Source organism: Polyodon spathula, chromosome 4 (assembly GCF_017654505.1).
Source record: "Polyodon spathula isolate WHYD16114869_AA chromosome 4, ASM1765450v1, whole genome shotgun sequence".
Lineage (NCBI taxonomy): Eukaryota > Metazoa > Chordata > Actinopteri > Acipenseriformes > Polyodontidae > Polyodon > Polyodon spathula.
In genome coordinates this window covers 23,919,568-24,207,925 of record NC_054537.1, presented here as the reverse complement: position 1 = coordinate 24,207,925, position 288,358 = coordinate 23,919,568, and the positions used below count along the sequence as shown (strand labels likewise).

Here is a 288,358-nt window from a genome sequence, read left to right as displayed (position 1 = left end):
AACACATATTCTTTGTTTGCTTTGCTCATTGTAAGTACAATTAAGCCTTCCCCTCTGTAACACTTAAAACACATGTATTTCAGTGCCATATTTGTACAACTACAGTATATACCGTTCCACAGAAACTGTTGAAAACAGGGGCTTTGAGTTTAATGGCAACTTTTGGTTAATGACAACTTTGCCATATGGGTAATGGCAAAGGTTTGGCCAGCCCTGCACTGAGCCAATTCCAAGAATACGTATGTAAATCAAATCCTGAATCAATTACTTACCTCAACATATCAACATAAAACAATATAAAAAGCTTACAGACCTTTCATTGTTTTTTTTTTTTTTTACAATTGTAACATGTACTCCTGTTGGATTTACTTATAAACAGTTGTTCTGCACAGCTGCTTCCTGTATTTGAAAGTTCTTAAATAAGAAGTCAGCTTTCCAGACAAAAAACATTCATAAGGTTGTAAGCAAGCTTAACCTTGTTGGTTCATTTCCTTTTCTCATTAGACTTGCTGACTGAAAAGTGCTTCAAGTTTATAGGTCTTGATGCTTTTTAAATAGATCTTTTTCATGCCAGTAAAGCAAGCAAATTTTGACCATAGAAATATAAGTCAATTATTACTATGTGAACCAGTTGACAATATGATAAAACTGCAGTAAAAAATACTGACCTTAACTGTTTCTTCAGTCACATTCTTATCCATTTTCGAAGCGGCATACTGGTTTAGCCGATGAAGAAATGCCTGTTTGGGGGAGAAAAAAAAAATCAAAAGAATCAAAGACCACATATCTGAACTGCATGCAAAAGCTTTTCTAACATGTTTTTCAGATAACAAAGTAATTCCATAAATCTTGTCATAAATATCCATTCAGTATATACTCAAATGTGGGTGCAGTTTTGAATGAAACACATGCTACAGAAACATGTATACAATAAATAAATACATACATAACTTTACTGTGGTATATCAGTTGACTGCAACAAAGACAAATATGTTAGTGTTTTTCAGTTTGGCAGCACTGTTTTAAAGTTTTACAGGCCAAAAAGTCGGGCACCTGTGCTTTCCAGATACAATGTACCTACATTGTTTAGTGTACACATAGGGTGGTGGCTCAGTTTCTCCAAGTAACTACATTATTCCCTCCCCTTTTTTATTAAGATTGCAGGGAAAACTGTTTTCTACTGTTTTAAATTGACCCTAAAGTATCTTTGGTTTCCTTAAAGATGGTTGAGATAATACAGCTTAATGTATTTGCAATGGCAGCGAGCAAAAGACTGACCAAGAAACCCTTTTGTCCACATATTTCCAGAAATCTTTGTGTATATCATAGCTGACTTGAGAAAGCTGGACAAAAGCCAAGCTTTGTGTACCATAGACAGATGTCTTCTGCCAGCATGGAAATGCAGTGATGATCGAGTCCTACGTGGTAAAGCGGTGCTGCAGTCAGTAAAGTAATTTTGTCAGGAAAGCTTGTCGCTATGGCTAAAAATTTCTCTTCACCCTATAGAATTAACAAACTTTGCATCATAAAGTCCAATGAAACCTGTTGAATAATGTTAAACATATTGAATTACATGAAATACTGTACTATTATTATGGCTTCCCCCTTGAGCAGAAATGACTTCAACTAAGTGTTTCCTGTAACTGTTGGTCAGTCTCTTACATCAGTTTTGAAGAATTCTGGCCCATTCTTCCTTACAGAACTGCTTCAACTCTGTGACATTTGAGGGCTTCCTTGCATGGACAGCTCGTTTCAGGTCCTGCCACAACATTTCGATGGGGTTTAGGTCTGGACTTTGACTAGGCCATTCTAAAATGCAGAATTTCTTCTTCTGTAGCCATTCTTTTGTAAATCTGCGTGTATGTTTAGGATCATTGTCTTGCTGCATGGCTCATGGATGGACATGGAATTGGTTAATATAAACCCTATTGGATATTTAAGAAAATATCATGGTAAAACTTTGGAATTTCCCATAATTATCATTGGTGTTCACAAACGTTCTTGGTACTGTAGCTTTTTAAAAAAAAAATTATTAATGTCTCAAGCCCAAAACTTTTTTACTACGGCTGTAAACAATATCCTTCTAGTCTCTGTTGTGAGGCTTTAATATTCCAGAAGATGACCCTGAGTTACATCCCAAGTAAGGTTGTTATCCAGGTTATATTTCAGATTGTGATATACTGTAGGTAGCTGTTGTACAAATTACAATTTAGTGACTTTTCTATAAAACAAATTAAATCTAAATGCATATATAGAGTTTCATGCCTCCTAGAAAAAAGTATATTGTAATACAACTTGTACATTTTAAATATTTTAATTAAAACACAGGATTGTTTCTATTTTTGTAATTGCTCTGTGTTACGATTAAAAAGGGAAGTCACACTCAATTAAAAAGGCAAGAGTCGGGGCTCCCGAGTGGTGCATCCAGTAAAGGCGCTCCACGCGGATGTGCCCTATAGTCTGGGGATCGTAGGTTCGAGTCCAGGCTATGTCACAGCCAACCGTGACCGGGAGTTCCTAGGGAGTGGCGCACAATTGGCCAAGCGCTGCCCGGGTAGGGAGGGCTTAGGTCGGCAGGGGAATCCATGGCTCACTGCGCATCAGCGACCCCTGTAGCCGATAGAGCATCTGTGGCTCTGCAGTGGAGCCTCCAGATCTGTGTTGTCTTCCGGCACTATAGGTCTGGTGGCCTCGCTGTGGATCCACAGCGCAAAAAAATGATGGACTGGCAGGAACACGTTCTTCTTCGGAGGACACATGCTCCAGCCTCTGTTCCCCAAGTCAGCAGGGGGGTTGCTAGTGGTGAGCCGAGGATACAGATAACAATTGGGCACACTAAACTGGGGAGAAAACCGGGGTAAAAAATAATTGGAGAAGACTAAATTTAAAAAAAAAAAAAAAAAGAGTCACATATAGCACTTTTTCATGGAAATATTTCAAACATCCTTATTTACCAACATGTTCTCAAGTTACAAAACAGGAACAAAAGGCGTATAAAAGCTAGACTACAGGTACGATATACAGTACGCATCACGTTTTGAAATGTGCAGGAGATTTATCTCCCTGTTAAGTAAAACTATAAAACAAAGTGGTTGTTTATTAGAATGTTGATTATGTAACAAAGGCGGCTACAGGGCATGTTAATCCCAGCAGAGAACACACAAGCAAGTCATCCAGATAATTCACTCAGTCATTCATTTGCAAGTACTCCTTACATCATGGGTAGCAAGACCATTGTTACAATGACTGTATGCCCAATGGAACTGAGCTTCCATGATTCAAAACTGCGGTACGATATCACAAACAAAAAAAGGATGCAATTTACTCAGGGTAGTTTACAGCAAATGGGGAAGATGTGGCGTTATCAGCTATATCAGAAATTCTGGAAAACAAAACGAACACCACTTACCCTCTATGAAAAATATTTGGGTAAATTCTTAGTGCTTTTGTCGATTCTTAATATGACTGGCCCAATTTAAAAATATCCACGACCTGAGCGCAACTCTAGTCACGTTTCACAAAAGGTGGACTACTATACTTTATACCTCAAGCATGGGTATATTTGCCTGGTATAATGTTACATTAAGGTGCTTAACGGTGTTATGCCAAATAGTGTCGCCTGCACAATTGTGTAGATTGAAGATCAAGGCTAAAGTAACAATGTGCAACAGATTGTATAAAAATCATATTGATTTGATATTTTAATTTTGCATTCTTTGTTTTTGGAATCAATCAATCAATCAAATCTCTCTCTATATATAAAGAAGAAAAAGGTAATATAGGTACATAAAAATGGGAATAATTTATATAAAATCAATTACCAGAACGTTTCGGACTATGTCCGTCATTAGGCAGTTTCAATTTACTCAAAATGTAGGAAAAATCCTAAAAACAGCATTAAAACTCCTTCCAACGTTTGGTCGGAAGCTCCGATCATAGTCAAGGACTGCTATAAAACAAAGTTTAAACCAAACCGGCATGCTTCATATACAGTGACAACCCTTGCATTTAATTAATCTAATAACTTAATGTTCATGTTATTTAAATGATCTTAATAATATTGCACATTTGCAGAGCTGCATTCAATGGTTAGTGTGGACAGTACCTTCCCAGGTTTCCCAATCGACGATGTCTATTCAGTATCACTTCCAATCAAACATTGAGTTTTTTTAACATTGTTTTTTAGGATTTTTTTTTTTTTTTTTTGTACACTGGGGCCATTTTTAATAACTACTTTTAGTTTGTTTCTATTATAACTGAATTATGAACTTTGCTATTGTTACCTGCGACAACCGATAGCCCAGCAGACAGTGAAACACTCATTACTGTTACATGTACAGAATATGACTATTCTAAAAAGTATTACAAATTCTCTATTTACGAAACATAAGCATAACTTTTTATTAAGGTGTCAACTGTACAAAGGAAAATGGCTGAGTAATCTGGTGGATAAAGAAAAGCTGAAGACTGATCCAGTAGGTTCTTTGACAAAGTTTTCAATACAGTACTTTGCTGCCTTCCAAAGAGAACTTGTCAGCACATCTTCTTAAACTTCTTTGTTGATTTTTGCAACAATTATTAGGGTATTTACCCTCAGTAAAAAAAAAAGTAAATGCTTTTTAAAATCAGTTCTTCCATTTTCATGTACCGATTCAAAATGAAAGGCGACAGTTTTTGGCAAAGACGGATGAAAAAATATTCTAGGCGTGCGCAGATGAATTTGCACGACTGAGCATGTGTTCTGACTACAAATGACTCTTCTTCCACACTACTTGTCACAACACCAGGACTAGTCTTTGTTTACATTCCAGTACAGTAGTGCACTGCTGTAATTCAGGACACAGCTGTGCTTAGTTAGTTCAAAAAGACATAGCAACTTGAAAATGTCTGAAATCATTTCAAATTTCTGTTGTTGTTTTGCACTCCCGTTTCCTTGAGAACGAGTTTCATCTTCACCTGCAAATCCAATCTTTTCTTCCAGGCACTTCCCTGGCTCTCAGCATAAAAACAAATTTCTATTCTCACACTTGTCAAAATCATCCAATTCAACTGTCCCTGTTTTCCACGGTCTCATTTTACCCAGATTAGTAAACGGAGACCCAGTCTCCAGTCTTTTTTGCATTTTCCTTCAGCTCCAATTCATCTCACAAGTTCTCATGAACACCTGCCATGGCACTCACTCTTTTAATAACATTTCCAGTCACTATTGCCATTCTTTTTCACGATTCATCCTCATAATACTTAACCCTGCTGGATACAGTTCCTCTTGCCTGACTTTTAGGTATTTTACCTGATAAAACTATTTGATGAGAAGCAATTTTCTTTTGTATTTAAATAACACTACTAACTATTGATCTGTGTGGGTGTATCTTTACCTCAAACCACCATGGGAGGGAATAAACTTGCCTCCGCCACTTTTTTTGAACATATGAACTTGTCTGTGCGCGACTGTCTGCCTTAAGATGATTCTAAGCTACTGCTCAACAGACAGTTTAAGTTGGTACACACATTTACCTAGTTTTGCCATTTTAAGCAAATACACATATTGCTGTTTATTTTTAATAGGAGAAACTTCTCACTGGTGTAATGCTGTCACAGTCAGTAAACATATAAGGTTGTACAGAATAATCTGTTTTGTTGTGAAATAAGCCATCTGCTTATCATATCACTGAAGCAAAACAGAAAAAGCAATTATTTAAAAAAAAAAAAAAAAATTAACCTCACTTGTCCACACAATAAATGTAAAGTGTACATAAAATAATTGCAGTCATACTGCAGTCCGTCATTGTCTTTCACATGCTATTAAAATGTAAAATGTGCATGAGGAAGGACTGCCCTAAAATGATATCTGACATCTCTCTGTGAAAGAAATCCAAAATAACTTATTGTGAAAGTTACAGTGATGTGTAACAGTAACATCTGTTATAGTAAGTGGTACATAAAGTGTACTGTTGTTATTTTATTGACATTTAAAAAACAAAAAATCTTAGTTTTTAGGGGTTTTTTTTTATAACGATTTGTCAGAAAAGTATACATCTAGGCAAATTAATGCATACAGATTACATCTCACATGGCCCAGACTGTAGACAACAGATGGCAGATATTCCAGTAATACCGAACAATGATAAGTATATCTCTTTCTTTGAGAGACTGGAACAGGAAGGCATCCCGGTTCCTAATTGCATTTATTGATATCAAGAAACAAAATCAGACAGCCCAGTCATTAACTTCTACAAATAACTCAACCCCAAGTGGTTCCAGTCTCTCATTATCAGTCCATCTCTTGGATCTTGGCCTCCCTTTCCCTCCTCAACATTAACACCTTCGCTCTTGTTTTAGTGAAGTTTGCACAAACATCTTCGGCGTTCCCAAAACTTATTACGAACAGTTGGTGTTCTTTGTGTCAGTTGTTATTTTCTCTGCTTTTACATGGATTGCTGGAATGGATTGTAACACAAAAACAGCACAACAAATGCTTCTCCCCTGAATCTGTATTTAGGAGACTGACCGTTCCCAGACTGGTGGCGACTGTACAGCACTTACACCGTACAGGGTTACTTCAGGCAGTTTATATCAGACAGTTAGCGTTTGCCATTCCCATTGATTCAAATAACAAAGGCATCGTTTATGCCATGTTAAGCACACCGTATATTTCTGGCAAACTCAGCTGTTTGGATCTCATCATGTACCATTCACATAGACTGAAATAATAAACACACTGCTTGTACTGTAGTAATCGCTTTTACTGATCCACCAAACAGCTGTTCACCTCGTTACCTTGCCATTTCCATAGATTTAAAAAAGGCAGCAAATGTACTGTAATAAAAGCTTAATAGATCGATCAATCAGCTGTTTGCATACATGCCAACAGTCCCTACATGGTCGCAACAGTCCCGATTTCCTAGCAAGTCCTGATATTTACCCATAGCAAAAAAAAAATCAATAAGTAAATTATTCTGCACAGTAAAGCTAGTAAAAACCACACTCTGTGCTATTCGTGCGGCTGACACATCTGCTGATCACTAACTTATACAAAGGTAAGCACGCTTCATTATGTCTATTTTTACTGTCATGATGGTTGTGTTGGATTGGGGGGGGATATGTCTATTATATGATAATGAGTGTTTTTTGTGTATGACCCCTCCCATGTCTACGAAGTGCAAGATCCCCACCCCCGAGGCGAGCGTCCCGCTGAAGTTTCCAAATGTTGGCAAGTATGTGTTTGCACCTCGTTACTGAGCAATTACCCCTGTACTGTCCCTTTGCTATTTAATCAATTCAGTGTGTAAATAAAATGTCTCTGTTAGATGCTGTGCGCTTGCTAAAGCATGCTTGGGACTCTGTCAGTCAGCAAACAATGCAACATTGCTTAAAAAAAAACTAGGTTTTCTGTAGTTAAGGAGAGTGCTGATGAAAATTCAACTCAAAATTTGCCACCAAAGGGGATGTCAGAAGAAAAAGGACAACCAGCACGCTCTGCCTGAAACAGACACCAATGAAGCAAGCATGCGTGCTGAGCTTTTAACACTGATTTTGTAGTAGAAGTTTGCAGAAACAGACCATCTAGATGCATATATCAGAGTTCTTCGCTGGAAACAATTTGCAGTAATGTAGCCTACCTGTACCGTACATTTCTGCACTTGCATTACTTTTATGCAGTTTTTATTACATTGTGGTGGGGTGCCCCACCCCTGTGCGTTTTTTTGTGTTTTATGTTGTATGTGGTGTGTTATTGTTGGTGTGGATATAGTGGTGCATGGGGTATAAATTGGGCTATGTTGCACAAGTGTTGTTAAAATGTATATTTGTATTTAGGCACAGGGAATGCACAAACACTTCACGTGCAAATAAAATGTGTATTAGGATGTGGGCAAGGGTATTGCACAAATTAGTTCCCATGCTGGGATTCAAGGGAATGATTAATTAGTAATTGAATCCCAGCACAGCTGTATACGTAGATGCACGAGTCACTCACTCTGGGTTGGGTGTTCGGTGAGTGGAGAACGGGAGTAGAGAGAGGAGATCAAAACAACAATTGCTACTGGTGCTAAACCAAGTACTTGTTTGGATGAGTGTTCTGTTTGTCTATTTGTTTTGGCCACTGCGCCATTTTGTTTGTTCAGCGTTTGTTCCGTTTTGTTTAAACCTATTTTGTAATAAATCACGCAGCAGTGCCAGTCTTACCCCAGTGCTGTCTGAGTGTCTGTGTATATCACTGCACACTTCAGTATTAATTGACTTGTGAGAGCCTACTGGTGCTAAGTTATCCCTCCCCTTTGAAATCTCTTCCATGAGTTTTTAGTGATTTGTGTTACTGTAAATGTTTTAACAAAATGTACCCCATATTTGTAATCATGTTTACTTGCTTTTTATTTTTGTAAAAAGGAAATTCTGCCACCTCTCTTATCCATTGCAGCCTGTAATATGATTTTACTTTTTTCTTAGAAAAAAATATAATTTATAAAAAAACATGTTTTTAAAAAGCGGGTATTTCAGAAGTGGATAGATGTAGTTTAATTGTCATTATTATTATTATTATTATTATTATTATTATTATTATTATTATTATTTTAACAACATGTTGTACGCAATATATATATATATATATATAGAATTATATATTATATATAATATATATATATATATATATATATATATATATAATCGAACGTTCAACATAAATCTGTGATTATATGCATTTAACCAAAGCATGAGTATTTTTTAAATCGACAAAACATGTTTATAAAACTAGCTAAGCTTAACTTAAGCGGTAAAATGAAGAGGCTTGTGAACACGAAACATTCTTTTACAATATATTGTTAACTGTTAAGTCTACTAATGCCCTGTGACAGAAATATAATGAATCTTGGTTGTAAATCTCCCTCCTGACCTTTGAGGGCTCAAAGCAGTGAAAGTAGGGTCCTTTGGACAGGCTGGCCCAACAGTTTGTTTCCAGGGTCGGGAAGTCGGTCAGCCTGGAGGAAGGCGAGTCTCTGCTGCAAGAACGTACTGACCTGGAAGGGAAACAACTTAGCAGCTGCAGATTGTAGAGACAGCTGCACTCATTTACCAAGGGGTCATGCGTGATGGCATAAAAGGGGTCGGAGAATCGTAATCTACTCCTTCGTTTGGTTTGCACTTCAATTTGAAGGACCGTGAGAAACGCAGTAACCACTGTTAGAGATATTCGTGAGTGCTTTCTTTGTTTGTGCTTGTTAGTAATTGTCTTTGTTTGTGAATCATCAGACAAATTACATGTTTCTGGAGCTGTCGCTTGGGCCAGCACAAAGCCAGAACAGCACTTCACTACAGTCACTAATAAATTGTTATCAACCACCACAAGCACTGCTGCAGGCACCCAGACTGGTGCCCGTGTTCAGTATTATTGTGGGGTGGATAGCGTATATTTATTATTTGGGCTGCAATCCCTTGTTTTACCCTCCGTGCATTATACATTGGTGTGTACTGCCAGAGCTTTATTGTTTGGTCACCAGACTGGGAGTATAAATTAAAAAAAAAACCTTTTCCAAACGGATTACAGATTCCTGTCTGTGTTTGTTCTTGCACTGCATCACCTCTGCACCTATTAACAGATACATGGCAAATGACATTTAACAGAGAAAAGTGTAAGGTACTGCACACAGGCAATACAAATGTGCATTATAAATATCATATGGGAGATACTGAAATTGAAGAAGGAATCTGTGAAAAGGACCTAGGAGTTTATGTTAACTCAGAAATGTCTTCAGCTAGACAATGTGGGGAAGCTATTAAAAAAAAAGGCCAACAAGATGCTTGGATATATTGTGAAATGTGTTGAATTTAAATAAAGGGAAGTAACGTTAAAACTGTACAATGCATTGTAAGACCTCATCTTGAATATTGTGTTCAGTTCTGGTAACCTTGCTACAAAAATAAATATTATTGCTTATATTGCTGCTCTAGAAAGAGTGCAACGAAATGCAACCAGAATTATTCCAGGTTTAAAAGGCATGTCATATGCAGACAGGCTAAAATAATTGAATCTGTTCAGTCTTGAACAAAGAAGACTACGCGTCGACTTGATTCATGCATTCAAAATTCTAAAAGGTGCTGACAATGTCGACCAAAGGGACTTTTTCAACCCGATAAAAGAAACAAGCACCAGGGGTCACAAATGGAGATTAGATAAAGGGGCATTCAGAACAGAAAATAGGAGGCACTTTTTTACATAGAGAATTGTGAGGGTCTGGAATCAACTCCCCAGTAATGTTGTTGAAGCAGACACCCTGGGATCCTTCAAGAAGCTGCTTGATGAGATTCTGGGATCAATAAGCTACTAACAACCAAATGAGCAAGATGGGCCAAATGGCCTCCTCTCATTTTAAAACTGTCTTATGTTCTTATGGTTCCCATGTATTATCTGAAATGTAGATATGATTGCTAAGAACATTGCAGCAGATACAGCGACTGAGATGACACAGAAACGTAGGTCATTTAGATAAACATGACTGTCAAACAAAATGAATTTGGTTGCTTCTACAGTATAAAAGCTGAAACCTAACAAGACGATTCATTTGTTTTTTTGGAATAGAAATATTTGTCACACGTATAAAGCAGTGACAGATATTCTAGGATGAAACTAAAAGTTTGAAAATCTTAGTTATTATCCCACTTATACTCTCTTGTGCATACACATAAGAACATTCATGAAATCCGTAGTGAAAGATCCTTTCAATCCCAAGTACAGTAAAGTGTTGGAATCTAACTGTATGAACAATGGTCATCTATATGCCATAGTTCAGCATATTCTACATGATTTTATGATGCTGAACTACTGGACTGTGAAACGCAACACTGACCAAAAGCATGCATTAAAAATGTGAAGGGAAAGATTGATTCTTATATAGACAGATTCAATGCAAAATAAAACAGAATAAGCCACTTAAAGGTTATCTGGAAAACAAGAAAATAATAAAAATTCTTTATAACAAGTAGTCCTCCTTTTTATTTTACTACGCATTAGTACCGCTGAGAATAAAGCTTTTTAACCTGCTTAAATAAGGCTATATATTCGAAATGTGTACAGGACATATGGACTATAAATACTGCTAGGAATGTTAACATGCTGTCTTGGGACAAACAGAACTCCTCTGCAGATGGAGTGACTGGTTGTAAATTAGGATGCTTTATGTACTTTATTAATATCAGAAGGCTAGTTAGGTTTTTCTTTGGCTTTAAAAACCACGTCTCTGTCTTTGTGCACTTAAACTTTCATATTATATACAGTTTACACATTTCAAATTTGCAGGCAGACACCAGAAGCAATTTAAGCATCACATGGAGTTGAGTGTGTTTCGTGTAAGCAGTTTGCAGAGAAGCTGAGGAGAACACCCTTTTATTCAGTGGGTGGGGGAATTACAGTGGTTACGTTTTACTGCATCAAGATCCTTGCTTAGTTCAGCAGTTCCCCATGTATAACTGTTTTAACTAGAGTAAAGCCAGACAGTTTTGTGAATGGCCATGTTAATTAAAAATGCCCATGCCAGTAAAAATGCAAAGGTTATGCTTGGTTCATATAAGAACACCACAAGGAATCTGCATGATGCTTACACTGTATTTTGGTTAAGGATTTAGCAAGTTTTATGCAATCCATTTATTTCAAATATGCCTTCCCAAACTGTTGCAAACTAGGTCCCAGAAGAAATGTCAGATGTAAAGCTTTTTATACTGTGGGATTTACATTACTGTACTGAGGATAGGGCACCATCATTTTCCAGATGAAGATAAGAAAACTATTATGACCTACTTTGGTATAGCACTAAGATATTGCCATTTAGAAATGTTATTGGATCGATATATAATTATTATATCATTAAACACTTCTATCCCTACTTCTCAGGTGTTTGGGAAGAATATGGTGCTTTCTCACACATGAATGAAGGAAAACACTAAACTTTATTCTATGGAGTTTATTCATAATGAACCCACCTTGGCCTCAAAACTTTAATAATCTTTCGAAACAAGACCTAATTATATAAAGCAGTGCAAGTTTTATACAGTACCTCAGAATTTCTGATTGAGTGTTGAAGTTGTGGATGAAATGTAAAGATAAAAAAAACAAAAAAACAAAACAAACCCAGTGTGGGTGGTGGCATTATTCTCACTCCATACAGTGGTGGTATGGCACATTAAAACAACAGGTGTATTTAAACAGCCTTTAAAAGTGTAGCAAATACAATGCTGGAAGAAGTTGTAAAGTAAATAAAGTCAAGTACATTTATTTCAAATTCAACTATTTATTCAGAAATATTGCTCAAGAATATGTACTTACAAAATACATTTTGATCTTAATACTGTATGTGAATCTGTAATTCTTTTTTTTTTGTTTTTTTTTGTCTTGCAGCTTAAGTCCAGGGGGCTAATGTAACTCAGATAGGATTCAATTAGGTACATTTAGGTTGCTAACAAACACATTTTGCTTGGATACCACCTACTTGTGCATTGTGCTGTGTTTGTCCGACATTCTTTAGAGAAGCTGGCGACAACAAAAAAAAAAAAAGACTGTTTTTTTCTTTTTTTTTTCATCATCAGCATGAATCTTAATTAAAAGCTACTGTGAAAGGACCCATATAAGGAAACTGGGAGCAGTGCCATACTTGTTTCTGTGAATGAAAAGTGTAGTCCCGGCTCCCCAAGAACCCCTTGCTGCAGCCAGGCATTTGAACGGCTTCCTGCCTAGTTAATGACAGGAGGATTGAATGCTGGTTCGTGGGATGACCTGGCTCGGGCAGCTTGCCTAATCAACATGCTTCCTTGAAGGGGACTGTTGGCTGCAGCGCCTGTCTCTGTCCTGCCTCTCCTCACAGAGCTCTAATGACCGTTCTCTCTGGTGCTGTTTGAGCACAGAGCCGGAGCAAAAAACTATTTGTTTAATCAATCCTCATGGTCTATTACTGTGTAAGTTGGCATGATTTATTTGGCCGTTGACCCATGCAAAGATAACAATCTGTTATTTCAGGTAAACACACTGGTTTCAGTCCAATTATTAAGGGCCCTGATGCAGTTTGGATTTCAGTCATGAAATCTAGTATTAAATCTCTCCCCCTGTATTTGCAAAGATTTAAGCAAACCGCTTGGGGGGGGGGGGAAAAAAAAAAAAAAAAAAAAAAAACTGTATTCCCCTATATTCGTGTGTTTCACCTGGTTTTAATGATACAAAATGCTAGGACAAAATAAAAATAAAAACAAAAAACAAAAACACAACCATAAGAACCCTGGAGCCAGTTAAACTGGACTGGTTTCCATGTGAAGCATACCAGGGAGCATAGGCGAGGGTCTACATTCATTATCAAAATGAAAAGCCTGTCAGACGCTAAGAAACCATGGGCAGGATTTCATAAAAACAGAGTTATTTTATCGAACTATTAGTACAGAAACAAGAGCTTTAGTAGCAAGTGATTTTCAAACGAAATGTGTTAATTAAATCAATCTGTTAATGCTTTGAAATTGAGTCTATGAGGTCATTAATGAATGCATTTCTCGTAAAAAAGCTTAGTTGTCGCAGGTCACCTACATTACTTCCTGTCCCAACGACTAGATAAGGTGAACTTGTTAATCAAAATACATGTTGACAAGATCAAGAAAAATGAATGGAAGCAGAATTCACTGTTATGGAAACTACTGTGCATTTTGTCATGCAGAATGTACATTTATTGAGAACACTTCATACAATTTACAATTATCTTGTGTGTGGGAAAAAAAAAATGGACATCAAATAAAAAATAAAAAACTAATAAATACAAATTAAACCCCACTAGTCATTTACCCTTTTGGGGGGATATTTTGCCACAGCTTTTTATATTTTTAATGTGCTTTTTTTTTATTAAAAAGGAAGAAAAAAAAACACTATCTGTATATTGGTTGGAATATATTTTCTTATATTGACATCTACTTTTGTCTATTTTAGTAGGTACAACTGTAAGCTATAAGTTTGAAGGAAGTGCCATTTGTGTTTGTAGTTAGCTATATCACACATGAATACCATGTATGTATCACTTCATTATATATTTATTAAGCATTTAAAATTATGAAAGAACTACCTACCCAATACACAATTTGTTTAGAATTGTTCAGTGAATTCCTCTAATCATGCATTTTTTCTGCTACTTCATAACAAATAAACTCAACATGATTAGAAGTAGCCACCGAACACTTCCAGTATTATAAGAATATTTTCTATGCATACAGACATGTGAAGGTGAAAGTGTACATGAATTGTGGGGGAGTCTGACAACATTAGGTGCATTTAGACAAATTCCATGTCAGTGATCTCGATCACATTCCTAGTGCATCACTGTGGTGTCCTTGACACATGTCTTCATTCTTGTGCGGATAAGACACAGGAGTTAAAAGCCAAGAATGCATTGCAAATCAGCAATCACCCAAGGAAACTTTACTGTAATATCTAATATGCCATTTTCTATTCCAAGATTTCAGTTGTAAAATTCAAATAAAATCTACAGTAGAGGTCTGCTGTCATATAATGTACGTATGCAGAATTCAAATAGGCTACAGTTGCATTGATAATTTCTTGGTAATAACATAATATTTTGTACAAAATATTAGCAAAACAACAAATGTTTCGTAAGGTTACAAATGGTCAAAACAAGTGAAAAAGTACAGAAAAGTCTGAAATATTTTCATAAACTACAAATATTGAATTATTTAAGTTGTCTGTAAGAAATTAACTCTAGTCCTGTACACTCTCTCTCTGTATCGTCAGCCACGTTCTATTAAATTTCTGTTCCAAGGTGAGTTATATACTGTTTTGTTAATTAAAACTCTCCTTTTTCAAGTGCAAATTAACGCCTGACAAATGATTACAGTTAACATGGATTTGTCGTGAAAGGTGAAAGTAAAACTAAAAGAAGATAACAACTGCTACCTGTATACTTGTTTCATTTCATGTTTGTTTATTTTGGCCACTGTGCCGTTTTGGTTTGTTCAGTGTTTTCATTGTGTTCAGTCTTTTTATTTGTTTATGTACAATAAACTCACACAACAGTGCTTCAATACTCCCAGTCCTGTGTTTCCTTCCTGGTCTGACATCACCCACAAGCCATCATGCACACTATCTAAAAAATGTTAATTAAGGTTTTTGATACATAGTTTGTCTCTTTTAATATGCATTTTGTGTTACTGAAAGAACAGTAACAATATATTTCTACCATAACACAAACCTATTTATATACTTTCTCTCATTATAAAGTAACACAGAATAGCCTACAGTACATCAACATGATTACATGAAATTATCTACTACTTTAGATTTAATTATTAATCATCTACCTCAGCCAGTTTGCTTCAGCCATTTCAAAACTGTAACATATGCTGAAATGCAGCAAATCGAAACTCAGCTGTGCCATATCCTGCTTTATGTCAGAGTTCAATCTGAACTTCCTAGCTTTGTAAAATGCCCACACTCAGTGCTGCTACACAAATCAGCATCCACTGCACTGCTGTTGCCCAGTCTTGCGAGGTCCAGCTGAGTGCCATTCCTGTCTCATTGCCCTATTTGTTGTCATTTATTAAAATATATGAATAAGCCCACCAGGACAGGATTAGGACCTAGTTTTCACTGTAGTCCTGTTGACAGCAGTAAAATAGAATCTGAAACTGTAATAATACAAAATAATATTACAATAGTTGCTAGTCTCAGTTTTTTGGACACATCCAAGCGGGCAATGATTACAAGCGTCCCCGATTTCAACCCAGTAGTTTGTTGTCAGGCTGTTTTGTTTAGGCTGTTGATGTTCACTCTTCAAAACTGAGAAAACTGACTCTGTGTGTGTGCCAGAATACCTGGGGTGCTTACTGAGGTGCTAAAACTGAAACTGTGTTTGCCAGTTATAGTTCATTTCTCACAAAGCAATGTATTTAGGTGACTTCAGGTTAAGACTCTCAATTTTTGTTTCATTAAACCATTATATTTATTTTACTTACAGAATGCTTTAAAACCTATTGTCAGTCTCATAAAAACTTGGCTCAAGGTAACCAAGTGTGAGAAGGAACAGCATCAAACTGTGCACAGGAAACAGCAAGCACAATGTAAAGAAGGGTAGGTCCAGGAAGGAAGGAAATCTTTGCCACAATGTCATCTTCCAGCTATAAAAGATTTTATTTTCCAATATTTTTATAAAGTCGTATAACATACCCTGTATCGGGTTTTTTTTGTTTAAACAATTCCATGTGTATTCAAATATCTGTACGCACCTTGGGAAATTTTAGGTTTCAATTCCTTACTGTATATTAACAAGGGTCTCTAAAATGTCTACCCTTGATTTGTATGAGGATATTTTGTAAGATTCTGTGTTCTGTTACCTTTACTACTTGTATGCCTGTAGTAATCATTGTCAATAAAACTAAAAACATTTCCAGCCATGAATCACTTTTGTCTTTTTACTAAAGAGGAAGCAACATATTGTAGAATGTGGGCAAGGTAGAAGAAAAACAGCGGAACTGCTATTCTATTTATGCCGCAGGCAGGTTCAGAGTCCACAGCTCCGACAGCAACACAGATTCCAGGAACAAAGACCCAGACTGGCAGACACAGCTCCTTTTGATTCCCTCGGTCAGTTACATGCAATGAGGGTACAGAACCCCACACACATGCTATTGGCCCTCCCCTTGAACTTGACCCAATCAGACAAACTTTTTTTTTTCTTTTCTTTTTTTATAAATTTAGTAGCCAATTTTTTACCCCGGTTTTTCTCCCTAAGTTGGTATGCCCCATTTTTATTTGTATCCTTGGCTCACCACTCACAACCCCCCAGCCAACTCGGGGAATGGAGGCTGGAGCACACATCCTCCGAAACATGCTCCTGCCAATCTGTCATTTTACAAACTGCGGATCCACAGCGAGGCCGCCAGACCTATCGTGCCGGAGGACAACACAGATCTGGAAGCTCCACTGCAGAACCACAGACGTCCTATCGGCCACAAGGGTTGCTGCTGCGCGATGAGCCATGGATTCCCCTGCCGACCTAAGCCCTCCCTACCCGGGCAGCGCTCGGTCAATTATACACCACTTCAGCGTCAACTGAAAATAAAAGATTACTTACATGTAGCTGGTTTGGAAAACGAGATTCTCCAATACAAAAAATAAAGTTTGCCAAAAATAAACTATTTTGATCCCATAAATATTACAGCAATCAACTCGCAGTAATCAGAAATAATCCATTTTGAATATAAAATAGATCGTGAAATAACAACACACAGGAAGACTAAAAAAACAGGATTCATAGACTAAACTAGTGCAACTCTGCATGCACTTTGACCTCCTCTTGTCTTGCGCCTTTGCTCAAAGTAGATTCACATCTGGCTTCATCCTTCCTGTATCATAAGAGCACATCAATGAGAATGTTAGAACGCCTAGTATTCAGAATACCACTTGGTGATTGTAAACGGACGATTTAATGAGTATTCAGAACTGTGCAACGTGAAAACAAATTATGTTGGTTTCATGCGCTGAAAAAATAAAACCACCAACCGCATTACAGTACATTTATATAAATATAATATGTGAAACACAAAATCCAGTCATATAAATCATATAAACAAGTTTGCTGCTTGACAAATAAATAAATCATGAAGAAACTGTTTTCCACAATACGACACCTATAATTCAACAAAAGATAAAACAGCAAAGCTGCTCAAAATTACGCAACATTGAGAGAATGACACCATTTACAGCAGGACTGTCCGAATGAATTACGATTGCGAGAGTTCTAATATTTTTGGCATGAACTCTTCATTACCACATTTTAGTTCTCCTAGAGGTTTTATGCAGTTGTTCTTAGGTGTTCTGTGCAACTGTTAACATTGAGCTCCCTCTGAGGTTAATTATGAAACAATCAAAAGTAAAAAGTATAACTTTGCTCTTGACAGATGTACCTCTCAGAAGAAGCTCATAAAATTCAGAGTGCTAAACACGGAGAGAATAAAACTGCACAGTGATATGAAACCTGAGAGGAATAGCACTCTAGTTAATTTATAACAATACAACACAACAGTTAATCTCAAACATATTTAAGTAGCATATCTCAGAAATGTTTCAAGAATGAAAAACGAACAACTCAAGTAGCTGACCCAGAGGTTCTCACAAATGGAAATTGAAATGGGACCACTTCAACCTGTCGGTCTGTTAATGCTTTTATTAAGGCGCAGGTAGTACTACATTCAATAGAGAGACATGCTAGTGCACAGCTCTTTGAGTACAAAAGCACTAAATTTATATAAAAATCTCAACTTTGGATTTTAGTTCCAACTGATATTTACTGTAAATATCTTGACATAAAAAATACACAAAAACAATCTTGTATAGTATGTGCACCTCAACTGTCAAACCTGAGTCTTTCCCTTATAAAAGGGAAAGTTTGCAGTTTTCCCATGCTTTTTCCTTGTTTATACTATGCATTTACCACAGTTTAGGTGTTTTTTTTTGGTTTGTTTGTTTGTTTTTAACTTGCTTTACCATACCTCCAGATCTCTTTGGGTTTAACAATGCTCATCTATGCTTTATTTCCACTTTGCTATGCTTTTACTATGCTAACCTTTCATAAGGGCTACTTGACACCAAATTAAGCTTTGTTTCAGCACTGACAATATTTAATTACATCTGCATACACATAGGATTCAATTTTTAAAACACATACCTCCCCTGAATTTTATATGTATTCTACATATACTGTAGATGTCTGACTTCCATAAAACTAAGGGCTCTGTTTTAATTATCTGAACCGTGAATAGAATCCAGGAATGTCAGAGTGGCAGCCCCAAAAGTGTTCTGATTTAAAAAAAGGTTTAGTACAAAGAAAAAAAAAACAACTTAATTTTAAATGCACCAGATGTAAAGATTGTACTAAAATCTTAAATGTTATCCGTAATGATGTAAAAAAAAAACAATGCTTAGGAAGTTTAAATGCACATGCTTAGAAGAAAATAAACATGCTGAACCATATGCAGTGATAAGCACCCATTCTCCAACTCAAACTCTCTGCAAGTTATACCATGTCACATGCAAAGCCTTCGTTTCCCCCTAAACCCCCGTGTCATTGAGCGGCCTATTGTATGCTATTTTTCCCTACCCCTCAGGAATTCCTTAGTCAGGAAATAGTTTACATAAATAGGCGCCAAATAATCAGGAATCATCATTTTCCTCCCTCAATCGCTTCAATCACATCCCACAACACTCCCCTAGGAAGATGTCTTTCCCCTCCAAAGGCCCACAATGTCTTTTTCAGCAAAGACAACTTTTTTTTTTTTAGAAGTTATGCCGAGTTTCTACCTGCCACTTAGGTTGACTTGAAAGTGGTTTTGAAATCAGAATTGTTCATTTCCATCAGCAGCAGATCACAATCAAGCTGATTTCATTTGAGACTATGTTAGTCCCAGTTAGGACTGTGGGCCAGAAGAATTAGATCTCTCCAACTCACGATGATCATGAAAGTTACCATTAGCGTCCAAAGAGAATGACGCAAGAGGAAGGTTTTTAAAAAATACATAAGCTGAACAAAAAATAAATATATTATTGTCAGGGAAATGGCTAGTGTCACCACAGAAAACTATAATGTTCCAATCCAATCACCAGTGCAACATAAACTGTTTGATGACTATTTCTGGAGTTTTTACTTTTTCAGGTATTATGTACAGTCAGACAAAAGTATTGGCACCCTACATTTAGTATACTCAAAGTAACAGATTAAGGACAAACATTTAACCACTTTGTAATAAAACAAAGCAAAATACACAATTTCTAATAATTTAACAAATATTCTCTCTCAAAAAAAACTTTTCATTTCAAATATTCATCCTCGACAAGTTACTGTGTGGGTATCCGCTGAGATGAGAGCTACAGAAGGTTTGAAGTTGCAAACGCCACTCAGGTATCCAGGTTTTATTATTTACAAGGAGTTGCAGTGGTTGGTGGTCGCCACTAGGTACCGGCAACGGTATCCATAGTACGGAAGGACACACACAGGTGTACGTAATCCAAAATCTAAAACAAAAACAGCTAGAAAACAAAAGGTGCCAAAGCTCGGGCCGTGTGCTACTTCCGCTACACCGGGAGGTCCCGCACCAGGAACCTTCTTCCTAACATAAACTAAATAAACTTTGGTAGGATTAAAAATCCTCTCAAAGAATCTCTCCCTTAATGTTGCAGTTATCCCGGCTGGTTCAGCCAGTTTACTCTCCTTGGCTCTTCATGCAGGTACACGAGAACAGGAACAAACAAAGAAACTGGCTTTTTATCCTCTTTTTAAAGGCAGGTAGCCAGAGTTAATTGATCATCAATTATGCAACTGACACCTAGCCACCCGCTGCACATTGGATTCCAACAAAGCAGGCAGGGGGTTCTAACCTCCTAACCCTGTCATTCAACACATACTTTGCTTTTACAAAACTGAACATATTTTATTTACAATCAAAACAACCATAGTTTATTTAGAAACCCAAAACATACTATTTACAGGGGCAGGCCGCAGCCTGGCCACAGACGGCTTTCAGACGTTTATGATCTTGTTGGTGAAATCTGGATCCGTTCTATCTTGCATACGTTCTTCAGCTCAGACAGATTGGATACACAATGCTTGCCTACAGCTTTTCTTCAGATCGGGTATTGGCTTGAGATCTGGTGATTAGAAGGTCATTACAGAACGTATATCTTCATTTTCTTCAAGAATTCCAGAGTTGACTTAGTTGTATGCTTTGGGTCATTGTCCAGAACTGCTACAAACACCCACACATCATGATGAACCACCTCCATGTTTAACTGCAGACATAAGGGTTTCTTCACTGAAGGCTTTCCCTTTTTTTCTCCATACATATTGTGGTCCCTTCTTGGGGAAAATTGATATTTCAGACTCATTGGACCAGTCATTTTTGGAAGAAAGCTTCAGATTCCTGTTCATATTTCTTGGCAAATCTTTAGACAGTTTGTATTAAGAATTTTCTTAAAAAGTGGTTTGCAGCGAGGTCTACTTGAATACAACTCTTCTGTGTGCAGGGTCCCTTTGTACAGTACTTTTGTGCACTATTATGCCGAATGCTTCAAAATCTGGTTTTAAGTCTGACTGTAGACTTGTGTTATTGTACAAATTAATAAAAACCAATTACACCTGCACACATGTTCTTACAATTAACACTATACAAGATGTTCACCTCTACTAGGGACTCTGGCTACATAGCACTAAGCGCCTCTTTGGTCTGTCACTCCAGGATTTACAAAAAGTTTTTCACAGTGACTGCACATAATATACAGTAGTTGCCTAAAACCTGTCTGTATTGGAACCATCTGTTGCTGAGGTTTCTGGAAAAGGATTCTTAGTGTGGGAGGCACTATGTCTATCAGTAAGTGACCTGTACAGTAACAAAATCTATCTTTGGTTTTGGCTGAGATCCAGAGGATTTTGTTTTAACCTCAGTGTAGCAGGGAGAGATCTGTGCTGACTCTGCTGGCGTGTTCACGGGCTGCAGGAAGAGGGCGGCAGTCGCCCAACAACCGCCTGTGAGTCATAGCAGTGACACGGGGAGGTGGGAAAGTGGGTGTGTGGACTTCCCCCTCTCTGAATGGCTGAGAGGCGAGTCTTGGGTGATTGTTGGTCCTATAAAATAACGCTCGGCTGTTTCCTCAGGTCTGCCCTTATAGACTCGCTGACAGTGCAGAAACGCTGGTCGCGGACCGAGAACCAGCCGGGAGAGAAAAAGACACGGAAGTGTCACAGTGAGACAGTGAGAGCGGGGAACCCTTGGGCAGACCCCTTAAAAATATAACAGAGCGGGCTAGGTAGCCGGCAGCGTAGGACGGAGATCCAGGTCGCACGGGCAGCAGCAACCGGGATATTGCTGCAGAGTGCAGCACCTTTTATTTGTAGTTTTGTTATTGTGTTATTTTGTCCCTTGTTATTTTTGCCTTCTGTTTTCGTTGTTATTTCTTTGAGCACCTGCAAGGCGCCGGTATTGTGTACCATCGCTTGGTATGCCCATGGTTCTGTTTACCATCGTTGGTAAATCAGACCACGGACCCACAGCCATCTGCAGGATAAACTGAAAAACAGCACCATGAAAATAAAACTGGGCACCTGTGCGGTGTTGCCAAATCCACCTGTCTGTCTCCTGTGTCAGTGAATTACCCACCACCCTTCCACACGTGGTGTCAGCAGTGGGATTCATTGGCACTGCCCCAAGCAGTGCAGCTACAGAAGGAGCAGACTAGCGATGGATGCTACCCAGTTTGCCACAATGATGGACCTCCTGCGACAGACGCTCACCGCGGAAGTGCAGGGGGCGGCCAGAGCCACAGCTCCAGACCACTCCCTACAGAGACCCACCAAGATGACGGCCGAGGATCGACCTAACGCCTACTTGGAGGTGTTCGAGGCCATGGCGATCTCGGCCGGGTGGCCCCATGCCCAGTGGGCTAACTGTTTGTTACCCCAACTCACCGGGGAGGCTCAAGCAGCTGCGAGGACGCTGTCCCCGGAGCACATGTTGGATTACCCCCTGCTAAAGGCAGCCATCCTGAATCGTGTGGGGGCCACCCCGGAGGGCTACCGTAAGAGATTCCGGGAGGAGCCGTTTGCGGCGGGGGAGCACCCCCGAGCTATTGCCCACCGGCTAAAGGATTACGCCATGGGCTGGCTGAACCCGGACGCGGTCACCAAAGCTAGGTTGGTGGAACTGATCGTGGTGGAGCGGTTTCTGGAGTGTCTGGCCCCGGGACCTCGGCTATGGGTCCAGCGACAGGCACCAGATACTCTGGATCGGGCGGTCGAACTAGCCGAGCAGTACCAGGCAGCGGAGCCAACGCCTGTGAAACTGCCGGGGAGGAGTGCGGCTCCCGGATCGTCCCCTCAACCGGCCCCGGAGAGGGCGAAGGGACTGGGGGGAAGGGGTAGTCTAGGATTTGGTCGGGGGGTGTCGGTGGGAGCTCCCGGCCTGGGAACTGGGGCAGGGTGGGGATACCCACGGGCTGCTGCTGTGTCGGACCGGGGTCTCGCACGGATGCCTTATCGGCGAGCCCCTTTTATGGCTCCAGTGTTTCCCCCTCTCCCCGAAGTTTTGGAAAGAGAAACCAGCCCACCGAGGTGTTGGACGTGCAGGGAGGTGGGCCACCTCGCCCGGGACTGTCCCGTGGAGTGTGACCTCAGCCGACCAGGTAGGCAAGTTCAATTACCTCAGTCACTTCAGCACAAGGGTTTTGTTATTCCTGTGACAGTGGATGGTACAAAAACCCAGGCTCTCCTGGATTCAGGGTGTGGTCAGTCTCTAGTACAGGAGAGCCTAATCTCACCGGGGCATAAACGTATATTGGGATGGGTGCATATTAAATGTATTCATGAGGATGTCCTCTCCTATCCCAAGATCAATGTGTGTATGGCCAGTACTACTGGCCAGCAGGTGACGCAGGTGCAGGTAGGATTGTGTCCTCGATTGCCGGTACCAGTAGTTCTGGGACGGGACTGTGAGCAGTTTAAAGATTGGTTGGCTGCCCTGACAGCCCCATCCTCTTTATTGGCTAAGAAAGAGGAAGTAATTGGAGAGATTTTTCCCTTTCGCGATCCAGAATGGTTTTGCCATAAATTTAAACCCTGTAAAACTAAACGGGAGTGCCGGATCGCTAAGAATGAGGGCTGGCAATGGAGGGAGTCGGAGAAGTTTCAGGTGGGGGCGGTTGGTGAAGAGTCCGGGGGGGAGGTCGCGGAGCCAGCGCAGGGGTCTGGCTCGGCTGCCTCTGCTCGGGACCGACCTGACCCCGAGTTGGAAGCCATGGGAGCTGATTTCTTAGCTCGCTCCCGTGACTTCCGACTCGAGCAAGGGCGTGACGACGTGCTGGGCAGGCTCTTTGACCAAGCAGCGGTGGTTAATGGTCGGGTGGTTGAGCCCAGATGCACCGTCACGTACCCCCACTTTGAAATTGATCGAGACCTACTGTACCGTGTTGATAAATTACCCCAGACCGGTGAAGTGCGTCATCAGTTGCTCATTCCTCAGCCCTTTAAGTAGGATTTGTTGCAGCTGGCTCACGCTATTCCCCTGTCTGGTCATTTGGGAAGGGATAAAACTAAAGCAAGGCTTGTGTCACGGTTTTTCTGGCTAGGGCTGGATGGCGATGTCAAGCGGTTTTGTGAGCGTTGTGGGGAATGTCAAAAGGCCAGCCCTAGAGCCGTTCCACGAGCCCCACTGGTGCCTTTGCCCCTAGTGGAAGCTCCGTTTGAGCGTATTGGGATGGACATAGTTGGGCCATTAGAGAGGAGCGCGGCCGGATACACCCACCTACTTGTCATTCTGGATTACGCTACGCGTAAATCTAGTCTGTTGCCAACGAGCTTGTTAAGGTTTTCTCCCGGGTGGGGATTCCCAAGGAGATACTAACCGACCAAGGCACCAATTTTATGTCCCGGCTAATCCACGGAACATGTAAGCTTTTGGGAATTAGGACCATTAGGACCTCGGTGTTTCATCCTCAGACCGACGGTTTGGTGGAACGCTTTAATAAGACCCTTAAGAACATGTTGTGCAGATTTATTCGTAATGATGTGCGTTACTGGGACCTGCTGATTCCTCCCCTTCTCTTTGAGATCAGAGAGGTTCCCCAGGCTTCCACAGGGTTTTCACCATTCAAGCTGCTGTATGGGCGGAGACCCTGGGGCGTGCTCGACCCGGTCAGAGAGATGTGGGAGGAGCAGCAGGACAATTCGACCAATACCGTCCGGTATGTGTTGGACCTGCACAAACGTCTTGAGTCTGTGGGGAAATGTGCGCATGACAATTTGCAGCAGGCGCAGCACAGACAGGAGACACAATATAACCGAGGAGCCTGGTTGCGCACATTTCAGCCGGAGGATAAGGTATTTCTGTTATTACCCAGTTCTGAGTCGAAACTCTTGGCTAAGTGGCAAGGACCCTTTGAGGTTACACGCCAGGTTGGGAAGGTGGACTATGAGATCTGCCAGCCGGAGCGACGGACAGAGAAACACATTTACCATATCAATCTCTTAAAGCCTTGGTTGCAACCAGAGGCGTTGTTAGTGGTGCATGCAGATGACGTCACGGACCTGGGAACTGATCATTCTGTGTTGGCAAGAAAAGGATCGGTACAGATTGCTGAGAATCTGACACCAACGCAGAAATGTCAGGCTCGCGGTCTGGTGGCGGAGTTTCCTGACGTGTTCTCTTCAGTCCCGGGGCAGACTCGAGTAGCCCATCATCACATTGATATTGAGCCGGGGGCCCTAGTTCGCCAGAGGCCGTACCGTATATCTGTGCGTAAAAGACAGGTAATAAAAGCGGAAATTGACGAAATGCTGAGACTGGGGGTATTGAAGAGTCCCAAAGTGACTGGAACAGTCCAATGGTTTTAGTTGATAAGCCAGACGGGTCAACTCGATTTTGCATTGATTTCAGACGAATCAATGAGAAATCGAAATTTGACGCTTATCCGATGCCCCGGGTAGATGAGTTGCTGGAGCGTCTAGGCACAGCTCATTTTATGACGACACTGGATTTAACGAATGGGTACTGTCAGATACCCCTGACTCCGGAATCTAGAGAGAGGACGGCGTTTTCGACTCCCTTCGGGTTGTACCAGTTTAGGACCATGCCCTTTGGGTTGCATGGAGCACCCGCCACTTTCCAACGGATGATGGATCGCATCTTGCGGCCCCATCAGCAATACGCTGCTGCTTACATAGATGATGTGGTTATCCACAGTGAGGACTGGCCGAGTCATCTGTGTAAGTTAGCGGCGGTGCTGCAATCCTTGCGGGAGGCGGGGCTCACTGCTAACCCAAAGAAGTGTGCCATTGGGAAGAGTGAGTCAGGGTATTTGGGGTATCAAGTAGGGGGCAGCCAGATCAGACCGCTAGTTGCTAAGTTGAAAGCCTTGGCTGACTGGCCGGTTCCTACAACCAAAACCCAGGTGCACTCTTTCTTGGGACTAGCGGGCTATTATCGAAAGTTCATCCCGAGCTTCGCTACGCTCGCTGCTCCCTTGACAGACCTCACCCGGAAGGCTGCCCCAAATACGGTTCAGTGGACGGAGTCGTGCCAGAGGGCCTTTCTCGCCTTGAAGCGGAGTAGTAAGCCAGTGCTATGCAGCCCGGATTTTGGTAAGAGGTTCACCCTGCAGGTCTCGGGGCAGTGTTGTCGCAGGAGGTTCGGGAAAGCAAGCACCCAGTCCTGTATATCAGCAGGAAGCTCCTTCCCCGCGAGAAAAATTATAGCACAATCGAGAAGGAGTATCTCGCAGTAAAATGGGCAGTCGAGTCACTCCGGTACTACCTCCTGGGGCGACACTTCACCCTGGTTACAGATCATGCCCCCTTAGCATGGCTTCACCGGATGAAAGATAGCAACGCCAGAATCACACAGTGGTACTTGGCCTTGCAGCTCTATGCCTTCAGGGTAGTCCACCGAGCAGGAAAGCTGCATCAAAACGCAGACTTTTTCTCTCGGGAAGGCATGGGGGTGTAAGATTTTCGAATGAACCGGTGGTGTCATTCTGAGGGAAAGGATATGCAGCAGGGAGAGATCTGTGCTGACTCTGCTGGCGTGTTCACGGGCTGCAGGAAGAGGGCGGCAGTCGCCCAACAACCGCCTGCAAGTCATGGCAGTGACACGGGGAGGTGAGAAAGTGGGTGTGTGGACTTCCCCCTCTCTGAATGGCTGAGAGGCGAGTCTTGGGTGATTGTTGGTCCTATAAAATAACGCTCTGCTGTTTCCTCAGGTCTGCCCTTATAGACTCGCTGACAATGCGGAAACGCTGGTCGCGGACCGAGAACCAGCCGGGACAGTAAAAGACACGGAAGTGTCACAGTGAGACAGTGAGAGCGGGGAACCCTTGGGCAGACCCCTTAAAAATATAACAGAGCAAGCTAGGTAGCCGGCAGCGTAGGACGGAGATCCAGGTCACACAGGCAGAGGCGACCGGGATATTGCTGCAGAGTGCAGCACCTTTTATTTGTAGTTTTGTTATTGTGTTATTTTGTCCTTTGTTATTTTTGCCTTCTGTTTTCGTTGTTATTTCTTTGAGCACCTGCAAGGTGCCGGTATTGTGTACCATCGCTTGGTATGCCCGTGGTTCTGTTTACCATCGTTGGTAAATCAGACCACGGACCCACAGCGTCATCTGCGGGATAAACTGAAAAACAGCACCATGAAAATAAAACTGGGCACCTGTGCGGTGTTGCCAAATCCACCTGTCTGTCTCCTGTGTCAGTGAATTACCCACCACCCTTCCACACTCAATTTCCTAACTAGGGCTGTGTGTCCAGAAAAAGAAAAAAAACACATAATAGTTCTTGTTAAGGCTACATTTGCACCACCATCAATTTGTTTGTTAAATAAATGTAATGAGATACAGTGCAATCGCATTATTCAACATATACTTTATACTGTATGTAGAAAGGTGTTGGTACAGTAAATACAGATAGTACCCTTAAATAGCTAGTGGGGTTACGTGGGGGAAAAAAGCCAGTATATTGAGAATGATTAGAGTCACCCTACAACCATTTGCAAGCATTATGATAATTACACACAATGTCTTGGGTTGGGTAATAATATGATTTTTAGCCAAAGCAGTTTCAGTCCATTCAGTCTATACCCTGACAACTATTCGAGTTTTTTCTCAGCACCCTGCTTTCATTGTTTTAGACCCCATGATGACTTAAATGCTTGTAAAATTGGCGAAATGTAAATCTTGTTACAAAGCAGTCAAGTAATAAAAAGAGCGGAAGTATATATTGCCAGCCCAAGTGTTTTTAATTTTACCTCAACCTGCAAATTCTGTGGTGAAGGAAAATGTCCTGTGAATTTTTTTTTTGGCAGTAAAAGGTACTTCCAGAACTGAGTTTCCTTACTGCTTATGCTATGAAAAGAACTACTGAATAACCTTTCATATTATTTCTAGACCAAGGTAAAACTTGATCATGGCAAATTTCAGTGTAGTGATTTTTATCTACATTAAATATAACTTTTTGTGATACATATCTTTGGACTATGGGGAAGTAATATGGTATTTGAATACAGCTTGAATTTTTCAGTATACTTTTTTCTTTTTTTTTTTTCACACTCAAAATCCCATAATAAATCGCACAACCTTCAGAGGAACTTATCTATTTTGCGCCTCTACTTCTTCACTGAAAAATCATGAAAGCAGTTGTTTATGAGGCAACGCAACTCAGTTGTTATAACCTTTCAATTACTCTTTGTATCTGATCAGCTGCATTAAACTGCACCTGCCCAAGCTGGTGGATGCCGAGACCAGAGTAACCGGAGGTGAATAACATGTTCCACGGGTCCCCTGGTAAAAGCACAGCCACCTGGTGTGCAGGGTGATTCATACAGCACAGGTTCAGGTCCTCTGCATCACGCTACAGTGAACCCTGATGGCCAGGTGCCCAGTGAGCTCAAAAGCAGACACTTGTAGGGCTACCCTTTGTTCCTCCAAAGGTTGTGGTTTCCTGTAATCTGCTCAAGTTCCCGGGTGTAAAAGAAGATGCCCACTGGGCCACCGTTTGGGAACTGTGTGGGAAATTGCTGTGGTGAGGGGGAAAAAATCATTGGAAGAAAATCGGGGGTAAAATAATTGGGCACACTAAATTTAAAACACATATATGTTATGGCTTCAGTAAGGACATTGGGGGCTCATGTTTAATAATGTAAAAGAACAATTTACAGACTAGCCATAGATTACATTTTTATTTTGGCACCATTATACTTATTGTACAGCGGCACTAGCCACTAGCGGCACCATGATTAACATTATCCCAGGGTGGATCACTAGAGATCATTCTGGTTTACTATAATGAGGTCATGTCTAGCTTTCTTACTTAGGCCTGTATTAGAAAATCATGCAGATAAATTGTAACATACAGTATGATTCACATTTGACTTGCATGTACTTCTGTTCCACAAGTTGGCTCAAAATGATTTATTTTAGGATTTTGGGCACTAGCTACAACAAATGAAAGTCTAATGGTGCAGATAAGTTTATCTCAAAGTTCGTTTTGGTCATCTTCCGTTGGACTGTCACCAGCATGGAGCGGGTGAATTGTAAGGGTATACACTTACAAAAACATGTAACTTATACAACCCTTTAACATTAAAAACATAGTTTAAGCCCACTGAATAACATTAATGAGCTTTTACCGTCTGGTAACCATATAGAATACTGCTTGGAGGGTCACTGGAGTAATGTTCTGACCTTATGAAATGAGTTTGGGGGTCACAGGTAGGCAACAGTTCACATTATTTGACACATTTGGCACTTACTGCTTGAGAAAAATCCAGGAAATAATCAGCGTCTGTATTTTTCTTTAACTGTGCTTTAGACCACTACAAACTACCACTTCCTACTTTGCCAGAGGACACATATGATACCATAATCAACACATGTGATAAAGCATACACATTGTAATGCAATTGTCCAATATGCATTTGAAACCCTGCATGTCATCAAAAGATTTTTTTTTTTGTTTTGTTTTTTTGTTTTGTTTTTTTTGGGGGGGGGGTCCCATACCCCTGGGACCCTGGCAAGCACCCAGAAGGGCAAGCACCAAGAAGGCAGTAAGGGTCAAGTAAAGTAAAGGCAGTGAGGGTCAAGGTTGCCCTGACTGTTTCTACTAACTTGGCTTGTGTTTTTCAGGCACAATAAAAGCGGATCAAACTTTCATCAAACACACAAACCAAGTTAGTAGAAACAATTGGGGCAACCTTGGCCCCCATCGGTTTTACAGTGGTGCCTATTTGCTTTGTGCTGGGCAAGGTTGGCTTGTGTCTTTGATATCTCCACTTTAAACGGCATTTCCTGTGGCCGGGGTCTCTGTCCAATGTGTTATTTTGACAGCTGCACTTTCCAACACGGTCCCCAGATGTCATATCATTACAAAACTGTTTTAAAACACCAGGATAATCAACAGAGGAAGAGACTAAATTAGTGGGGAAACCCATTGTTACTTAAAGTTTCCTCTTCTACAATACTTTCTGGAAATCAGTGGATTATTTAAGCAGTTAACATTAACCCCCAAGGGAAATTAATAAATAATTACAACAAATGCATTTGGGTTTTGTTTGTTTGTTTATTTTTTCACTAAAATAAAAAGTTATAAAAAGTCTCATCTTGTCCTGTTTCTCCACAGTGCTGTTAGCTCTGTTTGCTTACCTGGGAAACGATGCTGAGTGATATTAACGGGAAAATAAATTATGAGAAATATGTACGCTGCATAACAGCTAGTTTCCAAGTTGTGGAAACCCCCTCTTCTCTTTCGTTTTATAAAGCAATTTAACCAAACTACACCAACAGGCTAATGACATAATGTAGCCTATAGTTTAAGTAATTGTCAGGCAATACACGATTTGCGCACTGCAGTGCAAAGTCGCTTGCCTGCAAGTCTATGCATATTAAACAGTTGTTTGCAAGTCTTCCCAGCCGGATGTTTCTAAATGTGTAACATAACTCATTTGTGTGATTAATCTAAAACAAGAAAATAAATAAATAAAAACACAACATAAAAAACTCACCGACAGAAACTCCAAGGTGCCCACATAATCCCTCTCCGTCTTCAAAAGTTCATTTAAAACGCAAACTCTTAAACGTAGCTGTTTTTCCAAATCTTTCCCGCTTTCACCTCTATGTTCGGCTTTCCCTTCTTCAGTCATTATGCTTAAAAATATCACGTTTTCCACAACACGCAGTATCCTCCTTTAAAAGTTATTCCGGTTTGTGACCACTTCTGTATGTTTCAAACAAAATGTTACAAAGTTTCATGGCAAAAATGCACTGGAGTTAACAGCAGCGCAATTGTTCGGCAAGTCCCGGATTTAAAGCGAAAACAAACAAACAAACACAATGTTTCTGAAGAGTGGAGAAAAAGTGGAGCAGACACAGTTTGCTACACTTGCCTGTTTAAGCTAGACAACACAAGCATTTGGACATCAATCAAAAACTTGAGTCCATGTGACTGCCCAAGACCTCCGTCCTAAATCCATCCCCCTTCCACCAAAAACTCGGGAAAAGGGGACAGGAAATATAACCATGGGAACTCTGTGCCAGTACAGCCTGTCTCACTGAAAATATGAAGAAAATATCGATGACAAGGGAATAATTAAAAATGACATCAATGACATCAGCCTCGCATATATATGCCCCACACATTTTAAAATTACATATATGTAAATTATATAATGTTGCATATATATATTTTTCAAAGCTTTTACAATATATTTACCTTACTTATCTGTGAGTTAGCATGCTTGAATTGTTTTTACTATGTTTTTTTTTTAATCATGCTTTACTCTTTGTTATATTTTTACTGTGAACTTGTATAGAAAATAAATAAATAATCCAATCACATTCAGATGTCTTGTAATCAAAACGTATCAATTGCACAACGATTCAGTCGTGATTCACATTGCATAAAAAAACAGTAATCCCAACCCTAATGATGTTAATTAATCAGTTTGCTGTCTACTTAAACACTTCAGTTGAGAGGCAAGTGCAATTGACCCATCAGTAAATAAATCAATACTGAAGACAATAGAACTTTAGATGCACTTTATATTGAAATGTGATTCTGAACTGCCTTAACATTCCATCAAAAGTTACCTTACCAAATATTGGACAAAGCTGTAATCAACTGATACAATCCAAATCTCCGACTGGATATTGCACATTGGAGTGTCAGAGCCAATTAGACACTGTCAGATCCTTAAACTGGAGCTACTCCATGAAATAAAGTGTTGTGCTGTATATTTCTGTACTCTATTGATAACAGTCAGCACTAACTCACTTGATTAAGCTCCATATTATTATTATTTTTTTTCCATAACTCTTCAAAGCTACCATTTAATACTGACTTGAAGTCTTAGGGCCTTTTCCCCTTATAGTTTGTTCCACGTTTGGCAAATACGGTTCAGTTAGTTTATTGGTGTGTGTGAAGTTGCTCAAATTAAATAAACCATCCAGGGGCTAGATGGCACTGTGGAATAATTCAAACACCCTACAAATTCTGGAGGCCTGGGATCAAATCCGGCCTCATGTCACAAGTGAAATGAGCTTGGTGGATATTATTCCGCATCACAAAACTGCCACACATTCAGCACATTGGCAGTCTCTGTTTGAGAGAGGTCCAAGACTAAACAACAGGGGCTGAAAGGAAAAGCTACTGCCAGCGCTGTGCCTGACTGTAGACAGTGTCAGTGTCTATCAATGTCATTATATGAACACTACATTTACAAGAACCAGATTTACAAAAGTATTGACAATGTCAACCCAAGGGACTTTTTCGACCTGAAAAAAGAAACAAGGACCAGGAGTCACAAGTGGAGATTAGATAAAGGGGTATTCAGAACAGATAAAAGGAGGAACTTTTTAACACAGAGAATTATGAGGGTCTGGAACTCCCCAGTAATGTTGTTGAAGCTGACACTCTGGGATCCTTTAAGAAGCTGCTTGATGAGATTCTGGGATAAATAAGCTACTAACAACCAAATGAGCAAGTTGGGCCGATTGGCCTCCTATCATTTGTAAACTTTCTTATGTTCTTATGTTCTTACAACAGGTGATTCAATTACAAAAAATCTCACTTGAAAATAAAGGGAAAGTAGTCATTGAATTTGTGTTTTCAACAAAATGAATTGCTGTTTATTTGTTTTCAGTTATCAATCCCTCTGAAGTTTTAATTTCTAAATGAAGCAATAATATACAAAAGAGCCCTTAGTGTTACTACATAAAAGGTGGATAATAACAGCCATGATGAAAGAGACACATAGTCATTCTACAAATAACTGAAAAAGACACATTTTTATTTATTTATTTACAAAGCAGTCAAAATGTGTTTTAATTATTAAAAACTGTTTCACAGTGTATAAATAAATTAACACACTTTTAATACACTGAACCTTTCATAGCTATTACATTTCTGTCATATTTATTATAATTGCCTTTCTGTACAGACTCTGCCTCCTCCAGTGCATATAAATTAGTGATATTGAAGACACTTACAATACAAACACATTTAGAATTCCAGCTACAAAGTTCAAATTAGTTGGGTTTTGATACAATTATATAACACATAGTAGCATAATCAGTTAACAATACAGTAAAAGCAAATGTACAATTTTCTTGCAACGCTAGTTCTGCTTCATCTGATTATTAGCGTCATAATTTAGCAATATAATTACAATACATGATTTTATTTACTTTGGTGTTCCTCTTATAAACGCCATGTATTTATTTTTTCCCCCCTAAAGAACACTATCCTAAAGACTGCATCAAAAATATGAAAAAAAGGGGTTGTATGAAAAAAAAGTAAATACCAATCTAACATACAAGCACCAGTAAAGTTATTTTCCTTACAGCAATCCGTTTCATTTCTGAAATGTCAAGGATTCCAGTTCAGAAGTTCTTTAATTGATAGCTGTAGAGGAATAGTCTTGTGAATTCTTAATACACACTGCCCCCTTGTGGATTACTCACAGTAAAGCTAGTTTAATCTGGTCCTACAAAGGCTGATATACTGTGTGTGTGTGTGTGTGTGTGTGTGTGTGTGTGTGTGTGTGTGTGTGTGTGTGTCTGTGTGTGTGTATATATAATAAACAGTAAGTGTCAGTGTTAAGAAGACCACAAGTCTCAGTGTTTTGGCTTTTCATGTTTCCAAGTAACCCTGCAGTTATCCCAGTGATGGACAAGAGAATTTAATTCAGGTGCAATGCGTTGAACATGTGAAGTTCAAGTCTGGCCTGTCAGAGTACATTTGGGTGTTGTGGGGGTTTGTCCTGATCTCCTAATATATCACGTGGCTTAAACTGAAACACAGTGCAGGTGTAATATATTGAGAAGTTAACAGATGGCCATAGAGATCTCAAAAGACTTTTTACAAAACCCCACAACTGTAGAACTAATCCCCCACATGTATTTAAACAGATAACCTGGAAAGAGAAATAACTTCTTGTTACATGTAATTTTGCATTGTCACTTTCACATTTAAATTGAGGTTAATCAATTTACCAGGGGGCAACCTCACCACTCTCCAAGCTAAGCTCTGCTTCTGGTGACTGAATGTCCAAAATCTTCCATCATACACAGCACACAATATAAACGATTTCAGACAACAGCAGGTAAAACACTTAATGACAGCAATGACAAGACTTGTATGTGAGCCTTATGAACAGGAATAAGACACATATAGCTTGTAAAAAAATGACCTCTTGGGAGAAATATTCAGAAACTTGACACTCTACTGTCTCGAGTCACACAGTCTCCATTTACAGTTTGAGTAATGAAGTAGTTCTGTCCAACAAAGTAGGTCATTAATCACTGTCCTCCTGAGCCTACTACGAAACTTAGAGAGGAGAGAGAGGATTTCTAGGGTTCAACAGCAAGCAATCATCTCAACACCAAATAGAATGTCCCTGGGACATATATTTTAAATGCAGAATTTAAAAGGATTCCGCTAGTATTAGCAGGGTTGTATCATGGGGAGGGCATAGGCTTGGCATGTCTGAAGTGGTTAGAATAGGTACAAAATGGATATTGCTTATTTTCTGCTTTGTCAGTTTGGAGATTCAGACATGTAAAGCAATGCATGTCAGAGTGAGCTGTGTAGTAAGTAACACGACAAACAAACATACCAGTAACATACTGTACCACCAGCACTATGGCTGTTAATTCAAAATGAGAACAATTAGTATGATGAAAAGATTGATGACCATAGCATATATCAACAGTATGTACAGAATAGCATAGAATAAGAATGAAATTATCAATAAGTCAGGCTATGAATGAATACCAAGTTTTATGACAACAGGATAAGCAGTTCTCCAGACACTTACAACAGCCTCCAGTATATCCCCTTCCAAGGGGATTTCATCAGCAGTGCTGGACAGTATCTAAGTGATCAAGCTTTGTTTCACACTTTAACCACTTGACTAAACCACTTTACAGGTACCTGTATTATAAGCACATAGAGATGAAGTGTAGTGCTATTAGCAAATACCCATATGTTACATGGAAAATCCAGTTTTGGTTTCATAGTCCTTACAAATCAAAGCCAGTTGAGCACCTCATTATCTCAAGTTAATGGGTGTTTGCTTGACATCCGGTTACTCAGCTTTTACTTTTTAAAAGCCATTGATTGCAAAAACAATATACTGCTACAAATTACAATTACAGGTATTAGCTGGACTATCTACAGTAGGTACCCTTATACAAGTTTACCATAGTAAAAGCATTACACAGTGAAGAAGGGAGCCCCATTGGAGGAATTCAGCTGCTCCTCTTCAACAAGTGCTATGGATCTCTGGCATGTGCAATGCAGATGGGACTTTGGCTCAGAGGTAGATTTACTACTAGGTGTTCTCTTTGAGAAATGGAAATGGAATAAAACATAAACATTGTATCCCAAGCTATGTGGTCTTGTTTAGCATTTGTAAATGAATAGATTATGTATGAATTCCTGAGTGCAGACACAGAATTTCATTGATTCTGTTTGTGATGAAGCCCTGGATGCTAACCATGGCCTAGGGTAAAATATAAACATTATTTTGTATATTTTATTTTGAAGAAATTGCAACAGGAATAAATATAGTATGTGATTTATAAGGCAGTCACTGTAAGTGGAGGTATTTTGCAATAACAGCTCCAAATACTCCCCTCTATAATTTATTAATTCAAATTCAATATTGTTTTGGAAAAATAGTTTACCCAGCAGACTGTAACTTACTGTTACTCCTAACTCCATTTCTTGATATGAGCTCTCTAATCATGAACACACTATGCGTGAGGCTTCGGACTGCAAATTGACAGTGCATGCGTGTGAATCTGTTAGTCACAGAATTACAACAAACAATTTCATCTTTGTGTTTTAAAGACAGGCCCTCAGTGTCAAAAACACACTCAGGCCTTAATCAGTGCTAATGGAGCATGCTCATTCGTGATTGACAAGGCCCAGGAGGTTTGCGATATACAGTAAGTCCTGTATAATCCCTCTGGCAGGGATGCAACAGCCCACATGGAAAAAAATAGGAAAAACATCAATTTGGAAATTCAAATGTAGGAACTATGCTTGCCAAAGAAAACAGTGCAGTTTACAAGTTACCTTTTTTCCAATAATTCTGTGCTCTCCTAATAAAAACAACTAGTTCTTCTCACAGTGAACCGGTGAGAAAAAAAAAAAAAGGTCAACAAGACGCTCGGCTATATAGTGAAAAGTGCTGAATTTAAATCAAGGGAAGTAATATTAAAACTTTACAATGCATTAGAAAGACCTCATCTAGTTCTGTTGCTCTCGCTCTCATAAAAAAACAACTCATGTTTTTCTTTCTCACATGAAACCCGGGTTCGAAAAAAAAAAAAAAAAGTCAACAAGACGCTCGTGATAAGTCACTTATCTAATGTGAAAGGTGCTAGAATTTAAATCAAGGGGAATATCTTAAAATATTGTGTTCAGTTCTGGTCACCTTGCTACAAAAAGGATATTGCTGCTCTAGAAAGAGTGCAAAGAAGAGCAACCAGGATTACTCTGGGTTTAAAAGGCATGTCATATGCAGACAGGCTAAAATAATTGAATCTATTCAGTCTTGAACAAAGAAGACTATGCGGCGACCTGATTCAAGCATTCAAAATTCTAAAAAGTGTTGACAATATTGACGCAAGGGACTTTTTTGGTCTGAAAAAGGAAACAAGGACGAGGGGTCACAAGTGAAGATTATATAAAGGGGCATTCAGAACAGAAAATAGCAGGCACTTTTTGACATACAGAATTGTGAGGGTCTGGAACCAACTCCCCAGTAATGCTGTTGAAGCTGATGCCCTGGGATCCTTCAAGAAGCTTATTGATGAGATTCTGGGATCAAAAAGCTACTAACAACCAAACAAGCAAGATTGGCTGAATGGCCTCCTCTCGTTTGTAAAATTTCATATGTTCTTATATTCTTAACCAATTACTTTGATTGCAGGTTCAACCTGTACTGTGCTTAAGCTAGCAGAATTGTAATTCCTGCCCATTTTCTTTGGGCAGGAAAGAAAATTGACTTTTTTTAACTTTTCAGGGTCTGAAGACCAATGGCCATGAAATTAACTTATATCCTCTGTGATAAAGTACATTTCCTACACTAATAAGCCACTAATATGTCTAATGGTAAGCCCAAGATTTTTGTGGTGACAGGTCTATCTTAACACACTGAGTAGTCTGGCAATGGATACTTATTAGTGTAACAAATGCTAGTATAAGCCATTTCATAGAATAACTCAACATAACATAAAATAATGAGTTAATCAGGGAGAATGTATATTAAGTGCTACAGTTCCATTCATCCAGAAAGACAAATTCTAGTGATTAAGTAATAATTGGTGTATATTACTGGATGCAATGTAAATTTGAAAGAAAGGTAAATTGACAGAAAAAAAGATGAGCATTTAAGACTTTTTTTTTAAAACATCTTAAATGGCAGCGAGTCTTTTATATAAAGCTGTAATTCCTAATACAGTACGCAGCAATTGCAACCTTAAATCTTAAACTCACCTTTTGTTTTCTGATTTCAATTGGCCTATTTGCTTTGTAATCAAAATCTAGTGTACTTTTGGTGTCAATGTGTTGACTTTCAGAATTTAAGTGAATATACTTCTAACACACGTGTGACGCTAAGCCAATACAATTGATGGGCTGCCAAACAAACTTTTTTCCCATTACAAATGCCATAAAAGGCCGTTAAGAATGAAAACAGGTTGTGTTTTTATTTGTAAATCCTAAGGAAACTGTTCTTTTAATGATTCTGTATTTATATTCTTTTCATACAAAACGTTTACTATTGTGAAACAGGTTAATTAAATGCTACAATATCCCAATTGATTTATCAAGTCCAGGAAGCAAAAAATATGTTTTAGGTTGTACGTGACTTAATTAAGAGTGGGATCATCTCGTACAGAATGGAACTTACTGTATACTCATTTTTGGACACTAGAGAGAGCATGTGTTTCTTTTTGGGCCCAGCTAACCTATGCCAGTAAAAAGATTGGATGAGGTTCACACAAACAATCTATATCCATTTTGTCATTACTCAGTATATTCCAAGTATCTTAGTAGGAATAGGACAAGAGGGTTAACAATATTCTGCATGCTTGGATTAAGGCATGTGGAATATTCTAATATAAATAGAATCGGTTTTTGTTTCTTGCATGTGGAAGGCAGTGCTCAACACATGTGAAGCAGTAGCTTTATTGTGGCTAGCTATTATTCCAAGTATGAGACTAGTAACCACAGAGGTACATTTGTTTGAGTAAATGATTTATTTAAAGCAGATTGCTTCCTGTCTTGAGCTGCTATCGGGGTGATGTCAAATTTTACCAAATAGCGAGACCGTACAAATAATACTTAAAAATATACAGGTAGACAGCTGCAAAGACAAATCTAAGTCAAAGATGATTAGCATTTTAAAAATGCATGTCTTATCCCATTTTCTGCTTTTGTGCAGTAATAGAATACTGGAAAATGTCAGCCTGTTTTCTATTTCAACTTTGAAAGCAAAAACAAGCAATTGCATCTCTTCTGTCATCCACTTATACAAAAGCAAAGTAAAACTACCTAAACAGCTAAATAACATCCCAGTAAAGTGTGTCAATTAGCATTGTAAAGTGTACTAGTGTAAGTTTTGGTAAACATGTTTTCAAAACAAGGAGCAGTACAGTATATAATACAGGTTATTATGAAAAATGTTTCACAAAAGAACATTTTTACGCTTAGACTCTTGAATACCATTAAACCAACTGGGGTCAATTAGAGATAACAACGCTGTACTGTTTTTTCTACTAGCTCATTATTCACAGTTCTCGTTGCTGTTAGCTTAATCAATTGTGCAAACTGTAAAACATATTTCCCAATAAAGCCATGTGCCAAATTTTGATTCCTAAAACAGCATTTTCCCGTAAATGAAGATATACAAAATAAATCCAGACGGTTCAGAGAAACTTAAAAAACTTTAACTAAAGCTACTCTTAAACAATAGTTGGTTTGTTGTAACCCACTTCTAATGTTGGGTAGTCAGGTAGGATGTTTTTTTACAAGGTAAACAGTTTTCTGCTAAGTTTCTGGTTTATGTAGTGAAAACTAATAGGAGGAAATATCTGTACTGCTGGTTTCTTTTATTGTAATAAACATTTGAAAAAAAATATTGGGTAAGGGACAAAACGATGGATTACAGAAAAACAACTATTTTTTATGGCTTAAAACATTCGGTCATATCTCAGCTTCTGTGGCAGAATCTCTTTTGGAGTGTAAATTCTGGTATGTCAGATAATGCCTTTTGTAACCCTTTCTTTCTTCACATTGAAAAGTCAATGGCGGTAGAGGCCCTGTCTGCTTTCTTTCCTGGACAGAGGCAGCCCTTTACATGTTAGAACTCCACATAACACCGCTGTGCCACTTTGCTTTACAGTAGCTATGGAGCAGAAATATCAGACGTTCAGGGATGTTTAGACCGTTTATTTGAAAAGTCAGACTTACATATAACTCTACACATTGATGGTGCTATACTGATGAGGGTAAGAATGACCGTCAGTTGATTTACCTTTTTATAAGACTAGTTTTCACATCCAACAGTGTGTTCACAGAGTTACATGTAGGCACCATTCAAAGGAACTTTTTTTTTTTTTTTTTTTTGCTGGCAATTATTTTCTAAACACGCCAATGCCAGGATTGTTAAAAAAAAAAAAAAAAAAAAATCATTGGGCTTACATTTCACATTACATATGCTTCTATGCTTTGATACAGTTTTGACATGTAACACTTTTAACTCCCTAGGAACGGTTATGAAGTAATGAGAGTGGGCTGTTTTAAAACATTTACAGCTGTTAGTAGTGTCAAATAAAACTCAACTGAGCTAATTTAATACTAAATGTTAACATCTCTCCCTGCATGGTAGCAATCATGTATCCAATTCTAGTGTGGCCAGACCTCACCTGCTCACATTTATCTCTCATTTCTGAAGATTATATTTCATCAAGTGTATTGTCAGTGCTTTCCTTAAAGCTGCAGTGCCCACAACCATGTTTAATTGTATTCTAAAATATAATTCCACATTTAGAATCCTGTGCATTCTATAATATTTTTAGTTTATTTAAACACAGGTGAGAATTAAAAAAAATAAAAAATACAATGCCATGACTGAATGAACATATGGACTGTACATCACCGAATACATGTTCACAATTGTTACTTGTAAATATTGATTCCTTACTATTAGTTACAAGTGCTTTTTTGTACAGTAGTTACTTGTACAGTATTACTTATTTGTTTAATGCCAGTTGCTGTAACCACAGACCAGCAGCCCCTAGGAAAAAAGGTGTATTTAACTGTTTGGTGAGAATAGATAAATACTGAATGCATGACAAGAATCCATCACAACTGTAACCATCTAATAAGAAGCACGCTTGTCATATCTGACCCCATCTGAAAGCAGTCATTTAAACTAGTCTGAAGATGCAGAATATAAACACCCAACCATATCCAACCCCATCCTCACAGGTTTCAAGATGTTCTCTTCAGTGAGTATTGTCTAACTCTATAATTAGGGTAGGAATTCTTACCTGACTAAAGACATGTTGGAGTAAATGGATCAGTTGTAGATATATATCATTTCCCTGTTACAAAAAGCGTCTGCCCTGTAAAGATGTCATTTCTGTCAAAAAAATGGTAGAATTGCAAACAAATGGGATGCACATCCTGCTATGTTAAACAAGGCACATGTCTGAGCCAAACAGACAGTGAGATGTATGTGCGCAGGTATGGAGCCTGCTTGCAGTCTTCACATAATCATTGTATCTCCTGAACTATTGATCTGCTGTAGAGATACTACCAAGGACTACTGTAGGTCCTCAAAAAAAAAAAAAATGGACTGTGGATATTTTCTGGAGATTTCTTGTCACTATTACTGATAGAAATTCTATTTTGAATTGATGGATTGATTCATTTACTGGTGGAGCTATTTTCACCTTTTTCTTTTTATTTCATTTGTGTTTTTTTTTTCTTTTTTGTTTTACTGTAATGTGTCATTTGACTGCTGCTGTTGCTGATCTGCTGATTTGATGTTTTCTTTGTGTTTTTGGTGTCTGTACAGTCTTGTAAATGAGGCTTCAGTCTCACTGGATACTTTCTTGGTTAAATAAATAATAATGAATGAAGCAAATCAATTAGAATGTCACATTGTGTTGTCTACAACAGAAGTATTTGAAAAGTGGTGCTGTACTATGCAGTCTGAGTATATGAATACCAATATGCCATTTACTGCAGATTATATAAATCAATTCAGTTGCCTAAAAATGCCTCAAATAAATGTCAGTAAACAGAAAATAAATCAGGTTTGTGAATCAAGGACCTGTGCTACTACAGCACAACAAAACTAAAAACTACCTTACGGTCTCTCTTGACTTAAAAAACAAACAGTGCTTAATCTAACAAAGGTCAACGAATGTCCCCTGAAAGTGGTGTTGTGGGCAGACATAGATAGACAAAACATCAACAGCAGCATGCACATATGCAGGCAGTCCAATCTGCAAGCACTTACATAAATGGAGCAGGGGCCAACCTCGAAGTTATTAAAATAGTTCTTTCAATGAATGTCTATTTTTCAGTACCCTTTCACCTTCGTGCACTTTCTGCACTGCCTAACTTTACAACCTACAAAAATACATGCAATGAAGTATAGAACTGAGCTTTTAGGACACAAACGGTTTATCCAGAAATGTCCCTATTTAAGTACTGTATTCTACAAGCACAAATATTACAGAGCTCAAAATGATATATTTGCATCTATAATTACAAACTTTGGTACATTGGTAAATCACACGGGTTTGAAATGAGACGTTTAAAACCTATTTCAGCATTAGTAGTACTGAGTCATATGATTATAGACATAGCTATTTCTGTTAAGGTGCTTTGACCAGATGCTGTTGGCCTATGTTAAACTATGGCAGGCAACTATTATGAACTGCAGAACAGTTCCTGGATTTAGATTAAAGTACCTGAAACAGACTTATCTAAGAACAAATAACTTTAAAAAACAGTATTAATAGTATTTGAGCAACAAAAACAAAAACACTCAGAATGTTTGCAAAAAAAATAAAAAGGTAAGGGTTTCAGTATAAAAATAATAATAAAATAAGGGTAAAATGTATATTCGATTCTGTTCCAGGCGTTATCTTCTTTGCAGTAGTAGTACGCTATCATCACAGCTCTCGCCTGCTGTAGTTATTATTACCTCCCTGCCGCTGCTCCTCCTTCCACACACAGTCAGAGCGCTCCAGAAACAATCTCTAGTTACCGACTTCGTCGTCCGGGTCACGTGACCCCTTGCCTGCTCCTGCACATTTTAAAAGCAAGACATTCTCCCTTCTCAAATCGTAAGTTTGGGATGCTGCCAAACACATCACTGATGTTTACAGACACATTTACGCTCATACCTAATCAGTCTCTCTGGAGCGCAGCAGCAGCAGCAGCAGCAGCACTCAATCGCAACTAAGGAGAGTTCCTGGACTGGTTGTTGGTACTGTTGGTACTATTAGTTGACTAAAAAGAGTGACATCAATAATAACCCACGGTTGTGCTGCTCTTTTCGTTATTGATCAGTAGCTACAGTATGGGAAACACCGCCAGAAATGCAACGCAGATTGCTGCGCTCATGATCACCGGGATAATTCTGAGCAGTTTGCAAACTCCCATCAGATCCTACCTCTACAATAATCGCTATGCTGGGTAAGTCGTGATGTTTGGGTACTGTCTAACTCCGTGGCGAGAGATAGATAACTCGCCACTTATTTTTCATATTGCATGTACCATTGTATGTTAGATGCATATTCTCTTTAATGTGGTAATCTCTTCTTCTTCTTCTTCTTCTTCTTCTTCTTCTTCTTCTTCTTCTTCTTCTTCTTCTTCTTCTTCTTCTTCTTCTTTTTATTTTCTGTCAGAAAAGTCAGCAATAACCAGTGTAGTTTATTCTGGTCATAACTAGTGGTTGTGCTGGTCATGCTGCTTCAGGAGGTTGTAATGCTGGGTGAGACTGGCTTAATTTACTGTAAAAGTATAAAGTCACAGCTGTGGAGTTTTATCCAGCAAGACTGTGTAAAGATGGGTTCCATTTCGCAAGTCTTGTTTGGTCACCATCTCACCAGTAGTTGCTGTATTACTATTATTATTATTATTATTTTATTATTAAAGGCTTCTTAAGACTTTCCCCAGCCACATTTAAGACAATGTAGTTTAAAAAAAAAAGCATCCAGGCTAGAACAGTGCAAAGTTAACGCTAACTAACTCACATCAATTGGTTCACACAGTACTACAATAGTATTACAAGGTAAATTATTCATTACAAGTTGTGAGTCTGTTTAAGGCATGCAAGAGGTATATCTGTACAGCATTGAATTCAAACAAAAAGAAAGTCTGCAACAGTTTCAAAAAAAGGTATTTTGTCAGTGCTATCGACCATGCTTGGCAGTATCTGAAAAGTGTAGCGAGTGCAATTTTGATTGAAATTGAATGCTTGTAAACTATGAATATACAGGTATGTCTGGGCTCGCTTTTGTGTTCCAACTTTATTTACTGTGAGGTACTGTAAATTCACCGGTCAGTCTACAAAGTTTGCTGGACTTGAAAGTGTTTTTACTGTAAAACATTTCTACTTAGCATGTATATACACTTGCCATAAAAAATAAAAAAAATAATGCTAGTTATTTCACGTTTCTATCATTTCAGATCAGCATTGTTATGAAATAAGAAAATGAAACACTGTATGGATTTTTTAATAACTTTAGTAATTAAAGCACTAGGACAAAAGTTCTGCAATTTATCATGCTTTGGTCGCAATTGGGCTGCATTTTTTGAAGATATAATCATCGATTTTTATAGGGCCTAAATTATTACACTATGTAACACAATTTTTGTTCCTGGGTAGTAAGTGTTATTTCCTAATTGCTTATGCCTCAAAAGTATAGAAAATGGGTATTATTCCCCACAGACTTTGCTTTTGTAACCAGGACAGTGATATTTTGAAATGTATCTATTTCCAATGAGAAAACGGGCGAATTTGTGTCTTTTCGTTCACATAAAGTCAGAAATAAACCACATATGAATCCAAATTAACATGTATTTATACTAAAGTAATACAAAAATGACTACAAAAGATTTAGAAGTGAGTAGTTTTTTGAGATTTACGATTATACTGTAAATCACTTTCACGAATCAGCCCCCAAATGTAGTCTCCCATCATGTTCTTGTTATACTGTGCTTGGTAGCAGCATTCAAAGTCCAGTATATCCTGGTGGAAGCGCTCGCCTTGCTCCTCCGAGTACGCTCCCATGTTCTCCTTGAATTTATCAAGATGAGCATCAAGGATATGAACTTTGAGGGACATCCTACAGCCCATTGTGCCGTAGTTCTTCACCAGAGTCTCAACCAGCTCCACATAGTTTTCGGCCTTGTGATTGCCCAGGAAGCCCCGAACCACTGCAACAAAGCTGTTCCAAGCCGCTTTCTCCTTACTAGTGAGCTTCTTGGGGAATTCATTGCACTCCAGGATCTTCTTTATCTGTGGTCCGACGAAGACACCGGCTTTGACCTTTGCCTCAGACAGCTTAGGGAAGAAGTCTTGAAGGTACTTGAAGGCTGCCGACTCCTTATCTAGAGCTCTGACAAATTGTTTCATAAGGCCCAATTTGATGTGCAGTGGTGGCATCAGCACCTTCCGGGGGTCCACCAGTGGCTCCCACTTGACGTTGTTCCTCCCCACAGAGAACTCGGTCCGCTGTGGCCAGTCCCGCCTGTGGTAGTGCGCCTTGGTGTCCCTGCTGTCCCAAAGGCAAAGATAGCAGGGAAACTTGGTAAAACCGCCTTGGAGACCCATCAGGAATGCCACCATTTATAAGTCTCCTATGACCTCCCAGCCGTACTCATCATACTTCAAGGCATCCAGCAAGGTCTTGATGCTGTTGTAATCCTCTTTGAGGTGCACCGAGTGAGCCAGGGAAAGAGACGGGTACTTGTTACCTTTATGGAGCAGCACGGCTTTGAGGCTCCTGGATGAGCTGTCAATGAAGAGGCGTCACTCATTCTGGTTACAGGCGATTCCGATTGCCTCGAACAGACTGGTCACATTGTGGCAGAAACAGAGCCCATCTTGACGGGTGAAGAAGCTGGAAAAAGGTTGGTGACGCTTCCTCTGATCTGCGACTTGCACACTTTCATCCAACAAGTTCCACTGCTTGAGCCTAGACGTCAAAAGCTCGGCATTGGACTTGGTGAGACCAAGATCTCTAATCAAGTCGTAGAGGTCTTTTTGGTTGGGGTAGTATGGGTTTCTCTCCTCAGCTCCACCTCTGAAATTGTCATCTGGATCTACATCGTCTTCCTCGCTCTCTGACTTGCTGCTCTCTTCTAAGACGGCTGCTCTCTCTCCGGAGGAGTGGGTACGGGGAGCTCATGGCATTGTGGCACCGGGGCGATGGATGAAGGAAGGTCCGGATACGTGATAGCAGGTGCATTCTTGCCAGTCCGACGTTTGGAAGGGTCCACCATGCAGAAGTAGCAGTTGCTTGAGTGGTCCGTGGGTTCCCCCCAAATTCTTGGGATAACGAACTTCATGGCTCTCTTTTCCCCTCTATACCATCCTACAAAAATACATTTATTTCACCCATGACTAATGTGTAAGAGATTCTCGAAACATTTTTCAATAACATTGAAAACTGTAAAACATTTTAAAATTAAAAACTTTTACAATTTTAAAAATTTTAACAAATTTTATAACATAAAATTCTGAGCAACAATTGTCCATCTTACCTTCCAGAGTTTTTTTGCAGTGCTCGCAGGTGAAATGAGGTGCCCAGGGTTTGTCTTGATCCCCGACAGGCATGCCGAAATATGCCTTGTAGGCCTCACACATCTTAGCAGATGCTTCCACTGAGTAGTTTTTCGCTCTTGTCTTGATAAATTGGCCGCAGGCATAGCAAAATGCGTCTGCAGGATGCTTGCAGCCTCTTGATACCATCTCAGAAAAATGCAGGTATGTATCCACTTAGGCAGCTGGAAGTAAACTGAACTGGTGGGCTTAAGGCCCCTGTATTTATACTACTATTTATATTACTGGAAAATTCTAGAAAGTTCTGTAAGTTACTCCAAGTTTACTAAGCACTGAATCTATCTGGAATGTTCTGGAAAATAGGTAAATTTCAAAATATCACTGTCCTGGTGTAACAAAGTGCCCGCCCCTGTGTATATTATCTGTTATGTGTTGTGTGTGGTGTGTTTAAATGTTGGTGTATAGACATTGGTACACGGGATATAAACGGGTCTGTGTAACACGAGTGTTTAAAAATGTATATGTGTATTTAGGCACGAGGATTGCACAGCACTTCACGTGCAAGTAAAATGTAGTAATATGTGAGCACGGGGAATTGCACTTTATTAATTCACGTGCTGGGATTCAAGTGAATAATTAATTGGTAATTGAATCCCAGCACAATAGTATATATAGATGCACGTTGGCACATACTGGTTGTTGGGTGTTCGGTGAGCGGAGAACGGGATTGGAGACGGAGGAAATTAGTAGCAGTAGTAATAATAATAATAGAAGAGAAAGTATCCGCTCACCGTGTTTGTCAGTGTCTGTCCGTGCGCCGTTTTGTTAAGTTTAGTCTGTTTTCGTTTGTCTATTTATTTTGGCGTAGAGTGCCGTGTCCTGTGTTTTTCGTGTTTGTGTAAACCTTTTATTTTGTATTAAACCGGCGCCAACAGGCGTCTTCATCACTTCATTTCATCCGTCCTGTGTTTTGTATATTTCATTACCTTTCCTGGTTCTGACGCTTGGAGGCGCTGTTAAATCCCACGCAGGACACCACGTGTCACAGGGACGGCCGAAGTGGGCGGCGTCAGAACCAGGAAAGGTAATGAAATATACAAAACACAGGACGGATGAAATGAAGTGATGAAGACGCCTGTTGGCGCCGGTTTAATACAAAATAAAAGGTTTACACAAACACGAAAAACACAGGACACGGCACTCTACGCCAAAATAAATAGACAAACGAAAACAGACTAAACTTAACAAAACGGCGCACGGACAGACACTGACAAACACGGTGAGCGGATACTTTCTCCTATTATTATTATTATTATTATTATTACTACTGCTACTTATTTCCTCCGTCTCCAATCCCGTTCTCCACTCACCGAACACCCAACCACGAGTATGTGACAACGTGCATCTATATATACTATTGTGCTGGGATTCAATTACCAATTAATTATTCACTTGAATCCCAGCACGTGAATTAATAAAGTGCAATTCCCCGTGCTCACATATTACTACATTTTACTTGCACGTGAAGTGCTGTGCAATCCTCGTGCCTAAATACACATATACATTTTTAAACACTCGTGTTACACAGACCCGTTTATATCCCGTGTACCAATGTCTATACACCAACATTTAAACACACCACACACAACACATAACAGATAATATACACAGGGGCGGGCACTTTGTTACACCTGGTCACAAAAGCAAAGTTTGTGGGGAATAATAGCCATTTTCTATACTTTTGAGGCATAAGCAATTAGGAAATAACACTTACTACCCAGGAACCAAAAAAAAATAAAAAATTTGTTACACGGTGTTATCAATATTAATTCATGAATTGTGTTTCAGTGGGAACACTAAAAATAGCACAGAGGAAGCTTAACCCCCCCTTAACCCCCCCCCCCCCCGTTAAAGCTTCTGCTGCCAATGATTCCAAGTGCAACATCAAACAGAAATCTTATACAACAAATCATAAACACGTTTTAGTATTTATATACTGTACACTGTAATGCTAATGTTGGTAACACTTCTGTTTAAAGTGTAGTGTGAACAATTAAAAGAATCACTTAAATGTTTTTCTTTAATCAGTATATCAGTGATTTAGTCACATCAAGTGGACTAAAATGCGGACTAGAAAATCTTACAAATCTGTACTAACTTAATCCTGATTGCAGCTTATCAAACACATGATCCTGGTAATTGGTTTAACCAACCGATAATGGGGACTAACCTACAGCTCTGCACAAACGTTTTGCTTCACCCTGTAGAATTAGCTCATTTTGTTTCATAAAGTCGAATGAAACCTGCTGAATAATGTTATGTTATTATATTAAATTACATACAGCTTTGTAGTTTTTCATAAAATTAACGAAAAACTGACAATTTAAAACTCTTTACATCAGTGTGAGTCACATAAACATATTTAGGTAAAAAGAAAACCCATCTAATTTCATGTCTTTTTGTGCACATTTCAAACTGGCACATCTTACTTGCATTTAAGCTGCTGACATTGCTGCACACGCACAGAATAGTTTAACTGATTGATAATGGGCATGCAAGCAGTAAATGCTTCGGACGTGCAAGTGTACTAAATTTGTTTTATCCTTCACAGTACTTGTTAATCTACATGAACAGGATCATCATACATCTGATCTGGTACCCTGCAATCAGGATCTTGTTTAGTCAGAATTAGCAAATGATCCACTTGTGATGATTAAAGTGTGGTACGATGCAATCGTGATTAGCAGGTTGTGGCAGCGAGGGTTGCAGGGGTGACGTCAGACCAGGGAAATGAAGCAATAACATGTGTACTATGGGGCAAAACTGCCGCAGCAGTGTATTTATTAAATTATAAAATCAAAACACAAAAGAAAGGGCACGCTGGCCAAACAAAACAAACACTAACTATATTTCTTTTATAAAAACGAGTACCTTGGTTTGCTTCCGGGTAGCATTCGCTCTCGCACTTAACTCTGTTTTTCTCCTCTAACACTCTGAGCCCGGAGTGGGTCTTTTATACTGTGGCTCGAGCCTTAATTACCCACTAAACAATGACCTTATTAAGGCTCCAGCCATATTCCCACAGGCTTTTCTGGGATGGGTTTTAACCCCATTTCACAAGGGCAATGTACTTTGGCCAAAACAAGATATAGCCTATATGTAACACATGGCAATTTTGTGGTAATGCAAAATGCAGTATTGTGCCTCAGTACATTTTTAATGCAGTTATACTATTGTCAAAAATCTTGCAGTATTTTTTTCGGGGTTTTCCATTTCCCTAAAACAGTGGTTCATTGCTAATTAATGCTATAGGAACATATGGAGGAATTAGCACCAACAAAAATGGATTACAATGTCAATAAGGTATATGAAACAAGGTGTGAGTAGTGCAAAGCAAACAAGGCTGCAAATTCGAAAAAAAAGGGAAAAGGGAAGTGAACGGCTGGAGGAATTCAGAGCAGGTTTCACAGTGGTGTGAATGGGAAGTGAGTGTGGCTGCGGCTACAATGAGGTGCCAAACAGGGGTACTGACAGCATCAGCTAGCATAGCTCAGAACGAGGAACACAACATGTTGGGCAAATACTGTAGGTAAGCAGAAAGAAAGGAGAAGTCCTGGTTATAAATGGTGGTCACAGAGACCATAACAAGCGTTTGGCATTAATATTGGGGGAGAACTTCGCTTTTGTATTTTCCAAGAAAATAAGTCTCTCCAGTGCATTGTAGATTGTAGGTACTCTCAGATAGGGATGGAATACCCCTTTTAGTACATCTTAAAAAATACCAATGGTTTGGGAAACCATAATAATAAAAATTCATTGTAAACAAATTGCAAATAGCGGTCCTAATATGGTTGCACACTGGTATTAATTGTAATGGTACTGCAGTGGTTACCAGTGTGTATTTGTTCATATTGTGGTGCCTTTTTAAAATGTCTTTTCATAGTGCTTTACAGCTGCCCTTGTGCTACTTTTTCCTAGTAGCATTGAATTGTTCTCATACAGGGTCAGGACTTGGCTGCCGCGCCTCTATGTACATATTTATAAGGTAACACTATTTTGTTTGTCCCTATAGCCACACCACCTGGAAAGATAAAAGTGTTCAGATTGAGCTCATCTTCACTGAGGCGGAGAAGAGCAGGAATGGGCAGCTAATGGCTATTGTAATTGCCTTTTGGTGTGAAAATGACAGTATACCCAAAAATAATTTAAATGAAGTTCATTACTGAGCATGTATGATGTGTTCAAGAAAAGTAATGCTCACATTATGTTTTGATTTATTTTTTTTACTGTTACTACAGCACAACAATGAAATGACTATACTGTTTGCATGATTAAATTATAGTGGCCTGGCACATGTATATCTCACTGAGGCTATTTTTACAAGGCAGGCTAGTACACATTACTTTTTTTGACAGCCACATAAATAGCTTCTGGCACAAAATTATAGTGTGTGGGTCAAACCACTATTTAGTCAGTACAAGAGCTGCACAGTATCTTTTGTACATAAATTGTATTTTTCATTTAAAGAAATTAAACACATAATTGTATTTTGTTATTTATTATTTACAGATTTGTCACATGGGAAGAAATATTCACTATTCATTTTAAAATTCAATGACTAATTCAAAAACAGAAAAAGAGTTTAGTTGTTGTTTTTTTGTTTGTTTGTAAATGAGCCAAGTGAGCCACATTTAGCACAAACGTGCTTCCATTAAATAGCCAATCAAACTGTATACACAGTAGGCTACTCACCTTGTCAAAGTCTTCAAAGGCAATGCAGTGGCCTTACAAAAAAGCAATGGAGTAGCTGACAATCAGTCGGTGCCTTCCACTTTTGACAGCCGGTTTACAGTGAGGCATGGTGTTTTAGAGGTTTACAGTGAGGGATGGTGTTTTAGAGGTTTACAGTGAGGGATGGTGTTTTTAGAGGTTTACAGTGAGGCATGGTGTTTTAGAGGTTTACAGTGAGGGATGGTGTTTTTAGAGGTTTACAGTGAGGGATGGTGTTTTTAGAGGTTTACAGTGAGGGATGGTGTTTTTAGAGGTTTACAGTGAGGGATGGTGTTTTTAGAGGTTTACAGTGAGGGATGGTGTTTTTAGAGGTTTACAGTGAGGGATGGTGTTTTTAGAGGTTTACAGTGAGGGATGGTGTTTTTAGAGGTTTACAGTGAGGGATGGTGTTTTTAGAGGTTTACAGTGAGGGATGGTGTTTTTAGAGGTTTACAGTGAGGGATGGTGTTTTTAGAGGTTTACAGTGAGGGATGGTGTTTTTAGAGGTTTACAGTGAGGGATGGTGTTTTTAGAGGTTTACAGTGAGGGATGGTGTTTTTAGAGGTTTACAGTGAGGGATGGTGTTTTTAGAGGTTTACAGTGAGGGATGGTGTTTTTAGAGGTTTACAGTGAGGGATGGTGTTTTTAGAGGTTTACAGTGAGGGATGGTGTTTTTAGAGGTTTACAGTGAGGGGTGGTGTTTTAGAGGTTTACAGTGAGGGGTGGTGTTTTAGAGGTTTACAGTGAGGGATGGTGTTTTTAGAGGTTTACAGTGAGGGATGGTGTTTTTAGAGGTTTACAGTGAGGGATGGTGTTTTTAGAGGTTTACAGTGAGGGATGGTGTTTTTAGAGGTTTACAGTGAGGGATGGTGTTTTTAGAGGTTTACAGTGAGGGATGGTGTTTTTAGAGGTTTACAGTGAGGGATGGTGTTTTTAGAGGTTTACAGTGAGAGATGGTGTTTTTAGAGGTTTACAGTGAGGGATGGTGTTTTTAGAGGTTTACAGTGAGGGATGGTGTTTTTAGAGGTTTACAGTGAGGGATGGTAGTTTGTAGAGGTTTACAGTGAGGGATGGTGTTTTTAGAGGTCTACAGTGAGAGATGGTGTTTTTAGAGGTTTACAGTGAAACTGGTTAATAAAATCCATGTCGATTTGTTTCTGTATAAATAAAACAAATATGTTTCTCCTCTGTACTATTTTCGCATTAACATGTTATTATAAAGGTTGACATTTACTTTAAATTACATTTTGTTGCAAATAAAACAGGAGGAGTGATATTGTTTGATTTGTTTTGCAACAAACTCCACATCTCCAGTTGTACTGCTTTCCTAGAAAAACTAGAATATTTCGAGGTACCATTCTACTTGTGAGATGTCTTGCTCATTAAAAGTTATCTATTCGGGGATGCTAGGGTATTTAGTGGGATGGGAAGGGTGTGAGAGGACGGAAATGGAAATCTCTTTTCAAATCAAGCTAACCCTTTGTGTGTATTATTGTCTGTTTTTGTAGGCCTCTGTTGTCTGTGTTTTTCACAGTGGTTGATAGACCCTCTGCAGCAGGGTTCTTGTAGTATGTGATTGGTATGCTTAAACTCACTACGGCAGGTTTTTGTGCATTGGCAATATTTTGGCCTTTTGTTATCTTTCATTTGTCATCATCTTGATATAACAGACATTCCTTTAACGTGCCTTTTGACATCCTTCTATGAACCCAGATAACTGTTTGTCTGTTAATATGATAAAAAAAAAATCAGGAGACATTTTGGGATGTACTTCTGTTGGCCCAAATTCATGCTTTAAAAAGGAAACAGTGCAGTAGCTTCTCCCACCCAATTTCTAGATTGATATAATCTTGCCATCAGAATGGTGAAATGGACTGACCCAGCCAATTTCAATCTGAATCAATTTTCAGGCTGTCAAAAAGTGCTGTGATACACAACAATAGCCATTCTTTTCCTGTTCTCTCCCCCCTCCACTGATGATACAGATTCCTATTTTACTTTACATAAGCAATTATGATGAAAGGGAAAGGTCATGGCAGGGTCATGCCGCTACACAGTGCATTATCAATATTACAAATACAGAGGCACATTCTTCAGTACTGCAGTAAGTAGTAATGAGCGTTCTATAGTCACTTATAGGAGTCCTGTAGAAGTCAATCTAGTTTGCTGTTGCCAAGCAGGAGAGGTGAGTCATAATATACACACACACACACACACACACACACACACACACACACATACATATATATATATATATATATATATATATATATATATATATATATATATATATATATATATATATATATATATATATATATATATATATATATATATATGTATATATATATATATATATATATATATATATATATATATATATATATATATATATAATAAATTATAACATAAATCGTAACTTGAAGTAGATTCAACATTAGTGGTACTATACTGTATATTGCAATAATAACATAGAAAGAATATGTAAGGCTTCAATTCTAATGTGGAAGAGAACAAACCCAGTCAAAAGCTTTGGTCCAAAAAGTGAGTGGTGCACTATTGTATGCACTTGTTAAAACACTAAAGTGGATCCCCAGCGCATTCACCTGGTAAAGTCACGACATTGCTCGTTGTGCAGGGTCATGCGGGGTCATGCAGTCCTGGGTATATAGGTTAGTGATTTGGACATCTGAAGACTGACCTTTGTCCTCAATAGAAGCTCACTGATATCCACCCTGGAGCTCCTAGATGGAAGGAGACTATTGAATTGGTGGTGGGATTACAGGACGGCCATGGACCGTCAGTTCTCCTGAGCTGTTGTAAATTGGGAAGAACATTACAAGTAGTTTTGATATTTGGCTCCCATGTGTCCCCTTGTTTCAGCCTGCCACACAGATGTGAAGTGCTCACAGGATGGTGTGGTTCAACAGCGCTGACCTTGACACAAGCATCCAATTCAGTGTCTAACACGGCAAAAAAGTAACACTTTGTAACTCTGAAAAATGTTCTGTATCACACAGGCACTAACAAAATGGAATTATAAACAATTATTATGCTAGCATGAAACATATTTAATAATCATAAATGGTTTTGAAAGAACAAGTTGTGGAAATGTGGCATTTTCTTACAGCTTGTCGAAGCCTGTGGGAACCTTTTCCATGGCAGGAACCCCCTTCCTTGTGGAGAAATGAACAATAAATAGTCGTATTAAAGGAACCACATAAATATTGCTAATTTCACATGGGGAATAACAGAGAACCAAAGGCACATGTGTGAGGGGGAGACCACCTTGGGCTGGAAATTAAGCCACATTAAGGCTATGGCTTTAAAAAAAAGTTATTTCAGTTATAGGTTTCGTAGATTTCCTTAATTTATCGGAAACCCAGCACATTCATGGCAATGTCCTGTGTTCTTTTTTTTAAATAATACGGTCGCCAGTTCCCAGTTGCTGGTAATCTCTTGGGAACCATAAACCTTATTTTTAGTGGTTGCTATCCAAATTTAACTGAAGATGTGGTTTAAAAGAGCATATAAAATGCGTAATTTCTATGTGTTGGCTTTTGGTTGTAAGATTTGTTTTTAAACCACCGACAGAGTGAAACAATTTGAATACTATAGTATTACCACAAGTTATAATTTATCTAGTGGACATTGCAACCTAGTGCCACTGGCTGTGCCCAAATAAACCAACAGAACTCTTTTGTATATTATACCAGTGATGGAGATTTTGTTGTTACTAGATCAACTGTTACCTGTGCAAGTGTATTGCCAGATTTTTTTGAATTTTACAAAACTAGTAAAACGAAACTAAATCAATTGACAGTATCCTCGTACAAAAAAGATGACGTAATAAAATATGTTAACTTTTTCTACTACATAATTAAACACTAGGTTGATCAAAATTACACCAAGGAGATATTGCCAGTCTGTGTACCTAATGAAAGTAGCCATATGGGAAAGGTCTGTTAAGCACTGCTATATTAATAAGTGCAAATTCTTCTTAGTGGGTTCTCCTGTCAGCAAGGGTTTCAAAGAGAACTTGATATGCATCCTAATGAGGATCTTCCTCACGATGAGTCAACTCCGACATTAAATAGAAAAGCAGTTTCTGTCCATGTCTCAAGGTCACCTGCGCCATTATTTAAAACTAAAGGTTATAGCCAAAGTATGCAGTGTTGCCGGAATGGCTGCCATCAGAACATACTTTGAATATAGATAAGGATGTTCTTCATTTTTTTGTTTTTTTTATTTTAGTTTTGTTGACATTGTCTTCAAATTCCACTGAAGTCTTTTTTCTTACGAGTCAGGCAAAAGGTAGAAAAATGCTCTCAGAAAGAACTGAAGTCAGATTAATATTTTTGTGCTGAACATGGACTATGGAAATGTCCCAAATGCATTGTGCTTTGCCTGTTGTTTAAAAAATGAGCTCTTGAAAGGGATATTTCATTCCATCTACATTTCAGGAATAATTAATTTACTACCTGTTTAATAGCCTACTATGTGTGTTTTTGTCTTCTGGGGAGTCTGCCATGCTATAATGTGTAACTCTGCATCAAAATAAGCAGCACTTTGAATGTACCCGTCACAGGTACCAAAAAATAACGCACTATATGAGACACAAGGCCTGCATTGCTGAGAAGAGAACACTGACTTGTAGAAACCACCAGTTCATCTTTTTCCTGGGGTATTCCTATCTGTAACTCATACCAGTAATTGCAATTCATTGAATTAAAAGTTATGTGTAACGAACATACAGTGAGAGAAGGTCACATACTCAAAAGTCTCCTGTTGGTCACAAAACTGATTTAAGCAATGTGTAATGAAACAAAACAGTTACAGAAAAGGATTAAGATCTATTAACTGTCATTCTGATGACATAAGAACATTACAAGATGATGAACATCTAGATTAGTTTAAAAGTATATGTATTCTTTGTCAACATGTAAGGATCAGTTAATCCAACAAACCCCTTTTTTAAATACAGGATCAGATCAAATAAGTTGAACGCAGCCCATGTAGGAGATGCTCTAATAGAGAGAGTTGCTTGGAAGCTAATTTGCCTTTCACCCAGGGCACTGACATTTTTACTGCCTTAGCCCTGTCTTAAGAACTGATAACTGTATTATCTACCGGTGTTGTATTTGTCTGTCGAGTTTAGTCAGAAGTTCATTCTTGCTTATCAAGCATCAAGAATGCAATCATAATAATCAATGTTTTCTATGACTCATAACTTTTAGATTGTATATATTTTCATAACTATATTTTACCAGGTATAATGCCACATTATTTGGCAGACAGACATATCAGATCTATACACACTTCAAGTTTCTCCCTTGAATCTCAGGTCAGGGAGTCCTTCACTTGCCTTATGGCTCCCTTATCTTCCTGACACCTTTGTGAGATCAGGGTTCTCCATATACAGTACCCTATACACACAGTCTGATCATGTAATGACCATGTAATGCCTGATCATTGCAGCAATTGAAGAGAAATAAATCTGATTAGCTTATTAGCCATGCCTATTTGGGGCTATATAACACCAAGTGAAGTCTGGCACCCTAACTCATCTTTAATGTTAAAAGTGCTACAGAAAAAAAAAAAAAAAACTAGGATAATTATATTACAAAGAGATATTTGTTCAAAGTAAGCTGAGAGAATTTCAGGTGTTGTGTTACGTGGTTATCAACGTGGCGTAATTATACAGTACAATAAAGAACCTGTCAAAACCTCTGGATTTCATTTGTCGAAAGCAGACAGCTCTGACAAGCGTAATTGAGATCCAACTCACTCCACTGTGACACTGATTGTTCCCAGAAGTAGTTCAGCCATAAGGCAACAACACTAATTTCCCAAACTTCTTTTTAGAGGACTAAGAATAAAATAATGGGAAGAAACCCTGGTCTTTTTACAATCATTACAGTATGTGCATGGTTGGCCTAGGTTTGAATTTGGTTGAAGTCACAAGAACGTGCTTGTGCATCACAACCACACACTATTCAGCACTTATCACGTCTACAGCCAATCCCCTCAGAGGGTGGTCCTGTCATGCATTCTGGGCTGGTGTTATTCCTATGTTGGGAAATCAAGAGGACTTCAGTCTCCAGTGGTGCCAATCCACAACGCCCAGGAATCATGATCACAGAAACACATTTTATATGTATGCTACCATGAAAAGGTGTTATGAAATGGTCTAATGTCTAACAGAAAAAAGGGGTTTTCTGTACCTGTTGTTTCATAAAGGGGTTCAGAGAAGGTATTCTAGTACACAATGCACTCATTGACTATATCAATTTGTAGGTAAGTGTTAATTCTTCAAGTTGGCTGTGATTGTATCGTATTACCATAAAGAGTTCACTCTGGTATTGACCTCTGACTCCTTTTTACAGTTCTAGATGCCCTTGGTAACAGTCTTGAGTCAACACCACTTTGACAAAGCTGTAATATTCTCAGCTGTTGATATAGATCTCATCTAATCTGGTTCAGTGAGCACAGATGGCATCTATTCACAAGCAAGATATTATCATGTAATAGTTGGTCACAAACAAAAAATGTTCATACGGAAATTGAAAACAGCTTTCCCACTGTAATCTGCATAATAAATGTTTGATCTTTGCTTTAACAATAAGATTTATTCCACAGTATTATAACAATTTCTGATGTATCTCTGCCTAACATATGCACACTTTCTGGAAACATGTTATTAACATTTTACAAATAGGTTAGTTGCCATAAATGTGTTGATATCACTTTATTATGTATAAAGTATAAAACAACATATTCCAACAGCTATACAATACTTTAAAAAGTGTACAAACTCAAAATACAAACGTAATGGTAGCAGCACTTGTGACGCATTTACAGTATTAAAAACAAGACAGCTTGGGGCTCCCGAGTGGCGCATCTGCTAAAGGCACTTCGAGTGGAGTGCAGGATGCCCCCTGTAACCTGGAGGTCACCAGTTCGATTCCAGGCTATTCTAGTGCCTACTGTAGTTGAGCACTGGCGCGGAGGCTTAGGTAGGTGAGGGTGTCCTTGGCTCACTGCGCACCAGCGACCCCTGTAGTTTGGCCGGGCACCTGCAGGCTTGCCTGTAAGCTGCCCAGAGCTGCGTTGTCCTCCGATGCTGTAGCTCTGAGCTGTGTTGTCCTCAGAGGTGGCTGCACGGTGAGTCTGCAGTGTGAAAAAAAAAAAGCAGTCGGCTGACAGCATATGCTTCGGAAGACAGCATGTCCTCGTCTTCGCCGCTCCCCCAGTCAGTGGGGTGGTAGCGGTGAGCCGAACCTAAAAAATAATTGGATATGCCAAAATGGGAGAAAATAATAAAATAATTGGCAATTACTAAATTAATAAAGATAAAAAAAAAACAAGACAGCTTGAAAGTAAGCTAACAAGCAAGCAAACAATGTAGGCTTATCGGTACATCTAAAACAATGAATATCAAACTTTGAATATCCATCCTTTAATTAACTCTTGGGTTAAAGGATTAGGGCCTTATGATTAATTCCTCTGACTATGTACTGCATAAAAGGGCATCACTTTTGCAGGAAATGCTGCTTCTCATCAACTGTATTCTATTCACAATGTTTGTTTGAAGCTGTAAAGTAGAATTTCAAATTTGGAAACACAGAGTGAATTTGTAAATCATTGCGTGTTCTGTATTCATAAAGGGTCTACACCTTTAACCTGTGGAATAATCAGAGAAAAAGAATTTGCTTTTTTTCATCCATGGTATGCCGCTGCAATGAACTTTGTCACATAAACTACAGTACACTGTAAAGTCACTGCTTATTCAGGATTAGAATTGTGTATTCCTCTCTCAACAGAGATCAAGTTTTTAGGGTAATTCCACACAGTGATGGGGAGGTAGAAATCCTAAAGAGCCTCTATGAACAGCTGGAGGTAAGTCTTCTTTTTTTTGTTTTTAGTCCGATGACATCTGAAATAACACATACTTTACACTATAGATAATGATGGTGTGTTTTGATAAGTGAAGCTCCTAGATGTGGGTTTTACTGTGCTATTATTGTCTTAGCCCCTTCCTTTAAACACATTGCTTTTGTACAGTTATGAGATAAGACTTTAAATGTTACAGAATTATGATAAACATGGCTATTGCATTCTTGTAAGATTTGTAGTGGTCTGGTCTCATTATTTCAGACTGTATGTGTCTATGCCAGCATTCATACAGCACTTTAGAAAAACATCTTTCTCACGTAGGTTCAGACAGAATTTGAAGTAAATTTATATCTACAGAAATACACAAAAGGTTTGTTATCTTGAAGGCATTTTAAGCAAAAGCATTCAAAAATCTATAATTTTGTAATTAAGTGTTATAATGCACATGTTTCACTGTGCTATTTATCATTAGATTTTAGAACATGTCAATGTGTCCCTTTGAATATTTATGGTTTAATTAGTATTTCAGGATGGAAGGCCTGTAAATGCTGTAGGCGCTCCTGAAATTTTGGAAGATAAATACTGCCAGTAACAGTTGACGAAAAAACTTTAATATAACTGAACTCAGCTTCCAGAGAAGGCTCATTACAGCTCACAACAATAGCACTTGCATTGCGTGCAAGCCTAAAAGTGAAGGTTTGTGATCAAACTCTAGGCAGTAAAGTAATCAAACATGCATGTTCCAGTCCTCAAATGTTTGTAATTTAAATAGGTAATCTATCAGATGTTCAGATCAAGACATTTGAGTGTTTACTAGGCTACATTTGGGAATAATTAAGTTGTACCATCGGGCATTCCCTTTAACCACTGCACTGTTTTCTTTTAGCATATAACGTTTGTGTAGGAATCATGAATCAAATGGAAAAAATAAAAAAAAAAGAATTGTAACTGCCAAGTGAACAAATGGCTAGAAATGGGGTTTGGATTTCAAACAGACAGCTGCACAGCTGTAGGCTGTACTGTAGCAGCTGTGAGTGGTGCAGATCCAGGTTGTAGAACTGGGACAAACACCTCTACTCTCCAGTCAGTCTGGTATAAAGTAAAATGGAGCTGACAAGAATGTCTATAGAAAGGCTACTAAACAGCTCACCATTTCACAGAGCTGACACCACCGTTTACACAGCTGCTTAGAAATATTACCATTATCTTGCTCATGACACAGTAATAGCATTTTGTAGCTTAGTTAATAGACGTCTTCTCTAATGACCTTTCATTGGGGGCTATAAAGAATACTCGTAAGCCTGTTGGGATAAGCTAAGGGCACTTAAAACACATTTAGAGTAATGTATAAGGAAAAGTATAGTAGATAATTTTGAGCCACGAAAGGCTGGAAAAGTTTTATTATACAGCCTCATCCAGCTAAGTTTAAATTGTTTCCACAAAGAGTACAGTACATTTTATCCCTATTACTGTATATCTTATTTTTCCATTCCGGTTTGCAGATGATAAGCAAGACTGAAATGGTTCCAATAAAATGTTATCTTTCTCCTGATAGGCTCTGCTGACATCATCAGCAAACGGCCAAGTATTTAACATGCAGAATGTTTGATATCCAGTCAGCTAGTTAATGAGATAGACTACTAATTGAAATATTTGTCATTTAATTTATTATGTTTCTTTTAGTGTTTCTAGTTGCTGGAGTTACCTTCAGGAGCTTTTCAATTATGGTACACACCACTCCTAATAAACACTTGTCATGGCTTGAGGACTCAAAAGGATCTCAGTTGGCAATGATTTTCAAAGACTTGCTATCAAACCTAAGGCTGTTTGCAGCACAGCCCTAGTCTAACCCTATTCAACCTAATCCCTACATAGTACCCTTGTCCATTTTGAGTAACGTGGTCTGCACCCCAGAATATAAACCTTTCTATGCACTGCCTTTGTAGCCTTGCTAATACAATCCCATTTCGTGAGCCTATGGAAATGCCCCAACCACCAAGCATCACTGCCCCACTATACCCAGGTGGCTGAGCCAGTCCCATGGCTATGATATCCATTGTCAAGCTTCTTTTAAAATATAATCAACTTAATATTATGGTAAAAAAAGTTACCGTGGTTACAGTTTGCAAATGTTGCAGCCGTTATGTGATTAGCAATAATCAAACAGCATACAGCCATGTATTAGTTTGGGCTGCTTTATATATCACCGTCTGTTGTTATTCAGTGCAGCAGAGCAAAGGCCCCATTTGAGGTCAGAGTTCTCCAGTGAGTTGCCAGGCATCAGGCTTTTCGCTACCAGCACCCCTATTGGCCAGGAATTCCCTTCCTGCATGACTGAGACTCTTTCAACCAAACTTTCAGGGGTGAATCTAATCCAAAACTAAAAGGTGGGTGCGTTGGGGAGGCCTCTTATTTCTGGAAATTTGATTCAGGATTCCATAGAACATGGAAATAATCTGCAGATTTTACTAAATTATTGTGATAGAAATAAAATGAGTTCTGGTTGTAAATCTCCCTCTCGACCTGTGAGGGTGCTAAATAGCGAAAGGAAAAGTATCTGGACGGGCTGGCCTGACAGTTCATTTCCGAGGTTGGGAAGTCGGTCAGCCTGGATGGAAGCAAGACTGTTGCAGGAACGTATTGACCCCAAAGGTAAACGAGGAAGCATCTGCAAGCTATAGACGCAGCTGGAATCGTTTACCAAGGGATCATGCGGGGTAGCATAAAAGGGGCCAGAGAAACGCTACTCTCTTCCTTCGCTTGGGTTGTATATGTAAACCTGGAAGGACTGAGAGTGAGTGTTTGTTTGTGAGTGGTTGTTTGTTTTGAGTGTCAGTAATTGTCTTGTTTATTGTATCACTAGACAGCTAAACACATTCCGGAGCTGTCGCTTTTTGGGCCAGCACAAGCTGGAACTGCACTGCTCGAACTATCACCAAATAACCTGTTATCACCCACCACGAGCACTACTACACCCACCAGGGACTGGTGACCATGTTTTAGTATTGTGGTGCGGATAACGTTTATTGTTTGGGACTGTAAACCTGTTTGTTTGGCTCCGCGTTTTACACATTGTTGTGTATTGCTGGAGCGCATTTCTTTTGTTGGTCACCAGACCCGGATTATAATTAAAATCCCTGTTTCCTACCGTATTTCAATTTTTTGTGATTTCTTCTGCACTGCCTCACCTCTACACCTGTTCACGATCACCGGCCCAATTGCCACAGTTCTATATACACACTGCTGTATAAAAGTCAGATATGTTGCATTTTTCAACTCTGATGCATTATGAGCTTGAACAATTTACTCAAGGCCTCCACTAGTGTTTTCTACTATTATAACAACCTTGACTTATAAAGAAGGAAAAACATTGAGTGAAATAGCTTACATCACTCGATTTTCAAGGTGTGGTATCCGAAGCATAATCAACAAGTACAGAGAAACATCATCTGTAAATGACAAACCCAAGACTGGAAGACCAAAAAAGCTGCTTAACAAGGATGAGCAATACTTGAAGATAATATCCTTAAGGAATAGAAAGAAGACAAGCATTGAATAGACAACAGAACTGGCAGAAAACACAGGTAACATTGTCCATCAATAGTCCAAAGCAGCTTTGACCATTGTTCCATACTCCAATTTCTGTGTTCTTGTGCATATTTTAGCCTTTTAGTCTTGTTCCCCTTTCTTAACAGAGGTATTCTTACAGCAACACATCCTTTCAGTCATAATTTCAAGAGTGACCTTCATACCATTGATTTGATGGACAATGGCACCTGTGCCTTCTGTCAGTTCTAGCCAGGTATTGAATTATTCATTTGAGAATTTAAAGAAAATGTAGAAAACATGACAATACAGTTGTAAGAGCAGGTATGTGGCCGGCGTAATAAAGACAACGTTAAAACAAGCTTTTCATTAAGCCTTTTTTTAACTGACAAATATTTTATAGAAAACAGAAACACACAGCGAGCAGCAAGTACACCTCAGTAATAATAACTGCAGCAACTATTCTTCTCAGGAACTAAATCGGAAAGAAAACAACATAACAACATCCTGTTGGTTTATGTCAGTGAAAACTCTGTGATCCATTAATAATAATAACCGTGTGGCTTCCAATACGGAACGCTTTATCTACAATTATTCCGCAGATATAGCTTCTTACCAAAAAGATCACATAAGTAGCTTTTATTTAAAAATAAATAAGCAAATAATAAAAGAATGTGGAGCACATCAAGTAAGTGTGCTTCCTCCTTTGAATTAAATATTTCCTTGGCAGAGTTTGTGTTTTCTCCAGAATTTAGTGATAAGGAACATGGAGTGGGTCAATGTAGTCGAATACGGGATTACACGAAAAGAAAAATAGCATGTTGCATATCCGAGTACATGAAAAAAACTTATGTTAGCTAGTAATAGAAGCAAACACGTCTTTTTTGTGTTTTTTAAATGCTGTGTTCAAAGTCAGTGTTAAACCCTGCGTGTTCATTTGAATGAGATTGGCATATTAAATATAAGGACCCTAATTAATCATGCAATGCTTGTAATAGCAAAATTCTACAGTAAACGTATTCTGTTTGAAATTGTTGCACACAGCCGCTGTTGCCAGGCAGCTGTGAAACAGCTTCCAGGAGCAGGGCACCGGCTAACTTTAAATGCTAAGCAGAACACCTCAATGACTTAGAAAACAGCGTGGAAGTAATTTCTTAACTCTGTGGACTGCAGCAATGTAAAACATCTACTGTTGACTTTCTGTGAATGGATGGAGTAATGTCAACATTTGTCCTGGCCATTAAAAGTACAACCGAGCACGGCCCAGGTAGGGAGGAATCTGTGGTTCACCGTGCATCAGCTACCCCTGTGGCCGATAGGGCGTCTGTGGTTGTGCAGTGAAGCCATCAGATCAGTGTTGTCCTCTGGCACTGTAGGTCTGGTGACCTCACTTTGGATCCGCAGTGTGAAAATGATGGATTGGCAAGAATCCACTACCAAAATGATACACATTGAACATCAAAAATAAATTGTACTATTAAAAAAATTTGAATCAGAAGGCATTTTTTTTTAAATAAGCATACATTGCTTTCCTTCTAATAAGATAAATTGTGAATTTTAGAATCCCAACCCATCACCTTTACAAACCCCTATTGTTACTTCTAGACAAGCTTTCTGATTGTGTTCAGCAAAATAGGATAGCAACAGTGGTATTATATTGATGGAAACAAAATACAGTTGTGTTTCAAAATTCCTTGCAGACTTTGTTAGGAAATGAAACTGCTCTAGGGGCTCTTACTGTTTTGAAATGTGTACTTCCTTTTGCTGTCTTTGTTTAAGAAATCCTTAAAACTAAATGTCCTAATATTAGTTTCATATACCTCAAAAAAGAATTCCATATACTTTGTCTCAGGCCAGGTTCACCTGGGGAAAAAAAAGGATTTGCCCATTGATACATTTTATGAAAGAAACTGGTGTGGCCACTTTTCCATCATATATAACTTGTAACCCTCTGGCTAAAATGATCAGCAACAAAAAACTTCTCTTCATTGTGTTTCAGAAATTAACACTATTTAAAAAAAAAAATGTAACAAAACTTTCAACCAACAGAAAGTGTTATGGTACTCTACAGCTATGACTAAAAGTTTTTCATCACACAGAATTTTAGGATTGAGACATAATTAAAAAAAAAAAAAAAACTGTATGAACATAATTTTTTTATATATATATATATATATATATATATATATATATATATATATATATATATATATATATATATATATATATATTTAACATCATGTAATCAAAAAAAACTACAAAATGATATCGCAAAAGTCTACCGGAAGCCATAAAAAGTAGTACAGTATTTTATGTTAGATTTCGCAGTGTCAAATTTTTGGATTTTTTTGTCAGTTTTTAAGTATATAGAACACTACAAAGCAGTGTGTAATTCATAATATTAATGTAACATTATTCAGCAGGTTGCATTCAGCTTTATGAATCAAAAGGCGTTAATTCTATAGGGTAATGGCCATAACTGTAGTCGTGCCACATTAGCCATGATGATACAACTTGCATTTGGCGATTATTATTATTACAATGGACTGTCTTTAACCGCTCCAGTTGGGACGGGACTCAGTTCAGATTCGTGATTTGTTATCTACAGCATACTAAAAATGCATTTTGCTTTTCATTGTTTTATAATCTCCCTACATTTCATTAAAAAAAAATCAGTAATAAAATCCATGCAGCTGTAAATGTCCCCATTTTGGCAATGGTTTGCTATGAAGCTGACCTTTTTCTCCAAAAGACATGCTGCCCAGCTGCAGTACAGAAGTCTACATAATTCAAAGTATTAAAATCCCAGCGTGTTGTTTCTTTACCCTTAAATAAAAAAAAATGAAACAATCCGTGTTTTGTCCTTTTTTTGATCCCTTGATGTATTTTTTTCTCTTGTTATGCTTTTATTGTTGAATATATTCCTTTTTTCGTGGATGTTCTTTATTATTTAGTAAAAACCGCGAAATATGATTGAAAGGAAAAAAAAACCTCTGAGCATTGTTCACATGCAACTGCCACATTAATAAACCCCTTTTTAATCTTCTGGTTGAAAAATGAGACAGTTGAAAGATGCTTGGTTATGAACTGTTTAATTATCTTTGCATGAGGCGAGACTCATCTGTTTCTGACAGATGATGGTGTTAAATGCCAGCTCCTTTAACACTGAAGCATAGTGGCTCAGTTAAAGGAAAGTCTTAGGGAATAATTGCTGTCACTCACTACACTGACGACTATCCTGATACATCCTGAGATGGAGATTTCATTTCTTTCTGATGTGGTGCTGCCTTGTCATTCAATGCTGTGACTTTGATGATTATGTCACTCATTTTCTTTCTGCGCTACGCTTCAGCTTCAGTAAGCTGTCTTGCCAACATTCTGAATGTGAGCGACTCAACTTGAAGGCTGTTTTGGAGAACCCTCAAATGTCACCTGTGCTTGAATGTGTTTGAACTTTGCCCAAATAAAAGTTGACAAAGGTATTGGAAACATGGGATTGTCGTTTGCAGTTAAAACTGAGTGTATACATACTGTAACTTTAATGGCAGGCAGCATTCAGGATACAAATACACTGGAAAAAAACTACATTGAAAGTATTTTGTCCTGTTCCAGCACAACCCCTATAAAAGTTTAACATGGTATTTTACCATATATTGTTATTCTTTACAATGTTAGTTTTTTTTTTTTTTAGTTTTTATAAAATGTAGTAATATATGAGCACGGGGAATTGCACTTGATTAATTCACGTGCAGTTGTACCGAGACTCCAATTGAATGATTGATTACCAGTCGAGTCTCAGTACAGCTGCATAAAAGGAGCATGTTGTCACATATGCGGGGTTGTGTGTTCAAGAGTGGAGAACGGGGGAGAGAGAGAGAAAGAGAGCGAGAGATAAGTGGAAATATAGATCTCAATTGTTGTGTAACGTTCGTCCACTCTGTGTTTTGTCCGTGTCTATTTGTTTTGTTTGTCTATTTATTTTGGCCTCATGTGCCGTGTGCTGTTTTGTTACAAACCTTTTATTGTCTGCCTGTTGTATTATTAAACTGCGCATCAGCGCCTTCACCATTTCAACAGCTGTGTGCAGAGTCAGTTCCTGTTTCTGGTCTGTCGTCACCCACTTCGGCCGTCCTTGTGACAGTGCCATACTGATTAATGTATTAATGTATTCTGTTTAAAGTATAGTATTGTATGAAAAGTGCTTTTTTTTCCATATATTCAAACCTGTAGAGGAATAATGGGACCTGGCAGTGTTAGTGTTGCATAAACAAAATATTATTACAAACCTGACTTGAAAGTGGACTCACAATCAGAATCCTCACCAGTAAAGCTATGTGTTGAAGCAAATGATAAAGTATGTATGAATTGATCTTCTCTGCTTTGAAAAAGAGCAGCGCTGTGAGAGGCTATAATTCAGTGCTGCTACTAAACACTGTTTACACAACACTAGCCTGTTCAGTAATGGGCATTCTTTAAGCTAGCATCTCAATTGCCCAGTTATTCTGCCTAAAACCAACAGCACAAATATGTTGGCAGAGTATAAAAGCAAATCACAGATGAAGCCTCAGGTTAAACTTTATAACACACCCCAAAGGCCGTTTTTCTTGGAGTTATCTAGCATGCGTGGTTATTTGAACTCCATTGCTGTCTGAGCACTTTACCAAGCCACTGCATAATTGCCACTCTGTACTGCAATTAGTACAGCTAATTTCCCCTTAAAACTTGGAATTAAATCAGAGACCATCAGACTAAAAGGAAACAAGCAGGATAAAAGGTCAACAAATAAGTCCTAATGATTAACTTTATTCAGTTATTCCATGATGATAAAAAGAATGCCTTGCCAAATACTGCCTGCAAATACTGCCTGTAAGTTCAACCAATTTGAAAATGAATCAGCAGTTAAGAGTATTTTAAAACACAGTAATAATAAATTCATGTTACCTTCGTCTCTTTTCATGTTACATTAGTCTCAAAGCTTTTTAGTTTGTGTACAATTATATATAGTGTTAAGACAATGCAACTACCAGAGGTTGATTGAACAGGTTTATTTAAGGACTCAGAAGTCCACAAAAGTTGCTTCTTGCTTGTTTTGTGTTTTTTTTACATTAAGTATGTGCACACTGGAGTAAACAGCTTTGATGTGCAGGGGCCTGGTAACGTAAAGTTCTTGGAATTGTCTCTGAAGTGGCTCAGTCTGGAATTCAGGCAGAATTGTTTGTGTGCAGTTGGCTTGATAGTACACAAGCTATTTCATTGCAGTTGGTGTAAGTATTTAAACTCTGTCAATAGACAAAAAGTATACTGATACAAGCCATTCGTATTCTTAGTATATTTGACAAATCAAGGCCCAGTGTCTTTGAAACTAACTGTTTATCCAAATAACTGTACGTTGCCATGTGGTAGTGACAAGAGGTCCTGTTCAGTTTGTCTAATCAGTGGTGGTGGATTGAAAATAACATTATTATTATAATTATTAATTATTATCATTAGGGCCTTGTCTGAACCAAGGTCAGGAAATCCTAAACATGGAAGTGCTTAGTTCAATCAACCTTTGGTTTTAGAATTATCCCAAGTGGAACCCGGACCTGGCTAAAGCAATTGTGTCATTTCAATGCTGATTGCAATAGAGTATTACCTCAAGAGTCTTCTTATACAGTACCTCTGCAAGTTGTGTGCACATCAAACAGCCTCCGAGGTTAGCCAATTAATTTACAAGCACAAATAATCAGTTCGTTTACAAGGGAGAGCACTGCATGCTTTTGCATTGCGGAACAGGATAAAGCCCTTTTTGGCATTCAGCTGAACAAAATGGAGCCTGAGGCATTGCATTTTATGATCTACTGGCACAGCCTGGCGCTACACTGCGACGTGGCCTCCAGATTGCTTCTATCAGCAATTCCCTGCTGGAACATTTTCACAAAATCCCCTACTTTGTTACCCCCAGTGCCTGTTCTGCAAATGCTTGATGTCTCTCCTGGGACAGATTCCAAGGTTCTTTAAGAGGCACCAAGGACAGAGAGAGCAGGAGAGACTAGAAAAAATAGAAGTCTAATACTTAATTGAAGACTGGAATTAGTGCACTGAAAATATGCCCAGGCATCTATTGATTGACTATGCCGATTAGAGCTAATTAAATAATGGGGGGGTGGGGGGCATTAAACACTATAAATACTGCACTATAGTTTTATGAATAGCACCGTAAATAAGATTCTGTTAAATACTGGAAATTGCTTGGAAAATAAGTACATAAAGCTGTATGAATATGGCTCCTTATGTCCTCTAATTAGTTTGTTCAATTTCTGAATGTGTGATGTGTTCTAAGAACAAAGCTTTTTTTATGCCCGTTATTTTCTGATTTGTAAGTGCAGCATAGGTGTCTCTCATTTTGAGATCAAATACATGTGAATTACAGGTTGGTTCCTGCACTATAGGTGGACCTATGGCAGCCCAACAGTGTGTCTATCATCACAGAGGGTGCAGCTGTGGATCTCCACATAGACAGGAACAGCTCTGGAATATTCCGGTCTCACCTTCAGCAAGCTAAGATTCCTTACAAGTAAGTAATTCCTTTTCCCTTTGATGTCCGGTACTCTTTCATTACTGTGCATATAGGAATAGCACAGTACAAAAACATCTGTTGATGCTTTTAGATAATAACGCCTGTGCTGCTAGTTTTTTTTTTTTTTTTTTTTTTTTTAGTGGTGGGAATGGGGGTGAATTTTTTTAAACTTTTGGTGGTAGGTCAGGGAAGCTGTGGTGTAAGACAGAACATGCATGTACAATACTATACAGGGTTGAGCAAGAGCATGCAATGACTGACTGATTGCTGGCAGGGCATCCTGAAGGAATACTCACAGAACAGCAGCCAGGGAGAATTATCTCTTAAAAACATAACCACTCGCTCTTAAGGCAACAAAGGATGCTTCTTCAGACGAGAAGTGGAAACAGACTTTCTACCTGAAATCTTAATGTGACTACAGTATAGATAGAGATTTTTTTGTGTGTGTGAATTAAGTATGTTTATTTTTTTTGTTACTGTTATATTGTATTTTAGAATCATTTTGTTCTACTGGTACCTCAATCGTCTTACCTGGCTTAATCATTTTCTGTTAGCATTTGTATAATCATTTTCACTGCTGTCACCTCCAGCTGAGAGAAGAGAAAGACTTGCAGTTGCTGTACTGTATATTGTACTTTTGCAGTTTCTACATTACTAGTGCAGACTTGATTTGTTTTAGAAAACTGGGCCTGAACTTAACACTTTAAAAACCACCCTACACACATTTCTTAGAATTATTTTTGTTCTCTCAGTTGTGCACTGCTGACGAACACTGTCTGGCGTCAGATTCTGGGGTTTGTTGTATTATCAAATAAGACACCTATTTTATCTCAACATATTTAACTTGTACTTTAATTTCTGCCAGTTAAAGACTTTATCAGTTTTTTTTTTTTTTTTTTTTTTTTTTTGCATTGTTCCATACAGATTCAGTTATCAAGATTCTCTTCAAATAGGCAAATTTGACTTTGTGCACGACATTTTTAGAATGTATTGTGCTGTCTAATTAATAGGCAAGAATAACTATTAATTGTGTGTTGTCCCCCCAGTTCTGGATTATAATTCCTTATCTACTGCTGTGGAGCAGTTTAACAGTTGTACTGAGTTGAGTTTAGGCACTGTCGATGCTGTGAGACCTGTCATTGTCAATGAGGGCCGGCCTCCAGGCAGTATCCTGGCTCAGCTTCCGTTTGAAATTGAAAATGTTTAATGCAGTATGATAAGATTTCACACACTGTGCTGCTGTCCCATTGGGATAGTTCTTTGGCCATGGCGATAACTAGTTTTGATTAATGTTTTGTAGGGTTCTTATCTCCAACCTGCAGAAGGAAATTGAAAAACAAAGTGGATCTAGGTCTTCCCGAAAGCGAAGATCTGAATCAGAATACGATTATGAAGTCTATCACTCATTAGAGGAGGTATGTACATCACGGAAGATTTATCATGGAAGGGTGTTTGTATTAGAAATAATAACAACAACAGCAAAATGAGTCCTGAATACACTATTGATTTAGTATTTTTATTGCTGAAATTCATTTTGACAAATTAATGAACCATTCTTTATGAGTTACTTGAACATACAAGTGTAATTAAATCCCTGTCAAGCACTGTTTTGGAGCACAATAACAGGAATAAAATAGTCTTCCTGGTGCGATTGCTGTGGTTTTGACAGTTGAAAGAAAGCTGGAATCTTTTAGTGGTTTTGTGTTTCTCTGTGAGGTAACACCTATAATAAACTGATTTGACTAGATCCCTTAATCAGAGTAGTTTCTTATAAGTTTTACCTCAGAATTTAGAATTCAGAGTTGAATTGAATGCTTTCTGATTTTTTCTTCTGTTTTATACAGTTCAAAATCTATCACACTTTGTGTATTTAACTTTTTGTTAAACAAACATCTCATTGCTATTGAGAGGTTTCTTGTTGCCATTTTCATCACTCATGAATGGTGGCTGTGAATTGTGAGCTGCCCCCTAGTGGGAATGCCTACGTAACTACCACTACTACAAGAAAATGAGAAGAGAGTTAAATGTCATTTTTCACCAGCTATTGTTCTGTCATTATAGTTCTATGCTTAAATGCACAAAAGATTGAACATTAAAATGCATTGGTCTATGTGGCAAAATGGTAATTAGTGTGCAGGTTAGAGCAGGTGCAGTACAGGTGCAGTAATCCTATAATGAAAGACAGACAACAAAGTATGGGTGAAATGGTTTCTGTTTTATTTTGTAATCCAAAAGAGTCTGATGACCAAACAGTAGAGAAAAGGCGGGCTGGCGATACACAGCGCTGTGTATTGCGCAGGGAATAACTATGGGTTGCAGTCCTGTAAATAATAAACAATAATCTAGTACATATTCACAAACACAAACACGGTCACAAGTCCAAAGTGAGTGCTGTAATGCTCGTGGTGAAATACAAGTTATCTGTGATACAGAGTGCAGTGTTATCTGGATTTTGTTCTGGCCTTAAGCTACAGCTCCAGATCGTGTTAGCCATGTAATCTAATAACAGACAAACAGTTACATTAAAGACGAGACAGATAAAACAAACAAAACACTCACGGCCATTTCACAATTAGTCCTTCCGGTTTCAACGTAATCATAATAAGCCCCCTTTTATACTGTCAACCATGACCCTTTGGTTAATGAGTGCAACCGCGCCTCCAATCCGCGGCTGCCACATTGTTTCCTTTCCGGGTCTATGATTTAGTGTACCGTAGCTCCACCACCTTTCTAGATGTCCGACTTCCGCCTAACCTTGGGAATGAATTGTTGGGCCATCCAGTCCAGGGCACTCTGTTTCCTTTACACAGCGTCCTCGCAGGTCAGGAGGGAGATCTAACACCAATAATCACTTTACCTCTGTCACAGGCTGGTATTAAGATTGTCACATTTGTCAGGACAAAGCTCTAAAGATGTATATTTAATGCAATTTAATGTTTGTTTGTACTTTTAGATACAAATCTGGATGCATGAAATTAACAGAACACACCCACACTTTGTCGATATGTTTTCAGTCGGCCAGTCATTCGAAGGAAGACCCCTTTATGTTCTCCAGGTAGGAAAGGATGATTTGTAGCATCATATTGACTTGTCACAAATATTTCACTGTAAAATTAACTTTGTGCAACTCTTATATCAGCTAGGAAAGAAATCTCGCCGTGACAAGAAAGCAGTGTGGATTGACTGTGGAGTCCATGCCAGAGAATGGATTGGGCCAGCATTTTGTCAGTGGTTTGTCAAAGAAGTGTGTTTGCTCATCTATCTATCTATTTAGATATCTATCTATCTAGCATGTTTCCAGTATGAATCTCTTCTGTATCTAATTGTAACTAGTTATATAATAATAACCTCTATTTTTATATAGCACCTTTCATAGTGGACCACCTTCACAAAGCGCTTTACAAGATATGAGACTAGGGTGTGTGAACTGGGCAGTTGCAGAGTCACTTACAACAATATCTCGCCTGAAAGATGGAGCACAAATAGGTTAAGTGACTTGCTCAGGATCAATAACTGAGCTGGGATTTGAACTACATACTATATTATTAATTATTGCACAGGTACCTTTTTAAAGCCACTAAGAGAATAGGGTAGTCTTCATTAAAATCTAAACCAATTCAGTCCTAGGGTGGTTATATAGTCATAGTATATACCTTATATATATATATATATATATATATATATATATATATATATATATATATATATATATATATATATATATATATGATCTACTCGAAGTCACTCAATGTTACAGGAAAAAAAATTGATTATATAATATATATATATAATGATGCTAATATTAAAGAAGACGAGGTTCAGCAGTACAGTTGTTTTTTTTAAACATAGTGTTTCAGTGCTGTACAGGCGTTCTATGTCGTTATCCGTTTCTCTGAGATACTATTGTACCAGCTTTACACTGTTTAACGTATTCTCATGTTGTCGATCATTTATGACCATTTCTGTACAGTGGGTGTTGTCAAGTGATTGAAAACAAGACATTTGTGTTTTTAATTGAAAGTGATGGTCTTGAGGAATCAAAGTTCTGTGGTGCTGTGGTATTATGCCTTTTTGTTGAGTGGCTCAGGATGCAAATATAGCCTTCATGTATTTATATATATATGTATTTATACTATATATATAGTCCAAGCCCCGCCCTCAATTCGGCAGGGCTTGGACTCTACAAGGTGTCGAAAGGCCCATGTTGACTCCAATGCTTCCCACAGTTGTGTCAAGTTGGCTGGTAGTGGATTTCTACTCCGAATAGCTTGTTCCATCTCATCCCACAGGTGCTCAATTGGATTGAGATCTGCTGACTGGGCAGGCCACTACAGTAAAGCTGAATTCACTGTCATGTTCTTGGAACCATTCCTGGACAATCCTAGCATTATCCTGCTGAAAAAATCCATTAGCAGATGGATACACTGCTGCCATGAAGGGATGCACCTGATTGGCAATGATGTTCAGATATCCTGTGGCATTCAAACATTGCTCCACTTTTATCAAGGGGCCCAATATGTGCCATGAAAACACACCCCACGCCATCACACCACCACCACCAGCCTACAATGTTGACACGCGGCATGATGGATGCATGTACTCAGGTGGTTTTCTCCATACCTTAGCCCTCCCATCAGCGTGAAACAGCAGGAACCAGGAGTCATCAGACCAGGCACTGTTTTTCCAATCCTTCAGTATCCAGTGTTTTTGTTCCTTAGCCCTCTGCAACTTCAGTTTCTTGTGTTTTGCTGAAAGAAGTGGAACTCTGTTAGGTCATTGGCTGCCATACCCCATTTGTGGCAAAGTACTACGAGTTGTGCATTCTTTTATGGGTGTTTCGGCACCAATGTTGTACTGGACTGTCAGTTGACTAACTGTAGCCCGTCTGTTGCTCTGCCCAATTCGTGTCGTCCTCCTTTGGCCTCTTTCATCAATGAGCCGTTTTCGACCACTGGCCTTCCGTTGGCTGGATGTCCTTTGGGTGGTGGACCATCCTTGATACACACGAGAAACTGCTGAGCGTGAAAAACCCAGCAGCGTTGCAGTTCTTGACACACTCAAACCGGTGCGCGTGGCAACTACTACTATACCCCGTTCAATGGCACTTAAATCTTTTGTCTTGCCCATTTACCCTCTGAATGGCACACATACACAATCCATGTCTCAATTGTGTCAAGGCTTAAAAATCCTTCTTTAACCTGTCTCCCCTTCATCTACACTGATTGAAGTGGATTTAACAGGTTACATCAATAAGAGATCATGGCTTTCACCTGGATTCACCTCGTCAGTCTATTACATGAAAAGGGCAGGTGTTCCTAATGTTTTGTACTCAGTGTGTGTATATATGTGAATCAGTGGTTGTAAATGAAGGCCTGTGATTGGTTAAAACCTCATCATAGGAGCAAAAATAGATTGAACTATTGCCCTAACATCCTTACACCACGGGGCAATAAGTCATGTGATTGGTTCACATCACTGTCAGTCCCGCCCCTTTTCAAAGGTACAGCTTTCATCTCCACACCTCACAACAAGTGAAAATGGCTGAATGTGAAGAAACTGCTGAATAGTGAATCTGGGATTTAACAAGAAATGAATTACAAAATATACTACAAAAGAAAGATGCACCAAACGCTAAAATGGTGATTAAAACGTCACTGTCACTTTTTTCTGACTGAATTCATACTAATTCAACTCGACGGTGTAAACAAATATGACGGGCAGGATATAAACTGGATTATACTGCAGTCAGCAAACCAGACGGAGAGCTGTATGGCAAAAAAAACTTTCATAACTGTGTGTTAGGGACTTCAAAAACTTTATTATTTATTATTATTATTTATTTCTGATGTTTATTTAGTTTTGCTGTATCAGCTATATTTAAACAAAATATATAAAGTCACATTTACTATCCATCCTTGCCTCACTTATTTTCTTGAATGATTCATATATTAAATATGTACTGCAGACTCAGCCATAGTGGAAAATTAAATGTGGGTTTGTTTTTCAAATCTAGGTCAGATGTCTTTAACTTTAACACCATCCATCCGTTTTTTTCTGCTTCACGTTCTGTCACCGAGATTTCCAATTAGAGACAGGCTTTTGATTACTCTGGGATAATCGTTCATTAAAGACTAAGCCAAACTCGGGGGACAGAAAGATTTTTGCCATAATTTTTTTTTTTATCAAATATTAATTAAAAAGAAATAATAATTAAGACAATGAAGCTAACATTAGCATTGCATTATTATTTTCTTTATACTTCTATTTTTATAGAAAACCCATCTACACTTGAAAATACAAGTACCATTTTCTAGTGCTACCTATTAATTATGGTACAGTATTTAGCACACTGTTCTGTGTATGGCAGGAAGTTATATATAGTAATATTAAGAGTGTGTATGTTACATAGGTATTTTCCTGATCATAAAATTTTGTGCTAAGTACATGTTTAATAATGTAACAAAAGTAAACAATACATTTCAATAAACTCAGTACTCAAGACTCCACTATGTAGCAGAATGCATACATTTTTGAAAGTCAGATTAACTCAACCCCTAGCCTGATTAGAAGTGCAATAATACCAAAGCCAGATCGGCTTTTTGTAATCCTATTCTTCAGCAGCGTGAGGTATCATGCTCAGTTAATATTGAACAGAAAGGGAAATGGATTCATCTTCAGATATTGTTTAGCCCACTCTCTGCATGGCAAGGTCACTGTCAAAAGATGAATCCCAATCTGCTGAAAAAAAGTAGGTAACATCACATATAATAAAATCCATCTGCCCACTAAAATTTGAATGTGGACTTCATACACCCACATGCGCATTGCAGGATGAATTAGTATACTGCTGAAATTAGGGTTAAAGGGTGCATTCAAAGCCATGGAGCGTTGTGAGTGATGACGGCTTTTTTGTGTTCAGTTTACGGAATGGACTGGTTCTGGAACTGCAGAGGGACATGAACAAAAGGTGTTAGTTTAAATACCAGCCAAGGAGGAAAGCTTGGAGGCTAACAGATACACTGAATTTTGTTTAACCTGTGGCTTGAAGAAACGTCTATTAACCCCATGATATATTTAGATTTTTACATACACTACTCTCCAGCCAGTCTTAGTACACACTGTGGCTATGCATGTTCATGATGTATTATTTCATTTCAGGCATTACACTCATATCATAGTGACCCTGTGACAAGGAGACTGATGAATCAACTATATTTCTATATTATGCCTGTATTTAATGTTGATGGGTATCATTTTAGCTGGACAAAGGTAAGTAGCTTTTTAAATAATGAACATAACATTTCTAAATTAGTTGCATTTTCCTTTGTCAAGTGTTTTATGATGTGTTCATCTTTTGTTGTACGTATTGCATCCAGGATCGATTCTGGAGAAAAACTCGCTCCAAAAACGCAAAATTTCACTGTCGCGGTGTGGATGCCAACCGAAACTGGAAAGTGAAATGGTGTGGTAAGTTTAAAAAACAACAACATGCTGGTTTAAGTGCCATGAAGTCATTTGTAGGGTTACTTTACTAAGGCTTTGAATTGTAGCACACGTGTACAAAATCAAATAAAGAATCTGAATAACATTACCAGGCTGGCACAGATACTATGCTGTCATTTTTAGGTTGAATTTATTGTTTGTCCTTTTTGTGCTTTGTGTGTTTTTGATTGGGGAAGGGGTTTTTAATTGATATGTGTGTGTGTGTGGTACTCCATTCACAGCTGTGGGAATGTAGGGATGAATTGAACATGTATTTTATTATTACATTTTTAACTTTAGTGCCATTTCTCATACTGTGCTGCCACAAAGTGGTGCCTCTCCAGTTTATGTTACACGATTTCTCTAATGATAATTGTGTATTATTCTCATCGAGTTTGTGAGCTTGGAATTACAGGGTCCTAACTAACAAATTGGTAAAAATTTTGAATTGTTGTGGGTGGCTTCTATCAAAGGTATTTGTGCTATACAAGATATCCAATACGTGGGAGCTACTTTAATCATAAGGTGAAATGTATTTGTTAAAAGTTTTAACTACATATCCCCATAAAGAGTTTGAATTTTAACGGTTTATCTGCTCCATCAATCAGAAAGCCCCTTACTAGCTGAACAGCCAATTGAGTTTTTAGAACAGTGCCACCAGACCAGATCTAGCAATCATGGCAAGCAGACCACAACATAATGCTGTCGTGTAATGCAGTTCTGAACACTTGTCATGCAGTTTAATAAATTACAGGTACAGAGAATATACAAAGTCATTAATACTGTAATAACAGTATGAAATATTCACATACAGTAGTTGTTTATTTGATTTTAAAAAGAGTACAACTAGTTTTTTTTTTTTTAACAAAAATGTGCTTTCCTCTCTGTTTTTGAATCGCATTTTGTAAGTTTTAAATAATAAGTTATATGTAGTTGTGGCAAAGTGCCCGCCCCTGTGTGTATTATATGTTGTGTGTTAATGTTGATGTATAGTCATTGGTACACAGGATATAAACGGGTCTGTGCAACACAAGTGTTTAAAATGTATATTTGTATTTAGGCACGAGGATTGCACAGCACTTCACGCGAAAGTAAAATGTAATAATATGTGAGCACGGGGAATTGCACTTTATTAATTCACGTGCAGTTGTACCGCGACTCCAATTGAATGATTGATTAGCAGTCGAGTCTCGGTACAGCTGCAGTTTCACCCATTCGGGGTTGTGTTTTCGTTGAATGGAGAATGGGATTGGAGACAGAGGTAAGAATACAAATAATAACGTGAAGTAAAATAGAAGCTCATGTGTTTGTCTGTGTGGTCTGTTTTGTTTGTCTCTTTTGTTTTGGCGAATGTTTCGTGTCCTGTGTTTTTGTTTGTTACAAACCTTTTATTTACTGTCTGTTCACTCATTAAATGAGAGCGAGACCATTCGCTCAGCTCCACCAAACTCCACCCCTCTGTCATTTATTTCCTGGTTCTTGTTTCTGCTCTCATGTCCCCCACTCCGGCCGACTTTGTGACAGTAGTTCATAGATTATAGAAGAGATTATTATAATTTGAATTATTACACACAACATTCTGATACATGCAATTTATATATCAGTCAAATCAGAGAGCAAATACAGTTAGACAGCAGCTCACAGCAGGGGTCCCCAGCCAGACACCAGTGACAGCATTCCAATGCAAACATACTGTATTAGTATCTTTACAACAGTGCATGGTCTATGCAGCCACAGAACAGTTTAGATGCATGATAGGCCAATGACTTTTTGAGTTTTTATTGTAAAGTGTCACAGGATGCTGTGCATGAAGAGCACTATATAGAAGCAACTGTGTTGTATAAAAGAAGAATGTCACCTTCATTCAATAATAGGCATTGTAACTCTAATTAACATGGCATGTTTTCATAATACTGAAAACAATACTTTCGTTTAATATGTTGCTGTAAAATGTTATCCACCTGACAGGTTCTAATATAATGAAATTGCCATAGATAAATAATGGAATAAAAATACTGAAGCATTATGAGTGTCCATCCATGGTAATGGCGGTGAAGTAAATTAACACAGGAAGTTTTTACTCAGCAGTACAAGAAGAATGTAATTTTTTTCTTTGTTTGTGAAGGAATTCTAATTACAAAGAGACAAGTAATAAGTTAATGTTGTGCCATTGTTCTTGAGTGAGGCATTGACACCATCCCCTAATATAAAACACTTACAAACAGGCACGATTTGGTGAAATGTTTCGGTCTTTAAGTATATTTATTAACTTCTTAATATTAATTCAAATTACTGTATGACTAAATAAAATGCAGAGTCATTATAACCAGTGACCCAAGGCCTTTTTCATCTTCATATAACAACTCATTAATTAGGGAGGAGAAACACGATTAATTAGCTTAAAGGATGCTAATGAAAAGGATAACATAACATTCTAATTAAATACCTATATTTAGCTAACTAATCAATCAAACAAGGCACAATGCCTGTAAGTGGGAATTATGTTTTCATCAGGTATATGCCATGCTGAGTGAATGGAAATATTCTTTTTTTCTGTCACAGAAATTGGCTGATATTCACCCTTGTGTGTCACGCTAAAAACTTTCAATAACAATAATACAAATAGTGATATGCAAGTAATATGAATAAATACATATGAAATGATAGCTTCAGTACAGGACATCAGAAATTGAGTTTTCATAACATCGGTGTTGCACAGTCAGTTTCAGAAAAATGTCAGACCCTGAACATTTAGAAAATAGGATCATATCAAATTGTATTGTAGTAAAGATGAATTCCAAAATTAGAGCTAGGCTCAAAAATGCCTTATGGCATTAAAAGGGCCTTCCTTTATCTTCATTGTCCTGCTACACAGGCTTTCAGGGGGAATGACCCATGCTTTATGTGGGCTTATTCATTCTCAGTCCACCTGTGTTTTAATTGTGTGTTTCTTCCAGAGGAAGGTGCCTCCTCACATCCCTGTGATGAAACTTACTGCGGGCCTTTTCCAGAGTCTGAGCCTGAAGTGAAAGCCGTCGCCAACTTCCTGCGTAAGCAGAGAAAACGGGTCAAAGCCTACATTTCCATTCACGCCTATGCTCAAATGCTGCTCTACCCTTACTCCTACAAATATGCTACCATTCCTAACTTCAACTGTGTTGTGAGTAATCTGTATCAGCAAAGTGTTTCTATTTGTAATTTCTGGAGGCTGTGCCAAGTCCAGACTCTTGTTTTAAGAAACAAATAATAAAAGTAGCTTTAACTAATATGGGACGAACACAGGATTTCCATGTTCGGATATGCGCTTGTTTTCAAAAAGTAATAATATATTGCTCAGAACGCAGGCAGAGACAGCATAACTGCAGGGGGCATGGCCCCTGTGTGTGTGCCTATATTTTACAGCAAGACGTTACAATATGTAACGCGTGAAAGTAGAAAAATATGCCAGGAGTAAAGAATAAGTTGTGTATGCCTTACTTTACACCAGTGAATTAACTACAAAACAAAAATTAAATGTTGTTTTGTTTATTCCCAAAATAAATCGTACAAAAATTTGACACCGCATTTTATTTATTTTTCCTTGCCATTGCTGTTTCTTCACAGTGGCCATAGACATGTTTTCATGAAATAATAACATGAGGTTTACTTGTGCCTTAATAACATGAGGCACAAGAAAACAGAAATTGAATTTTAAACACTTCAGTTAAACAAACGTGGAAATAGTGTTGTAAAATGACAGAAACAGAAAGTCACATTCTGACTCGCTCTAAAGCAGCACAATAAGTTTTTGACCAAGATGGCCTTCCCTAGAGATCACTATGCGTGCGTAAGCATAGCCTGGTTTGTTTACTTTTTGCTGTTGGAGCTCTTTTTCATTTGTCATTTTTGAAACTGTCACGCTTCTGGTGAGGCAGTAAATAAGCGCAAGGTTTTTTTGTCATCTCTACCTAATATGAACATGTGATTATTGTCTCTGAATACACGTCAAAAAATATTTGTTCTAATATTTGGAGATATATATATATATATATATATATATATATATATATATATATATATATATATAGATAGATATTAACATGATTTCAGTGACAATGTAATATAAAATCTGTGAGTACAGTGGAAATAATTACAGATTTAACATTTGGGTTTTGGTTAAAACTAACAATATATGGCCACCAAATACTGTGAGAACAACTGAGCTAGTGCCATACTAGAATAAAATGTGCAGCACACATGATAATAAGACTCGCTGTTTGTTTTATTTCTTGCCTTATTCTAGGAATTGGCTGCACACAATGCTGTTCTCGCTCTGTACTCTGCCTATGGGGTGAGATATAGATACGGCCCAGCTTCAACTACTTTATGTAAGCATTTTCCAGAGCATGTCAATTTTCCATTACCTGCTTATTAGTGATCATTTAAACCAGATCAGTTATTATTAAAATGACCAATTATTGATGAGTAAACAGAGAAACTGCCTTTTATTGATAAAGGTGGAGCTAAGTTTCCTTTTTTTTTTTTTTAATTAACTCAATAATAAAATGTTGGAACTGCATGTATAAAACAACAGTAAGCCACTGGCTTATGATTTTTTTTAATTTTATTTAGCTCAGGCTACTCACAGTACACTGTTTAAATATAACAGAATCATGTTCTCCATCTTGTGTTCATTTTGATTAATTTAATTTAAATTACTTTAAATGAGGTAGCTAAATTGTAACATAACATGTATGAGAAGGGAAGATTTAACACACTGCGTTAGTAGAAGACAGCAAAAGATATTCTACCATGAACTAGCGAACGTTTTTATGCATTCTGGTTCATGGCCCCGTAATTGTGCAATTCCATCTTCATTCTATGACCTCTCTTTTTTAAACGGCAACCGTGTCCATGGCAACTGGCTCCATCTTAGTCACCATTTGGCTACAATCACATGATTTTCCCTTGTGTGCAATAAAACCATCCAAGTGATTTGTGGTTTTGTTCAGCAATCAAATTACTTTTAGACATGGATGTAGACTTCTGCACGTTGAGCACGACACTGGGAAACACATATTTATCCATTATGGATAATTATTTAACTTGCTGTCTATTAAAATGAATAACAATATATTTACAGCCACTGTTTTTGTATTCGCAGATGTGAGTTCTGGAAGCTCTATGGACTGGGCTTACAAAAATGGCATTCCCTATGCATTTGCATTTGAGCTGCGTGATACTGGCTATTTTGGTTTTTTGCTCCCTGAAACCCTGATTAACCCAACATGTACGGAGACCACACGGGCAGTCAAAACAATCTCCACCAGCTTACTAAAGAAGTGCTCCTGAAAACTGTTTTGTGTTGCAAAACCCTTGAATATACCCAAGAATATGCTAAGATCTTTCACGTTTTTACTGAACACAATTCAAATGTCAAAACGAAACATTTTTGAAACCGTGAGACAATTGTAAGAGGGAATGTAACCTATTCTTTTTTTTATATATAAATGTGTACAGTCACACAGATTCCTTAGGTGTTTAGAGTGACATAAATCATCCTACTATACGTTCTCTTCAGCTGTTTAAAATATACAAACAAACAACCGAAAAAACAGGAAAGCAGCAAACATTGTAAAAGTTGCAAGAAATCTATAAGGGCTTCATAACAAGAGGGAGACACTGGGTGATCTTCTTTATAAGAGGCTCAAGAAAGGGGGCAGGTTTCAAATACGTGCTTCTGATAAATGAGTAGGGAAACACGTTTGTCACATCATTTCAGTTTGAATTAACCAGAAGATTTTCATTGGTCTGTTTAAGTGGTTAATATAATAAAGCTTAGCACTTTTGTATCATTCCCATAGTGTTTTTGTTGATCTAACACACATGTCATTTGATAAATCCTCCTCTAATGTACATGTATTTGAATGCAACTTGAACCAGGTTGGACATACAATACATTCTGTCTGAGGAAACCTGTCGGACACACAGTCACTTCAAAAATCATAATCCTGTGGAACTTCCTTTAATAATTGGAAGCAATGTCTTTGTTGCTTTAGTGTGCAATGCTTAATATATTGTATTGTACCCATGCATTCATATTGTCTAATTTTTTTTTTCCAAAGGTGAAATAGTTAATTCATCCATGCCACAAAATATCCCAAAAGACTTTCTGAAAACTTTGTGCGTTCTGTATTACCTTCATTGCTGTTTGTTATGCTTTATAGCATGTACGTATTACAGTCTTACAGTCCTTTAAATCATTATCAATTATTATTTTGCAATAACAAGACAATTGTAATATGCAAGATTCTGATATTTTTCTCCTTGGTAGCAAAACTTGTTTACACACGTCAGAAAGTCTAATCTCATTCCTTGCAGCATCACCAGTTAAGTATAACATCTCAACAAGTTGTGTTTTAATGATTTTCATATCCTGTTGACGAGCACCATTGCTATGGGGATTAACATAAAACCCACAGAGATTTTGTGCTTTTGTTTTCAGCATATCAGCAGCAATCAAAGTACAAATAACAATGATCAGGTCAATGGGAAGACAGAACAGTACATAACAAAAAAAAAGGCTGCCAATGTTAAGGCATCTAGCTTGTCATTTATGTATGCTAACCCTGCCCAGTTTGTCTGTATTTCATACTGTATTTGTAGCTTCTCAAACGCAACATTTTAAAAGGTATGTTCACAATATATATAGCTTCATTTTAAATGGCTATGGGACATAATATGTGTAATAAAAATGTTTAAAAGGGGTGCTTACAATTCAGGAAAAAAAAATGTTTACAACCTCAAATTGGAGGTACCAGATTTTTGATACTCTAATCTGTATGTACTTTAAAAATGTAGGTGTAAATGAATTGTCGCTTCAATTAATCTTTTTTTTTTTGTTACTGTGCTATATTTTATAATGTTTTTTTTTTTTTTTTTTAAAACATGTATTTCACATTATTCTTTTTTTAAACTGTTTAATATCCTGAGTTTATTTTTTTAAATGCCTTATTAAATTGTCTGTTTCCATGCTGTTGTCGGTTTTGGTTTCAGTATATATTGCAGTGATTGCCAAATTTTTGTAGACCAGCTTAGTGTTTTGGGATTTTCCCACTACACCAGAATGGGACCAACAAACATATGCATTTAAACCGCAATACTGGTATTTAGACTGGTACTTAGATATTGTTTTTATGATTGCTATGCTTAACAATTATAAATTACAATATTTAAAATTGTAGTAAACTTTATAAAAACGAATTATAAAATATAATAATCCTTGTAATCGGTAATATTATTTTTAAGGAACTTGCAACATTTTATCACAGGCTAAAAGCAAATGTAGAGACCTCCTAAACAGGAGAATGAAAACGTTTTATAAATGTGTGCCTGAAATATGATTTTCTTAAAAAAAAATTTATGTTCAATTTTACAGTTTATGTTTTTTTTTTTTTTTTTTTTTTTGAAGGGGGCGGGGTTAGATTGGTTTTATGGTGTGCTGAAGTATAACAAAGGGCAGGAGTACAAACCATAAAGACTTCCCTTTGTTCAAAAGTGTCTACAAGGTACACACACTGCTAGTTCTTTGAAACAGAAATAAAGTTGACAGGGTGGAGTAGATTTAATCTTGTTGGGTGCATCCATGTGTAAAATGCAATAATTCCAATACAGTGGGCATGAAGGCTCTTCCCAGTCTGAATGAACAACTCCTGGGATGGAAACATAAGCTTTGTTTTCAGGGCCCCGGTTCAAACAGAGGATTCCTAATTATAACACAGCTGACCTTGCTCCAGGTACCTAGTCAGGGTCATGTGATTCCACAATTGGATATTTATTATCTGAGACCGAAGTTTTATTTTTAGGTACATTTTTATCGATGCAAAATCTGTAGTACTCATGTATTTGTTGTTAAAAAACAGCACAGATGAGTTTGATTAATATTAATTTCAAAGCAAATTGTTATTATTAGAAAGGAAAAAAACCTCCAACATTGAACCAAAAAAAAAAAAAGTATAAATCACTAGTGCATTTAATATCTGGGCTTGAAATTAGTCTCTGTTACTTGTAATTGAAGTAAAGACCTGTTTGAATCTGTCAAACAGTTTTTAAATGTGTCAAAAGCTATGGTTCTGTAAATAGGGCCTTACAAGATCCCTGCTAGCATTTAGAGCAGGAGGCTTTGTATCTAGGAACCAGCAAAGGTTAGGGTTAGAAACACACACACTTAAAGGCTTCTAACTGGATATACAACTGATCTATAATCCCCCAGAACATGTTTAAACAGATTTGATTAATTTACCATTGTTAACAACAATCACTTTAACTAGAATTTTACTATGAAGGCACTTTAAATTGCTGTTTTTTTTTTTTTTTTATAAATTTAGTCCAATTTTTTTACCCTGATTTTCTCCCCAATTTACTGTTCAATCAATTATTATCTGTATCCTTGGCTCACTGCTTGCAACCCCCCCTGCTGACTTGGGGAATGGAGGCTGGAGCATGTGTCCTCTGAAATGTGCTCCTGCCAATCTGTCATTTTTTGCACTGTGAATTCAAAGTGAGGCCACCAGACCTATAGCGCTGGAAGACAACACAGATCTGGTGGCTTCACTGCAGAACCACAGGTGCCCTATTGGCCTGAGGGGGTTGCTGATGTGCAGTGAGCCATGGATTCCCCTGTTGACCTAAGCCCTCCCTACCTGGGCAGCGCTCAGCCAATTGTGCACAGCCTGGTCACGGTTGGCTGTGACATAGCCTGGACTTGAACCTGTAATCCCCATACTATAGGGCACATCCTTCACTCCATGTGGAGCGCTTTTACTGGATGCGCCACTCAGGAGCCCCTTAAATTGCCTGTTTTTAACCAGGAAAAACAGATCTTTTTTTTTTTTTTTATTGAATACAAAATCTCATAGATCTCATTGTGGTTCTTCAGTTTGGGACACAATTTAGCAATCCACCCAAACAATCTCCTCCTTTAGATGCAATGAAGCTGAGGTGCAGTGACATACCGCAACTAAACGTTTGCAAGGTTAAAACTTGTTTTAACCACTTTTTACAACACCAGTCTGTTATAACGAAAATTATGTTAAGCAATACTTTTAAAATTTGGTTGTAACAGACATGCTTACTGAGCATGGGTTTCTGTAAATACATTATTTCAAGAAGCAATCGACATCAAAAAGATAAATTTGACAATGTAACAATCTATTATGTAAAATTTTTAAGACATGCCTATATCTTTAGGCATTAGAAGTGAGTGAGAGCTCATCTGTGACAAAACAATCCACATGTCCTGTTCTAGCTATGAACCAGCAGCCACATCTCATCCCATAACAATCGCTTAGCTGTTCTCCAATTTTATTCACATTGTAGGTCTTACATGTGAATTGTTGAAAGAAAAAAACATGTTATAGTATAAACATCCTTTCTGGAAGCAAGTTAAAGAAAGCTCTTTACATGTCTTTTTGTCTTGCTTTGGGCTTTTCACCTGGAGAGTGAAATTGTCCCCACACCTTCTCTGTGGAGATTAAATTACCAAAAAAATTTAAACAGTAACAGACTATATCAAAAAATGCAAAGAACATGTACCAGCTGCAGCTGCAAAATAGTCAGTGATTTGTATTATTTTGCAAGTTAAAAGTTGGTGATATGATATCTAGTATTAACATTAAATCAGCAATGGTTGCAGTTAGAGAATTCATTGTTACTTGGGTTACCCCCACTTATGGGCATGTGTGGCGGGGGGGGGGGGGGACAGAATTTACAACAGAAAAAAAAGTTAGATGAATGGTAGTTGGAACCCTACCGGCACCAGTCAAGTAAATGACTCGTGAGAGGAATATTAAGTTAATTTAACTCTCAGTTAGTGGTAAGCAGTAGTACAGAGTTATCTATTCAGGTAATGATATAATGTTTCTGAAAGCTATTGGAAAGCACACCAAGCTGATGAAAAGGATACCAAGCTGGAGGGTAATAACGTGCATTCAGTAATGCAGACTACAGTTGTTTTACTCTATATAACTGAGTGTGTTGGGTTGAACTGTTAATTATAGTGGTGTGGTACCACCACAGTTAGGGTTCAGTAGGCACTTTGTTGTTAAACCACAATTTTTACACTTTAATACGATTCTTTAGTGCTGTGGTCACTGATGCTCACTTCATTAGAGATGATTGCTACCTGGTTCCTAACAAGACGGCGCTATCATTGTTTTCGTCGCTCACTTTTTTTTAAAGGGAAGAACAACTAATTAAAAATGGAGAGTTGAAAACCTTTGTTAAATTCATACAATTGTTTTCGCGAAGCAGATTTACAGGAGTCTGGTACGAAGACTCTGGTGTGAGGCCTGAATAATAGATACATTAATTAGTAATCAGTTTAATTGTGTCTGAATGATTTAAGGTCACCACAAAATCTGGAATGGCTCAAATTGCTTTGAAATGGGCATTTTATTTCTATCCTTGAATTGTGCATTTTTTTTTACAGATGTGGCTGACAGATGGCAAGGGTGTTCGGACTACATGTTTCAGTTCTCTTTCTGAATGGTGTTGCAGTCTGCCGTAAAACACTGAACTATGCTGTCTACTAGCTATAATTTGATTTATATTAAAATGCAACCTCTTACTATACAATTTTACACATGTTTTAAAACATACTAATTACTTTTACTATAGACTCGCCCGTTTGCTTGGAACCACCTAGCAACAATCACCACAGATGTGACATCACACTAAAGCAGTATAATTTCAACCCTGTTAAATGGACTGGCACAACATTTTGCATGGATGGTCTTGTATGGTAGATGTCTTGACATGATCGAATTTGTTCCAGGCAGATGTGCAGTTTTTAATATCATTTCTTTTTTCATTTAGATTTTTTTAGGAGGCCTGGTGCTAATAAAACTTAGAGTTTTAGCCTGATTTTTTTAGTTAGAAAGGGGATGGCCCAAATATTGTGCTTTTACTAGTAATACAAAATATTAATATTTGGTGTTTTACAAAACAGTGCATTTATAGTGAATTTCTGCAAATGTTAAATGGTGAAACATCAGGCTACTCTCAGATCTGTAGTTCTGCAGGAGTCTTAAACAATGCAAGCTCTCAAAGTTCACAGCTTTTTAGGAAGATTGGTGTAGAAATGTCTTACATTTCTTAGTTTATAAACCACATATTAATAATTTAATTATTCTTTTAAATCTGACAGCTGATAGTATATGATTTTTGATTTTTTTTTGTTATATACAAGAAAAGATTTTTGTGAATACTGGTGGTGTTTTTTCTTAAATCAGATTGCTCTAGATTAAAAGTGCATTTACAAAAACTATTATGACATTATCACAAAGACGGCTGCATTGGGTGACATCAGACCAGAAACAGGAAATAAACAACAAAATAGGTGGAGTTTGGTGGAGCTGAGCGAATGGTCTCGCTCAGCATTTAATGAATTAACAGAACAGAAAATAAAAAGGTTGTAACCAACAGAAAACACAGGACATGGCACTCGTCACCAAAACAAAAAGACAAACAAAACGGACTATACAGACAAACATGGTGAACAGATATTTAACTACTATTATTATACTTATCACAATTATTACCTCAGTCTCCTATCCCGTTCTCCACTCACCGAACACACAACCCCGAGTGGGTGAAAACATGCAGCTTTTATGCAGCTGTACTGACACTCGACTGCTAATCAATCATTCAATTGGTGTCGCGGTACAACTGCATGTGAATTAATAAAGTGCAATTCCCCGTGCTCACATATTATTACTTTTTACTTGCACGTGAAGTGCTGTGCTGTCCTCGTGCCTAAATACAAATATACATTTTAAACACTTGTGTTACACAGACCCGTTTATATCCCGTGTACCAATGACTATACACCAACATTAACACACAACATACAACATAAAATATACACAGGGGCGGCACTTTGCCACAGACATGCACAATAAGAGTTATGACATACACAATAAGAGGTATAACGTACCATAAGAGTTATGACATGCACAATACGAGTTATGACGTGCAATGATAAGAGTTATGACATGCAATGATGAGTTATGACATGCACAATACGAGTTATGACATGCACTGATAAGAGTTATGACATGCACTGATAAGATTTATGACATGCAATGGTAAGAGTTATGACATGCAATGATAAGAGTTATGATATGCACAATAAGAGTTATGACATGCACTGATAAGAGTTATGACATGCAATGATAAGAGTTATGACATGCAATGATAAGAGTTATGACATGCACAATAAGAGTTATGACATGCACAATAAGAGTTATGACATGCACTGATAAGAGTTATGACATGCAATGATAAGAGTTATGACATGCACAATCAAGCGATGACGATCCTTGTCTGGCTTGTGTCTAATAAGTGTCCACTGAGAGAAGAGCAACTCCAAGGATACATTTATAAAGCATGTAGTGAACCGTTTTGGCCAAGCATCTTACAAACTCCAGTTCTTGTTCAAAGAATAAATTAATGATTGTAATACTGTACCTCTAGTTAGATGTGTCAGTGCTCCGGCTCTGGAGCCACATAAACCTATGCATGATGATTTCATAGTATCATGCTGTTTAAGTTTGTGTTCTTTGTTTGATTTAAATAGTTCAGTTAGGTTGGAGCACTGTGTTTAACATGCACTTCGTTACTTACTGCAATATGTCAGTAGGTGGCATTTTTTTTTTGTAGTATAGTTTACACTTCCTGCTCTAGTTGGTTGTGGTTGTTTTTCTTTGAAAAGTATATTTATAATTGTTACAAGTATTGTTGCTAAAGCACACTTTATAATTGCTTTTTTCATCTTTTATTCCTACACGTTCCTGTGTGGTTAAAATAATTCTTTAGATGTGGAGACAGTAGCTAACATGTATTATTAAATTCCCATTACTGTGCAGCACAGTCTGGAGGATCTCTGCTGCCATCCCGACCTATGCCGGCTTAAGTCTGACTTGTAAATGTAAATGAGGCTTAGAAGTATAATAATTATTATGTGATACAAAATCACGTTACCCCGACTAGTTTTAAACACCTTGACCCCCCCCCGACCCCCCCCCCCCACCCATGCCTCCACTGGTATAGATAACCAATGTTCAGAAGTAATGCTATTATAATACCAATGTCTGGCACTCTAGGGATCTTTTTGTTCCTTTTAAGTACCACTTTTAAAATATGGTGGTTGGATAGAACATGGAGGCACGGTACATGCTTTCTACAGTGCATCATTCTGACATGATGAGGGCCACAGAGGCTGAATCCTGCCTAATCAACCCAGAGGAGTCAGGAAGCGGGTTGAGAAGGAGAGCAGGGACCTGATACTCCTCCCTCTGCCTGCCCAATATCCACATCTCAAGCTGCACTATGAAATTAACTCCTAAGGGTAGGCAATCCCAACCTAATTTGTTTTGTGGCCAAAAAAAATAAGGAGGCAGAAAAAAGGCAGAGGCCTAGGGGTCTCCTTAAGACCCATCAGCAGTAGAATCTTATTATTGACTGACAACATTTTTCATATTATTATTATTATTATTATTATTATTTATTATTATTATTATTATTATTATTATTATTAGTTTATTTGGCAGACACATTTATAAGGCTGTGTGGTCCAGTGGTTAAAGAAACAGGCTTATAACCATTGTCAGCTCCCTCTCGCGGGCCTCCCTCCTACACCAGTGGCTGCAGTCCTCTCAGGCGCAGGGGCGGTGAGACAGGGCACCTGCATTGGCATGGCGAACCCCTGCCCAGTGTTGGATATTAAAGTGGAAGGTCTGGCTGTATCTGTTTCTCACTGATAAAATATTCTAAGTATTCTAAAGGTACCTCTGGATACAAACAAGTGATCATTTGAAGCAGCCTGTAATTCACTGTTTTGCCTGTGCCTTCTGCAATAAAACTATTTTCCTTTTTGAAATGCTGGCAGCTCTGGTAGTAACAGGCTCTTCTTTTCTCCATGCATAGCTATGAACAAGGAGGCTGTGTTATACTGTATATAGAATCAGTCCTTCAGTCTAGCTGACTATTGAATAACTTAGGAGAAGCAACATTACAGTAACAGGCTGCTCTGTGCCCGCAGTGACAGTGGAGAATATATAAGAAGTGCAAGATGAGGCTGCTCAATCATGTGCTGATAATTTGAAATGAATAAGCATTGCAGTAACTGACTGTTCTCATATCCTGGGCAGACTGACCTAAAACCCTCTCCTAGAATGAAAAAAACAAAAACAAAAAAGGCCAAACCTCCGCTTTATTGAATAAACATAAACCTATGTGCATTACCAGAGAAACAGTATTCCCCTCATTGTTTTCAATGCAGCCTTGGTAAGCAAAACCACAAAATGAAAGTATTTAGATAGTTCACTAAAACACTGCAATGAACAAAGCACAATATGCTGATATATGTTTTTGAAAACAATGACCCTGTATGATGAAATGCACATGTTCATAAGCTACGTTTCTAGTTTGCAGCATTTATATATCATGGAAAAAAATGCAAATTTATATTTTCATATGTGCTGACAAAAATGTGTGCCTATAAATGCTATTATGTTCACATACATAAAACTGTGTGTATGCCTCTACTGTCTGTCTGCTGATTGGATATTTCTCCTTGTCCGACTATTAGAGTGACAGCGCAGTGTTTACGGTGAAACAGCCAGGCCCACAGTGCACTGGTTTAGCCCGACACCCAGCTCTGACATTCACTTAGAGATTAAAATAAGGAAGTGCAGTATCTCTGATGACAAACTGGCTGGTCATCCTCCCACCTATCCGCACTGACTGATTAGAAACAGTGAATGAATAAGGAAGTTGCAGTACAATACAGTAACCGGTGTGTTCCATTTCTCCCCTGCACTGCCTGACTCATTGCGGCCGTTTTGACGTGCGTGACGTCGCTTCCTTCCAACATGGCGCAGGAAGGTTGCTAATGGAAAAGCGAAGGGTTTCCGTGTAAATTCATCCCACCTTCAATATTTATTTATTTATGTTTTTATTTTTGGCCCAGAACGGCTGCGCGATTTCAAAGGAGCGCTAGATTGAAGACGAATCCTGCCCCCCTGCTGGATTGGTACTCCCCGCCCAAGCCCAGTCCAGCGCGTCATGTATGAAGGGAAAAAGACGAAAAATATGTTTTTAACCCGGGCTCTGGAGAAGATTTTAGCCGACAAGGAGGTGAAGAAGGCTCACCACTGTCAGCTGCGCAAAGCATGCGAGGTGGCATTAGGTAAGCAGAATTACAATTAGACATACAAATGAGGATAAACATTTAGCTTGACATGACATATGTCTGGTTGTCATTCTGTATGGGACTATATAACTAAGGCTAAGGATTGCTTTGCTACGTGGTACGAGTGGTATTAACGAATAACGATAACGAGGAATTGATACGGGGCAGAAACAGTATTAAGTTTCTTTTTTTTTCCATTTCTGATGATTAGTCAATGGAAAAAAAAAAAAAAAAAAGACTGTTCAAGTTATTAAATATTTATTGCCTGGATCCGCTTAGCACTGGAGAAACAAACAAAAAAAAAAAGATAGGCTGGCTGTGTTATGAGTGGGCGTTCTGCAAAGGTAATGGCAAGATTAAGAAAAATAAAAAGGGGAGCAGTATTAAAAACAAAACCCGATTTTTTTTTTTTTTTATTTAAGTGCCAACCCTTTTAAAATGTTTACATGTAAATGGTATACTACAAATATATATATATATATATATATATATATATATATATATATATATATATATCGATATATATATCGATAGATCGATATATAATAGTTCTATATCAAATCTGCTATGTTTTAAATTCAAGACGAGGTTTAGGTCCCAATAAATCAAGACTGGAGGAAAGGGTGTCATGATTTTAAAATCTTTTGTTGGGTGTAGGAAGCCGGTGTAATACAAATAGAGTATAAAAACACAAAAAATGCGATGCGTGTGAATTACAGACTGTTCTTTAAATTTGAACATAATTATTTAGAAACTACAATGTGTGAAATGCTTCATTTGCCCGTTGGAAAAATTGAAACAGTGATGACAATGCATGACTGCAGGAAAAGGTGTATAGTCGGTGGGGGTTGCCATGGGGAAGGAGCAGTTATCACAAGAAAAACGAGTAGTCTGTGTGAGGAGAGGGCAACCACTTTAGTTGTGTGAGCAGATATAGCTGAAGTGAAACTAATTTTTAAATAGACAGTTTGACCAAAAGGCTACATGTGATTCAGATAATAATACAATTGGCATTACTAATACTGGATTTTTTTTTTTTTTTCGAAATCTTCCATTTTTTACCTGTGCAATGTTGCTTTAATGGTTCTGAAAATAATAATAAGTTGCAAGTGTGAAGGCTTTACAGGCACTGATTCTGTAGTAAAGGCACCACAGTAAGTACAAACATGTAATGCTTAAAATATTAAAGCTTTCACGTTGCTTTAAATTCACGTATTTACTTATTACTGCTGTAAATTGAGGGATAATTGCATTGTTTTGAAAACAACAAAATACAAAATTAATAACTTAACAAATGTGGGTATCATTTGATGTAATGCTTATTGGCTGGTGGATTTATAAGAATTGTAATTAATTTGACCAAGCTGAATGAAGATGAAACTATTTTTACTGTAAAATGTAAGACAAATGTAACATTACTGACTGATGTAGTATGCAATACAAACTAATACTTAAATTAAAACGTCCTTTCAAATAAGTTGTGTGCCATAATTAACTTTAGTAAAAGTTACAAATATCCAGTGTGTGGAAGCACATTCAATTAAAACCAAAATACAAAAGTATCCAGTTTATTGATATGTCAACTCCTTTGAAAGCCTTTTTTTTATTGTAAGAGATTGACATTTCCTGTAAAATTCTTATGAAATCATATTGAGCAAGCATATAAACCATATTCCAATTTCTTTAAGGTTAGTGAGGATTATTATTATTATCATTTTTTAATCTAACTGTGGCTTGGTTTACATGCAGTTGAAAAGCGACTCTACAGTATGACACTGAAACAGGAAAGGAGGTCTTTTTGGCAGCGCGACTTTAAGGGCAGGGTCAATCTCTTTCTCATGTTAAAAATAGCTGAAAAAACCCATGGAAACCGGAACAGGAATCATTGTTGTGGCTCACGAAGTTTTAGCAGTCGAGATCCTTTTTTTCTGACATAATATCACCTAATCTCCAACAAAAAGGCCGTACAAAACATAGACGACCCCCCCCCCCAGCACACACACACACGCACAGAGCATTTATGGACTATTTCAACACTAGAACCGCCGCGGTTATACTCATACCTACAACTGCTGGTACATTTGTGGTTTATACTCATACCTACAACTGCTGGTACATTTGAAATACCATCAATATTAAAATGAAAAACAAACTATCGGATACAACTCAAAAGTGTTATTAAAGCACATCGTATCCAACATCTGCACATCCCAAATGGTGTGTTTAAATTAACAATTAAACATAAAAGGGGTTTATTTAATAACTTACCACATATAAAGCATTACTTCAAATAATTTAAAACTATAATAAAAGGAACTAGTGTGTAAGCAGTTATATGCACATACAAAACTGTAAAAATAAAAAGTTTTTAGGCTAAAATGAAAGTAACATGATTTCTCTTGTGTGTGTGCAGCACAGAATCGAGGTTGAGCTGCTGCAACCTGCAGCTTTGCAGTTGTCTGATCGAAATGTTTCTGCTGAAGTGCTGTGGCTAGCATCGAGATGAAATCTCTCATACCTTGTACAAAATGAAGGAATTAATGGCTGCCAGGCCCAGTAGAGATAACAACAGTGGTGTGTGTGTGTGTGCGTGTGTGTGTGTATATATATATATATATATATATATATATATATATATATACACCCACACACATACACAGTACCAGTCTAAAGTTTGAGTACACCTGCTTGAAACAAGGTTTTTCATGATTATCTATGCTTTTAACTGTATAAACACTTAATAATTAATTACATGATCCGTGTACTTCTGTAAGTTGATAATCATAAGTGAATTGCTTTCAAAAATTTAATTTTTAAATTAAAATGTTAATCTTGTCAATTTCAATGAAATGGTCACCCAAAGCAAGGGGATTTCAGTCTGAAGCCCAAATCAGTTAAAAGTCTGAAATGTGTGTAACACAGTGTTAGAACACTGGCCTAAGTATAAAAGTGTCTTTGTTAGATGTTCTCTGAGTTAACTAGCATGTTACCTAATTAACCTTTTGTCACCAATTATTGTTAACAAGTGAGGGTGCGTGATTACTATAAATATAGGTAGCATAGGCACAAGTTTGTCATTCCTGAATGTAAGGGATTAGAAAATGGCAAAATACACTCAGTTAAGCAAAGAAAAAATACAGTCTGTAATTACTTTAAGAAATGAAGGTCAATCTTTAAGACAAATTGCAAGAACTTTGCAAGTGTCTGTAACTGCTGTGGCCAAGACCATCAAGCGATTTGAAGAAACTGGCACTCACGAGGACTAAACAAGGTCAGGAAGGCCAAGGGTGAACTCAGAATCAGACAACAGGTTAATTCGAGTCACAAGTCTGCGAAACCGACGATTAACTGCCCCTGAAATAAAAGCTCAGCTAAATGCTAGTAGAAGTACAGATGTTTCAACATCAACTGTTCAGAGGAGATTACGTGAAGCTGGCCTAACTGGAAGAATTGCTGCAAAGAAACTATTGTTAAAAGTGCAGAATAAGAGGAAGAGACTTGTCTGGGCCAAAAAACACAGAAACTGGACGTTTGAGGAGCGGAAGTCGGTCTTATGGACCGATGAAAATTTGAAATATTTGGGTCCAACCGGCAAGTATTTGTAAGACGCAGAGAGGGTGAGCGCATGAGTTCTGCATGTGTGGTTCCCACTGTCAAGCATGGAGGAGGCAGTGTCATGGTCTGGAGTTGCTATGCTGGTGACAGAGTTGGTGATCTTTACCAAGTCCATGGCAAGCTCAACCAGCATGGCTATCATAGCATACTTCAGAGGCATGCCATTCCATCAGGATTACGGCTAGTTGGGCAGTCCTTCATTCTTCAGCAAGATAATGACCTGAAACACACCTCAAAGTTGTGCAAGAACTATCTGGTGAAGAAGAAAAGTGAAGGACAACTCAATCTAATGACCTGGCCTGCCCAGTCTCCAGACCTCAATCCCATAGAACTTGTATGGAACGAACTGGACAGAAGAGTCAAAGCAAAGCTACCCACAAGTGCCCTACATCTCTGGGAATTGCTGCAGAAGAGCTGGAAAGACATGTGATTTCCTGCTGAAACTTGTCAACTGAATGCCTCGTGTTTGTGAGGCTGTTATTAAGGCAAAGGGTGGCTATTTTGAGGAATCCAAGATTTAGAGACAATTTAAAATTTTCGTGAATATTGCTTTGATACTCCTTATGTTTTGTATATTGTAACATATGTTTTCATTTTCAAGTATTTACAGAAACGTATATGACGTAAAACATTGTCAGTTATGAAAAAAACCTAGTTTCTGGCAAGTGTACTCAAACTTTTGACTGGTTTTTTGACTGTGTGACTATATATATATATATTATATATATATATATATATATATATATATATATATATATATATATATAAAATTGAATATTGTAGGTTATATTCAAAATAAAAAGGCAGTTCTATTGTTAATGAGATGTAACTTTTAGATGTTCAACAAACACACACACAAATATAAATTCTAAGTAGTAAAACTTGTAAAAAGTGCATTTTATATAATTTTATGTGTGTGTTGGAAAGGTAACCAGACAAACAAGTAGCTAATGCACACCGTAATTCAAAATGTGTGCAATAACACGTGAATTAATTTCTCTTGTTAAATGTTTTTATCTTCATGGCAACGCATGAAGCTGTCCATGATATTCAGAGTCATTCTTTTCCTACTTAGTAAGCAGACACGAATCTTTAAATATCCCCTCCCCTAAATGAATATGAATTGAGTAATCTACTTTGGTACAGACAATTTTTTTTCCTAAAATAGAACTGCACAGCAACGCATTTCCTGAAAAGTACGGCAAACAGGTCGTTAGGAAAACTGTCATGACTTGAGCAAGTAAACGCTGCCTCTGTATATGTGAATTATTTGGTGCCTAGCTCTGACGTTACTGTTGGATAAAGTTTATTAGGTTTTAAAAGGCTGTTTGTATAGAGTAGTTTGTATGAGGTACATTTTCAGGATAATAATTATGTCACTGCACTGTAAGCCATGTGGCTCACAAAGCAGAAAGAAAAGGTTTACAAATCCACAGCACTCTTTAATTAGAAATCATATTTGTTTATCCAGTAACTGAAAATGAATGAGCATAAGGTGGTAGTTCAGAGAGTGCTTAATCAATTTTATTCAGTGGGTGTGGAATTTATTAAAAACAGTTATTGTTTTTTAAAACCGGTTTAGTGTGTCAGTTTAAAGTAATTTTATAATGTACTGTGGTAGTGTTTTAATGGCCTACTATACTATGTCTGTTCTAGGGGAAATAATTCTGAATGACTGGCTGTGTGTACACACAGGGTTGAATAAGAATTAATCAGATGATATTTATTACAAGTTAAGCTCCATCAGTGTATGGTATAAATTACTGGTAATAGAGCTGTAATACTAGAAATAACATAAGCAAGTAGGGCTAAGTCAAGTCCTAAAACTTCTGTAATTTAGTGCCTTTTGTGTTCCAATCATCAAAATTAAAACGTTGAAGGCAGAGTTCCTATACTGTTTTTCTACTGTAATAACAATCTTGACTTGCATAAAGAAGGAAAAACATTGTGTGAAATAGCTCGCATCACTCTATATTGGTGTCTGATTCATAATCAGCAAGTACAGGGAAACATAATCTGTAATTGACAAACCCAGGACTGGAAGGCCACAAAAGCTGTCTAACAAGGATGAGCAATACTGGAAGATAATATCCTTAAGGAATAGAAAGAAGACAAGCGTTGAATTGACAACAGAACTGGCAGAAGGCACAAGTGTTGTTGTCTATCAAATCAACAGTACGAAGGTCACTGTTGAAATCAGAACTTAAAGGATGTGTTGCAGTAAGAATACCTCTTTTAAGCAAGGGGAACAAGACTGGCTAAAATATGCACAAGAACACAGAAATTGGACTGGAACAATGGTCAAAGGTGCTTTGGACTGTTGATGCCTTTTTTTTTGTAGTTTCAGTCAGCGTTCCCTCTAAGGCTAAAATGCGCACATTTTTCGCAGTAACTAGCCTCTCGCGGTAAACCTGTTATTTTTAGAGCATTCTAACAAAGCATTAACATAAGCATATACAGTCTGTCTTGCAGCTGATTCTCTGATTTCCCACTGTAAAAATGCACGTCACATTAGTGCAGAGCTCGCTTGGGCACCAGCGAATCTACAGGGTGGGCGAAGCAGGTATCTGGAGAATCTCTCATGCTGCTTGGTGCTGCTCATGAACTTTACACTTTTTAACTCGTCATGTAATTGAATACTAAAATTAGTGAAGCACAATCTTCCTGCATTATTTAGAAGTATAAATACTCCGGTAAACATAAATAAAAATCACAATACTCACACTTTAAGACATTTTTTGTTTTATTTCCCTTTTAAAAACCGTCCATTTCGGAAATCATCTCAAGCGTTTTGAAACTGGTAAAAGTGTAATCAGCACATTATTCGAAAATACACATTTATGTGTACAGTAATTAAAAAAGACCATGTCAATTTTTTTTTTTTTTGCGAGTTTATCCATCATGTGACTTCACTCCATGCCTCTGCTGAAACTTAACATGGCAGGTGCACCAACGAAGAAAAAAAAAAAGGAATGTTTCAGTAAGGTAGAGCTAAAAGAAATCGGATTATCTATATGAGGATGGTGTGATAGTATTCTTAAAGTTTTGCTGTAATTCGTGTGATCATGTATGAGTCAATACCATTAAATATCGTAATGCCAGTCGTAAACATGTAAAGAATAAGAAAGCAAATAAGACGGCAACAAGGGCAAATGCGTATTTCATTATTGTTTTGTTTATTTCTTTCCATGCTACCTGCCTTTAATGAAGCTATAATTAGCAATTTTAAATGTGGCCGTTTCTTAATTGAGTTATAGTTTAGACGACGACGAAGTGAGCTCAACTACAGTTGCTATATTGGTAGTGAATGCGCAGACGGTTTTGCGAATTGCTCGGAAAACTGCTATATTCCAGTGTCTCGCAACTGCTTTGTGCCATTTTGGAATATCTCTCATTTTGTGCCAAAGCACTGTTTTTTTGCGAGGCACACATTTAGCGAGCGGATTGCGTGAAGGTCGAAGAAAGGGCCCGTAGTCACTACACACCGTTGGTTTCATAAGACATTCTGTCTGGAGACACACCTTTTTTTTAAATCTTGCAAGTAACACTGCAGAATTAGGAAAGAAATAATTGAGAGGATTAATTATGCATTTACATTAAAAGGAGCACTAGTTAAATTACAATCGGGTAATACATAGCAGTGAACGTGTTTTAGAGCATTGAGCCAGTCAACACGCCTTTTGTCAGTGTTTCATATTTTATCCTGGTTATTATTATAATGTCAGTAAAACGCTAAACTTAATTTGTGGAGTGCTGGACATAGGATTACTCTCACATTCCATTGCTGGACTGTTACTAAACGGTTTCGGATTTTTTTTTTTTTTTATTATTATTATTGTAAATGAGAGCAATAAGTTAAACAGGTCTTTTTAAAACACCTTTATTTGTAGACTAAACTACTGTGTTATTGGAAGACTGTAAATATGATTCTCACAACTGTGCTGGACATTTGGTTTTCTGAACTGTTGTAATGTAATTCTTAGGTTTCCCTGCTTATTTTAATGACAGCAGTGAGTCAAGTGATGTCTATAAACATTAGGACAGGTTTGAAGTGTCTGCAGGTGCTTTACTCAGTGCAGATGCCAGCGTTTAATGCAGTAGTATAAAGCAGTTTTATGCAGGCCACCAATTATGCATGCAGTCTATATCTATAACAACCGACAGGGCTGCATAGGATCAGAGGATGATTCAAAATCGGAGGCAGAGCCACATAAATGTCTTGTTTAAAGTAATATTGAGTTACTTGTGTTGGAATATTGTTTCAAATTGTATAATGCAACAAAAATGTATTAAAAGGGTTAATGATAATAACTGATAATTTACCCTTTCTCAGTCAAAACGGCGAGTTTCTCAGTATCTAAAAAGCTTAGCAGGAACGCTGGTTTCAATATATTCCGTAATGCAGTGCTATCATGTTCTTTTATGTTTAAAAAAATATGATTGTTCTGGGGCTCAGAACTACAGTATCCTTAATATAGCCTATATTATTTAAATAGCCAGGAAGTTCAGAAATCAGGTTCTACTACCGCAAATCTGACATGAACTTATCCTACTTACACTTAATGTCACAGAAATGTTGTAAGCACAGTAAATCTCAAGAGTCTGTAGGTCATTAATTGTACTACCTGTTGGGAGCTGTCCAGGAAGCTACTTTACTGTATAGTAAAGGAAAATATTTTTAATCAATTCAAATTTAACAGGGATTGCTTCCATTTCTGGTACCTACCCAATAATTAAAATTATAATTACATATATCAGAAAGGTAGTTTTAATACAGAGAATTGGGGCTAGTCTGCTACAGTATGAAATACAAGTATGCAAATGTTCACTAGTTTAAAACATTACTTCAATTACAGAGATGAAACTAGGACTCCTAAATGTCTTGTTTTATAATTTTGATCTTTCACAATTGAAGTACAGCCCAGAGGAAAAAAATTAATAAATAAGAGTAATTTATCCGTGGTCACTTAATTCGGAAGGGGCTGATATTGATTAAAAGTCATCATGAGTACTAGGCCTATGTCTGTCTCTGTCTATGTATCAAATCAATCAATCAATCAATCAAACAAACTTTGTTATATAGCACCTTTCCTATTGGATTACATTCACAAAGCACTGTACAAGGTAATGAGGAACAATGCATAATACATTAAATACAGGACATAGTACATTAAATACAAACAGTAAAATAAATAAATGCAGGTATATTAATTACAGGGCATATTACTTTAAATACAGGGCTAGGATATTCGTACTACCTGTGCACTGTTTATGGTCGATACAGATTGTTCAAACCTGCATTTAGTGTTTGGTTGCACTGTATATCGCTGACCAATGTAGCTCCTTTGCATAACATATTTGCATCCATCCAGCTGTATATCATGATTCTTGCTTGCACTGTACTGCATTTTGTAAAACACTTTGTGATGGCTGTCCAATATAAAATGTGTTATGTAAATTGATTGATTGATACAATCTAGCAGTTGTACAGTTCTTTATTTCCAACAACTCAGCCATTTTAGTACAGTGACTTTGTGTAGATCATGCAACTGAGCATGCACAAACTGGAATGGGTTAAGGAATTAACCTTGCTTCTTTTGTTCTTGTGTTTGAGCCTTGGTGACACTGGAATCAGCATTGACTGGTGTGAGTTGAATAGACCGCACAGCTACCTTGGTCCCTTAATGACACTGGGGGAAGTGACTGAGCACAGAAAAAAGGAAGACATGTTTATCTATACTGTTCATAATGTGAAAGCACCTTGGGAGTCCTATTGAAAACCATGCACAGCTGGTCTCTAGTAAACGAAACAGCTAAGAATATGTGCAAGCTGTAATTCCTAATCAATTTCAGTCCTGTTCGCATATAGTGGACATGATAAAATTTTAAATAAGTTCTGCTTGGCTTCGTCCTAGTCTGTTTTCTTCCAGATGAAAACCTCTCTTGCACTCAAGAAGTGAAAATGACAGAACCTCCTACTGTACCTGGATACAGCAAGGGTGTGCAATTTTTTAAAACAACTTCTTGTCAAGGGGACAGAGTGCTAGAAAAATCTACTTGTCCTTCTTAAAAGTCTACTTGCCCGCTCTCTGTCGTTATTCAAACATAAAAATAGCTTATGCTTGTTTTTTCCACTCATTCCCTATAAGCTGAATTCAACTCCTGATGTACAGGTGTTTTAGTTTGTTGCAGCAAAGCTATGAAATCATTGCCAACTATTACTGCTGCTTTGTGGAATTCAGATTTGTCTTGTTCATCAGTTTTGTAACTGCTGAACCTCAGATTAAAATTATTTCTGTATAGCCTGTCAAGTTTCTCTGCATGTTTTTCACACATAATGCATGCGGTATTTACAGTAAGCACCATCAAATTCTGCAAAGACAAATTTTACAGCTATTTTTCCTCCTCTAGCATCTTGTCCCATGATGGCTAACTAGAACACTGCTGCAGCAGGGTGATCCTGGTTTCATACCCTGATGGTTTTTGTATTTTTTTTGGGAGGGCAACATTCTTGCCCTGCACTACTCTCACTGAAAAATATATACATGAATGAATTAATACATAAACACATTGCCATGAGATTTACAGTCTGTATTTTATTTTAAAATAATAATAAAAAAAATATATTGTACAGATAATCTCCTATATAAACGTTTACTTTCTGTCATTATAAACGTATTTGGCAATCTTCATGTTTTAATAGTTTCACAAATGATGGCTTGTGCATGTTCAATAAATAAGTAATATCACTTCTTTTTAAATCGAGTAAAAATATCTGTATTTTAATATAGCGTTTAAATATGGTAAATTAGGTTAGTAACACTAAAGTCGAAAGAAAAAAAAATCATTATATATTTTGCCTGAGAAAGTTTGTCTTAAAATGCTTCTAAAAAGTAAACTTCATCTTGACCACAAAGTAGACTAATTTCATAAATGACACAACACTTTTTTCTAATCCAGCTGGTTGTTGTGTTTTTTTTTTTTTTTTGTTTTTTTTTTTAACTTTACTAAATTGCTGCATTTAAATGTCAGGTTCATGTATTAAGAAAGCAGTGTCACTTATTTGCTAATTTACAAAAAACATAAACAATACCTTAAATCTGAAAGATTGTCTGTCTAGAAATATATGTGTTTTTCTACAACAGAATGAATATAGGAAAAGTAAATCTAAACTATTTTTCCAACAGGCAAAGCATAATGGCAAAACTTGTCCCTCACATTAATCTTGTTGTCTCGGGCATCGGGCGATATGTATTGCACAACCCTGATATAGAATCATCTAAGAATCATTTAAGTGCACGATGCTTGATCAAAATAGGTTTTACTGGAGTCATTCACTGAGCTCTGGGAAGATAATGTGATAGCCAGGGAAGATAATATAAACAAATTTATTTAAACTTGATTATCAGAAAGCAGTTTGGAGGTATTCAAAATATGACTGACCGGTGCCTTGTTCTGAATGCACAGGTCATCTGAGAGAGAGGAACATGTTGTTGATATGCCATAGAAGAAACAAAGACCCAGCCAGAGTTTATTTGATCTTATTCTTTCAGAAAATGACAACAAAAAATACAAAATGAAGTCAATCGAGCATCTTCATCACACAGTAGTTCCTACTACAGTAGCACTGCATGGAGAAGAGTTCAAAAGGCTGCACTATATGTTAAAGAGGACTTTGATGAAACTATGCATGGTCTTGTGATGCTAACATGCTGTCATGGTAGGGACTCTTATACCGTTATCATGCCCATCTGTCATTCTCTCCATTGTGAACACAACTTCAAACAGCCTGCTGTAGATGTTTTGTATTGCATTTGGCTATAATCTGATAAACAAACCTATTATACAAACATTTGTAACCGTTCAGGTGCAGTAGCCTACAGTGCAATTGTTACAGTGCTTGCACTGATTTGTATCCTTTTTGGTGGATTGAAGACATGTTGTGTGCTTACACTTGGTCACACAAAAGTGTTGCTTGCCATGGGTACTGAACTTAGATAAAATGAAGCAGCGTAATAATGGTGTATCTGAACAAATGTTTAATGTATATGGAGTTTCATATATTGTACCATATTGTATTCACAACAGTATATTTAAACAGACATATTCCAACAATTATTTGCTGTCTCTGTTTTCTTTATGGTTTTAGAACAACAGCAAATATCTCACTGATATTCAATTTGACAATGTCTTTAAAAAATTGCTACTCTGAGTCAGGTGTTTAGCAAAGTTAAACAGTTTGGTATTTTTTAGAAATTAGAAGGTTCAGTTTGTCACACTGTCTGTACGCCCTGTACTATTTATTGTTTTGTTGCACAGTGTGCACAGTATACTTTCTTGGTGTTGAGTTTGTTAAATGGTGCCAGGATGAATTGTATTTCTATAGAAATCAGTAGAGATGTCAGAAGTCATGTTATATGTGTGTGCTGTTTCATACAGTAAGACCTTCCTTATGATTGTGAGCAAATCCCAGTCTGTTCCTGAAATTGTATCCTCCACCACTCTGCCATCCTAGTTTCTATATTTGTCTATAAGTGCTGTAGTAGATTTTTAAATATACTTTCATTATGTGATTTTATAGAAAATATTAAAAAAAAAGATTTGCTTTTACTGATCTCAAAATCAATGATACAAAAATGAATGGACATACTGCCTATTTACAAAGCATATTGTAGTCATTCTTGCTTTGGAGTTTTGTTGCTAATGAAGCTTCCATTCATGGTTGTGTACACCCCCAGGCGTTCTGACCAATCACTTAGTGCAAAAGAAGTACCCTATGTTTGTGGAGTGAAATTGAAATCTCATGTTTCTTTTCTTACAGCAGGAAACCTCAGCCTCAAAAACCACTTAATATAGAGTTGATCTCTCTGCTTTCAAAGCCATTAGAACTAACTTTATTACATTTTTTTTTTGTTTAGACTCCACTGTGTAGACTAATAGGCTTCTGTATCTTGTCTGTCCGCTGGCTATTAAAGATTTGACCCCCCAGGAGCTTAAGCATGCTTTTCTCATCATCCCGATATGTGTTCTTATGGTCATGCAGAGATATGTTGAGAAAAAAAAAAAAGAGATCCGCAATCTCAGACATCTCAAATTAGATTTTGCTGGAATAGTGTTATTCATAAACAAAAATGAATTTTAATGATTTGTGTCTTTTATTAATTTGCCAATAGCTTACATGCAGCTTTGCTCCTACTTGTATTCCTATCTCTCTGTACTAGAGCAGTGCTATACTTGTGACTAAGAATCATAGGTTTCTGGTACAGTATTACATGCAATATTTTGCTGTGTCCGAAAGTTCATTCGCTAGCCAGAGATTTGAAGATTGTTTTAAACCTTCGAAGGTTCTGCACAACACATCAGAATGTAAAGCTCACGTTCGATTGTTCTGAACTTCCACAATTGAGTGCCAGTACAGAAGTGCCTTTGAATCACTATCGGCATTGCTTATCTTATCTCACGTGTTCCCCACCTAATGCCAATTGCCACTTAGTATGAAAATATATAACAGCTGCACCAGTTCACTGCAGCTTCAATTTAACAGGAGAAGAGTATACTTGATTGCAAATAAATATTTTGTTTAATTGTATTAGGTGTGTAATCGCTTCACTTAGAAGATTCCCCCTGACACTCTATTCAACAACTGTGCTGTGTTTCAACCAATGGCAGGCACAAAATGAAACTTGCAGGAGATGTAGATAAGGGTCTAGGCTACAATCTATAAAAAAAAACTGACAAAAATCCAAGGTTACGCGATTTGACCTGGATCAGGTCAAAGGTGACTGATTCACACAACTTTATCTTGTATTTAAAACGACACCAACACCAGCTTTTATTGTCAGTTGTGGAGGAAGGTAGGGTGGGTGTCCAAATCAGGTCAAGCTTTGATGACCTGTATCTCATGAATAGGAGGTCACTCAGGCCTATAATTTACACTGCAACCACTCTTCCAAAAAGTTAATCAAAATTAGAGGAGGTCAAGTGAATATTAACCATTTTTTGATTGATTTCATACGGAATGAACCTTCTTCCATTTGCAGATTGTTCAGTTCACTTCAGAATGCTTTGATTAAGCAATCTGAGTTTGGTTGTGGAAGAATGGGCTATAAACCTAATCAGATGTTTTTCGTTATTTTTGAAAACAGGTCAGTTTGTTTCTTTTCCATTCTACAGTACCAGGTATTTACCAAAACAGACTAAAAACTGAGACACGCTACAGTACATAAATCATGTTTACTTAGGTAAAAAAAAAAAAAATTTAAAAGGTCAAAATGGCCCAAAAACCCTGTCCTATTTTGTTGAAAAACACAACAATAAATTGCTTAAGACACTACAAATGAACAGTACTTGTACAGCCCAAAATATACTGTACAGTAGTACCACTATTTGGATTTGTTTGATTTCTCTCGTATTATACTAAAGCAAATAGAACAATAAACACCTACAAACTATTTGTGATAATGGCTGGGGGGGAGGGGGGGGGGTATGATACACAGTATTTTCTTTCAATTTAATTCACAGCACCCCTTAGCTTTGTCTTGTTCTTTCTTAAAAGAAAAACAAACAAAACAAAGCAAAACAAAAAAAGCCCAGCAACGACAACAATGAAACAAGTTAAATGTGTCGGTTTCGCTCAAGATTTTACAAACACAAAACGCTTCTGTATGATGAAATGCAGGGTGCAGTTGAGCATTGCTGTACAACAGAGCCTTTCTGCAAGGATTCAGGTCATTGAAATTAATTATTTACTGTGGAAGTCGTTCAGATCAGCTTTGTATGTCACGTAAGGTAAAACAAGCTTTTAGAATCGAAATAAAAAAGTCATAACCTAATCCTTTTACTATAGAGCATCGTTGAAAAGACCAGGCATATCCCATAATTACACTGGGGGTGGCGGTGGGGGGGTATATGAGAAAAGGCTTATAAAAAGCTTATTTTGAAAAAAAATATGCTGTATAAAATATCTGATAATTTGGATTTTGCTATCCAGTCAGCTGTAAAATAAGGTGTGCTACAGTACACCAACATTTAAGGAAGCTAGCCTATGCCAAAAATAGATTTGTAAAAATAAAATAAATGAACTTGTCGCTGGATTTCATTCATATGGATAAGTGAGTGGAATGACTGTAATGAAGTTGCATACTATAACATTGTAAGCTGGTTTACTATTTTTCTGTTACAAGAACTGACATATCTGTCTAGTTATTTAAGCGATAATGAGTAAGATGGTCTTCATTACTGTATACATGGTGGGATATTAGGTTGGCTGAGGGTCTTGCACCTACTTTATAGTACCATGGGTGAGCTAAAATTTCAAGACTAATGAACCAGCTGGGTTTATATATTGTCAATGTAAAAGTGCTTGTAAAAACTCCCTTCAGTACATTTAATGCATTCTGTACCCTATTATTTTTACCTATGTACTACCTCAACTGTACAGTAAACCCAACAAAGGGAGTACAGCTATGCTGACTTTGCATGCTTTATATTTTACATCTACTTGTTACAGTAAGTTCAGCTTTTAATGTTTTACCTCTTTACTTAAGCTAATCAGAGTTCTCCCCAGGAATTCTGTACAGCTGGGTGGCAGAACATTTTAGCCGGGAGCACTTTTAACGGAAAAATAAATTGCCTTACCTTAAATATATAATACAACAAAGAACTTGAATAATGTGTTTTCTTTCGTTGACTATATCTGGTTGTGCTTTTTATGTTCTACATTTTCTTTTTCATTACTGTTTTTTATTATGGTAAAGTTCACAAAAAAAAACATAACCTTTTCACTTCCTTTTTTTAGCTTAATTGGTGAGCTTTCATTTAAATTGTTTTCTTTCTGTTAAGTTTCCAGGGCATTTTGTTAATGCATGTCTATTTTAGTTTTTAACTGTTCTACATTCTTTGAATGCAACTGTTCATTTTAAACATTTTTTTACACAACAGTACTTAAACACATTTGGTCATCATCATAACTGTTGCATGAAACCAGAGTGTAATAATCCAGCACCTCTGCACCTAAGCATTTGTATATCAGCTGACAAGTGTCTTACTTCTTAAAGGCATCCATCCTCTGTACATGAAACCCCAATGTCTCTCATAAGCACCTGGGTACGTACTTTTATGCTATCACAACAAAAGGAATACCCTTTTTTCTTTTTTTTTTTTTTTTTTTTTGGTGCATATGTATAGCTATTAAATACTATCACCTTACAGTACAATAATACAACAAAAAATGGACTGAATGATAATACCCGAAAATAATCTTAATATTTTTAATAAAGTAACCGGCACAAATATAGTATTGTGCGGTGAATTGTGCTGATCACCGGCTTATTTTGAAAACCCTACATTCGTTGTCACTATTTTTGCTTTGAAAATAATTGGTTATTTTTTTAGCAGTCATTTTAACGTTTTAGCCTCTCGAAGTGGAGGGAGGGTTTTTAGCAATTTAGGAGGGGGTCTGTCTGAAAATTGCGAGATTCCCACAATTGTGCACGGAAATGCAAGCACTGCGGTGATACAGTATAGAGTGAATGAAAGCGTTGTTTACAGTACAATGTTTTGGGTTTTTTGGGGGTTTTTTTGGTCAGGATCTCTGGTCTCAGTTGCTTGTCTTTACCCTTGCATTTTCGGGGACAGTAATGTTGCTGGTCGTACCCCCGTCCCCCCACCTTCAGTAGACTAGGCCCTGTAGGCCCAGCCCCCAAGCATCTTTAAGAAGTGATTAAGAGCACTGAGTAGGAACCTTTCTATTGAATGAAAAGACCCGTCTGTGCAACCAGATGCAGGTTTGCGATAAATCTGCCCTGCATCGCCTGCACAGGCCACATAAATTAGATTGTTTGCCTGGCAGGTTTACCTCTCTGGGATATTTTCCAATGTCTTGTTTTACCACAGTGCCTACAATATGCTCAGTATGATTCTCTGTGCTCCCAGTCTTAAGTAGGACTTTACTCAGTTTCTCCTGCAAGAAATAGTATACTGTACAGCGGGGGTCTCCAACCCTGGTCCTGAGACCTACTGTGGGTGCTGGTTTTCGTTTCAACCAATGTTACTTAATTGAACCAATTATTGGCTTAATTAGTCAAGATTAACAGGTGTTCCAGATCTTTAGCCACTGATGATTTAAAGACACCTAAAACTTGCTGGATAGGGGCTCTCCAGGACCAGGGTTGGAGACCCTTGCTGTACAGCCTATGCAACAGGACAGTAAAATCCACCTCGCAGTACTTTTTGTGTAAATGGACTGTCCCTCACATGGCTAGTATGTTCACACAAATGGAATCCCTGCCATGTGCAGTCCATTCTGTAATATTCTATTGTGTATCTGCATCACTGTTGCAATTCAGTTTCAGTCAGATCTTGCAGAGGGCAGAAGTAATCCAACTAATCCTAATTAAATACTGAATATTTGCTCATGTTACCGAAATCCAATATGGGTGAGATTCTTTATGAGGAGTGTGCAGTACACAAACTGTTTTAAAAGTTGTCTGTAGTAAAACCATAGCAAAGTGTAATAAAACATAGTGAAAGCGTGGTTAAGTATAGGTACTGTTAGAATTGGAAAGCCCAAATGTATAGTAAAGAATATTAGAAAACATGGTACAGTGAATGGATTGTATCACCATGGGAAATATGTAACGTTTTATTTTCCCCCATACACACTCATTACAAAATTTACTTGGAGGGTTTTTACAGATATTTTACTGGCGTGTAATGTAGCAATACAGAAATTTAAATTCAGTTACAGATTGTATTCTCTCACACACACAGAATCAATTTGGTCGACTACAGAGATTTAAGCCTTTTGAGATCTTTAGTAAAATTGCTGTTTGACAGCATGTGATATGAAATGGATCATAATTGTTAATTTAATTTAAAAAAATGTAATTTAACCTTGCATTACTATTAAATGCATGGGATTGCACCCTGCTCCAACCTTGAAATAGTTTTTTTCAGTGTACAGCAGTACTAGAAATGCATTCAACTACTGTACATTTGTTAATCTGTATAGTGTGTGCCGTTCTGTAGTCTGTAGTAACTTACTAGTAGAAGTCCACCCTAATCTCACTGCAAGCTGTATTAATATTGCTAGCATGTGTTTAACTTTATTACACATACTGATCTGTAGTGTAAATACATGATATGACATGAAGTGTATGTCCTATGTTATGTTTTCTTTAGAAATGTGTGAAGGGTAACACGAATGATGCTTGTATATAAATTTATTGATGTAGCCTCAGTATTTATTAAGTCAAAACTGTTTTTCGCAGTGGTATTAGAAAAGCTTAAAGATGCAGCGTGACACTACAGCATCCTTTGCACTGCAGACATCACAGTCTTTGCTGTGTAGTGATTATAAAGGGAGTGGTAGAGTACGTTTTCGATTCAGTTCAGTTGATTTTACATTGTACCGTATTGGAAATTGGCACAAATTTTTTACTCAGAATTACTCTTGATTGTTTTCAAGTGAAGCGCAGATAGAATGATTTTAAGCTATGTCTCTACAGTAGGGTTGGCCATGCTCTGGCTCCAGCTCCAGACAGGATGCTTTAAGGCTGGTACTTTGTGTTATTTCTTTTTTCTTTTTTGTAATAAAATGTTTTTGTTCTTGACAAGGGGTTGGTGCTGAATGTTGTTGTGTAAAGCAATAGGCAGATGTGATTGCAGGAGTTGTATTGATATACTGTATATCTTTTTCATAGATTTCATTAATGATGCAGCATTACACTGGCCCCATATCCATTCCCCTGGTTTTACCACATTATGTTTATTTAGAGTTACAAAACTAATACATTATTGAGAAAATCCAGCTTCAGGGTGTGCTATAAATATTTTTCTTTTGTTTATCAAATTAGGTTTAAGGTTTTATTTCTTCTGTTCTATTAATGATACCCATTCTCAGGTTGCAGTAGAGATTTTCAACAGAAAACAACTTGGTGTGTTTTTTCCTCCTGACTTTTGTTTACATCCACCATTACCTTGAAATGTTTTTTCCAGCTATTCTTTGGGCAAAATATGACCTCTGAACTAATGTGGCTGCTGTATTCTTATTTGTTCTCATGGTACAAATATAAATTCAGCATTTATAAAAACTGAACCCTAGCTCTCATCCTTGCTCGTAAAATAAATAATAATTTTTAAAAAATGAATAAATAACTGCACTGTAATTTCACAGTCTACTGTATACCACATCGTCTCAGAACGGCCCATTATTTTATCAGTATTTGCTCTAATCCCTGCCCAAAACACACCAGCCATATTTCAGGAACATTTTTTTTCTTTGCACATTCTCTCAAGTGTCCCTTGGATAGTTTTGTTTGCAGTATGCAGTAAATATGTCTATTTTTGGTCTGTGAAAAAATCTCAATCCCCTTTTACAAAAGGTTTGGAACCCCTGCCTACTGTATACCCTTAAAATTCGTATGGTATTTAAGACCGTTATCTGACTGTGTACAGTATGTTACATTTTTTACATGAAGGTGTCTGAAAGCTTTTGAAATAAAATTACAGCTTTTTTTGTGATGTGCTGTAGGGTGTTGTTTTATTGCCATTTCTGACCATAGGATTGAGGTATTGAAATTAATATTATAACCTGACAGGATTTTTGGGTAGCAACATGCTACCAAATATACTTTAACTTCTAGCCTTGATTTTTTTTATACAATCTATGTAAAAATCACTACACAACATTTTCAGGAAGTTGGGTACTGTTTAAGGGAGGCATTTCAGGATAACATGCTTGATCGTAGCACAGGTCTTTATATATATATATATATATATATATATATATATATATATATAATATATATTATATATAGAAATAAATCTTGCATATCACACAGAGTTCTTTTTCATTTGCCATGTTGAAACTGAAGCACAGCTTCTGGTGAGGCGGTAAATAAGTGCAAGGTTTTTTTGTCATTTCTAGCAAATACGAACATCTGATTTTTGCATCCCAATACATGTCAAAAAATATTAGTTTGAATATTCGGATATTTGTCCCAGCACTAATTAAGACTGGCCCAATTATTGTCTTGTACTTTAACATACTGTAAGTACCAACCCCAGTTTTGCTTTAATAATAATAATAATAATAATAATAATAATAATTGTATGTAGTGTATCCACTTCTAATGCATGTATTGAAATACTGCAGTGTATACCAGTTCAAAGAGGCTGTACGATTTATGTATTTGAATTTGGACTCTTTCCAAATACAGACAGTTGTACATTAATCCTGCTTATTTATGTCCTAAATATGTAATCCTATAGTAGGCCTACTCTGGTTTAGAATCACTGTCTTAAACAGTAGACAGTAAAAACAGCACAGTATGTGGTGTCTGTGGGATCTTTTTTGTCACAAAAAAAAATTGTTTGACTACTTCCAAATTCATATAATATTATGTTATTTAGGGCTTTAATTTGAAATGGTTTACATAATTTAGAAAAGACTTTGTACCTGTGACCTTGATTCTGAAACTTAAAATTGTCTTACGCCTTAACCCTTTCTGTACTGGGATACAGGGGAGCAACTTTGTGCACGCTGTAACTAATTAACTCTGACCCTTCTTACAAAATGCTTGTAATGTCTCTTTGTTTTGGGTGTAGAGGCTGTCGTATTATAGTGGAATCTAGTCCAGGATTCCATAACTAGGAATCTGAGTCTTCTCCATGGAAACCTAACAGACCAAATGAGCCTGGCACACTGATCTGCACATATATGCTGTACCTTTTTTAAGTAATTAAATAAATCTCATTTGTAGAATAAGAGCCAATAGGACATCAGGCTAAAGGGCAAGGTTTCATTTGTATGTATACAATAGCCCAGGTCGGGGAGTATCAAATGCATTTGTAAATATCTACTTTATCACTGTCCCCTTGGGCAGGTAATTTGACCCTATTTTTCAACGGTCTCTAACCCACATGTACTGTAGAAGTTCAGTGTGATAACAAGCAAGACACTGAACCCCTGAAAATGATTGCTTTTGAAAACTGATGGAGATGGGCCTTCATTACTGTAATTGGAGCCGTAAGGCATCATAAAAAAGTTTTCAAAGTGAGATCACCCTTCCATTACCATGATAAAAAAAAATATACAAAATTATACACATTCTCCAGATGTTGAATTTTTTTGTGTTTGCTTTTTGTTAGAGGAAGTAACAGTGTTATTAAATAAAGTCCCTAGTTCAGCGCTCCAGATAAGGTTTTGGGTCTGGGAGTAATTAACCCTCTAATTTTAACACATTTGGAAATGCGTTAATAAGTTCTGAAAGAATTTGTTTAATATTATAGGCACGTTTTTATTAGCGGTTGCCTTTGACAGTGGTTCAAGTTGATTTGTAGCTGGACTGGAGTGTCTGCGCTTCACCTGTGTAGCATTCTTATTCTTACTGTGATTGGCTGCAAAGACAACAGAGCTAGTCAGAGATTGGATAATGTTTGTTGGGTTGGTTTTGCTTGAGTAGTTTTAGGGCAGGCAGACAAGCTGTGCAGCACAATTGCTGAGTGTATTTTTGTTCATTAAATTTCATTTTAGTGCATATTTCTTTTTTTTTTTTTATTTTTAAATGCTTAAAACCGGTAGGTCCCGCAGCTTATATGGACCGCTGTCCTAGTTACTGCCTGTTAATGTGTGGAGCTTTAAACAACTGTAATGTAAAATGAATGTACTGTAGATTCTGAAGGAATATTGTTTGTAGATTTCCTGAACACCTACTTGCCTTGAAGGAACAGTTGCTTTCTGTTTTTTTGCATGAGTTTTAACTAGAAGAGAACTCTTTTCTTTGTCCAACAAAAGAGAGCATGAAATTCAGCATCACACTTTCAAAGAAAAGAGTACATGTTGTATGAAAGTTCAACTGTGCAATACAGGGTGAAATGTTCCCCTACCTTGCTACTTCGACACTGATATGAAGCATTCTTTACAGTACAGGTACTGCAGCAAATGGTCTGCATTGTTGATAATCATTTGTCCTTGTCAGCAGAAACAGATTAATGTTTTGAGTTATTTTTCCTTGGCCTCTTTACAAGTCAGCAATGTTGAAAGTGTTAAACTATTTTTTTGTAGTTCACTACCAACAATCTGAAATATTCTCTGTATTATTTTTGTATTACTGTACATTTCTCATGTTTTGTACACACTGCAATCTGTAGCTTTTATCAGCTGGCATCCACAGGCAGTGGTCCGTGTACTGTAGGGCTGGGCAGTTCAGAAATACAGTATGTTTAAACACTGAACAATTCATTTGTGCATGTGTGCCCGTCCTAGGCTGTTGTAAATGTACTGTTCTTCAGGATGAGCAATCCAAAACATTTCCACTGCGTAAACAGTATGTTAAAGAATGGTATTTTATGATAACTGTAGGAGATTATTGTTTATTTCTTTGTTTTTCAATTAACTACATAATAACTGATTGAAGTAAAAACCTGAACTGGACTAGATCTCACAGGGAGTTGAGTACCACTGCTGCACATTATAATGTAGGCCAGTGTTCTTCACTAATTTTCAGAGGGGGGCCACTTTCACCGATAAGACATCAGTGTGAGAGCCTCCACAACCGCCTTTTTCACATTTGTGTATTGTCGGGGGCCACACTAAAGTCCACCAGGGGCCATCAGTGGCCCGTGGGCCTTGCAATGAAGAACACTGCTGCAGGCTAAACTTTAATAACCTACCACCAGTCGTGTGGCCATACACTGTGTAACATTTAATACAATGGGTACTTTCAGCCCAGGAATTCTTTGGTCATTAACTGAGCTTATTGAAACACATAGTCATTCACATATTTTGAGAGGTTTGATTGACAGATGCTGTATAATTTCTAAAGCATACGATGGATAATAATGCTGAATCTCTTATAGTAGTGGCTGCAAATATGGTCTGTATGTAAATATGTGTCATGCATTAGCAATAATGTGTGTGTTTATTCTCAGTTGCCATGGAAACCCCTAGACCTGTGCGTTTTCAAATAAACAAATGCATATAAAAACATTTTCTTCTCTTTTTTTGCATTATAGAAGGAGTTCCACGGTAACTGTATTATAGAAGGGAGTACATTACTTTACTGACAACAATGTCATTTAAGACAAAAGTGCATTTCTTCGCCTTCAGGTGGTTTTCTCATGTAATTTAAAACTGATTGATTAAACCACTTTGCTAATTATTTTGTGCATTATTGGGTTATTTGCATATTAATGTTTTTTAGAAGTAAAACTTCCACAGATATTCCCTAAAGACAGATTTTTTCTGTTTTTACAATTGCTCTACACAGACATGACAGTACTTCTAAGTTAATATTTTTTTTTTCCAAAGTAATTATACAATTATTATTTTCAAATATCCTTTTAACACACTTTATAAATCTAAATGATACAGAGAGGATAACCAGGACACGTTCTTTGTTCTGTCGTCTCAGTATGACAGAGTTGCTGTACCTGTAGATTTACCAATGAGACATAAAAAGGTGCAGCATGAGGACAGGTCCTATAGGAAATTAACATGCTTCAAGTACTGTGAAAATGAACCAACAGCAAATATATTGTGTCCAAAACTGGCATACTGTACTGTACAGTGGCAGCTGGTGGCCAGAAATAAAATGTGGGGGCAGAAAAAAGGCAGAGGTAATCCCCGCAGCCAGCCACAGTAGAATCATATTATTGTATTATGACATGCAACACTTTTCATATCTTGATGTTTTAGCCCATTGTAGTTTATTGTAATAACCTTAACTATTACACACTGCCAGTGAATGTTTAAAAATGCACTGTATGCAACATTACTACAGCTATAGTCGAGACTAAAAACACACTTTTATAAAATGGCTTTCTTATCGTAGTGGTTTTTAATGTAACTTTAAAATTGCTGCTTTGTATTGTGTGTGTATACTGTTATTTAAATATCTAATAAACTTTCATTAAGTTGTGCCAGTCAGTACACTCCACTAAGACAAACAACATGACTGGCAATGAATGTGATGAGAGAAAAGTACAGCCTTGGGACGCTGAGGAAGTGCAGGCTCTAGTTTCTCTGTGGGCAGACAGAAATGTTCAGGAAGATCTGGAGTTGAAATGAGAAACTTTTTATGCCCGAATTTCTCGTGATTGGAAGCAAATGGACATAAACCACGGGTACGGTACACTTAAATTTTACTACATTTCTCATCCTTGACCTTTTATTATATTAATATAAAGAAAAAAAGCATCAAATAAAACCATTTAAAACTTATTTTCAACTATGGCTCTCGTTGCGCACCCAAACAATAAAGCACCTTAGAAACAACAACTATCCTTAAACGGGATATCTTTGGCAAATCATATTTTTAAAACCACCTTTTTTCTCCATTCAACAGAACTAATTGAACTTTATTAAGTCGATTATAATCAGTAAAAATTGTGGATTATAAAGAAATTCCTGAATATATTTACAAAATACAGCGATACAAGACACAGCTGTACCGTTGGTCAGTTAATTTTTTAACTCGATTTGTTTACTCATTTTTTGACAAACTGAGTTAATTAGTAACAATTATTAATAACAACTGTCTTTCGCTGCTGTAGTTCAGCTCTGCAGTGCAAAAACAAGACAGGCTCTCCTGGGCTCGGTAAAGCCCCGGCGCGGCTCGGTTGTACCGAGGAAAAGAGGAATAACGCAGAAGAGGCACAACTACAAACCTATTGCTTCATCAATCTGCCATGCAAAAAAAGGAGCTTCATTAATTTCTTTATTGATCTCTTCTTGCTCAGTAAATGTAATGGTTGAAAACAAGTCATTCTGTATGGTTTTTGACATCCTAGTAAATACTACTAATTCGTCATAGCAAGCAATTATTTCTCTAAGTTTCCTGTAGTTTCCCCTGTTAAGTGAATCTGGCATTTCATCGTGACCACGGAATGCTAGTTCCAGCCGAGCTAGATATGCTGTGGCTGTTTATAGATATTTATCCAGATTTTTTAAATCAGTAAAGCCATATTTTGTCCGTGTGAGCGAACCACCACATTTGCTGAAAAGTAAACAGGCCAGGAAGACAGTTATTAGCTGCACCCATGGTCAGCCAATCCACTCTCTCATACCAACCACTCTGAAAAGATCTGTTCTTGTTAGAATTTTCCGTTTTATACAAAGTTTTTCCATGTTATCAGGCATTGCAAACAGGGTCTTCATCAGCCGATCAACAATGTTATCCTTCATTCTGCCTTTTAAAAATGCCTGCGCAAGACAAGCCCCAAGGGCTAATAAGACGATAAAACAGCTGTTAAAATCGCCTTCAGAAAACTAGATGCGAAACTGAATGATACAATTTCCATTATTTAACAGTTCACTCATAAGCGAGCGTGCTCGGGACAGCATTGCTTCAGCAGGGGGCAGGCAGGTGTGCAGCTCCTCCAATTAAAAACAGGGATCAGACCACAAAATCTGCCATTGCAAGTACTGTGGTTAACAGCAGATAGGAGTTTGTATCAGAGGCTTGTCTACTCAAGGGAAGAAAAAAAAAAAAACTGGGCCCCTCTCAGCAGTCAGAATTACTCTTAATATAGCAATGTTAATTCTAGGGTTTAAGTTAAAATGTCCTTTTTTTTCTTTAATTTTTTTACAATACTTGTATTTTCTTTCATATAATTTTATATAATATATATTTTTTTTTTTTCTTCACTTTGAAATTAAGTGGAGGCTTCCTCTAAGGAGCCTCCACTTGTACTGTAGTGGTACTGTAAAGTATTTTTGATGTTTTCTATTAGTTTGTTTGATCATGTTGAAATGTGTTTCCATGTAGTCACAAATAACCTTTCTGGTATCTCAAAAGGAACATTCAGGTTTTTAATACGTTTATTTATGTATTAATTATTTGATATTTTTTTTTTTTTTTTTTTTTTTTTTTGTGCAGTTGCCTTCTTGTTTGCCATTTTAATTGGAAGCAGATAGTCCCTCTAAGATATATGATATGGGCTCAGGTCCTTATGAATAATAAACCATTCTCATCTTATGAGAAGCAGAAATAAGGTGTATTATTTCTGAGTGTTGCCCTCCAGCTATTTTTTTAAGAATGGAAATGCAGATCTCTTTATGGAACGCTTGCATTGAAAACTGTGTCTGCTGGATTCAGAAATACATTGTTATACTCAGGAGCATATAGAATTACTAATGAAGACATAACGTATCAAATACAGATTTTATTTTTCCATTCGATCCTCTTAGCTGGTACCCTGGGGATGTTTTGTTTTTGTTCACAAAAACTCCCATTTTATAGGATTTTTAATCTAAATACATTCCAGCTGATGTCTGTTGAACAAAAAGAAAGTGCAGTATAATCATATGTAAAATCTAATATGTTTGGAGCATACCGAGTTTTATATGCAGAAGTTTGATTGGTTGAATATATAATGGACCACCTGTCTCAAGGAATGACAGACCCTGAGCTTAGCAGTGTGAGACTTAATCAGGTACCACCAATGCTCAAATACCCAACACTTTCAATACTATTTTATTGGGGAATCTTATATAGTTTTACTATAGTTAACTTTGAAGCCAAGCCTACAGCATGCTGTTAAAAAAATAGTTGCATTGCCGTTATACCGTCTTTTGTATGTTAAAAGAAAACCTACTCTGTGGTAATCTATTGAATAGCTTTATAGTACAGTATATGTTGGCAGTTATTAAGTAAATGCTATTTCTGCTGTTTGTAACGGCATATCCCTTTTTTTCACAGAGGAAATTAAAGCAGAAACAGAAACTTTAAGGTAAGCGCTGCTTTTTTCTGCTTTTGTCATTTTAGTTTTTTCTTGCACGCTATTCTTTGTGTTCCTGTTTTGTTAGGACTGTGTATGTCTTGATTTGCTTTTGGTTCCAATCTCTCCCTGATGAAATACAGCTATGTCTTATTTTAATGTCTTGATATTAAATAGTTCTTCAAGTCAACAATGTTTGTTTCATTTATTGAGGGAATTCTTGTTTATGGTCATATTTTCTGTGCACCCATTCCAAGCTCAAGTTAAAATCAAGTACTGATTAAATTCTGTATACCATATACTAATGAATTGAGACTGTTCAGATCAAGCTCATACTGATCAAATATCAAGTCCAGGCTGCCACAGGTTGCATATTTGTCTCTTGACACCTGTTTCTGTTCCTTTTTGGACATGGATACTGTACTACAGTAATCTGTTTGGATTACAATAATCCGTCTAAGCAGTTTGGGTTGACCGAGTTCTGCCAGCCAGAACTCGTAAATGGGGCTTACTGTCCCAGTTGAAATTGTTTTCATATATCCCTTCTGTTGCTGATGAATCCTTGCATCTTAGTTGGGCTGTGCTGGGTAAATGTTTATGTTAGTTACAGTACTGTAGGTATGGTAGGCCAGTTCAAAAAGTGTTACTGCTGATCATCTGAATCAAAATTAGCAAATACAGTAAGATCTGTACAAGCATTTTCAAAATGATTTGACCTATTAATTACTAGAATATTATATTTAAGGTCAACATAAGTGCCACTTTGGAGACAGCAAGTGATGTTGTGTCTGCCAGTTCACCACCCTTCACTGCTTTAGACTCAAATGTTCGGACGAACCAGCCAAGCGAATGATCAAACAAGAAGAATAAAAAACAATTTTAAAGAGGGTAAATGTTAATTTGAAAAGGATACAATGTTGCACCAAAAGCATGAAAATATAAAGATAAAAAGAAAGATTGACTGTTGAAAGTTGACAGTAGTTAAATCCACCATTGCTAATCCAAAATTTTTCTCTTTTTTTTTTTTTTAGTCCTCCCCCTGGAGATTCCAAGTCTAGCTCGGGCACTCTGCCGCCACTCAAATCAAAGGCAACTTTTATTGAAGCAGACAAGTACTTCTTGCCTTTTGAGTTAGCATGTCAGTCCAAATGCCCCCGGATTGTCAGTACATCTCTAGACTGTTTACAGGTCAGTACTCATTAACAACTGGTGGAAGAACTTGAATGTAACCCCCCAATTTGTTTTTACAAGAATTCCTGCTGTTTTAGATTGTAACATCCAAGTAAAGCTGTTTCATCCAAGGTTAAAGTTGAACCATTATCTGCATTACATTCATTTTATTTGATTACATTATTCATTTTATTTTCTTTCACATAAAACATGCAAAATAAAGGTTTGATCAGTAGGGGCAAATGTGTGTAATATTACACATCCTTGTGGGTAGCATTTTTATTTAGACAAAAGGAAAAAAAAAAACTGTTGACTTGTATAGGTTTCAAGTAAGTTCCCTTGTGCTTGAAGATTTCTCTAGGCTTTATTTATTAAGGAGAGGAATCCTTATACTGAGCATTGTGGGCCCATGTATGTTTAAGGTTTTATAGTAAGTGTTCAGTATATCTTTTAGCAGACATCTGGCAGCAGTAAATATCCTCAAGACAGTTTTATTTTTAAACAGACTGACTGCACAAGAGATAAACAAAATGAAAACCTTGTTTCAATATGAATTGTATGCTCTGTATCTTGGTAACCTTTGATAAATGTCCTTTGTGTGTGTGTGTGTGTTTCTCGAATAAACGTTTTGCTCTTTACATCTTTTAGAAACTAATTGCTTATGGACATCTCACTGGAAGCGCCCCAGATAGCACAGCACCTGGAAAGAAATTAATTGACAGAATAATCGAGACCATATGTGGCTGTTTTCAAGGTCCGCAGACCGATGAAGGTGTTCAGCTGCAGATTATAAAGGTTTGCTTCCTTTCACTTGGTATGACAACAGGGTTGAGATCTTTTCACCACAGGGGTGGGCATGGTTAGTGTGTGAGAATGGGGTCCGACCGGTTGCTCTCAGTTTTCTAAGTAGAGTTTGATATGTTTATTCTGAACTGTCTTGCAGTATAATGCTGCAGACCATCTTGGTTGTTTTTACCCTGGGCGTAGCTGAAACTGTTTTCTACATAATGTACCGGTGCTGAACTTGTGTTGCCCGCACGCATTCCCTGGTGTTCCAGCTTAGTTATAATTTGTTTGCATGTTGTCGTACAGGGTGATTTATGAAGTCACTTGACCATTTTCTGCTGCAGCTGAAGACAAGCACACCTAGTGGAGTTGAAGGGTGCCATGAGGGCTGAGGTGCTGTTTGTCACTTAGAAAAAGCTGCCTTCAGATTTTTTGTTTTTTGTTTGTTATATTTGCCTTACTATTATATGGTGCTTGCAGTGATTCCAAGTGGTTTGGTGTTTTGCTGCTCCGATATTGAGAAAAAACAATGAAATAACTCAATATCACGCAACTGAACCAGTGAAAATGTTTGCAGACATCGGAAAAATATGAAGGGAAATGCATCGTGATTTAAAGCTACCTACTCTTGCATGTTCTCCAATAAAGTTATCCAGCTCAAGACAAATGGTGGCCATTATGTCAATCAAGCTTGCAGTAGATGACATTTTCTAATTCTGCAAGAACTGTTAAACCGAAGAGCATGCTTATACACGCTCTTAACGTTTTGTGAACAGGACCAGTGTCCTCAGACAGAGATCTCACAAATATGTTTGGACATGGATTTCCAGGGGACGGTTTTTCAAAATTTATAATCTGGATAACAGTGACCAGGATTTTGTAGCCCTATATTTTGTGATCGAGACTACTTTTATCTGGGTCGTTTTGATCAGTTTTTTCAGAAAATGTCACTGCTGGATTACATTAATGTGATTATAAATAGTGATGATTACGAAATCCGTTTTTTTTTTTTTTTTTTTTTGTTTTTATTTATTGTTTAAGTAATTTCAATCTCCAAATCTAGGATTATAAGATCTGGATCACTGTTATTCAGATTACAAGAAGACGTCTTAATAAGGGTTGCACTTTCTGAACAGCAGTACACACCTTTGCAAAATAGTATTATTTGATTATTTAGGACAGAAATGAAGGTACAGTTATTTTATTTTATTATACACTAGAAATTTTTCCAGCAAAAATAAAATTTTTTAGTGTACATTGTTTTCAAATGTTTTTTGCTCTACCTCCTAGGCTTTGCTTACAGCAGTAACTTCTCAGCAGATAGAAATTCATGAGGGAACAGTTTTGCAGGCTGTAAGAACATGCTACAATATCTACTTGGCCAGCAAGAATCTTATCAATCAAACAACAGCCAAGGCTACTCTTACCCAGATGCTGAATGTCATTTTTGCACGAATGGAAAACCAGGCAGTAAGTAACTTTCTGAAATCATGTTTTAAATGTCTGTGAAAAATAGCTGTCTAATTTTAATATCTATCTGTCTGTCTCTGTCTATCTATCTATCTATCTATCTATCTATCTATCTATCTATCTATCTATCTATCTATCTGTCTCTATATATAGTTTTTTTTTTCTTAAATAACCAAGAATCATCAAGAAAAAAAAAGACAGACCGGTAAATGTAAAGAGCTGTCTCGAAATGCTTGAACTTATGTCTTGTAAGTTGAGTTTGCATTGGCTTGCGTTTGCATTGGTAAAAGCTATGACAAGGTTTAAAAAGTGTTTTGCTGCTTGTTGTTGCTTTTCTTATGCTTGCTTACTTACAGATCCTAGATTGTTGCGGTATGTTTTGAATGTTAATGCAGAAGGTTTTTGAAATCTGTATTCAGTGAATTCAATTTTTTGGTCATGACCACGGCCACTAATGTAAAACATTGAAATTACGGTTCATGTGTATAGTACAGTACGTTTTCTTGAAGTTTTGCATTATCATGCTACATTTGCTCTGTAGCACAAAACGAGTGTATCATCTCCATAGTTGGGTATATCTCCTAGCTATCAGATAAAAAAATGAAAAGAAAGTAAATGTTCCATTCTTGAATTTAAAGCTGTAGTTTGTTGTTGCATTTGTCTATTAAAAAAATATTGCTGCTGAAGAACAATGCTGGGAATCAAACAGTTAATCCATTGTTATTTAATTATTTCTGCAGAACAGTTATGTGTCTGTGTGTTTCCCAGACATCTTTGTTTTGTTTTAAACCTGGAACACGTGCTTGTTTGCTACTGTATAATGTAATTCTGTGATTTTGTTATGATTGGAAAACTGTAGGTGTTGAAGTTATCAAGATCCTGTCTTAATTTCAGTGGTTTTAACCTATTGGGGGGAACAAAAATAAGGTTAATGTCAAGTTAGAATTCCAGCAGGACTGAGTATTGTTGTTTGTGACTGGCCTGTACCTGTGTAACAGCCCCCAAAGCATTGTTCTATTTTTCTGTTATCTTGCCTACAAAGCTTGATGCATTTTATCATGGTTTTTAGTTGGTGGCTGATTGGGAGGACTTGTAATCCTCTCATGTATTCTCTTGTATTGCATTTATTGCTTGACTGTATGTATCCAGCTCCAAGAGGCCAAGCAAATGGAGAAGGAGAGACACAGGCAACATCATCTGCAGCAGTCCCCGGTTAGCCAGCATGAGCCCGACTCCCCGCAGCTCAGAAGGCTGAAGGAGCAGCCAGTGAAGCAGCTACCTCAGGAACCTGCAGGAGAGCCAGAGCACCCCGCTAATGAGGCAGAGAAGAGCGTCCACGAAGACACCGAGCCAGAAAATGGATCTGAGTTCTGCAGTGCAGAAAATGAGCAAACCGAGGCTGATCAGGCTACAGCAGCAGCAGCAGAGGGTAGCAAATTCATTCTCTCTCTCTCTCTCTCTCTCTCTCTCTCTCTCTCTCTCTCTCTCTCTCTCTCTCTCTCTCTCTCTCTCTCTCTCTCTCTCTCTCTCTCTCTCTCTGAGTTCTCTTTTGCTTTGGAAGATTCAGTTCAGGCTGGAGGCAGTTGCAGTATAACCCAGTGTTAACAATAAAAGCCCTTGTTACATAACAATGCTTATCTTTAGTGGTTTCCGGTTAACACTACGCAAATTGAAGTTAAGTGTTTATTGCAGGGAGAAAAAAAAAATAAAAATTCACTGCTGCAGTATTTAAACACCATGGCCAGTGGCTCTGACAGTTCCCTTTTTCCTACCACTGCTACTTTTTCCTTCTATTTTGTAAAAGTTTTTGTTTCCAGATAAAATACACCATGTGTGTGTACTGTACACATATTAAAGACACATTATAGTAGATTTGTCTTATATGTGGGTAGTGCTTACATACAGATCATGTTACTTTCCCATATACAGGATATTACTCATGCAGTAAACCATGTAAGTCTGTTGAATCATAGAAACCATCTATGTAATGTAAGTTATAGTAGTATTTATTTTTAAGAGAGTGTGTTGCATCACAGATAAGTGCTTTTATCTTTGTTTTAAATAGCATGTTCCTTTGAAGCTGGAAAGACCTTTATGTCCTAAACTGGATCATAGGTAATTTTCCTTCCTTTTTTTTAAGGTTTGTCTAAACAGGATGGAGGCGACATTGATGGGAGCGACACTCCAAATTATGAAGAAAAGGCACAAGAAATTGTACAGAGGATCCTGCAGGAAGTAGTAAAAACTGTTGTAGGAGGTAGTTTCCGGTTTCCATTTGTTTATTTCTTGAATAAAATATTGTTCTTTAATAACGTGTGATTGTGGAACTCCAGGGAGAGTGTTAATGTACATGCAGAACAGATGTGGACTAAGCTATGCAAGACATTTTGTTGTGTAGCATAACATAAAAACACTTTGCATTAAAAATGCATTTTGATTCTCGTCTTCAGTATTTCCATACATATTCTATTTGTTCATTATTTTTTGTTTCTTTGTATTCATTTTAAGTTCCTCTACATTAACCCTTCGCGGTCCATTTATTCAGCGCCTGTCAGGCGAGTCAGGTCCAATTTATTTTCACACAAGCGGTTTATTTTACATACGCTGTATAAAAGTAATTTTATAAACAGTAAAACAGGTCAGTAATAAGTGTCCTGTTGATATGTCTGCCTCTGCCCCTTTCCTTGTTCGCTGTATTTATCATATATCTCTTCATAGTAGTGCATACTGATAAATCATCTCCTGATCACTTGTTTTATTACCAAACTCCTCCTCCTCAATAATGCGATCCAAGTCATTATTTTATTACTATAACATCTCAAAAAGCTTAGCAAATATCTGTGATATTCTGTCCACCTCCGGGTTTTTTTCGGCTTCTGTCGGCCTCACTCACCCATTGAACGCTTTTCTCTGCTTTTTCTGGAGAAAAAGACTAGGGACCTGTGCTTGACGTCTTGCTGATGATGTCGGACAGGTTCAGGGTCAGGGTCCAACATCAGACTGGAAAGGAAAATTTGTAATGTCAGACCTGGTTCGACCTAGGACCGCAAAGGGTTAAAGAAAGTCAGCGGGAGCTCGGCTTTCTCTTTTATGCTTTGTTTCAGTTTGTTTGTTCAGTTGAGCAGGTGTAATCTTAATATTGAACGGTGGCTGGTCTGTAAAACTACTTTTAAATTTGAAATCTGCCTCTGGTTAGTCGAGGCTCCAGTATTTTACAGTTTGAACTTTAATGAGGTTTTCTGCATGTAGATTCTGGAGAAAGTCCTGGTGGGAACGGAATTGTGGAGAGCACCACTGGAACGCTGGAGGATGAAACTGGATTAGGCAATGACAATGAGAATGTCCATGCAAATGGAATCCCTGGAACTCCAATCTCGGCAAGCTACACTCCGTCCCTTCCCGATGACAGACTGTCTGTTTCTTCAAATGACACTCAGGTGCACTTATCATTCTAAATCCTCAAGAGTCATTTAAATACACGTTAAGACAGTTTTTTATTATAAGAAGCAATACTAATATTTTCACCATTGTTTTTTTTTAGTTGGGTTTCGGCAGTTATGATGAGAAGTGTGAAGTGTCAGTAGCAGAAAACCTTTTCTTTTTGCTAGTAAAGATTAGCAAGATACACAGAGACGTATTTTTCATTATCCAGACAAGCGGTCTTAAATGCCTTAATTTTCCAAAACGGCTTTTTCTAAGTTCTCTTTTCCTCCTTAGGAATCTGGAGTTACAACAGGACCGTCTACTGGTGCTAAATTCTCCCACATTCTACAGAAAGATGCCTTTTTAGTCTTTAGGTCCCTGTGCAAACTTTCTATGAAACCGCTCTCGGACGGACCTCCAGATCCAAAGTGAGTCCTGTATTGTGCTTAGGCTCATTTGTTGTGTTTTTAGGTATTAAATTTAATAAGATAAACAAGCTGTATGATTTTAGCAACCCTAATATGGTTGGCTATTAGTTGAAGTCAGCTCAGTTCATTTTAGCACTTTTACTTGTTTTCCAATGTTATTTATTCATCCTCAGAATTGTCTAAAGTAAGACATTCAAACGTAATTTTCTATTCTTCTCAGTGTCTTTAATCTGTTGTTTAAGCTCTGGTTACTTAACAAAATGCTGTTTTATAGTCTATCGTTAAAATGACATTGCTTAGAAAAATAATTGCAGTGCTTGAAGAAAAGGTAATTAGCATTAGCAAGATCCAGTTTATGTATGTGGTGCTATGACCAATTGCGTATTCAAGGGGATTAGGTATGCACATAAATAAATAAACTTTAATGCATCACTTTAACCAGAACATCTTTTCTTTGGATAAAAACGGTTTGCAATTGAAAGGAATGTTTCCTTTAGCATCAGATGCTATCTGCAGCATTTCCTATTTTTAATAATTAAAATCAATATTTACCTCTGTACACAGCTGCACTGAAACAGTCTTAACCCAGATAATGCTAAATAATCTTTCTCAGTACTGCAAACATAACAAAATAAAACCACTTCACTTAGAATACTAATATTCTACTACCCAGATTTCTGGCATTGCTGTTTATTGTCGATGATAGTTCATTCCTTATATTAGGAATAATGAATAATGCAATTCTCATTATTTATTTTGTGACATTTTAATGGTATATCTAAACCTTGGTAATATGTTTTTCTTTGTGTTGTGGATTTTAAAATCCACATTTCCAATGCAGGTGAAGATATCATTATAGGACAGAGAGATAGTGTTCTCCTTATAGAAATGATGTATCCTTCAGTTATCATTTAGGCATACCTTTTTAAAAACTTAAACTTCTTGTAGGCACTTTTTTCTTCTTTTGGATTGCCAATAACATATTAACTTGAGGCAGTACTGTAATATTCATGTAGTACTAGCTGCAAGTACAACTGCATTGGTTCTACAAAACTAGTGCAGCTTTTGAAACACTCAAGAACTTAGGGTTTGAAGTACTAGGATAAACCCCCATCACTATTACTAGCGACTTCTCAAACGTGCAAGTGTAGTGTGTAGTGTCCTGCCACAGGGCCAGGGACACACAGTGGATGAGCTCGACACAAATATGATTCTGTTTATTTTTGTGTTAATACACTGTATTTTTGGCAAAGAAGTATTTGAACTTGAGCTTGAACTTAAAACTTAATAATCTTCCAGTACCAGTTATTACAAGCTTGATGTATAATAAGAAGAGTCGGCTGATCAGATGTAGACATTAAATGGGTTGAAGGTAGTTTCCCATTACATCAAGTTGTTGGCCTTTGGTTTCCTGTTTTAAATTTGTGTTATTGATCAGGACTTTAAAGAGAGCTGGTGATGGGAATACTAAAACAGTTCTACTGCAATGTATTTAATTAATACAAATCATATTGTTTTAGAACAAAGCGTTTAACCTTAAACTATAAAATAATCCCTCAGGTGCTTCCCCTCTGGAGGAAATTATTAATCTGTTTATTAACATCACTAAATATTATTACACCGTGTAACAATTTATTTTTTTTTTTTTTCCTGGGTAGTAAGTGTTATTTCCTAATTGCTTATGCCTCAAAAGTATAGAAAATGGCTATTATTCCCCACAAACTTTGCTTTTGTGACCAGGACAGGTAAATTTTAAAATATCACTATTTCCAATGAGGAAACAGGCAAATTTGTGTCTTTTCGTTCACATCAAGTCAGAAAAAAAACAACATATGAATCCAAATTAACATGTATTTATACTAAAGTAATTCAAAAATGACTACAAAAGATTTAGAAGTGAGTAGTTTTTCGAGATTTAGGATTATACTGTAATTAATCAGACAGAGCCTTGTAATCCAGTTTGCAAAGTGCACTTTATTTTTATATCCAGGTCTGGTGAGCAATAAACAATAATCCTCCGACAGTACAAAGCAATGTGTGCTGCACAGGGTAGACAGTAATGGACTTCTAGACCCTAAACAGTAAACAATATGTATCTGCCCCACAATAATACCGACATGGTCACCAGTCCTGGGTGATGCAGTAGTGCTTGTGGTGGGTGATGCAGTTTATTTTGTTAAAGTTGTGCAGTGTTGTTCCAGCTAGTGCTGGCCCTCAGCGACAGCTCCGGAATCGTGCTAGCCATCTAGTGCTTTTACAAACAAGACACAAAGACAAACAAATAAAGCACTCACGATACCGAAACAGGGTTCACAGTCCTCTTTGGTTCAATAACACAAACCAAAGTGAAGGAACAAGGAACAGATTACGATTCTCGCTGCTTAGCTCCCTAACAGATCGGCAGGGAGATTTGCAACCAAGATTCATTGGATTTCTGTCACACTACAAACTCGTAACTTGCAGGAAGCCATTCTGAGAAAAAAAAAAAAGTGTAAAATACAACTACAAGACAATATGAAATAAAAATGGAAAACGTTATGATTGCATAAGTATTCAAACCCTTTGCTGTGGCAAACCTAAGTTAATACTTATGCAATTAACATATTTCAGTTTTTTCTCTTTAGTTTTTGCTGATATTTACTGTAACTTATCTTACCCTTAGAAGTCTTCAGTTTGAGCATTCAAGTTTTGAATAAAATATTAAGTTTAAAAAAATGTGTATGCATCATTTTGTAAGTTTACAAAATAGGACACCATAGGAAGGGTCTGAATATTTTTGCAAGGCAGTGTGTGTGTGTGTGTGTGTGTGTGTGTGTGTGTGTGTGTGTGTGTGTATATATATATATATATATATATATATATATATATATATATATATATATATATATATATATATATATACACACACACACACACAGTGCCTTGCAAAAGTATTCAGACCCCTGACCAATTCTCTCATATTACTGAATTACAAATGGTACATTGAAATTTCGTTCTGTTTGATTTTTTTTTTTAAACACTTAAACTCAAAATCAATTATTGTAAGGTGACATTGGTTTTATGTTGGGAAATATTTTTAAGAAAAATAAAAAACTGAAATATCTTGCTTGCATAAGTATTCAACCCCTGTGCTGTGGAAGCTCCCAGTTTGCACCGATGAAAGAAATTGCCCTAACGAGAACACAATTACCTTACTATTGGCCTCCATCTGTGAATCATTAAAGTTACTGTCACATTTTCTGGATAAACCCCACTGTTGAAGGATCATTGGTAAGGCAAATTTAAGAAAAATAAAAAAACTGAAATATCTTGCTTGCATAAGTATTCAACCCCCACACATTAATATTTGGTAGAGCCACCTTTCGCTGCAATAACAGCTTTAAGTCTTTTGGGGTAAGTATGTACCAGCTTTGCACACAGTGTCGGAGTGATTTTGGCCCATTCTTCTTGGCAGATTTGCTCCAGGTTGTTCAGGTTGGTTGGACGATGCTTGTGGACCGCAATTTTCAAATAGTGCCACAGATTCTCAATGGGATTGAGATCAGGACTTTGACTGGGCCACTGCAGGACATTCACCTTTTTGTTCTTGACCCACTCCAATGTTGCTTTGGCCTTGTGCTTGGGATCATTGTCCTGCTGAAAGGTGAATTTCCTCCCAAGCTTCAGTTTTTTAGCGGACTGAAGCAGATTCTCTTGCGGTATTTTCCTGTATTTTGATCCATCCATTCTTCCTTCAATTGTAACAAGATGCCCAGTCCCTGCTGATGAGAAGCATCCCCACAGCATGATGCTGCCACCACCATACTTCACTGTAGGGATGGTGTGTCTTGAGGCATGGGCAGTGTTAGGTTTGCGCCACACATAGAGCTTTGAGTTTTGGCCAAAAAGCTCTATCTTGGTCTCATCTGACCACAAAACCTTTTCCCACATCGCAGCTGGGTCACTCTCATGCTTTCTGGCAAACTCCAGACGTGCTTTCAGATGGTACATTTTGAGTAACGGCTTCTTTCTTGCCACCCTCCCATACAGGCCATTGTTATGCAGAGCTCTTGATATGGTTGACTGGTGCACCATTACTCCACTCCCAGCCACTGAACTCTGTAGCTCCTTCAAAGTGATTGTTGGCCTCTCTGTGGCTTCTCTCACAAGTCTCCTTCTTGTTTGAGCGCTGAGTTTTGAGGGACAGCCTTTTCTTGGCAGTGCCTGGGTAGTGTGATGCAGCTTCCACTTCCTGATTATTGATCCAACTGTGCTCACTGGGATATCCAAACACTTGGATATTATTTTGTACCCTTTCCCTAATCTATGCATTTGTATTACTTTATCTCTAACTTCTGTAGAATGCTCTTTGGTCTTCATTTTCCTTCAGATTCACAGCCTTACCAATGATCCTTCAACAGTGGGGTTTTTATCCAGAAAATGTGACAGCAACTTTAATGGTTCACAGGTGGAGGCCAATGGTAAGGTAATTGTGTCCTTGTTAGGGCAATTTCTTTCATCGGTGCAAACTGGGAGCTTCTACAGCACAGGGGTTGAATACTTATGCAAGCAAGATATTTCAGTTTTTAATTTTTCTTAAAAATATTTCCCAACATAAAACCAATGTCACCTTACAATAATTGATTCTGAGTTTCAGTGTTTAAAAATAAAATATCAAACAGAACGAAATTTCAATGTACCATTTGTAATTCGGTAATATGAGAGAATTGGTCAGGGGTCTGAATACTTTTGCAAGCCACTGTATGTATGTATGTATGTATGTATGTGTGTGTGTATATATATATATATATATATATATATATTAGGGCTGTCAATTAATTGCCCTTCTTTGATTTTAACGCAATTCGGCACACCGTACTTCAGTCCCGGCCGCGGCAACATTGGATTGAGTGTCTGAGTGCAGTTGTTTAAATAGAAAGTTATGCACTGAACTGCGTAATGGAGCAAAGCACAAAAAAATGATTGGGAGTTTTTTTTTTTTTTAAAGTTCTGACAGCTCATTGGACAGAAAGACGCTTACTTGTCTACTGTTAAAGTGAGTACCAGTATCACACACAAATACGTCTAGTCTGCTGCATGATTAACACACCTTCACGTCTCAGAATACACTGGCAGCTCTTCTGCTACAGCCAACAACAGTACAACAACGAATTAAACCCACCAGTTTGGACAGAAATTCAGGATCACTACAAGCCCATGAATCAAGCTAAGCTCGTAGTATGTAGCCTACCAATTTTCCTTTTTAGGTTTGCAGTTTATGGATGTGATGAACAGTTCATTTCCTAGAAGTGCTTACTATAGCTACATCTTTATAAATATATTAAAAAATATATATTTTATAATCGCATTTAAAAATAGATATCCAATTTATTTTATACTCTGATCATTGTATGCTGCTGATCAAGCTTGACCCTCACGTTTTATTGTGTTGGTTGTATTTGTCACTTCTAAATTCTTGTCTCTAGTAAATTTTGGTGACAGTCCGAAGGGGTACATTTCCTGGTTAAATAAATGAGACAAAGTGTGGTACACCGGGGTACCATTGTACCCTGGTTTCTCTTGCTCATATTACATCATAAGAATATTCCTGTTTCACGCAAAACAAAAATGGCTACATGTGCAGGTGGACACTCGTAGTTAAAACGTAAACGAAATACTACTCATCAGACACGTCGCAGAAACTAGAAAAAGCACAGCTGGGCGACCTAAAAAAAAAAAAAACTGCTGTACGTTCAAGTGAGCCCAAACCAGCCCACGTTGTGCAGTTTGTCCTGGTAAAGCAAAAACATATGACACCTGAGGTAGTTTGTAAATAGATTCCAGTGAGTACAAATTGAAAAGGTTACAATCCTAGTGTTTGGTTTGTATTTACTGTATTGTCTAGCTAGGATTGCCGGCTTGTTCTCAAGTTTGTTTCAACAAGTTATTTACAGTTTTCAAAACGTTTACGTGAATACATCTTTTTGTATAACTGTGTATTAATTATTTACTTGCACCACACAACATTGCAGGCAATGTGACAATCAAAAAACATCCTGTTAATACATGTGTTTTAACTTGTTTTGCTTTCTGTATTTGAGCCAATGGCAAAAATAAATAATTTGACAAAGATAGCGAATTTGCACAGGGTACTGCATTTGTACCGTTAAGGATAATAATAATAGCATCAGTAATAAAACAAATTTAAATTAGATGGATGTAGTAATTGTATCAATCTAATATGCGATTAAAACCAAGATTAACAAAGATTCATTCTTTTAATTGCGAGATTAATCACAATTCTTTTTTTAATTGCTTGACAGCCCTCATATATATATATAAATTTAAGGAACTTGAACATATTTCTGGTGATTGACTTTAACCACTCTTGAAATCTGAAGGTAATGGATTACTTTAGCAACCTGAATCTCTGGGAATAACACACTTATGTAATTGCTGTCTAAATTGCTTGTCTTTTTAACACTGTGAAATGTGGCAGTGTGTTAAACTATTTATGATTTTATGTCTTTCCTATAGGTCTCATGAACTACGATCAAAGGTTCTCTCTCTACAGCTGCTTCTATCAATCCTGCAAAATGCAGGACCCATCTTCAGGACAAACGAGATGTTTATTAACGCTATAAAACAGTACCTGTGTGTTGCATTATCAAAAAACGGCGTTTCATCCGTTCCAGAGGTCTTTGAGCTTTCTCTCTCAATTTTCCTCACTTTGCTTTCAAACTTCAAGACACATCTCAAGATGCAAATTGAGGTACCAGTTATTTTAAATATATACACCTGTATATAAGATATATCATGGGAACTGTTCATTGATCTATTCGCTGATCGAAATAGTGTTATTGTTTAAGTAATTCAATTGATTATTGAAAATCAAACCTCTAAGGGGTCAAGTGAATCTCATTTTAGTGAGTATTTATGTATACATTTTAAAATATGTAATAATTGTGGTCATGATTTAAACAATGGCACTATTTAGATTAATTGAATGGTTATAATAATAATAACAATCTTCCAGATTTGCTGCTTCCCTAGCAATGTGTAATGGAAACTACTGTAGGAACCGCTTCCTGTGTGCAGCATTGTGCACAAATAAAGCCAGTCCATATCTCACACTTGATCAAATAGTAGCCACTGTACCTATGTTCTATTGAGGACAGGCAACCAGTGAACATTTATTTGACCTATACTATTCATACTGCATCATTGTGTGTGTTTCATTAAAAGCCTCATAAACAATGCAGTATAACGCTGTATTTTCCTTTCCAGGTGTTCTTCAAAGAAATCTTCCTCTACATTCTGGAGACATCCACTAGCTCTTTTGACCATAAATGGATGGTTATTCAGACCCTGACCCGGATATGTGCAGGTGCAGTTTGTTAGATTTCTCCATCAACTGTATCTTGCAGTATGTCTGTAGTAAACATATGTATTTGTAGTGAATATTTTGGTAACCGAGTCTTTTTTTTGTATTTGCAGATGCCCAGGGTGTGGTGGATATTTATGTAAACTATGATTGTGACTTGAATGCTGCTAATATATTTGAAAGGCTAGTGAATGACTTATCAAAAATTGCCCAGGGGCGAGCAGGACATGAGCTGGGTATGACTCCTGTTCAGGTACAAAACAGTATTTGCTGATTTTTGTGTTTGTAATTACAAATTACTTATACGTTGTCATAGTCCAATAAAGTATTAACAAAAAAATAAACTGTATGCAACTATGTTATTTGTAACTTTTCATTATCCTAAGAAACTCATTCTGAACTTTGTTCTGTAGGAACTGAGCCTCAGAAAGAAGGGATTGGAGTGCCTGGTTTCAATCCTGAAATGCATGGTAGAATGGAGTAAAGATCAGTATGTCAACCCTAACTCCCAAACTAGCCTTGGTAAGATGTGTTTGTTCTTGCCGCGTTTTAAAATCTGATTTTAAAGAAAGAGGTGATAGTCAGTAATACATTTATGTTTATGCTTTTAAATTATTATTGTAGAGATGTATAAGCAGATATATGAACCACAGGGGTGATAATTGTGTCTTCACATCAGTATCCCCTGCTTAGATGAAATGCAATGCTCCTGTATTGTGTAGGCGTTTAGGATAAATAAATACATATTGGGATAGAAGGTTCATATTGTAAGGAGGTTTAATACATTGGTTAATTGTATTTAAGTTGTCATTCCTGTGTAGTTATTTTATTTTCAGATTAACAATAGTTATCTTGAAAATGAGGTTAATACAATAAAGGACACATGCTTCTCTACCATGACACTCATTTACAGTTCTGGGGTGATGTTTGTGATTGTCACCACATTCTAGCACTATTGTTTGCATTAGTGTAGGGCAGTCTGAGGATTCTCATCATTTTGGTTCTTCAGGCAAAGGCGTGATTTTCTGTGCTAATAGAATCTGAGCCCATGGGTTTTTTTTTTTTTTTGATTTTTTTTTTTTTTTTTTTTTTTTTTTTTTTTTTTTTTTTTTTTTTTTTTTTTTTTTTTTTTTTTTTGAGACAGCTCTGAAATTCTATTATCTGAAGCAGAGATACAGCAAGCTTCTTTATCTTAATCATACATGCCTAGTGCTTACCCTTATCAATTTGGTTAGTGGTTACCCTCTGAGAAAAAGGAAAACTGGGATGTAATCGTTTATCCTCACAGATGACTACTGATTACATGCTGGCATTAGCAGGCGCTAGTCTTGCTGTTTAAGTAGGCCTTCCTCTCCCAGAAGAGATTACTGAAGGATCTCTTTTTTAAGGTGACTGTTCCTTGTGCATCTTTTAAAGTGATGACATGAAACTACACATTGTATATCCACACATACACATTTATACTTTCATATTATACTGTAGTGCAACAATATAGTGAACATCTTAAAAGTTATTTTTCCTAATTAAAGTAATGGTGTGAAAAAGGAGGATTCATGTTATTTAACAGTTTGGAATTTCCCTGGTGTATATTACAGTAATCTTACTACTCCATTATTACTTACTATTTTGCACTGGCTGAAAAGGAAGAGCAGGTGGGTAACAGTAGCAGATGTTTGAAGTTGGTTGCATTAGTAATAGTATTTAAGGGTTTATTTTACTTGGTGACGGGTTTGAAAATGCTTTTCGTGAACAATCGTAGTTGTTTTTTATTGTTGTATTTTTGCTTCTTGAGTTTGTTTTCTCTTGGTTGTTTTTGTCAGTATGCGAGTTTTTGCACATCATAAATATATATTTTTTATTTATTATGAACACAACACCTTGTTTACTTGTTCAGTAAACTTTGAATTTTAGCTGTAATTATCTCACTGGTTCCACTAAGATTAGAAACTAGGAAACCTCACTGTAATGTTAAGTGCATTTTAAATGCTTGTACAAAGGAGAGCAAAACTATTAAGTGCCATGAAAAAGACAATTATTGGTTCATAACAGCATTAATACCTTCTGCGCTCTGTAGTATTTCATAGATAACTGACCTTACATTCAACTTGGGACGCTTAAAAAAGCTGTTGTGATCTAGCTGCTAATGCCAGCTGTGGAGACTGTTACTGCATAATTAGTTTGCACGAAGGACTGCTTTTAATTCTGTTTCTTGAACTAATTGAATTGCCAGCTGTCTGTTTTAATTGGAGTACACCTTATGTCTTGCATTTTTCTTCTTTAGGCCAGGAAAAGTCTTCAGAACAGGAGACCAATGAAACCAAACACCCTGAAACCATAAACCGATACGGAAGCATAAATTCCTTAGACTCCACAGCATCCTCGGGAATAGGCAGTTACAGCACACAGATGTCTGGGACTGACAACCCAGAGCAGTTTGAGGTGCTAAAGCAACAGAAAGAAATAATAGAGCAAGGCATTGATCTGTAAGTTGGCTCAAATTGTGCTCTTGCTATATGCAGCATACAATGTGGATCTCTCCTTAAAAGTGTCACACAGTCATGTTTAATTTTAAACTAAAATACAAATCCATGAAATCTATTTACTATATTCTTCTAAAGTGTAACCTTCTATAGCCTATGCTTCAATAGTCCACTAACAAACTGCAATGGCAAAGGTTATGAATGTCATCAGCAATTCTCTGCTATAGCCCAGAATGTAAATAATATAAATAAATAAACACTTCTTTTCAACTGGAAACAATGGTAACATGTTCAATGTGATATCAATGTTCTTAAATGTTCTGTTTTGTGGCTATATGGGGCACTGCTTCTATAATACTGACCAAGCAGCACGGCAGACCAGAACACACTTTTGTAGATGGTTGATAGAGATATGTATCTCAACATGTTTCGTACAGATTCAATAAGAAACCAAAGAGAGGAATCCAGTACCTCCAAGAACAAGGCATGCTTGGCACCACAGCTGAAGATATCGCCCAGTTCCTACATCAGGAGGAAAGACTAGACTCAGTAAGATGTTTCCTAAAAATTTTTTTTTTTTTTTTTTTTTCATCTGACCTGTGAAAGTTTCCCAGCCATGTGAACTCCACAATAGATGAATTTTAAAATTAAACTGTTTACTTTCAGAAAGTTGCTAATTGAACTTGACCTTGGTAAATCTGGTCCTATGCTTTGTTTTTAGGTAATAATGGTGTTACTTTTATAATCTCTTTCAATCAAAATGTGCCACGTTTACTTTTGGGTCAGGTAAAAACACTGTGTATTGAACCACTGTAACTGGGTGGAGACATTACCTGAAATACCTGTGAACAAAGAAATACAGTAAACCAAAGAGAGCATAAATCTACCTTCCACTGCCAGTAATGGGTGTATTGGATGATGTTTTATATCAGGCAAATTGTGTATATGTGTGTGTACGTGTGTGTGTGTGTGTGTATATACAGTGCCTTGCAAAAGTATTCAGACCCCTGACCAATTCTCTCATATTACCGAATTACAAATGGTACATTGAAATTTCGTTCTGTTTGATATTTTATTTTTAAACACTGAAACTCAGAATCAATTATTGTAAGGTGACATTGGTTTTATGTTGGGAAATATTTAAGAAAAATAAAAAACTGAAATATCTTGCTTGCTTAAGTATTCAACCCCTGTGCTGTGGAAGCTCCCAGTTTGCACCGATGAAAGAAATTGCCCTAACGAGGACACAGTTACCTTACCATTGGCCTCCATCTGTGAATCATTAAAGTTGCTGTCACATTTTCTGGATAAAAACCCCACTGTTGAAGGATCATTGGTAAGGCTGTGAATCTGAAGGAAAATGAAGACCAAAGAGCATTCTACAGAAGTTAGAGATAAAGTAATACAAATGCATAGATTATGGAAAGGGTACAAAATAATATCCAAGTGTTTGGATATCCCAGTGAGCACAGTTGGATCAATAATCAGGAAGTGGAAGCTGCATCACACTACCCAGGCACTGCCAAGGAAAGGCTGTCCCTCAAAACTCAGCGCTCAAACAAGAAGGAGACTTATGAGAGAAGCCACAGAGAGGCCAACAATCACTTTGAAGGAGCTACAGAGTTCAGTGGCTGGGAGTGGAGTAATGGTGCACCAGTCAACCATATCAAGAGCTCTGCATAACAGTGGCCTGTATGGGAGGGTGGCAAGAAAGAAGCCGTTACTCAAAATGTACCATCTGAAAGCACGTCTGGAGTTTGCCAGAAAGCATGAGAGTGACCCAGCTGCGATGTGGGAAAAGGTTTTGTGGTCAGATGAGACCAAGATAGAGCTTTTTGGCCAAAACTCAAAGCGCTATGTGTGGCGCAAACCTAACACTGCCCATGCCTCAAGACACACCATCACTACAGTGAAGTATGGTGGTGGCAGCATCATGCTGTGGGGATGCTTCTCATCAGCAGGGACTGGGCATCTTGTTACAATTGAAGGAAGAATGGATGGAGCAAAATACAGGAAAATACTGCAAGAGAATCTGCTTCAGTCCGCTAAAAAACTGAAGCTTGGGAGGAAATTCACCTTTCAGCAGGACAATGATCCCAAGCACAAGGCCAAAGCAACATTGGAGTGGCTCAAGAACAAAAAGGTGAATGTCCTACAGTGGCCCAGTCAAAGTCCTGATCTCAATCCCATTGAGAATCTGTGGCACTATTTGAAAATTGTGGTCCACAAGCATCGTCCAACCAACCTGAACAACCTGGAGCAAATCTGCCAAGAAGAATGGGCCAAAATCACTCCGACACTGTGTGCAAAGCTGGTACATACTTACCCCAAAAGACTTAAAGCTGTTATTGCAGCGAAAGGTGGCTCTACCAAATATTAATGTGTGGGGGTTGAATACTTATGCAAGCAAGATATTTCAGTTTTTATTTTTCTTAAAAATATTTCCCAACATAAAACCAATGTCACCTTACAATAATTGATTTTGAGTTTAAGTGTTTTTAAAAAAAAAAAAAAAAATCGAACAGAACGAAATTTCAATGTACCATTTGTAATTCAGTAATATAAGAGAATTGGTCAGGGGTCTGAATACGTTTGCAAGGCACTGTGTGTGTGTGTGTGTGTGTGTGTGTATGTATATATATATATATATATATATATATATATATATATATATATATATATATTTTTAAAACTGGGCAGTGAACATTATAACCCTGTTTTATATTATGAAATGCTGCATCTTGTAAAAGTGTGCCAACACAGTGTGTGACTTCTTCACATTGGTATCTGTTTCAGACTCAGGTAGGCGAGTTCCTCGGTGACAATGATCGGTTCAGTAAAGAGGTGATGTACGCTTACGTGGACCAGATGGACTTTCAAGGAAAAGATTTTGTCTGTGCACTCCGCATGTTCTTAGAGGGATTTCGTCTTCCAGGAGAAGCTCAAAAGATTGACCGGCTAATGGAGAAATTTGCTGCAAGATATTTGGAATGCAATCAAGGGTTAGTGTTTTACAAACTGCAAATATGTTGAGTTGTATGGTGCCTTTAATGAATGCAATGTTATTAAACTGCCTCTGTTTTGCATCCAACCAGGCAAACTCTGTTTGCAAGTGCAGACACAGCATACGTCCTTGCCTACTCAATCATTATGCTGACAACAGACCTTCATAGTCCACAGGTATGTAAATAGAATAAATGGTCTTGTTCCACTATTGTTTGTCTGGTGGTTCCAATACTTGAACACAGACCAATGGACTAAAGAAGTCCTTCGTGGTAAAATAAATTAATAAAAATAGAGACAGATGTGACTGCCTTTTGTGGTTTTGTTTTTTATTTCCATAAAAAAAATCCTTCATAGCTAGTAGAATGAGGTCCTGACAGATCATTAAAGTGCAATAGAAATGTGATAAACTGTAAGTTAAAGGGTGAGGAATGTATGCCAGTTATTTCACAGTAACTGTGATGTATAATAATTTATGGCCCATTTTAATATGTGCTACATTTCTGTAATATAAAGTATTACAGTTAAAAATAGATTATTATGATCTATTGTGACGTTACAATATTTTTTATATTTTGTAAAACATAGCTCTGTTTACTTTTTGAGTTGCTTTATTATTGCAGCAGATAGCTCGGCTGCATGCAGATAGTCATCGTTTTAAGCTTTTATCATGTGTGTAGTGTAATTATTTGTTTTTGTTTTAACTCACAGGTAAAGAATAAAATGACAAAAGAGCAATACATAAAGATGAATAGAGGGATTAATGACAGCAAAGATTTACCTGAGGAATATCTTTCAGCTATATACAATGAAATTGCAGGAAAGAAGATATCTATGAAAGAAACAAAAGAAATAACAATTAAATCAAATAAGCAAAGTAAGTAAGAACTTTTCTCGTTCCTCACATGAAAATGTAATATAATAGTCTGGAGAGATACATTAGTTTTTGTTGAATGTGTTTAATGATGTCTGTCATGGATTATGTTATTCCTAGGTCTGAGACGATACTGAAATCCTCCAGAATCTTAAAAATCATTGTTTAAGTGTTTATTCCTCATTGAAAACATTGAGAGACTTTTTTCGAAATGTTTGTCATTAGATTTTCAAAGTTTCTTTCAGTATTTCTAAATGTATCACTGTTGAATGTTTTATACAGTAGTTATGAATAACATAGCATTTATTTAGATTGGCTTTAATTAGAGCATTTGTTGTACCCTTGAATCAAACTTTTAAAAAGAGAAATGCAGGACATTTAGAATTAAACTTAGTAACACTTAAATTTTTAGTAGGGATTTGTTACCGGGTCACATTAGCATGTTAAATTTCTCCTTAGCTGCTGAAGGCAAATACCACCTATATTAACTGTGGTTGCTTTGCATAGTTTTAGAATTGCATGGATGAATTAGATTAAAATGTCCCGAATGCCTGCTCTAGATTTGTGATATACACTATTTGATAGAACTGTTTGCTCTCAATGTTACAGGTGTGGCCAGTGCGAAGCAGAGAAGGATTCTGTATAACCTTGAGATGGATCAGATGGCTAAGACAGCAAAGGCCCTCATGGAAGCTGTGAGCCATGTACAGGCCCCGTTCACGAGTGCAACCCACCTGGAGCATGTCAGACCAATGTTTAAGGTGCGAGGCGACACTATGTTTCAAGCAGTGTTTTGTTCTAGTATAAAAATACTTGTCCCAGCACAAAATAAGATGTATATGAGTGTTCTGAAATCTGACATTTTGATTGCCTGAGAATGGCTTCACGAATTGGAAGTGCTATTGGTGGCATTTTGCATGTGGTATGGTGTGTTTTTTTTTTTTTTTAAACACAATGCAATGCTGTTTTTTTCTGCAACAGTGTTTATGAACACCATTCCCAAGTTATCAAAACCGTGACCATAAAAATCCTGGAGTTTTTATTTTTAACTTGTGTCTAGGCTAAGCTGTCCAGATAAGAGAGATTTTCTCCACAATATAACAGAAATACGACCCTAAATGATTCAGCATAGCTTTGATTTCTTATTATTTTTTTTAATAAATACAGTAACATAAAAAAAAAAAGAGTAAGACGTTCTTTACAACTCAGCAGTGACTGTGAAATAGATCTGTTTTTCAAATCCTTTTTTAAGTCCAATTTTTTTTGGTAATGGCATGGTGTGCTCTGCTTTAGAGAATGCAAATGAATTGTATTTAAACCAAGAAAAAATGTGTTGCGTTCTAATTGTGATAATTTATGTATTAATTGCATCCCTTTGGCTTATTGGATGTCACAAGAGCTCTAATCTGCAATTTAATTAAATCTTTTTTTTTTTTTCTTTTTTTTAGCTGGCATGGACACCCTTTTTAGCAGCATTCAGTGTTGGGTTGCAAGACTGCGATGATACAGAAGTGGCTTCTTTGTGCCTTGAGGGCATACGGTGTGCGATTAGGATAACTTGTATCTTTACTATTCAGGTATATAATAAAAAAAGCTATTCACAGGAATTAAAGATTGCAATTTATGTATTTATTTTTTTGGCCTTTGCTTTTGTTTCATCGTCAGTTTGGTGATTTTCTGAATTTTATTGGTCAGGATTACATTAGTTGATTTAAACCTGGTCTTTTTCACTTGCTTCATTCCGGGGTCATCACTGAAACGTCTACGTTTGTACACTGTTTAATTTTCATTTTTGCTGTGTTCAGACTCAGCTGTAAAACCAAACCAAGACTGATTCCAGACCGATCTGTCTGTTCAGACTAACCCTGAGATCAGTCTGAGACCGATTCAGCTCAGATCTGCTGGGTTTTCAAAAGAGCCTGTGGAAGGGTGGTGGCTAATTCACGGACACAGGAGGCAGACAAGTGAATTTGGCAACACCGCACAGGTGCCCAGTTTTATTTCATGGTGCTGTTTTTTCTTTAATCCCGCAGATGGTGCTGTGGGTCCGTGGTCTGATTTACCGACGATGGTAAACAGAACTACGGGCATACCAAGCAATGGTACACAATACCGGTGCCCTTGCCAGAAGGCACAAAGAAACAGGGAAAATAAAACAGTAACAAAAACTACAAAGAAAAGGTGCTGCACTTTGCAGCGATATCCCGGTCGCCGCTGCCCGTGCGACCCGGATCACCGTCCTACGCTGCCGGCTCACTAGCCTGCTCTGATATACTAATCAGGGGTCTGCCCAAGGGTTCCCCGCCCTCAGTGTCTCGCTCTGAACCTCCGTTTCTTTCTCTCCCACTGGTTCTCGGTCGCTGACCAGCGCTTCCGCACTCTCGCCGCGTTTAACAGGGCAGACCTGAGGAAACAGCAGAGCGTTATTTTATAGGACCAACAATCTCCCAAGACTCGCCTCTCAGCCATTCAGAGAGGGGGAAAGTCCACACACCCACTTTCCCACCTCCCCGTGTCACTGCCATTACTTACAGGCAGCCCGTGAACACGCCAGCAGAGTCAGCACAGATCTCTCCCTGCTACAGAGCCATTCAAGTAGTCTGAACAGACAGATTGATTCTATAATGTCTTTGTTTTGTTTTTGAAACACAGTGTAGAGACAGGGGTAGAATTGTGCTTACCTTTTTGTATTTCACTGGAATAAAGAGCTGCAGTTTCTTGTACAAAGCATCAAAGGTGGATCCCAAACCACTAATCCATGATATTTCTGCATATTCTTTTTTCGCAAAGAAAGACAGGACAATAAATATCAGACAGTTTCTGAAGCTGTTACACATTTTTATGGTGGTTCGTTAAGGACAGGAACTTAACAAAATAAAATAAAATAATATTAAAATAAATAACTATTCTGAGATCTGGACATAATTTATCTTGTGATCTCGACATAATTATGTATTTGTTTTTAGTTATCTGAAAATGTCATGTGTCTCATTTAAGCATATTTTTTGTTGCCATGGAAATGACAAGCAACACCCCCCTTAGATTGATTAAATAAAAAGTGTTTGAATAGCTCGGAGACTGGTCTTGTCAGAGCCGTTCTCTGAGGAACTAGCCTGAGAGAGTTTGTATTCTGAACACAGCTGCCCATTAAACCCACTTAATTCTGTGTACATGGAGTGAATTTAGAGTGTTGGGACAGGATACATCTGCTTCACTTAATTTAAAGTGATAGTCTAGGACTGCAAGAAAGTTGTTATACTAATGAGAGGCAAGAAAATGTTTTTTAAATAAAGCCCCTTTTATAGTGTTCAATATTTTTAATGGAGTAATTATTACATATTCACCTAAATGATTTTATGTGTTCATCTTTGGTATAAATACAGCTTCTCTGGTTGCTTGTTGTCAGATGTTTCTGTATTTTTTATTTTTTTTTAAATGAAGTTGAGGGAAGTCTTAAAAGTCCAGTACCATAAACTGAATCTAAGGGTGTATTTATTTTTCAGTGTATAATATTTTGTATCAAAATTAGGATACATTTTATGTATATTTCTATTTTCTACTGAAACACAGTAGAAAACAAAATGTTAAATCATCTTTACAGAATTACATAAACTTTAACAATGCTGTTAAAATGTTTTCAGTCACGGCATACTGCTAACTATTTAACTGGTTGTTCATTTTACAGCTTGAGAGAGATGCATACGTCCAGGCTCTAGCAAGATTTACCTTACTGACAGCAAGCTCTGGCATTACGGAAATGAAGCAGAAGAACATTGACACAATCAAAACCCTCATCACTGTGGCACACACAGATGGGAATTATTTGGGGACCTCCTGGCATGAGGTAACAAAGACTTGTTTGTTTTCATTCCTGTATCATACTTGTACGTAATACTATCTCAGCGCGTTGAGTTGATAAGGTGACGGAACACATTTACAAGTTTTTGTGCCAGTAAAAGTGCACAAGTAACCTCCAGTACACTGAACTTGCCAAAGATTTTGTCAGCTTGACTTTCTTATAGACTTACCAGTGCAAAGTTTGCTCAACTTTGTTCCAAGCAGAATAAAAAAAAAAAAAAAAAAACATGCCAAAACTAATATAAAGCAACCAAGATGTACATTTTTATAGTTTTGAAACATCAATAACAAAAACGGTAGCACTTGAACAAAATCTTAGTAAACCTAGCACGTTTGAGTTCTTCTAACCCTAATGCCAAGGATGGCCAGATGTGCTACTCTGGAGGGAGGCTGCTTCCCCTGTTATGTGCTGCACAGCCCTGCAGGCCTTCTGGAGGAGATTGTGTGCAGCGCTTGGGATGCCTGGGCATGAAAGCTATGCTATAAATCTAAATTGTTTCAAATCTTAGGTGAAGGATGAAGGAAGTAGTAAATTAAATAGGAACATCGGCACACTTAAACCCTGTTGATATATAAACCCAGCTACAGTTGATGTGTATGTGTTGTGTTTTTACATTTTTAGATCCTGAAGTGCATCAGCCAGCTGGAGTTGGCTCAGTTGATAGGCACTGGAGTGAAGCCCCGCTATATCTCAGGGACAGTGCGAAGTAAAGAGGGAACCATTACTGGCACTAAGGAACAGACATCAGATGAGTATGTCGGTCTGGGGCTAGGTAAGTTAATGTGATCTCTGTTAACACATTGAACACTATTTTGATGTACGGTATATATTTCAAGGTTTTAATCTGCATTTTATTTACTTGTCATTTTTTATTTATTTTTTCCCTTATTTTTTTAAATAAATTTTCAACATGCAAGTCGGAGGGAATGTGGATCGCAAGCAGATAGCTAGCATTCAGGAATCTATTGGAGAGACCAGCTCACAAAGTGTAGTTGTAGCTGTCGACAGGTATAGTAATATTATTTTGGGTTCTTTGAGCTTACAAGTGAGATTTTTTTTTTTCTGAACTATGAGGCTACATCATCAGAAATTGTCACACAGATTTGCTAGTAATTTGCAGATGTTTTTCAGTACATTCATCCACATACTGTAAATATCATTTGACACCCAGGATCTGTTTCTTTATCTGAATAAAAGGTACAACAAATGATTATTTAACAAAAGTGTACATTTCGTATTGTACCTACAAACATGGTACGTACAAGTGTGAATCAAAAATCAAAAGTGTGATTTTGGAATCAAAGTCATTTTGATTTGATTTGATGTTCCGTGCATTCAAAATAACAGCAGTGAAGTAGATCCTATCTGAAGTGGCCTGAAATCTTGTAGCAGAGACTTTTCAAGCTACTGGAAGTTAAATGGCCGAGCTATTGGAGGCTCTATCTTGGGAATTGCTTACCTAAATTGAATTCAAACTTACATGGACATTTATACCACATAAAGTGAACGTAAGACTGACTCCACACATATGTTATTTGTAACCTTGACGGGGATGTGCATGTCACTGACATGCCTTGTTTTTCTTGCAGGATATTCACAGGATCTACCAGACTAGATGGCAATGCAATTGGTGGGTATTGCTAAAAATAATTAAATAAATAGTGTGCAAAAAAGAATGAATGTGTGAAAAAAGAAATGTTTTCTTTTGCAGTTGATTTTGTACGTTGGCTGTGTGCTGTATCTATGGATGAACTAGCCTCCCCTACACACCCGCGCATGTTTAGCCTACAAAAGATAGTCGAGATCTCATATTACAACATGGGTCGAATCAGGCTTCAGTGGTCGAGAATCTGGGAAGTTATTGGAGATCATTTTAATAAGGTAATTATTTATTTATTTATTTATTTATATCAGATGACTTTTTTTGTTAATTAGATTTAGTGCTGGGACAAATATTGAAATACTCCAACAAGCACTTCTTTAATGTATTCTGTGTCAGCAATGACCATGTTCATATTTGTTCACATGCCGTCATTTATAAAGGACTGTATAAAAAAGACATCCGCAAGGAAACCAGTTCATCAGTGATAGCTGAAATAAATCCTGCTTTACAGTGGAGTGTTTCTCTTCTTTCTTTAATTTGATGGCTACAAATTATTCTTTTTGTTTTCCAGCTAATTCAGAAGTAATGAATATCTGAATATTAGTACATTTTAAAAGAATATTCTAACATGACAAACTCATGGTCGCCCAGCAATGTTATGTGTTTGAGAAGTGAAAGCAGTGGGTATAAAAATTGTTCATCGTTTCTCACTCTTTTGTCCAGGTTGGCTGCAGTCCGAATGAGGATGTTGCAATCTTTGCAGTAGACTCCTTGAGGCAGCTGTCCATGAAATTTTTGGAAAAGGGAGAACTTGCTAATTTCAGATTCCAGAAGGATTTTTTGAGACCTTTTGAACATATTATGAAAAAGAACAGGTAAGGTTGTCACGAATGCATACCATTTTAGAATTTGTGTTAGCTCCATGTTATATAAACAGTACAACATTATCTATCTACCTACCTACCTATCTAACGCTAGGCTTTTTGCAGCAGTCACATGGAATGTACTGGGTTGTGTGATTTTCTTTTATTCAACCAATACAGTACACAAATAAATGCTTGGCATACATGAAAGAACAGTGAAAATTCAAATAAAAAACATTTAAAAACAGTTGTTCAATAAGCAACAAGTTTTAAATGCATTTAAAATGAAGAAAAAAAAGAAACAATTTAAAAATATATATATTTAAAACTATAAGCTTTTAAAGGAAAATAATCATAGTTACATGCTATTCTGAAAGTTTAAAGATCTCGATCTAATTTCTCCTATTAGAATGCCAGTTTTGTGAATGAGTTTGTTTTTTGTTTATTCACCAGGTCTCCAACCATTAGAGACATGGTTGTCCGATGTATAGCCCAGATGGTTAACTCACAGGCTGGGAATATCCGTTCAGGCTGGAAGAATATCTTCTCTGTCTTTCACCTGGCTGCTTCAGATCAGGATGAGAGCATAGTAGAGCTGGCATTTCAGACTTCAGGGCATATTGTCAGTAAGTACTGTTTTTCTCAGTAATGGTAGTCAATCTTAGGAACTTTTTAAATTATCATTTAAGGTTACTGCATATGTTTTACTTTAGCTTAAAGCTTTTGAAACATAACAATATTTATGGGTGACCTGTCAGTCAATACATTTTAGTTTCATTTATATTTATGGGCACTTTGCCCTGGGGCAATGTAAAATATGCATGCTAGTGGCTACTATATCATTTTTATTATAGCTTTTGTCTGACAAATTGTGTTCACAGGTATCAAGATTTCAACAATGTGTCAAGCATAGATTTTTTTTTTTCCTTTTGGTTTCTTTGTTGTATTTGTTAGTTAAAAATGTACAGTGCAGTTTATCACAGGTGCAATGTAAAATATGCAGGCAGGGAGTTACTGTATGGTTTTGATTATAGCTTTTCCTGTGTTTAGTAGAAAGGTAGGAATGTGAGTAATATTGTCACCCCGCAATGTATCACTGGTACTGTTAAAATACAGACTGGTGCTAACAAATTGTAGACTTGTTTTTTTAGGGTTCTTAAATAACACTGTCCCTCAGAAGTATACACATGTACAAACATGTATTCCCTGTATATTTTCAGCAAATGTATTTGAAAAGCATTTTCCAGCCACCATAGACTCCTTCCAGGATGCTGTAAAATGTCTGTCGGAGTTTGCCTGTAATGCATCCTTCCCAGACACCAGTATGGAAGCTATCCGTCTCATTCGCCACTGTGCAAAATATGTTTCTGATCGGCCACAGGTAAAGAAATCAGAATGACTTCATCTTTTGGCATTAAACAATAAATATGTATGTACTATCCTCATGAATCTCTTGTTATCCTCATGAATCTCTTGTTATCCTCAAGACAATCTCTTGTTATCCTCATGAATCTCTTGTTATCCTCATGAATCTCTTGTCTTGCCAGCTTCCTCTTTAACCGATCCTTTCTTATATATACCATATTCCTTAGACTAGAAGTCACCCTTTTAAAACCATTTTGCTTTTCCCAAAAGTGGCTCGACTTAAATTCGAGTGTAGTGATGCGTGTATTAAAATCGCCAACAAAAGGTGCGACTGTCCCCAATACACAAACTGGAATGCGACTTCTTGAGAAAAGACGAACAAAAACATTACTGCCTTATCTCGAATCATCCGTGACATACAGACAGCCATTTGCAGGCATTATGGTTTACCAATATGCCTATAGACAAGTTTGTAGCATTTGACTACAACAAAATTCAGTATTCATTTGTATAAATGGCCCTTATATGCATAATTGAGGTTGTATCTTTTTTGTAAATGCATCTTCATTTGATGGTTTATTTTTTCTTCAAATTGAGGGTGGGAAATGTGGTGTGTGTCTTAAATTCGAAGGAATATGGCATTTTGTGTAACTTCATTTGAACGGTTGAACCCCTGTTATCCAAGCTGCCCTCTTTATGTGAACGCCCAGATATCCAGTTTTCTTCTGTGTTCCCAGAACAGTAAGAATAAAAGGGTTTCTGCTGTCGGCTCCCCTCCTTCTCCATCTAATAACTTTATATAGCAATAAGAATACTAATCTGTCGCTAGCCCTAACCCATCCCTAGTCCTTAAAGAAAGGAAAATTCTGGAATATGATAAAGATGAATATGTGAGATAGATGACTCTGTGCTGTGTTCTTCCACATTTTTCACCATTAAATCAATTTCTTCTTGTTGAATTCATACAGTTTTTATGGTACACATCAATCCTATCATCAGACACTGTTTTAAAATATCTTTATAAAGCAATTTAATGACAGCGAGTAAAATAAATAAATAAATAAATAAAAAGACTAGCATTTTTGCTTTACCTATCTAATTGTATTTCTACCATCAGGCATTCAAAGATTACACCAGTGATGATATGAATGTGGCCCCTGAGGACAGAGTGTGGGTGAGAGGGTGGTTTCCCATTCTGTTTGAGCTTTCCTGTATTATCAATAGATGCAAGCTAGATGTAAGAACCAGGTAAGAATAGGTGTTTCTAATGTCTGTATGAATCATGTCTTGTATTTCTGTAGAATACAGTACTTGACAAATGCATTTACCGGTTAACTACAACATTCGATTTGTTTCCTTTTTTATAGAGGACTGACTGTAATGTTTGAAATAATGAAGACTTACGGTCACACCTACGAAAAACATTGGTGGCAAGATCTGTTTAGAATTGTCTTCAGGATCTTTGATAACATGAAGCTTCCAGAGCAGCAGACTGAGGTATGTGAACAGTATAAGAAATCTGATTGGGTTTCTGTGAACCATTTTATTGTTCAACTGGTTTAACTCACTGTTCTCCGAATTAATAACTTGAAGTATGTCTTGTGCATTGGGCTGCGGCACAGTCCATTTAAATAACAATAGTTTTACTTTTTATTATCAAAATACAGCACCCACTCAATATAGCGCGGGTGTCGAGGTCCAATATAAATCCGCTATATATCGAGGGCTGCAATATAGCGAGAGACCCAGAGAAAAAAAATAGGCTAACAAATACTGTGTAGCCACTCCCTCATTTTATCGGGGGCGTCAGGGTCCAGTATAAGTCCTCTACGCAACCCACTTTTTCTCATTTTTCATATAAAAAGCAGCACCCTGTTTTAATTCATACAGCAGAGAGTAATTGCTTCTCATCAAATTCAGACTTCTGTGACCACAAGTGAGCACCTCGCTGGCTAAAATAAAACCCGCTTCAGCAAGTAGGTATTTAATTTGCTTTGTGTTATTGTGCAATGCGTGTGTGTATGATAGCAGTACAATATTAATGCTTTGTTTTTAATTGTTTTGTATATTCTTGTTTGCGATGTGCAGTACAAAATAAAACGAACAATAAGTACCTACGTATATTGCAGCTAAGGCACGCACAATTAGACAGTAAAATGGGGGAGCCAACTCCAGGACCGCGATATATCTGAATCCGCAGTATAGCGAGGGGTGATATAATGAGGGGTGGGTGTATTATTTAAACATATCTGTGCCCTGCTGGGAATCTGACGGTGTGTCTGACTGTAGGCAGTGTCATAACCAGAGTGAGTTTCAATACTGAAATTGTACTGTACAATAAGTGGAAGTCTTGTTGTTAATAATAATAATAATAATAATAATAATAATAATAATAATAATAATAATAATAAACACTTTTTTTTTTAAATCTTTTTAGAAAGCTGAGTGGATGACAACAACCTGTAACCATGCACTTTATGCCATCTGTGACGTGTTCACTCAGTATTTCGAGGCACTGAACAATGTTCTCTTAGATGAAATCTTCTCCCAGTTGTACTGGTGTGTACAGCAAGGTATAATGTGACTCCAGTGGCGTTTTGTTGTTAAATGGAATACGGTGCCTGGTCAGGTTTATATATCTGTGCTTTCTAATTCCAGACAATGAGCAGCTTGCTAGATCTGGAACAAACTGTCTGGAGAATGTTGTCATTTTAAATGGAGAAAAGTTCACGTTGGAAATCTGGGACAAGACATGCAACTGTATGCTGGACATCTTTAAAACGACAATTCCCCATGCGTAAGATATAAATACCTGTATATTTACCACATCGATTTTTTACCACCACCTTTATTGGTATTAAATTATTATAATTTGAATAAACTTTTTTTTTATTTTTTAAATGTAGTAGTCGCCAATTGTTTTTGTATAATTCTTTCTCCCAATTTGGAATAGCCAATTTTGTTTTTTTTTTAGGCTCAGCTCACCGCTACCTTGGTACTGCTAATTGATCCAACCCTGCTGACTAAATCCAGTCAGTTTTTCATGGATCCCGGTCACTTGCGACATGTAAGCCACAACGTGGCAGGATCCTCAGACTTTCAAGCCGTTGGATTCGCACTCCGAATTTTTCAACTCAACGTCGAAGGCTTATCACCAGCCAAGCGTACCCTGATCAGCAAGCAGTCTTGCCCATCAGCTCAAGATTGACATTGTCTGTCTACAAGAGACGCACATTGCGGTTGAAGAGGCTGGTCGCTATGCCATTGACGGCTTTGACCTGCTGTGTCATGCAACCCACCCAAAGCACGGCCGTGCAACGTACGTCTGCAGCGACGTCGCCGATGCTCGGTTCATTTCGTCGACCAATTTTTGCGACGTCATCGAAGTCGGAGGTTTTAAAATTGCTAATGTTTAAAGCCTCCGAGTGCCAACTGGGACAGTCAAGTTCTACCGGTGCTTCGTCACCTCACTATCTACGTGGGGGATTTCAACAGCCACCATTCAGACTGGGGATATGAGGATGTATCCAGTGACAGTGACAGCCTTGTTACATGGGCCGCCAGAAACGACATTATCCTGTCATACGACCCAAAACAACCAGGTTCCTTCCACTCAGCCCGCTGGTCCAAAGACTACTCACTGGACTTATGTTGGGCGAGCACTATGAATGGTCGCTCCCAACCTATTGCCAGAACAATCCTCAGTGACTTTCCACATTCCCAGCACAGACCATCACTGATACATATTGGTCTGCGCCTACCAACAATCCGCAGCTCAAACAAGCTTCGTTGGAACTTCAGAAAGGCAGACTGGGAGAAGTTTAGTGAGATAGCTGACCGCAGCATTCCAACGATTCCACTTCGCATCATTCCGGTTGAAGAGGCATACAACCACTTCCATCAAGCAATCTTCAAAGCAGCAACTTCATCAGTTCCAAGAGGCCGAAGACCGTTGTACATCCTGTGCCTGGACGATGAATGTGCACTCTGTTGAAAGAGTACGAAGATTCAGGAGAACCAGAGATTGCGGACCAACTGCTGGAATCATTGGATGCAGCCAGAACAGTGCGCTGGGAGGAATCGACAAGTAACCTCGATTTCACCCACTCAAGCAGGAAGGCATGGACATCCCAGAAACCTCCTTCATGTAGCTGCCCAGGAGTGACGGCAAACCAGGTGGCCACTCGCTCGATAGAGGTTGGCAAAGCACCTCTCGAAGCAATGGAAGAGACATGTAAGAGACGAGTGGCGCCAACTCCACCAAAGGAATAGTGGTCAGGTCACAGAAGCTCTGAACAGAATGAAATCTGGAACCGCCTTGGGCTATGACAACATCCCCCCAGAATTCCTGAAGCATTTAGGACCACGGGTAAGGTCATGGCTGGCTGGGTTTCTAACGTGTGTCCTGTCAGAGCACCACATGCCACAAGTTTGGCGATGCTCAAAAGTCATCGCTATCCTGAAACTGGTTAAGGACAATTACTTTCAGTATGCTACAAGGTCCTGGAGCGGGTGATCCTTAAACGCATCACCCCAGATGTTGAGCGGATCCACCCAATTGAACAAGCAGGTTTCAAAGCAGGAAGTAGTACATTTGATCAAGTCCTGGCTCTAGCTACCTTCCGCTGGAAGCCGTTTTCGATGAAGTTTAAAACCGGCGCCGTTTTCTTGGATTTAACTGCAGCGTACGACACTGTCTGGCGCACAGGCCTCTTGTTAAAGCTGGCAAAATCCTTGCCAGCTTGGGTTCCAGATGTCGTGGAGTTCCTGCTGCGAGACCGGAGGATACGAGTACACATGGGTGAAGAAGTGAGCAGGTGGCGGATTCAGCAGAACAGTCTCCCACAAGGATCTGTTCTCGCAACCACTCTCTTCAATGTGTATGTCTCGGACCTTCCTCGTACAAGATCTAGCAAGTTCATGTATGCGGACGACATCTGCTGTGCCACTCAAGCCCAAGCTTTCGAAGAACTGGAAGACTGTCTCAACATCGATATGGCGATATTATCCGACTACTGCAAAAAGTGGCGACTCCAACCAAGCATCACAAAAATTGTATCAGCAGTTTTTCATCTGCACAATGCAAGTGCTTCACGGGAACTGAATGTAGTCCTAGATGGTATACGGCTTAAGTGCGATCACAGCCCAATTTACCTCATTGTTACCCTGGATCGTTCACTGACATTCCACGACCACCTGATAAAGACAGCCGCGAAAGTCCGCGCACGAAACAACTTGCTGAGTATGTTGGCCGACATATCATGGGGAGCACGAACACCGGTCCTCCGGTCCACAGCCCTTGCTCTCTGCTACTCAACAGCTGAGTACTGTGCCACAGTCTGGTGTCGCAGTTCGCATGCAAAGAAAATTGACACTCAGCTGAACTCTGCAATGTGGACCATCTCCGGCACTTTTCGCTGAACTCCGGTCCAGTGGTTACCGGTGCTGAGCAACATCACACCTCCATTCGGCGCAAGGAAGCAGTTGTCAAAATCGTCAACAAGATCCAGGATAACCCGGCACTACCATTGCATGACTTTATCCTCCATCCACCAAAGGTGCGTCTGGAATCTAGATGTCCAGTCTGGCTGTCACTTCCTGACCCTGATTGGTCATCAACAACCCAGTGGCAAGAGGAGTGGTTCCAGAGCGACACTCGCAACCAATTCCTCATTGCCGACCCAACAGACCGCCCACCCGGCTTTGACCTGCCACGCTAAGATTGGACTTTACTCAATCGTTATCGTACTGGTCACAGTCGGTGTGCGGTGTGTCTTTATGACTGGGGCCTTGTAGACAGCCCACTCTGCTCATGTGGGTAGAATCAGACAATGCTTCATGTTGTGGAGGACTGCCCGCTGACGGCTGCTCCTGCTGCCAAAGGTAGTGTTCCGAACCGGCCCGTGGCTGCTCGCCGCAGAGGCTTTAATAGGTTACGCAGCCCGGTGCAGAGACAGAAGCCTCATGCCAAGTCACAAGCCATGCAGCAGCCCTTGGAGTTTGCTGCCACAGGCCCACGGCCCCTTTTCAGGGAGCCATCTGGAGTTTTGGCATCAGTTCACCACGGACGTCTGGGTGCTTACTACTTTTCAGACCGGCTACTCACTGCAGTTCAAGCATGGTCCCTCTCCCTTTCGATGGGTGACTGTAATATTAGTCATGGACCCACAGGACACTGCTGTGGTGTCTCAGGTGGTAGCAGCTCTGCTGCTAAAACAGGCTGTTCGCATGTTAGACCCCCTTCAGGTACTTCCTAGTGCCCGTGCGGGATGGTGGCCTCAGACCAATCCTTGACCTCAGATGGTTCAACTTGTATCTGAGTCAGAGGTTCAAAATGTTGACGATGCAACAGCTGTTGTAGTCTATTTGGCCAGGCGACTGATTCATCACGGTGGGCCTCAAAGATGGCCATTTCCACATCCCCATAAAACCAGCAGACTACCTGCTGTTTGCTTTTCAGGGAACAGTGGATGAGTTCTGGTTCTTGCCAATTGGCCTCTCTCTCGCAAAACAATATTCTTGACCTGCCCCAGAGTACTACCGTGACCAATATATTCTCTCTCTCTCTCTCTCTCTCTCTCTCTCGTACTCTGGGGCAGGTCAAGAATATTGTTTTGCAATACCTGCAACTGTTTTTTTGAAGTATTTTTAAATGCTATACCAATTAAAGGCTGTTCTGTTATGTTTTTATATATATATATATATATATATATATATATATATATATATATATATATATATAGATACTGTATTGTAGCTGCTGCAGTTAAATGGTATTTATCTTTTATTTAAAGGTTGCTGTCATGGAGACCTGCAGGAACAGAGAGTGAGCCTGTTTTACAGGCAGATGTTCCAGACAAACAGCTGGTATGTTAGCAGTAACTTTGGCAGGGTGGCTAAAATGCGGTGACGGCTCAGCTTTTGCTTAAGCACCCCAGTGTTCCATATTTATTTGGTTGTCAGTCTAACCTTAATTATGGATTTATGCATGTGTCTCTTTATGCTAGTGAAATGTATCAATTGGTGACTCTAAATATCATAATTTAAATAATTAGAACATAACCTTAGAATAGAATATAACCTAAATAATTTTAATATTTTACAAAATGTATTCTGTGGCACTTGATTTGTGGATTTTGGTATTCCGTATTTCTTTGATACTGTTCTGTAATCATTTCCATTTGTTGCAGTTTGCTATGAGTGCTTTTCTCAAACGTGAATCCAACTCCTTTGTCTTGACAATCATCCTTGTTACCAAAAAGTTCTTCTTCAACACATGTTGGAAATAATTACTGGCTATTGACTTCATAATGCAGCTTAGTTACTGTGTAATGGTTTTCAATGAATATATTTTTTTTATTAGTTCTGTTACATTTTTACAGACTTTTAATGTAAAGGCGCCAATACTTTTGTCATGAACAAATATTTGAAATTGCTTTAGTGCTTTTTGGTCTTTGTAATTAATTGGTACCTAATGTTCAGTAAATGCTTGTATTAACATGTCTTCTTGAATGATCTTATATTAAGTGTAGGGTTCCAATACTTTTGTCTGCGACTGTGTATATACATCATGGCACTTACAATTTAATTGATTAAACTTCCACAAGCTTGCTGCTTTGTTTTTCAAATTGTGTAATTGTTAATGCCCTGATGCATATAAACAAGTGCTATGTTACGTCTAAAAGCACATTACTTTTAAACAAAGGACTGTTGGGCACCATGAAGGAAACTTTTTTTTTTTTTTTTTTTTTTTATTCTAGATAGAGGTACCCACAAAACCGACCATTTCCTCATAATGATACGTATCAAAATATGATCACGGGCTATGTTTCTGAGAATAAATGCTTTGTGGCAACTAGACGTGTTTCACATTTATCCCACATAAATGATATAAGTTTAAATGTCTTTGCAAATTATACCACAAATATATAAAGGTATTTTATTTTGTATTTTAGAATTCCCTGCCTTTTTCAGTGTTTGGTCAAATATATATTTTGGTTTTGTTGTCGAAGTAACAATCAAAACTTTGTGTTACTGTTGTCTGTGCCTGTTTGACACAGACAATGGTGGCGCTGCCCTCGAGTGTACATAGCAAACGTGAGCCGGCTCTGGGACCGATGTGTTCACAGTGGAGCAAAAAACAGACCAAAGCCGTCTTAGAACTAGATATCTATAGTGCCTTGCAAAAGTATTCAGACCCCTGACCAATTCTCTCATATTACTGAATTACAAATGGTACATTGAAATTTCATTCTGTTTGATATTTTATTTTTAAACACTTAAACTCAAAATCAATTATTGTAAGGTGACATTGGTTTTATGTTGGGAAATATTTTTAAGAAAAATAAAAAACTGAAATATATTGCTTGCATAAGTATTCAACCCCCACACATTAATATTTGGTAGAGCCACCTTTCACTGCAATAACAGCTTTAAGTCTTTTGGGGTAAGTATGTACCAGCTTTGCACACAGTGTCGGAGTGATTTTGGCCCATTCTTTTTGGCAGATTTGCTCCAGGTTGTTCAGGTTGGTTGGATGACGCTTGTGGACCGCAATTTTCAAATAGTGCCACAGATTCTCAATGGGATTGAGATCAGGACTTTGACTGGGCCACTGTAGGACATTCACCTTTTTGTTCTTGAGCCACTCCAATGTTGCTTTGGCCTTGTGCTTGGGATCATTGTCCTGCTGAAAGGTGAATTTCCTCCCAAGCTTCAGTTTTTTAGCGGACTGAAGCAGATTCTCTTGCGGTATTTTCCTGTATTTTGCTCCATCCATTCTTCCTTCAATTGTAACAAGATGCCCAGTCCCTGCTGATGAGAAGCATCCCCACAGCATGATGCTGCCACCACCATACTTCACTGTAGGGATGGTGTGTCTTGAGGCATGGGCAGTGTTAGGTTTGCGCCACACATAGCGCTTTGAGTTTTGGCCAAAAAACTCTATCTTGGTCTCATCTGACCATAAAGCCTTTTCCCACATCACAGCAGGATCACTCTCATGCTTTCTGGCAAACTCCAAACTTTTGTACCCTTTCCCTAATCTATGCATTTGTATTACTTTATCTCTAACTTCTGTAGAATGCTCTTTGGTCTTCATTTTCCTTCAGATTCACAGCCTTACCAATGATCCTTCAACAGTGGGGTTTTTATGCAGAAAATGTGACAGCAACTTTAATGGTTCACAGGTGGAGGCCATTGGTAAGGTAATTGTGTCCTCGTTAGGGCAATTTCTTTCATTGGTGCAAACTGAGAGCTTCCACAGCACAGGGGTTGAATACTTATGCAAGCAAGATATTTCAGTTTTTTATTTTTCTTAAAAATATTTCCCAACATAAAACCAATGTCACCTTACAATAATTGATTCTAAGTTTCAGTGTTTAAAAATAAAATATCAAACAGAAAGAAATTTCAATGTACCATTTGTAATTCGGTAATATGAGAGAATTGGTCAGGGGTCTGAATACTTTTGCAAGTCACTGTATATTAGACTTAAGTCGCTTCAAAGATGGCTTAAAAGTGGCTCGTGTAAAGGGGGTACTGTTGACTCAATGATACTCTTTAAAGAGACCTTTAATGTTGTTATTTGTGTTTGTTAAGGATTCCTTATCACAGAAATCAGTTGACTTGCATGTTCGTTCTGAGGATCAGCAGTCTATAAGCAGCGTTGAGAAGATTTCCTTAGAGAATCGACGACCAAGCCAGTTCAGTGTGGGGTCTGGGGTTTATGAGGAGACAAGCAAAAGCAGAACCCCTTCAAGTAAGTACTGATCAATAATGTGACAAAAGCTGAAAAATAAAGTGGTATGTTGTTGTTGTTAATTTGCCTTTTGGTAATGCTTTTTTCAGAAGTTCAGGAACAGAAGTTGTTCGCTGCATTGCTTATTAAATGCGTAGTCCAGCTTGAGCTAATTCACACCATCGACAACATCGTATTCTTTCCAGCAACAAGTAAGAAGGAAGATGCTGAAAACTTGGCAGCTGCTCAGGTATTGGGGGAAAATAAAAAATAAAAAAAATTGAGTGATCCTAGGCCTCGCACTTTCGGGGTCTTGTCACATGATCTATAATGTTTTATTTATTTTTTCTTAAATCTTGCCATCAGTTTTATTTTTTTTATGTACAACAGAAAGCTTTTTACTGTAATGTCATTGTGAGTGAGGTGTACGTACACAAGTTTAACATGTAATTTGGGAGTGTCGGAATCAGTATATATGGAGCAACCTGTATATATGTACCTGTGTCACATATGTGTCTACTGTGTGTAGGCCTTGGTGGCTTCAGTGACTGTTTCAAGATTCCTTTTGTATTTACAGCTGTATTGGGGAATGTGTCACTGTCATAAAAATTAAAGCAAGACTTTTTTTTCTTACACAGCGAGATACTGTAGATGCCGAAGTTCACATTGAAACCCAAGATCAGGGAATGTATCACTATCTCACTTCTCACCAGCTCTTTAAACTGCTGGACTGCCTGCTGGAATCACACCGATTCGCCAAGGTGTTCAATTCCAGCAATGAGCAGAGAACTGCACTCTGGAAAGCAGGTGGGTTATCAAAACTCATTGTGCATGCATGCATGCTCCCTTCTAGAGAGTTTTGAGCAAATACTATACTGGACCATATTATAACAAGGCAGAATTCACTGTGTAGATAGGTCATCAGACTTGACAGTGTATGTTTATTATCCACCTACTAATTGTGCTGTTTATAAACTACAGGTTTTAAAGGGAAATCGAAGCCCAACCTGTTGAAACAAGAGACCAGCAGCTTGGCATGTGTCCTGCGCATTCTTTTCCGCATGTATACAGACAACAACCGCAGCGATGCCTGGGAGGAGGTGCAGCAGCGGCTGCTCAAGTAAGATGAGCCCTTGGGGCCTACTTAGAAAACAAATAAACCACAGTGCTCTATCTCCTGATTTATTTAGTAGTAAACATACTGCAAACAATAAATAAATAAAATGACGTCATTGTAAGTTTTTGCATCCTTGTAAAGTAGGATTCAGTGGTGCTATCCACCCAAACAGCATATACTTTATGAGCTAAGCATTATTAAAAAAAAAAAAAAAAAAAAAAAAAAAAGATTTCATGGCGAGACGGCTTACTTTTTTGTTTACTTAATTAAGAGCATATAACTTTCAGGACAACCAGTATTCAGAATTGTCCAAACTGCAACATAGAATTGGCCAGAACAGAAAAGAATAAAGGCTGACATTGACCAAAATTAAGCCTGAAATTGATTTGAATTTAAATGTAAATAAACAACCCAGTCTTTTCTGGTCAGGTGATGCATATAGATGACATATTTAATGCATAACAGACAACTTGACCAAACCACTGTATGTACATAAGATGCAATAGCTTGCATTAAGGGACTTAATAGTGTGTGTGTGTGTATGTATGTGTGTATGTTTTTAACTGTACACATTCCCAAATTTTAAACTGTTGTCTACACAACTAGAAGTTTAGGTGGAAGAAAGCTACTGTCTTATAAAATGAAAGATGATTCATAGATTTGATTTCCATTACATGAGAGTAGATGTTCAACTTTGTGCTGATTTGAACTCAGCTCTCGCCAAGATAAGCACCAACTGAGACGTAGCTTTGCAGAAAACTAACGTGATCCATCTGCATCTCTATTCATTTGCATTGTTTTCCATCTGATGATGTAGATATACTTCTGTCTGGTGTTGATTGCTGAAGTGTAATGCTGGCTCCAGGGATCAGCTCATTTTGCCTCCCCAGCGCATCAGCACACACAACGGCTGCGATGCTGGCTCCGGGGATCAACCCAATGTGGTCTCCCCAGCGCATCAGCATGACAACCATCTCGATTGAGCTAAGTAGGGTACATCTCTGGGGTCTTCAAGTGGGCACCTTCCATCCTCGGTGTTTCCTTGACTAGCCCACGACACCTCAAGAGGGCTCAACAGTGATTCTGGCGTCCCAGTGTCACCCCCCTCCATCCCCCACTCAGCTCAGCCCAGCTTACTTACCTGTACATCAGCATTGCTTTCTTTCTATTGTGCTTGAAATCCCCATCCAGAATCTTTCCATCTCAACCACAGCCAGTTGCTGCTACTTTCTACTGCTTCAGAGAAGTTCTTCACTGTGCGACGCAACTCTTGGCCACTAAACCCGACGTCTCTGAGATGCCGGGTTGTAGAGTGTGCCACAAATCCTCGACAACCCACCTCCACTGGGTAAACTCGGACTCTCCATCCTCGCTGTTCCGCTTCAGCAGCTAGTTGAGCATACCGAAGTTTCTTCCTCTCATACGCCTCATCCACAGCATCTTCCCATGGCACTGTTAACTCTACCAGATGAGCAAGGCGTGCTGATCCATACCACAAGACAATGTCTGGTCGAAGGTTAGTGGTGGAAATCTCAGGTGGAAAAATAAGCCGTTGACCAATATCTGCCAGCAGCTTCCAGTTGTCCTGGGCAAGGCTTGGTTTTAACACCTTTTCTTGGTGGTTGCTCTCCTGGACGGAGGAATATTTTCTTTTGTGTGTAATGCTTTGATGGAACTGGTGGCAACTTATTGGTCAGGTTACGCTTGTCTTCTAATGCTAAGGCCAAACACCGCAGCACCTGGTCATGGCGCCAAGTAAACCGTCCTTGGCTAAGACCCACCTTACATCCTGTCAAAATGTGTCTTAATGTTGCAGGTGAGGAACACAGAGGACATGAGGGATCCTCACTCACCCAGTGGTTTAGGTTCTGTGGTGATGGGAGAACATCATATGCTGATCTGATGAGGAAACTGATCCTGTTCTGTTCCATTGTCCATAGGTTTTGCCAGCAGATCTTGTGTTGTTCCACACTCTCCCATCTCAATCCATTCTCCCTGCTTCGCCTGCGAAATGGCCTTTACACACCTGATCCTCTCCTCCTGCTTTTGCACCTCATTGACTACCAGCTTCCTCCGTTGAGCTGGGATTGTCTTGTGCCATGTAGGAGGAGCTGAACTGAGACCAAAACCTCCTTTTCCATGCTGAACTTGCCCCATAATATCTCTGATTCGAAGGGCAGCCTTAGCATCTTCCACAGCTTTCTTTGCCGTCCATTTTCTTCCAGTTTTCAACACAGGTGCTGCCTCCCTTACGCATTTGTCGCGAGAATCTACTAATGTCATTTCCAGTTGGACTTTGGCACGCTTAAACTCCTCGGTCAGAGCAGAGATTGGTAGCTGCAGTATTCCTTTACCATAAAGTCCCACTCTGCTGAGGCAGCGTGGAACTCCCAACCATATCCTGACGTATGAACTGATTAAAGCTTCTAGCTTCTCAACTGTCGTCAAGGAAACCTCATACACAGTCAGTGGCCACAGCAGTCTTGGCAATAGACCAAACTGAAAGCACCAGAGTTTCAGTTTGCCTGGTAAGCGCTGCTGTCTATGCTCTTCAACCCTTCCACTGCTTGTTGTCTAACTTCTCCCATACGAAGAACAGTAGGAGAAGAGTTGCATTTGTCTTTCAGTGCACTGGGACATTAGGGATGTAATTTACTGGGGATGTCATCGTAGCTACCAGTTTATCTTTGATTGAAAATCCTGTTATTTTACAGGTCAACCATATAAATGAAATAAAACATTCACATGTAATTAAAACATATGTTATATAAAACAGTAATCATGTTTTTTATAATTTCAATAAAAATAAAAAATACACATATTTGAAGCTACCTGTGATACTCCCTCATATACATTTGTAGTCAAAAGTTTACATACCCGAATGAAAATGTATAATTTCTTGAAAACAAATAATTATAGGAAAAATCTTTTATGGCAAATGTTTTGCTTTTGTGGATGTGGAAAAAAAGTTACAAGAAATAGATTTCTATAATTATTTCAGTGATTTTTTTCATATCCTTTGATTCTATGATAGTGTTGTTTATAGTGTGTTAGAAATTTCAATATGCTAATGCAGAACCTAATTCTAGAAAAGTCTAGAAAATGCTGGATTGTAGGTTAACATTCTTAGAGAGTATAAAAGGGTTAGGCATAGGACGATTGCTGTCATTACCAATAAGTCAGTATGGGAAAAAGTAAAGAGCTACCTGAAGACCTGGGGCAGAAAATTATTTATTGTCATAAAGCTGGAGAAGGATACAAGAAGATTTCCAAGCATTTGTGTATCCCAATTTCAACTATTTTTTCTATTATCAAGAAGTAGAAGACTCTGGGTATTGTCACAACGCTCCCTCGGTCTGGAAGAGAGAAGGCATCTTTCAGTTCACAGAGTTTAGTATGTCTGTATGTTCAACATAAAGCTAAATTAGAATGTACTTTTTAGCACTTGTTATATACATTTGTGGTCTTGTGGGATGACATAGAGAAATCCACAACCCTATCACCACAGTGTAGTAGTCCTATTTAGTGACTGTAGGGAGACTACACCAGCTGCCCAGTCTTTGTTAGCACCCCCTTTTGTTTTAGGGGGTGCTAAAGTGAATTTTTTCATTACAAAAAAATCCCCAACAGAAGAGGGTTTTTGAGACATTTCTGTCAAAAATTTTACTTAGTATTATGCTATATTTTGACGCTTGGCTGTGGAGATGGAGAATGAAGAAAAGAAAGTTCTGCCTCTGGATAACGTAGAGGGGGTGTTACACCGGTGCTCTTTTATCAAAATTATTAGTGTTAGCGTATGTTTTATGTGTTATACTTATTCTACCATAACACTTCTCTTATAACATCTTGTACACTAGGCATTCAGTACATATTTTACTGAAGCAATGCAGCTGCTATACGTACCCCCCCCCCCCCCCCCCCCTCCCCCCCTGCTTTAATGGTCTGCTCCAATGCAGGGTGGGAGTGCCAAAAGAGCTGCTGCGATCAACGATTTGATCCGTGTTTTTTTTTTAATACAACAACTTTTGTTTAAGTAATGGCCATTATACAAATCAAAAGTTCGGATTTTCCATGTGAGTGACATTTAGTGTGTGATTTAGTATTCAAAGATTGTCAAACAGTTTCCGTTTAACAAGAGAAAAAGAAAATCTGACACAGAGTGACTGCTGCCTGACAAACCTTCAAAGGTTTAGAACTACCTTCAGAATTCCTGGCAAGCAAACGAACCACTGAACACAGCCCTATGGTCATGTAATCTGTAACTACAGTACCTTGTACCTTTTTAATAACATTGCCATGACAATAGCTTGAACATACTTGACAAATCTAACAGATTCAGACAATTTTAAATGTAATATGAACGGTGTATTTAGTGTCTGAAGCAGCATATTGAGACACCTCTGAAGAAATGAAAGCAGATGGCCCAGTTAACTATTAAAAGAGAGTAAGGGCAGATGAGAGTAAAGGGTTCAATTCCCAGGTAGAGAGCAGACTTACAAGCTTTGCAGCTAAGCCTTCTGTCAGCATTATAAATAATGCATTAGAAGATGTTAAAGCAACATACAGTATCGATCGTGTTCTTTAACACAGGAAATGGACAATGGAGGATTTCACATCTTAGAACTGCAAGTGAAGAGAAGAGACATCATCTGCGGTAGTTGGCCTTAACCCTCTATGGTACATATCATAAAAAATACAACAGATTTTTTTTTACAACATAAATGTTTATTGATTTAGGTCTCAGAAACATGAATCTGGCAATATATAATTTGATATGTTTTTTTTTTTTATTATCAAAATGTGAACATGTATTTTTAAACATACAATGTATGTTTACAACATGTGTTTCTGGATATGCTTCCACTAAGTGCTCAGCAAGGGCACAGACCTGTTAACTTGCCACTTCACACGTATTAAATCATCATCTACAGCTGATTTTTTTTTGGTCTTGCTGTAAGACCTGTGGATGTGAAAGGTTGTTCATTGTCATTTTGTAGAGACTGAGCACATGCTATGTTTGCTAGGTCACGTGTGCCTGTGAGGAAAGGCTGATGTCTTCATTCTTACTGGCATCACATATATTAGAATCTGTAATTCAATAAATAAACTGGACGTTACTTTTAAGGCTGGAGAAAATACACATATGATAATAAGTACTACTACCATATTATTAGTATTAGTAGAAGTAGTAGTAATGCATCACTAATACAAAATAATAATAATAATAATAATAATAATAATAATAATAATACGTAACTGCTACAAATAATAAAGTATTACCAATACCAATAACAGTAATGCTAATAATAATAAATTGTTAGAAGAAACTGACAATTCACTATCTCTATGCACCTATGTTTCATCATCAGAGCTGTTTTCCTCACTTTCCTGATCACTACTAGCTGGAGGAGTACAGGCAGCTTGTTGTTTACGTCCATAAAACATAGAGGGCTTTATATCAGCCATCCTATGTGCTACCTACAAAGAGGAGATGGATTACTAATTTATATTAGATATTGTAAGCCTTACAAGACAAATGTATACAGTGTATGTTTAGAAATACATCGGTATATTTAGGCATTTCTACTCAAATTTAGCAGCTATGCAAAATATAATAAATACAATCAATATCTTAAGCACCTAAATATTAAACAAAACATGCACAACATCATAGCTGTAGGATTTTTTTTTTTTTTTTTTTAAAGCTTACTATTCAGTTTTCCGTGGGCACCACTCCACAACAGGAAGTCAAGATGTTTTGTTGTTTCAAGTATAGCCTGAGGTTCACAGCGCCATCTGCTGGTTTGGTCTAACCTTTCATGTGTTTTTTACAACATGCATTGTCCTCTTATATCTTACTTACTATTTAAGCCTTTCAAAAAAAGTTTTAGTGTGTATGTTTAAACATGCACCGTACCATAGAGGGTTAAAATTGTCACAAAATATTAAATAAAATTAAATAAAACTTAATATTCATTAATGTATTTTTTAATTTGTACATTTGTTTCAGCAATAACTTATTTACTTAATTTGTATAACTTTTATTTCCTTTTCAGCGTGCTGTTTCGAACATTACCATATTTCTGTCATATAAGGTGATGCTGAAGTCACTGGAGAAATGGGAGAGAATTTTTCTTTTTTTTTTTTACCATAATGGATTAACACATTTTGTGATTCAGAAGTTACTGCACACGTTGAACAAGATCTTTAGTTCTGTGTTTATCCATTTATAAATGTGTTGCTCACCTTTTGTCCAGTGATTTCTGTATATGAGCAGTAACAAAAAATTTCCTGTCAGTGCAAGTATAAACAGTGTGTCACACCTTTGAAATTGACCGACTTTCATTTCATGAAGTTGCAATTGTCGGTGTGTGAATTTAGTTTATCGTGTTTTTTTTTGACAGAGCCAAGGTTCATTTGAGTCTTAAGACTAACCAACTAGAAGTTGAAAGGTTTGTATATTGCAATATTCATTGTTGTGATTGCTCTTGTTCTGTTTTGGCAGTGTGTGCAGTGAGGCCATCAGTTATTTCCTGACGCTGACATCTGAAAGCCACAGGGAGGCTTGGACAAGCCTGCTCCTTCTGTTTCTCACAAAAGTTTTAAAAATAAGTGATGACAGGGTAAGAAAAGAATGCTAACTGAATAAATGAGTTAAGACGGCTAATTTAATTTAGTTTTGCAGATTTTCCTCATGTTGACTAAAGAGGAAAATAAATTGACAGCAGGAAATAATTGTTACAGATAGTTATCTCAAACCAAAATATAAAACATATGCTAAATGGCTGATGTTACAAGTACACTACAGTATTTGTACCAGCAGATTCCAAAAACACCACAATGTAATGGGTACAATGTTGAATGAAGTTGCAGTAGCTGACATGTTGCATGTGACAGACATAAGTGGTTGAAGTCAAGGTCATCTCTTTTTCATTTTGACAAAATTGAAACCAGAAAACTAACCTTTGCATTTCAAATTAGACATTACAGACATTAGTTAATTTCAAGACTATATTACTCATTATGAATTATTTTCATAAATGGCTTGTGGCATAGATTTGGGAAATATGAAACGGGACATATTTTGTTACTTAAAATGTGAAGACATCTACATGAACTGTGTTTTTATGTCTGTCTGTGTTTCTTTCCTTTGATAGTTCAAGGCTCATGCTTCAAAATACTACCCCCTCCTGTGTGAAATTATGCAGTTCGACCTGATTCCTGAGCTGCGGGCTGTTCTCCGCAAGTTCTACCTACGTATTGGGATTGTCTTTAAAATATCACATTCTTCTGAACAGGAGCAAGGCAAGGGCAAGGAGTAAGGGGAAACACTGAACACTCACTGGAAGCATTAACTCTCAAGGTCTAGTTTGTGTTTATCTAAATTTCTGGGTTGCTCTGAAATGGTTTTGTGTATGGCAAATTCGATCCTGCTAAAGGGTCCTGTAGTATGGCTGCTTTGAACTTTAATACTGGCTTGCAGTCCTCAATTCCCTTGCAACTTTCAGGGTGATTAATGGCACTGAAAGCTCTTCTCTGGTTCATGCTGAGCATGGAGCCTGTCATAAGCAAGGTCAACGGATCAATGCAGTGTGGCTGGGATAATGACCAACCATTGTACAACTGGATAAATATTCTAAAGAATAAAATATTTAAAGAATACTCATTTCTAACCTTCTGAATGTTCAGAACTAGTATTTTGAAGGACATGTGTTTCTCTCTAATCTTACATGCGTCTAAAGGACGAAATGAAGAAATATTTCAGATGATCAATAATAATCAAAAATGAATGGTAATATTAGTTTGAGTGACTTCATTTTTTTTTTTTTTTTTTTTTTTTTTTTTTTCCACAGACAATGGCTAAAATAACCATAAGCAGTTGTTGCATAAAAGTAGTTGTACAGAAATGCAGGTCTGTAAGATACAACCGGTAACACTAGAAAGCTGTTCCTGCAACGATGTTATTTCTATATTTTATGTTCTCTAATTTGCTGCACTTCTAGATTTTATTTACTTATGCACTGGGTATTTTACATTTTGTGAACATTTTAATTTCCCATTATGATTGCTAAGGCAGGTAGCCCAATGGGATTTGGGATAAGTGATCATTTGTAAAAGATGTAAAAGGTATGAGACTAAATTTGAACAATTCCACATAAAATGATATGTAGAGGCTTTTATTTAAATGGAAAAATGAGCCATTGATGGGGATCCTCTTTAAACTAGAAATTTAAATCACTGCAAACTAATTTGAAGTGTGCCTGAATTGTCACAAATCTGTTTCCATATTTGATGTAGGTTTCACTGTAATGTGTACAAAATTTTAATGTTGAATATATGAAAACTGTTTTTTGGCTTGGGGTTGATTTAATGTATTGAAAATATATTATTAATACTGTGAACTGTTTTGGTGGCATAATACGGATATGAATGGGTCTGAAGCATTCCTAGTCACGGCAGACGTAGAAAACTGATGAACGAAATGTATATGGTACAGCAATGTAAAGTTTTCTATGTAAAAAAAAAAATAAAATAATAATCTGTACAACTTTCTGTACAATATTGGTTATCATCTGGCACATTCTAATCAGGTCACAGGTCAATAAAGTTTTTGAACTCTGTTTATCAGTGCAATTCCAGTCAAGTCTACTTTCACATGTATTTATAGATCTTTTAAGTGGACTTTTTTTTTTTTTAACACACACAAAAAAGCAAGTTGCTTACATAGGAAATTTGGCAGTCTTGTTTCCAGTGGGATTTTACAGGATGGGAATGACTCGCTAATTGGTCACCTGGTGATTCCAACTCCTTTGCTGTAACCAGAAGACTACACTGACCCTTCTCCCCATAGTTTTCACAACCAAGGATTGTCAAAACTATGGGGGTGTTGAATGTAGAATAGGTTTTAGTTGATATTTCACACATTACAGTTTAATGAGCAATGGTTTTCGAGCTGCCCCAATCAAGCCATCAGAGCACAATTTCTGGGTTCAGACATTTACATTTAAGGGATAGTATTTTTGTCTGTATTGTAGTTTAATTCAATGAAGACATGGTATAAATGTTAGGTGCATTACTTTTTAATGGTCAGTATAGTTCGAGGGGTTATAATGACCGATTTAGATTATTATCTAGTAATTGTACCTGAAGGAAACCTGTTCAATATGAATCATTTGGTTCAGTTAATCTTATCTTCCAGTAAGGATCTGATAAAGATGGTGATGTTCCACTGTTTCTAAGATTTTTTTTTTAAAACACTTTAGAGCAGTAAAGAATGAGCACTTTGCCCTTTAAAGTCCCATTTGAGCTTATTAAGATTAAATTATGTTACATCAATTAGTTGCAAATAAAATAATTTGAATTTATTTTTGTACTCTTTTTATCCATTTGCATGAACTGACTGTAGGTCTCTAGAATCCTCTACCCACCCTGCCCCACCCCAGGGAATCTAGAAGGCAGGAAGGTCTTCAAACTAACTTCTTTAATCTGCTGTAGCATCCCTCGCATAAATCTGCCCACTGTTCAGCCCTAGTTACATGTATTAAGAAGTAATTTATGTCTGCAAACTAGGACTCCTAGGTTTACGCAAAAAAACAAAATGCAAGGGGATACCAAAAATCTAAAGTACTATACATGGGATTGCTCAGATGCCTGTGAAAACAATGCAACAGTATCAACTACCTTTTAAAAGTCAGGACAATCCAATTACTTTATACGTAAATGGTGAGGGCACACCTGGTTTCTAACAAACGATTGTGTGAATTGAAAAGATTCGATCAGCATAAATGAAAATGTTAATGGAGGGTTAGGGCAATTTAATGTTGTTTGTTGTACTTGAAGTGAACCAAAACATGGCAACCTGCACTGCACCTGATTTTTTCATGACGAAATCAATCAAAATGAGGTGTATAGATAGATAGATAGATGGATGGATGGGCTTACAGGTAAATAATTCTATCAAGGGTTTCTGTGACATTATAAATTATGAGACTAGGCTGAGTAATTTATAAACTCATAAGAACATAAGAACATAAGAAAGTTTACAAACGAGAGGAGGCCATTCGGCCCATCTTGCTCGTTTGGTTGTTAGTAGCTTATTGATCCCAAAATCTCATCAAGCAGCTTCTTGAAGGATCCCAGGGTGTCAGCTTCAACAACATTAGTGGGGAGTTGATTCCAGACCCTCACAATTCTCTGTGTAAAAAAGTGCCTCCTATTTTCTGTTCTGAATGCCCCTTTGTCTAAACTCCATTTGTGACCCCTGGTCCTTGTTTCTTTTTTCAGGCTGAAAAAGTCCCTTGGGTCGACACTGTCAATACCTTTTAGAATTTTGAATGCTTGAATTAGGTCGCCACGTAGTCGTCTTTGTTCAAGACTGAACAGATACAATTCTTTTAGCCTGTCTGCATATGACATGCCTTTTAAGCCCGGAATAATTCTGGTTGCTCTTCTTTGCACTCTTTCTAGAGCAGCAATATCTTTTTTATAGCGAGGTGACCAGAACTGCACACAATATTCAAGATGAGGTCTTACTAGTGCATTGTACAGTTTTAACATTACTTCCCTTGATTTAAATTCAACACTTTTCACAATGTATCCGAGCATCTTGTTAGCCTTTTTTATAGCTTCCCCACATTGTCTAGATGAAGACATTTCTGAGTCAACAAAAACTCCTAGGTGTTTTTCATAGATTCCTTCTCCAATTTCAATATCTCCCATATGATATTTATAATGTACATTTTTATTTCCTGCGTGCAGTACCTTACACTTTTCTCTATTAAATGTCATTTGCCATGTGTCTGCCCAGTTCTGAATCTTGTCTAGATCATTTTGAATGACCTTTGCTGCTGCAACAGTGTTTGCCACTCCTCCTACTTTTGTGTCGTCTGCAAATTTAACAAGTTTGCTTACTATACCAGAATCTAAATCATTAATGTAGATTAGGAATAGCAGAGGACCTAATACTGATCCCTGTGGTACACCGCTGGTTACCACACTCCATTCTGAGGTTTTTCCTCTAATCAGTACTTTCTGTTTTCTACATGTTAACCACTCCCTACATGTACATGTGTTTCCTTGAATCCCAACTGCATTCAGTTTGAGAATTAATCTTTTGTGCGGGACTTTGTCAAAAGCTTTCTGGAAATCTAAATAAACCATGTCATATGCTTTGCAATTATCCATTATCGATGTTGCATCCTCAAAAAAATCAAGCAAGTTAGTTAGACACGATCTCCCTTTCCTAAAACCATGTTGACTGTCTCCCAGGACCCTGTTACCATATAGGTAATTTTCCATTTTGGATCTTATTATAGTTTCCATAAGTTTGCATATAATAGAAGTCAGGCTTACTGGTCTGTAGTTACCTGGTTCAGTTTTGTTTCCCTTTTTGTGGATCGGTATTACGTTTGCAATTTTCCAGTCTGTCGGTACCACCCCTGTGTCAAGAGACTGCTGCATGATCTTGGTTAGCGGTTTGTAAATTACTTCTTTCATTTCTTTGAGTACTATTGGGAGGATCTCATCCGGCCCAGGGGATTTGTTTATTTTAAGAGCTCCTAGTCCCTTTAACACTTCTGCCTCAGTTATGCTAAAGTTATTTAAAACTGGATTGGAACTGATGACATGTGGGGCATGTTGTCAGAAACCTGAGATGATGGAATTATTTACCTGTAACTCACTGAAGAGGCCCATCTATTATTTTTTATAATACATAGATGCCCTTGTGATGGTTATGTTAAAGAAGACGAGATTCAGCAGTGCAGTTGTTTTTTTTTTTTTAAATGTAGTGTTTCAGTGCTGTACAAATGTTCTATGTCGTTATCCGTTTCTCTGAGAGATGAATATACCAGCTTTGCTTTTTTTTTTTTTTTTTTTTTTTTTTTTTTTTAGAATGGGAGTTCTACGTTTATATCGTAAGTAGGTATAGATTCTATATCTAAGATATATATCAATATTATATAATATAGCATTATATATATATCCATCTATATATATATATATATAAATATATACTATATATATATATATAGTATATAATATATATATATATATATATATATATATATATATACATATATAATATATAGATATATCATATATATAACAGTTATATGTATATATTATTATATATATATATTATATAGATATACTGTGATATATATATATATATAGGTATGTATACATATCCCATGACACTAGTGGTGTGTCAACAGTTGTCAACATACATAACTCCTAAATAACATTTCCATAAATATATGATAACTATTAATCATGCATGTTACAACTTTCAAAATATAATTTTATTTTATATTAAGTTTTCTACAAACAAATTTTATAATTTACAGAACACACACAAGAAATACTTAGCAAAAGACTCTATTAATTGCATTCTGTACATTTTAATACTTAAAGCATCCTCCATGTGTAACCACTGCAAAATCCATTGCTCATATCTCTGGGACCGTTTGTTGGCTTAACTTTAAAACTTTGTAGGCCTGCATTACATATAACCTTTAAGGAATTTGTTAGGTAACCTTCACCACCTCCAATGCTATATTATACTATATGGCCCATTTCTAATTTTAGATTTATATTGAGAACTACTAATCTGATTATAATAAAACCTAGTATTGACAGCACAAGGACCTAATAATATGTTTGTCAAGAGATTGTGCTTCAGAGAAACCACACTCCCCTTAACGTAACTGATGTGGTGCTACAATTATCAGATATTTAATTTGTCATTTTTTCTCCCAAAATTCTACACCGTATTAAATCTATATCTGATCATTTCTTGAGATACGAGGTGTTAAAAGCATGTAAGGCTGGTTTATTAAAGAGCAGCATAAAGAATTTATACCTTTCAAAATGCATTACCTGCACCTGTATGCACTTAGACATACATTGCCAAGAAAGGTCTGTCACGTTTGTATCGTGTTTGTAAGGAGATATGCTGGAAGACAGCAGAAGCATAATGGTATATTAATCAAAACCATAAGTGCTATTTCATGTAATTGAACAGATTAAAAACAGATTTTTTTTTTTGTAGATAGGCTGGTTTGACTTAACAGGTTTTCTCCCATCATCTCCTTGGAAACAAAGGCTGAATTTTTTAATAGAGTGAGGTAGCAAACAAATGTTTTCTTAAAACCAATAAAGTGTATTTTAAATCCTGAAGCATAAAATCATTTCATATAACTGAATTTTGTCATGCACCATAAATTATTCAATAATTCTGATTAAGACCCATCAAAGTACTGAAGGGTACATGCGATGAACACAATCAAACTTACACAGACTGAGAATACATTATATTTTTGCCTACGAAATCTCTTTTTCTCCCCTGGTGGAAAAGTCATGGGTAACTCTGCTCATGAAAAACTCATCCGTGTGATGTTGAAGGGCCCTGCCATTTCAGTGCCAATGAGTTTGCTGATGGAGGTCTCTCTCATTGTGTCTGACCAGCCATAAACAGCTTCAGTGTTTCAGAAGTCCCTGGTCTCAGCCAGGGTTCTGTGGCTACAGTCTCCACAGAGTATGGTCTGTCTTTGTCTTTAGAGGAAAACTGGTTCAGGAGCTCATCGGGATCTTCCAGAGATGTATTTTCTCCTACAGGAAAAAAAAATTAATTATGATTCCTGGAGTCAATATTAAAAAAAGAAGTAAATCGTGCATTTTCAAAACTCCTTAAGTAACCCACTACTGAAGTAAGGCCCAAGTCTTTAATTGGACTGGGTCCTTGTTACTGAAATTTAAAACTGCAAGGCTCTCCAAGAAAAGAAATTGCCTCTCACTAGGATTAGGCTGGCGTGAAATGGACAACAATTCAGTGTCCTGTCATAAGAAACTATTTTACTATATTCTAACATCACTGCCCATTCCAATACACAAATCCATCCAAACACAGAAATATCAAATGCGTTAGAATAGAGAAGGTTTTACTTACCAATATTCCTACGGGGATAGTGCAGATCCTCTAGCCGTTTCATCCTGTGCTCATTCCTGGCCCTGACCTGATCAACATTCAGACTGGTCATGGAGTTCACAGAGTAGCTGTCTGGTTGTGCTTGCGATTCCCTGGGAAATACATCATCCTGTTGCTTGAAACAACAGAGGAAAACTACAAGGTTACAAGCAGAAAAAAAACTAATTAAAAGATTACACGCAAAATACCTTGCAGAAAGGCTTGTATCGTATAGTAAAACAAATGACTTGTAAAGATATAAATAGGCCATGAATGTTTAGTGAAAGGATCCAAGGAAGCATTTACAAATAATAAATTATTAAATACATCTTTAAGTATTATCTTCCACTTACAACATGAACCCTTCCCAAGGGTTTCTTTTTATAGCAACACCTCACACCTCTTCCACTGTATAATTATTGATAATTCAGCTACTCAAAGGTGAAAAGCAAACTAGGATCATTAGTAACACACATACCCTAACCCCCACCCCCACCCCCCCAAAAAAAGGAAAGTGTCCAGAGTTTCTGAAGATACATCCTTCATTATTCCAACCAATCAGCGGTCACCATGGCCTGGATTGAAGACAAAGAATGCGCATACCAAGATTTACCACAATTGGATGATGGTTCTCAAGATATTACTAAAATCCAAGTGTGATATATAAGTAAATATGTAAGGGAATAATGTTAGATATGAATCAACAGTCAAAACACCTACAATTTCAACGTCTATTTTCTTTATCTGTCTCCGCCGATCTCTTGCGGAAAGCTGTCTTGCACTCGGCTCAGTGTCTACCAGCAGTGGGTAGGTGTCTCTGTTGGTTCCTGTGAAAAATAAAGCACTTTTCACTTACAGAATATAATGAAACACTGCAATCGCATATGCAAACATTGTTCGATGAATGTCAATATTTGTAAATACTAGCATTAACAAACGGCGCTGTAGCAACTGAGAGCAGCTTTTTGTTTATCCAGATCACAGCCAAGGCCAGCGCCTAGGTTATGGTTTTCCTAAAGGGAATGGCAGTTGTTCCTGATCTGCTAGAAGCTTTTTACTCCCACTTTTCATTGGGCAGGGCCAGTACATTTGCATTTTACCACGCTTCATCAAAATCAGGCCCATGGAATAATTAAAGGACTGCTTTAATTAAGAAGTTACACAAATTGAACCATTACATTTCAAGTACAGTAGAATCTGAAGCTGGGACTAGACCATGTTCACATAGGTGATTTGATGAATACTGATCTTAATCTGTGCCATGCAAAAATAGCCTCTAGTCTAGGTTTTTTTTTTTTTTTTTTTTTTTTTTAATGTAACTACTCTCCCAACTTACATTTCATAAAAATGATAAGCAAAACATACTAATCAGTTTCTGTATAATGTACACTCACGAATGAAAGCACTCTCCGATTCCAGTAATGACCCTCTCAGTATTTCTTCAGAATGGTCCCTTTGCTAAAAAAGAAATAAATACAAAATACAGTAATAAAAACCATGAGACCCATATCACTATATTCTTGTACTTACAGTAGCAAAAGATACAAGTTCCCATTAACAACGAAGCTACTCACCAGCAGAAGGTTATGTGGGTTTGTATGTGGAATAGAAAAGCCATGATCATCTGTACAAAGCAGAAAACAGGAATCTGTAACTTACTTTCCAAATACTATGGTATCTACTCTTTAATCATGAATGGACACTGGAACTATTATTAAGCCAAAATCATTGCTGTTAAACCATTGCAGGACAAACTTTTTTTTTGTTCTAAATTTGAAAAAAAGTCAGTGCCTACTAAAATCCCTATAATTGTGTGTTGAATGATGGATGACTTTGTAAGATGACCAAGCAATACTGCATAGCCTGTCAGCTTCTAGCACAGCAAAGAAACATGTGTTTTTTAGTGACTTAAATGTAATGATACATTTGCTACAAAAGTACAAAGCTGACATTTATACTGGAAATGCTTTTATACAGTTTAAATACAGGGTGACTCATAAACAACTCGCCAAAAACATAACGAAACATTAAGCCTTGCCATTGGACTGGCACATGGTTATTCAAATTTTTCTAGGGCATGGTCTAGTAAGTAGGGTGCCATGTTTGTATTTTGTCCTGTTTTGTCCTGTTATTTGGCAGTGTTTTGTGAGGCAGCTCCACAGGCCTCTTGCTTTTCCAACAGCCTGGGAACATGTTGTCTAAGAAGGTGCGAAAGACTTTTTTTTCTATGGTGCCTTGTTTGTGAATCGCCCTTTTTATAAAGCAGTGTTTTTATAATCCAGCCTTCTAGTCACCTCCTATTTTTCTCATGCTGTTTATTCTCCTCTGCTGTTCACGGAGCAGTGCCTGCTGCTGGATCTCCAAGCTGTGGTCATCGTTCGGCGGGTCTGGGTAAGCCTGCCTCACCTCCTCGCGGGTTTCACTTTCTGTGAGCACAAGAATCATTCACCACACTTCATAATACAGCATAATATTTTATAATATTAAACATGTTACAAAGTGTAAAATTTCTCTCTCCCTATATATATATATATTCTCACATGGGGACCTGTTTTAATATTGTTAACAAGGAATTATCTAACATAGGAATGAAGAAAAAAAAAAATGTTGAAAGAAACACTCAATACCTGAGATCCTGAAATATTAAAATAAATTAAAATAAGTATTTTTTTAAGTCTTATGATTAATAATACGTAGTACATTATTGCCAGACATTTACAGTTGAATGCCTTTTACTGTAGACCCCACCTACAACAACTAAACTGCCACGCTGCATTTCCACAGACGAGCAGAACAGCAATGTTATCAGTGCAGCCCGACTACAACAACAAAAACAAACTAACAAACAAAATGTGTGATTTACATTTAAAATCCCACATGAAATAAATAGGAGTGACACACAGGTCAGCTGGGCTTGCCTCTGTACTTCAGTTGATTGAAATCCCGAATGTTCTGAGGGTTTATTGGGTCCATTTCTTTGGAGGAGGGTCTCCTAACAGGGGCCTGCATCCGGAGCCTGGCCATGTCGAAAATATCCATCTGGCTTCTGTCTTTTCGCCTGCAAAATGCATACACACTAATAACAAATGATGTTCACACTGTGAAGACCTTTTTATATACTGCAGGGTTAGGACAGATTTTGAAAAAAATAGTGTTACTGTGGCAGGGCAGGGCCCTGTCTGTAAAGATTGCTGTGTGGTGATTTGGTGGTGGTTGGCAGGGATGGGGTTAATTTCCTATCCCTGCCAAGATACATGTGAGAATGTGGCTGGAGCTAATTGAGTAATTGATAATTAGGCTCCAGCCACATGCTATAAAAAAGGGGGAAATTCCTTTGTTTGTTGGAGGTGTTTTGGGGAGTGTTTTTGTGTTGCTAAATTTGTTTTGTGTTACAAAGTTCAGTGAAGGCTCTGCCCAGCCTGAACAGTTTTTGTTTGACCTTTTATTTTTGGCTCTGTGAGCAGTGTTTTGTTTGACTTTTTTATTTATTTTTGTTGATTAACAGCGCAGCAGCGCTTTAACTGCAATTTTACTGTCTCCGAGTCTCTGTCCTCCCAGCTATCCTGTCACAGTTACACATCCCCAGGTGTTGCTACAACTGTTTAAATAATGTACCTGTCATTTTTCTTTTCATTCTTGACATCCTGACAACTGTTTTATACTTATAATTTTAAAGTCTGTTTCAAAGCTCTTTTCAAAATGTCCGCTCTAGTGCGCTGATAGAGTAGGGATTATTGCCCACATTGTCAAACAGGTAACACAGCAGTAAGTGGTACAGAACAATGCAGTGATTTAGAGGACAGAGCTTTGAAACAGACTTTAAAGTTATAAGTGTAAAAAATTGTCAGGATGTTAACAATGAAAAGAGAAACTACAGGTACATTATTTAAACATTTGTAACAACACCTGAGGATGTGTAACACTATATTTTTCAAAACCCACTACTTATTCTTTAATGTAAAAATTCTCCTTTACTTTAAGGAGTACAGACCAGCAAATAAGTCTGATAAATACTATTTCTACTAACACTGCTCAAGGCAATTTGATGCATTGATTCACCAATATGTAATCGAAGCTCTGGAAATTTAAGGACAGGTGATTAATAAATTGATGCATCGATTAACTGTTGCACCCCTAATAATAATATTGAAAGCAACAGGCATTGGTATTCTCCCTTCCTAAAGTATTGGGCGTTTGCACAGCCCAGCTGAACAGATCACACACGTTACGAGTACTTTTTAACTTGAGTCTGGTATACATCATTGTAGCTCACCCTGCAGTAGTTCAGTCGGGCTCTCAGACCATGCAGAGGGACATTATTTTCATAGAGCCACTCACTAACAGAGTACAGGAACAGATATGGTCCACTGGCTTGTGAATGTATTCCCACACTGTATTTAACACAGACAGCTGTCCATGTTGCTTCTTCAAATGCCTTTATAATGTCTATCTGTTATCGGTTATGATCGGCACCTGTGTTCTCTTGGGCAAAACATTTCGTACAGGAGGACACTGAGGTGCCTCTTAGCTGTACAACTTCATGAACAGACCACATCTGATGTCCATTCCACAATAAGTCTGTTAGCTCCACAGAACCACATAGCATCATGCTACAGAAGGTGTTCGCTCACTTTTTTTTTTACCTTGTTCAACACATTCCATTATTATGGCAGCTAAACCAGCTACCTGTCTCAACTATTGCCCAGGGGATGGTTTATTATTTCTTGCTCTTCTCAAATCGATGTGGTTTTATTTAAGGTTTCGCTTTTAACGCTATTTAAATGTGTTGTATCATTAGAATCCAGACAGCCAGTAACAATGGATTTGTTTTAGTAACTTTAAGCACTGTCTTGGTTTTGCCAGTGTCTCAGCAGAGTACTACCTGCCGGTGAGGGGTGTGTCCAGCTCGTCCCGGTCCACATTGCTGAGATGCTGTCCCTCCAGCCGGCGCTGCTCACTGCGGAGCTGTCTCCTCAGAGCTGACAGCTCGCCAATCACGTCCTTCTTGTCCTCTGCGCACAGATGAGTCGCTTGATCACATCTGTCACCTTGTGTTATTACACCCACCCAACAAGCACAATCCCCAGCACCATTTGTCAATATAACCTGACAGATGTATCAGTGATACTGGTAAAGACACTGCTAGATCAACTACACACCTTAGCATAATCTCAATACAGCTGTTTTCACACAAAAACGTTAAGTTATTATCATAACCCTGGTTCCCTGAAATAGAAATGTAACCATTACCGAATGGATATTTACCTCGTAAAGACCAGATTAAGTAATTTAGAGCACAGTTGGAACAAAAGCCAGGAGGGACACTGGCCCTCCAGGACCGGAATTGCCCACCCCTGCTTTAGATAGTGGTGGGATACTGTCAATAGGCGGCCGTAGTTAAACGTGGGCTGAAAAACCCTGCTGTTGAACCAGGCCTGCAGAGGGCACATGTGCAGGAGACCCAGTGGAAGGGTCTGGGAATTCTGGAACATTACTACCACGACCGCTCTGTTGAGCTGGAAAAAAACAGAGTGGTCAGCATGGCACTGGAGTCCAAGCAGTCTCCTAGAGTGAGCTGCCTCTTTGCATGATTCACCGTAAGGCCCAACCACTAAAGGTGGTTGTTGACAAGTTCCGTGTGGGCCTCTGCCCATTCAGCAGACTGGGCATAGTTTAGCTAGTCGTCCAGACAGTTGAGTACTCTGATGCCTTTGAGTCTCAATGGGGCCATGTGGTAGGGCTGAGGCTTGGTTGAGTACTGGGTTGGTTTGGTACTGGTTTGGTGGCTTTAGCACTGGGTTGGTACGGTATGAGGTTGGAACCAGGTCAGTACCTGGACGTACCGGTTCGGTGACTTAAGCACCAGGTTGGTACATAGACTGCACAGGGATGGTTCGGTGGCTTTTGCACCAGTGCAGTGATGCTAAAAAGCTATCATCAAAATGGCACCAAGATACTGTGGTTGAAATTGCTTTAAGCACAACCGAAGTGAGTATCTCGGTCCTGCACAGTGCTGCTGAGCCCAGCAGCTGCCGTTGCTGCATGTGTGCTGAGCACCACATTGCAGACATGCATTAGTGTAGAATCTGTTTTAAAAAAAAGGGTAACACTCAAAGAGAAAATGCTTTCTCAACAACAAAAAACAGTAATTAAACAATTACAAAATAATACAAACATCCTGTATGATGCTAAAAAGCAAAATCGAAAAATAAAATAAGCTCCAGCCGGAGCTATGCAACCTGGAGGAAGAGCACAAAGTCAGCCGACTTAACAGCCAACACAAGGTTACAGCAGGCCGTAACAAGCACCAGGCTGTAGTGCACACAATACACGTAATTAGTAAAAACTATTACTAATTACGAATTGTTGCATTTTTCTGAACAAGGTTCTCCGATCATGTCTTGAAAAGAAAAATGGTGCTGAGATCTGTGAGCACAGTCCTTTTGTGCCCTCGGGGCAGGCCACGACTGCATCACAGGCTCAAAGAGCAGCTTTGGTATACAATTTTCAGGATTCAGGTCTTTTAGAAGGTAAATAATTGAAAGGTAACATAAACAGTAAACATGCATCTCACTCTTGGAACTTGCCAAGTTAGTGACATATGTTTGTCAGTAAAATACAGGCATTTCCTTATACTCCCGGATTCTGATATTCAGTAAAGTGCTATAGGTAGCCGTAAGTTTAATCACATTTGGAAAATCCGTTCTCTAGATCAGTGGTCCTGTATACCCCCTATGACCCTTAGAAGTACCCCTAGGGATATGCATACCTGATTAAAAACCCTGCTCTAGATGTAAGTATGCAGTGGCTTCACAATATCCCTGTCTTCTGGGATTCACATTGCCAGCTGAGGAGAATAAATCTAACACAGTGAACCCTGGTTTGGTTACTTAAAAGTTCACAATGCACCACTGGTCAGAGTATTCTTAGGGATATTAGCTGGCATACCCAATTGGTTGTGTAACAAAAACTGGCCATAACCAGCCTATTGGTGCATGTCCTACCTGCAGCTCGCAGCTGGTTCCTCCTGGCAGGAACAGGTGGAGACTGGGCCCCCAACTGTGGACGATCCTGTTAATTAAAAAAAAAAAAAAAAAAAAAATGATAAAGTTTGCTAGATTTACAGTTTGAATTGCATGACTAGAATAACAATAACAAAAAGAAAAGAGAACTTGCTGAGAAAGCCACAGAGTGACGGCTGTCCACGGAGGGAGGTCTTGGGGTCTGGGAGGCCAGCTTCTTCTGTATTGTCGGGATGGGAGGAGACGGCTGTCGTGGGAGCTGCATGTAAAGAAACACCAAGTATGGCATCAAATAACAGTGACCAACTGGAGGGAGAGAAATATGGAATTGAAGTTAGAGGACTCCGGAATTCAAGCCGTTGCAGTACTTGTGGTACTTTTACTAAACACTTTGTTAAATCCACCATCATTAAGGACACTAGCATATTAGCAGAACTGTTAAACTTGTACAGGGCTTGTGACACCAGCACAGTGATGAAGGGCACCATCACGCACTTTTAACTTAACAGACCAGGTAAAATAGGTAAAATAAAAAATGTTTTTCCTACAGTACCATATTCCTTTAATTCAGCACATTCATTTAGAATTAAATCTCAATTAGGCTTAATTCACTGTGAAACTATTAGTGTTTTAAAAGAAGATAGCTCACTGAAATGCATCTTCTTTTACGCACAACGTATATTAAACAGATACCAGCTACAATATCTTAAAAAAAAACTGTCCTAGAGCTGAGGTATTCTTGGTATAAACTACAGCTGCGTACTGCAGCTCTGACCTCACTGTGCCTCAGCAGCACCCAGCTGTACATCTGGGTAGAAGTGGGCTCACATTGAAAGAGAGAAATTGTATTTCAGTAGGACTATGATGGACAAATCATTTTCAAATAATAACTAGCAATATGCTTGTATATGTGTTCTGGTCGGTTACCCCAAGGAACGGTGTGCTAGGATTTCAACCTTGTGTGTCGCATTCTCTGCGTGTCTCACCTCTTCTAATCTAGCCTGGCGGTCTCTCTCATACTCTAGCCGCATTTCATCGTTCCATTTCTCATCCTCCTCTCTCTGCTCCTCTTGTTTACGGCGCTCTTCTGCTTCACGTATCAGCTCTTCATTCTTTGACTTTTGCTGTAAGTGGTTAAAAAGAAAAGTTTTATGCCATTCACCTTTTGTATGTGCTGAGATCGCAGGTTCATTAATGTTAATGCATATCCACAGGAAGACAAGATAACCAGAATATCGCTCGCTAATGGTCATGTAGAACTGATGTAAATTTTAAAAAGACAAACATTTTCTTTGATCAATGAGCATTCTGGTATCTATAGCTTGGGAACCAGCTGCAGCCGGTTCATTTACTAGCCTCTCATGTTTTTCTGTAGTCCTAAGCACAAAGATAAAAAGCAGACTTAAAATTGAAGTAATTTGTTTCTTTATTTTTGTTGAATCCACCCCAAGGTTCTCCAGTTTCCACACTAACCTCCTGCTCTTTGAGTTTCTTCTTCTGCAGTTCCTCCTCGTACTCCTGCTGGATTTTTGCCCTTTGCTCAGCAAGCCGCCTCTCCTCCTTTTCCTCTTCCAATTGCAGCATCTGCCGTTCCTCCACTTCCTTGCAGCGCTTTTCCTCAATCTGAAAAAGGAAAGCGGGATTGACTTCTCCACTATTTTTTCCTGGTTAAAGATTAGAAGTTCAGCATGCTGCAGAACATTACCAACTCAAGGAATTGACAAATGCAAGAAACATAATAATGGCCAAACAACTATAGTGGTGCACAGTTTCAATAATTCACAAATATAGATAATTCATGTGTGACAAAGTGGTTGTATGTTGCGCAGGTTTTTCCCAATAAAGTACTCGGAGACTTCAGTTAGTTTTCCAAAACAACAGTGCCTTTACTTACAGTGCACGGAGAAACCAAAACAAAAAAATAAACAGCAAAAACAAAAGCCTAACTCCTTCAAGGAGGGCAAACTAAACACTTAACTATTCCCTAACTAAATGGTTGGGGCAGCTATGCCATTTCCCCAACAAAACCACACAAGAGAGGTTACACACAGTAACAATACTGTTGTCCTGTATTGGGTCTCAAACAAACTCCAGCTTTGCACAGGCTGTTAACAGTTTCCACGGTTCACACACACTTCTGCTCTCAAACTCCTACTCGCCTTCAACCAGACTCAGACAAAATAACTTCCTTTACACCTTAATTGTATATACAAGCATTAGAGTTCTTTCACGACCTCTAGTGGACACTTTTAGAAAAGTGTCCCCCCAGAAAACCTGGACACAGCACTCTGCTCATTCTCAGGCTTACATAAGTATTCTTAATTACTTTCCCTTTTATTCCATCACATCATGGTTTGGTAACTCAGACACTAAATTGAACGGTTTTAGGAACTTCACTGAGTCACTGCCTTAATTCACAATCTATTTATGTGCAAGTCAGATAATGAAATAACAAGGGAGCACTGCTGTATTTGATTTGCTACCAATTAAACTCCAGGCACACACACTCCACTGATTAGTTTTGCACTCTTCTTAATTGCTGAATCTGTTGGGTCATTTAGAATACAGAAGAAGAACCTTCACTATACAGGTTGGAACTACAGAGGGAGCAACAAAGGCGATAGGCATTCTGACGGTGGTCCTGAAGTGCAAAACCAAAAACACAAATACAAATTGAAAAACACAAATGCAAAAAACTGAACACACAAAAAAAAAAAAAAAAAAAAAAAACCACAAAACACAAAAGCAAATGCCGGAAACACAAATACAAAATCAGAAAACACAAATACAAAAAGCCCATAACACAACAGAAGTCATTTCACAACTGAAATACATCACAATGGAGGCCACTCCCCCAGATACCCCAGCACAGTCTCCACCTGTTTCTGGAGAAGCTGGAACTGTTTAGAAAGTGCAAGCTGAGCCTTTAGTAACTTCGTACCCCCTCACTTTGTGACAAAATAAACATGTGCACCGGCGCTACAGGGGCTACGGCATCTAGGGACCCCACAATAATGTTTCTTTCGGTTTCAAATTCGTCAGGTCATGACTGCAATGGGACTGAGAGATCGGGATACATCACCCAGTTCAGTGGCAGATAGACAGACAGCCTTTCAGTGTGTGCTGTGCTTTTGCTGTGAGATAAGGTTTTTTTTCAGTGAGAAACTGATTACTTTTAAAACAGGAAACATCCAAGTTCTCTGTATAATTAAAGAATGGAAAAACAAATGCTTTAGAAGGCAATGATATTGTGGATGAGCCAGCGAAAATCTTAATTTCACTGCCATCAAAAAATTAAATAAAACAAGACTATATATTTAATTACTCCTGCAGGCGCCACTCTCCACAGCAAAGCAAGAACGCTGACAACGTGAAACGTAGTGGCTTTGATAACCATACACACAGACAGAATTAACACTGTCGACTTTGGGTGTGATAGCAAATGTTTCTACATTCGTCATCTTGTAACACTACAGAAGACTGCTCAAACATTTGTTACCATTTCATGTAATTTGTGTCGGAAGCAGTAAATAACTGTAGAAATTAAATACCCTTTAGATAGGGTATTAAAGCTCAACAAATACTTTGCAGACAGCAGTTTAATATTCTTTATCAGTAAATGATTTATCAATGTAAATGCGATATAGGGTAATTTTTTTGATTTTAGTATTTTTCAATTTGTATATCTGTTTTTTTTAATCTGTATTTCTGTTTTTTAATTAGCATTTTTCAATTTGTATTTCTTTTTTTTTTTTTTTTGTTTTTTGTATTTGTGTTTTGTACTTAAGGGTCACCGTACATTCTGTCTATTTGAAGGAGGCACTTGGGGAGGAAAACGACACCAACATACTGAGGTGTGTGACCAGTTTTGCAACAATGAAATAATCCATGTGTTAAGTTATTAAAACTATATGCTACTCATATTAAAGGGAGAAGGCTGCTTAAAAATCACCTGCATGCGGAGGTAGTCTTTGTATTTATCTTGCTCATGTAGCTGCTGAGGTGTAGGAACATCACCAAATAGAGTTCCTCGGCCAAAGGGGGACGAGTGAGCAAACGCAAACCCTACAACAAAACAAAATCATTTTAATAACGCAGTGCAAGAAAGAGAGAGCAAATCAGAGACACTCGGAAGCAGCAGGAAGGTTTTGGTTTAAAAGGCAATAGAAAAACAATTCTGAGTTCTGTGAAGTTCTGTGTATATTTTTTTTCACAAGTGTGTGACCTTAGCAATTACCCTTTTATTTCCATTAAAAAAAATTAATTATTATTGTCCTTTAATTTTAAATTTTAACTTTAATTCTCTCAGCGAGAAACAAAGTCTGCTGCTTAGTAGGAGCTAACTTCATTTTGCATAATTGAAATATTTTGAAGAAAAGCACTAGACAGGTTTGCTAACTGATTTAGAAAAGGATAAATTAATGAGACTTGAGAAGATCACCCCTGTCGTGCATATATTGTAGGTTAAAGAAAATGGCTGGTTTTGATCTGGAAAATAATGTAATATTTCTCTCCAGTGCTTAAATCAGTTACCTGAAATCTTGTGTGAAGAGGGGGCTCCGGTTTCATCCCTTAGAGTCTCTAAGTTCCTGTTTAGAGACAGCAAAGATCTTTTCTCTTGCAGTGCTTTCGATGCAGGGTTCACATATGCATCTTCATTGAATTTATGCATTCTTTTTAGATCAGCTGCCCAGAGGTTTAAAAAAAAAAAAAAGATGCATTTAAAATGTCAAGGGTTTAAGTCGTACAAGTTCTTTAAGGTTTATAACACACAGACATAGATTTACAGTTTCAAGTAGGACTACAATTTAACTCCAAATCCCCTGTACATGTTCTATTGTTCTCTCCAACTAGAGCATCCTGTAGAGATATTTGAATACATAGATCACAAAATCTCATGTTCCCATCATTGAACAAAGCTGGTTTTAAATGGATGCATCATTACAGCAGTAAGCATCCCTTTTCCTTTACCTCATACAGTGCCGGCGCTAGGATGTACTGGGCCCTGGTGCAAGAGTTTAAAGTAGACCTTGCAGCCCCCAGCATTAATAGCTAATGATGTAACTATTAATGCAAAAAGTCCAAACTTATTCAACATATCCATATTGAACATTGGTATATGTACCTAATTTGATTTCAGTTTTTATAAACTGAAATTCATAAAATGAACTATTAATAATACATTTCTTCATTGTTAATAATGTAAAATAATAATATAAAAAGACAAGACTTTTCATTTTTTGAACTAAGGTCTACACGGTGGCGGATTTTAAACCATGCAAATTTTGTCTTGCAAGTCTATTTTCAACTGACAGTACAGCCAATGCAGACAATCTGTCCTGTGACATTGTTGACTGCAGGTAATTCTTAATCAAACAAAGGCAGTTTACTGAAGGATCACTCAGCACTAGCAACTCTGGAATTTCAAGTAGTTCGGTTTGGGTGTTGAGAATCCTCTGCTCAAAATCAGGTACTTTACCACTTGAAATGGAGAGTTCCCATCATCAGATAATCAGATCAGATATCAGCCTACAGATAAACAATCTATTAGCTCTAATTTGCGCATTTGTGTTTTGATTGACAGTCCTCCAATACTACCTTGCTACGGTTTACTTTTCTAATCCCAGTAGATTAGACAGCACCTATATATATTTTTTACATTTAGTAATAAAAGAAAAGATCTCAGGGCTGGGCCTCCCAAAGGCTGGGCCCGGGTGGAATTGTGTCCCTTGCACCTCCCTTGATGCTGGCCCTGACCTCATAACATTACCCAAGGCTGTCATTGCCAGCCTTGAGTGCAAGATGGCTTAAATTTAGCATATAGTGCCATCTCTAGGTCAAATTGTAAGCAGAAATTTAAAAAACCGAGACAAGAAGACAACTTACTGATGAGATTTCCCTGGTTGTCCTTGAGAGGTGCCCCTCCTCCACCCTTGCCCCAGGGATTGTAGTTCTTCATCTCAGCCTCAATCTTAGCATCGTATCGTTCCCTTTCTTCTTTCTCCCTCCTCTTCCGCTCCTGCATTTCTTGCATCTACCATTGATTTTAAAATTATGCTCTCAACGCTCGTCAATCTGAAAGCTATACAAAACTGTACTGTACAGTGCAGCTCCATCACAGTAAGTTGAAGTCAGAACCTGAGATCAACTCAGATTCTGCTTTAGAAGCACCATTTGCAGGGTCTTCATGAACAAATTTAAATAAGTCTCATCTGATTTTTTTATGCTAATGCTAAATTTCTTAAACTGGGTTTCCACTTTTTAATTTTTCACAGCTTCAGTTTTTTTTTTTTTTTTTTTTGCTTTGCTTATAAAACAACAAACTTTAAAGCACTATCATTTTATGAGTCAAATGGCAATAATTTGAAACTTTGAATGAATGGTGTAACATAAAAAAATAATTACTGAATGAAGGGTCTCTAAATCCCTCGTACTGTGGGCCTCATTTACGAAAGGACACTAATTGCAGCTGTAAAGTGCACATTAAGCAGTGAGCCTAACGTGCACTATAAATCTAAATTTACTGTCCCATTTACTAACACAGAACACATTAATTTACTTGCAAGGTATTATGCTAATTTACATACCGTGCACACTACATGTATTGTGAGCGATAATTTAATGTGCACAATAATATCCAAGACTTACCCGTGACCACCGTAATATCAACAGCTCCGGCAGTCCTGGCATATCTTTTGGTCAGTGGCATATTGTGAAAGTGGAGGTGGCTTACATTGACCAAATGTGAGTGATCAACAGACACAGCACTCCACAGGGGACAGGCAGAGGCAACGCAGACTAAAACTGTATGCAGAAGAAATTCTAGTGGAGGCGGTTGTTTTAAACTATAATAACTGTTTGGTCCAGTGGTTTATTAAACCACTCTATTATTTGTACCAATGTAATGAACTATAAAATAAAATCTAAGAAATTATAACATCAATTAATGTTTATTCACGCTTAATATAACCTGCTATTTGAGGGTAATGTTCACTGCTCTATATGAAAACTTTAGGGTTATGTATGGTTAAGTAATGCCTCTATGATGCCAGATAGATTTCAGACCAAAAAATAGGTTTAAATAGTGCACTTTTACCCACCCATTTCAAATCGTACCGTTTTGGCACACACTTCCTATAGAATGAGGAATGTTATATGTGTTAAGTCACATTCTCAGGACAATGGAGAGAATTTGGAGTTTCTAAACTGCATGGAAACGCTGCCATTGTTAACTTATCAGAAATAGAACATTTGGCCAATATCAGTGCATTGTCACTTAGAAGTACTGTACACGTTAAAATACTAGTCAATTATTGCCCCCAAACTAAATTACTGTAGCATTTTTGTTTGTTTTTGTTGTAGCTGGCCAGACAGTACCTGCTGATTCAGTGCTTCCTGGTAATTATGTATAACCTCCTTTGATTTCTTTGGTTTCTCTCCAGGAAACATCCCAACCCTATCATTGGTTGTAGCAGCAGTGGTGTTCGACCCAGTTGCTCCTCTGTATAAAACACAGTGGGGAAAAACAAAGATATTTCTATTTATTTATTTATTCTTCAGGCTGCCTTTTGAGATATGGGTGATCAACGGATGTGGCAGAACAATAAGATATCAAAATTCAAGAGCAAGAGTAGTTCCTTCAACTAAAATGAGATGTTTCACTTCAGTTTATCTCAATTAGGGTAAATCGGTATACCAGATATCCTACATTCGCAAGGAGAGTGTCCTGACTACATCCGGTATTTTAAAAGAAAAGAAGTTGCTATTCTCAATTGGGACTCTGAATGAACCTACCTGAATATAATTAAACTCCACTACGCACATACATATATAGCAATCGATGATGAAGTCTACAGCATGACAGACCAAACAGACAGATCTCTGTCCCTTTCAAAGTATTCCAACACAAAACTTACGATGATTGCATTCCAGGATAGTTCTGCGGGGTTGGTCCAGTGGGAGGGTTCACAAAGGGCAGAGACTCCACACCCATTGCTCCTGGACCATCTGAGCATCATCACGCCACAGAAAAAGAGAAGAAAAGAAACAAAGGATGTTAGGAAGACCGGCATTAATACAAATAGTCAAATCAACACAACTGCTCCCAGAGAGGAAATCTTATTTAACATTGCAATGCAATAGAGAACATCTCACATCTCTAACATTGTTGAACACAGGTATTTAGAGGTATGACTAATACCACAAGCTAGGATAGTTTTGCTTACAATAGGCCAGGCTGGGGTCTAAAGGATTCCGAGCCCCATAGTAGTAATATGCGTCATCATACGGGGTTCTGTAATTATCGGTCAGTGTAGGAGGCAGGGGTGGAGGCACACTTGTAATCCTGCAAAAATACAAATAAAAGAGAGACATATGAAATGCAAGTTTTAGGGAAAAAAATAAGGTTTGTTCTGCAGATAGTAAAGATTAATATTGTGTATATGATGCATACAGAATAGGAAGAACTGTCACTTGCACTTCAAATTGTACTCTTGAACAGCTTGCAACTACTTACACCACCTCTTAAAACCACAACATACTATATTTAAAATATTAACAATAGTTAAAATAAATAAATAAATAAATAAATAAACAAACAAACTTTTCAGACATTAAATATCCTGGTTACAAATACCTGGGGGCAACAATTTCTCCAAGGGTACTAGACAGCCCTCTGTGGAACTCCTCATTGAGGGGTACACCCCCACTTATACCAGCACCTCCAGCTGCTGAAACTCCCAAAGGGGTGTAGTCAATGGGAGGAGCCTGGAACGCTACTCTGGGTCTCTCAGGTGGGCGTCTCTCTTCAGCAACAGGAGGAGGTCTTTCTTCATGAGGCCTTCTGATTGGTTCAGACCCCAAATCACCGAGACCCACCCCTGATCGATATGGCAGATCTCTTGGTTTGTTGTCATATTCCCGATTTATTGCACCAAACTGCTTAATTCTGTCAGGCTGCAAGAGATTCCGGGGAATTCAAATCAAATACAAAAAAGACACTTTATATACCATTACCCAATTCAGCTTGTATCTAAAATACTATATTTTATTGTAATGTAAAAAATATATGTTTTAGAGTTGAATGTGACTTGCATTGAGGATCTAGAAATCATGGGAGTAACTGTGATTCAGGAGCAACTTATTTCTGAGTCAATACAGTATTATAAAACACTTCCCACTGCAATCAACAGGAATAATCATGCACAGCAAATTGAGTAACATGTACTGGTAATTTTACAAAAAGCCATGATGGGGTCACAGGCAATCCCTATGGCATTAAAATGGACAAAAATGGAACAAAGCCCTCCCAAAATACCCTTCTCCCCTGGATGTTAGTTACTGCTATTGTTAAATGGAAGGTCTACATAAATATATGACCTATACATTTGCGCAGTTCTAGTACAGTGCCTGCACTTGTGTTAAATGTTCTATCACATTCTAGCTGTATGTATAGCATCCCATCTTCATAACAGTTGCCCCATCCCTTCATTAGTACTGTATCCACTGTCTTGAACATGTTTCTAGTGATTGGTTGTGTTGGGAATGCTCCCTTGAGTGAGTTTCACTTTTTGACTAAAGTTGGGCTATAAAAAGTTATAAAAGAAAGGTTACATCAGGCTGCACTACTGTGGTGAATAACAAATTACTACATACATTCAAAACACACACGCAGGCAACAAGGTTTACCTTCTCTTTGCTTTGCTGGAAAAATAAGTGTAAAAGTGTTATGAAGGTTTGTTCAAAGTGCAGAAGAAGATCAACAATGCAGCTAAGTTTTTTTTCATTTTTTATTTCTGTTTTAAATGAAGTTTTTGTTCCAAGCTTGTGATCCTTACAAAACCCTCAGCTTGTTTGGGGTAGTTCCAACATTAAGATTTGTTTAATGCGATTTTAGTTTTAAAACCTTTTAAAACCGAAATGTTGAATACATGGCTGCAAAGACAGTAGTATGCCAAAATGGACCTGCCACGTCTGTATTTTGGGAAATAACATAGCAAATATCATCTATAATACAGGTAATACAGTTTTTTTTATATTTTTTTATAAATGGTTCTACAAACCATGCTATATAGGCCAACATTAATACATTTCAGATTTTCCTTTGTTGAAATGGTCACACTAAGTATCACTCTACAATGTTTTAAACCTGACCAAATACAGTTTCTTCAATTCAAATTCAGCTTATCTCTGATATATACAGAAAATTGCCAAGCACGTTTGAGACGAGAACTGACTTCAGTTCTTTATCATACACATGCGTATTATGCACTTAAGGTTTACCTGCTTCTCTGGGTCGACTGCTCCAGAAGCAGCAACTCGGAGCCCCAGTTCTTTTTCCCTGAAAAACGGAAGTTAAACAAATACAAATTTGTATTAAAGGTATACAGTAGTAGTAGCACACCTACCACTTAAGGACCTCCAGCGCTCCCAAAAAACACCAGCGATGTATTGTGTTGAATATTGATTGCCATTGTCAGAGTGAATGTGGATAATATTACCGTTTCTTGTTCCTTTGCTGCTCTGCCATCTGTTCCTGCAGCTCTTGTCTGTATTTCTCTTTTCTCGTCTGCTGTGCAAGATCTCTGTTTGCTCCCCCTAAAGACACCAAAACAAGCTCTACTAATTAAAAAAGTGAAGTGCAGCTCAATGTTTAAGAGTAACGACCACAGGCATAACTAGTTACAGCGCAGACCACAGAGTATTACCACACAGTTCAACGTGCAAATCAGCATGTATTAAGAGAAGTAACTGGCATTTTTCATGAGCGCTATCTACTACTACTAGGTTTGATTGAACAGTTTCACATTTAATTGGGTGTACATTTCTACATATCAGGAAGCAACTATCAAATTAAGGAATATAAAACATAAAAGCACACTATCACCCAGCTGAGTCTGAAGTCACAGACACCAGACTTCTTCAGTTTTAAAGACTTTATCCTTAGCGGTGGTGTGCAAGGTGCACACACTGATTTACTACCAAAGCACCCGAGTAAGTGAAAATACATATATAATATAAACTGACCAATCATCAACCCTGTAGCAAACACACCATCCTCTTTATTGGCTGCCGATTTTGATCTGTCAGTGGGCCTGTAAGATGGAGTCAGCATTTGAGGCCTGAAAATAAATGCAAGGAAAGATGATAGAGGTTATTGGTCACAAACCTAGAGTACTGTAAACCCCAAAAAGCGAATTGCTTCATTGTTAATTCATATTCTTCCTGGCATTTTATTTAGCAATTTTGTTTTCAGATAAAGTTTAGCTCTTTTGCTTTTTATTCATTATAGCCCATTATGCTAAGTGTTTGAAGCACACTAAAACAAATCACTTTGCTGTCAGTGCTATTGACCAGACTTCTCTGGCAAATGAACACTGTTCAGTCATAGTCTGAACTCAATGCAATTTCTCCTATGGTGACATGTTGTACACACTGTACCTACATTCACAACCCCCAATCGGTAGTTAAAATAACAAATTTCCTGTCATTGAGACAAACTGTAGATCTCATTACCTTTGAAATATGTTATCTATCTAGCCTGGATTTATTGTACATACAGGGACATTGCAATCTCACAAACACACTGACTAATAAAAAGTGTCACATTACCAAATACAGTAAGTGCTATTACCCACAAACTGTTACTCTTGTGGTCAACAGTCAAAGAACTCCAGAACCTAAACCTGAGGTCTTACAACACCAGTGTACAAAACAGAAAACGTCCAACGTCTCTGAGACCCCTGTGACCACCTTTCTATTAAAGGCTGTGCTTTCTCGTCTTTTGCCATCAAGCTCACCCTATTCAAAATCCTCAATAAATTCAAACACAATGGATATACCAGGCTATTTCCAAAGTTACTGTAACCTCTACAGTCGAAGACGAAAATGTCTGGCAAGTAGTGAGGTTTTTTTTTTGTTTTTTTTTTTAAATCTACACTTGGGTTTTATCCCGTTCTTTTTAAAAGGTTTAACAAATATGACTGTAGTTTTCACATTATGGTGGAATAAAATTTCCCTTTGGTTGAAAAGTGACCTGTATAAGAGAGAACCTGCAAAAAAAAGAAACTCCTAGAGTAACCTTAACCCTTTGCGGTTCTATGTCGGACTAGGTCCAACATTATGATTTTTCCTTTCCAGTCTGATGTCCGACATCATCAAAAAGACGTAAAGCACAGGTCTCTAGTTATTTTTTCTCTGGAAAAAGCATAGAAAACTATTCAATGGCCGAGTGAGACCCCCCCCCAATACATGAGAGTAGGTGTTAAAACGTCATGCTGATATTGAACTCTGCTCTCGCCAAGATAAGCACCAACTAAGACATAGCTTTTTTTTTTTTTTTAAAAGTGAGGGCAACCTTTTGCATCTTCCACAGCTTCCTTTGCTGCCCACTTTCTTCCAGTTTTCAACACAGGTGCTGCCTCCCTCACACATTCGTTGTGTGACTCTACCAATGTAATTTCCAGTCGAACCTTGGTGCACTTAAACTCCACGGTTAAAGCTGAGACTGGCAGCTGCAGTATCCCTTTACCATACGGTCCCACTCTGCCGAGGCAGCGCGGATCTCCTAACCATTTCCTGACGTATACATCGATTAACACTTCCAGCTTCTCTACTGTTGTCAAGGAAACCTCATACACAGTGAGTGGCCACAGAAACCTTGCAGGAATTTGGATATTGTAACTTTATTCTGCAGAGTCTAGAAATTGCTGGAGGGTGTAAAACTATGAATTACATTATAGTTTATTTCAAACACTTGCCCGAAAAAAATAAATAATATTACTTGGCTTTGCCTGCAGCTGAGAGCGGTCTCCTGTTTGGCCTTTCCCTGTAGTCATCTTCGTAGTCCAGGTGGGCATCCCGGTCTTTCCTCTCTCTATAGGGCCTGGAGATTAAAATAAATAAAGATTATAGACTTTATATTTCTAAATGAAAGTTGGGAGTGCAGTAATGTACGATAGATACATCACCAAATATGGAAATCTCATATGAAAAGAATTATTCAAGAGGGACTGGACTGAGCTGAGCTGCACAAATACATTTGATAATTCAGTAATTTGACATGTATTTGTAATTTTAATCCAGTTTCTATCAGTTTTTGCCAGGCTCTTTTTCCAAAGATGACTGGGAATGGAGACCACCCTTCCAGCCTTTTAGACAGCACTTGGGCTGGGGATGTGAGTGGACAAATAGAGAATAGCAGTCCAATGCTATCAATTGCTATCAAAATAAACAAATAGACATTTTAAATCCTCCAAAACATTACCGATTTTCATTTTTATGCCTGTCAGTTTCTTGGTAATCATCATATTCATCAAGTCTTGTGTCCCTCAGTCTTGGCATGTCTCTAAAAAGAAGAAAAAAAGCACATTTCGACTAATATAAGATTACAAAAACATTTTAAAATAATATGCATTACTTGGAGAATTCCACAGCAATCAGTTAGAATGTTATTAATGACAATGACCTATTTATCATCAGTAGAATACCAAACAGTAGGCATAATTCCTCAAACTTGTAATTACATGTCTTTGGATGCACAGAATTAAAATATATTATTTGGGAATCTCTTTGGAAACACTTGTATTTGCTTTCTTTTCAACAAAGTTATTATACATAATATAAAATAGTTTGCCCTGTAAATGTTTATCATGTTATCATTTACTTCCCATCTCAGCATAATTGTGTGCCGTTTAAAAGGTTTATAATATAAAAAACATTAATCTCAAGATAAAACTATAATAAGTAACATTGAAAAACTTTTTTTTATTAAAGTCAACATAAAAATGAGCCAAAGGGATTCGATATAACTTTGTCGCTTTGCACTTTCTGTACTCTTGTGTTTCTTTCCTTCATTTTTCTTTTGCAAGTAAGAAATGTACCCATTTCAACCAGCCGCTATTGCTGTTACTAAAAATGCAGCTGTGGTTCACTTTGGACTGCTAAGCAAAAATGTATTATTTATGCACAATGGTTTAGAGAAAATATATAATACTGTTAACAAAATTTACTTTTTTTATTTGTACATTTCTGAGTCGTCCTGTGTACCCCTTAGATCCTTAGAAGTACCCCCGGTTGAAAACCACCGGTCTAAAGTAAACAATTAGGGAGAATATTCCATAAACATCTGCACACTGTTACCACTGCTTACAGTGTTTGGCTGCCCTGCCCTTTCAATATTTACACAAGATGTAGAATCACAAAATGAAGAAGTTATTCTAATTCAAGCACAGCAAATCCACCAGCTTTCTTTAGCCTCAGCTTTAACACTGGTTTGAAGCAAGACCTCACTGGAAACAAGACCTTTCCGTTGGGCAATCCTGAGTAAACAAAATGTAATATATAACCTCATGAGAGAAGGCTGCTCTTTGTGGCAGTACCTTTCTGATTTGTGGTTCCCCCTGCGCTGTCTTTTCTCTGTGAATCCAGGTTCCTCGCTTAGCTGAGGGTGCCTCCTTTCATGGCTCTCGTCAAGTTCGGAATCGTAGTCTAGCCTGGAGAGCCGAGGTCTCCTCTCTTCCTCCGGCCGCCGTGCTCTGCCCTCCTCTTGCCTCCTTCCCTTCCTCAACACCTGAGATTCTGTGAGGGTGGCAGCATCTCTCCTGGGAGGAGGGGTGTGCTCCCTGGCTGCTGGTGCTCGTGATGTCGGCTGAACCTCGGGGTACAGTTCAGGCAGGACTCTGCTAGAAGTAAGGGGCTCCTCAACTCTGCCCTGGTGGTACTGATAAAGAACAAAAAGAAAGGATCAGATGGGCCGGCACCAGCAGGCAATTGGATTAAGTTCATCCCAGTTCTTAGTGGTTATGAGTGTAATTCAAAAGACTTTCATTAAAACTTGCCCTCAGAAAGTCCAGGAACTGGTTATGTTTGTAAAATTGCCATGACCAAAGTCATACTACACAACTCTCTTAGTACGACTTTTGCTTTTTCGTTGTACTGGTCACACTGGAGGTGAGAGGGAGAATACATTGACAACAAGCACCTACTGGTTGCTGCCTATGCCTTATTTTTTATAGTGCTTTTTTTCATTAATATATAGTAATTTTAAAACTAATATATAGTAAATTTAAAATTAAAAATAAAAATGCAGCTACAAGTAGGAAATCAGTAACGTATATTGAAAAATAAAGATGGGCGATTATGTACAAAGCTTTAATAAAATTAGGCATTAAATCAATAAATCATTTCTATAAACCCCTATTCCTTGAACTACCTGCCATCTTAAAAATAATCAATTTAAAAACACAAAACACCCAAAATTATAAATATAAACCTAAATAGGAAAAAAAAATACTCAGTCAAAAGGTGCAGCATGTATCAAGTAGTTATTAATAAACATAGGAACTTTGCCTTTCATCTACCTTGTCTGTAAAATAGAGCAGATCAGTTCATCTATTGTATTGTATTGAACTGTACATGTAACAGTGACAATAATCACAAGCACACAATGGAACTTATCTGTGACATTGATTAGGCAAAGCAGTAATATTAACTAGGATCACTACACATTCAGTATTACCAACTGTAGATTTGTGTTTTTATCAGAATATTGTAATAATAATCGTATTTAAAAACCTGTCAATATAGTAGTATATGTACCTGTACAGTACTCCTTGCTTCTCTCTTAAAAGCAACATTTTCCTCTTGTCCCCTGAGAAACTGGTTATACTCCTGGTTTCTCTCACTTCGTAATCTAGCCTAAAAATGCAGAGAAAAGAAAACAAGCTGATTTAATTGGACAAAAGGGTTCTGAATAAGGGTCTCCCCCGGTACTCGGCTCTTTAATAAATAAAAAAGCAGTTTTCATAAACACTAAAATCCAAAGGTCACAGTTCAATTTTAAAACAAACTGACATGAAAACTGAGCTTAGCTGTGTTTCAATAGGAATTCCTAATTGACTCTCTGCTCAACTAATGTACATTAAGCAAAATCACATTCGTAATTAAAGTCAACAGCAGAGGGTTCCCTGAACAGCTCAACAACCATTGGCAGCTAAGCTGGTGCATTCAATCCGAACAAAGGGATTTACATCGGTGCTAAAGCTGTTGCTTAGATACACAGTTTGGCAATCTGGTCACTTGTGGTAGCTTCCAACTTAACAGTGTATTTTTTTTTTTTTTTTTTTTTTTTTTCTACCTTTAGGACAAATTAAACCTGTTGCAGTACATAGCTTTTGGTACTTAAACAAACGGTCTCCCCCTGGTACTCGGGTAAATCTTTAATAAATAAAAAGTTGCATCTAGTAGTATATATATATGTGTGTGCGTGTATATATATATATGTACACACACACGTTTTATTTTATTTTATTTCAAATTGTACATTGATTTCTCATACACTACTTAACTAGAGGTTTACAGTACACCAAGATACATTAGCAAGATCCTCAGATAACAGTGTATATGTGTGTGTGTGTGTGTAGATATACCATACAGTACATACCTTTGCAGATTTTCTCTCTCCAATGGGAAGTGAAAGCCCCTGAGTGTTTGGGTCTGCCCCACTGGTACTTGTATAATTTTTCTGCAACATAAGAAACACAGTAACTCTAATATTGATTTTAACATTTAATTCATTGCCTCAGCCAATGTTTAATATGTTAAATGCATTAAATTGCAGTGTTCCAACTTAACATTGTCCACAACAGAAAACATACTGTTAGATTTTGCTATGCAGGAATATAACCTGTTCTGAAAACTGAGTGGATTCAAATGGAATTTGGTCAACAAAGAGATTCATGATATTAATCATCAGACTTGTATTTATAGGGCTCTGTTTACAAAGCTTAATGTTATTTTTTTTTTTTTTTTTTTTTTTTTTTTTTTTCAGTTTGTTTTTATATATAAATCAAGTTTGACATTCCTGAAATTGTTCTGGACTATTGTCAATTGCATCAACAACAGTAAAGAGCAGTTTCTTAAATATCACACTATTTTATTCATGAATAAAAATATTTATACAACTAGTGAGTTAAAGCTTTGTAAACAGAGCCTATCGCATCAACCTTTAGTTCAAAAGACATAATCAAGATTTCAGTCTTGAAGATTATAGTAATTCGATATATTCATTAATCACTTGTAATTAAATAAAGTCTTCATTCACAGTTACAGTTCTGTTAGCACAGGAAGACAATTTAAACAAACCAGAGAAATGCAAAGCTAATAAAATCTATATGACTGAATTAGTTAGCACAGGAAGTACTGCAAAGCAACAGGACATATTTATTTAAATACAATTAAAGTTATAAACCAATAGATCTGTAACAGAGAGTACCGTCTCTGGTTCAGCTGGGCTGCTGCTTAGCAAACAGGAAGGCTTGCCCGGTGCCAAGTTGATCAGGAGGTCCTAACTGGCTGGGAGGGCATGCCCGGGGAGCTTACGTCTGTTTAAAAGAGCAGCAGCGCTGATGTTCAAGGCTACTGTGTGGCCATAGCCATACATAAGCTTGCTATGTTGACATCAAGGAGGAGAGTGTCCGCTCCACAGGATAACTACTACGGAACCCTTCAACTGCAAGACGGTGCCTGTGAAGGCTCTGCCCAGCCAAGACCATCAGGAAGGCCCGGAGTAGGTGGGACATCAGGACATCGGGATCAACAGCAGTAGGTTACTTTAAGTGATCTGATCCCAAACTAAGTACATAGAGGGTTTCGTAGTGTAGTATTTTGCTGGAGCAGGACGTCTCTTTTAGCGAGCCTAGCGCTCGCCTTGTGTGGCAAACTTTTATTTTTAGCTTTGTTTGTTGTGTTTTCTTTATTAAATCTGGCGCTAGGATTACCATTTTTGGTACCCTAGCATCAGGCCTGTGTTGCAGCGTGTCAACAATCTGCTGCAGTATTATTCAGTGATGACCCACGTAAGTAACATCTCCCTGTTACAAGATCTTTTTTTGCTACTTTGCATAAAAAGCAACAATTAATAAAAACAGTGTACAAAACACAGAAAAAACCTTGTTGAACCCCTACTTTTCTTTTGTCTTGAGCTACTTCCTGCAAGTTAGCACAAGAGTCATTAAGTGCAAGGTCACTTATTGCACTACAGACAACATTTAATTATATTTAACATTCTAAATTCTCTTTTTTTTTTTACTTTTAAAGGCCACTGTGGTTTAAAACTGCAACAAAAATGTAGTTTTATTTTAAATAAAAAGAAAGAAAGAAAAGGAATATTGGTTAAGAGTAATTTACCTGAGCCATATAGCGCCTGTAATCCTGACGCAGTTCCTGCTTCAGTTTGTGTTTTTTCCTCTCATACTCGTATCCAAGTGGTAAACTCAAGTCAGAGTTCTCCTCTGGAAAATGAAATGCACATATTAGCAGCATTCTTGTACTATTGTACTACATATTATACTCAAGTTATTTGTAATAAATGCTCAAAAGGCGACACCTGTGACTCCTACATTTGTACGTCATGTTCACCTGTTGGCCCCTCTGTCACATTATACCATGTAAACACAATAACTGCCTTGATTTTACACCAGTCTTCGCCAAACGTTTATCAAACACTCCTTTATAGACATTTTGGGTAGCATTTTGCTACAATCTGATAAACCTTAGAATTTTATATGGCTATTTTAAATTTCACTTTGTTACCTTAAACAGTCCAAAAGTATTACATCATCATCTTATACCATATCTGCCTAATGTATGTGCATAAAACAGTAGCGCAGTCAGAAGTTATTATGCAGAAGTCTACAGTGAATTTTGAGACACTCTTTACTAAATGTATGGTCAGAAAGATGGTCAGAGGCCGCTTATCCTTTCTAAGGAACACCTCACAGTGAAGCGTGTATCATTGGTTCAGAAAGTAACTTCATCACTGTTAGGCGTGCAGGCTGCAGTCCCTGCTACAAGTGCAATAACCCTGTAGTACAATACAGTGCTCTCTGTAAACAGAAATAAAGAGTACTGAAACCAATGATTTGAGACGGAGTGCTACAGGCTCACTCCTGCTCCTTTAACTGCGTCGCTGACATGGCATGTTCATTGTTAAATGCTATCCAGCTATCAATGGAAACTTTCTGTTACAATTTATTTCTGCCAGTGTTGAACTGCAGCACATACTGTACAACAACAGCATACTACCAGCAATAATACAAAGTCTCACCACAAATAAAATCAGGGGAACTAAAAGAATTAGCTCTGAGCTGCTTTCTTCTACGGTACAATGAAGCAAGCTTGGCGCACAGGCAGCACCACCTGTGCATCCCTGCTGATGATATACCTTTGACATTGTTATTATGCAGTTTTTCTGTTGAGGGCCACTTGCTTGGAGGAATATTTTCTTTGATGCTTGAGTTGTAAACTGGGTCAGGCTTGATCTGTAATAATACATTTAAAAAATAAATAAATAAAAACAATTGCTTAAAAACTGACCAAAAACAGTTATTTAAAAACATTCTTGAATTTATAAAAGCATTTTACTTTGTGGCAAAAATAAACACTGATAAAGGCATTGGTCTACTTTCTTATTAGTTTTACCTAAAAAAAAAAAAAAAAAAGGAGGTACTTTTTTTTCTTTAATTTAGTTGTCGCCAATTTTTTACCACGGTTTTTCTTCCCAATTATTATCTGTATCTTTGGTTCACTAGACACTAAACATTATATTCCATTAAATTAAGTCTGTTCCTACAATATGTTCTGGGGCAATAAACCCCAATGGACTACCAAGGAGCGACATTCGATGTGTAGGTAACCAACAAGGGGAGTAGAAGCTCAGAAGACATGGAAATACAAAAGCATGCAAATGAACCCCACTTAATGCAACTGTAACACTCACAAAAACACATTACTGTACTTACTGATTGAGCAGTACGGCATACAGAATCTGTTTCTAAATTCATATAGGCTATATATTCCAATATTATGAATCAAAACTGTTAACTCCATTCTGCTTTACATGGTACTGTACAGAGCACATCTATTTAACTATCCAGGCAGTAAATACGGTAGCCAGTGAAACACATACATCTGGCAATGCCACTGACAAAGTCAAATTAAATAAGCTATGCCCCTTACAAAAATCAATATGTGAGCTGCTAGCCACCATTGATTTTGTCTCCCTTTTAACTGCAGTTCTCCAATATTTTAATCAGGGACAAATATGGGGTCTAATTATAGCACTGACTTATTGTAGCCTCCAAAAGACGGTCACAGTATGATAGCTTCTGTTAATGTACTACAGTACTGGGTACAAAAAAGTTGACTAGTACTTACATACCCCATGTACAGGTACTGTAGAAAGTGTTATTCTGACTCAAGTGGACTAACACCCATATGGGAGAAGTCAGTTCCGCATACAGTAGTGACTATAAGTATGGACTTTGACTGCTCTAGGCTTAGTAGTTTCTAGAGGACTTGTCATGCTTCTCAACATATACAGACTTGTTTACTACAGAATTCACAAGGGGACCAACAAGAACCTGTTCATACTCATACCAGAAGGGACCAAAGCAAAGCAATGCGGGTTCTGGTTATAATGTTTCTTTATCTGTGCATGTTTACAGTTTACAAAACTTACCCGTATTTCCATATAAGGCAGGTCCTGCTCCTGGTTGGCTTTGTCACGGGCAAATCTAGCCTTTTGTTCCTCAAGAAAGATTTCCAGTTCATCTGCCATTTTTATAAATGTATTTCCTTTCTAAGAAAAAAAAGCAAGAATATAGAAGAATTATACACTTGTTGAATTAAATGAGCAAGACTACTCAAGGCTGACTGCGAGACAGCACACAATGCTTCGCCTTATTAACATTATTACTGGCCTTCCTTTCAGCATCTGTCATCCTATAAGAAATGTTTCATTTAGGAAGTTTTGTTTGTTACATACATGCAGAAACACTGAAACCCCCAATGAAGGCGTTAACATGAAATGAATACACCCGGGGGTTGGGGGGGGAATCACAGCAGCTTCGCCGCCTTCATCCACAAGAAGCGCAGGTGACGAATAGCCTTTTGGTACTTAGTCAAGTGGTGCTGACTTTCACTGTGAAAAACACATTCCTGACCAAACTGAAGGGTACAATACAGAGATGTTGTCTATATTATGCTTGTAAAAATAATGCAACTGCTGGAAGCCTAACTCAATGAGAAAGTGTGCTAAACTGCAAAGTTTTTAAAGATTTTCTGGCGAGCCATTTCGATTCGATTCCGTTAGGGCGTTAGCTCCAGTGCAGTCTCCTGACGTGCGGCGACGACATTCAGCTGTCTATTGTCCCATCATTTAGTTCCCCTCCCTCACAAAACAGCAGTATTAAACCATCTCGATTGGAACATTTTAGACCTATGCCATGAACACCAAGGTCAGAGCTTTAAAAAGAGCGAGATTAAAACAATATTTAAATACTAAACCGAACTGCATTGGGAATTATTGTGAGCGCTTAGTCGTTCTTTGCTAGACTTGCTTGGTCTGCCTAGGCCACAATAGAAACCATGTCTCTTTAAAAAATGACTTTCGTTGTTACTAGGCAACCACAGTAAACTAACGCAGGCTCGCACAAACAGACCACACAGAATGGCTTCACAACAATTAAATTATATATAAAAAAGTAACACAAATCTGAATTTAACAAATCCTCAAGTGATAAATAAATATATTTTATAGGATTCATAACTTTCACGTGAACAAATATTTCCATGGCTAGTAACAACGGAATATAACACGGTCTACCACCACAGACATAAATAACACAACACGTTACAATTAAGACAGCGTGAAAGGAGGAATGTAGCAACTTAGACGTTTCTGTACCAGTAGTACCACCAGTACTGTACATGCTAATAATGCAGGCTACACTGAATTTCATTAAGTAGGCTGCGCTGTACTGTACATTATTTAAGTTAATGTCCCGAAACATAACACCTCAATAATAAAAAAATAAAATAAAATAAAAAAACACTTATCTTTAGTTAAGAAAATACAGCTTTAATTGGAAAAAAACAACTACTTATTATAAAAGTAACAGTAAACAAAGCTATAAAACATTTTAAATTTAAATAAACGTTTTTGTATGTTTTACCTGCACTCAGTTGGACGGCATGTTAAATGTTCCCATATACAGTAACATCCGAAAGTTTATAAATGGTTCTTGTTGAACAGTACACGATCAGGTGTTTACAGCAGGCGGGTACACACAGCCCACTCACTGTGCTGTCTCCATGAATCGATCAATCAACAGTCCCAGCCCTCGCCAACAACACAAATAATCAGACCCTGAGCGCTACGGAAAAAACAAATGTAGACATTACAGACCTTAATGCTGCAAATGAAAATGAACTACCCCCCCTGTCGTCCTGGAGTTTGAAACTCAGTGTGAAAACGGGAACAGCATCGTGCCGTTTTTGTTTTGTTTTGCTGTTTTAAATATAAATGTAATGTACAGAGGTGTTGCGGTTAGTAAGCACTATGAAGATGTTTATGTACACACGATGCTGAGAGGTCCACTTTTGTTCAGGTATAGTTGAAATGAAACGGCAGAGTTGAAATTATTATAACCACAGCATGTGTTGACAAAAATGTAACATTACATTTACAATAATACAATAATATAATTAATAAATGAAAGCACCAAAATTGTTTCTACGTTCAAACAGTTAGCTAAAATACAACAGAGAAGCACTAAAAAAAAAAAAAAAAAAAAAGTGAAATCCTAGTCCTGTCAGCAGAGGTCGCCATCATCTTTACAGCGACACATTTTTGACAACAGTTTTTAAACAGGACTGTACCACTCTAGATACCTCATAACATATTATACATATCATTAAAGCATAATACGTATACGAAATAACTCAGGACGGGGCTACGATAACTTAAGTTACATTTCCGTAGCAGTCATTTGAAATAATTTCCTCTTGACTTGCAGTACTTATCTTTATTTGTTTTATTTTTTGTACCCCCCTGTAATTCAGCAGTGGTGAGTCTCAACATACGTCGGGGCAGGCTTATCTGGTACAACTGCTATTGTTGATGGGAGTTGGTTAATGATGTAGATTTCAACACTCACATTTATCATTTTGCAGAAATAAGTATACTTTTTCTGTGTTTTCTCTTTAGCGGAACCATAACGTTTAGCTATTAATTCTATATCACATAACAATACCACTTAATTAGGAAATGGCCGGTTCAAGCACGGCGCAGAAGACATGGGAACTCTCCAATAACATGCAAGAAGTTCAGAGTATTGATGAAATTTATAAATACGACAAAAAGCAGCAACAAGAGATCCTAGCAGCAAAACCGTGGACAAAAGAGTAAGTCAATCAAAATATCATGGGGGTGGTGCTTTTGAAAAAAAAAAAAAAAAAGCTTCCTAGTGTTTTGATCTCGGCCTGTAACTTGTCAGTAAACTGTATCCTTTCTCGTTGTTGATACATGATAATCACAGTGAGGTGTTTTCTAAAGTGCTTTCCAATGCAGGAATGGTGATAATTAACAAGACAATAAACCTTGTCAATATAGTCTAACACTTAGATATATTGATTGTGTTCACGACTTATTTGTTTAATCCGGGGTATTTTCGGCAAAGAAGATTAGCCCTGTAATATGTTAATGGCCCGTATTGGTTACCATAGTTCGATTTTTTTTTTTTATTTCTCTCCTCCGTCACCCAAAACACGTTAGTCATGCTAAGCAGAAATGAAAATAAGACTCCCATTGCATAGCAGTTTGATCCATTCCTGTTTTTACTGTGAGTTTAATTAGACACGCCGGAGTTTGTTACTATATACACTGTGTCTAATCAAAATCGTACTAAAACTGAAAATGGATGAAGCTGCTATGCAATAAGGAGCCTTATTTCCATCCTGGCTATTATATTAACCATAGCCTATTTTTCCACTAAACCCGCTGTACATTTGCTGAAGCTGATAATTAATGAATAATAATTAATTAATTAACTATTCCACTGTAGTTTAAGACATCCCAGGCTTTGATAAGATAATAACTTTAGTGTTCTCTCCATGATTGGAGGGGGCAACACACCATAAGCATTTTCTAATTTAAATTTCATAACTTTATCTATACTAGAGCCTTAGAGAACGCAATACAAGGTCAACTATTCCGTTAACGTGGCGATTGTACAGCAATTATATCAACTGCAGTAAAATAATTCTCTACAGGTTAGGTGTGATGTTTTTCAGTAGAAATGTTATAGACATCAGTAGAGGTTATAGACATCACACATTCTAGCTGTATGCATGTTTATTTGTGTTTTTGTTTGTCTGTTTCAGCCATCATTACTTCAAGTACTGCAAGATCACAGCTCTAGCCCTTCTGAAGATGGTGATGCATGCAAGGTCAGGTGGTAACCTGGAGGTCATGGGGTTGATGCTGGGGAAGGTGGACGGAGAGACCATGATGATCATGGACAGCTTTGCACTGCCGGTTGAGGGAACCGAGACCCGTGTCAATGCTCAGGCAGCAGCATATGAGTATATGGCTGCATACATAGAGAATGCAAAACAGGTCTGTTATATTTCCCAGCTGAACCTTGTTTTATTTGTATTTTTTTTTTTTTTTAATGGGGTAAGATTCTCACAACTATTAATCCAATTAGACTTTACTAATGTGCCTTCAAAAAGTGTTATGTTGAAGACTTCATACAATTATGGTATAAAATCTCAATCTGTAGGGCAGTGTGAGTGCACATGATCCATCCTGTATTACACATGGCCTACTTGCTCTGTAAGCAGAACAATGTTCTAAGGAACCCCACTGGGACAAACCAGAGCTGCATTTTACAGCACTAGGGAATCATCCTGGATTGCATCAATCATCTGCTTTAAGTTCCCAAGTGCTGTAAAATGTTCTAATAAAATCCAGCGGTAGCTTATCCTGGCTGGTTGTAGGTTGATGAAATCAACCCTTAAGACACACACTTGTATTGATTAAAAGTATTTGAGACAATAGTAACAGAAATGGAAAAGCCCAGGTGACTGGAAAAGTTACCGTGAATTAGATGTAATAAGTTTTAAATATATGTTTGGATGTCAATATAAAATAATGTACTGTAAGGAATAGGAATAATGTACACATGTAATATGTGTGTGTGTGTGTGTGTGTGTGTGTGTGTGTGTATATATATATATATATATATATATATATATATATATATATATATATATAATAATTATTATTATTATTGTTTTTTTAAACTGTTTAATTAAAGCACATAAAAATACTTTTAAAAATAGTGGTCCAAAATCCAGCAGTGCAAAGCACAGAATCTCCAGCTGGTGGCACTGTACTTTTTCTTTTAGGTATTTTTAGCTGTCAGAAGACATCTTTGGATCTAGGGTCAAATGTTCTTTCAAGCAGCTGTGCCTGAATTCAGATGTACTTTTCAAACTGCATGCATTTAATTTCTGTCAGTCACAAGTACAATCATAGTCAGGGTTTATTTTGGGTAGAGACACATGGTTCTCAATGTGTGCTTTGTTGTGGTGCTGTTTTTCTTTGGTTTTGTTTTATTTCAGTATGACTTTAAAGTGTTCATGTTAATTTATATAAGGTTTTCTGATTGTTTTTTTTTTATTATTATTATTTGTTGTTTTGGTTGGTTCATTTAGTAAAATTTAAAATACATTTTCTTATCCCTATTAGGTTGGACGCTTAGAAAATGCCATTGGCTGGTATCACAGCCACCCTGGTTATGGCTGCTGGCTGTCTGGGATTGATGTCAGCACTCAGATGCTTAATCAGCAGTTTCAGGAACCTTTTGTCGCAGTTGTTGTAAGTACAACTGATTCTTAATCCAAAGCACATGTAAACCCATTTAGAATCGTTAAGGTATTCATGAAGTTCCTGTTTAGAAACCTACTTTACTGCTCCAAAGCATAAAATAATGAAGCAAAACATATCGTGGCATTAGCATTAAGGTTATTGAAATCCAATCAGATCTAAACTTCAACACGTTCTAATAAAAAGGGAGGTGGCATTTTCCATTTAAATAAAGAATTAATCTTTTGTCAAAATATGTAAACATTTAGTAGGAAACCTAAATGGAAAACAAAATTTAAATGTTGACACTGTTCTATTTAATTTCCGAATCAAGCATACTAAGACTACATGCGGACAGAGCAGATCTGCATCAACTGAGCTAAGTAGAATAACTCATTTACTCAGTAACATAAGGAAGGCAATCTTTTTTAATGACTCGAGATTAATCGAGGCAAAACACAATTACCGTAAAAATTGTTGTATAGGTCGCATTGGCGTAAAAGTCACTTCCCCCTTTTTGAGACTTCAATTTTATGAAAACACCTTTTTTGTGTTTTAAAATGCATTTTTGCTATTGATTTGTTTTCCCTCTACATGCTCAACATCGTTAAATAAAGAAAAATACATCGGTTTAGTTTAAAAATAAACCACCTTTACAACATTTTACATGCTCTTTAAAAAAAGAATTGCAAATTATGGCAAAATGTAAAATAAATTCCTAAACACACAGAAAACCCAGAAGAATGTGCCTGTGACCTAAAGGATTTCGTTGTGAAAGACAGCAAAGGATAGAAGGTACAATTGAAGTGTGCAAGTACTGTCAAGTTAATATTGTGACAGAAAAAAATGGCTACGAAATAATAATTTCATACAGTATAGAAAAAGCGAAAGCCCTGGAAAAAAAAAAGATTTTAAAAAAAGCTAAAAAAAAATAAGCACAGAAAAATGAAATTAATAAAAAATGAAAAACAGAAGCTCTAATTATATGTAGGCTACGTGTCTAATATGTTTATGCAGATAATACAAGGATAGCACACAGCGCTTTTCTTATGGAATGTTATTTTTTAGTTATTTGTGTAACGCTGTGGCCGTTTTTTCTTGCTTTTTTTGGTGGCCGAATGAGGCAGTCTGCGCTGTCTGTGTTTTAAGGCAACTCACAAGCTTTGTGGAAACACAGTTTAAGAAAGCTGGACAATACCAGTAAGTCATGCTATGCCAAATTGGAACTCAGACACAAACATTTAAATATACCCTCCCGTGTTTTAATATTAATTAGCTTATTTGCATTTGGAACAAGAATTTCTCAGGCTAAAAGAAATCTACATGGAAACACACACAACCTGAAAGTACTACCAAAATAGAGTGAGAAAAAGGTGACACTTATTTTTCTTTTTCCATGGGAATTGCCCCAATGACTCCTATAACTCCAGTGTACCTTTCAGATTACATTTGGGTACAATGATAAATTGTTGTTTGTGTTTTGGGTTTTTTTTGCAAATATTTCATGTATTCTACGATTATGAACACCCTTTTTATGGGTTTCCATTGGTTATATTCAGATTTTGCATGCTGTTCAAATTTCAACAGTGAAAAAAAATACAGGAACATTCCAAAATTGAAACGTTGCCTAATTGTAATTTAGTTGAGAGATTTTTTTACAGCTGTTTTTAATGTAAAGCTGATTTTGTGTGTTAATTTGGTGGCTTGGGAAAAGTCATGGCAAAATGTAAAGATTGCCGACTTACCTTCATAATTATGTATTGCTGCAATAACATATACTTTAATAATACTGTATTCTTGGTGTTGGTAATAATTAAGATCTGTAATGTGGTGTGTACATACATGTGGAATTGACAGATAGATGAACTGTTGATGCATTATAGAAGTAAACATGCATTGGTTATAGTACGACATGGTTTACAGTGACTTATATAATTTGTTCATCTTTTTATCAGAAATAAAAATTTGTTTTCTCCTTTCTCTTTTTTTTTTTTTAAATAAAAGATTGATCCAACTAGAACAATATCTGCTGGAAAAGTAAATCTTGGAGCTTTTAGAACATATCCTAAGGTAATACTTTATTTTATTTTTTTATTTTTTTAGTTGCAAACCTTGAGTGGTAAATAGTTTCTTATGCTTTAAAAAAAATAATAATAATAATCGCCTACAAGTATCTAAGTAACTGATTATTTAATCTATTTCTATATTACAATAAAATAAATGTCAGTTTTGTTGCAGCTTGAACTTTGAATCCATTCCATGTTTCAAGTTCCAGAAAACTATAAGGAATGACTGAAATGCAGTCATAAAATATAGTAAGAATCATTGAAGGAAAAATAAACCTGATTGAAGTGTGTGTATTCAGTAATATAAGAATATTGCATATTTTAAATTCACAAAACTTAAATGCCTAGGTAAAACGGAAATAAAATATGTGTACATTTATATAATAATGTGTTTCAAGATATGTTTTGTTCTATGTTTGCACTGTTGATAATTGCAGTGATTGTCAATAAATATCTTCAGGGCTACAAACCTCCAGATGAGGGTCCCTCTGAATATCAGACAATTCCACTGAACAAAATAGAAGACTTTGGAGTGCACTGCAAACAGTAAGTGTTACATACAGTATTGTTTCTTATTTCCTATGAAATGCTTTTTTTGTGATTGTTTTGATATTTAAGCACCCCTGAGAGAGGAGCTTAGATGTTTTGTTTTTTTTAAACCCACGGCTCCCACACCTGTGATTTAAACTGTTCATGAAACTCTGAAACCGTTTAAGACGCCAACTTCAAAAACTTATTGTCAGTATTATGGAAACTCCTTGGGTAAAAATATAATCCCCTACTTTAAAAGGCTTTGTTACGAATAACATGTTCTGATTAGGTCACTTGCTTCTGTTTTTCACCTAATGAATGTGATTAATAACTGGAACAAATATATTATATTCTTAAATGAACACAAGCCTTGCAAAAAGAGAGGTTTAGTGAACAGGATTAGTTTATGTTCTAAATTAGTCCTTTGTATTTAGGTATTATGCTTTGGAGGTGTCTTATTTCAAATCATCACTTGACCGTAAACTACTGGAACTCCTATGGAACAAATATTGGGTCAACACTCTCAGTTCTTCAAGTTTGCTTACTGTAAGTATTCACTGTATTAGATCTTTTTTTTTTTTTTTTTTTTAGCATACGAAAAACATCACAACACCTTGTCTTTTCCTTTAACAAATAACTTATCTAGCACTGGAGTAGGACGAACAGTACATGTTCCCAATGCTTGTCCATCATCCTCTGATTTATATTAAAAAGTAGCATGTGTTTTGGATGAGTTTAAGCAAGTGAAGCAGATGATAACTGGTTGCTGATCAGTGACATTACAGCCTGCTTTTTGCAGGGCTTCTTAGCCAAAGCAGTCCTGTTGTTAAAATGCACTTTGCAGTCTCCTATTTGGTATTGTCTTGTTTAAAGCTGCATGCAGGAATGGGATGAAGACAGAGTGCTTGCACAGTGTCTAGGATGGGTCTGTTAATTGGTACCCGCTCAGTGATTAGAGAGATAGTGTTGTCACAAAGTAGACTGAAACACTTGTAAAGGTTGGGTTTCCTGTTTATCAAAATTCTTCTCTCACTTGAAAGAACAAACACACCACCTTTGACAAACTGTAACAAACTTGTTACAGCAGCAATGTGTACAAAGTACATAAAAAAAAAATACTATTTGCAAGTCCCCATGCAAGTGAATGGAATGTTTCCACTTTTCATAGTTTAGTTGCTGCATAACACAGTGGTGTGTACTAATATTTTTGTTTAATTTATTTTTAGTGTACATATCCTATATATTTGGTTTAAAGACCCATTCCTATTTTCTTCCAATTTGCTAATATGTCTAAGTAAGTAAAAACTATATTTATCTGAATGTGGCCACACACACTTTTTCACGTGCTCTGCTCAAATTCTATTGACCTGTGTTGGTCTGTGTCTAAATATGAATATAATATATGGTTAACATTTATGTTTTTTAAAAACTAAAGAAATGTGTAATTTTCTTCTTGAGGTATGACTTTCTACACCATGAACTGCGCCTATATGTTTTATTTTTTGTGAGTAACTTCTGTGTAAGACACTGATTGTTTTTTATTTGTTTACATTTTTGCAAAGTTATCTAGAGCATACTTTTGTGCTGTACTGAAATTCATTTGCCATCCAATTGTTCAGCTCCTTAAAACAAACTTGTAGAGCTGCATAAGGGAAATGTGTATTCTTTTTATCATTCCTTTTAAACCACTCTCAGTGTCTATGTTCTTCTCCCTGCTTCCCTTCCAGAATTCGGATTATACCACAGGACAGGTTTTTGACTTGTCTGAGAAGCTGGAGCAGTCCGAAGCCCAGCTTGGCCGAGGCAGTTTTATGTTAGGTTTGGATACACATGACAGGAAGTCAGAAGATAAATTGGCTAAGGCTACGAGAGACAGGTAAGGGCACACTCAGTCTAGTTTATTAACTTAGATGATTCTGCTTTATTTCCTGATATATATATATATATATATATATATATATATATATATATATATATATATATATATATATATATATATTTTAATAATACAGGAATTAAATCATTTGAAATCCATTTTGTATGTTCCTCCTTGTATAGTGAAATGGGGTATTATGTTGTCACCTACGCCAGCCATCTGTTGACATATCTGTTTAAAGTCGGTTGAAATACAGTTTGTTTGCGTTGCCATTACTCCAGTCCTCTTCAAAACTTGCCACACACATTCTTGAATTGATACCAAACAGTTGTTGTTGTTGTTGTTGTTTTTTTTTTTTTTTTTTTTTTTTAATTTAGAGTGACCAATTATTATTTTATTTATTTCCCCCCCCCCCCAATGCCCAATTATGTGTTTTTTTTTCTCCTCACTGTAGCAGGTCATCACATAGAACAGACATTCTGAGGGCGTGTGAGCGTCCTCCGATCTCACAAGCCTAAAGCCAGAATTGCTTTTACTCTGAGCAATCCAGAGCAGAGGTGGGCGGGCTACTGATCCCAGAGAACAGAGATCAGCCCTGCTTTTTATCAACTCTGAATGTGCTCGGTGTCTGGCCAGTAGGATTCGCTGTTGTGCGATGAGAATGAGTCCCTGCCAGTTTCCAATCCCCCCACCTCGTGAGTGTCACGGCCAATGTGACTCCCACTTTAGAGTGCCCAGCAAAGTTCGGCTTCTTTGCACAGCCCAGGTGCAAACTGGCACCGTTCAAGATGTGTGACTCATCCTGCGCTCCCAGTGGCAGTGCCTTAACTGGCTGAGTTACTTAAGGATCCTTCAAACAGTATACTTTCATTTACTCAGGAAGTACTTGTTGAGATCAGGAATCGCTTTGACAATTATCTGATTTTGTTTTATTTTTTATTTTAATTCATTAAACTTCTACTCGCCCAGATGAACTGATAGGTGCTGTCTTGTTTTCAATGAATACCCAGCTGACAATCAGTCACAAGCAGTATTGTTAATGCGTTAATTTGACAAACTAAAGATGCTTACTATGCAGTACATAACTACAAAAGGAAAAGTAACTAAAATGTTGACATGCAATGTTTAAAATCTAGTTTACTGACTTACTCTTTTTATCATAATTAATTGTTTAGCCGTTTTAATTTCATTGTAACTTTTTTTTTTGCTTATTTGTTTTTAGCTGCAAGACCACAATAGAAGCTATCCATGGTTTGATGTCTCAGGTTATTAAGGATAAACTCTTCAATCAAATTAATACTTCCTCGACCTGATCTGAGGTCACTTCCTATAAGCCAAGATTTACAACATGTCAAATTTCGTTTCAGCAGCACCTCAATCCATATCCTAGCTCTGTGTTTAATAATCTGTTAACTGTGGCTAGACTTTTCAAAGGGAGGTCCTCCTGGGATGGAGTAAACATTGACTGAGTTGTTTGTTCTGTTTCTCTTTTTTGGCATACTTTGAAGTAATGCATACAAGTGTTTTGACATGACATTTTAGTAAAGCTTCTCCCAAACTAGATGTGTGTGTGTTTTTTTGTTTGTTTGTTTTTTGTGATAAAAACATGAGCACTGACTTAAATAAAATAATTTCAGTGTGTTGTGTGGTTGCAGTAGCTAATTGTTTCTTTATTCAGAAGAATCTCAAATGGTTTTTGCTACCCAGTGAACAGTGCGTTTTTTTGTTTTTGTTTTTTTAAGGAAGATCTTATTATCAAAATATATGTTGAATGAAATTTAATTTTATACTTTAAATGTTAGTTACTTTTACCTGCACTCATCAGCCCTATGCAATTAGTAAACATTAATTACGAAGCTTTATGCATTAAAATGGTAGAAAAGTTGTCTGCATATAAAGACTTCCAATGCTTTGTTACTTTCAAGTCTGGTGTGTGGGTACTCCCCCCCCCCCCAACCCCCGGTCCTGCAGAGCTCTACTATTACGGGTATGAAATGGACAGGTTTGTATGGCTCCAGTATGAAATCAGAAAAACGCCCAGATCAACTTTGTTTAAAAAAAATAAATAATACAAAATAATTTTGAAAATACAACCAAGCAACCTGAATGGATGGACTACTACTCAATTTTGACTCATGTACATTTCCCATGGGAAAAGCACCAGCGTAAAATCGACTTTTAGTTAACCCACGTTTTTGAGTTACTGTTTCTGGTTGCAGTCCGGGGCACTATTTCTCAGACCCTCTGGCGTGCCCCTTTCAAACTCTGATATATCAGTGATTCTTTTTCTGGCCAAGTAACGGCTTATTTTATTTTTGCATATAGGTGAACATCAAGCTGACATTTATTAGACTCAACAACTGTAACTAGTGCGTTGTCTCATTGAAGGAAACTATATATAATTAATCTACGTTCCCGCTCGCCACGAGTGAAACATTTTCCCTTGTGGCTCAACTATTTTCCCCCAAGTTTGCCATGATTGCAAAGGCTTTGAAAAATGTATTTGTGCAAGACTGCCAGCAAATTCAACGTGTGCTGGTAGATGAGTCAATACAGACTGTTTAGTTTGATTTCATTTTCCCCAATGAAAGCTCTTTAGCTTGATCACCTAGCATATGCATGCCACAGACATTGTGTTTGGCGGGAGGATAGAGGCTCTAATTAGAAACAGTCAGTGTTTGGTGCTGCTTATAAAAAAAAAAAAAACAATTGTACAGACAAATTAGTAGAATCATGTTCCGAAAGATGTAGGGTAGGGTTTCAAAATAATCACTCTTGTTACAATTCTTCGATCTATTAATGTTAAGGTTTAAAAGTTATAAATCGAGACAAGGCAAACCATATATGATGGTAATTGGGCAGTTAAAAGCCGATAATTCCCTTTGAATCGAAAGCACTCTGCAAAACCTAATGACGTCATTTAAGAGCGTCATCATGTTCAAATTTAATGTTGTTTTTTTTTTTTTTTTTTTTTTTTTTTTTTTTTAAAAAACCTACATGAAGACGTTACGCACTATTGTTATGCTTATGTGTTTATAATGTGGATCTGCATCGGCCACGCGAAACTCACCTGTTTACAGATTAAAAGGTGACAAAATGTTTTTAATTGAAAGCACTTTGGAGATTATACACACTGCACAACCTAATTGTGATTTAAAAGTTTGACCGGCTTTCAATTGAAATGTCGTTCAATGAGTGAGACCTTAAAGGAAAATTATACAGAGCTGCTGTATTCGTCCCATCCGGCAAGGTACATATAATTAATAATATCTCGTAGACATACGATATATCAGGCTATAATTATTATAGTATGATTAACATATAATATATTAGGAGTATATATAATATTACTAAGATAAAACTACACCAGTACTAAGGCTATATAAACACCATAATGCAACTATTCAGTATGCTAATCTTATTTAAACAACAATAAGGTATATAACTTGTTTCTATCTGTTATGCTGAACACTGTATAATAGCAATCCTTTGAGAGAATGTGTGCATGTGTACACAGCTCTTTAATTTAAATGTAATTCATCTCCCATTTCCTTTGTGAATTCCTGTATTTGTTTTAGATCCAATTACCTTAGAACCTGTGTTTATCTGAAATGACATTTTTCAATTAAATTATAACTATTTTACAGCATGTAATCCTGTATGAACAAAAAACAGCATATGCATGCCAATTATTTTTTATTTTAGTCATTTAAAATAATAATAATAATAATAATAATAATAATAATAATAATAATAATAATAATAATAATAATAATAATTGTTTTCCCTTGTCAAGCAGTGGTTGAAATGTGATACATTTTAGAAAGTGCTTTGACAAATGAGTTTAGGCTATGCAACAATTCATCATATCTTTTTTTTTTTTTTTTTTTTGGCCTCAAAAAGAATGGCTTGTTATGTGGTATGTGACAGAAAAGAATGTATACTATTAATTATATAACAGACTCCTGCAGCTTTGACTCTAGAATGGTTGCGTTTGATTTCAGACATGTTAAGTTCAAGCAGTAACACTCGACTAGTTGAAGTAGTTCTTCTGCAGTATAAATTGCTGTGGGTGTGTGAGGTGCCAGGCAAAAGTGAAGGCCTTCAACACACACACAAAGAGTGTGTTTTTTACACACATTTTACATTCTAAAATGGCTATGAGATGGCCAAGGTATTAAAATTAAGTATTAACATGGGTATCTTGGCCAGAATGCTCCCATTTGTCCTAAAGTACAGTTTTGTATATATATATATATATATATATATATATATATATATATATATATATATATATATATATATATATATATATATATATATATAGACATACACACACACACACACACGTACGTTGATAATATATTTAACAGTGCAACAATATGTATGTAGTTGATATACATTGTTGCTGCAGTACAGGGCCTGCGCTTAGTTACACTCAGGGCTTCACGCCAACACACGCAGACTGTTTTAGCGTTTTGTCTCCATAGCAACAGACATGGCTACACTTCTTAACAAACAACACCTATTGCAACTCGTATACTTGTTACCGATGAATACATTGGTATTTTGATCATTAAGTCCTCTTGTGGGAAATCATATGCAGAAATAACCATAGCTTTCAGCGAGTACATTTAAACCAGGTAGGGCAAACCTGAATGGAAACGAAAACAGTACCCACTGGTATTTCTTCAGAGCGCTTGTCGCTGCATGTTTTTGTATGTGTGCGGTGGACAGTGGTACTCCCAAGGGTGAAGTACAGTTACTCACTGTATGGTAAGTGCAGCTTTTCGAACTAAAATTATTGTATCATAGCGTAAAGTTATAATAAACTAAAGAAACAACACCTTGAGAGTGCTCAAAAGGTCTTGCTTTAATTTGCTTTGATGTTTCCATTTTAATTTTATTAAACAAATAAATACTGGAATAAACGATTTGCACATATACCCCTTACACCTTTGAGTTATTTATTAAAATGTTTTTTGATCTCAGTTTTTATTATTAAATGCATTTTTTTTTTTATGGAACTGTTCTCAACTGTTTAGCTGAATCCTGTTGAAGAGGATGGTGAAGAGAAGAATAAGACTTATGGTCAAGACGTTTTGGATAAAGCTTTATTTAAATTGGGCATTCTAAAGGCAGCAACAGTACATAACACCGAACACTGAGTCAGGATACCATCATAGTCTTTTTGAAAACTAACATAAGATCAATAAGTATTCACAAGGTGTAGCAATAATATTTCATACACACTAAAAATAATTGGAAATTGAGTTAGCATTTCTATGAAGGATTGCCTGCCACAATTATTGCTATCTTTTGAATTTTTTTTTTTTTTTTTTTTGCAGAATTATAGTAACAAATGTGACAGATGTAATGTTAAGTCACATTTTGTAGCCTTAACCCTAATCCAAATACAACATTTATAACTTTCCTTTTCTAATGTAGTGTTCTTTTTATTGGACTAAATACAAAAAATATGTATTGTCATTGCAAATTATTTTGTTAACTAGGCTAGTTACTAGATTAACTTTTTTAATGAGGCTGATGTATGTCAGGGTGATATGGTTTTGTAAAGCTGATATCTCTAATTGTGTATTTGGAACCATGGTGGGGGTGGAAGTTACTCACATTCCAGTTTAATTATTTAAATAGCCTAATCCATGAGTTAAAACTTTGTGAATGGGGCACTGTACCTTTACCTTTTAGACAGAGCCTGTGTGCTGAAGTATAGATTTCTTAAATTTCTTAAATGTAACTGACCCCCAATTCTCTTTCTTGAAGTATTGTGTAAACTTAAGTCCTGTCCGTTTTAATTCATTATGCCACAAAGTTAGGCTTGCGTGATAAACTTCAACAGAGACACCTGAAACATGTGCCGATGTTTTTATGATACTACAAGTAAGACGTGCTGCACCGGACAAAAAACTCCTTCAGGTAGGTCAGCAATGATGTTGCTTTTTTTTTTTTTGTGTGTGTCAATTGGCAGCTGTATTGGTTCAAATGACATTACAGGCATTGATGTAGTGTCACGATGCACATTTCAACTTATGGAAATGCACGTGTAATGTCCTGGCAAACTAAATTGACATATTGGCACATTTTAATATGAATTTAACAAGTTTGCTGCAGTAAGGTTTGCCAGTAGAAACTTGAGACTGACATTGGTTCACACAATAACAAGTGATGCTGTATAATGAGCTTTTAACACATTGACATGAATTGTGCTCATATTAGGTTATGTAATTCTGCATTAGATAAAAGGTACAGAAAAGCTATTTTCGATTAGTTTATTAAAAGGTCAATTAAAAATGAATTGCACATAAAATTAAAATTAATTTATTTGGAGAACAGAAGCCACATGTGTGATTTAAAACCATTTCCAATCTACATTTATAATATATTGAACAGGAACTTTTTATGTCTGCCAATTCTAGATACAAGTAAAACATTTCCATTTATATACAGCAAAAACAAAACAAAAACATTGCACTAAGATATATTTTATGATGCGAATCATTGGACGACATGAACAGAGATCACATTGTAGTATTATTTTAGAGGCTATATGGCACATTTTATGTTGATTTTGGTAACACGCTGACCAGAAAAATGACAATTCACTACCATGACATTCAGTAAAAACAGTTTTCAATTACATGAGTTTGCAATTATTGTAGTAGGTATTTATTTATATATTCTATACAAAAAAATAAAGTAAATAAACAATTGAAAAATGTTCCCCATTAGGATATTTCATATTTGCAGGTTTATGAGACAATGGAATGTACTGCAGTATGTTCATTTTAATAATAACCCACAACCATTATCATAATAGGCAAAACAGTGTTAATTCTTGTTTATGACACTTTGGTTATATTGACGTGAGAAGTATTTTTCTATATGGTGCAAACTTGAATGTAGCTGCGTGAACATACAGCACAACCTTTTTATGTGGTTATTTGGTATAAGAAACTTGAAACAATGCATTCATAAATAAATTATGCTGTTATTAAGTTGAATCATATAACTTGTGCTTATATTTGGTATGATCAGTTTTGAAGTTTCTAAAATTTAAGTACAGTACCTTCCATTTCTACAACGCTTTAATAAAAATCTTTATTTTTACACATATAAATATAGAATCTCAAAAGTATTAGTAAAAAGCAACACATACATCTTCACATCTCTCTCTCTCTCTCTCTCTCTCTCTCTCTCTCTCTCTCTCTCTCTCTCTCTCTCTCTCTCTCTCTCTCTCTCAGTAGCCCTACATTTTTATACAAACAACTCAAAGCATTAGCATAAATCCATTGCTGACGAATGTGCTGAAAACATTGTGCTTGTATTTGCTTTCATTGCTGTAACCTTGATACGTCTTTCAGCTCAGTCAGTCACTGTCATAACTTTTAAAAACCTTTGTGCTTTCTTTGATTGCAGGTACCTTAGAGGTAACTGCATCACTGTAGTGGAAGGGCTGGAAGGGCTAAAAGAACTGCGGGAGCTGCACATTGAGGTTCAACGACTTCCCCTTGGAGAGAAGCTGCTGTTTGATCCCGGGACCCTCCACTCACTCTCAATAAGAAGTGACTGCTGTTCTGTTTGTCTTAATGTCTGAGGAAGGGCAAGCTGCTGGGTAAAAGATCAATTCCACAGACTTTTTCAATTTAATAAAATAAGCAGTTTGTCTTTAGATTTGAGCTCCACTTCAAAGATGGTATTTGCTACTACAGTGTATTAAAAGAAAATCTGTCCTAATAAAAAAGATCTTATGAAATGGGTTACGCTTTACAAAACACCCAACAATTCTAGTATTTTATGGTTTTGCTTGCCTTAAATGCCTTTCCTGATCAGATGAAAAAACTATTTGAATCTGTAAAATTCATGAATAATAAACATGCTGTACATAATACCAGCAACATAATACTAACAACCTTTTAATAATTAAATAGACTGCAAAAGAACAATATTTTTTAGATAAATGTTAGCCTTATTGTAAAATTAAAGTTTGTAAAATCTTGCAAACTATTTCAAGCTGTGGTACTGTGAAAAAATAATGAAAATGTGTGTAACATGCATTATATATGCAGTACTTACTTTTAACACTTTTTAATCTTAAGATTAGATTTTCCAAAGTAGTACATAAACACAGTGCAGTAGTATGATCGCAATCAAGTAATTATCTTATTAACAATAAACACACACCGCATTCTGGGATGGCTAAAACGTTTTTGAGGTGGCTAAAACTACTCAAAGCTGATTCCATGTATATTTTCTATGTATAGTGTGAGTAGTTACTTTTCTGGAGTGTCTAAAACTACTTCAACGGGTCTGGTCTACTCTTACTGTTAACTGCAATCTTAAATCTGTTTGTATCTCCTATCTGTAAATGAAAAAGCAATCAGCCGCAAACATTTAAATGAAAAAGGAATCAGCAAATCTAGTCTGCCAGCATGAGTAACAATTGTTATTAATTCTATTTTTATTCTAGTGACTCTTCCATTCTTTCACCCTTGAACATTACATCCGTTGCAGCCAAAGCTGCAGGTCTTTATGGTGGTGATCGAGGGACTAACTAGCTATCATCCTATTAACCCCTCGTCACATTTTGCATGGGTTTAGTAAGTCTGCATGCCATCCCTTAAATAATCAGTAGCTGACAGTCACACATTCTCACAAGGTACTCTAAATACAAAACAATAACACATAATGGCAGACCGCACCTCGCTCGTCCTGCCAAATAATAAGGGCTTTTTCGCCATCATCAATAAAATATGTAATAATAATACAGAATACAACCAAACAAAATATGCACAGGGGCAGAGAGTCCCCTGTCATACCAGCATATAGAGTATTTGTAGAATACTGTACATGGTTCTGATATCCGCCCCATGTGAGGTTAGAGCAGCTGTCGCTTTCTTTCCTCCCATTCTACAATGCTCCCATTTTCATGGCACTCTCGATTTAACAGTGTTTGAGAAACAGCAGTATTAAAAGCTGTTGTTTTAATCACAACCCTGGTAACAGTTAAAAACAACAAAAAAAACATAAGTGAATTCATGATTTAATCAGATTATTGAAATCCTATTTATATATGTTAAAGTTATTTGAATAAATCCCTTCTGGCCTTTAAACATACTGTATACTTTTTATTTTTGTTTGAAGGAATGTTATTTGAAGTTGAATCAGCCAAAAACTTTTTTTTTATTTTTTACTTTTTTTTCCAGAAATCTTCGTCAGTTTTCAATGTCAGCAATAATTAATCATTCTGAAGAACATAACTCGATAGTAAGATTAAGAATTTGAAGGTAAACTGCATTATAATTTAAAACCTTATTCAAGTGGTTTGTGTAGCCATTGCATTTTTTTGTTCAGTAAAGCACATTTCCCAATGCTATGAAATCTTATGGAGAGAGGAGATCTGTTAAAGCAGTATCCTGTAGGTATCGCAAAGCTTGTGCATGCTTGTATGCTTGCATACAGAGTCAGAATTATTCAGCAAATCAGCAAGAATTCCCTTAGGGGATGCCATTGCTGATAACTTACTCAAGCATGCATTTTTTACTGGACTGTTTTCTGCAGAATGATGGATTCCGTTTTCAGCATAAAAGTATTTCTGAGATTTCACTGTGCAAACTTAGTTTGGTTAAAAATATGAACTGAATAAATATGGAACCATCAAAACTTTCTGAGCATATGTAGGTAATTGATACTGCATAAGCAGTAAAGTGCAATCATGTAACATTGCTCAATCAGAAGTTTAACGGTGTCACTGTTGAACATTTCTTAAAGTTTTTTTTTTTTTTAGATAGTTACTGTACCTGAACCTGAAAACATAAAGAGATTGCTCTCCACCGTTATGTAATACTAATACTTGCTGTACAACTGCCGTCAAAGAGCTTTTCATGTTTCACTGACAGCACTTTTAATTTATACAACCTCTGCCCATTATTGATTTAACAAAGACAGTACCCAAAAAGATAAATTCATCCTTCTCACAATTTAGTCAGGAACCAGAGGGAAAATTATAGATTTTCGTAAATAGATTATGACAGGCAGTCAGCAGGGTGACAGATTGATGTCTGCAGATCCAGTTAGTGTGGCTGAGTTAGACATTCCATATACAGATTGAAGCGCTGGTCAAATACAGGTTCATAACTGGTCATCATTAACCAAGTAGGTCTATTGCAGATCCAGTGGGTGCCTGCTGAGGTACACGTAGCACTTGCACATGGAGTCTAATTTACTGCTCAGTATTTTGTGGCAAGCCCCTTTGAGTGATGTGTCTGACACGATCATTTATCAAACAGAAAGCGCACTGCAGAGAGGGGTCCCTTTAGAACTGATTACAGAATGCCTGAAAAGTGGAAGCACTTTAGCTGAGACAGGAAGGGAGTGCACAATCAGAGCGTGTCCAGAGAGTAATCATATTTCCACCCTGGATTAATGTTCTTTTAGATAAACATACACTGCAGGCAACATGTTCTAGGGGAAAATACAGAGGTAACTTGTAAGTTACATGACACTTGGGACCTAATTTACTGAAACAAGAGCTGGATCTGTATTTACTTCTTTTATAATAAGAAAAATAAAATAAAAAAGTTGGCTGATTATTTTGATTCTGTTTAATCTTTCCAGATATTATACCTTTTAAGATAATTATACTTTTTTTTTTTCCTTCACTTGACATTATTTTTTAACAGTCTTTAACTGTGGTGGATTTTAATACACTGCAATTCAGTGTTAATTCAATGCTACAAAATATAAACACATTATACTTTACACTGTAAGTTTGCTTTATTAAAACAAACAATGCATTCATTTATAATATGTTTCCTAAATTGTATGTTTAATTCTTTTGGTTTCACAATGTATGGTACCAGTGCCCTAAAATGTATAAACCTGGTCTTTCTTGGACCTCATTACAAAGTATTTTTACTAGTTTTGGGGAAGTTAAGAAGCATTTCTTTGAATCACACCTTGGAATAAACACCAATTTTAATAAAGCTTATCCTTTTTTTGTTGGATTTTGTTGCTCTTTAAGCCATTGAAATAGACTCGAACCTGTGCTTAGATAACACCCTAAAATCTCAGGATTTTTTTTGTAAATCCTTTTTGTCTCAATAAATAAAATGTGTTTATTTAACCTTTTTTCTGCTATAGTTGTTTTCTACACATACATCTAAACTGAAACTGAGTGTATTTTTTCATGACATTTTAAAAAAATGGCAAAATGTTTTGTTTTAAAAAAACTTAAAAAAAAAAAAAAAAAACATTTTATTAAGGGTAGTTTGGAAATAAACCTTTGCAGTGTGCCTTTTGTGTTAATTTTATTTCAAAAATATTTGTCAACATAATTATGATTAAACTTGAAGGCTTCCTTTAGCTTAATTTTAAAGGCCTATGGATGTGTACCTTAAGAACCCACAGAACTGAGAAAAACCCAAAGGGTCTCCTTACATTCCTGTTTCCTATTGACATTTATCCTGTCTGTAAACAATGCTGAAACTGTATGATGGTTTTGGTGGTATGATGGAAATGCATGTGATTTAGAGATGTTGCAAACAGCATACATTTTTAAAATTTTTATAACAGTTGTCTTGTTGAGCTTGGCATGAAGTAAAACAGGTGTAGCACACAAGGAGTGCAATCAAAAATTCAGAAACGAACATGCCTAAGTTTTGCAAACCATTATCTTAGAAGCTCCACTTTAGTAGCTTCAGGTCTTGAATGGATGCAAAGTGTGCATTGCAGTCCTTCAAAAGTGGAAAAAAGGTTTTAAAATCTTTGTAAGTATAAACAGATGGATTTCCATAAACATATACCCTGCTAGTCCCAAATTTGAATGCCATTTCAAAACAATAGGTCTGTCTGTACTGTGTAAATTAAAAAAATGTGTAGACAAGTTGCAAGACACAGATAAATGTAATGAATGAAGTCAGATATAACTTCTGGGTTGTTTATGGTTTAGAAGCCAATCCTTGGATGAAGAATGCAAGAAAATACTACATATGCAGAGTTTTGGTAAAAATAAAGTGTGTGTAAAGCAGTGTGAGTTAACTATCCTGTGACTGGATCGCTGATCAGCCACTGCACTCAGGCTAGTTTTTAAATGTAATGCAAAAAAATGGTCCTGTTAATTGAAGCCATCAGAGTAAATACTTAATTTGATTTGTACCATTTTTTTTTAAAAACTGAGATGGTATTGGCAGATACCAGATTTTAGATTTGACTGTGCTTATGTACAGCTTGATACTTAAGTTCAATGTCTGCCAGTAAATCAGTCCACTTATTTACAAGACAACTCACGATAAGAAGTTTTTGAACTTGATGGCTTCAATTGAAGTATCTATGCTGATTTTATTTTTCAATTTATGCACATGATTTTGTGACAAATAATGTTATTCTTGTATAATTACGGGAGTTAGAATTGTTTTTTTACCAGTGGTCTTTACTCTGGTGGATGGATTTGAGCAGAAACCCTGTGTAATAAACCAAAGTACAGAGACTTATAATGATGTGCAAAACTCTTGGTAAGAAAATATACTGTTGGGAATCTAGATGTACTGATCTCAAACCCCTCTTTGATTACAAGAAACCAGTAATAACTAAATGTGTTAATTATACCAAAAAAAAAAATCATAACTTTGGATTGATTTTTTAAAATAAAATATTTATTTTAGTGACTGAATTAATATCTTATCCCAGGATACCGTGTATGTTATCCACTTGATATATGGTCTGACTGTGTGTACGTGAGATGAAGTCCTGAATTTTGGTTTAGATTGTATCCAGTTTCACTTTTATTACACTACGGGGAACAACTTTTGCTTGTTAGTATACTTCAACCTAAGTATTCATAATGGTTCCTGAGTTGCTCATCTGGTAAAAGCATAGCCATGTGAAGTACAGGTTGAGTCATGCAGCGCAAGTTCACGTCTTGGCTATGCGGACTCACAGGTCTTCACTACAGATTCTAAAGGGAGTATCTCATTGGCTCTGGCGCGCCCGTGGTTTAAGGAGGCAAAAGCGCCAGGAACTTTTTCTCCTTGCGCTGCAGTAAACCCTGCTGGCCAGGCACCTAGTGAGCTCAGAGTGGACACCTGCAGGGCTGGTCTTTGTCCTCCAGAGGCCAGCTGCTTGCTGACATCTGCTCTCATGGTCCTGGCTGTAAAAGAGGAAGCTGTCTTGGTCATGGGATCAGAGGATGCCCACTGAACCTTCGGATCTCCTGAGATGAGGGGAATTGCTGCAGTGAGAAGAAAAAATAATTGGACATTCCAAATTGGGGAGAAAATCAGGGTTAAAATAATTGGGCACACTACAAATTATAAAAAAACAAAACAAAAACAAAGTAGTATTTAATGAATTATTAGCCCTTGCACAGTGTATTTCCCAGTTTAGACATAAGCAATAATTTGATTAATAATAAACATAACCAAAAAAAAAAAAAAAACAAGAAAACACTGGAGCTACAGTATATATGTTTTAAAATGTTTTGTGTGTGACATTTTTTATTTTCTAGAGGTTCTTGATGGGAAGGATATAAATGAAACATCCAGACAGTTTCTTCTGAATTCGAATGCTTGAAAAGAGGCCAAGAAGAGAATCAAGGATCAAAGATTAAGGGGTGCAGCCTTCTCAAATCCTGGTGAGATGCTTTATTTTAAATCATATTTACTACTATATATATATATATATATATATATATATATATATATATATATATATATATATATATATATATATATATATATATATATATATATATATTATAGTAAATATGATTTACAATAACTCAAGGAATTACATTTCTGAAGTACAAGGCTGTCCTGGAAGAAAACTTGCTTCCTTCTGCTCTGACAATGTTCCCCAACACTGAGGATTGTTTTTTCCAGCAGGACAATGCTCCATGCCACACAGCCAGGTCAATCAAGGTGTGGATGGAGGACCACCAGATCAAGACCCTGTCATGGCCAGCCCAATCTCCAGACCTGAACCCCATTGAATACCTCTGGAATGTGATCAAGAGGAAGATGGATGGTCACAAGCCATCAAACAAAGCCGAGCTGCTTGAATTTTTGCACCAGGAGTGGCATAAAGTCACCAAACATCAAAGACTGGTGGAGAGCATGCCAAGACGCATGAAAGCTGTGCTTGAAAATGAGGGTTATTCCACCAAATATTGATTTCTGAACTCTTCCTAAATTAAAACATTAGTATTGTGTTGTTTAAAAATGAATCTGAACTTATTTTCTTTGCATTATTCGAGGTCTGACAACACTGCATATTTTTTGTTATTTTGACCAGTTGTCATTTTCTGCAAATAAATGCTCTAAATGACAATATTTTTATTTGGAATTTGGGAGAAATGTTGTCAGTAGTTTATAGAATAAAACAAAAATGTTTATTTTACCCAAACACATACCTATAAATAGTAAAACCAGAGAAACTGATAATTTTGCAGTGGTCTCTTAATTTATTCCAGAGCTGTATGTATGTGTGTGTGTGTGTGTGTATATATATATCTATATATATATATATATATATATATATATATATATATATATATCTATATATATATATATATCTATATATATATATATATATATATATATATATATCACAATGTTTTACATCGTATACGCTTCTGTAAATACTTGAAAATGAAAACACATATTACAATATACAAAAAAAACATATATAACTTCTATGGGATTGAGGTCTGGAGACTGGACAGGCCAGGTCATTAGATTGAGTTGTCCTTCACTTTCCTTCTTTGCCAGATAGTTCTTCCACAACTTTGAGGTGTGTTTCGGGTCATTATCTTGCTGAAGAATGAAGGACTGCCCAACTAGCCGTAATCCTGATGGAATGGCATGCCTCTGAAGTATGCTATGATAGCCATGCTGGTTGAGCTTGCCATGGACTTGGTAAAGATCACCAACTCTGTCACCAGCATAGCAACTCCAGACCATGACACTGCCTCCTCCATGCTTGACAGTGGGAACCACACATGCAGAACTCATGCGCTCACCCTCTCTGCGTCTTACAAATACTCGGCGGTTGGACCCAAATATTTCAAATTTTGACTCATCGGTCCATAAGACCGACTTCCACTCCTCAAACGTCCAGTTTCTGTGTTTTTTGGCCCAGGCAAGTCTCTTCCTCTTATTCTGCACTCTTAGCAATGGTTTCTTTGCAGCAATTCTTCCAGTTTGACCAGCTTCACGCAATCTCCTCTGAACAGTTGATGTTGAAACATCTATACTTCTAGTAGCATTTAGCTGAGCTTGTATTTCAGGGGCAGTTAATCACCGGTTTCGCAGACTTGTGACTCGAATGAACTTGTTATCTGATTCTGAGGTCAACCTTGGCCTGCCTGATCTTGTTCGGTCCTTATGAGTGCCAGTTTCTTCAAATCGTTTGATGATCTTGGCCACAGCAGTTACAGACACTTGCAAAGTTCTTGCAATTTGTCTTAAAGATTGACCTTCATTTCTTAAAGTAATTACAGACTTTTTTCTTTGCTTAACTGAGTGTATTTTGCCATTTTCTGCACCCTTACATTCAGGAATGACAAACTTGTGCCTATGCTACCTATATTTATAGTAATCATGGACCCTCACCTGTTAACAATAATTGGTGACGAAAGGTTAATTAGGTAACATGCTAGTTAACATAGAGAACACCTAACAAAGACACTTTTATACTTAGGCCAATTTTCTAAAACTGTGCTATACACATTTCAGACTTTTAACTGACTTGGGCTTCAGACTAAAATCCTTTTGCTTTGGGTGACCATTTCAAAGAAAAATGTAATTTTTGAATGCAATTCACTTATGATTATCGGCTTATATAAGTACATGTATCATATAATGAAATATTAAGTGTTTATAGACAAGTTTATACAGTTAAAAGCATAGATAATCATGAAAAACCTGGTTTCAAGCAGGTGTACTCAAACTTTTGACTGGTACTGTGTATGATATATCTAATTATTCTGCTTTAACAAAATACAAACCAAAATACTAATCATATCATTAATAATACCAATCTAATAAAACCTCTTGGAGGTGAATATAATAATATCTGCATTGTCACAGTAGGTCATTCTTCCCTGTATGTCTGTCAGTCATCTGTTAACCACACTCAGGTTTATTCCTGTACAAACGCATAACATTTCCTGTTCATTAATACAAGAGTACGAGACACAGCATCTCAGGTTTCAGTATATATAAAATTGTATACATATACTTGTATATCCATTAAATCTGTAAATTATAGGATATGTCACAATGTGTGATACATTGTCAGGGGATGCAAATAGAAAAATGGCATTTAAATGGTATAAGTGATTCCAATATATAAAAAACAAATCATTTAACTGCTTATTTCCTTCCTTTGAGTGTTTCACGAATGGCCTGCTTTTTGTCAGTTGCTAAATCTCAGAGTTTTTTTTTTCTTTTTTCCTGCAAATAAACAGCATTTTCTTTTCTGCTAGTGACCCAAATGTTTCCTTGCTGAAAAGCATGGTTCAGGCTTTTAGCAGGTTGTATTTGTGTGTGCATTTCAAAGAGCACACAGGCGCCTGTCATGCTTGGCTGCTCATGTTCTTGCAGAGGAAATTTAGGGGTTTTTTTGCATTTTTTTTTTCACCTTCATAATTTGTTATTGATCAAGCTTTTTTTCTAAGCATGATGAAAACTGATATTTAAAATGACCTTCCTGTGCCAGTCCTTTTAATATGCTAAGTTTCTCTTCACATGATTACAACTCTACACCTGAATTCTGTTGGGTGTAATTTATCCTAGATTCTTCAACGTCTGACAACGGTATTTCCAAGTTCAATTTAATCATATTGAGTAAAATGTAACCTCATTCATGCAGATTCCCCCATCTATACAATTAATGATGATACTGTTAATTAAATCAGACATACAGTAGAAGTCAGTGACAGCTGGTGGCCAAAAACAATGGGAAGGCAGAAAAAAGGCAGAGCAAATAATAGAGAACAGAGAACAGTATAATCTTATTACTGTATTCTGGCTGACAACACTTTTCATATATTTATTTATTTATTTATTTATTTATTTTTCCAATGTGACTTACAGGTGTTACAGGGCAGTACAGGGTTACAATGCAAGATTAGTTTTTAAATACAGTATAGTTTACAGCAAGTGCAAATAACACTAGTAAAATACAATATGAACTAGGATGCAACAAGTTAGGATTACAACAAGTTACATCTACAATGACTTGTTAGTGCAATAGTGCAAGGATAGTGCATCGGCTGAGGATCCAGTAACGTGGTGCTTAGGTCAGGCAAGTCCAGTGAAGAGTAGGAGGGGTAGATCAAGAGATCTGCAAGTGCAGTCTAAACAGGTTTTGCCCCAATTCAGCTGTTAAATGCATTTTCTCTGCTAGCCAACAAAAAGAGAAAAGAAAACAATAGCCCATCATAGTTTATAATATACTATAAAACAGTATATGCTTCCTCTGGTAAAAATATAGCTAGATATGATGTCACAGTTGGGTTATGGTATTGTTTATTTAAAATGTAAGAAACTAATTATTCTACCGAGTTATATACCAGTAAAATACCATTATTACACTAGGGTCTATCAACTTTAAAATCCTGATATAATTTGCCTTGTATCCTCAGGTAAACCAAAAGTCCCTACCTATATATTTATATTTTTACTTTTTTTTTTTTTTTTTTTTTTTTTAATAATTATTTTATCCCATTTTTTGAATGCCTGTTACTAACCCATTTAATACTGTGAAAATCCTGTGAAGTCCTCACTGGACTCATTATGCACCTGACAAATAGTGGCCACTGGCGTGTGATGATGAATGGAATTGACGTCATCTGATTTTTCTTACCTAGCCTTGCAGGAGCACAAATGCAAATGCATCACTCTCTGTGGTTTCCCAGTCAAGATCACCACCTTGGTGCAAGCAAGATTCACAGTATGACATTAAAGTCACAGTATAACTTCCACCCTAGTGGCACACAAACTATAAACAATAACATTTGGGTTTTGCTCAGCCTGCAGCCAGGCAAAATGCAGAACATGCAATTCAAGACATTCAACAGACAATGCATTTCGTGGAGGTTGTCCTTCCTGTAAATGTTTCTCTTATATGGGTTCAGCTGTCCAAATAAGCTGCATACCTGCCGTTTTTACGTGTTAAAAATCTGAAATATGCACTAAATTTAAATTGAATGTGTAAAAATATACATAGCAATTTTGCTGCATAGCTTGTCTGCCCCCCCTCCAGCCTCACCTAAAGCTTCCACTAACAACTACATCTCCCAGAATACAATGTCTTTAGTTACTAGGAAACTGTACACAAGAAAAACCAACCCAACAAACATGATCCAGTCTCTGGCTAGCCCTGTTGTCTTTGTAGCCAATCACAGTAAGAATAAGAAAAATTAAATGCTACACAGGTTCAAGCGAAAACACCCCAAGCCAGCTACAAATCCAACTGGAACCATTGTCAGAAACAACAGCTAAAAAAAGGTGCCTATAATACTAAACAAACTTTTTTATAACTTATTAATGCATTTCCTTATTTTATTTGTCTGTATTGTTTCATATTTAAGTTTTAACATGTTCACTGAGTTTAAGAATTTAATGTTAGAATATAAGTAATATAATTAATTTGCAGATTCAGTGATACCTCGAAAAAAAGGAGCCAATAAAGAACCTTGCAGAACACATATGTGGTTGTACAGCAGTTCAAAGTAACATTGCAGTTAAAATGGAAGGCTTTTTTTAATGCCCATTACCATTGAAGATTATACAGTATATATTGAGATTACTCATGACTTCAAGGTAATGTTACAGTTTACCCCCTGAAAATACATTTTACTCTCTGTGTTAAAATTAGAGGGTAAGTTACTCCCAGATGCAAAACCTTAACTGGAGTGCTGTGTGGGTTCATTAATAATCAGATCCATGCTGTTTGTTTTCAGACTTCCCTTTCTTGGTTTCACGTCTTGCAAGTTATTCTAAAACAAGTAAAACTAATTACTGTACTGCTGTTATTTTGATGAATATAAATTAACTTATTGTGATGTAATTGTAAACATATAATGTTTCAGCAAAGTATTATTTCTTCTTTGACACCTGTGCTGGATTTAAAACTCTCTTTTTTGTTCAAAGACTAAAATCAACATCTATGTCAAGCCAGATGCCAGAACATCTTATACCCCCTTTACCTTAGTTGGCATTGATAATACTTCAAATACAGTGAATGTTAATTTGGAAACACACTCATTATCTGTGAAAGGGCTTCTGTTTATTTCTTAAAAGGAAGGGAATGATCAAAGACAAACACAAGGTTCACTGGTAGCAATGACAGGAATCTAATTGGATTTTTGGTGTGTTTCACCCCTCTAGTCTCCTGAACTGATTCAAAATTCACTTACAATTTTTCTTTTACAAGTTTGTTATTTACAAGTTGGTGCTGCTTGTTCAATGCATGCAGATTGCACTCCATCTTTCATAGATTAACAGATCCAAACAGCAGCTTTACTGAAACAACATGCATTAACCATACATACATACTTACACACGTGTAGATTTGTGGAGTGTCACAGCCATTGTACATATAGCTCTGCACCTGATCACAGGCAAACGTCAGCCACTTAAGCTTAGATAACAAATAATAGGGAAGACTAGGGAGGAATACCTGTGATTTAAGGAGGAGAACCTTTCTGCCATGCACAACTAACATTCAAAAACTTAAATCCCTAGGGTGTATTGTGTTAGATGGGAATTCAAAGAATGGGAATATTGTGTGTGTGTGTGTGTGTGTGTGTGTGTGTGTTTAAGATAATACTATGCCATTCATATGACCAAAGGATTATAATAGGGTTTGTACTGAATGGATGATCAACTTATACTAATTCAATAGGAAATCATATTTTACATTTATATTTCACTGATGTCTCATCAGTGAAATATGTGATGGCTGATGTCTCATTTGTTTCTGTTTGTTTTCTTAACACAGACATCTGAGTTTGAAGACGCCCCAGATTGTAGTAGCAAGGCAGGATGTATCTGAGACTCCTTCACTCCTCACTCAAGTGTCTCTGTGACCATTTTCAAGATCGCAAATGTACGTTCTAATTAGAGTCTTGTTTAAAGGAATGAAACGCTAAATCCTTATTCTTTTCCCATATGTATAGTACCGTTATCCTCAAGATATTAGTATGACTATTTTGGAAATAAAACTAGCATTTGTGGTCATCTAAACTAAGTGGTCAACCTATTTTTCCAATTTATTTGCAAGAACAGATTTTTTTTTTTTTTTTTTTTTTTTTTTTTATGACGGGAACCTTGAATAAGCAATCACAAAAGTTCAGTGCTGTCACTGACCGGGTAATTATGATCTCATTGTACATGTACATATGTCAAAGGCATAAGGCAACATTCTAAATGTAATTCTAACTGTTAACCCCCTTTTATCAGTGTGCTAATTAAATTTTCTTAACTTGCTAATTTAAATAGCTGCTAATTGTGAATGCACTGTCTGTTACATTATACACCAATTCTGAGGTGTCTTTTAGTGCAAAAACTTATGGTTTTTTTTTTTTTTTTTTTTAAAACTTAATTAAACTTATTTAAAAATGGGATTGCAGTGCCTTAAAAACAAAAAATCCCTTGGCTTTTACTCAAATGATGGATTTGCCTTGGGCCTGCGAAATACTGCATATGTAGCAGTTCTGTTGCCAAGGGAATTAAGAAAAAAATGGAGAGACATAATTTATTATGAGGTTTGCCTTGTTTATTTAATATTATTATGTTTTGCAATGATATCATTGTTCGTGTTTAGGAAAGTTGAAACCATGTCTGAAATTGCTCACATGAACTTTGTTTACGTTGTTAATAAATCCTAAAGTTGACTTTCTGAGCGGCGGATGTTTTTAAAAGACAATGTGTTGCTTCCTTTTCCAGCTGTATAAAGATGAGTGATTGACATGTGATAATCCAGATGAAGTGGTCAACATTAAACTGTTAATGCACAGTATGCCTTCTCAATTCAAGACTATTTCAAGTGCTAAACTTTTAGAAAACAAATGTTCAATCCTTTTGATTGTTAGTTATTACATATGATTTAAGCATGTCCTACAAAAATAAACTTTCAACTGTAAGTTGCTCCTACACTTTGTGTTGCCTTTGTATTGCAATGAAAAACAAGGATAAATAATAAATCTTTTTTATTAATGAAGTGCAATAAGCAGAAAAATGACATTGGACTATGGAAGTATCAATCATAATAAAGAGTAAACTAAGGGACCAAGAATGAAGTTCTGACATCACTGTCCTGCCTTAGAAACAAAGTGAAAACCTAAAACTCAAATTTGTATACAAGACAACAGCAGCAGGAAATGGAAAGTAAATTCAACATTTTTTTTGTAGGAAGCTGTTCAAGTCCCATGAATTTCCTATTAATAAAATATTTGCTTTTATTTTAATAAACTTAATGGGAGGATCTTAATAGCACCTCCACAAAACTTTTAAATCTGGTCTTTCATGAAACCCAAGCAGAATTAATGTCAATTGTGACATGCAGACAGACAGAGAGGTGCCTTCATAACCCTTAGATTCTGATACTCTCAGTAGCTTGTGCTAAAGTATGTCCAGAACAAGTTTCATCATAATTGAATAAACATTTCTTTAGTTATAGAATTTATTGTGCCTTATGGATGGAGAGACAGGAATACAGGATGCCTCTGCTTACCCACAGACTCTTAATCTCTTGTACTATTTATCGTTTTCAAATTTCTTCAGAATTTGATAATAACTGTTCTCTTGATAAATTGTTTGGTTCTTCAGTTTCTATCAATTAGTAACAGCTGTATTGAAAGCTTATGGGAGTTCTCTGGAACCCATGAAGGAACTCCATAACACTGGATAACTGGAATGTACTGGTTTTCTGACAGATCCATAACTCTGCTAATGACCAAACAGATGCCTTTTAAATTTTGCATTTTTTTTTTTGTTTATGAGCTCTGTGAGTTCAAGTCAACAGTACTAAAATGATTTTAATTTCACTTTAATTTTTATTTAAAAAAAACATAGGTTTTCCAACTAGCCTTTATTTTCTACATCTTATAACAACGATTCTGTTTTTGTTTCTGATTACTTCAAGTTTCACACTGTCGAAATTTGAAGCAAAAAATGCATAGTCACTTCCTACTGTAACTTAAATTACTTCAGTTAAGTGCATATGTTTAACTAAAGCTTGACTTGTCTTTTATGTGCTTTAGACATTCAGCTTTGTATTGAGGTGTAAACGTTGCCACACTCTTAAGTTGAAGGATATTAAGCCTTCTTGCCAAGGAATGTTTTCAACGAAAGAATAGTTTAATATATTTAACAGCATACATACTAGTTAACAAATGATAGCCTATCAAGATAGTTTATTTCAAAACAGTTAATTCCCTTTTTCTAATATAAATTCTAAAATAAACTATGTTGTAAGATATGTAGGCTACTTGCATTGTTCATTTATTTGAATTTATACGCTTACATTGTTTTATATATTATTATTTTGTATAAATATTTTCTACCTTCAAATGGCAGTGATTATAAACAATATATACATTAGCCTGTAGAAATAGAGTAGCTATACGACACAGCATTAAAAGGCACAAACAGTTGTATTTTCAATAAATTTTGTCTGATATGTCCACCTGAAACCCAACCTGCTTGATACATTTTTTAATGTTTATTTTGTACCATTGTACTGGTGTCACGTCAATGTACGCTACCTACTTAAATGTTCCTACTTTGCGTACTGTGCATGCCCAGGCTATTTTCACCCTGCACTGTGCAGGCCCAGATTTTTTTCCCTTGACGATCGAGGACGTTCATTAAAAACTGCTACTGTACCTATTATGTTTGGATGAGAAAGTACGTTTTTTGTAAAGTTACATTTTACTCTGCATATAACAAATCATTTTATATTAAATAGACAGCTGGTGTTAACCAATGGTAAAGTGTACAATAGAGCAAGGTAAAAAATAAATAAATAAATAAAAAGGCACTGACTGCAAATCCTTTATATTGACGCATAAAATTTTCTTGACACTATAACCCTTAAGCACACCTTTGTAAAAGTGTTTTGCAAGGGTATTATTATTATTATTATTATTATTATTATTATTATTATTATTATTATTATTATTATTAGTGGTAGTAGTTTATGCACTACAGTGCAGTCTTTCCTTCACCGTGGCCATAACCCCATGTAAAACACCGTTAAAGCAATTTCTACGTTTTTAAAATTACAACCGTTCTATCTCTAGTAAAGCACGTAGAAACAGACCATGTTCTAATGTTTACGACTGATTAGAAATGCTGAGACAAAAGAAGCGAACCCTGTGTTTAGAAGAAAACAGTACAATTATGAAAAAACAGTAGAATGTTTTGTCATCACACACCACAGTAGTGTGTGTGTTTTATATATATATATATATATATATATATATATATATATATATATATATATATATATATATATATATATATATATATATATATATATATATTTTCCTGGTGTGAATTCCAATCATGTTGTTAATATTAGTTTAAAAAATAAGTAATGTTAATTATATTACATTATTTTAGTTCTGATACATATATTTTGTAATCTTTTAAAACTACTCTATATAACCACCAAGATTAATTGTTGGATTGTTTTAACTTGACTAAAAAATAAATAAATAAATACTTTATAGCTACAGATGAAATTTTGTACAGGTAGCAGATTTTGACAAGGTAGCAAAATGTTACGGTTATACATGTCATATTTTGCTACCGCTGTAGTGTTATTTTCAGGTATGTGGTAAAAAGTGGTACTCAGAGCACTGCACATGCCTAAAACCCTTCCGCTAAGAAAGCAGGGAAGCACCTGATCAAATATGGTGCTTCATGCTGTTTTTGAATTGGAAGGTATAATATTTTTCCACAGTTAAGAAAATAGTATGTGAATATTTATCATATGGCTCTTGTTCATTTTTTTTTCTTCTGCAACTTTGCAGTGAACTTCTTATTTTTTTATTTTTCTTTTCTCAGAAATTTATTGTCTGTTTCCAATTTAAATTTGCAAAAAAAAAAAAAAAAAGTATAACTGATGGTAAATGCACTTCTGTTTGACAATAGCAAAACACCCATTAGATGGCAATTCGTTACACATGTACCAAAGCCTGACATCACGTGACTCGTTTGGTATGCGTATCACATTCGGTGTACCACTTTCTGACACAATTTTTTTTTCAACTAAAGTATATTTTCAAAAGTAATATTTCACATGGTAGGTTTTTATTCCATCTTAACTGCCCTGGTTTGATGGTAACCCTGCATCATAAACAACACGTTTAGAATTATCATATTTAATCCCTATGCCTGTGCTTTCTATCAAAAATGCCTTTCAATCCAATGTGCAAATAGTTATGCTTCTCATGTTCCCATATTTGACATACTGTAAGGACAATATATTATTGCATTCATATATCACCAACTGCTCAGAATTGTTTGAAGAAAAAAATAATAATCTGAGTTATAAAATAACAGAACAAAAAAAATTCTTACATGTGCAAGTCGGTTTAAAGTTTTCTGCTGAGCAAATAGTTCAAATAGTAGATCGTTTCTTGACGGTCGTGTATTTAAAAAAAAAAGAAAAAGAAAAAAAAAAAGTTACTGTAGGCTATATCCTCGATTTTACATATTCATGTTTTACCGGTCCATCCGTCCAGATCTGATTTACAAATTGAAGAACGCAACACAACACAAATATTGGTTTAGCCATTGTGTTTCCCATACAAGGAAATTGTCGCATGCAAATTGTTTCAGCCTGTTTTTGCAGAGAAATACATAGGACTGAATATGTCGTAACTATTACGAGTTTAAAAAGCACATTAATATTTCGTTGTCATTTGTAGAAATATACAACAAGTTATTATTAACTTCATTATACGTATGTTCAAAATTGCAATATTAATTTTCAAATCACAAAAAAAAAAAAAAAACTTATCGGAGTTGCTCATTAATAAGTCCAAGCGATGAATCTTTAAACAGTACTAATTCATGCATATATTATGAAATTCTGTTTTCCTGTTTGTTGCAGGTGTTGTTTCAATTCATATCGCAAATATGACAATTTTCGTAAAAGAAGTCCATATATCAAAGCTTTCATTTTAGTTGTTTGTAATGTGTTTTTAAGAAATAGAAAACATTTGTGTGTGTGTGTGTGTGTGTGTGTGTGTGTGTGTGTGTGTGTGTGTGTTTATTTTTTTCTTCTTTTCTTTTATTATATTGGAGATAAACTATCTATTTGTTTCTCTATGTAAATTAAGGGGACGGTTTGACAGGTCGAGTGCATGATGTCAGTAACACCTCTTGAAAGAGGACGCGTAACTAGAGAGGTTATTGTATTATCATACAGCCTTTAATTCCCACAGCAGCTTCGCTGGGGTATTTCAAAACAACGCGAGTACAACCCTTGAAAGACGTATAGTAATTCATGAAAAAGCTTACTTAACCTGTTTACTTAACTTTATAATAAGTGGCCTGGGGCAAAACTGTTACTTCAACCTTAGAAAAACAGTGTTATTAGGAACAGTCTAAAATATACATGGTATGAATAATTCCATTCATTAATTTGCCGGGATCCCCGTTAGCAGACATTGTGGAAACCAGAGTGATTAATTTGTGAGGCTCGCTGGTATTTCCTCAGGTTTGAATGTTTATTGCAGTTTTAGGTTTTATGTATTAGCTTTAACTCGGGGAATTAAATGCTATGATTATGAGAAGCTACACTGGTTTCTTTTTTTTTTTTTACTGCTAATTTGACATTGCAATATCAAACTAAGGGGTACAGCCTAACTAAAATAAGCTGTTTTTATATTAAGTCCTACTTTTGTAATATTATGTATGCAACTTATAACTTTATAACTTATCTTGTGTGTGCGTTAAATATTTGTTTGGGAGTGTTCACCAGTCACATATTTTTTATAATAAATAACAGTCAAAGTAGGCAACAACAATAATCTACCACAATAAAATAATAATAATAATAATAATAATAATAATAATAATAATAATAATAATAATAATAATAATAATAATAATAATAATAATAATAATATTATTATTATTATTATTAAGAATAATAATAATAATATAATATACTTATAATAATAATTATAATAATAAACTTATTGTTATTGTTATGCATTTTTTATAATTTTCTTTATATCTGTCAATTAATAGTCAATTTAAAAGCATGGATGCATTTCCTTGTGTTATTAAAGTAGAGAAACTGGTGTTGGGTTGGTGCATCATTTAAAAAAATCACACAAAACCTGCGAAACATATTGGGTCACGGGTGTGTGTATGTTGTTGTCTTTTATTATTTATTTGTCAATTTGGCACTTTGCCTTGCATATGAATAAGTAAATGCATTGCAGTAATGTGTTATTATAGCATGCAGAATTTTGGGGGAAGAATAACAGCCACTGAAAGGCCTCCTGTCTAGTTAAAATAAATTGGGAAAGAAAGGAGGGTGGGTGGGTGTCTTTCTCCTGCCACGGAGATTAAGGGGTTGTGATTAATTACTCTGGAGTGAACTAGCTGTCAACTTTATGTGTTTCCATTAAATTAGAGGCTCTAGAGACCAATATCCTCATTCAAGTGAGATCTCAACTCTTATGCACACAGACTGCAGCACCCTAAAATCCAGCCACCACCAATCACTGCTTATAAAGCACATTATACTTGGGAACTACAACATTTTACTGGAGTCAAAACACCAGAAGACTTCTATACTCTGCAAAACGGGGAAGGGCTCATTGGAGGCGAACCAGAGTTTTCACAGACTACACTAAATGTAGTTTTACACGAGCACATTGCAAACGGGGAACCTCGAAGGTAAGATCAAATACAAACGTTCCTCCGATGCAGGTGTTGTAGTGGTAAATAATAGGACACAGGAAAAGTATTTTAAATTATAAACTGGACTGGAAATGTAAATAACTACAATTCTAAAGGATGCATAACCAGCCATCATGTTAAGTGGTTATTGTTTTAGAACATGATGTTTTAATGTAACGATTAACTAATTATCATCTTTCAATAAGGCTGCAGTAAACAATAGCGATGGTTAATTATATTTTAAATCTTAATGTAGGTATATAATCATTTTTGTAAATATTTAAATATTATAGGGTATCTTTGTGTGTCATATTACGGACTGTAAGAATCCATTATTATTTATTAAAAATATAAAATACCGGTATTTATTATTATTATTATTATTATTATTATTATTATTATTATTATTATTATTATTATTATTATAGCTTATATGGTTAAAACCAATAACAAAACGTGTCAAATGGCTAATCTAAAGCATTAAAGATTCTTACATTTAATACAGCTACTTACAAAGTAATTATGTATATTGTAAAAGCTGTTCGTTGGACTACAATTATAGGTATTAAGGACAAAAAACTTTATTTGTGTAACTTTTAATGTGTAAAAGTATGCGTGATATTTTGGTTTACATTAACAGATATTTAGACTTTTGCCAATTAAAATTTTACTTAAAACTTTAAATAGGCCGATGAAGATGAATTGTGAACTTTAGCTAAACGACAATATTCGTATTGTCCATTTTTTATTAAAATTATCAGCCTTGTGTTTATTTGTTTATTTTTAAATCTTGAACTTTTTTTTTATTTGTTTAATTAAAATAGATTCGTACCAAATCAATCTCCTTATTATTTCAGGCAGAGCTGCAACCCATAGGGAGTGAGAAATCCCCTATGGACAGTGGGAATGTTTCAGTCAAAATAATGGACGAGAGCCCCGACCCTGACATTGACTCGCTCCTTTCACGGGACAAGAGACGCTCCGACCAGCTCGCACGCAACGCTGCTGGCAGGGGCAGGCCTGCAGCTGCAAACGCGGCTCGGGAGAGGAACCGGGTTCAAACACTGCGACACGCTTTTCTGGAACTACAGCGAACTCTGCCCTCAGTTCCTCCAGACACCAAGCTGTCCAAACTTGACGTGTTGATACTGGCCACCACATATATTGCCCATTTGACCAGGATCCTGCAAGAGGAGGGGATGGAAGATGGAGAGGGGACTAGGCATGCTGATGTATTACACTCTCTCAAAGGAGACGGCTACTTGCACCCTGTAAAAGTAAGTACGCTGCTGGTAGAACTTTTTTTTTTTTAATACAGTAGGTTAGTAAGTACTTATTATTATTTTTCCCAATTAATTCTATTTTTAAATAGGAAGGTTGTTTTTGTATGTATTTATTAATAATTGATATTATTTTTCCTAACAGTTTTGTATATGCATAGTATTATTTAGTAAGTGTTCTAAATATTACAAATAGTGGTTCATGATAGTTTCTTTTCTAAGTTTGTTTTCACTGTAGCCCTTATTATAAACGACTATTATATTACTCGCTGAGTTAATATTGCAACTGTAATTTCTAGAATGTATTTGTTCCTTAGTTGCATCATTGATTCGTGTTGTGTGGCTCCATGGATGAGTTTAGGTGCAATTATTACACTAAGGTTGAATATGTCATCTATTTTTTTTGTTCTTCTCTTACTCATAAAAAAAATGTAAACAAAGCAGAACTTGTTACCATAAAACGTTCAGCGTATTCAAAGTATTTTTAAACAATGACTTAATGATACGTTTTTATACTTAAGTGCTTGTGTTAATATAAACTGCAATTCCATACAAATGTATTTATACCTTAAGAATGACATGATATTTAGGGTAACCTGATAAAATATAGGCTACCAAATTTAGAGACCAACCAAATTTAGTGCCAGATTCACTAAACGTTTACTCCAATGCACGAAGACACACCTGAACGTACATAATGATTTCCAGTACATACAGTAAATGGAGTTTTTACCACTGATCAATCACATCTTTATGTTGCATACAAATGTATAGCATAATGCTTAATATATTTCACAACACTATACTTTAGGATTCAAATGTGATGTTCTGAGCAGATTTCTATGTATGAGATAATGTTAGTGTAACAGTTGCCAGGGAATACAAATTGTGTAGTTGCTTGAAATTCCTTTTTAATTTATTTTATTTTTCTTGCAGAATAAATAAACTTTCACAGCAAAGGCTTGCTTATAGGCAAACTATTGTTTCTTTACTTTGCAGAAATGGCCAATGCGATCCAGGTTGTACATTGGAGCTACAGGACCGTTTCTGAATCCAGGTCAGGCTGAAAATCCAGTCCAGGGTGAATCATCATCAACTTCACAGACTTAACTAACAATCAGTGTCTTTTTTTATTTTTTATTTAATGGTCAATCCTCAAACACAAGAATCTACAGCCTTGTAGGAATAAAGATTTTCTGGAACATTCGCGCTCAGCCATGCATACTGATGTCAGAAATCTGAAGTTCAGTAAGAGGTATGCAAGGTTATGCTAAATTCCTTTGTATTGCGACATACTTGTGACAAACCAGTGTACAGGACTGAAATGTGGATTCAATGCAATCACATGCATTGCTGTTGTTTTAAACCTCTGCCAGTATTTGATGGTGCAATGTCATATACCGCTAAAAGCAATTGATCAAGTGAAGGTCAGTGCTGTGGGTGAAATGTTATGTAGCTAACTGAAATTCTGTATATGAAAAAAAAAAAAAACACACATTAATATATTTGTCAGTATGTAAATAATGAATTTTAGGTACATCATACTTAATGATTGTTGTGAGAGATGTATTTTAATGTTATTGTGTGTGTGTGTGTGTGTGTGTGTGTATGTGTGTATATATATATATATATATATTATATATAATATATATATATATATATATATATTAACATATTATAATTAATTACAAAATACTACACGCTACTTGTTTATCTTCAATAACTTTACTTTCGTGCTTTTAGAAATTCAATTTATGTTAAAGAAATGAGCGCTCATGCTTGACTGGTGGGCTGTGCACTTTCAGTTAAAACATTTGCACTAAATGCTTGTCTGAATAACTAAACATTTGTCAAGTGAAGTGCACTGTCAGACACTCAACAATAGTCTTGATGTATTGAATGAAAACCTCTTAATTGGTGCACCATTCTCCTTGTTAATATTTGTAAATACTGCTGTGCTATTGAAATGAGAAATAAAAACAAGACTTAAACTTCTATTAGTCTTGTAAATAAATACACCCTAACAAAAAAAAACAAAAAAAAAAAACACAAAGTAGTGAATGTGTGTTTAAAAGCAGGTCTGATTAGATGACCTTACAGGTTCTCTTGGTGTCAATTCAGTGTTATTTTGCCTTATGTAGACCTTTCTTTTAAAGTGTTGACTATAAGAAGGGTTTTTACGCACTTCAGAATTCTAAAATTCTGAATTTATGATAATTAGGAAAATAATTATATGGCATTTGTTGTTCTACTCATAGAATGCAATTTTTTTTTTTTTAAGTATTAGGAATTTTAAAAAAAAATAACTAAGTCCAGAATTTAAATGCTATTTTATTAGAAAAAAGTTTAGTTTAATACAACAGCAATAATGTTGAACAGAAAAAATAAATAAATACAGAAACACACCAGTGGCACCAAGGTAAGAGTTTTATTACAAAAGTGAAGAGGGCCTAATAGGACTTGTATGTTAATTTTTAAACACACGTGAGGATAGCATATCAAGCCGGAAACATGCAGCATTTTTTGTTATGCAGCAAGTAAAAAATAAAACACACAAATTATACAGATTGAACTCAAAGGCAAGCCTTTTAGTAGAAGTTATATTTTTGGGATGTCTGGTGTCTTGTCTGTCCATACATTCATCAAACTTACATTACATATATCTGGAAAAAAATAGTTTGTAATGAAACTTTATACATATACAGAGGTTTCTCTCTGTAAATCTGTCTGGACGCAAGAAGTCGTTTCACTGCGACAGGGTGCCGTCACGGTCTTGGCTGGTTAATCGGCAGGAAAGAGACCCATAGACAGAAAGATCTAGTTTTACACACAAAGGGATCTATTCTGACTTGGTTTAAATGCTATTTACGTGCTGGAAGAAGCTGTAAACTCCTCTTCCAACGTGTAAATTGTTGCCTAAACCAAAGTCAGAACAGACCCCAAAGTACACTTAATTAACAAAAATAAACACCACAGGGGCCAAAATAAAGGGTGTGGCCAGTCACCAAACTCCCTACACCACACAAAGGATTTTGCTTCCTTTTATACAGGTAGCCATTTCCCAATTAGCACTCAATTACCTAATTGCAAAATGGCTGTGATTGTTTTAACCCCATCACTGCCACACATACTGTAAATCAGTCATTTTAACATACTTCACCATGATATTAACACCTAATTTGCTTACCTAATGAGATTGAGTTTAATGCCACTTATATTTAATAAAATATTCCTTGACATTATATATGATTCTGTACATACTGTTTATACACCTCATGGCCATTCGTCAATGATAAATTGTTACTCATACTGATAAAAAAAGGTGTCAATTAGATATGCTTTAAAAAAAAACACACATTGTAGAAACAGTGCAACTAACATGTTTATTTTGCAAAGTACTTTGCAAAAAAGAAAAAAGTTTGTTCAACTTAATATTTTTATTGCAACATTTACTGTATTTAGCAATGCTTCTCAACCACGGTCCTCTGGGACCCCCGGGGTCTTTTGGTTTTCATTCCAACTGAGCTCTCAATTACTAAACTCCACTCTTAATTGAAATAATTAATTGGGTAGTTTAATTGTTTGCAGCTCTTACAGTTGGCAATTTCAATGTAAAAACAACATTCTATAATTAATTTGAAATCTGCAACTTTTTAAGGAGGTGAGAAGTTAAGGATTAGGGTTTAGCAAAGTAATTGAGAGCTCAGTTGGAATGAAACCCAGAAGACACAGGGGACCCCCACTCACCAGTTTGTTTTAAATAAATCCTTGAATCTCAAGTAGGTCAAAAAGTCTTTTTTTGCCTCTCTCCAAGTATTATTGACCTGGCAAGAACCAAAATTATTTTTGATGATTTTTTATTGAAGACCTCCAGTGAAAACATACTGGCAGTTTAAAACATAGGAACAAATACACTTTGAAAATAATAAAACAAACCAATAACAGACTCTATAACACTGCAATTATATCCCCTGAACACACACATCTATTCAGATCCGCCAAGCTCTCTGAAGTGTTCAACCTATGATGAGGGTTTATACCTTCCGACCTTATCACCATACCTTTAAAAAGAAAAGGATAGTTAAACATAAGAGTAAAACAAAGTGAATTACACTAATTAAATGACTGGGTTCAACTCTGCCTTTTTTCCGTCCCTGTCAAACCGGTGCATCATGGGAATCCAAGGCGTTCTGGTAGCGATTATCCTATCTGTATAATGTAAAATCTGCCTCACTTCCAACTCCAAGCCTTCTCTTTAAAACGATTGCACTTTTAAAACACGATTCACCTACGTTTATTTAGAGACACCCCTCCTGAACACATACGTGCTATTTCTACAATCGATGTTTTCACCTGGACTGACAAACTCTTCATCGCCGAAGTGCTGTCAAATTGCCACTGTCAAGCAGTCAAAACTGGGCCGTGGCATGGTTGTCAAGGGTAGGCAACTACAATAGAATGCCTCGGAGGTTGTGGCACTAGAAAAAAAAAAAAAAAAGTATACATCTCCCTTTTCATTTTTCTACGGGATTATCTTTTGATATCTGTAAAACAAATATAAAGTTTAAGACGATACAAGTGTCACGAAGGACAAGTAAATAGTGGGCAAGTATACTTATTCTAATCGCAATAGGTAGCCAAACTACGCCACCTGGTGGAAGGTTCGGGCTCCAGGAACCGTAATTTTGGTACACTGGTATAAATCAGGAATGTAATACTTGGTAACAGTTATTCCCCTTTCGCAGGGTCTGTTTGATCCCAGGACCACACAACAAGGTAATTATAAATATATTGTATTTGGTACATATGTTTCTTTAAAAGACGGAATTTGTGTCCGTGTGTTGTATGTCGTAACAAAGAAACAAATAGACCAATTGTGTATCTGGTTATCAGATCATATGTAAAATCTTTTTAGAACAAGTTATTGGGAAATTTTAACCCTTTAAAACAAGCAGAGGCGCTGGAACATTTTTTATAGTGGGGGTGCTGAAAGCCATTGAACAAAACTGTATATGATAGAAGCCATGCAAAGCCAAGGGTGCTACCGCACCCTCAGCACCACCAGTTCCAGCGCCCCTGGGTATAGCAATTAAAAAGAATGCATCACAGTGCGCCAAAAAAAAAAAAAAAACAAGTCTAAAAATTATAATAGAACTGCTACATAGTCAAGTGCAACTGGCTATATCTTGTGCCAAGAGAAAATACAAAGAAAGTCAATTTCAGTCTCACGAGTCTCTGTCATGGTTCCGTTAATCTTTGTGCTTGCAGGGGGCTCCAGAAACGAAAGTCCATGTTCAGTGTAACTCGCTCCTGCCTCCAGGATCTCTCACCAATTGCGGTAATGATAAAGTTTGAGATGGGCTGAGCTCCGGCGCACACTGGCCACAACATTAATTATTCAGCACAACTGGTTGCAAGTAAAATAAAGCAATGTATTTGTAGCAGGGTCCTTTATTTCAGGGCAGTGATAGTGTGTGGCCAATTTCACACCGTCACAGCCAAACGGACCACAATAATCACTTTCTGTATATGGTTAATTAGTATAGGATTTGTGAGAATTTTGTATTACCGTTTGCAACCACTAGAGGCCCTCATATGCAGTGTTCTTTGCTAGAAATTTGCAAGACAATGCAGTGGTTATTTTGAACAGCTTTTGTGGTTAATTATTTTCAGATCTAACTATTCTGTACATCATTGTCTGGGATTTGTTTTCCAGATTTATATACATCATTAATTTTAATTATCTTGGCGCTTCATAAATTGCTTATATATACACACAGTATTTAATATAATGCATCTAAATTGAAAGCATTACATGGGTAGAATCCGTGTTCTATGAAGTACAGTACATAGTATAAGACTGATGTATGTTTAGTAGTACAGTACTATAATTAGAATTCCACATTTAATTGAACCATTTGAGTCATTAACATGTCTGTCTAACACCGGAATGCACGGGTTTAGTTATTTCTTATGTTCCGTGTTGCTTAAATCAGTTTCCTTCTCTGTAAATAGTATTGCACACACGCTTATATAACCTGGCTCCACTGCTTAATTTGACATCCTCACGTGTTGAAAACATTGTGAATGAAGTGAATAGCGATCACACTGATGCCAGTGCAAAGTCACATTTTTAAATAACCCGTTTTACAGACACAATCAGATTCGTCTGTATAGATTGCCTTGTGTTATACGGTTAAAATAGTTTTATTTTTTTCAGAAAAGTTGTCTTTGTAAGCGTTAAGCTTTCAGCGATATATATCGCCACCCTATGGATATACTGGACTACGCCACGTCCTTTTAATATATAGGAGAGGGGAACTCCCAAGAATATAAATTTAACAATATCCCCACACAAGAACTACCTCATAAATGAAAGTACACGGGTCGGTACAGTTTGAAACAATTTATTTATAATATTGGAACAATCCCAAATTGAATCAAACAGAAGATAACAACTACAAAACACTATACCAATAGGAAGTGTTTAATGGTGGCAACAGCAATAATGTTTAGTATAAAGGTTCAAAGAGATAGTGTTTAATGGTAGCGAATTCAGTAGTATTTAATTGTAGAGATTTTTAAAGGCAGCCATCCACCAAAAGCCAGGAGGGCGATAAAGCCCCCTTGTGAACAATCACACACAAAAGAGAAACACTCGGTGTCAAACAATAAAGAACGAAAATCTATTTAGACTACAAAATTATCAAAACGTGCACAAATCAACCAAAAATAACCCAATATAAACTCGCTTAGCACAGTGCTCCACCCAATATCAAAATCCATAACAAAACACTGTGACTATCACTGTCCAGGCGATGAATCACAAAAAGTATAGTCTCAATATATGGACAAATGCAGCCGTTAAGACTCACACACGTTTGTAAACTTACTATAGCAAACCGTAAAAAACACTAAGAAAAACAGTGGAAGGCGCTCTTTGTCCTATGAAAAAGGAAAGGTTAGCAGCGTCTCCACACACAAATGCATTTATTACAAAAAAAAAAAAAAAAAAAAAAAAAAAAAAAAAATCACAATACAGCGGGTGAGCTGTAATCCCTAAAATACATAAACCCACCCTACACATACCCCTAAACAAATAGAATGACCTCAGGCGAGTCCACCTTCAAGTCATCTGATAGCCCGCCCGACAGACACTGGAACTAAAACAGAACCGCAATCAAAAATAATTCTCCAAGTAAAAGAATCACACCGACCAACCTTAATTCGCCAAACGCTGGACAGACAACTGAGAAGACAGCTACCGGGGGAAATGTGTACTATTGCATAATAAAGGAATACACAAAAGGTAAGCGTAATCAACACGTTTGTGATCTTGAAATCACACGGCAAACATCACACCTTTTAGTTTGGGCATATATATATATATATATATTATATATATATATATATATATATATATATATATATATATATATATATAAAGACTGAGGCGATAATATTTTAACTAAAAAAATCTGTTGCCTGCTTATTGGGTAGCGCTGGCGCTGCGGCATTTTAAAAGCCGTGACGTCTGAATTTTACCAACAGTATAGAACGGATGTTCCGGGGAGGAGTTGAAATGTGTCTCAGAACAAGCGCAGAGGTGGTCAGGGAGGTTGTTTGCAACGTGGTCAGTTTGAAGGTACCTAATTTGTTTCATTTTAAGGGTTGCTACTACAAAGTTAAAGATTACATTAAAGATAATATCGTAGAATTATGATTTAAAAAAAAAAAAAAAAAAAAAGTCAAATGCTTATTATAATCCCAGTAATTGTACTGCGTTTGGGCTTAATTATCGGTTTACAATGAATAATCTCTTACCCAAACATACTTTTTTTATTTTAACGCCTGTTGAAAATACATGTTGTACCGCAATATTGCCTAATGTAATGTTTTAATGTCCGAATATGTGAATGGCAGCAATTTGCATTAGAGAATGCATACTGTGGAGACCACGTGGATGCACAGTTTTGGAGCCTAATGATATAAATGCAATCCAACAGCATCCTAACTAGTGGGTCATTTGTTGAGCTTGTTATGCAGTGAATTCTTTAAATAATAATAAAATAAAAAAAAAAAAACATTTTAGTTGGCACAGTAAATAATGATCATTAAAATAATAAAGTGGTGTTCCTATGAGTGTTCTCTTAGGATTCTAACATTATTCTAAATGCCATCAATAAGCATACTGGTACTTTTTCGCAAAACTATTAAGTATTGTAGTTAAAATTAGGGGGGAGGAGGAAGGGAGGGGGGAAGGGAAGAGGAGAAGAACACAACTAATCAATACTTGTGTATTTTTGTGTGATTTGTCATAACACTATATGGAAAACCAATTTTAGTCGCATGATTACATTTTATAAACTTTGGTGTAATTGTGTTCAGTTTGTAAAAGTTGAATTATTTATTTTAATCAGTTGTCATTTAAAACCTAATATTGGAATCTAAAAATTCAAATAGCAACATAATGTGAGTTTTCAGCACGGGCACTGTTGGTTACAAGCTTAAGATTGTCAGGGCAGGTAGACCCATCCGCAATACTGTTCAGACGTTTTATTGCTTTACAAATTAACTGGACTGCACTTATTATAGAACTGAAATTGTTCAATTGGTTTTAATGTTTGCATTAGTGTGCTTGTACCTTCATGTGGTGTGTTCAACTTTGCGTTTTTAGGTTGCCTGTTGAAGGTGATCATGCAGTGTCTGTGCCTGTGAAGACTGAGTGAAATGAGGTAAGAAATAATGCCCTTAGACTTGTAGTATGAGCAGGGACGTTACTGCAGCCTAAGATGCTGGATATAGGATGACTTTCTTTTGCCGTTTACCCAACTGATGTCTGTGCTGAAAATGCTTATATCTGAAATCCAGCCTTGTTCCAGTATTCTTTTCTCTTATTTAGCTGCTGTGTAATAACTCCTGTCTAAACTGCAGGTATGCTGTAAATGATATGGGGGATCCTGACAAGTCCACTAAAATGGACTAAAGAAAATGGCAGTTTTTCACTGAAGATGAAGTTGCAAGATTATGCACAATTGAGTATGTATCATTCCACTAACTTGGGTTTACTTAGGGACTAGTCAATGAATTGAGGAAACAAGTGATATGCTTTGTGTGCATTGCCTGTGGGAGAAAAACGGTTTACAGTATTTCAGCTAAAGAACCCATTAATAGGTACAGTACATTGTACATGAGGATGGGATGCTTGGGGAGAATTTGATTTGGTTTATAACTTGGAATTCTATTACTCCTGGAGATTCACCTTAAGTGAAATAAGGTTGGAATACATTTTAAATTTTATTGCTATATTACCAGAATTGACCACGAGTACACTCCTAGTTAAGACTAATGAGCCTCGATTGCCAGTTTACAAAACCGTGCTGGGTTTATGATGATTTTACTAATGCCGTTTACCCAAGTGATAAACCATGTCTCTGCTGAGAATGTGTAATCTGGAATTCCAGCGATGTTTGCATGTTCTGTTTTTGTTACTTGGATTTTGATGCCCTCTTCTGTTCAGCTGTAGATATGCACTCCAAAGGAGATGAGGAGCTGACTAAGACTAATCAGTAAAGAGGCTGCCTGCAATCCTCTGGAGAGGACTCCACAATATGTGAGAATCAGGTTGGCTTTAACTCCACCATAAATATCCTTAGGTTTTAAATTGATATACAAGCTTGCCATTTTTTACCTTCAATGTTAATTCTCTCAAGCTAATGTTTGTGCTGTGACTTAAGATCATGGAAACTAATACATGTTTTGCAAGAAACGGTACACAAGCTGTCCGTGAAAGCTTGAAGTCAGTTGGCTCAAATTGAAATACCATTACTACTGGGTCAGTGATGATCATTTACAGTCTGAATGTACAAATAGTGCTGACATTGAGTATCAGATTCTGGAACAGGTAGAATTTGAGGTTTACCTTAAGATAGGGGTAGACGATCAACATTTCAGTTTTTTTAAATGTATTTAGAAATTGTACTGGAATTTAAAAAAAGTCACTATTTGAAAGTAACGCTTGTTTTACCTTTCCATGTAGGTGGACTATTTTGGAGATAGTCACAGAATCTAGAAGATTACCTACAGAGTGAAATGAGGTAAATACTGCAAGTAGCATGGTTGCTGCAACCTGCTGAGCCTATGTCAGGTTACAAAACATTTTAATTAAACTTTTTTTTTTTTTCTCTTACCCAGCTGATAAACAATGTCTCTTTGAGCCTGAAATGCTGGCAGTGTTCCAGTATTTTATTCTCACCTTGATTCTAAGACCAGCCTGTGTTGGAACTCCAGGTATACTGTAAAGGATGTGTGGGTTCTGAAGAGCCACAACTAAAGGGACTAATTCCCTGAAGATGACATTGCAAGAATGTACATATGAGGTAGTGTTTAAATGTTGTCTTATTTTGAAATTTTGAAAACCCAGAGTATCTAATCATTTAGATCCCTAGCGTATACAGAAAGAAGCAAATAAGTCAATCTGCATCTGTAATCGCCATTTTGTTCTTGTCCCGTAGTGTTTGCATAATCTTGGTGACCGGAGTTCATCCATTTAAAATTTCATTTTAAACATGCTTGAAACACCACGTGAAATAGGATCTTGCTAATCCAATATTTTGAAAAAGTCAAATACTTTTACAAGAATCGTGGTCAAATCTGTTTCACCTGGAACTATGATGTAACAGTTTGCCGTTTTACCCATCTGAATATACAAGTTATGGTGCTGACAATGTGAATGAGTTTCCAGAAAACTATCTAATTAAATTCCATTTCATGTTCACATGTCTTGTGTAATGTCAAGTGCATTTCATCAATGCCATAGTGTGTAGTCCATACTTTGTACATGGGTGCACAAGTGAAGTACTAAATGGTAGTTGGATTAATTCTACACTACTAACAATTAAGGCAATTTTATTCAGACATGCGTTCAGTAGTTCTAAATGTTGTAAACATGCTTTAATATACCCATGTCTGAATATCCATTAGCTGTTTGGAGCAGTATAGTTAAGACAATTTTGCAGGCGATTGGATGGATGCATTTCATTGACAAAATGGCTTTCCAGATCTAGAATATCGACATTGCAATGGAGATTTAATAGAAATCTGGCTTGTTTTTTTTTTTTTTCTAGTTAATCGGGTTATAAAATGGAGTTGTTGAATTGTTTTAATGAATTGGGTGACCTTTAATGTAGGATTGCAACTTTTTGTACAGAAGTAAAATATATTCTGTAATGTTTTATATCCATTGTCTTTTAGAGGTCTCAATCTGCAAGTGCCTTGGTGGAATAAGGTAAGGTTAATACAATTGTTTCTACATGTTACAGGAACATAAGTAACACTTAAAACAAGCCTAGATTGACACTTGCATGTCTCGTGTTTTGGGAGGTAAAATTGTAAGAAATATCCAAAAAAAGTGATAAGTTGCGTGCAGAAGTTTGGTTCTTCAAACAGAACAATATTTCAGGATATGTGAGTTTACTATGTAGTTTTTAAATTTAGAAAAATATTGGTGGTCTGAAATCCAAGGTATAAGCTACATTTTCAGGTCAGAATATTGGTGCTGGAGCTGTGATGATGTAACACTTTGCCGTTTACCCATCTGACTATACAAGTTATGGTGCTGACAATGTGAATCTGAGTTTCCAGTTGGTTTAAATAGCTACTTATTTGTCACCTGTAAGTATCTGAATATGCACATGGAACTGATCTTGCAGATGTAAGCTTCACTTCAGTAAAAGTTTATGTAGTTCAAACTGTACTGCACATTAGTCTGAAATGAAGCTATTCATTTTCCCAGAGGCAGTTTGTTTTGTACAGCTACCTCTAATGCTGAATTACAAGAGAACAAATATATTTGATGCACATTGATTCCAAACTTTACATTGTATCCTTTTCTCAACAGTACCGTGTCTATGAAGAAGTTGGTCTCTCCTTTAATGTTAAATGGTATGAAGGATTATCTTAATGTCATTTTTGGCCTCCTTGTGATTTATATTGAAGCTGTGATGATGTAACACTTTGCCGTTTACCCATCTGACTATACAAGTTATGGTGCTGACAATGTGAATATCTGAGTTTCCAGAAGATGATCAGTATTTGGATTCCATTTCTTGTTCACATGGCTTGTGTAATAAAGTGCATTTCATCAATGCCATAGTGTTTAGTCCATACTTTGTAAATTTAGCTAAGTTCAGAAGTGAAGTACTAAATGGTAGTTGGATTAATTCTACACTACTCCTAACAATTAAGACTATTTTATTCAGACATGCGTTCAGTAGTTCTAAATGTTGTCCACACATGCTTTAATATACCCATGTCTGAATATCCATTAGCTGTTTGGAGCAGTGTAGTTAAGACCATTTTGCAGGCCATTGGATGGATGCATTTCATTGACAAAATGGCTTTCCCGATCTAGAATGTCTGTCTCAATGGAGATTTAATAGAAATCGGGAGATTGTTCTAGTTAATCGGGTTATAAAATGGAGTTTAATTGTTTAAGAATTGGGTAACTTAAGATCAACTTTTTGTACAGAAATAATACATTCTAATGTTTTATATCCATTGTGTTTCTTTAGAGGTCTTAATCTGGAAAGTGTCATGGTGAGAATAAGGTAAAATTTAATACAATAACTTTTTACATGTTACAGGAACATAAGTAACACTTGCACCAAGCCTAGGTCGACACTTGCATGTTTCTTGTACATTTTAGGAGGTAAAATTGTAAGAAATGACTATCACTATCCAGAAGTGATACATTGTGTGCAGAAGTTTTGATTCTTCAAACAGAACAATTATTCAGAAGATACTTCAGTTTACTAATACAAGTTCTAAATTTTAGAAGGACGAATATCAGTTGTCTAAAATCTCAAGGTATAAGCCACATTGTTTTCAGGTCAGAATGTTTGTGCTGGAGCTGTGATGATGTAACACTTTGCCGTTTACCCGTCTGACTATACAAGTTATGGTGCTGACAATGTGAATCTCTGAGTTTCCAGTGGGTTTAAATAGCTACTTATTTGTCACCTGTAAGTGTCTGAATATGCACATGGAACTGATCTTGCAGCTTCACTTTATTAAATTTCATGTAGTTCAGACTGTACTACACACTAGTCTGAAATGAAGCTGTTCATTTTCCTAGAGGCAGTTTGTTTTGAGCAGCTACCTCTAATGCTGAATTACTAGAGAACAAATATTTGGACTATTTGATGCACATCAATTCCAAACTTTACATTTTATTCTTTTCTCAACAGTTCTGAGTCTATGAAGATGTTGGTCTCTCCTTCAGTGTTAAATGGTATGAAGGGGATTATCAGTCATTTTTGGCCTCCTTGTGATTTATATTGAAGCTGTGATGATGTAACACTTTGCCGTTTACCCATCTGACTATACAAGTTGTGGTGCTGACAATGTGAATATCTGAGTTTCCAGTGGGTTTAGCCTTCACTCATTTAAGGATGCCTTTCACAGGCAAGTAGAATTGATGATTGGTTTGCTGAAAATAAAATATGTAGTAGCTGCTTAATTTCTTTCTACATAGTAGACATTAATCGACTTCAATACTACACCATAGCCAACTGTGATGTGAACTGCAATGTATTATTTTGAAGCTTTAATTTTACTCTTCTCTTGATTACAATTGTGAAATCTAATTCGCACCCAGTGTAGATTTAATGTAACTTTTTTTTTTTTTTTTTTTTTTTTTTTTTTTTTGCATAGAGCAATTGACAGAAGACTGAAGTCTCATTGCACATGGACCAAAAGGCTTTTTTTTTTTTTTAGGCATTAAATGGATTTTCTAGAGTGTCATCCTCCTAATAAGATTGCAATTCTTTGGAACGACCCCTGTGATTGTAAAGGTGGAAACCTTGAGTGCTGTACAGTAGTATCATGTAATTTAATTTAGATACAAATAAAGCTAGTCCATATCAAATGAATGACTGAAGCAGATTTCTTTTGATATAGCTATTTCATTGGGTATTGTGCTTTTGATTTGGTACAATTTGAACTTGTGCTTCTCATGTTGGGTTTCACAAATCTACTGCTGTAAAGCATATGAATATAGTCACTGCTGGGAATTGTTTATTAACCTTTTGCAGTCTATTTGGCGCTTAATGCGTGTCGGGTCCAGTTTATTTTACACACACAGTTTAAAATGTATTCAGAGTAAAACAGGTTTAAAAAGCATTGAATTGCAGAAGGACACTTTGTACTGTGTCTACAGCCAAGCCCCACCCCTTGTTTTCTGTATTTCACATACCTCTTTATAGACGTGCATACTGATCACTCATTTTATCACCAAACTCCTCCAATATTGCAATTCAACTTTTGCTAGGCCATTGAAAGTTTCTAGTTTTTTCCAGAGAAACAACTAGACACCTGTGCTTTAAGTCTGTCGGAAAGGGAAAATTGTAATGTCTGACATAGGACTGCAAAGGGTTAACCATATTTGTTAAAGGGTATTCACTTTACTCTGTCAATAGTCAGACAGATGCAGGAAGTCTGTTATATCTAGGGCCCTGTGAAAACTGCGTGGTGGTTTTTTTTAATTTTTTTTTATGGGCTGTGCCAAAATTGTGAAGTTAGCCCAATACCACAATTTGTACAATATTCTATAAATTTATTTCATCCAAAAAAATCACAAATGAAACTAGAGCTTCCGAGATACAGAATCTCACTCCTACACAGTAACTGTTGAGTAAGTGTTAACATAATTCTATTTGGATTATCACAGGGACCAGCTTGAACTTTCCTGGCACAATGGGATACATTTCCAAGTGTGCAGGCTGTACTTCAACCCAAGCTAGCAATTCACTGAAACATGGCCTGTTTATGTTTCTCAGATATTCCAATAATGGTGAACCCTCAGCACAATAAATGTAAAATCTGGTATTAATAATTCCATTTGAGTCTACAAAATGAAGATAAATATTTAACACATGCCTGACTGTTGAAAGTTCTTACAAAGAAATACAAATGAAAGGTTCATTTTGTTGTCCTAGAATATTTATTTTTTTACGTGATAATGCATAGTTAAAAAGACTCATATTTTACAAGTTGTAAACAAATATATTTTCTGATAAACAGGTCTTGAAATAGCGGTATAATGTTTTACCTGCACCATGTCTTTTGAAGGTAGAATATTCATCCAACACCATGATATTTTAAACAGATACTACAGCAAAGTACAGAGTTCAATCAAACAATACATTATATTAGAAATGCTTCAAAAGCATGACGTTGAAAATATACACAGTGTAACAGTCAGCAGCAGAAATGTATCAATCAGTAAGTGACTTTAATATGTTATTTATTGAACCTGAAAAATAAGAATACAATTACCAGCCATTAAAACATGTTACTCCCGAGCACTGAAGCTGCATCAACGTGAATATGAATCAGTCTCTAAATGTTTCACCATATATCCTGAAGAAAATAAAAATAAATAAATGATCAATGCAACATTTTGCATAAAAAACAGTGCAGACTCATCTAGGCTTATGCTATGCACAGTGAATTTAATTAAGAATGATCCCTTGTCAGGTTAAAGCTTTTTGTAAAAAGTAAGGCTATGTTTAGTACCCCCCCGCCTCCCACCTCCCCCTCCCAGTCCAGGCAATCAGGAGTCATTCTAGAGGAATGAGTCTTCAGAAGGGGGTGCATAGGAAAAACCGATAAATGCATCATCTGCCTCGAGTACGCTAGCGTTAACAATGGACTGCTCAGAAGAATAGCACACAGACTGTGGGACCGTTTCTTCTGTAAATTCTGTATCAAAGTTCTGGATGTCTTCAGGGCCAGCCTATAAAACAAAAAAATACACAATTTGTTGAAAAATATTAAATGAAAAAACAACAAGCATGCATTTATCTGTGCCCTACACATAAAAACACACTTATAGCTGAATGTGTGCTTAGAACAACCATAAAACATACTATGTTGTCATATTTTTATGAAGTAAGTAAACAAAGAAATGCAAATGTATGAAATAAAAAGGATTACATACTATGCAAGGATTAAATGGAGGTGGGAACTTCTTCTCTACAAGGTCATCCCAGCTGATAGCAAGAAAAAATGGGTGCCTTTTGATCTCAAGCTGAAAAACAGAAACAACTATTGGACCGCTGTGACACATGTGCTTTTAACATGTATTTAATTAAAAAAAAATATATATATATACATTTTTTCAACTATGATACCAATCCTCAATATCCCACTCATGCACCAGCAGCTATTACATAACATTTGAATCTTACACATGCACTCATTCACACATATACAGTACATTATAAATGTGTCCAGAGACGGGGTTTGAACTTAACACTCACATTTCATAGACTACTGCTCTACCCCAGGGGTTCTCCAACAGTGAAGACCAGGGTAGGGAACAGATCTGTAATGCATGGATCGACGGATATCACATACTCAGCCCCCAGGGAGAACTCCTCACACACTTACAAAATCATCGTTCGATCCCAATCTCTTTGTCCGGTCTTTTTCCAGCAATCCCTCCAGAATAGACCAGGCAGCACTGGTAGCTCCAGGCCTAACGGTCAAGGGCTTGTGAAGTATGTTTTCATACATCTCAGCAGTATCTCGGCTATAAAATGGAGGCTGCAGGAAAAACAAAACCAAAAAAAAAGTAATAAATAAATTCTTAGCTTGAACATTCATGGTTCCCTTTTAATAAAAGTCTTCTAAGAGACATGCGCAGACTATAACCGTGTGTGTACATAGTTTTTTGTTTCCATGAGGTAGCAGTCCATATCATTAATACTCTATAATTCATCAGCTGAGCACTTCAAGAGACCAGGCTTGGTGTTTCAGGGTAGGACTGAAGTGCAAAAGTGGAGCTCTATAAGGAACAGCCCCAATAGTGCTCTATCTGGCTACAGTTCCTGTCACTGTCCATGTCTTTCCATGGGTTTATTCACAAACAGTGCTTTCTTTAGCCTCTAATAAACAGTTATAACTAACTTTCACCCTCTACTGAGATGGACAAGATCAGTTGGCTAGAGAGATCATTTGAAGATTATAGTTTCTTACCAGTCCATACAGCATCTCGTACAGGACAGAGCCAAGACACCACCAGTCCACTGTGTTGTCATAGGGCTGCTTTCTCAGGACCTCTGGTGCAAGGTACTGTAAGAAAATGGAATAAGCATTTATTTTATTCTTCAATGCATAAATTAATAGAAATAGAAGTTTGTGTGAACAAAAACAAAGAATCCCTGGGGCACAATGGGTTTAGAAACCCTTCAAGTATACAGTAAGTATCCTGGCAATGTCTCAAATGTAAAGAGAAACCCGATCAAACGTTACCAAAACAGTCACAGACACTGTTTTGTACAGAGTACAAACCCAATATCTTTAAACCGCTTTGTATTTAGAGAATCAAAGGAAAACGAAAAAGTCACATAACACCAATGTTGTAGAAGACAGAAAAGACAAAGCCGTTGCATCCACAGGCTTATAAAAACACTCTACCCTCATGTGGATGCCTAAAAAGACACAACTGCTTTTGAAGATCAAGAAAAATGTCTGTAATAGATCAAGGATGCACATTTCACCAGATTTGTTTACATAAGAATTTAAATAAGTCTGAATGTTTCTGTAAATACAAGATGTTGAATATGTGGTTGCATATAATACAAAAACTTCCTCTGTGGAATCCCCAAAAAATTAAATTTATGTGCTTGGAAAAGTCTTAGACATGTTGCATTTTTCTACTCTAATGCATTATGAGCATCAACAATTTACTCAAAGCCTCCACTAGTGTGTTCTACTATTATAACAACCTTGACTTGCATAAAGATGGAAAAACATTGAGTGAAATAGCTTGCGTCACTTGATTTTCAAGATGTGGAATCCGACAACAGAATTGAGAACAGAACTGGCAGAAGGCACAGGTGTCGTTGTCCATCAAATCAACAGTACGAAATCAGGACTTAAAGGATGTGTTGCAGTAAGAATAATTCTTTAAAGAAAGGGGAACAAGATAAAACGCTAAAATATGCACAATAACACAGAAATTGGAGTATGGAACAATGGTCAAAGGTGCTTTGGACTATTGATGGACAACGTTACCTGTGTTTTCTGCCAGTTCTGTTGTCAATTCAACACTTGTCTTTTTTCTATTCCTTATATATGCTTCTGATATATTTAAAGTTGGATTTCAGTGCTACATGAATGAATTGTCTCTTAATAAATTCAGTGTATATTTGAACATTTCACCAGCCCAATCAAGCACAGCTTTTTCTTGTTTGTTTGATAACCAAATCAATACACGTATCATTATAATCGTGAACACAGGCAATTTTGCTTTACATTTAGAAAACATACTTGTTCAATAAAACTGCTTCTGGTGTACAGAGGTTGAATGAGGCGCACTGTCAGTGTCACATTTGTGCTGAAACGTCTCGGCAGTTTACTCAATTTTAGCCCTTTATTTTAATTGCAGAATAACCCAGATTTTATTTTATTATCATAGAATTTCGTATTTTTTTTTATTGCGGAAAACTAGGATCCCTGGTAATTACTAAAAATCCACATGCAGTACAAATCATTCAATCATTCGTTTTCTTTAATCAAGTAAAACCCTTGAGAACAAATTCTCATTTGCAATAATGCCTTATTATCAGACTGTGCCTTTTAGAAAGTGCTACGATTGTAGCCCAAAGTAACACGCTACCCATAATGAAATGTGCGTCACATCCACAGATATTGATGATTGTTATTGTTACAATGTTTAGCAACAGTGATGTAAACACTACGTTTTGTGTATCATATAGCTTAGTAGTTTGCTTAAAAAATATAGTTAATAGTTTAAAACTATTCAAAGTATATCGAAATGTAATACAAATCCCCAAAACTAGCCCCCCCAAAAAATTAAAAAAAAATACAAGCCCAATTGGATGTGAACCCGCCCAATCTGGCAACACGGTTCACTTCCCGTTCAGGGGCGCTGTGTGACGTCACTCCCCTACAAAATAAACGTTAATATTTCGAAAACCATAGCAGCACAAACAAGTGACATACGAGTCAAAGTTAGTGCTGTTTGTAGGGGGCCAACTTCACGCAGCTATTTTTTGATACGCGCCGTTCACACTGCCTGCGATGCGACGGGTGACACTCAAGCGATGCAAAAAAAATAGGATTGGTGTCTCTATTTGTGATTTTATCGTGCAGTAGCTAGGGAACTGACCAAAAGAGGAACAGATTCCCTTGCACGCCTTCAGTTAACAATGGCGGAAGAAAAGATAATTCTTACAGTATGAAAAAACCCAGAGCTGTAGGTACAATAAAAGGACACAAAAATTATAAAGACATGGCAAAGAGGGAGAACATCTGGCAGTCCATTTCCAGGGAACTGGATATAGCTGGCGTGCATGGTTCGTTTCTCTTTACTGAAATAAGCATTCTGAAAAGCTATTATGTATTTTACATTTTTATTAGCTGTATAACAGGACTATCATATGGGTGATTTTTTCCAGCTGATGATACAATATTAAAAAGAAACTTACTTCTGGTGTCCCACAAAAAGTAGTTGTGGTGTCGTCCTGAGAAATTCCTTCTTTGCACAGCCCAAAATCAGTCAGAACTATATGACCCTAAAAAATAAGGGATTAAAAAATGATTTAACACAATGGTCATTCAAAACGATCAAGTAACAATGTATGATCATCTAATACAAATGTTTTAACTTTGTTGTTCTGCCTTATATCGAAATTGTGCTGCATGTCTGATGTTTTTTGACAGACTGAGTTTGAAGAATGCAACATAAAACCTAATGACTCCTCGAAAAGTTGGGAGTCTGAATGGTAGGCTATATTACAAAAAGCGTGGAATACAAGTCTAGAGGTTCCAATGCCAGTTAGACCCTGGCTAGAATACGGTGTGCAGTTTTGACCCCCACTACCAAAACAAAAAACAAAAAACAAAAACATTACACTTGAAAAGGAAGAAGGTACAGAGAAGGGCAACTAGGCTGATTCCAGAACTTCATGACATGAGCTTTGAAGACAGGTTAAAATAATAAAATCTCTTCAGCCTAGAAAGAAGGGAAAGAGGGAACTTGACTGAAGTCTTTAAAATCATAAATGGTACAAAGTTAACTCAAGACACGACTTCAACGAGAAGAACAAGATGGCACAAATGGAAGCTGAGTAAAAGTAAGTTTAGAACAGAAGTTTTTATTTTATTTTTTTTCAGTTTTCTAAATGCACAGAATAGCCTACCAGGTGAAGCAGTAGGATCTAAAACACTGGTAATGAAACAACAGTAAGGATGTCAATGACAAAGTAGTAATTTAAAGACATAGGAAGATGGAATAGGAGCATGTAAGGATACCCTTCATGAAAAACAGTTTTCACTACAGTCTGCAACTAAGTAATACAATAATACTGTATAGAGTAATTTGATTTCGGTTCAACCTTAGGACTTGAAACTTTCTATAACAAATGTACACTTACTTGGGAGTCTAGTAAAATGTTCTCTGGTTTCAAATCCCTTTAAAAACAAAGACAATCTTATGAAACATTATTCCTTCCTGTAGGCTGCATTTCTGAAGTTGCAAAAGTCTTAAATGTTGTAATGTATTAAGTCACCATGACATGGCATCAAGGTAGACACGAAATTTAGCTGCACTCATTTCTTGCAGCTAAATGCAGCTCCTGCCCCTGCATTGGAATCTACAGTATTACATTGTAATGCACTAGAACAGGAAACCATTTACAGTCTCTGTAAAAATTATGTAGAAAATAACTTTACTGAAGTTACAGTGACTGATATAACATCATGGAAACTGCAAGCTGAAAAGAAACTTCAGATACACACTGGACTCCATTTGTGCTTTCTTTGCACCACTGCAAGTTTGCTTCAATTCTGTTGAGTAAAAACAACATGTAAATGTTACAGAACTAGCAGTAAAATTATTTGTATTACTTACAACTAAAACCAAGCTGTTGTTTAGGTTTTATAACAACATTTACATTTTCACAGATTTTTATCCTTGCCAAAAAGAAGGGTAACGTTACAGTGGTGCAAACGGAACACTAATCTTCTGGCCCCCTGTTTTCTTCTGGGATGAGGATGAACAATACCACTGTCACAGAAATGTACCATCAATAAATATTAGCTTGTTACCTGTAAACAATATTTATTGAATGTAAGTAGCCCAGTGCACTCGCCATTTCTGCAATGTAAAACCTGGCTCTGGGCTCTGGAAAAGTGCGTTCTCTTTGTAGATGGAAAAACAGCTGCAATGTAAGAGATAAGGCACAACTAGTCAATAGAAATCTCTTCCCACACACACGCAAAACAATGGATAATAACATATAGAGGGTACATTTTATCGATTTATTTTACTAGCTTCAATGTCTTTAAAATACTGGTTAAGCTACTTTGCTTTACATGGCTTAAACTAAGGACAGCAAAGTTGTTATTTTCAGACTACTGAAACCTGATCTTTATGATGTTTTCACAGATCTGTCTCTAGCAGTTGTAGTTCATACTCCAACAGTGAATGGTAATATCCTGTTTAAATATGTTACAGTGCATGGAGAAAAAAAGCTTTAACTATTATTCAAGCCAGACCTCTTTCATACACAATCAGTCTTCACACTAGGCTTTAATGTAGTTTTCAATAACCTTGAAAACAAAACGTATCCCAAAATAGTACATTTCAGTAAGGAAAATCTGCAGCAAGCCTGTGTACTGTATTTTAAAGTGTTTTTTTTTTTTTTTTTTTTTTTTTTTTTTTTTTTTTTTTTTTACATATACCATCTTGTCAGTACTGGACTGGTTCCCTGTTGTGAGGCAATAAGGAGCGATTGCATAAATAGCTGAGAAATCAATCCTGAAGTGCAACTTTGGCAGTAGAAGTGTATTATTGACTGACCTCCTTAAAATGCATCTGCAACCCTGACTTTGCAACCACTTCCCCTAAATGTACTTCCTTGATTTCATAAAATGATTTAAAATCAAGGATGCAGCAACTATTCTACTGCTAAATACAGATTCAAAGGTAACAGAAAGTAGTTTCTGAGAAACTATCCCACTTGCATCTTCTCTTTACATGGCGATATAAAGGTTAATTAACATAAAACTCACTACATCTTTTGTATTAACATATCAAATTTAACCTTCAAAATACTAAGCACGGACTAAGCTGATTCAACAATTATTATTATTATTATTATTATTATTATTATTATTATTATTATTATTATTATTATAACAAAAACAGAGCATCTGGGGGCATAATGTAAGGGGACTTGCATCTGTAATTCTTTAATTAACAGGTAAAACAGCAGTTACTTTTACAAAACTAGGACCAAACAACAAAGTATATACAGTATTTAAAAGTTCTCTTCAACACTTTCAATGTGCTTTGTTTCTCATTTTGTAACTTTAACACAATCTGTCTTTCTTTAAAGCACAGAGGAAACGCTTTGAAAACATGGCCCGTAGTATCAAGCAGTTTCCTAATCCATTATGTAGACAGACAGGGACCAAAAACTACCCGAAGTTTGGTTCTGTTCCGTGCTTTCCCACATGTCGAATACCAACGGCAGAGAATCACAGAATGCACTGTGTATAGAGTATGAAGGGAATTCATACTAGGTACACAATGTCTTCTTCCATAGCACTGTAAATAATGTACGTCATTGGCATCTGAAATGGTTTAGAAGATATTAGCAGGTATAATGACAGTAGCAGCAGACAGCTACCCCCTTATGGGCTGCTTTATTACAGTAAATGTTGATAAAGAATGACCAGTAATCCTAGGCCCTTGCTGATGATTCAGTATGACACACTGACCTGACAGCAGTATCTATACTACACAGCACATTTCTCTTATTTGTGCCAGTTCATACTCCCACAGATGACCCAGGACTCTCCAACACTGTAGGAACAAAACTGTTTTACCAACTCCAAGGGCACTGAACTCACCTCTCCTCCATTAATGAAATCCAGCACAAAGTAAAGCTTGTCTGCTGTTTGGAAAGAATAATGTAGCCTAACCAAGAAAGGATGTTTTATATTCTTCAGCAGCACGTTGCGCTCAGCCATTATGTGTTTTTGCTAGAAGAATTAAAAAAACAGAAATTGCAGTGAAATAAAATAAAATAAAGCAAACTGCTCAACATCAGTTCAACATCAACATTTTATATTACCTCTCTCCGGTTAAGTATGACTCTTTTCTGTAAGACTTTGATTGCATAATATGTATTGTCCAGTTTATGTTTCGCAAGAAGAACCTGGCAAGATACAAAATATGAAAATATATATTACACAACAGCAGGATTTTTTTTTTTTCATTTCTTAAAACATGTCAAAAGGAAACCAGCAGTTCAGTATTGTATTGTATTATGGTTTCACTTCCTAAACTACTATGTCATTGTATACATAACTTGCTGTAATCCTAACTTGTTGCAACCTAGTTAATATTGTATATTAATAGTATTAGTTGCACGTACTGTAAACTACACTTCTTAAACATTAAGCTTGCATTGTAGCCCTTAACTGCCCTGTCACACCTGTAAGTCACCCTTGGATAAAGGTTGCCAAATAAATAAATGCATTATTATTATTATTATTATTATTATTATTATTATTATTATTATTATAAACTGTGATTTAAAGCAGTTCTGACTGGTCACACTTGGATCTGACTTATCAATTCCTTATCCTCGCCTGTTCTCAATCTGCATTCTCAACTGCACATCCGAGGGCAGAATGGTACAATCCAAAGTGAAGAATTTAGAGGGCAATTGTGACAGTTTTGTATTTTTTCCATAATCAAACAACTACTTAGTAAGATGCAGGGTGAAAAATAGCTTGACAGTTGTTGTGTTTTTCCATACATCAAAGACAACTACTTAGTAAGATGCATCGGTGAAAATGAGGCTTGTTGAATGACAAGCAGGTTAACTCCTTCACACTTCCGCCTTCACATTGAATAATGAAATAAACAACAAACTGAAATACCAACCCTTAAATTATTTTCACCATTTGACGTTTTTTTCAATTCATGCATTCAACCCCTTATATAATATATATATAAAATATATATAATAAAGTGTAAACTTCAATATATATATATATTATACTATATTTCCATACCTGAAAAAAAGGCCACCTGATAAAACAATTTGAGGTTCATTACCCACAGATTTAAGATAATGTAAAAAAATAAAATAATATAACAAATAAATAACATACTGAGGATTTCCAGATGGACCCAGGTTAATGTCGCCAGAGGTAGAGTTGTGCTATATATAAGAAATTAAAATATTAAAACATGAATAATATATTCCCATTAAAACAACTAATTTTCCACAGACGGTCACAATGCATCAACAGCAAAGGTTACAAAAAAGATCTTAATCTACAGAAGAATACACAAAGACCTTCATAGGGCTATCATGCACGTTCTGTTACATTAAACAAAAAAAGTGCAGACTTTCAAAGACTTGCCCCATCAAAATTGATCTGAATAAATAATCTTTGCACATGAGTACAATTCCTTCAGCCTTGTTTGTAAATCCTTTATAAAACTTCCTGTGTCTGTAGGGCATAGTAATAATGACAAGACTGCTTAATTCACCAGAGACTGCAGGAATTTCCCCCCGCAGGTTCAAAATCTCTTAATGGTCTACAATTCGTTGAGGCGTTCCTCCCATTTACAGATTTACAGCTGCAGTACAGTGACTGAATTGAAGTCACTGTTAATTGGTCTGACTGTGTATTTTCTGCACAGAACTGTTTCAACAACAGGAAGTCTGAACTCTCATTTTGATAGAGCAAATAGTTAAGATGTATGTTTATTTGGGCCATGCAAAATTAATATTTAGCTTCTGACTATACAACTTTATGGAAAAACTGTATTTTTTTTATTTTTATTATTGTCATTATTTAGTCACCAACAAATCTGAGATTTGTGTTGTGTTGAGTGATGGAGGTGCCTTAACATGTTTATCTATTTTTTATTTTTTTTTACCTAGAGCTTCCCTTAATGCATCGTACCAAAGCTTCATTGAACAATATTCCTACGAACGTCATCGCCCCTTAGCGCCCAGACCGAAGTGTGAAAGTAGATACGTGAACGTGACTGGGATGTTATTTATTCTCGCAAGCAATCGGTTGTGTTAACATTACACAGCAAACAATAGGAAAGAATGGAGCGTTTTCTAAAACGTCAAGTTGAGGATATTGATCCAGATGAAGGACCAGGTATTACACATCAGCGGCCAGTGTGTTGTTTGTGCTGATGTTCTTGCCAATGATAGCATGAAACCAAACAAACTCAAAGTAATGCCATCTGGAGACCAAACATCCTGCTCTCAAAGATAAGCCACTCTTTACGTTACAGTATATATTATTTTATTTTTGTTTTTGATATACTTTATTCTTTTTTCATACTGAATTGTACTTTGTTTTGAATTTCTATCTGAATATTGCCTTTGTTCATTTATAAAATATAAAAACAATAAAAATAATAGTATTTATTTTATATGTGAAATAAAAGTTGCTGATCAGTTAAATCTCATTCCACTATCTGACAACATAGTTAAGTCCTGGTCACACCTGGAACGATAGCGATTTTTAAAAATCCTTCCAGTTCAAATGAATGGAGGTAGTCACACCACAGTGATAACAATCATTGTAAACGCTAACGATAGCTATCGTTTCAATCGCTTTCACAGCGTTTTTTCCAGCTACAACGCTAACGATAACTGTTCCTGGCCAATCAGGGATGTATTAAATGTGACATCTTCACCAACCTGGTGTTATTTTATATGTTATTTTAAACATGATAAACATTAAATACAGGCTTTGCAATGATTTACTACAGAGAAGACAACCCTCCACTGTAATTTTCAGCACTATACCAAAGAGCGTGTGGAATTCCCCTAACTCCTCCCTACTCTACAGTATTATGTGTAACCACACTCATCTTCTACGCCTTCTATTGATCAAATACAACAGGAGTATTTCTTAATGTGCCTCATCACTGTCCCTCATTTTGCTGGAAATAAAAGTGGGTGTGTACTAAAAAGTTGATTGGCATTTGCTGTACAATATATCGGAGCCCTTTTTTTCATTCTGGTGTGACCGCTGCACAAGCGATTTATGGTTATTATTATCATTATCATTCCAGGTGTGACCGGGGCTTTAGCCACAGAATTGCTGATATGGCAGAAAACACAGAGGAGCAGCATGTTGAAGCTGTGAGGTGAAGCCCCCTTTTTGCACTACAATTTGACGAGAGTACTGACAGCGCCAATGCAGCACAAACAATGGTTAATGTTTGATACATCAGCTTATCGTATGTTTGTCATGAACTCTCGCTCCCCACTTCACCAACACTTACTCGACCAGTGCTTTCAAGTCTTACTGGGCTATTTGGCTGACATATTTGAAAAGCTCAATGAACATAACCTTTCTTTGCAAGGTAAGAACTGTAACATTTTCATTGCACAGGAAAAAGTATAGCGCTCTTCCCAAAAACTTTTTGCTTTGGAGTAGCCGTGTGATGCAAGATGTTCCCAACACTGTCTTCTGTCATTACGGATTTTGGAATGTCGATCCTGGAAGTTGTGATAGTGGAGGAAGCATTTGTCTCAGCTTTACATGCAATTGAGAGTATATTTTCCCCAAAAGTGAGGCAAATTAATTACAGGATAATTTGCCTGGGTTTGAAATCCGATTTCAGAGAACTTCGTAGCAAAGGCCAAGATTGCTGTGAGTCTAAAATAATTTGATTGGTGTTGCTGGTGACTGTTTTGAGAGATCATTTCAAAGTTATGTCTATTGATCAGTTTTGGCTGACTTGTCAGAAATAGTCGTCGAAATACTTGTTCACTTTGTTATCTGTGTGAAACAAGGTTTTCTTTGCTTATTTACGTAAAGAACAAGTACAGAAATCACTTGAATGAACCTCTGCCCTAATGACTGACATGCTTTGCTACCAGAAACATGCTTTGGCTCTGCAGACGTCGCTAAGGTGAAATCACCTGCTCTAGGAAGTTACTATTACAGTACACGAAAGTAATGAATGTAAACTAAGAACTTTTTTTAACCTATTATGGTACCCAATATTATTTTCTGTAACATGTTTATTTTAAATATGCACATGCGAGACCAACATGGCGAATAGAAGAGTATGACAGGTATGATGTATGGAATTAATGTGTTAGCTACTACCCCTTGAAAATAAGTTTAATACAATGCTAACTTTTTCTTCATCATCTTCTGAAGGATCAGAAAGATTATTTGGTTTGTCCATCAGAAGAAATGCCCTCACATCAGGACTGAAAAAAGAAGAGAACATATTAAATCTTACAGATTCAGGAAATAAACCCTGCAGCTCTAATACAAGTCAACATATTGTATTAACAATTTTTTTGGTTCAAGTCTCTCGTTTTCATATTGCTACAAAAAATGTAAAATGTGAAGCATAAGTTAGTTTTTCTTGTTAAAGCAGCACTGGTAAAATAAATAAATAAATAAATAAATAATAATGATTCCTCAAGTCATGTTTTTTTGTTCTTCTCCCAGAATTGCAGTAATAATTTGTAAGTGTGTTACTGAAAGCCAAGCAATGAAATTCAGCCTTCATGCATGCATCCATCTTTAAGTATCAGGAAGTTGTATTAATTATGCACAGCTGGGACTATCTTGATTTTGGGTGCCAAGGTACATTAGTTTTAATAACTGTTTAAACACAACATTGATCCCTGTTTTAAGTACGGTATTTACAAAGCTGTTGATGTGACTGACACACATAACATATTAAAACCTGCATTTTTATTTGTGTTGCATTATACCAGATGAATAGGAAACAACTTTCAACATCATTAAGGCAGAACACAGATGAAAATAATAATTTAAAAAAATATAGAAAATAAAAATGAAAAACATAAAAACAAGATACTTACTGGTTACTTAGTTGAGGATGCGTGACCAATCTCTGAATAAATTCATGTAGCCCTGTTCTTCTTTGCTTTATAAATTCTGTTTAAATGTAATAGTAAAATCACTATAGTAGAATTCCCTTTTATAGTGATAGTGCTCTGCATATAATCCAGGCACTTCTGTATTATAAAATGATTTTACAGCGAATCTGAACAATGACAATCTTTGATTTAATTTGTCACTCACATTTGACGAGCACACACGTGAATGACATAGGCATACATAACTGATCAATGTCTTTCCAACACATTAATGAAGAAACTCAACTCAATTTCCTCTGTTTATGTTAGCTGCTCTCCAAGTTGTTAATCTGTAACCTTTAACCAGAAGAGTTCTCAATGTTTAATTATATATTCAAGCTGAAACCCACATAATGGAACTGATGAACCTGAAGCGTAAACTACATTGCTCACATGAATTATGCAGCATGCCCCTAATGCTTTAATTGAACACAGCATTTGCTAGCACTTACTCAGCAAATAGCATCAATGCCCTTGAATATAAAAGATGAGACACAAATAGTGTACAACATTTCATGATATAGCACGTCACCATGAACTATATACATTGTGTTTAAATAGTATATTATAGAGTGAGTCCATGTAAAGTCTCTTTAGATTTGGGCAAGAGGTTCCCAAGATATAGCCTTCAGCACTGTGAAAAGTACAATGATGTAGATTCTGATACCCTTATTAACTTGCCAAGGAATGCCCATACACTCATATTTCTAACTGATAAGCACATATAATGATATAGCTAAAATTGTAAAGTGTATACAGACGTACGGCTATTTCTACAGCATCCCTGTTGCACGTGCTACCTACTCCCCTTAGTCAAGTCTTATTTTGATTTGCTTTTTTGTTACTGATGAACCAAATATATTTTATTAAAAAAAAAAATACTGCCTAAATCAGGGGTCTCCAAACCTGGTCCTGGAGGGCCAGCGTCCCTCCTGGTTTTTGTTCTAACTGTATGCTATATTAATTTATTGGTCCAGTTAAGCTTCTAATAAGCACTTAATTGACCCAATTAAGTAATTTAGGGTACAGTTGGAACAAAAACCAGGAGGGACACTGGCCCTCCAGGACCAGGGTTGGAGACCCCTGGTTTAAATCATAAATAAACATAGTTATTTTCAAAGCAGTTAACTGTCTGGGACCACTAGTAGATAAAGTGGTAAAGCAAAAGACACTGTCTTATACCCAGTAGTATTGTCTTAGTAATTTGAAAGACATAATAGTTTAAAAATATGTTGTTTACCTGGATCAAAGTTGTCTCCGAATATCCGTTTCGCTGGGAGCTTCAAGTTGATGTTAGGAAACTGTTTTTTTAGCTACGAAACAGAAATGACATGTTTAAAACAAAATGGAAAACAAGATTAAGGCATGATTTACAGTACACACTTAAATTAGAGCCTGTGTAAGCTTGTTTTCAATATCCAGGAACTCTGGATGTTCAAAGAGTTTATATTTTAATTAGATGAAAATAGGAAATGCACAAGAAGTAGAGTTCTATTATTTGCAGTAGTTGGACTGAAACTAACTTTCTTTGCTCTCCACAGGCATTTCCTTAAGAAGGCTTGTCCGCCAAAACAATTTACATTCTGTTTTTCTGCATTTAACAGGAATTACAAAAGGAAAACTACTTCACATAAATTCCATACCATACAATCTAACTTGGCTAAAGTTAAAAACACATCTTTATACTAAAGCTCACAATGGCCCTGAAACCATTGAAATCGTGCACAATGCATGACTGTAATTCAACTGCTACTACCCGGCTTTCATATACAGTACACTATGTTGGCTTGATGAAATAATTGATCATTTCAAACAACCACTACAATACTCATATACAGTACTAACATTACTTTTAAACAAAAATACATGAATGCATTTTATATACCTGAATACAGAACACATATTACACTGTTTCAAAGCTCTTTTCAAAATGTCCGCTCTAGTGCACTGATAGTTTCAGGATTATTGCCCACACTGTCAAACAGGTAACACAGCGATAACGATCCATGATAGGGTACGGAACAGAAAGGCCAGAGCACTTGCTGTTATGTTTTTATTTATTTATTTGTTTTTGATTTAGAGGATTTAGGAGGACAGATCTCAAACGCCAATGCACTAGAGCAGACTTTTTGAAAATAACTTTGAAACAAAGTTATAAGCATAAAAAGTTGTCATGATGTTAACAATGAAAAGAAAAATTACAGGTACGTTATTTAAACAGTTGTAGCAACACCTGGGTACGCATAATTTTATATTTTTCGGAACCTCACTACTTACTCCTTAAGACACAGCACAACATTTACAACTTATAATGGCACTTGGTTGCTGTATAATACAGCCTCTCACTTTTCTGATACATCACAACCAGCAAGTACATGTTTTCTTTTTACATTTTACCTGGGTTTTCTAGACTAATATCCTGGGAAACTAACAAACAAATAGTAACTGATCATTTCAGTTAATCAAGTTCTGAGTAGCGTGGTCCTTATCTTATATTCTGCAATACTACAGATGGTTTCAGCTAAATGGAGCAGAGAGAGACATTCATTCAGCAACAGCACAAATCCAACCGTCAACCAAGCAGTTATACTGCTAATTATAGCCATGTAGGTATACCACAGCCCCGGATGAATCGAATTAGATGCATTTAAGTTCCTTGGTTTAGTTCAAACACAGCACATCTCTGTTTCATTAATACAGTTCCATACCCCCTGCTCCGACTGTGCTGGACAACTGAGCTCACAACATTTGTCCTTTTAAAAACATGCAGGTATAAGGAAACGCAAATGTAATATCTAGTTGCTGGGCACTTCCATAATTGTTTCATATGCTGATGCCTTGTAAAAGCTAACAGGACTTTAAACCACAACATAAATTTAAAGCAACACAAGGCAGGTAGTCCCAAAATCTAATAAAAAGCATTTTACACTATCAATAAGTTTATAAATACATTTATTGTCTCAATCCTCTGCAGTGGCCATTACCTGTAGATATTGATCTGCGGCTTGGGCAGCAAACTACTGCCGCTGTCAATTATCTAGCAAAGTTGCTAGCAATTGAAATAACAGTATCTGACTGCCACTTTACTTACTGTGTTGTAGAGTTTATCAAATTCTGCATATCTCCTGAAGACAAACCATTCATGTCTGCTGACAGAAACCATTACTTTGTAAACCTAAAAAAGAAAAACAGGTCTCATTAAGAAAAAAAAAATAAAAATCTTGCATTGTTTTTTTGTAGATTATAAAGATTTCTTCCCACTACTTTACACCACGAAAGGACATTCTGAGTTGTCTAGTTAGAAGTTATCGATTCTGACAGATACATTTAGGAGCTTGGTATGAAAGACAGTTAGAAACCAAGTGTAAACCTGTGCTGCCTGAAAAAAACCCAGCTGAGATCTGGCTAGATTGCAGGGATTCATTTTTTTATTTTGTCTCTATGATGTGTAAATATCAGAACATTCTGTACCAGTTTATGAAATATTATTATTTCTACCCATAACATGCCCTTTGGTTTTATCCAATGATAACACAACTATAAACAGTGTTGCTAAGTTGTTGTTGTTGTTTTTTTTTAAACTACAATTAAAAGGCATTGTCATAGTTACAGTATTCAACAGTTTGATATGTGACATGTTGTGCAATTAAAAATGCATACCAAAGGATTTGCCTATTTTTAATTTCTACTGTATTCTTCTGCATGCCTGTAGAATGATTTATACAGCACAAATACTGTAGCACGGTACACAGTAGCACGCATTGCACATTCAGTAACGCACATCAGCATGCCTTTCTACTTACCGTATACCGCTTCTTTTTGTCCCGTTGCTCATTATGGCAGGGAATGCTGACATAGGCGCAGCTTGGTTCGGCATCCATCTTGTTCAACTACACAGGCTGGCGAAGACTCAAGAATAACAGATGAGAAAAAAGGATTTTCAAGGTTCAGATCCAACAAAGCCAAGCATATGGGTGGACATCTGAATTCCCATCATTTCACTCTAAAAAAAAAGTATAATATATTACAACAGGACACACAATCCAAGTAATTCATAGAATCTTTACTTTGAATGATGTTCTGTACACTCTGTTGTTGTACTAGATATATTAACCAAAAGCTTAAAAAAAACAACATTTTTTTAAGCCCCATTCATCTGGATATAACAATCGGACTATAAATGCTGCTTCCTGTCCTCGTTTATAGCATATGTAGCAATGTGACCCAACCTGAGCCAGACTGCATATGTGGTGTCATTTTGGGTCCTTATACAGTAACTGCACAGAAACTGAGCAAAAATAGAGAATTCCCATGAAACACTACAGGGGTCTAGTCTCAACAGGCCTTTAACTCTCTGTTAACCCTGATGTTTCTCCCAGTGGGGTGATACTCTATGAATGTTTTTTTTTGCATTCCCGATTTTGGAATGTCGATTTATTATTCAACCTGGCTGCAACCCCCGAACTAGCTAGGGAGAGACGAAGACAAGCACTCGCGTTCTCCGAAACAAGTCAGCCGTCCGCCATGCAGCCATATTCAGAATTTACAGCGTTGGAGGACCACGCAATTCAGAATTTTTTTACGTACGTTTTAAGTACAGCTACAAATAAACAGGAAAACAGTATTTGTCACGTAAAATGATTCAAGGATTTGCTGAACTGTCACTGTCCGCCTGTCAATTTGTATTCTTTCATTTATACATTGAAGTCTGCATGCATTAGTCTGACAATCTCTTACTCAAGAGGGTTAGCAACCACCCTCTTCCCTACCACACTGTACACGGTTCCTCATTTCCTGCAAGCCTCAGTGAACTTGCCCTACCTTGTATGAAATATTTGGCACAGACAATGTGTTCCGACTACTGACATTTCTGGTACACATTCCTGCTCAAGCAGGCAGGCAATTTGCAAATGGCTAAAGGCTTGAACTAGCTTCAAATTACAATTCCCTCAAGGGGCATGCACTGACAGTCCAATTCAGTAAACTTTTAGCTTGAAAAATTGTTTAGTCGGAACTTTAAAATCTGGTAATAGCAACACTGTATGCAGATACAGTAGATGCATTCAGCCGCAGCAAAAGCTCCATATACATTTAGCATGAATTTGTACTTTATGGATGCACTGTGAATATCCTATTACTTGTATGTTAGTAGAATTTGTAATCATGAAGGAACTGTCCAATCACCCTTTTAAAACCCTGTGGCACATTCTGTACTACACCTAACCTAGTTTTATGGCCAAAAGTTCTGCATCACAGAGGATTTTCGGATTGAGACATGTATTATATATGAACGGAATTTCGATATTTTATTTAATATCAAGTAATCAAAGAAACAACAAAATGATATCGCAAAAGTCTACAGAAAGCCATAATCGCAGTACAGTATTTCATGTTAGATTTCAAAAATGTCACATTTTTCAATTTGTCAGTTTTTCATTAAGTAGGTTATATGGAAAACTACAAAGCGGTATGTAATTCAACATGTTAACGTAACATGATTCATCAGGTTTCATCCGACTTTATGAAGCAAAATTAGTTAACTCTATAGGGTGATGCAAACCTTTTGGCCGTAGCTGTAGACAATACAAAAAAGTGTACCTCCGTACACTACATCCCCAGAGCTTATGGTAAAAGGCGTTGCTGACAAGCCATTCACAAAAATGAAATACGAAATGATTGGATAAAGGAAATTAAACATAGAGACCATTTCCCCACTCCCAATAGAGTGGTTTCCTCAGCTGAATAGACGGTGGTACACAAGCAGATTACTGCAGCATTAACAAGAGCAATCAGGACCTGTCACCCAGAGTCAAGTCAATATGCAACCACAGTATTTTTTAAATACTGTGGTTGCAGTGGCAGGTTTGCAAACTCATACAGAACAAGCACCTCTTAAGGGGACGTTTGATAAGTACTACAGTATCAGTTTTATTCAAATATAGATTATGAAGACCTACAGTAAATTCAGCGCTTCTGATACTCTCATTATCAGCATCATTACTTCTTGTAGGGAAATCTAGCAACATCTTAAACTGATCACAGTAAATTAATCTATTCTTAAATTGATTCACAATTATGAAGTTGTCTATCGTAAGCTACTACTGTAATATGTATTCTTGACCCTATAATCATGGCAATCTGTATCACTTAATGCAATGTACTGCATACAGAGTTTCATTTTATAGGTCCAAGCCTTTTAGAGACACAGTAAAGCAGATGGCATACTTGGCAGAACTGTTGCAGATTTATTGCAGCCTTCTAAGTTACTTTCAAATTCCTGTGTAATCACAAACCATTTCTGGGATGTGGGCTACATCAATCAGTGACAGTACCTGTACTTCAAATTTGCAGTTACAGGCAATTACAGCAGGACTACATGAATCAATTACAGCAGGACTACATGAATCAATTACAGCAGGACTACATGAATCAATTACAGCAGGACTACATGAATCAATTACAGCAGGACTACATGAATCAATTACAGCAGGCAACAACACTTTATACAGATACTCCTTAGCAAACTGACCGCTCTCCAATGCAGATATCTTTAAATACAAAGAGACTTTACAATGAAATCACGCCTACGTTGTTGTGTAGCATATTCTGCTGTGTTTAAAACAACAAATAAATAAATAAATCCTAATACAAAAGATTAACTTACCACAGAGCATCTGTGAAGCTGTTTCACCCACAACACAACGTTCTGCAATAGGAGAGGTCCTTTGTGCAATGCTAAAGTGGAATGAACTGCATCAACGCACAACTGGAAGGGCCACACTTAGCAGTCCCCATGCAATCAGCTCAAAACCTCCTGGGGAATCACTGAAGAACGGTATCCATCCTCTTTTACCGTGTGAACACAACCTCTGCCTTCCAGTTCCTCAGAATAATACAGCTCCTCTTTTCAGAAACTTATTAAAAAGCACACTTAAGACTGACAGAAGAACTTACAACTTAAAAATGACTTTTCAAACGTAAAGTACGATTTATTATTATTATTATTATTATTATTATTATTATTATTAGCAGTAGCTTGAAAAAGAGCAATGCGTGTCACTGATTCCCTTTAGGCTGGTCTTACAGCTCAGTACACTTACAAAATGTAAAACAATACTTGCATAATGTTCATCTTTCTTTCACTCCAGAACAGAAAATATTTGTCAAACATGATTTATAATAAGTCATATCCTGTGTCAGTATACTGTGCAATATAACTTATTTCTCAGACACTTGGCAAAGAAAGAGCAGCCTGTCCTCACAGACCTCAAGATCTGCACTTTCATTAACTACAGTACTATAAAGTACTGTACAGCATATGTATTTAATTATTCTGCAAGGTGAACTGAGATTTTGTGAATAAAACTCTACATGCTACTGTAAGAAAGTGTCTACTTGAAATGACACCTTATCAGAAAATAAAGTAAGTGTTGTTGTTGTACTACCTAGCGGAATTTCCTACTAACAAGCCAGAAATCCTACACGGAAAACAGACTTTTACTATTTTAATGACAGTAAAAAAACAAACTATTACTGTAACACTAGTGCACTTGTCTGATGACAGAGTCAGAAGTTGCTATAGATTTCAACACCAGGTCTAATGTTGTTTCTCCAAAGCGGGGATTTTACAAATCACAGTAACATTGCAATGTTTTATGAGAATGAAGGGACAGATGGAGACAGGAATTGCAGTTGCTGAATTCATGGTTTATTATTTACAGGTATTTATTTAGTCACTGTCAGTCGTGTTTAATGCAGTATCGATTTTAACTGGATTTTCTAGGTGCTCTCTGTCTCTCTCAACAACCAAACCATTCTACCATTTTTACCGTTCCCAGCTCGAGCTCTCCTTTGAGTATTTAAGACTGGAGTGTTTGCCTGCCCTGCTATGCTCAGCACTCTCTTCATGTCCAAACAGCAAAACAAGTCCTCTCAGTTCCTGCAGACTGCCGGGTCATTACAACACTGTAAAGGGGTGTTACAGTAACATTCCTTGTGAAGTGACTACTCTACACATTGGCAGCCAACTGGAGGATAACCTGCCTTTGTATTAATTCTTACAAAATGGTTACATTTTATATGCGTAATTTCACTTTCACTTTAACAGCTACTAAAACTAAAAGAAGTAATTCTTCCCTCTGTTCATTTTTGGCTTTATCTGTTTTCCAGCTGGACAGCCTCAAAACCTTTGGTTTGAACTCCTCAGAAACCTTTTACTCTGCTTCTCAGATGCCAACTGTAAATGTGTCAGCCTGACATGTGTGTTTCAGTCCAGTAGCATTCAGCTTAAACAAATAAACAAACAAACAAGTTCAAAACGAACAAAAGCCCTGGATACAATAATCTGACATTCGGTGTTTATTACCCAGAAATGAACTTCCAGTTTTACACAGGGTGATTTTAACATGGCCCCAGAGAGAAGGCCACCATCCTTGTCAAGGATGTTTCCATTGTGCATTTGAGATACAGCAGCTTGAACATAAGAACATAAGAAAGTTTACAAACGAGAGGAGGCCATTCGGCCCATCTTGCTCGTTTGGTTGTTAGTAGCTTATTGATCCCAAAAGCTCATCAAGCAGCTTCTTGAAGGATCCCAGGGTGTCAGCTTCAACAACATTACTGGGGAGTTGATTCCAGACCCTCACAATTCTCTGTGTAAAAAAGTGCCTCCTATTTTCTGTTCTGAATGCCCCTTTGTCTAAATTCCATTTGTGACCCCTGGTCCTTGTTTCTTTTTTCAGGCTGAAAAAGTCCCTTGGGTCGACACTGTCAATACCTTTTAGAATTTTGAATGCTTGAATTAGGTCGCCACGTAGTCGTCTTTGTTCAAGACTGAACAGATTCAATTCTTTTAGCCTGTCTGCATATGACATGCCTTTTAAGCCCGGAATAATTCTGGTCGCTCTTCTTTGCACTCTTTCTAGAGCAGCAATATCTTTTTTATAGCGAGGTGACCAGAACTGCACACAATATTCAAGATGAGGTCTTACTAGTGCATTGTACAGTTTTAACATTACTTCCCTTGATTTAAATTCAACACTTTTCACAATGTATCCGAGCATCTTGTTAGCCTTTTTTATAGCTTCCCCACATTGTCTAGATGAAGACATTTCTGAGTCAACAAAAACTCCTAGGTCTTTTTCATAGATTCCTTCTCCAATTTCAGTATCTCCCATATGATATTTATAATGTACATTTTTATTTCCTGCGTGCAGTACCTTACACTTTTCTCTATTAAATGTCATTTGCCATGTGTCTGCCCAGTTCTGAATCTTGTCTAGATCATTTTGAATGACCTTTGCTGCTGCAACAGTGTTTGCCACTCCTCCTACTTTTGTGTCGTCTGCAAATTTAACAAGTTTGCTTACTATACCAGAATCTAAATCATTAATGTAGATTAGGAATAGCAGAGGACCTAATACTGATCCCTGTGGTACACCGCTGGTTACCACACTCCATTCTGAGGTTTTTCCTCTAATCAGTACTTTCTGTTTTCTACATGTTAACCACTCCCTAATCCATGTACATGTGTTTCCTTGAATCCCAACTGCGTTCAGTTTGAGAATTAATCTTTTGTGCGGGACTTTGTCAAAAGCTTTCTGGAAATCTAAATAAACCATGTCATATGCTTTGCAATTATCCATTATCGATGTTGCATCCTCAAAAAAATCAAGCAAGTTAGTTAGACACGATCTCCCTTTCCTAAAACCATGTTGACTGTCTCCCAGGACCCTGTTACCATATAGGTAATTTTCCATTTTGGATCTTATTATAGTTTCCATAAGTTTGCATATAATAGAAGTCAGGCTTACTGGTCTGTAGTTACCTGGTTCAGTTTTGTTTCCCTTTTTGTGGATCGGTATTACGTTTGCAATTTTCCAGTCTGTCGGTACCACCCCTGTGTCAAGAGACTGCTGCATGATCTTGGTTAGCGGTTTGTAAATTACTTCTTTCATTTCTTTGAGTACTACTGGGAGGATCTCATCCGGCCCAGGGGATTTGTTTATTTTAAGAGCTCCTAGTCCCTTTAACACTTCTGCCTCAGTTATGCTAAAGTTATTTAAAACTGTTTAGGAACTGGATGACATGTGGGGCATGTTGTCAGTATCTTCCTTTGTAAAAACTTGTGAAAAGTAATCATTTAATATATTTGCTATTTATTTTCTTCATCTACGATTTTGCCATTTGTATCTCTTAAACATTTAATCTCCTCTTTGAATGTTCTCTTGCTGTTGTAATATTGGAAAAAACATTTTGGAATTGGTTTTAGCTCCCTTAGCAATGTTCATTTCTATTTCTCTCTTGGCCTTTCTAACTTCCTTTTTGACTTGCGTTTGCAGTTCTGTGTACTCTTTCTGCGTACTTTCTTTTTGGTCCTTTTTTAATGCTCTGTAAAGTGCCTTTTTTCGCTGAATATTTTTTTTAATTGATCTATTAAACCATTTTGGCAATTTAGTTTTACATTTAGATTTGTCTACTTTAGGGAAATAATTGTTTTGCGCCTCTAGTACTACATTTTTGAAGAACAACCATCCTTCTTCTGTGGGTGTTTTCTCTATTTTACTCCAATCTACTTCTGTTAGTCTCTGTTTCATACCTTCATACCTTGTCCCTGAGAAACAGTTCACCATTTAGGGTTAATGTAGTATCTTTACTACGATACATGATCCCTTGCTTTTGTAAAAGTGCACTGTTGATTCTTAATAATCTCTCATGTACTGTATGCAGACATGTTTGATACCACACTTAACTGATTTTAATGGTACTCTTTTTTTTTTTATCTGTTAATACAACCAGCTGTTCTTTCACAGGGAAGTCCTAGACCATCCTTTTAAAACCAGCAAGCAACAGACAAGCATGAAGAAGCACGTGTGATTATATTCAAATTTAATGTACTGAACAAAAAAACAAGACATCTTGAGCACATATATTTTAGAGAACACCCAAACAGTGTAAAACTGTGTACAGCGGATAGCAGTGCCTCAGTTTTAACGATGATGTGAAAATGTCTATTAATTGGAACAAGAGTCCCATTCAAAAGGTTTAGTAGAACAAAGTACGTTATGAACAGGCTTGTTTTTCCCACTATACAGTATGTATTGCAATTTAACTGACGGATTCATGGAATGTCAATGAGAACCAGATGGACAATTGTTTTTTTCAAAAAAAATAAAAAAAATAACACTAATTAAAAAATGCAATAAGCGTTGCAAACAACAATGTTTGTCTTTTTCAACAATATTTGCAGGAAGGGAACCATTCACGTATTAATAAATGTCAGTACTGTACGCGGTTCTTTTTTCTCCTTTGGTATGAGTCCAGGCTGTAAACTAAACAATACATGGGTGTAACAACCATGAAACCCTGAAGCGCATATCTCAGTTTAAAATAGAAACAATGTAGTCCCTACTGGATGTTCATTAAGCAAGCATTTGAAAATCGATAGAGATTGCTACTGTACTGAAATGTTTCACTGCTAATAAAAATAAAGACCCCCGTTGCTGAACTCACCACAGTGGAATCTCTGATGGGAGAGATTCTATAGAAGCGTGTCCTATACATTCTGACTAAGGAGATTGCAGTTTTAAAATGTGGCAGAGCATGGAGCGCAGCACTTTAGACCTGAACACAGAGCCGACAGGGAAGGCACAAACAGTCTGGTTTCAGCAACCACTGGGGCTTATTATGAGTTCAGATGTCTCACTATTTCCTGTAATTAATCAACTCTGAAATAGTACATTCTGTAAACTGCAGATTGCGGGATTTTGTGCAGTGAGTAAATCCTAATATTTCAATTCCTCCTACACAGATTTACTATTAGCTGCAACCCCCCGGCGACGCTGGAAACAGAGGCTGAAACACGCGCCCTCCGAAACGTGTTCCTGCCAATCTGTCATTTTTCGCAATGCAGATCCACAGCGAAGCCAACACAGATCTGAATGGCTCCACTGCAGACCTGCAGGCAGCCTGTCAGCCAGAGGGGTCGCTGGTGCACGGTGACCCGTGGATTGCCCTGCCGACCTAATCCCGCCCTACCCAGGCGGCGTTCGGCCAATTGTGCGCCGCCCCCTAGGAACCCCCGGTCACAGTCAACAATGATTCGAGCCTGCGATCGCCAGGCTATAGGGCGCATCCTGCACTCCAAGCAAAGCGCCTTTATTGGAGGCGCCACTTGGGAGCCCAGTTATATCTTCTTTTAAAGTTATCCCGTTGGGAAATCACAAGAACTACCATGTTATTTCACAATTCGATAATGCACAGCAACATGTACAGTAATTCATGTAACCTAGGTGCACTAACCCCAGCTCAATGCCCTCAATGTTTCCATTTTTTGGAGGTAACACCTCCATCTTTTACTACAAATGTCAGCTGATTTTTATATTATGTATGAATTGAGGTTACTGTAACCTGCTGTTTTACAACTTGCACCTAACCCTCCACAACAGAAGCGTTTCACAGGACAAGGTACTGCTGATTGCACAACATTGCCATTTACTAGGACCTGAGATGCACATAAGCTGCTGTGTTGTCCTAGAAGGCAGGAAAAGGGCACTCTGACCTGACAATGATATGCATGACCTTTTGCTGGCCTATTCTTGTAAATCAGTGGGGAATCCTGGTCCTCTGGCTTTTGTTCCAACTGTGCCCTAAATTATTTAAATGGACCAATTACCAATTATTGGTCTAATTAAGTAATTTAGGGCACAGTTGGAACAAAAACCAGGAGGAACACCAGCCCTCCAGGAACATGGGTTCCCCACCCCTGTTGTAAATGATTCTGTAGCTTCTTACAGTAGACAGGTTTTAAAATAAGCAAACAAAAAAACAATCAATACTGTATCTAGACTTCCTCATAATCATTACTAAATGATAAACTCTGAATCCATTTTCAATATTATATATCTATCTATCTATCTATCTATCTATCTATCTATCTATATATATATATATATATATATATATATATATATATATATATATATATATATATAAATCTAAAAGTAATCTTAAATTAAGATGTATACACACAACCTATATAATTTATATGCAAATCAATTAAAGTAATTAGGCCTACACATTTTGTAAACAGTATATAGTAGTTATATTTGCATCGAATTTCAAACCGTTTTCTTTATTTTTTACTTTTTAAATCAAAAAACTTAAAACTAGTCTTACCTATTTAAACGTGTACACGTAACCTTAATGCAAAATTTAAACCGACTCATTCATTTAAAAAGATACAGTACAATACAAATCAAGAAAAAATAATGGTACAATATTGTATGTAAATGAATCTGGTCCATCCGTGTTGTACGCAACTACCACACATTAATTACTGTGTAGTACCCAAATACTAAATAGTAGTACAGAATAGCAGACTAGATAGTACTACACGTTTACTGTAAAATGAAAGTAAAAAGAAAAATGAAGTTCACATTTCAGTTCTTACACATAAATGAAGTTTGCATATGTTCGATTAATTTATAACATAAATATTACCAAAAGATTACCGTCAGAACACTCAAGCTGTTACACTTACCCGTTTTGCAAAACTTTTAAAAGTTAAGTAAACCTCTTCCTCGTTCTCACTCCCGTTCTCTGCTTGCTTAGAGAATCGTTATCAATATCACTGACGTGTCGGACACTGCCAACAAATGCATGTAAACCTCACCACACGATTTTTTTTTTTTTTCTAAAGTAGTAGTAACGTCATAGAGCTTTTATGTTTTCCCCAACAAAAAAATAAAAAAATAAAAATAAAATAAGTATCGACTACACCCATGCAAATTAACGCTCTTTTAAACGCTGCCTAGATACGAAAGTCTAAAACTTTGCACTCAAAATTCTGTGCAGTTTTAAAGTCACGGGACTTCAGTAGATACAATGGGGTCTCCAGTAACTCCAGTAGCACGCCTACCTCTAGCGGTACATCATGGTAATACCCAACCAAATCCAGGCTGTCAAATTAATGTTTTTATATTTATTTTGAGAACTACTTTCCTCTCTTTTTCTCATAATACAATCTGTTTAATTTTCTGATCAAGCCAAAAAATAAATAAATAAATAAATAAATACCATACAGAAAACAACCTAGAGCATATGAATATATCAATACAAAGGCCAGGTTAAGGTACAAAAAAAGGTTACACTGTATGAAGATAAAGCAATGTAAAAAATATCATGTTTCCTTAGATAAATGTACACCTAAACCTGAAGACGAGATGTGGCAGTACCCCTGTCCCTGTGGATATTTGTGGGCTATTTTTTCTGTTTTATTTGTATTATATGATTTATATGTATATATGACGACTTTTTTTGTTTTATTTGTATTATATGATTTATATGTATATATGACGACGAAAGACGATGGGTGTGGTGTGGTTTCGTTTCGTTTCGTCCCGTCCCACAGTTGCCTGTGTTTTGGTTTAATTTCCCTGCTCTGACGTAGAGTTGCTTGGATAGTGGTCTTCCAAACTTACTGTGACTTATCTGTGAGGCTGGCACAGAACAATGTGGAAAACAATGGTGAGCACACAAAACAAAGTGTCTGTGAAGTCTCAGCTTATGCATTCAACATAGTATCACTTGTTAATGTAAACACTCGTGGGTTTGGGTTTTTTGTATCATGGTGTTCCCATGGCTTGCTGTGTGCCAGTACCAAGGTTCAGTCCTCTATAATGGCTGTTTAATAAGTCACAGCATTAATAGGTACAACCCAAGTAATATTTGCCAGCCCTGCATATATCAATCTCTAATAGTATTCAGTGTGTCATGAAAATCCATCTTTGTTTTACTGCTCCCTCAAGAAATAAAAACATGTAGTAAGTCAGCACAGTGAGTTTAGAATGCGCTGAAGCATATAAAAATACAATCCCCATCTCTGCAATGGATGTAGCAATGCCCTAGATATTACACAACAGTTTGGCCCTGTGTATAGCGTCCCAGTAGTTGTCACTTCTCAAGTGTACAGTTTAGACCCGTTTATCTCAACCAAAATAACACTATGTAACACAATTTTTGTTCCTGGGTAGAAAGTGTTATTTCCTAATTGCTTATGCCTCAAAAGTATAGAAAATGGCTATTATTCCCCACAAACTAAATTTACAGTATAATCGTAAATCTCGAAAAACTACTCACTTCTAAATCTTTTGTAGTCATTTTTGTATTACTTTAGTATAAATACATGTTAATTTGGATTCATATGTTGTTTTTTTCTGACTTTATGTGAACGAAAAGACACAAAAGCGCCCGTTTTCTCATTGGTAATAGTGATATTTTGAAATTTACCTGTCCTGGTCACAAAAGCCAAGTTTGTAGGGAATAATAGCTATTTTCTATACTTTTGAGGCATAAGCAATTAGGAAATAACACTTACTACCCAGGAACTAAATAAATAAATAAATAAATTGTTACCCGGTGTAGTTAAGCCACAGTACTGTGACTTTTGGGTTATCCTGACCGGTTAAGTGTAGACTACACCATGTAGTTGTATATTCCTTCTCCAAGCTTAAGGCCACATCAATGTAGAAGGTGGCATTATCAAAGTTGCAGTTAACTTTAAAAGATACACTTGACCAAACTGGTAAAAACTGAAGTGTCTCATCGTTTTTAGCTTGATCAAGAACACTAATGAAACAATTTCGAACACTGGCACCTTTCAAACTGAATCGCAGGAGGAAGTGCTCAACCGCAGTAGAAAATGAAGACCGGCTGGTTTCCGTCCTTGGAACCTGGTCTATTTACACTGGAAAAATACTTGAGGTTCCATCAAAGCACAGTCATTGTCGGATAATTATTCCAAACTTCGCTACAGTCTATTATGCAGCAGCATTATGTCAAATTGGCAAAATTTCAATTGCTTTTCTGCGACTGGGTCTGCATATCCAAATATCCAAATTATTAGTTGGAAGCTAAACGATTATTATTATTATTATTATTATTATTATTATTATTATTATTATTATTATTATTATTATTATTATTATTATTATTTTGTATAAACAAACCGAAAACTTTTTTATTCAGCTGCGGATCACATTTTCTATATGCTCCGGGCCATTCATGCAACAAAATAGGTAAACAACCCCCAATTACTTTTTAAGACTTGTGGTAGTTGTGGTAATTTAAGTTCGTTTTATTTTTTATTTTTTTTGGTATAATAAATACAAGTTCTTTGACAGAAGAAACTACGATTCCCGACTGCCTTCACGCGTGGGTGGTCTTTGAATTTGTGTCGTACACTGGATTATGGGATATGTAGTTCTGGAATACATGTATATCATCTTCGCAAGCACCGAGAGAAGCGCCTTGTTTTTTTTTTCTTTAAACTACAATCCCCATATTTCCAAGGAAGGTGGACGGTCCGTTACGTTCCTAAACACGCAATGAAGAAGTCGATGGGAAAAAAAGAACAGTTTCCGTGTTTTGGGGTCCTGTTACAGTGAGAATTGCGTAAGGTAAAACACAATTGATAAATCACCAGTCAGCCGTTTAGAATGAATTTTTAAACACAGCGCGTAACAATTGTTTATTTGAAAAAAATGTCTCTACAGCAGGGTTCAAAGAAAAAGGACAAGCATATTTTGTCTGGTACCTGCCCAGATCCAAAGTGCCAGGCGAGGTTATTTTTCCCTGCTTATGGCTCTGTTAGTATTGAATGTACCGAGTGCGGACAGCGCCATGAACAGAAGAACCTCCAAAATGTGGAAGAAGTCACCGATCCGGACGTGGTGCTTCACAATCTACTCAGAAATGCTCTACTTGGGGTGACGGGTGCCCCCAAAAAGGGGACCGAGTTGGTGAAAGTGATGGGACTGTCCAACTACCACTGTAAGCTGCTCTCTCCAATTCTCACCAGGTATGGCATGGATAAACAAACGGGTAAAGCCAAGCTATTGAGGGAAATGAACCAGGGAGAAATGTTTGACTGTTCTCTTTTGGGGGATAGGGCATTTCTAATTGAACAGGAGCATGTGAGTACTGTTGGCTACGGCAAAGATCGTTCAGGGAGCCTAATTTACTTGCAGGACACTCTGGAGGAGATGAAGAAAGCCAATGGGAATCAAGAGTGCCTGATCCCTGTGCATGTTGATGGAGATGGCCACTGCTTGGTCCATGCTGTGTCCAGGGCACTGGTGGGTAGAGAGCTCTTCTGGCATGCTTTACGGGAGAACTTGAAACAGAATTTCAAGGAAAACTTAGATCGCTATAATGCACTTTTTCAAGACTTTATTGATGCAGCTGAATGGGAGGACATCATCAATGAGTGTGACCCCTTGTTTGTCCCTCCTGAGGGGGTACCACTGGGACTGCGGAATATTCATATTTTTGGACTGGCAAATGTGCTACACCGCCCTATCATTCTGTTGGATTCTCTGAGTGGAATGAGGAGCTCTGGTGATTATTCTGCTACTTTTCTGCCTGGACTGGTGCCTGAAGAAAAGTGCATGGGAAAGGACGGGCAGTTTAACAAGCCAATCTGTATCGCCTGGAGCAGCTCAGGTCGTAACCATTACATTCCTCTTGTTGGAATTAAAAATGCTTCTTTACCTAAACTGCCTGCAAGGCTGCTCCCCAAAGCCTGGGGAGTCCCACAAGAACTTATTAAGAAGTACATACAATTAGAAGCAGATGGGAGTTGTATAATTGGAGGGGACAGAAGCCTGCAGGATAAATATTTGATGAGACTGGTTCATTCAATGGAAGAGGTCTTCATGGACAAGCATGCCATCCACCCTTCACTGGTGGCAGACGTACATCAGTATGTGTACAGGAGGACTGGTGTAATAGGAGTCCAGCCTGAAGAAGTTACTGAGGCTGCCAGGAAAGCAGTGATGGAAAACCGCCTTCACCGGTGCTTGATCTGTAATGCACTTTCAGAGCTCCATGTGCCTCCAGAGTGGCTAGCCCCAGGTGGAAAGCTATATAACCTAGCCAAAACCACACATGAGCACCTCAGGGCTGACAAAAACTACAGCTTTCCTCTGAACAACCTGGTGTGCTCTTATGACCCTGTAAAGGATGTCCTTGTGCCTGATTACAAGTCAAGCCATTTGAATTCCTGCAATTATTGCCATGGCACCTCTGTGCGACACATCCGGGGGGATGGCTCTGTTGTTTACTTGGATGGAGACAGAACTAATACTAGGTCCCATGGAGGCAAGTGCGGTTGCGGGTTCAAGCATTTCTGGGATGGGAAGGAATATGATAATCTGCCTGAGGCCTTTCCTATCACCTTGGAGTGGAGCGGACGAATAGTAAGGGAAACTGTGTACTGGTTCCAATACGAAATTGAGCCATCATTGAACAGCAATGTTTATGATGTTGCAATGAAGCTAGTCACCAAACATTTCCCTGGGGAGTTTGGGAGCGAGATCCTAGTCCAGAAGGTGGTGAACACCATTTTAAATCACACAGCCAAAAAGAACCCAGATGAATACACCCCTGTTTCCATTGATGGGGCACATGCTCAGAGGCTTGGGGATGTGCAGGAGGGGCAAGTAGATGTGGATGTGCAGCCACCAACAAAAATAATCTTAACTGGGCAAAAAGCAAAGACGCTGCACAAGGAGGAGCTTAACATGAGCAAGGCAGAGCGCAGCATACAGCAGAGCATCACAGAGCATGCTTCTGTAATGCAGAAAAAAAGAACTGACAAATTGAAACAAGTGCAAAAGGGACAAGCTAGGTCAACCTCCCCTGGACCAGCCCGAGATGGACTCTCCTCTGCTCCAGTCACACCCACCAAAGCCCCCCACTCCCCCAAATCCAGCAAGGAAAAGAAGATCCGTGTAACCACCACTGATGGGCGGCAGGCCATGCTGACGCTCCAGACAGGGACCACCTTTTCCGAGCTGCAGAATAGCATTGCCAAAGAATTTAGTGTCCCTCCAGCCCTGCAGTGCATCCGCTATGGTTTCCCTCCCAAGGAGCTCTCCCCGCCAAAAGAGGGGGCAGAGAATGAACCTGTGCCGCTGCAGCATGGTGACAGGGTGACTGTGGAGACCCTAAAGGGCCCCAGAGGAGGAGGAGGAGGAGGAGGAGGAGGCAGCAGCAGCCCACACAGCTTCCACATCCACATCCACATCCACATCCATGTCTACATCTTTACTCCATTCCGTCAGGAGAGAGGAGCCAGCAAGTTCCAGCAGAATTACTTCCAGAGAACTCCAGGACCACGTTGATCTGGAGATGTCTTCACTCTGCCTTCTGGCAACCTTAATGGGTAAGTTATTATTGTTGCTGCTGTTGTTATTATTCATACTATTATATTATTACTGTCTTTTAAAAGGAAGAGCTTACTGTACATGTGTTTGTGTTACGTATTTTTGTAACGAGCAGTAATCAAATCAGTGCACATATTTATGATATACCAGAAAATCCATCAATGCCTGCATAATACAGTAGGAGTCAAACTGCCAGATATTAAGTGAAATTCAAATATGTGTCCTGGTTTATTCCACCAGGTCAATTTTTTAGTAGACCAAAAAAACTTTAACATGTTTCTCAATGCTCAAGTCTACTGATAAGGAAATTCTGTCTGGGTGATTTTACACCATTTTATTTTTGTCCAGCGTGGTGCAAGTTAAAATGAGCTTGAAATCAGTAATTTCATTAGAGCCTGTGGGTGTCAGATTCATTATAGTGCTTAAAGCTAAATAATGAATCATGTGGCTATATTTTGGATTTGCCAAAGATCTTCATACTGAAATAGCAATCTGCATTTTAATGGCTTCCAGAGTCATGACATGACAGTATTAGAAAGTATTCATCTAATTTCCAAATGCATATTGGTTCAGATATTTTATACTTTATTATATAAAATCGTGCCAAGATATAGGCTAGTCCAAATTGCTCAGACCATCTGTTATTTGTATCTAGATCAATTTACAGTAAGCATCAGCATGTACTGTTATTTGCTGTGAATGTTCCAGAGTGAAAAGGAGGATTACATCAAGTGAATTACCAAAGGTTTCATTCAAGCCTAAGCCTGAATTTGGTAACAGTAGGTCCTGTTTAGCATTAGGCATTACTGTTTTAAAATACAATGTTGAGTTAGACAACCTGAGCAAACCAAAAAAAAAAAAATCTCTGTGAAATAGTTGTAATTGTAACAGATTACTTTTAACAAGTAACTTACCCAATGCTGCATATTTATTATCACCATTTTCCTTAGGCGATCAACAGCATCTTACAAGCGCACTGTTTTCATACATTTTCTTTTGAGAGTGTTTATAGTGGCTACTGACAGAATGGTGGAAAAGTGGCTATTAAAGACAATTTAAAAAAAAATGCCTTTTGACATTAAACATTGTTTTTCTAGTGCCAAGGTATTAACAATAGCATCTCAAAAAACAAATACAATTGGAAATGCATAGATGATGACATGCCAGGTCTTGTAGTTTAGGATGCTGAGAGAAGAGCCTTTTTACAGAGCTACGGTGTAATGCTTACCAGCTTGAAGTTTACAGGACCCTATCCAGTGGTCTCAATATACTCAAGTAAAATACAGAGAGATACTGGTAGTCATTTTGGTTTATAAAAATATATACTGAGCGTTTATATGAATTTTTTTACAGAGTTTTCAAAAATATTCACAGTCGATTACAGTGTGGATTCAGTTAGCAAAACCAACATTTAAATGAGTTTGAACTATATTTTGTTTACTTCATTTTCTGCACTGCTTCCACTTTTATATGTTTTGGTTTTTTTAAAAAAAAAAGAAAAACATAAGTTTTTAAAACCTAAAAAAGGATAATTGGGAATTAAAAAAAACAAAAAAAACACACATTTTAATAAAGTGTATTAAATAAAAACTCAGTTGAAAAGAAGCACTAGAACTAAGTTCCTTTTTTTGTTTGTTCTGAGATTTAACTATTCAGAAGTACTTTATTCATCCGATAATAGGAGCTAGGTTAAGACACTGTTAAAATTCTAAGGGACTCGCAGAGTGCACTGCCAATTCCCAGTCTGTCCAAAAAATCCACAGTGATGAAAATGGAAAACGCTATAAACAATAAAGGAAATAACTTAGATTTGGATAGTATTGTGGATGCTTTGGCTGTATTGTAATTATCAATAATTACACTTGAGTATTTTAGAAAACCTCATACTTTACATTAGATGGGCTCAATGCTGGGGTACAATAGAAACCCAGGAAACAATTGCCAAACTCTTTGTATTGGAGTGGACTGTCTTTGGGTGATAGGCTGCATTACTGTAGTACATGTTAAGTGTCTAAAATAGAACGTTTAAAAGAATATATTATATTAACTGGAATGTCAGAAGTATATTAAAGCTCAAATAGAAAAGATTATTTTAACATTTAACATTTTGTGTATCAGGAATAGTGACATGATTAATGTAATTAAATATTTCAAGTGGATGTTAAACGAGGATAGAGGACCCAGGCTTAGACATTATTAAAGTCCAGCTAAGACAATGAAACCCTTTTCTGTGATTCCTCAGCAAGTGTGTACAAGTTTATAATCAACCTAGAGAGGCCAGTACGATAAAGGCTGTGTAAGTGGTTTCTGATGGGTAATGCACTGCAAGCTGCAGATGTAGTCCATGTTTTAGTGTGAGCTCAGTATTTTGGCCCCTTGCTGAATTTCTTGTCATAAATACGGTACATGTTTTTACACTTTGTACAGTTGTTTTATTTTAAAGTCTTCGATGGAACTGCTGCAGACCTATTATGTATCAGACTTGCAGAAAACCTTTTAGGAAAATAAATAGTGTTGAAGAACAATAAACAAAACTGTAAAATATCTGATTGAGCGATGGGGACTAAAATAGGACTTGGTGTGATGGCTACTATAGGTTTAGTAATTGACTACAGTATAAGAGATGCAGTGCATTAAAGAAAGGGAGTACCCAGAGGAAACACAACTACAAATATCTTTAAGGGCAGGAATAAACCAGCAGTGTACTGTAATAAAATTATTTTGTTTTTCTCAGAAATGTTGCTATTGCGCTTGCTTCAAAATAGGATCAATTCAGTTCGACAAATGTATATCCTCCACTGATACAATAATTGAAACATTACAATAAACCCGTACCCGTACTACCTTTGAATTTGGTTGGTAGGCATAACAGAAACATAAAACATTAAAATGGTTAATAATTTGAAATGTACAAGAGAGTTAAAGAACAGCTTGTTTCTTTTTCTGAACTGTTAGATTGTATAAAGCCTATTTCTGGACTTTTCACACTCTACTTGATTGAATTGCCAAAGAAAAGCTGCAGGAGAAACGGTGTGTATATTCTGACACAATGGGATGGAAATAAGACTTCAAATTATTACAGTTTCACCCATTCCAGGTTTTACTACAAGCTTTATTAGCCACACAGTATATTAACAAGCTCAGGTGTGTATTATTAAACTCCTAGTAAAACCAGGATTGGATCAAGTTGCTATGCAATGGAAGTCTTATTTCCATCCCAGCACTAGGATTACATTTTCATTCTGGAGCTGCTGTCTTTATAGTGTAGTGTCTTTTAAACAAAGTACCAAATAACAAAACAAACATCAACTGTGATAAAGATAGTCGCTAGAATTGTATACAGTATTAGAACAAATGCACACAGTTACCACAGTTTTAGTTTTTTGGTACTGTTTAAAAGCTGCTACAAAAATAGCAGAGCCAATTAAAATGTAAACAACTTGTTTAAAATAGGTTTACATAGTAAGCAAAGCAAAAATGTGTGGTGGTGTGTTTTTTTTTTTTTTTTTTTTTTTTTTTTCAATTTTCAGTTGCCGAACAACTAAAAACTAAAGTGCTGGTGCTGGTTTTACAGTTTTCTGCACCAGTTCTGAAAGGCTAAGTATTCCTTTCTTGTGAACTGATGAATGAAACTTTAGGAACCAGATTTAAGTGTGTCCATGCAGGTAGTTTCTGGTACATTCTGTTATGCTGCTGTGCTTGATACGCTTCCCTCTTGCAGCTATGTATTGCAAATTACAATAATGGAGCCTCTTCAGACCCCCATACACTGCAGTATACGGTACAATACAACTGAACATTAACCACATAGATTAGTACTTTTTCATTCTGCCAGTCTATTTGCAAATTCCTATGTATTAATTTTCTGTATTTTGTGTTTTACAGGAGAAGATGTTTGGTCTTATGCAAAAAAGCTGCCTCACTTGTTTCAGCATGGTGGAGTGTTTCACAACATTATGAAGAAAGACATGGGTACTCTTAATTTAAATTACTTCTGATTCTTTCTTTGCTTGACACATAAATGTTTCTTTAACCTACAGCCCAGGAAATGGTTTTGTGTTACACCCTGCAAAGTCTAAACCTCCCAATCTCAAGTCTGTCATTTATTGCTTTGTAACAGTAACACTAGTTTTCCTATTATAAAAGGATCAGACACTGGATTCTGTGGGCCATGTGATGCTTGGAGGGCTGCCCTGTACAATGAAAAGGTTGAGAACCATTGTACTGTATACAGCACAGTCTTAAAAATTGGCCTAGTTTGAAAAGCTTTTGTTGTAATTATTGCAAAAATATCAACTGCTATCTTGCATTTTCTTTCAGCTATCCTGAGTTTATTGATCACATTTACTTAAAATAATTTGAACACTTTCTATTCTAAAGAGTGATGTTTGTTCAAAACATGCTCAAATATTAATATGTGGCCTCAATGCAGATAGCAGACCATAACAGTGTTGTGGCCTTTTTTTTCTGGTTCAGTTTTTTTAGATTCT

The 288,358-nt window shown here is 36.9% G+C and overlaps 8 protein-coding genes and 1 long non-coding RNA gene across 11 annotated transcripts in view; 6 read left to right on the top strand and 3 right to left on the bottom strand.

The window, feature by feature from the left end:
• The window catches only part of LOC121314343 (phosphatidylinositol 3,4,5-trisphosphate-dependent Rac exchanger 2 protein-like), a 134,293-nt gene extending 103,315 nt beyond the window's left edge, over positions 1-30,978 (bottom strand). The window contains exons 1-2 of the mRNA XM_041247483.1: positions 30,562-30,978; positions 669-740 (exon numbers count right to left, since the gene is read on the bottom strand). Of these exons, the coding sequence (XP_041103417.1) occupies positions 669-740; positions 30,562-30,699 (210 nt within the window). The 5' untranslated portion in view covers positions 30,700-30,978. The remainder of the gene's footprint in view (positions 1-668; positions 741-30,561) is intronic.
• An 11,410-nt stretch (positions 30,979-42,388) lies between these two features.
• cpa6 (carboxypeptidase A6) lies at positions 42,389-83,016 on the top strand. The gene is made up of 11 exons (XM_041247481.1): positions 42,389-42,785; positions 58,473-58,548; positions 68,523-68,647; positions 69,951-70,065; positions 71,604-71,705; positions 71,790-71,894; positions 75,809-75,919; positions 76,027-76,117; positions 79,090-79,292; positions 80,415-80,499; positions 81,276-83,016. The coding sequence occupies exons 1-11, from the start codon at positions 42,670-42,672 to the stop codon at positions 81,461-81,463; spliced, it is 1,317 nt and encodes a 438-aa protein (XP_041103415.1). The 5' UTR covers positions 42,389-42,669; the 3' UTR covers positions 81,464-83,016.
• A 7,962-nt stretch (positions 83,017-90,978) lies between these two features.
• On the top strand, positions 90,979-167,275 carry LOC121314341 (brefeldin A-inhibited guanine nucleotide-exchange protein 1). The gene is made up of 39 exons (XM_041247480.1): positions 90,979-91,361; positions 117,683-117,713; positions 118,733-118,889; positions 119,520-119,666; positions 120,948-121,127; positions 122,277-122,556; positions 123,268-123,384; positions 124,377-124,564; positions 124,845-124,978; positions 131,495-131,729; positions 132,245-132,344; positions 132,455-132,594; positions 132,755-132,863; positions 134,623-134,824; positions 135,259-135,370; positions 137,618-137,823; positions 137,917-138,001; positions 138,536-138,701; positions 139,308-139,459; positions 140,147-140,275; positions 142,384-142,542; positions 143,179-143,329; positions 143,475-143,565; positions 144,147-144,187; positions 144,269-144,438; positions 144,884-145,035; positions 145,477-145,649; positions 146,244-146,404; positions 147,506-147,636; positions 147,756-147,885; positions 148,826-148,961; positions 149,047-149,185; positions 153,183-153,255; positions 155,989-156,148; positions 156,238-156,377; positions 156,766-156,934; positions 157,109-157,247; positions 163,750-163,867; positions 164,402-167,275. The coding sequence occupies exons 1-39, from the start codon at positions 91,238-91,240 to the stop codon at positions 164,564-164,566; spliced, it is 5,592 nt and encodes a 1,863-aa protein (XP_041103414.1). The 5' UTR covers positions 90,979-91,237; the 3' UTR covers positions 164,567-167,275.
• Positions 167,276-169,551: 2,276 nt separating this feature from the next.
• On the bottom strand, positions 169,552-200,430 carry LOC121313909 (centrosome and spindle pole-associated protein 1). The gene is made up of 31 exons (XM_041246691.1): positions 200,246-200,430; positions 198,751-198,870; positions 197,455-197,551; positions 196,419-196,522; positions 194,674-194,754; positions 193,830-193,928; positions 192,611-192,951; positions 191,497-191,577; positions 191,014-191,115; positions 189,258-189,352; positions 188,732-188,828; positions 188,514-188,571; positions 186,868-187,187; positions 186,458-186,576; positions 186,149-186,239; positions 185,610-185,733; positions 184,119-184,266; positions 182,766-182,918; positions 182,185-182,297; positions 179,706-179,855; positions 179,219-179,356; positions 178,387-178,491; positions 178,215-178,281; positions 176,093-176,222; positions 174,129-174,268; positions 173,499-173,636; positions 172,785-172,864; positions 172,605-172,668; positions 171,931-172,037; positions 171,193-171,346; positions 169,552-170,855 (listed from the first exon to the last, which is right to left on the bottom strand). The coding sequence occupies exons 2-31, from the start codon at positions 198,847-198,849 to the stop codon at positions 170,695-170,697; spliced, it is 3,756 nt and encodes a 1,251-aa protein (XP_041102625.1). The 5' UTR covers positions 198,850-198,870; positions 200,246-200,430; the 3' UTR covers positions 169,552-170,694.
• A 709-nt stretch (positions 200,431-201,139) lies between these two features.
• On the top strand, positions 201,140-209,977 carry LOC121314340 (COP9 signalosome complex subunit 5). Its single transcript, XM_041247479.1, has 8 exons — positions 201,140-201,476; positions 202,455-202,689; positions 203,827-203,955; positions 205,948-206,013; positions 206,470-206,555; positions 206,975-207,086; positions 208,268-208,416; positions 209,639-209,977. The coding sequence occupies exons 1-8, from the start codon at positions 201,340-201,342 to the stop codon at positions 209,727-209,729; spliced, it is 1,005 nt and encodes a 334-aa protein (XP_041103413.1). The 5' UTR covers positions 201,140-201,339; the 3' UTR covers positions 209,730-209,977.
• A 26,262-nt stretch (positions 209,978-236,239) lies between these two features.
• Positions 236,240-238,056, top strand: LOC121313819 (transcription factor 24-like). Its single transcript, XM_041246612.1, has 2 exons — positions 236,240-236,644; positions 237,647-238,056. The coding sequence occupies exons 1-2, from the start codon at positions 236,261-236,263 to the stop codon at positions 237,755-237,757; spliced, it is 495 nt and encodes a 164-aa protein (XP_041102546.1). The 5' UTR covers positions 236,240-236,260; the 3' UTR covers positions 237,758-238,056.
• A 6,150-nt stretch (positions 238,057-244,206) lies between these two features.
• On the top strand, positions 244,207-250,574 carry LOC121314338. Of its 2 annotated transcripts, none has more exons than XR_005950095.1 (11): positions 244,207-244,292; positions 245,325-245,382; positions 245,582-245,686; positions 246,168-246,260; positions 246,687-246,744; positions 246,842-247,026; positions 247,901-247,934; positions 248,547-248,590; positions 249,220-249,255; positions 249,895-249,938; positions 250,361-250,574. It is a non-coding gene; the product is annotated as an uncharacterized LOC121314338 (long non-coding RNA). The 2 variants fall into 2 exon arrangements; XR_005950096.1 differs by having other exon boundaries at positions 246,168-246,271.
• A 1,038-nt stretch (positions 250,575-251,612) lies between these two features.
• Positions 251,613-278,495, bottom strand: LOC121313908 (serine/threonine-protein kinase Sgk3-like). Its single transcript, XM_041246690.1, has 16 exons — positions 278,183-278,495; positions 268,446-268,645; positions 267,734-267,817; positions 265,883-265,955; positions 264,586-264,661; positions 263,883-263,958; positions 260,768-260,916; positions 259,819-259,924; positions 259,595-259,726; positions 257,786-257,898; positions 257,113-257,149; positions 256,165-256,251; positions 253,688-253,783; positions 253,100-253,255; positions 252,648-252,737; positions 251,613-252,443 (listed from the first exon to the last, which is right to left on the bottom strand). Exons 2-16 carry the CDS (start codon positions 268,521-268,523, stop codon positions 252,273-252,275), a joined length of 1,524 nt encoding a protein of 507 aa, XP_041102624.1. The 5' UTR covers positions 268,524-268,645; positions 278,183-278,495; the 3' UTR covers positions 251,613-252,272.
• Positions 278,496-281,018: 2,523 nt separating this feature from the next.
• vcpip1 (valosin containing protein (p97)/p47 complex interacting protein 1) overlaps positions 281,019-288,358 on the top strand; it is a 9,106-nt gene continuing 1,766 nt past the window's right edge. The window contains exons 1-3 of one of the 2 annotated variants that reach the window (XM_041247477.1): positions 281,019-283,716; positions 283,760-283,867; positions 287,754-287,840. In XM_041247477.1, the coding sequence (XP_041103411.1) occupies positions 281,184-283,716; positions 283,760-283,867; positions 287,754-287,840 (2,728 nt within the window). In that variant the 5' untranslated portion in view covers positions 281,019-281,183. Of the gene's footprint in view, positions 283,740-283,759; positions 283,868-287,753; positions 287,841-288,358 lie in introns of both variants that reach the window. The other variant, XM_041247478.1, reaches the window with a different exon arrangement.

Bases quoted from the DNA above. Each gene is read 5' to 3' on its own strand.
- LOC121314341 (XM_041247480.1), top strand. From the start codon at position 91,238: ATGTATGAAGGGAAAAAGACGAAAAATATGTTTTTAACCCGGGCTCTG. The intron at 135,371-137,617 runs GTAAGATGTTTC...TATCTGTTTCAG, and splicing joins AGGAGGAAAGACTAGACTCA to ACTCAGGTAGGCGAGTTCCT. The intron at 144,188-144,268 runs GTGGGTATTGCT...TTTCTTTTGCAG, and splicing joins ACTAGATGGCAATGCAATTG to TTGATTTTGTACGTTGGCTG.
- LOC121313908 (XM_041246690.1), bottom strand. From the start codon at position 268,523: ATGGATGCCGAACCAAGCTGCGCCTATGTCAGCATTCCCTGCCATAAT. The intron at 267,818-268,445 runs GTAAGTAGAAAG...TTTCTTTTTTAG, and splicing joins ACAAAAAGAAGCGGTATACG to GTTTACAAAGTAATGGTTTC. The intron at 257,899-259,594 runs GTGAGTTCAGTG...CTTACATTGCAG, and splicing joins ATTTCATTAATGGAGGAGAG to CTGTTTTTCCATCTACAAAG.
- LOC121313909 (XM_041246691.1), bottom strand. From the start codon at position 198,849: ATGGCAGATGAACTGGAAATCTTTCTTGAGGAACAAAAGGCTAGATTT. The intron at 182,298-182,765 runs GTAACTGATTTA...GTTTTGTTGTAG, and splicing joins CTCTTCACACAAGATTTCAG to GGTTTGCGTTTGCTCACTCG. The intron at 171,347-171,930 runs GTAGGTGTTTTG...TGTTGTTTCAAG, and splicing joins AGAAAATAGACGTTGAAATT to CAACAGGATGATGTATTTCC.
- LOC121314340 (XM_041247479.1), top strand. From the start codon at position 201,340: ATGGCCGGTTCAAGCACGGCGCAGAAGACATGGGAACTCTCCAATAAC. The intron at 203,956-205,947 runs GTAAGTACAACT...TTTAAATAAAAG, and splicing joins AACCTTTTGTCGCAGTTGTT to ATTGATCCAACTAGAACAAT. The intron at 208,417-209,638 runs GTAAGGGCACAC...ATTTGTTTTTAG, and splicing joins GCTAAGGCTACGAGAGACAG to CTGCAAGACCACAATAGAAG.
- LOC121313819 (XM_041246612.1), top strand. From the start codon at position 236,261: ATGGACAGTGGGAATGTTTCAGTCAAAATAATGGACGAGAGCCCCGAC. The intron at 236,645-237,646 runs GTAAGTACGCTG...TTTACTTTGCAG, and splicing joins GCTACTTGCACCCTGTAAAA to AAATGGCCAATGCGATCCAG.
- cpa6 (XM_041247481.1), top strand. From the start codon at position 42,670: ATGGGAAACACCGCCAGAAATGCAACGCAGATTGCTGCGCTCATGATC. The intron at 71,706-71,789 runs GTAGGAAAGGAT...CTCTTATATCAG, and splicing joins GACCCCTTTATGTTCTCCAG to CTAGGAAAGAAATCTCGCCG. The intron at 71,895-75,808 runs GTGTGTTTGCTC...ATTTCATTTCAG, and splicing joins GTCAGTGGTTTGTCAAAGAA to GCATTACACTCATATCATAG.